The sequence below is a fragment of the Carassius carassius genome, chromosome 21 (assembly GCF_963082965.1).
Source record: "Carassius carassius chromosome 21, fCarCar2.1, whole genome shotgun sequence".
NCBI classification, from domain to species: Eukaryota; Metazoa; Chordata; class Actinopteri; order Cypriniformes; family Cyprinidae; genus Carassius; species Carassius carassius.
Genome location: NC_081775.1, coordinates 8,663,516 through 8,951,873, shown reverse-complemented (window position 1 = coordinate 8,951,873; position 288,358 = coordinate 8,663,516). Strand labels below are relative to the sequence as shown.

Sequence of the window (288,358 nt, the reverse complement as noted above, 5' to 3'; positions counted from 1 at the left end):
TTACTAAAACTTTAACTAAATTTAAAACTAAAACAGAAAATATACAATATCACAATGAATCACAGTACTGCTAAAATAACAGGAGAATGATCAATGAAACTGAAACACTGGAAATCACTTGATATTTGTGTGATGTATTTTATGCTATTCTAAGACTACAATGTTAGCTTAGCATGCTAACATAAAACCCAAGGTTTTGAAACCTCGCTATCATCTCATTCAATCAAAGTTGTCGTTATCTTTCATACACACATACAGCGCAGGAACCTTTCTGTGGAGCTGCTCAGTGTACGAGCTCACCCTCAGTCTGACCTCAAATAATAGGGCAAAAGAGAGGGATGATTATAAGCTTGTTTCTCAGGGGCTCTTAAAACTGATTTACAGAGTTTGAGACCTCCAGCCAGCACTGTATAGAAAGAGCCTAATGTAGTGGTCAAATGCACTTGTAGGTTGTGTGTACGAAGCTCCTCTCAGGCCTAAGCAGTGTCTAGTGTCTAGAACAGCTGACTGTGGGAAGTGCTCTGAAGGATGAGGCCATGACTCAGGCACTGTGTGCTGTGGGGGGGGGGGATTCACTGTACAACAGCCGCAGACACCAGCGCTTTCTACCAACAGTTCCTGAGAAATAAACAACAGTCAGAGCATCTGACGCAGCTGTTTATACTTCACTGCGGTTGTATGTTTTATGTACAGAGGTGAATTACTGATCATGACATATTGATCATGTGCACAGAGGAATCTAATATCATGTGGGATCTGGGAGAACATCTCCATCTACAGTCGATGCTCAGTGAGAAACAGCTGTTCGTATCCAACACTGAGATCTCATGACTAATGAAGTGCTATAGCTGAGCATTAAATCTGTTTACCCTATAAACACACACACACAGAGAGAGAGAGAGAGTCTGTAACAAATCACTAATCTACTTATGATTTAGGAAATTTTTGTAAGATTACTTTTGGAGAAAAGAAGTGTGCTTAACTGTATTGAATGTGTACTTGTATTGTGCTTCAGATCTTACACTTATAAAACACTGTGCTTGCAGACTATATAATAATAGTGAAATAAAAGGCCACTTAAAGGAGCATTGCGTAGGTTCTGAAATTTCTAACCGTTACTGACACCTGTGGCCGTTAGAGGAACTGCAGCCAATCTCATGCTCGTTCTCAGTGCGCACGCTCTTTTTACGAGGAGTGTCCGTGGGTGTCTGAATTGTGCTGGAGGCTGGTCGCTTCTTTCATCCGAAGAGTCCATTTGAAAACACTATTGCCGCTGCTTACTATAATAGCTGGCGTGCCGTACGGTTGTAAGCCCAAATAGACGAGAACGCGCATGACGTCACATTTTGTGAATTTTTGCGCCAATTCGGGCCCGACTCCTCCACACACAATTGAGCCTACAGGCTGATAAAGGCAACCGTGGTGGACAGTCGAGGTGTCTCTATCTTAAAGATTTTTTTTAAGTGAAAACCTCCACATAGCTCCTTTAAGTGTATAGAGGCACTTTCATGACTTAAGTAAACTTTTAAAAAGTTCTCTTTGTAATAATGTAAAAATCGAACGTTTTACTTCAAAGTATATTTTAGTTATTTTATAATCTTTGGTTGTGCTTTATAAGTTAACTTATTTTGATGTGTTAAAGCACATCTAAGTATTATTGATTCGAATTTGAATTGCATTGTGTTATTTGATATTTCATTTTAAGTTTGTTTTAAATGTACTTTGTACTAAACTTCATTACAAATGTGTAACTGTAAATATATTTCAATACATGACATACAAGTCTCAATAGAAATGACATTATAGTGTGTTTTAGTACATTCAGCTGTACACTAAACCATATTTCAAAGACAATAGAAGTAATTAATTATGGTTTTATAAAGCACTCTTAAGTTCAACTAACTAAATTTAATATCAATTTAAACTAGAATATATTTTTATTTAATTGTAAATTATATGCAATTAAGTGTCCAAAAACATTACATTCAGTGCATGCTCAAGTATATTATTATTTCTGTAACAAGTTTTCTTTTTTAAAAGTATGCTAGAGTATACTTATTTTTCACAAAGGTCTGATTTGCAATGCTAATACTAAAAAGTAATGACTGTTACTCTCTACCTGATATGGTTTTGTGTACAGTTATTATAACCCTTTAATTATTTGATGATAAGATAATAACTATATTTTTCGAACTTCAGAGGAAATGTGAGTGCTGCTTGTCCGTAGAGAACACACTGGCAAATGTTAGAGACAGACAAGACACTGCTAGGTTCCAAAAAGATTTCCCCAAAAGGTTGGCTCCTTAAAGAAACATTTAGCCAGCACTAGCATGGTTCCCTGGAAGGACATATACTGAGTCAGGGATGATAGACATTCAGTGTGTCACGTCGAGGGATCTCTGATAAGACAGACGGCCAACAGAAGGCCTGACATTTCAATAAAACCAAACCACTGTAACATGTCCTCACATGGCTCTGTACTGCTGATTTCCAGTAGTTAAAAAGTACTAACAGAACTAGAATCAGTGCAACGACTTAAATGTTCCAGGTTCGGCTGCCTCGCTGCATAATTCATTTTGCAACCAAAATGCTTTTGCGAAAGAGCTGAATTAAAGGAGAAGTGGTGTGAGAAGGAAAAGACACAAGTCCTTTTATTTACTTCCTCTTTTACAAAACAGCATTCATCCCCTTGCGTAAAGAAATGTACTTAGTTGTGCTGCGTGTGCACTGAAAATATTTTAATGTTTTTTTTAAACTGTACTTTCAGATCATATATTATTACTGAAATGAAAGGCCACTTGTAATGACACTCTCATGACTTTCATGTTTCATTTTAGAAAGCGCACTTTAATGACACATTAAAAGTTTCACTTAAATTTACAGTTGAAATCATTATGTTTTATTAATCTTTTAAAGCGCTTTAAAGATAAACACTTATCGTTATGTGCTGACTAACCTTCTAAAGCACAGTTAAGGGACTTGATTAACATTAACTGTAGTTTGTTATTTGATATTAAATACATTACTTGTGAACTGAAAGTAACGTTTTGACACGTAATTGCATGTTATTTGCAATTAAAATAAAATGTATTAGTTAAGATTTATATTATATATGCAACCTTTTCAACCTTTTTTATGCTTTTCATACTTTTCTGGACCTTGACACTGTTATTTACTTGGCAGTCTATGGAACAGTCACAGGCCTCCTGGATTTCATCCAAAATATCTTAAATTATGCTCCGAAGACAAAAGAAGCTTTTACGGGTTTGGAACGACAAATTTTGTGGTGGAGTATCCCTTAAAGTACTTATTTATATGCAATTTTATAATTCTATTGTACTGCGTTTGGTAAATTAAAATATACTTCAACATTTCCTTTGAAACTTTTATATCACGCGTTTGTAAATACTAATTCTAAATGATGAAGTTGCAATTAGATACACTTCAAATATATTAACCTAAAAGTATATATTTTTATATAATAAGCACTTATTTTAAAAGTATCATAAAGTCTACTTATTTTTTCAGAAGGGTCCCTAAGATTTCATTAATGAATGTTTGATTTTTCCATTTTAAAAGGATCCCAGGATGTGTTTGTCTAGACAGGAGTGAAGAGAGACAGATAGACAGAGTGCAGTTAATGTCTCAGCATAATGTATTTAATGCTATTTTCTGCAACACTAGATGGCCACTCCACTGGAAACCCATTTGACTTCTGAAATTTCAAATATTTCCAAGTGATATAAGATACTGTATAAAATGTAGTGCAGCATATGGTGAATTGATTGGATTATAACTATCTGACTGTTGGTTGACATTATCGAATAGCCTGTGTGGGGCAAAACAAAAGTCATTTCAGAGGAATAACCAGTTTTAAAATTTGATTAAAGTTGTGATGAATTGGACAGATCTCCATATTGTTATGCATATCTGAGTAAAAAGGATTATTGAAAGGCGGGGACTTTTTTTCTATGCATCACCAGTTAAATTGATTTTGAGATGTCCTCTCCTGCGTTAGAAAATGAACATAAGCTTGAAGTTGATTGTGTTTTAAGTAAAATAAATGATTGGAGAAGTCCAGAATACATCACCAAAAGATCAGTTATGAAATTGTTATTAAACAATATGAGGTGACAAATTATTTTATAAAATGACACTCTTACATGAATATTTTTTGTACAATAAAATCTACAACATGCACGACTGCGAGCATACATGGCATGTTAACTTCAAAGGGTATTCAGTATGAGAGAAGCTGACACAACAGAGCAGTAAAAACAGATGCCCGTCTGATATATTAGATCTAACAAATATGTCAGACATGATAAAAACGAAAATATCTATTTACAAATATGTATGCAGCCTTTGACTTCTCCTGCACCCTAAGCAGTCAGAATGATGTCTTTGTTCACCCAGTTCTCCACCCTCTTTAACTCACACGTTCCCTGGGAAATAGGTCCATCAGATTTCTTACTTTCAAAATCAAAGAAGAGTTAGGCCCTTTGAGGCTCATTCTTCATGGTTCTCTCATCAGGGCGCAATTTCTTATATATCTTTGTGTTGGAGATAAGAATATTATGGGTCAAATGGATTTGGAATGACAAGAGGGGGAATACATTATTGCCAATATAGATTTTTCCCCCCCTATTTAATCCTAACTGGAAAGTTGAACTCATTAATACTGAAAGAGCTTCACGAATCACTGCCATGACTCAGCTAAGTGCTCTTGTTCTGTAAGTTACTCACTCTAATTAACCTATTTTTATAGTCACGATTAAGTGTACTGAGTTAGTGAAACAACAGGAGAACAGTACGTAAGTAGCCTCTTTTCGGATTATACAAATCAGAAAGACATCAGTGTGCCATCTGCTTCTGTAACAGTATCTGCAATCTTATCTGGGCAGGCCTGTAAAATCCCCTGAGGACTTTGCCCATGATACAGCAGGAGGCCTGGGGCAAACTCTCATTCTCTCAGTCTAAGTCATAGCAACTGTGCCAATGTGGATTATATTACCGTGCATTCTCTCTCCTACAGTCAGATTGCTTTTTAATAATACTGCACCCAAACCAGAACTGTGTCTGTCTGTGAAACATGAACATCTCTTCTTCACTTTCACACATTCACACACTAAACTTTTGATCATTTATTTTTGAGAATAACTGAAAAAGGGCTTCTATTTGACAAAATATTAATAGACATCATAAGCCCATTGTATACTGCTTTATATCTGGCTCTGACAAGGGTGCTTGCAGGGTTCACCCATAAATGTAGAGATTCTGTCAAAATTCTGTCATTAATTACTCACCCTCATGTTGTTCAAAAACTGTAGGACCTTCCTTCATCTTCGGATCACAGATTAAGATATTTTTGATGAAATCCGAGAGCTCTCTGGCCCTTCATAGACAGCAACACGATTTAAAGTTGTTATTTTTGTTTTCTTTGCACACTTAAAGTATTCTCGTAGCTTTGTAAAGTTAAGGTTGTACCACTGATGACACATGGACTATTTTACCAATGTCCTTACTTTATGTTTCATGTCCTGAGAACAATCCCTTTAATTGTTTTGAATTATACACTTGTAGTGTACTTCAAATCGAATGCGATATTAATGAAATAATATAATAATAATATAATGGCATATTATATTAATGAATATAATATAATATAATATAAAATATAATGAAATAAAAACCGCTTAAGTATACTTGAGAATTCACGTTAAACAAGTTCACTTATTTTGAAATGCTGACTAATACAAAACACATTTTTAAAGACATTGAAGTATATAGTCAGTACACTCAGCAGTTTAATTCTTTAACCTCATTTCAAAGACAATAGAAATAATTATGAAATTACATATAAAGATGTATGTCCAGCTTAATTTGCACAACAAAACATCTAATTACATGTATTTAAATTTAAACTATAATACCCTTTTACAATTTAATTGCAATTAGCATGCAATTCTGTATTCTGCAATTCTGTACATACAATTCTGTATGTAAACGTATTCTAAACTGCGCGAGTTATGTGTTTGTTTGTTAAATATTCTATTCTACAGTCTCTTACACAGTTTTATTTTAGTGTTATAATATTTAGCCATTACGTGCATAGTAAATATAATGTTACATTTTACTTCCTGTTATTATTCCGAGCTGTTTAGATTGAGCCTTGGCACGCAGAACATTTGAGAGCCGTAAATAACCAAGCGTTTGTGTGCGATTTACAGCTTCATTATAGGATTTTGCTTCATGTCATCTATTTTATATATATATATATATATATATATATATATATATATATATATATATATATATATATATATATATATACATATATATAAAAAACAAAGTACTGTCGTAGAAAATCATACGTTGACATCAAAATTGACTGACACTCGAGGAGGGCTAATCAGCGTCCCTTGCCTCTACTGTGATTGGTCAGACAGACACATATGGGCGGGCTCTAGAAGGACAGCTAACGGCGTGCTGATACCATAGGCTGAAACACACTAACCTTGTGTCCAGGGCGGGGCGGGAGTGTATTTATATGGGGGAAGTTTTCATTCTCAGCCAGTTGAAGAAAGAAAAAGGCGTAACGTGACCACCTTCTCGGATCTTCTAATTCAGAGTAAAAATGAGGGAAATCGTGCATCTTCAAGCCGGACAATGCGGTAACCAGATCGGAGCCAAGGTCTGTTTTTATCTTTTAAATGTGCAGTTGTTAGTTTATATATTAGACTGTGTAAAAAACTAAATATTGCGTTTTCTTTAAGATATTTGTGAAAGAGTTAACTTTAGTCATATTTTATCTTATGTACCGTTATTGCACGCTGTTGTCCATTATCAACCACCTAAAACGGATGTTCTGATGTCGTTTGAATGAAATCTAGGTCAACCATGCGCTTCCTCATTAGAGTTTTCTTTTGTTACACTGTGAAACGCTTGGGAAAATTAAAAAGACAACGAAATTGAATAATAGTTTCAGAAATGTGTACGTTTACGCCAACTGTTAGTTCTGACCGGCGTCTGTCTGGAGCTTCCCTTTGTGAGATTCACTGCAGTGCGACAAAAGGAAGTACCGTTAAAAGCCTGTACCGAGTACAGCCATAGCTTTTTTATTTATTTATAGTAATTGCATTAAATATTACCTGACTAAGATAAAACCACTTAAATCTACTAAAGATAATTTTAAAAATGTATATAAAAAAATCAATAAAATGGGTGCTCAATAAAACGGTTAACTTGTAAAGGCGACGGAAACGAATCTCAGCCAACCGGCGTGTGTGGCGCGCGCGCGCAAGATTTGGGCGGGAGGAGTTTGATACGAAATCTGCGTGGGCGTTTGTGAACAGTTGGCGCCTTTTGTGAGACCCACGCGGTGAATATTTGAAAAGTGCCGTTTTAGTGAAATATTTCAGTGCACAATGTAAACGAATAAAATGTTGTTTTTAAATCTGACGTGTATGAATAACACTATGAATTGTTGCGTGTAGTTTTACATTAAATCCTTTGAATTCCAGTCTTCTAATATTATCTATTTATATTCTTTAGTTCTGGGAGGTTATCAGTGATGAACACGGTATTGATCCCACCGGCACATATCATGGCGACAGCGACCTCCAGCTCGATAGGATCAATGTCTATTACAATGAGGCATCAGGTACATCCACATCAATACTGCGCACTGAGAGTGCACATGTCATTAGGGAAAACCATTTTGTCTTTCTAACCCCGTTTTGTAATCTTTTAGGAGGCAAATATGTGCCCCGTGCAGTGTTGGTGGATCTGGAGCCTGGTACCATGGACTCCGTGAGATCTGGACCCTTCGGTCAGGTCTTCAGGCCAGACAACTTTGTTTTTGGTGAGTTTTTTTTTTTTTTTTTTAAAGAAATGCCATTTGTGACCCTGGAGCACAAAACCAGTCATAAGTAGCACATGTATATTTGTAGCAATGGCCACTAATACATTGTAAAGGGCAAAATTATACATTTTTATTTTATTCCAAAAATCATTAGGATATTAAGTAAAGATGAAGTTCCATGAATATATTGTACGTTTCTTACTGTCAGTATATCAAAACTTAAATTTTGATTTGTAATATGCATTGGTAAGAACTTCATTTAGACAACTTTAAAGGTGGTTTTCTCAATGTTTCAGAGATTCCAGGTTTTCAAATAGTCCACCAAATATTGTCCTATCCTGACAAAACCATACATTGATGGTTTAAATTCTAAAAAAAATAAAAAAAGACTCTTATGGCTGGTTTCAGGATCACATTTATGCTAAAATTGCGGATGTGAAAATTAAATGCGTTGCCTATTGCAACAGGTCAGAGTGGTGCTGGAAACAACTGGGCTAAAGGCCACTACACGGAGGGAGCGGAGCTGGTGGACTCCGTCCTGGATGTGGTTCGAAAAGAGGCCGAGAGCTGTGATTGCCTGCAGGGCTTCCAGCTCACGCACTCTCTCGGTGGAGGCACCGGCTCTGGCATGGGCACCCTCCTCATCAGCAAGATCCGTGAAGAGTATCCCGACCGCATCATGAACACCTTCAGTGTGGTGCCCTCACCCAAAGTGTCCGATACTGTAGTAGAACCATACAACGCCACGCTGTCTGTCCACCAGTTGGTGGAGAACACAGACGAGACCTACTGCATCGACAATGAAGCTCTGTACGACATTTGCTTCCGCACCCTCAAACTCACCACCCCGTCATACGGTGACCTCAACCATCTCGTCTCTGCCACCATGAGCGGAGTCACCACCTGCCTCAGGTTCCCCGGCCAGCTCAACGCAGATCTACGCAAGCTGGCTGTAAACATGGTGCCCTTCCCTCGTCTCCACTTCTTCATGCCTGGCTTCGCCCCTCTCACCAGCAGGGGGAGCCAGCAGTACCGTGCACTGTCCGTTCCCGAACTCACGCAGCAGATGTTTGACGCCAAGAACATGATGGCCGCCTGTGACCCGCGTCATGGACGCTACCTCACCGTCGCCGCCATCTTCCGCGGCCGCATGTCCATGAAGGAGGTGGACGAGCAGATGCTCAACGTTCAGAACAAGAACAGCAGCTACTTCGTCGAATGGATCCCCAACAACGTCAAGACCGCCGTCTGTGACATCCCGCCCCGTGGGCTCAAGATGGCCGCCACCTTCATCGGCAACAGCACGGCCATCCAGGAGCTGTTTAAGAGGATCTCAGAGCAGTTCACAGCTATGTTCAGGCGCAAGGCTTTCCTGCATTGGTACACCGGAGAAGGTATGGATGAGATGGAGTTCACAGAGGCCGAGAGCAACATGAATGACCTGGTGTCCGAGTACCAGCAGTACCAGGATGCCACCGCAGAGGAGGAGGGCGAGTTTGAGGAGGAGGGAGAGGAAGAGCTGGCTTAAGTCTCTTCATATACGTGTCGTCTTCCAGGCTGTAACATTTTGCTCATGTATAAGGAAACAAACAAAAAAAAAACGTTCCAAAGCTCAATTTTCTTTGTCTGTTCTTGTCTCTTGTTTGTACAGATGTCATTAAAGGCTTTTTCTTCTGTTAAAATGTCTCTCTCTTCATTTCTTTAATTTGCAGATATAAATGAACCAATTATTTGAGCCCATCCTCATTCTTCACTGGTCACGTACACTGGCATGTCCTTGTCAAACCTGTTGGGATTGCCTCTAGACATCACATGAATTAACTGATCTCATGAAGAAAGCTTATTTATGTTACCAGTCTGAAGTTTCAACCGTCACTAATTATGTAACATCCATATATGCAAATTATATAACAAATAATGACATTTGTAAATATTGGTTTATTCATTTTTAACATTACACTGTGTATATTTATCTGCTATGAATATGAAATGAACTGATTTTTTTTTTTTTTGTACAATTGATGTCCATTTAAGAAGTTATCGAACCTAATATCATAAAAGGGAGTTCTATAGTGCCCAGAAATGTTACATTAAATTTGATGTATTTATATATATATATTACAGTTGTGGACAATCTCAAACAACTTTAATAATGAAACTGAGTAAAAACAAGCAACATATATAAACACACAAAACTATAGCGTCCAAGAATCTTTTACTCATTCTCACGTCTTTCCAAACCTATAAAACACAAGAGATGATAATGTGAAAAGGTTCAAAGGAAATATGATCTTACAGGTTTGGAATGACACTAGAGTGAGGAAATGACGGAATATTACTTTTAGAACTATGTAAAAATAACATCAAAGGGTCTCTGACGTAATGAGAAACATTTCAGGCATGTGCGGTCAAAATGTTTTAATTGGTATTTTAACATGAATATTAGCTTCGGTAAAATTAAGTCATAACTATATTTGTCCAGCACAGAATAATTAGAGCTGTTTTAACTGGAAACAACTGTTGATAACATGGTATTTATTAACAAGGGATTGGTTATTTTTCATAGTTATTATATAACAATTTGTGTTAATAGCTTAAAAACCAGTAAATCGGTTGACTTAATCTTACCACAAACCAAGCGAATCATGAATGTCCTTATTACATTTTCTCAGCAGATGTCGCAGTTGTCTAAGTTGTTCTTCTCCATAGGAAGTAGGCTAAGATCCCCACACCAAGCAGGAGCAGAGACCAGCAGCACACCTTCATCACCTGGTCCTCGAGATTCTGCTTCTCGCCGAACCGACTGATAAAACCTGACTGGGAGCAATATTAGATATAAGACATAATTATTACTATAAATATCAACATAATCCAAATTATTTTATACGAATAAGTAAACTATTTCCTGTGAAAGTGCGATACTTCCCGATCATTTAACAGCCAGACGTCTGTAAATAACTAGATGACTTGTCCGCTGAACGGTAAAACTACCTGTACCAGTGTATTTGATTACAGTAATTGATTTAAATGATATGATGACAAATGCCAGTTTGCAATATTAAGCAGCACATAAAGCAGGCTACTGTTTTTGTAAAGCTCAAATAAATGGGGGGGAAAACTCAAATAACTGGAAGCCTCGCCCTTCCGCGCCGTTCTTACGCTAAAATAAATAGGTGTTAGTTTATTGCAGCACTAAGTATCTTCTAATTTAGACATTTTTAGGTAGGCTACTCAGTATAATATGAATAAAAAGATGTCCTATGAAGATTGCTCAAATCAAGGCAGTAAGCACAGACGTTTCTGTGGGCCGCGCCGTCCGCCATATTGTAACGGTCTACTTGACGTCATTCACCATAGTATTCACTGAATATTCGAAGGATGCCACTATCCTGCACAGAACGGCTCTGTGAGAACCTACAGTATGGCGAATGACGTCAAGTTGACCGTTCCAAGATGGCGGCCGCATCTTGGAACGAATGGGGCGTCTATACATATCTATGGCAGTTACCACTTGGATTATATCACCTAATGTGCATATTCTAAAGAATACAGGCTTCACCAATGGCTGTCATATTACACAATGACTTTTTTTTTCTTTGTGCATTTTCTGTGCTTATTTTGCAACAAAGTATACTTTTTGCAAAGCACATTACAATAATACAGTGGTGGACAGTAGTGAAGTATTTTTACTTTACTCAAGCAAATTTAAAAAGTATTTGTATTTTCTCAGAGTGTTTCTTTGGAAAACTTTACTTCACTACATTCCAAAGCATAATGTCATAGCCTACTTTTTACTGCACTACATTTCATAAATTAAAGTTGTTGTTGTTGTTGTTGTTGTTTACCTTTAATAGCCTACTTAAGAACATTAAAAATGTAGTACTTTCTTTTACTCAAGTAAATCTTTGAATCACTGTTATTTGAGTAAAAGTAAGAAAGTAATGAATTTCTAATGTATAAGTATTAAATAATATTTAATATGAAACAGTGGAGTAAAAAGTACAATATTATGCTTTGGAATGTTGTGAAGTTATGTTTTCTAAAGAAAAACACTGAAAAGTGCCAATTCTGCAGGAAACTTCTTAAAACAACTTACTAGTCCAGATTTCACTCCATTATATTCGAAGCTCCTGATTCAGCTAGCATCTGGTGACAATAATGAATCATCATAATAAATCAGAATGAAGCCAAATGGGTCCTGAGGCTTAACGAGAAGAGACCTGCTTCGACCCCTGACACTTACCCATCCTCCTCTGTCCCTGATCTCGGGGCAGATGACCCTCTCTACGTAGCTGCCCACGCACTCCTGAATCTGAGGCAGGATATCAGACATGCCCTTCTCCTGGCAGTGCAGTGCCAGCTGTCCAGAGAGAACAAACACAGACAGCACGGCGCTCCAGGCGAGCTCTCTACGTCGTGTGGGTGCAAAGTGCTCATCCAGAATGGAAACGAGGGTCGAGCAGGCTGTTCGGTCTGTCACGTCCTGGAAAACACGCGGCCAGCGGCGAAAGAAGATGGGGAAGCGAGTGAGCAGCTCATCTCCAGCGTGACGCAGGGCGGCCGTGGCACGGGATGGTGCTGGACCCACCAGGACGCCTGGTTTGGCTGTCACATAGTTGATATAGTCATATGCCATCAGGTAGGCCTCACGCACTAATTGGTCAGGACTATTGAGGCCTCGGCCAATCACGGCTTTATCTGACAGTCCCATGACCTTAAATAACAACAATCTGCCCTCAAGAGGGAGGCAGTGTCGATGTCCAAACTCTGCCTCTCTTTAGTACCCACTCATTTTAGATGTTTAGGTCACATTCCATGCCATGGTTCGTACATAAACTGTCATTAGTAATCTGCACTCAGTGATTGCTGTGAATAAAGAGAAAATTCAAGATCAGATACTTCTGTTAATAAATGATGTCAATGCCCCACTTTGTCCAAGACATTGGTAACAAGGCACATCTGAATTCAGTCATAGTATCACACCCTGTCTGCTGAGATCAATTCATCTGACTGATCTGATGATACCACTGTTTTATGACTCTGTGGTCACTGGTCTGTGAGTAAGTGTACCTTTCTGACCAACCTTTTCCACTTTTGATGTCATTTGTAGCACTAAATTTGTATGAAAGTAATTAAATATTTGCTTACATCTTTATTTAAGTGTTTTTTTAGGCATTTCAATTTAGATTATATTAAGATTATATTAATTTCACTTCATAGATGCATTAATTTGAACTCACTGGGGCCCCCTGGAAGTTTGTTGAGACCCCCTAGTGGGCTCTAGCTCCATGGGTCACTCTTAAAAAATGAATGCTCTTTACTGGCATTGATGGTTTCATGAAGCAACTTTAAAATCTATTGAATATTTCCATTGCACATAAGTTCTTTATAGTGGAAGATGGTTTTTCAGATAATTAATTAGAAAACATGGTTCTTTTATGAATTGCTCACTGAAAGGTTCAATGGGAAACCAAACATTATTCTTTAATGGCATTGCTGTGAAAACTGGCTCAATGATATCTTTAAATTTCTGTATTAAAATACATCTTGATTTTATTTATTATTATTCAATTCTTGAAAATGTCATCATAAAGTAGTCTGACCTTATTGGCATAATATAAATATATATATAAGTCTCTTAAAATGTCAGATCTTTATATGACAGTATTTGTTTAGGTTGTGATATGGTGGTGTAAAAATAAAGTGATATTCATGAATTAATAGTTTGTGATGTTTTTAAAAAACTTTTTATACTTTGAAAAGTACATTTAAAACCTTTATGAAAATAATGAGATGTGTATATGCACATGCATTGTCGAAAACCATATAACGCCAACATGAGTAGAAAGAACATGGCACATGCGTTTACATAAAAAAAAAAAAGATTTCACCCTTTTCTTTATCATCGTTACTCTTATTTGTCATTGACTTCAAGCAGTATTCAAGGAAATAAAAATGAGTTAACCTGGCAAATAAAGTAAACTAGTCGATTATTCAAAAGAAGAAGTGTCTCACTGAAGTGTCAGGATTAATGCATTACAATAATCTAGTGAAAGGAAATATCAAATTCACACACGCCGCAGCGAAGGCCTGGTGACTCACCCTTCTTGCGCAGAACTGAATCCTGCCACAGCCAAACAATCAGGATTAGTTAACAGCTGATAGAAGTACAGTGTCCTACTGGAGATTCTCTAGAGTGAGCTGATGTCTGTGAGATTTACATGTGCATGTCGTTGTCCGGCTCAGAATATATTTAGTTCCCTTGTCTGTAACAGATACTGTTTGCATGCTCAGTCATTTGGGAAATGACACCAGGACTCTGTCCTGCATGACTACAGCTATAAATACTCCACATGTAGCTGCTATAACCCGCTGTGCCTTTCACTAGTGTGTTTGTCTAGAAAATAATATCAGGCTATACTTTGCATTGTAATTGAGCTATATTTGAGAAAGACTAAAACTTTTACAGGTGAAAATCTACCAAAGTCCATGGTGTGTGACACACTTGCTAGCCAGTTTGATTTATAAATTATTTAAAAGATATTATCAATTAATAATAAGCTGTTCATAAAATTATGAAGGGCAATGAATAACAAGCAATGAATAATTTGTGTTCTGAAGTCACTGTTTTTATTTTTTGGTTTTATTGTATTTATTTATTTATCTAGGTTCTGCACACAGTGATTGAATGTCTTTTCATTACATTAAATATGAATGCAAGTGGCATTTTCCTTAAACAAATGTTGCATGAAAAACTCTTTAAGATTGATAGGCTTCATACATAATAAAGTTCACAGCATATGTTTGCGGTTGCCACTGGCTCTGATATTTTGTATCTAACGAAATTACCGTAAAAACTCAAATAAAAGCCTGGGCCTTTATTTACCTGAACTGCAGAAGGTAACAGGCTTTTATTTGAAGCAGGCTTTTATTAGAGGCAGGCCTTTATTTCTAATTCCATCTGTTTGATAAGTAATTGTTTTAAATAACCCGTTTTAAATTAAAAGCGATAGCGTTCCAGTGGACAGAGATCATAACATTAGCACTGAATCAGTTCAGAATCAATCACCAAAAGAATCAGTTCGGTTCAGACCCTACAGTCTATGGTTCAGACGCGCTCTGTGTTTGTTTGCTTCACGCTGAAACACGCATGCGCAGTATCATCAGCTCCTCGGTGTTGACCACGCCCCCGGCCACTAAGAGGCCCGGCGTTTATTTGACTACCGGTTTTTATTTGAGGAATTACGGTACCTACTGTATAGGCTATGTTAAACCTTAACCATGTTATATTGAAATTAATGCAATGAAAACTAGGCTCTGGGGGATAGATGATAGCATGCACTTTAGAAAGCCTAGATCATGAAATGACTTTCAAAACTATTTAATGAGGGTGTTGTCTACTGAATGTTCTTTTAGGAAAGACGTTTCGCCAGCAGAACAATCGCTGTTGTTAAACAGCAGTCCATTGAACGCGTAGTTTATCACTCACCAAGATATCTATGATCACTCACATGGGCTACTCGTTTTACATTCCTGTCAAAAAATAAATACTACGCTATCCTGACTAAGGTTTAACTAGACTACTCATATACCTGCCATCAAAACAATTGGTAGTACAGAAGTCAGAAATGTATTTTTTTTAACCATTATGATTAAATATATTCGTACTTGAGGTACTGCATGGTCTGATTGGATGTTTTAAAAGAAACATAACCCCAAAAATAAACTCCTCAAGCCAGACTTTTACCAACCACTAGGGGGCATTGTTATACTTATAAATAGGCTTCACAGTGCCCTCCAAAACCAGTCCAATATCTTTATCTAATTGTTTTACTGAATGCATTTAAACTGTGATAATTAATGAATAATTAACATCACCCACATAGCTTTTCAAGTATTTACTATGTTCATACAGTGTATGGTAAATTGGTTTAATAAGACTAGACTTAATGATTCTAGGTGTACTAGTTTGTAGCTATATAATTCAGTATGAAACACAATGTGATATTCTAAGGGATAAAAACAACTTAATTTGAGATTTACAAAATATCTCTTTATTTATTAAACGTTTCAAATGGATTGTTAATGTGTTGTGAAATTTTAAAATGGAATGCATTGCACTGTTCTGGAGGCTCCTTTCTGCACTATATTGGTCTCTCTCAATTGTGTTTATTAATTAAAATGATTACCCTCCGTATTTAAATGATTGAGCTCGATTTGCAAAGGGGCTTGCATGCTGTTTCGGAAAATACTGTGGAGAGCGTAAGAGTGTGCGCGTGCACGACGACTCCATTAAAAGAAGTTATCAAGCGCGAAAGATTGAGAGCCTTCGTCAAATTCTTGACCGGTCCACTTTAAAACCCCGCGAATAATCGGTGATTATTTTCTCATTTCGGGGCCTCTGTGGTTTATGGGTTATTTTAAAAGGCTTTTAATTTCCTGTCCAGTGCAGGGTGCTCAGATGTGTCTGTGTGTGCGCGCGAGGGATTTATGTTTTTTTTTTTTTTTACAGCGTTCTGTGCTCAGCTCTGGGCTCGTGTGTCATGGAGCATTTTAACACGGAGCTCATTTCCTGGAGCAGCTAAGATAGAGATCAAAGCCTTTGCTTGCTCCCACTGCTGAGTGTGGGACAGTCTGGGAGGTGTGTGGGTCTGCTGCACGTTTAAACCTTGCTCCCCACAGCTCCACTGTGTCATCAGCTTTCTCCCATATTGGGCTCATATCGTTCATTGTTTTACCTCGTGTTAGTACTCTCTCTGCTCTAAATCAGGATAATTCAATTTTGGGACTGAATGACACAACCGTACTGGCATGTCCATCTTTTATATACGATGGTCTCTGGCTCAGCGCACTGACTGCAGAAGATATTTTCCTCTCATTACAGATTGTATTCTGGTTTTATTTTACATAGCAACACTGGGATGCTTTATATTTTCAAAAACCTTATTATGCCAATATTCTGAATAGGGCAATGGCATAGGCTATATATAGTGTGCTCATTGGTCAGATTGTGTTCCTCTATAACTGTGAGTTAAACATACCACCTTTTATAAGTAATCAATGCAGAAATCCATCACTCATGTTATATTGAAAAGACATGAGTGAGAATTAATGAGATGATTAAATTAGTCAAAAAAGTAAAAAAACAAAAAAATATTTTTAATCCCACGAGTGGACACACACACACACACACACACACACACACAAATGGAATCGGCCTATTCCAGTGTAGTTGTGGAAACTATTGGAGCAAAATATGAACCATAATTGGGGAAATAAGTCACACAAAAAATGTCCAAAACTGTACCTTTTGGTTGCAACAACTGATCATTGGAGCAATACCAATAAAGGGACTTCATGGACCTTTGGACCTTATTGCACTAAAAGGTTCATATTAAAGATGATCTCCGCATCACTGTAGTGCCATTTTGGAGAATATGAGCTGAACGCAGGAAGGGTATGCTTTTCTGTATCAGTTGTTTTCATTCAAATCAAAGCATAAATACATGTAGAAACGTATCCTTGTGTTCTCCAGGTTTTCATCTAAAGTATGTTAAATTTTGTTCTAAAGACAAACAAAGCTTTTCCGGGTTTGGAACGACATGGGGGTAAGTGATAACTGACAAAATTTTCATTTTGAGGTGGAGTATCCCTTTAGGGGAACATAGTACCCTAATGCACCTTTAGTGGTAAGGTTATTTATTGAAGATTACTGAAGATGATGTTTTTCACATTTTACCTAGTTTTACCTGTGAGTTTAGTAAACATGACAACTTTGACACTACTGTTTCATATTGTCTGTAAAAATGAACACCAAAACAACACGTTCTTTGAGACAACTTTGACAAGCCTTTTTGTTTAGTTCCTTGCAGATCTATAATGTTTTTATTGTGTGCAACCTTTTTCCATTTACTGTGATTACTGAAATGGGTTAGAAGATATTAATAATCTTTTTTTGTGACACAGAGGGAGGGAAAGAGAAGAAGGTATAAAAGAATGAGCGAGTACACCTCACTGGATGAGCATGTCTGATTTGATAGAGAGAAGAGTAGGGAGTCTCTGCAAATTACAGGATGTTTTTATTAGAGATCGACCGATATGGGTTTTCTATAGCCGATGCCGATGTTTAGAGGTCAGGGTCAGCCGATGGTCGATATGTGCTGCCGATTTTTAGGGCCGATATCTTGAAGTTTTCCCCTTCATTTGCATGCTAAAATGTCACACTAATAATAAGTGGATGCACAACATTTCTAAACTTATCATCATTTATTGAGCACTGACTTGAACCATCTCTCGCATCTTAATTTTGTGCACTGCATGGTATTAAAATAAAAAATGTATCCAAAGTAATAAACTGACCAAGTATTAAATATATAAAACAGGTTATATATATAGTCAAAGTCAATCATTTACATAAAAGTTTTAGAGCATTTATTAAGTAGAATTTTTCAAGTTTGTTGGAAAATAAATGTAAACTTAAATATACATTTAAATAAATACAATTTTAGAAATAAAAAATCAATTAAACTGAAAAATATAAAAAAATAAATATATAAAAACAGTAGTGCTGCAAACACACTAGCAACCAGCAACATTTGTGTTTGGTATAAATGACACAGAACATTTATTATAATTACAACAAGCCTTAATAATTCAAACTTACAGCGCAGTCTGTTCATTATTAAAATAAAGTACAGTCAACCAAACATATAAAAAGTTACACTGGTCAGTTTAAATAGACCGTAGTATACCAGTCCACTCTGCTGTTATGCCAAGGACGTTTTTGCTCATGTGAAGAGGATGACCTTTTCCTTCTAGTTTACATTAAATAAATAAAAAATATTATAGTTTAACATTCAGATACATTGCGAATATGGAAACATTTGGATATGTGCAGAACGGGACGTGAGCCATAACCTCCAAATACATCAAACCCGCGCATTTTTCGGATCAGCAAAAAAAAAAGGCCAAGACAAATAAACATACTGTGACGAGTGGGGCGGGGCCGAGGGACATGGGAGCGAGGCCGGTGGAGTGATTGGAGATGAGCTCTCCCTGTTCGACCCGCCGGTCTCGAGGCCCATGGAGGAGATGGAAGGATATAAAACTGGAGCGACGACAGTGAAGGACGAGAGAGGACCAGGCCTGGGATTTTAGTTCATCTCCAATCACTCCCCCGGCCTCGCTCCCATGTCCCTCGGCCCCGCCCCACTCGTCACACATACGTTTTGTCTTTTTTTATTAAAATTAAATTAAAATATATGAAATCAACTTAAAGTGCACATGGCATAATATCTTCTTTTTAACATAATAGCCGGACTTCTCATCTCCCAGTGTGCTGTGATGAAGTGAGCAGTTATCATCACAGAGCTCTCCGTCCCCCTGGACGTCCACCCTTCTGTCGTGAGCGCAACAGAGGATGCGCGGGATAGTTCATCCACAACTTTTTCTTCTCCTGTTCATAAATATCTGGCACAATCTTTATGCTGAAGTGGGTGTGCGACGGGATGTCATAACGTGGCTCTACGCACCGTCACGGTTTTACCCTCTAACCTCTTTCCTTCATCATTATATCTGACAGGGAAGCCAAAATGCGAGGGGCGTTAAAGCTCCTCCGTTCCTCCGCTCGCCATTTTTTTTCATAAATCAATCAGCGGGTCACGTGTGTGCCGAACCGAAGATATTGATCAGAACGGATCACTGATCAATGATGATCTGTTGCACCACTACTATAGTGTCATTTGAAAACATTGCAGTTGCTTTTTAAAATACAACAACGAGCACCACGAAACCATTTAAAGAGGCGCATTCAGCGGTCTCCTTGACCGCGCTCTCTTCATTTTATCAAATGATCATAATCATATCTTTTCATTTTACAGTCTTGCTACTAGCATTTTATTCAGACTAAAACCCCTTTAATTCGAGTGAGAAAGCTTTTTTTCCAAGTGCCTTTTGCACATAATAATAATACCGCTGCAGACGCATTTTGCAGCATTAAGGTTATTTATTGATAGTGAATTTAAATGATGATCGATCATGGAAATTATCGAATATTGACATCCCTAAATACAAATGAGTTGGATGGAAAACTGGTTATTGTCTGCATCAAACCATGCTTCTGAACAAATGTCATTCACGGTTCTGTGCAGCTCCAGGACAGCTGTCTCTCCGAGCGCGGTGCTGTCTGTGAGCGGGGTGGAGCAACGGAGCCCTCAATCACGGTGCAGTGTTTGTAAGAGCTGCCAAATTCTCCACCCCATTTACAGAGTGAAATTCTCTGACTACCTTTATCTCCCAGGACTGTTGTCTTCCAAATGTTTTGGCTTGGGGTGCTTCACATGCGGCAGCAGCACTTTTCACCGCACCAATAACACGGGGCTGCCCGCCAACGTGCCTGACTTTAAATCGGCGCTACTAAACACGGATATTGGCCGATGCCGATATATTAAAAAATGACAAATATCGGCCCGATATATCGGACGACCTCTAGTTTTTATTTTATTGTGCCAAGGGCGCCTTCCAATTTCCCTCCTCCCCATACACCTATCACTTATTTTAAACCCCTGCCTCTCATAGTTCATCTTTCTCCCCTCTGAATTGCTCCCTTCCTAAAGTGGAGGATGGCATCGAACAGAAAAAAAGAGGGGACATTTTCCCTGTGTTATTACTTTTAAAATAGGGATGAGACGGGAAAAGAAAGAGGGTAATTTAGCTGTTTGAGACTTGCTGCTAGGCTAATGGCCTCGCTAGGTCTCCAGCACTAAGCTCAAACAATAGCTTAGTCTTCCCACTGACACATTAAGAGCAGGATAAAGAGAATGAAAGAGAGATTGAATGTTTAAAGGATGAGAAACGACACAGGGAGGTGGGCTAAATGCACTGTTTCAGCCCAAACATCTGTGAAACACACATAGCGCCTGACAGAAGAACAGCTCTAGCAATGGTAGGAGGGCATTAAAGCTGGTCTTAGAGAAGTTACTTTGAAACCTTTTGTAAAAAAGTGAGATTAATTTTTTCTGAATGTACAATTGACTACTTCAAACATACACCAGTGAGCCAAAATGACTGAAAAGTTGTTGGTTCTGGGGGCAGTCGTGGCCTAATGGATAGAGAGTTGGACTTGTGACCGAAGGTGTGTGCACTTGGATTTGGTTAAATGCATAGCACAAATACCAATTATGGGACACCATACCTTGCCACACGTCACATCTTTTTCTTTCCTTCCAAAACAACACTGACCTGTTGAGTCATGGACTGAAGGTTTCCTGTGGTATCTGACACTAAGACATTAGCATTAGATCCTTCATTTCCTAAATTGTGAAGTCAAGCCACCATGGATTGGACTGGTTGGTCCAGCACTGATGCACAATCAGAGTAACATCTAAAGATCAAGGCAACAAAATTAACTCTTTATTATGTTTCTTTAAACCATTCCTGAACAATGTGACAATGTGTGCAGTGTAGCAGGGTGAAATATTCTACCAATGCTATTAGGGAAATTCATTACGATGAAGGGTGTACCTCTTCTGCCATGAGGTTAATGTAGGTGGCATGGGTCAGATTGACATCCACATGAATGCCCAGAAACAGGGTTCACCAGCAGAACATTTTCCTGAGCTTTGCAGTCCCTCAACCAGCTTGTCATCTTCCCACAGTGTATCTCCATCCAAGAAAACGTTGAAAAAAGACTTTCTCCACCTACTCAGGCCCATCATTAAAATTTTCGCCACATAGACATTCTACAATTGTTGAGCCTTGGACACCCAACATGCTGTCACTAATTTGTGGTTTATCCCTCCTTGGACCACTGTTGCTAGTTTCTTACAAATGCTGACCAGAAGCAACCTTCAAGCCTCACTGTTTCAGAGATGCTCTGACAAAGTTGTCTGGCCACAACAATATGGCCCATGTCAAAGTCCTTTAGATCTTTATACCTGCCCATTTCTCCAGCATTGCTCAGTCGAAGTGCACCAGAGTCCAAGTTAATTCATAATTGCAGTCTAAATCCGGGATTAAGGCAACCTGAGTCAATCCAAGTCCAAGTTCATTCACAATTGCAGTCTGATTCTTAGTACAGGTCAACCTGAATCTGACCGAGTGGAAGTTCATTCATAATTACAGTCTGAGTCCGAACTCAAGTCCACCTGAATCTGTCCAAGCATAAATTTATTCATAATTGCAGTCCAAGTCCACCCGGATCTGTCTAAATCCAAGTATATTCATAACTGCAGTCAGAGGCTGAGTCCAAGTTCTGAGTCCAAGTACCCATATTTGCATGTGACCTTGTTAGGAAATAATTAACAATATTTACATTGCCTATGAGCACATCACGTATTATAGTATCTTGGAAAACTGTGTGTAATCAATCTGAAAGTGATAATGCTGTTTGTTGAAAGTGCATAATTTTAGCAAAAATAAAGTTAAGTTCCAATGCTTTCAGACACAGTCTGAATGTTTGTCGGAAGACCCTCACTATTCAGTGTAGTTTTGCAAATGTAAAACTTCTGTAAAACTGGGTCCTTCCTTTTTCACTTTGTTGACAGTGAGTTGTAGGTGACTGCAGGAGAGCTAACAGAGGATTGGTGTGTGTGATTACCCAGCGTCCCTCTCCTCTTCACCGGAGCAGCAGGACAGTAGAGGTCATCCAGACGCTCACTCAGGCCTCCATTACTCTCGCAGTGTGAAGCCAGGGCACTGAATGGAAGAAATTACACTGAATCATCCAATCATTTAAAATGCCGATTGCACCTTATGGTCCGATCCCCTCCAAGCATGAAAAGACTGGGCTCTTTCTTGGTCGCCAACTATCTCTCTGTGCCATTCACTCACGTACACCGGCCCAAACAAAGGACAAGCTTTTTTTTTTTGATTATTCTGAAGCACATTAAATGATTCCGTTTTGTCCCCTACTGCACGGAATTGATGCAAACTAGTGGCATCCCAATTATTGTCTGCTTGCAGGATAACACACTCATGCTCTGCTGCCACACACACACAAAGCTTGCCATGGTAGATTGCAGGTATTGATGCTGTACCTTTGTATCTGTGGGCCCAGCAGGACCAGCAGTTTGGGTAGTTAAGGGGAAATTGGGGATCTTTAGGTGGGAAAAGCTTTTATTGATCTCAAAACAATTTATTTTATTATGGCACCAGGTTTTACAGAACCAAGAGACATTTCTAGAAGAATCACTTTCTTGCCACTTGATTATATGGAATTGCTAAGGAATGTAAGACAAAAAAGTTGTACAATTCACACTGACTAATATAAGAAATTTGCAATTCTAAAAAACCCAATTAGATGGTAAAGTTGTTGAAAATTAAAAATGGTGTTTGTTTATGAAACACAATGCTAGGGTGTTCTGGGTGCTTTCTTGGTTCAAAGAGTCAAAAGAGCCCATCTTCAGGTCTCTATGGTGTTTTGGCCCCCAAGTAAAAGCACATCTCACCTCAGCAATTTGCACAACTTAAGGCGTCATTCATATCCGTTGGTTAAATGATAACTATAGGTCAGTGGTTCTGAAAAATAATAATGCTTATCGTTGAAAATGCACCAGAATTAGAACATGTTCCACTAATGATGAACCCCATTAGTGATTCTGGGTGCTTCTGTGAGAAGAGGTTATTTAATAATCAGCTCTTGAAGCTGTTAACTCCCACAAACACATGCCAGTGGGCTTCATGCTTGTTTATTTTTAATAGACAGCAGTACCCAAGTTTGTGCTGTCAGCCCACACATCATATGATCAACATATACACAAACTTCTAGGTGTGTTTGGCATCACACTGACACATATTTCACCCTCCCTTTATAAATTATTTCTATATATTGTTGTCAATGTCCGATAATGTAATACAGTTGTCACTCAGAAGCAAATCATGTACTTCCAGGGAGATTCCTTCCCCAGTGAACAAGTACCTTGCTGAATGAGATGAATGGGAATGCTAATGGATCTTCAGGTGTTGTGTGCTTAGGCCAAACCCATCTCGCAGCCTGTTTCACATGAGAAACAGAAGCGGCAATAGCTGTCTGTTAACATGATGGAATGATAAGAACTAGAGAGGCAAACAGGAAACTCACACTGGTTGTTAGATGCTGATAAGATGACAGCAAACTGAATATCATACTGAATACTGAATGTCTTAACAGCCAGCAATGAGGACTCCATTAAGATTTCCACTTGAAGATCTGTCATAAAATCCTAAAAGACAACAGTTTAATACATTTATTAACTAAGCTTTTAATGGTTTACAGAAACTTGGTGCAATGTTAAATATAACGGCTTCAAATGTGACTGGTTTTAAAGCCACCAAAATGATTTTGAGGTACATTTATTTTGTGTAATTTGTTTCTTTTTCATCACTCGATCAAAGCACAGTGGGGTTGGTATTTGTGTAGTTGAGTAGTAAAGGTTGAAATAATTTAAACATGGTTTGAAGAGCACACTGAATCATCAATCCACCTATAGTCCAATGTGGGTACAGCGTTATCATACATTTCTTTTTAATTAATTATTAAATATTTTAAAGGGAGTGTTACAAGTTGTTGGTGCATTGGGTATACAAGATCCATGAAGTTGCAAAGACTAAAGTTTCAAAACCAAAGAGATATTTTTTTATAAAAGACTCGTCCACGCTTTCCTAAAATGCCTCATTAAACCCCCCCCCCCCCCCCCACATGTCTACATTACCGTGTTGGAAGATTTGCATAACGCTGCCCAAATGTTTATGCAAAGAAAGAAGGCCTAACTTTTATTATAGCTGTAGTATTGTTGTCATCGCCACAAGGTAATGGAGACGATGTGTTTTCTCTAATATGACAAGAGACATAACATTTCCGTCAAACACTTGAGGTATTCAGCTAATTCTCTGGATAGTTGGCCAATCAGAGCACACCTTGCTTTTCAGAACGATGAGCTTTGAAAAAATCAACGCTTTTAAGAAAGGCGAGGCATAGAGGAGCAACAATAACATACAGTATGTGGAAAATAGTGTGTATTTTGAACCCTAAACCACATAAACACGTATTACACTGAATACGCAAAATAATGTTCTTTTTAGCATTGTCATATGACCTTTTTAACAAGATTTTCAGTACTATTAGAGCTGCCCATTTTCTAATGATTATTAAACAGCAAGCACTGTGTAAAAAGCAGTAGCACTTCTAGCAAACTCAAAAGTCTGAACTGAACTATATTAGTGGACTAATGTAGGGAATGAGGGTTTAGGGGCGATTCTGGACACAAGTCTACACAGGAAACAAGAACTAAACACAAAACCTATCACATAATGAACCATAGAATAAAATGAAAATCAAAATGAGTCCTTGAACAGAAACCATAAACTAGATGTGACAATATATTTTAACCCTTATGTCAACGTGAAGTGGTGTTTGCAGCTCATTTTACATCCGTAACGTGTACTTCAGAGTGAAACTTGAATTTCAATGAGAAAAAAAATGACCCGGGTGGTGAAAAAATTTTCAAGCCAAATGTGACTTTGCTAAAAAAAAAAATGACAAAATAACTATTTGGCTATTACCTCCTCCAGTAGATTGCACGGAAAGCGACATCTGCAGAATAGAAAAGTTGTTTCTCAATTCAATTAACGTTATAATTTTTTTCCTTCTAAATAACATTCTTTGTATTGTTTTGAATTTTGATGGTAAATATGTTAGATTCTGATTTTACATTGACTCTAATGCTCAAGCCAATTTGGCAGGAGGAGCGAAGTGTGGATGTAGAGACTGGAAAGAATGAAAGACCATGAGAACTGCAGACTCACTGCAACTCCATATCAAAGCAGATGGACTCATTTACAGCCAATTAGCTGCTGCACTTCAAGAACGGCCTCACCTACACAATTAAAGCTGTTACAAAAAACCTCCCTGCAGCTTCAAGAAAGCATCCCCACCCCCAGAGCCCAGATGGGAGGCTGGAAAAGTGGCGCTCAGCATAGGGCAACAATGGAGGAGAGGTTTAAAATCAGAGGGCTGGAGCACGAAAACACAGCAGACAAGAGAACAAGACACGCAACGTAACCTGATCTCAGGGTGTGATTCACACAACACCAAAGTGTTTCACATGATGGAGTTCAAGATATTTTATTGGCCTATCCTGGTTCTTATAGGTCGTGTAGGAATGTGTTTCATAATTCTCTTAATTCAGTTTGATCTCTTAACATAGGTTCTTACACTATGAGGAATGTAAACGTCTGCATTTTGGGATTGGGTGTACGGTATATTACTTGTGTGGACTAGTTTGTTTGTTACAGCTTAAATTAACCAAAAGAATGTTCCAGATATGGGAGAATAAGGCTGTGGTGCTAAGATGGGAAGCACAATTGTGTTGTGTAGTTAGTTAGGGCGGGTGGCCTCACAGATTGCCTCACAGAGAGAATGGATATCATGCTGGAATGTTGCAGGAAATTTGGGATTATGTGTGAATTCAGCTTTAGAAACACAAACTGGGTGGTATTGTGTGTGTATGTGTGCCAGTCTAACATCTGCCATAGATTCAGTTGGTCTCCCTAATTCTCAGAAACATGCAAATATGCACATAAACATGCAATTTACTTTATTTTTCAAGTATTAGAAACAATGAAACAGTACAGTTCACACATCTGAACAGTGGTTCTTGATACGAGACAAACATCAATCCCTTTTACCATTGCATGAATATCTAAGGTTTCTAACATTTTAAAGTTCTGAATTTTCGGATACAATTTGAGCTTTAAATGCTGTGAAATATAAAGATTACTGCAGCTAGACTGTTTGTGATTCCATTTTATTCCAATCAAAAGTGTGGGATCGAGGAGAGAACATTCCATATTTTTCCATTTTAATAAAAAAACACTACAGGTGCATCTCAATAAATTAGAATGTCATGGAAAAGTTCATTTATTTCAGCAATTCAACTCAAATTGTGAAACCTGTCTATTAAATAAATTCAATGCACACAGACTGAAGAAGTTTAAGTCAATGGTTCTTTTAATTGTGACTATTTTGGCTCACATTTAACAAAAACCCACCAAATTTTCATCTAATTAGAATATGGTGACATGCCAATCAGCTAATCAACTCAAAACACCTGCAAAGGTTTCCGAGTCTTCAAAATGGTCTCTCAGTTTGGTTCACTAGGATATACAATCATGGGGAAGACGGCTGATCTGACAGTTGTCCAGAAGACAATCACTGAGACCCTTCACAAGGAGGGTAAGCCACAAACATTCATTGCCATAGAAGCTGGCTCTTCACAGAGTGCTGTATCCAAGTATGTTAACAGAAAGTTGAGTGGAAGGAAAAAGTGTGAAAGAAAAAATGCACAACCAAGCAAGAGAGCCGCAGCCTTATGAGGATTGTCAAGCAAAATCAATTCAAGAATTTGAGTGAACTTCCCAAGGAATAGCATCAAGAGCCACTACACACAGAGATGTGTCAAGGAATTTCCTCAGCAGTGTCACACTGATCACCTCCATGCTACGCTGAATTGAGGCAGTAATTAAAGCAAAAGGAGCCCCTACCAATTACTGATTACATGTACAATAAATGAACATAGTGCCCAGAAGGCCAAAAATTCACTAAAAATGTTTTTTATAATTGGTTTTATGAAGTATTCTAATTTGTTGACAATTGGTGGGTTTTTGTTAAATGTGAGTAAAAATCATCACAATTAAAAGAACCAAAGACTTAAACTACTTCAGTTTGTGTGCATTGAATTTATTTAATACATGAGTTTCACAATTTGAGTTGAATTACTGAAATAAATGAACTTTTCCACGACATTATAATTTATTGAGATGCACCTGTATATGGAACCTCCTTTACAACAGACACTTTACCAACTCCAACCTCAAGCAAAGCCAGCACAATAAAGCTTATAGAAATGTAATTACTGATTGCCAAGAAGTGTATTGCAATGAAGTGGAAATCTGATACGGTTATTCCAATATGTTTGTAATTATCAGAGGTTAATAACTGTATACCTTTAGAAAAGCTAACATACTGGTTAAGAATGTTTTTGTTTTGTTTTTTGAAAAGAGACTTTTCTTTTCTTGTTTATATGGGGAATTTGCCCTGAGACATTAAAATATATAGAAACAGCAATTAATTTAAAATTTTTGGTATTATATTTCTTTATCTCCCAGTGTCAGGGATCTGGCAAGCCCCACCAATTACCAACGCTCTCAATTACCTGACTATTAACCAAAGCACTCCACTGGACCCCCGAAGCTGAGCAAGCCTTCCAGACATTGAAAGAGGCGTTTACCACAGCTCCCTTGTTGCAACACCCAGATCCTGAGAAAAGATTTATAGTTGAAGTGGACGCGTCCACAACCGGCGTCGGCGCCATTCTCTCCCAGCATTCAGAAAACGCAACTAAACCAATGCCTTGTGCATTCTTTTCTAAGAAGCTGTCCCCTGCAGAGAGGAACTATGACATCGGCAACCGAGAACTCCTAGCAGTAAAACTGGCACTAGAAGAATGGAGACACTGGCTGGAAGTGCAACTCACTCTAACCTCACTCCGTTTCAGTGTGTTTTAGGCTATCAACCTCCACTCTTTCCCTGGTCAGGTGAACCTTCGGAAGTCCTAGCAGTCAATACCTGGTTCCAAAATAGTGAGAGGGTTTGGGACCAGGCCTACCAGCATCTCCAGCAAGCAGTGAACCGGCAACAACGCTTTGCTGATCTCCACCGAAGATCAAACCCCATGTACCAACCTGGTCAACAGGTATGGCTCTCTACCCGAGATATCCGCTTAAGACAACCCTGTAAAAAACTCAGCCCGAAGTACATTGGACCTTTCCCCATTGAACGTCAAGTTAACCCTGTCACGTATCATTTACGATTACCTGCTCAATATAGGATACACCCCACCTTTCACGTTTCCCTGTTAAAACCCAATCGAGCTCCTGTCTCTGTTCCCTCCTCAGACCCAGTCCCTGACGCCGAACCCCCGTTGCCACCCATTGACGCCGACCCTATCTACACACTACGAGAGATACTGGACTCCCGACGTCGTGGTGGGCGACTGGAGTATCTGGTAGACTGGGAGGACTATGGACCAGAGGAGAGATGTTGAGTACCACGTCAAGATATAATCGACCCCAACCTGCTCACAGACTTTCATAACCAGAATCCCGAAAAGCCCGCTCCACAACCCAGAGGTAGACCCCCACTAGGGCTGTCACTTTTAGTTCGAAAATCGATTGCACAATCGATCAGACCAACCAAAAAAGGTTTCGAAAATGAAAATAGGGAATTGATTTTAAACAAAATATGTACACTATTAATTTTAAAATAATTAAACAATTAAAATATATAGATGTAACAAAACTCACAACCAAGCAGAAAAAGAAAATAAAGAATTACGAAAGTGCAGTATGCGTTGCGAAAGCTAGACAGAAAATACCAGCAATTTTACGCGCCTATAAGACCCAGTGACGTCGAAAGCGTCCTCTTATGCTGCGTTCACACCAAACGTGAATAGAGCATCTGGCACGAATAATTTCAATGAGAAGTCAATGTAAAGGTACGTTTACGCGCGTATTGAGGTCTCGCGGTGCGGTAGACGCGAATTTGCCTCATTCGCGCATCTAGTTACAGGAGATTCTGAGTTATGAAAAGGACAATTGCAAGCTGAGAGCGACCGGCTTTTGTGGTGGAAAATGGGCAGTAAAACCTTCACCTTGCGCAGCTGTACCTGAGTGTCCCTGGGACATCAGTGCAGTCGAAGCGCGTCTTCTCAACAGCTGGACATAAAGTGAATAAAAAACAAAAATGTTGATCGACTTGTTTTCCTGTCCAATAAATTTGTAATGGCCCTAGCCTTTTTGCGCGTTTCATGCCTGCCTAGTGACGCCTAGCCTAAGTGTCGGTTACGTTCAATAAAAAAATCACACATGGCCTGTTCTCAAGTGCATTTAAAGTTTAATTTTTTGAACAGTTGTTTAAAATGGATTGAATCATTATTTAAAATAATCTTGGAGATTTTTGAAATGCCTAAATCATAAATGCAGCCAGGTTGAAGCCTGCAGTGATGTTTTTCTTTTGTTATGGCAGCCGTCCCCCTGCATATATATTTTTTCGAGAATGTTGCACTCCTGTTGCTGTTTGTTATTCTGCCAGAAACTTAATGCCAATAAATAAGAAATATTGCTGACTGGTGCGTTTCCAGCGCACTCTTTACTTTCGTCCGTTATTTGACGTTGAAAAAGGAAACGTCTTTTTTTAGACATGGAAAATCGATTTTACAATTCAATGAACACTTATGTCTTAAAAATCGAAAATGATTTTTTCACAAAAGTGACAGCTCTAATCCCCACGACGTCGGAGAGTTACTGGAGGTGGGGGGTAGTGTCAGGGATCTGGCAACCCGGGCCCCACCAATCACCAATGCTCTCAATCACCTGACTATTAACCAGCCACACCTGCCACGTATCACGGATCCAATCAAGAACACTATAAATACACTCACCTGCACCTCAGTTCCCCGTCAAGCCTCCAACAAGAACGATCCTCGCAAAGTTGTCTCCCAGCGCCTCCAAGTCAGACGTAACGTATACTCACCTCAGTGTTACACTAACCTGTGTTCTTATTCTGCTGTTCCCAGGATTGTGGATCACCGTGCGATGCCATGTGATTCTATGGTCGCTGTATTCTCCCATGATCATTCCGAGTGGATACTGTCTTTGGCTTGTGAGAAGGAAGCGAAGATAAGTGAGCGATCTATAACTGTGGCTGTGACATTTGACATCCAAACTCTCGCACCTGTGCGATTCCACGAGCAATACTGCCTGCACTGGATGAACGGAACTTCACTGTGCAATGAGCACCGAAGATACAGTGAGCACTTGAACTCTTTATAATAAACCCCATTCTGAATTCACCTTTACCTCTGTGTCCCGAGTCCTACCTGACACCCAGTGCCATCTAATTGTGTGGGTGTATATTACTTTTTAATTTTTCTTGAATTATAATTTTTTTTTTCATTACTGTCTTGTTTTGTCCTGTATTGTGTGATTGTAAAAGTTAACAGCAAAAATTAAATATTCAACAACAACAAAAAGCCATTTTCTTTATTTAATGTTAAAGTTCTTTGCGACATGGTTTATAACTGAATTATGTGTGAAGGGAACCACAATTTACTAATGAAAAAAGAGCTTTGTATACTTTTAAAATCAGGTTTGATGGTAAATATAATCTATCACAGTGAAGTCCAGCCTCTCTCAGTCATGACTGGTGCTGCTTCTGTTTGGTGACTGTAGATTGCAGTCATGTTAGTATTGTCTGTTTTATGACCTTGCTGACTACTCATCTACTGCATCACTTATAGCATCACTCAGTGCAAAGTGTAGCACATGTTACTGAGATGGCGGCACCGATAGAGTTGTCTCAATACTGTTTTTTTTTTATCCCCAACAGATTGCCCTGGCCTCAAATGGACTGATATTGAAATTATGCTCAGACTCGTTGCTATGCATACAGTGAGATATGTTTGAGTACACAGATAACACAGACTTCTTCAGTATTTTTGTATTAGTCTAAGCTCAGTACAGGAATGTATCTGTGGCTCTTTGTGCTCATTCTCGCTGTTTCTCTCTCCTCTAATCAGTCTTTCTATCACTCCTCCAGCCTCTGCTTGACTCCTTTTGTGATGGTCCACTTCATCTCAGTTATAAACAAAGGCCCCAACTTGCCATCATCTACACCAATCTTTTACTATTTCACCCTTATTCCCTCTCTCACCTCCTTGTCCTTTGCACTTTCATCTGTTCGCTCCTGTTTTAGAGAGATTTCACTTTGTAGCTGAATGTTATTTGCTTGTTAACAAAGTTGAGTGACCAGATAGTTTTTGAAGAAATAGATTACCAAAAAAAGAAAGAAAATACTTTTATTAATTATAGAGTTTTTTTTTTTAATCATGTGAGTCGGTTCTCTTTGTGTTGGGAATAAACTAAAATGTAGGTCATTAATCACTGACAATCTTGAGTTATTAACTAAAAAATATTTTAAAAAGTCAAAACAAAAAATCTAAATCACTGAAAAAAAAAAAAAACATTTTTATTTATGAAGGAATCAGGCATAGTTCAATCAGGAAAGTTCATTTCTTCAGGGCGATGTCTATAATCAATCTTCTCTTTCCACACTGTCAGTTATGGTGTGTAGATCTGCGGGTTAAATTCCTGCTGGTTTGACAGCAATCAGGATAAGCAGGGAAGTGACGGAGCGCTTCCTCTAAACAGACACTTAAGAGGAACTGAGGCTGTGAATAATTACTGAGCTGAAATGAAATATGACTGATTATTATCATCATTAGGTCATTCTCAACATCATCTCTTATTGTAATTGTTGACACCATCGTCACTGACATCATTGTTTTCCTCACCATCTTCACTGAATGCACTATTACTTAAACTGCTTATCTGGTGAGCGTTTCGATCTAAGCAAGCAGCACTTTTTGATCGTGCCGTAGTTGTGATTTGAATTAGTAACTGTTAGACCAGTTTGACAACAAAACTAATAGTCAACCAAATAACTAGCTAGAAAACAACTGCCATGTTTCAGATCATAACTAGCATGAGCAGAAGCTGAAACAGTCTCAGTAGGGTGACTGGGACTAGTTGTCACAGCACTGTATCTAAGAAATTACAAGGTCATAAGTTGTATTACACAGATGTTTTCTGTGTGTGGGTTTTTAACCCAAATCCACAAACCTTTTAAAGGTATATGAAAGTGTATGTAATATAATCAGTGCCGTGTGACAACTTGCCCCAATCTCCTCTACATGATTTAGAAGACTTGAGTTCTAAAGGGATTTTAAAAGAACTAAAAGTGAGAAAGAAACCGAGCGAGATAGAGATTGTGTGCATGTGTGTGTGTGTGTGTGTGTGTGTGAGAGAGAGAGAGAGAGAGAGAGTGTGTGTGTGTGTGTGTGTGTGTGAGAGAGAGAGAGAGAGAGAGAGAGAAAGAGAGTGTGTGTGCATGTGTGTGTGTGTGTGTGTGAGAGAGAGAGAGAGAGAGAGAGAGAGAGAGAGAGATTACCAGTCCCCTTCAGTATCTGCCCAGTCATCGGTTTGTCTGCTGAACAGTGTCTACAGTCTGGCTCCAAAAGTCTTATCAGAATTCCTCTGAGACTTATACAATAACCTCACACACACACACACACACACACACACATTCACATTTGCACAAAAGGCAGAGATGCATGAACATTGCACTGATTTCGTCAGTTGCAATGCATTTGACAGGTCAGTTAAATTCTAATCAGGATATCTGATGAAATTAAAACTACAAAGCATTGTACATCAGATACACCTGTTCTTGTGTTTCTATGTGTTACTTTGGCAGTAAAAAGTAAGAAAGTTTTTTAACTGTTTTAATGTTTACTCCACCATGACAGTTGCTCACTGAAAATATAATTTTTTTTGTAGAATACAAGGCAGTCTATAATATATGGAGAGAAAGCTATACGTTTGCCTCCCAGTCACGGCAACTGCTCAGTGCAAGAACCAGTCTGAAATCTGCCGTTGGTCATGGACATTGGCCGTTGTTGAGCCAAACACCTGATTCAGAAATGCCATATAATTATTCACTCTGGACCCACAGGATAATGACAACATTAAACGGCTAACTGGCTAATCAAAAAGCTTTACACCTACTATAATGAAACTGAATAAGTTTTGTTGGCTGTCAATGGAAAGTGTAGTTTTCCTTGAGACTGCATAACGTACTCGGTTACTAACGTAACCTCGGTTCTCTCTAGAAGAGGGAACGAGTACTGCGTCTTAGCTAAGACGCTACGGGAAAAGTCTCTTTTCACGAAATACTGAAGCAAAAAATTATCCTTAATTTTGAATTGTTGTAAAGCGCATTTGCAGCAGCACACAGCCATAGGCGAGACGGCTCGCTCGCTCATTGGCTGCTCTGCGGCAACTGCACAAGCCTATCGAGCGCAGGCTGATGCAACATCAGACCAAGACCATCAGACTTCTTGCCACTTCCCGCCGAAACGGGTGTGGCCCAACCCTATAAAAGGAGCCCGAAAAGGCTGACTCACCTGATTTATTTCATCGCCGAAGCGAACCAGAGTGAATCGTATGCACGGCAGAGAACGCAGTACTCGTTCCCTCTTCTAGAGAGAACCGAGTATACGTTAGTAACCGAGTACGTTCTCTTACGAGAGTTCTCTCGTACTGCGTCTTAGCTAAGACACTACGGGAACCCCATGTAAAGCGCCGTGCGCACAGGGATCACACACACCAATAAACCTGGAAGCAACGCCCAGGATTTACAGTGCACAGTCACCCGAGGGACTCACAGAGAGCCCAGGACAGGAGGGAGGGGGGGGCCCTCCGTCCCATATCTAGCAGCGCCCGTAGACGCGGCAATATGACATCACACAGTCGAGGCAAGGCCTGACCAATGTGGCAATGTGGGTCTTACGCAATACTGCCCATATAACAGTCGGCAGCGCATAACGCTCGCGATCTCAGAGTTCCAATCAGGGCCCTGATTCGACTATACCGACAGAAACCTTGCTTGCAAGGCGGGAACCTCCAGGTTATAGAACCTGATAAATGTAGACGGCGAGGCCCAACCTGCCGCCATACATATATCCTGCAAGGAGATCCCAGTAGTGGAGTGTGCTCTGACGCCCAGTGGGCACTGAAGGCCCCTGGAAGCATAAGCTAACGCTATGGCGTCAACTATCCATCTGGATAGGCTCTGTCTCGAAACAGCCATTCCTTTGGAACGTCCACTGAACGAGACAAACAGCTGCTCAGTCCGTCTAAAGACAGCGGATCGAGACACATAAGCTCTTAAAGCCCTAACAGGGCAAAGAAGACTCGAGTCTCCATCCTCCCCTGACACCGACAGGGCAGACAGGGCAATAACCTGAGCCCGAAATGGCGTGTTGAGGGATTTCGGCACATAACCGTGCCTAGGTTTGAGTATGACCCTTGAGTCATTAGGCCCAAACTCCAAGCACGACGGGCTCACCCAGAGCGCGTGCAGGTCACCCACACGCTTCACTGAAGCGAGAGCCAACAAGAACACTGTCTTGAACGACAGATGCTTGAGGCTAATCGTTAGGATAGGCTCGAAAGGGGAACCTTTCATGGCCTCCAAAACCGTCGCGAGGTCCCATACATGGACTGACGGAGGTCTGGGAGGATTCAGCCTCCTAGCTCCTCTAAGGAAGCTGATGACCAAATCGTTCCTTCCTATTGACTGACCGAGCGCTGTTTCAGAAAACGCTGCGATAGCCGCCACGTATACTTTGAGCGTGGAGGGGGCTCTGCCCTTATCCAACAGCTCCTGTAGGAAGGAGAGAACCTCCGTCACCTCACAACTAAGGGGTGAACATCCCCGAGCTGTGCACCAGCTGGAGAACACCGACCACTTCGAAGCATACAGCCGTCGTGTCGACGGAGCTCTAGCCTGAGTGATGGTATTTAGCACTCCCACTGAGAGATCAGCGGGTAACCGTTGAGCGCCCACACATGGAGGGACCACAACTCCGGTTGAGGGTGCCAAATCGAGCCCCCGGCCTGCAAGAGGAGATCCCTCCTCAACGGCACTGGCCACGGGGCAGTATCTGCTAACTGCATCAAATCTGGAAACCATGGTTGGTTCTTCCAAAGTGGTGCTACAAGCAGTATTGAGCATCTCGTTTCCCTCACCCGTTCTATCACCTGCGGAAGGAGGGAGATGGGGGGAAAAGCATGAAGCGGGCAGCACGGCCATCTCCGTGACAGCGCGCTTACATTCTTGGAAAAGAACGCGGGGCAGTTTTCGTGGGACGCGAAGAGGTCCATTTCCGCCCTGCCAAATCTCTCCCACAACAGCTGGACTGTTTGCGGGTGTAGAGACCATTCGCCCGTGGGAATGTTGTTTCTGGAAAGCCTGTCTGGACCCAGATTCTGTAGCCCAGGCACATGAACTGCCCTCAGCGAGCGCAAGTTGCACTGAGCCCAAACCAGGAGGTGTTCCACCAACCTGTACAGGTTTCGGGACCCGAGACTGCCCTGGCCATTTATGTAGGACACCACAGACATGTTGTCCGAACGGACTAAGACGTGGTGGCCCTTGATTCGGGGACAAAAACGCGTCAGCGCGTTCTCCACTGCCAGCATTTCCAGACAGTTGATATGTTGGAGCTTTTCCCGTTCTGACCACAGGCCAAAGGACGGTCTGCCCTCGAGCAGCGCTCCCCATCCCGAAGTGGAGGCGTCCGTCGACACCATCTTCACTTTCGAGGAAGTCCCCAGGCTTACACCTGATTGGTACCAGTCGCTCGCTGTCCAGGGTTTCAGGGCTGTAACGCAGCTCTGATTGACCCTGAGACGCAGCGGACCAGGTACCCGCGCTCTCAGCCAGAACTGCAGGGGGCGCATGCGGAGCATGTAAACGTACGAGGAGCCAAGGACAAGCCGAACGGCAGGACTGAAAACTGGTATGTCTGGCCCTCGAAGGCGAATCTCAAGTATCGCCTGTGATGTGACACTATCTGTATTTGAAAATACGCGTCCTTTAGATCTATTGACATGAACCAGTCTCCTCTGCGAATATGCGCGAGGAGTTGCCGGGTCGTAAGCATTCTGAAACTGTGTTTCACCAATGCCTTGTTCAGCTGTCTTAGATCCAGTATGGGCCTGAGACCCCCGTCTTTCTTGGGCACTAGAAAGTATCTGCTGTACAGCCCCCCTTAGCTTTGAGCTTGAGATACAGGCTCCACAGCCCCTTTGCTCAACTGTTTTGATATTTCGGCCCGAAGTAGGTGTGCTACTTCTGTTTTGACCGTAGTAAAAACTGTAGCGAGTAGCCTCTCTGTATAATGCCTAGCACCCAATCCGAAACCCCTGGAAGTGCTGACCATGCATCTGCATGAATGGCTAAGGGCTGGATGCGAAGCGCGCTCTGTTGACTGGACAACGGCGGCGCTTCGATGTGCTGCACCATGGGCGTTATGCCCGTGGCATTTGAGGCACGGAGCGCGCTGTTCACAGCGGGCAGATCGCTCTTCCTCGACCCCGCCACGGTGCTTAACCGATTGAGGGAGGGCTGAGCGTGTCCCGTGGGACTCATGATGTCTGCGAGTAACTGTGGGCTGTAAGTGTGCACATTTACTGCTTTCGACTCGCTGTCTGCCTGGGCAGAGTGTACGTGCACGGGTTTCATTTTTACAGAAACCGCGCGCCGTGTGTGACAGTGTTTGTGGGCACTGAGGAGTGGGCACGTTTACTATGTAGCGCGCGCGACCGACTTGAGTCGATCTTATGGGCGCGAGCCCTGTGTGCAGGGCTGTGCTTATATGTGGAGATGGGCACTGAGGAGTAGGCATCGTCACTACATTTATAGCACCATCGGCCGTGGCCGGAACACCAGAAATAACACTCTTTTCGGGAAATATCTGGGTAGCAGTGATAACGGCTTTTGTGTGCAGGCAAGCAGGCAACTGTGCAGGCTTGCGCGTTGCAGAAAACGCTGAGACAGTCACAATTCCAGGAACTGCAACAGCGGCGCGCTTGGGTGAGAGCTCGGCCGCAGCAGAACTCGTACACCGGCGCTTTCCTAGAAGTGCTAGGATGACTTCGGGGCTTCCGGCTTCACCGTAATCCTCTGCCGTGACTCCCGCGGCGCGGGGCGACGGCTGGTAGAGCGAGAACGGGGTCCCGAGCTGCGTTGCTGATGCTGTCGCGATGAAGCAGCTGGAGGCGGGGGCGTGACTGAGAGCTGCGGGGCCGGTCTAGCGCGACTCGCTGCAGAACCGGAGCGCTTCGGTAAGAAGTGCTTAAAGGCTTGTGATGCTTTCTGGTCCTCGACGAATCTCTCGACAAACTCGTTAACAGACGATCCGAAGAGGCCAGCAGGAGTCAGCGGGGCGTCGAGGAACGCAGCGCGCTCAGACTCTGCCATGTCCGAAAGCGTTAGCCACAAATGTCTCTCAGCCACCGTAGCGGAAGCCATAACCCGTCCCATGGCCTGTGCAGCGGACTTAGTAGCGCGGAGGGAGAGATCCGAAGCACTCTTCAGATCCGCGAGGCAGATAGCTTCAGGCCCCATCTCATCCAGCTTGCGGAGGAGATCGCCCTGGAAAATCTGCAGCGTGGCCATGGTGTGTAGCGCAGACGCAGCCTGCCCAGCAGCAGAAAAGATCCGTGCGAGCAGAGATGACGTCATGCGGCAGGCTTTCGATGACAACGCCGCTTTCGTCCGCCGTCCAGCAGAGGACGGGCAAAGGTGCGTTGCTATAGCCTGTTCCACCGGCGGAAGTGACTGGTAGCCTCTGTTTTTAGCATCGTCCAGTGTGGAGAATGCTGGCGAAACAGACAAACGAGTTCGCGCCGAGAATGGAGCGTTCCAAGCTTTCGCCACTTCTTCATGAAGCTCAGGAAGAAACGGGGCGGGCTTCGAGCTGGGAGAAATACGCTCATCCGGCAGAAAGCTACCATCCAGCCGGGAACAAGGGGGGGCGCTGGTGCAGACCACTCGCCAGCGTGAGCACTCGCATCAGCTCCTTCTCGATATCAGCCCGTCTGCCAGGCCTCTGAGCAGAACCCTCACTGCCCGAGGCTAGCAGAGAGCACGTGTCCTCTTCCTCCGACGCGGCCCTGAGATCCACTTCCTCGGATGACGCGGCAGCAGACGAGTACGCACTGGAAAGAAGTGAGTCCAGTGGTGGGTTGACGGAGGGAGTTTTGTGCGTACTCGGCCCACCCCAGGAATTGGTTCCAGGAGTTCTGGTGGCTGTGAAAGAAGGTACGGAGGAAGCGTCCAATCTCCTGAACCTTCCTTTCCGTTTGACGGAGGACGGTACCCGGAAGAGAGGCTGATGGCCACACCTAGGAGGGAGTGGAAGGCCTTCCATACCCGGGAGATGAACTGGGGGCCTCGATCCGATACGATATCTTCTGGGATGCCGAAGTACCTGAAGACATGGTTAAATAGTAGTTCAGCCGTCTCCATGGCTGTGTGTAGGCCCTTTAAAGGAAGAAGACGACAGGATTTAGAAAATCTATCCACTATGACTAGAATACAGGTATTGTTATCTGAAGGCGGGAGATCCGTAATGAAATCCACCCCTAGGTGTGACCACGGGCGATTGGGAACGGGCAGAGGATGGAGCTTGCCTGATGGAAGATGGCGAGGGCTTTTAGATATGGCGCAGCTGGTACATCCATTCACGTACCTCCTGACATCCGAGGCCATGTTGCGCCACCAGAAGCGTTCCTTCAGCAACGAGAGGGTTTCATTGATCCCCGGGTGACCAGTGCCAAGTGATGTATGAGTGGAGTGAATGAGTGGAGTGCGCCGTGTCCTGGGGATATATTTGTGTCCCGGTGGGCAACCCGGCGGGGTGTTGGTAGTTGGCTCGGTAGGAGGAAGAGTCTCAGAGGACCAGGTAATAGGAGAGACAATAATACTTTCAGGAAGAATGGTTTCCGGAGTCTCAGGCTTTTCTTCGAGGGCGTAGCATCTGGATAGGGCATCGGCCTTTACGTTTTTCACCCCTGGGCGGTACGAGATGGCTAATTGGAAGCGGGTGAAGAATAACGCCCAGCGGGCTTGTCTAGGGTTGAGTCTTTTGGCTTTTCGAAGATACTCTAGGTTCTTATGATCAGGGAGGACCAGAAAGGGGTGTCTGGCTCCCTCTAGCCAGTGCCTCCATTCCTCCAAAGCTAGTTTGATGGCCAACAGCTCCCGATTGCCTATGTCGTAGTTAACCTCCGCCGGGTTGAGTTTCCGGGAGAAGAAGGCGCATCGATGGAGGCGGCTGGGATTCCCCTGCTGCTGAGACAGGACCACTCCCACTCCGGTGGTTGAAGCATCAACATCCACTACGAAGGGTCGATCGGGATGGACCAGGAGTGGGGCGGTCGTAAAAGGCCTTCTTCAGGGTTTGGAAGGCTTCAGTGGCGGCAGAAGTCCAGGAGAGAGACTTAGGTTTGTTGTGGAGGAGACTGGTGATGGTACTGAAGTTGCGTATAAACCGACTGTAGAAGTTGGCAAAGCCTAGGAATCACTGTAACTCCTTGATGGTGGTTGGAGTGTGCCAATCCTTGACGGCGTTAACCTTCCCTCTCGTCCATCTGGATGCCACTGCTACTGATGGTATAGCCAAGGAACTGCACTGAGGGCTGATGGAAGGAGCATTTTTCGGCCTTGAGGTAGAGCTGGTAGGCCCTCAGGCGTTGCAGGACCTCCGCCTGGATATCTGAACTTCACAGTAATGTTATTGAGAGCCTGGTAATCTATACATGGTCTCAAACCTCTGTCCTTCTCCACAAAGAAGAAGCTCGAAGCAGCAGGGGAGGTCGATGGATGAATATAACCCTGGGCCAGCGCCTCCTTGATGTAATCCTCCATGGCCTTCTCCTCAGGAATGGATAGGGGATATATCCTTCCATTTGGCACTGGTTCACTCGGCAGCAGATCTATTGCACAGTCCCACAGCCGGTGTGGAGGCAGCTTGGAGGCCCGTTTGGGGCAGAAGTCATCACTGAAGGGGGCGTAGCAGTGAGGGATTGCGATGGACTGGTTTTCCACTGGAATCCCTAGAATCACGTCAGCGGTGGATTCCTCCAGAACCAGCAGATGGATTTCCTCGTGGTGGAGTAGTCCGGTTTGGAGAGATATGGGACGCACACTATGGCGCACGCACCTCCTGCTTAGCGGCTTGCCGGTGATAGTGTGGACCTGGTAGGCTGCAGGCGTTGCCGTGGTAGGGAGCTTGAGCTGACGGCAGAGGGCGCCAGAGATGAAGTTGCCGGCTGACCCAGAATCGATGAGGGCGGAAACTGGAAGAGACATGTAAGTGGCAGTAAGTGTCACAACAGTGGTGAGTGGTTTCATTTGGTATCTTGAAGGGAGAATGGCACTCACCATGGGACGAGGAGGACGGACGGGGCATACAACAATGGCATGCCCCGGGGCTGCACAGTAGAGGCACAGATTATGGGCCAGCCGTCTTTGTCGCTCCGCCATAGTAAGGCGATAGGAGTCAAGAATCATGGGTTCGCTGGCTGGTTCTGGGGAGCTGACGGCCTCTGGTCGGCAGAGTGGTGTGGAAGAATACGCTTGGCCCTGGTGCTCTAAGCACGACTGCATACGAGTGGCGAAGCGGATGGACAGCTGGATGAATCGTTCAAGCCCGATGGTGTCCTCGTATGCAGCGAGATGCAACCGCACTCGAGGTTCCAATCCCTGACGGTAGGTAGTCAGCAAAGCCTGTTCGTTCCATCCACTGGAGGCCGCTAGAGTCCTAAACTGAAGGGCATATTAATTGACAGACATTTTTCCCTGTTTTAGATTATACAGCTTCTCACCAATGGAAGAGTCCCAAGCTGGTCTGCCGAAAACTTCACGGAAATGGTCAATGAAGCTAGATTAAGACTGGATAACTGGGTTATTCTGAGTCCATATAGAATCTGCCCACAGTAGTGCTTTACACCTTGCAGCTGGGAAATAACAAAGGCTACCTTCGATCGCTCAGTGGGCTATATCTCGGTTGCATTTCCAGGACCAGCGAACATTGTAGGAGGAAACCCCTGCATTCCAAACCAGAGTAGGGCGCCGGCCTGGCCATGGGACTGGCGTGAACGGAAGGAGAGGAAGTGTTGACATGGTCGGCGGAAGTGCTCGCTGGTGTTGGGGATCCAGGTGTAGCCATGAGTGTTCTTCGGAGTGAATCAACCAGATCTTGAAAGGGGTCCGTGAGGCTCATGCTTGTGCCTGGCGGTTCAGGTCCGGTCGTCTGTTACGGATCACTCGGGAAGCTGATGAGTAACAGATAAAGATGTTTATTAGAACAGACACAAGCAGAGGAGCAGGTAGTGAGGGATGAGTGAATGGATGGATCCGTGCAGGCTGGGTGAAGACGTCTTGGAGTGAAGGTGAACCACACACACGCACACTGGGAATCTGGGTCTTCGGAGAATTGCTGGAGAGAGGTAAGTAGAAGAGGAGTTAGTCCTAAGAGTAAGCATACAGGAATGACCTTGTCGTGAACGTGACCGGAAAATGACTGAGTGGGTGTGTGTGGCTTTTATGGTGCTGAGGTGATTGGATGGTGATGCGGATCAGGTGGATGTGATTTAGAATTCCGGTGAGGGTGTGCGTCGTGATTGCGTGGAGGTGGAACCTGGCGTGTTTGTAAAAGTAAAAGCGTACTTTCCTATTTTTTAGTTTTAAAAAAGTATACTAATAGCACACTTGAATAAACTATTTTTTCGTAAGGGATGCTAACTAGCCGAACCCAAACCCTAGTAAAAATAGTTTACATTAATGCCTATTATAACACCCATTCAATGAACACATGTGTGCTTACTGGGCTTTATTAACTGCACTTTGACAATTTCGCAACTCAACGACATATGAAATCTAGTTTGGGTATCTGAAAGCTGTGATGCTAAAATCTTCGGAGAGTTGTAATGATTGAAATAGTGCTTAACAGAATAGAACTAAAGCCCGAGACACACTGAACGATAAAAGATTTCGATTGGTGATTTCTGTGATCGTGGCTCCTAATTGGTGCTCCTATGTCATACAATGAGAGAGGTTCAATACGACAGTTGTCACAGTCCTGCGACCAAAGACAGCCTAGGATAATTTTCTAACAGTGTCAGAAATACACCACGATCATCGCACAGTGTGTTTGCAGCTGCGACCCACCTTTACTGACTATCCAATAAAAATGCAACATGAAATCAACGAACCATGGCGCTAAAACAGAACTGCTTACCTCAAGCTCTTATCCCTTTCTCTTTTGCCACTTCCACTTTTTTCAACATACATAAAAACTACTGTTGCTTGTATCCTGCACACCCTACTTGTATTTTGTACTTTACTTTTATGTTTTCAGCTGGCTAAAAAAAACCCGCTTTGGTGGACACACAGTCATATGATTAAAGGAATAGTTCATCCAAACATTTCCTCACACTTAGGCCATGCAAGATGTAAATGAGGTTGTTTCTTCATGGAAACAGATTTGGAGGAGTTTAACATGACATCAGTGCAGTGAATGGGTGCCGTCAGAATGAGAGTCCAAACAGTTGATAAAAACATCACAGTTTAACCTGGAGGTTAATTAATGAAGTGTTGTATGTATCGTTTTGACAACTGTAGGTTGTTGTCATAGTCAGTGAAGACAGATTACTTTTAGTAAAATAGTTTGTATTTATATTAAGAAATTTCCATGACAAATCATTTACATTCTACAGAGCCCCGAGAACTATGAGAAAATATATTTTGAGTTTAATGCTTTCTTAAAAGTTTTGTGTTCTCTCTCAAAACCTTTGCATTTCCAGAAAAACTTTGTATTCACTCGTTAAGAACTCCAAACTTTTGGGTTCCACCGAGAAACTTACCATTCAAAATGATAATTTTCCATTGAGAAATTTAGCATACGCACACAAATGCTTTGTTACCACAAGAAACTTTGCATTTACTTACAAATAACTCAGAGGTTTTGTTAGCCAGAAAACTTTGCATTCCCTCAAAAAGAACTCAAAAGTTTTGCGTTCCCCCGAGAAACTGCGTTTGCTCAAGTTTTTGGGGTTCGCAAATATTTTATGACCAAGGAAACACAAAACGTCTGAGAGAAAGCAAAGCACCGAAATATTACTTATATTCATATCATAGTTTTTTTTTAATCCCTTTATTTATATATCTATTTTTTGTGCTTAATGGGCCCTCACAGACCTGCAGTGAGTATGTTTCAGGTCTTCAAAAGCACTTTTCTGAAATGATTGACACAGGCTGCACAAACACGCACATTCACAAGCATAATCGCTGAGGTCAGATCCATACTGAAAGTTGAAAACCAAAAAGATCAAGAACAGAGATACTGAAGTGACTGTTTATCAACTGCACACACACACTGAATGAATAAACGAACCACAGTTTGACTGTTTAGAAAGATGAAAGAGCAGGTGAGCCCAACGCACTTAGGATGGAGATTCTCCTGACCTTGCTTGATCACTTCTTGTTTCTTCCATAAACACACACACACACACACACTCACGTACTGCCCCTATTGTCTGTGTGAGCAGGTGTGTGAAGGATGATAACGAGAGAGATGTGCTGTGGTTCAGTGAGGTGGGGCTCCCTCAGCGGAGCTGTACTGGCATTTACATACACACATTTCTCACACACACACAGTTCTCTGGACTCAGTCCAGCCCTGCCATTTTCAGGTTAGCTGTAGCGAGTGTAAGGCTGTAGCTCAGGCTTATCTCATCTGAGTCTGTCCGCTTTCTTGCAGTCTCTCAGTTCATGGGCCACAGGACCCCTTCCCTCTTGGCTTTTTACTCGTGTTTGTTTCAGATACACCCCGTTTGTGTCAGACGCACCTGTGAACACCTCAGAAAGAGCCGTGACTAAGAGTTCAGAGGCCACAGGAAGGCCTCGCTCCTTTTTTCACCTTTTTGTGAAAGATATCGCTCTCTCAAATGCCAAACCAACTGACATTTAACTTCCAGATATTGATTCACACTGACAGCGGAGCATCTAATAAAACTTACCAAAGTGGTCAATATAAAAGCACTGAAGCTCTTAAAGGGACAGTTCACCAGGAAATGGAGATGCTGTCATCATTTACTCTCACTGTCTTTCCAAACCTCTTTGTTTCTTCCTTATTTCTTCCATTCTTTTTTTATTGTTATTTTACTTTTCTTCTCTTATTTTTTTTATTTTTTTCTTTCTTTCCCTTCTTTTCACCTTTGTTTTCCCCTCTTTCTTTTTCTTCCTTCCTTCCTTCCTTCCTTCCTTCAAAAACAGAAGATATTTTGAAGAATTTTCACACTGCAATTCAGAGCTTGTATTGGACTTGTATAAAAAATGTCAACTGTACAAAAAAAGTATTATAGCACAAAATTCATATTAACTTTTTCGTTCATGTTCATTGTTTGGAAAAGAATAGCATGATCATCCACCATAATATCTCCTTATGTTTCACGTATGAAGGAATATCATGAGTTTTCTTCTGAACTACATCTGTTTTAATCACAGAACTATAAAAGAGCTCAGACAAAGAGTGAGAGAAACATAAAAAAAGACACTAAAAGAAATGTCTTTTAATTGTGATCTAAATCCTGGGGATATTCGCTGTCTTGAAACTTTAATTGTTTGCTCTGCTCCTGATGTGTTTGTGTTTCTATCTGCATCTGTTCCTCTTCACAGGGTGCTAATGAACAGTCAAACCCACCTGTGCTGTGGAGGGATATAGATAGATGGAGAGAGAGAATGAAAGCACAAAAGTGAAATGCATTGAATGAACTGACATTTAACTAGAAAAAATAAAATAAAAATGACAAATTTTTGCCACACACACTAATAATTCATTCTTATTAATATTATAATAATATTACAAATATTTAACAGTAATTTGCACATACACTAATAATTAATTCTTAATATGATATTAATATTATATTATAGATATTTAATAGTAATTTACACACATATACTGTACACATATTTATGTAAAATACTATTAAATATTATCTACAATAATAATAATAATATACATTTAAATTATAATTTAAAATAATTGAAAACTATAATATAATATAATATAATATAATATAATATAATATAATATAATATAATATAATATAATATAATATAATATAATATAATATAATATAATAGTATTAACTGAACAACAATTAATCTTTGTGGTCAGCTGGGATTTTATAAAAGCAACTCAACCACATTTAATACAGTGATTTTACCATGGTTCAAGTTTGTTCCCAAGAATAGCCCTTACATGTGGTAAAATCACTGAAAAAGTGACGAAAGTGAAAAGTGAAAGTGACGTGAAAATTCAGCCAAGTATGGTGATCCATACTCAGAATTTGTGCTCTGCATTTAACCCATCCGAAATGCACACACACAGAGCAGTGAACACACACACACACACTGTGAACACACACCCAGAGCAGTGGGCAGCCATTTATGCTGCAGCGCCCGGGGAGCAGTTGGGGGTTCAATGCCTTGCTCAAGGGCACCTAAGTCGTGGTATTGAAGGTGGAGAGAGAACTGTACATGCACTCCCCCCACCCACAATTCCTGCCGGCCCAGGACTCGAACTCACAACCTTTCAATTGGGAGTCCGACTCTCTAACCATTAGGCCACGACTTCCCAAACTGTAGAGCACCCTTAAATTACTTACTGCTCCAATATACCATATGTAATTGTTTATTAATGCCAGCATGTCTAATTATTTTTCTTCTTTACTTCCCTCACAGGGGAGAGGGTAGGGGATGTCGCTCTGTGTCAAGCTCTCCTGACAGTCTAGAGTCTGCATCAACAACAGCCTAATCAAGACATGATACTGGGGAGCGCTTTGAAGCAGCCAATCTTAGTTCGCCGTGTAGTCACTGTTACTGTTTTTTATTTAGTCAGGGTCCTCTGTTACATTGCAGTCTCTTGGGCAAATAGCAGCATCTGGCTTCCCTGAGGGGAACGAGACGAGAACAGGGCTCTTCTGGGCCCTCAAACCGACACAACACTGCCACTATCACTGTCAACTGTCCTATCTGGAATCAGGAAGGATTTGGGAAAAAAATGTTGGTGATATATAACAATACTGGGCTTGATAAGGTGTTGTAACTTGGGAAAATTTGTGAAGATAGATGAAGGGAGGGACATTTCCATTGCAGATTTCATTCAAATACAAATAGAGGTGTAACCAAATTAAATTTTACATTCAATTTAGAATGCCTATTTGCTAAATATGTATTTTTACCCTCTATACTGAGAAAATATCACACCAGGATTTAAATTTATATAATCAATAAAAGGTACATGAAAAGTTGTTATATAGCAGTCTGGGTACACAGTTTTTTCACACTCTCTTTGTAACTGGCTCCTCTGACATGGAATGTAAGTAGCTGTTAATTTAATATGCAAATCACTCTGTTGTCAGTCTGAATGCATTTTCTAATTAAAAATGTGCCATCAATGTGCGTAAAAAAGATTGGGGGTTGGGGGCACGCAGAAGAAGAGAGGACGTGATCAAGGTCTGGTGTAATGAGACATTACAGGCAAATCAGGCCTTAAAGGGACGGTTCAGTCCGACATGGCGAGTGGACCTGCGGGTGAACTCTTTTAACAGGGACAGAAACTGATGAGCAGAGCGGCATGGGTAGTATAAAGGGCAATGTATTGCATCTGATGTCGCGCCTGTGCAACAGGGCTGGACTGGGACAAAAAATCGGCCCGGGCATTTTAGCCCAGACCGGCCCACTATATGATCATAAACACCACCCATCTTTGCACGCCCTTAATTATATGCATAGCAACTCCTATTCATTGAAACCACTAATGCCATGTAATGAGTGAGTATAGGAACGAGTGAGAGTTAGATGAAATAAGTCAAAATTTTATATTTATTAATACAGTTGAACTATACTCCACAGCGGTGAATCCTAAAACAAGCTATAAGCGGCTCTGGCATAGCAATACCAGTGTTTCTTACAGGATTTTTGTTAAAACTATGGTGGTGTGTCCTTGGTCCTTCTAGGGGGGTTCGGGGGCATGCCCCCCGTGAGAAAATTTTGTGCATTTTAATGTTAAATTCATTAATCTGGTGCACTTTGAGAGTTCAAAATTAAAAGCTCCAACCCATATTCAGTGTGCAAATTAAACAAAGAAAAATTCAAACCTCTTTTAGTTACAGTGTCTATTTACACTACACCTATACATAATAATAGTTATAATATTAATCCAATGACAGTAATAGCCATATTTTGTAAAACAAATGCACAAAAAAATAAAGGAAACTTTCTTAATTAGTTGTACCAATGTCTATACTTGAAAGAGATAAGCACATGATCTTTTATTTTGACGCAAACTGCATCATGCTTTTATTTTGGCGGAAAACACGGTTTACAAACGCCTCTTATTAAATTTCTAGTGAATTGCGGTAATCGTCAACTATGCAGATGTGGAAATAATCTACACTCATGACATGGCCTAAGTGTTTTGAAAGTAGTTATGCTTATACCGCAGGCTCTACACTTTCTCATCTCTCTCCGTCCTTACTATCATCATCTGCCACAGGAGCTAATGAAGGTCAGAAAACATATATTTTGACACAGTTTACAGTGTCTGCTTTAAGGGCCTGGTTCTATTTTTTCACGCTATTTATCTGCACATTCCTTGCGTTTCTTCTCCATCTTTTTTTACAGATACACACTGACACTGCTGCCGCTCGCTCACTCGTTTAAAGTTGTGATTGGGCCAGCCCAGTGTCAATCAAGAAAAGAGCCAATGGGCCGCTGATCTACGTGTTTCATGGGCTGGTCTGTCAGAAAAAAAAACTAACACTGACTTTGACCAATGCATTACACCGGCACAAACCCAGCGCCGCCAATTAAGCAAAACAAAACAAAACGAATGGGCCGCCGATGTACAAATTTTATGGGCCGTTAAAAAAAAAGTATGAGTATGAGATATCGGCCCAAAAAGCACGTCGGCCCACCGGACAAATGCCCGGTATGCCCAATGGCCAGTCCAGCCATGACGTGCAAGCCAGCAACTCAAATGAGTTCAAATGAGCTCGCAGATGTATGACAATCATTGGATATTCGTGTGTCACAGGTTCAAGGCTTACGATATGGTCACATTGGATAATTTTTTCAGGGCACAAATGTACATTGCCAACAGCATAGTGATGTATGAAGTACAGCTCACAGAACATGCTTTTCATCCAGTCAGCGTTCTTTGGTCAATGTGACAACTCTTCATAATCAGTTGCAAAAAAATTGTAGGGAAATCTTTGATAATTAAGCAAAAATCCAGATCTTGTGGATTTCTATTGAAAGGCTTCGATCTTATGTGTAAAAATTAGCCAAACAACAATACAGGAGCAGTAAACAAAGTAAATCCCGACATTTCAATAGGAATCTCTAGGATATAAAATTTTGTGTAAAGGTGAAAGATTTCACTAATGTGACTTCACATTTACCAGATAGATTTTCAATTAATAAAGATTTATTTTTACGCATTTCCTTGTACAATACTATGTTACGACCTCAAAACACTTTTACAATAGTGTGATTTGTAAATACATGTTGACATTTGTTTCACATAACCAGCTCCATATAGTTTTTCTGATGTGGTAAACTTGCTCAGTAGCGCACCTGGTACAGCACTGCACTTACAATGTACGAATCCTGTGAAACAAAAGTTAGGATAAAAGTGTTTAAAGACTTACAGAAGCATGCTAAAACTGCACGGTTGCTTCAAGCACATGTTTTTATCTAAGATTTGCTTTTGTTAATACTATCAGTAATATTTTAGTTCTAGTAACCAGACATTTAAGTTACGAACTACTGCGATACGTACATTAACAAATGTAATAAAACTTTGTCACATTCACCCTCATCTGTCTCAGATAAAACTGAACATGCTTTTACAGCCACCCACTGGACAATTTGCTTTGAAAGTTTCGCAAAATATAATTTTGCCGAAATGTTGCCACAGGCATGTTTTCTCAATGAACCTGGATTGCAAACTATGGGCAGGAAATACAAATATGCTTGAGAAAAGAAAGCTGACATAGTTATGAGGAAAGGGAAAAAAGCATATTTTTGCATATATTTCCTTGTGTAGTCATATCCTAAGAAAATGTACCATATTAACCCTTCTTTACTCCAAAATACCACAGGTCATGCTGTAAAACCATAGTAAACGAGTAAGTCATCTCTTTCAAAAAGCCATTTCAATTGACAACAGTGGTCATTAACAGCAGTGTTATTGTAGTAAATTGTATTTTGATGGAAACTAAAGAGGTGAGAACAATGGTAGTGGAGCTCTTCATGTAAAATACACAATGCACAAAGCTTCCACAACTTTCACGTGCAATATTTAGTCAGAAACGAATCTGAGGTAGACCTCCGCCCCAGCCGCAAGTCATGCTATGGAGATAAAGATAGGAGAGACGTGTGGGTGAGTGTTTGTGTTGGGGGTGGGGTGTCAACTCAAGCAGGCTTCCATGTAGCTAATTTATTTACAGATTTAATTAGACCGATTGAGCCCTCACAGTTCAGAGAGAGTGAGTGAAAAAGTGATGGTAAGAAAGAGAGAGAAAGAGAGAGAGAAATGTTGCCAGCGCTACACTACTTTAATTACTCTCTCCTGCACCAGATCCCCTCTAACTGACGTCTGGGGAAAAGCTTAATTAAAATCCTCATTATTTTACTTTTAATTAGTTCCCCCCTCTTTTGTTTCCTTTCACCATATGGCCATGTTCCGTGGTCAAATTAACGTAATTGAGCTAATTAAGCAGATCGCCTTAATTATTCAAAGCGCTCTGATTGGGCGAGGATTCTGCTTTTTTCACCCTGCCTCTCTCCTTCTCTGACATTCTCTGCTCTGGGAAGTTCACAGTTGTCAAGTCTGTCTCTCTGTCACTGAGGCCCTACTGATTCACTGCACAAGTGGCTCATTACTAGATAACACTGAGGAGACATGTTCTAGAAAGCGATCTGAACCGACCCCACCCTCCTGTGATATGAAAGTCTAATGAGTTGATATATTACGCGTAGGATCACAAAGCAGAGAGCCTGATGTGAGCGTTTTGTCAAAACGTTGAGACTCGGTGAGATGGATCTGCCAGAGCTTCAGTGGGCATTTGAGTTCAGCTCACCTCCATTCCTGTTCCCTGGTTTTGACTAGCAATAGACATGACAAAAACAAAATACTAGTGGTGTACATGTAAAACTTATGGGCAGAAAGAAATATGACTTGTTTTAAGTAGGAGGGGGACTAAAAAATGATCAAAATCATGCAGACCTCTACTGAGAGGCTTAGCGGTTAGCATGCATGTTCCAACAATGCTATGAGGCTAATGACGAGAGTTTGAGTGCAGCTCATGTCAGTTTGCAATTCTGCATCATTTTCTGTCCTGTCTACACTATCAATATCAATAAAGTGGCAGAAAGTCCAAAAAAGAGAATGCGCTGAGGTTTGGGAAGGCTATGGCTGAACATTGTGCTATGAGGCGCATGCGGTGTGAGATTAGCTTGCATGCTAATACATGATAACTATAGATTTTTACTTCTGATTATGGTATAGGCTTCAGAACTCATGTAAGTTATGTTTTTGATTAACTTATTGAACAAAATGTGTAAGAATCCTAAATCGTTGTTGTTTGCGGAGCTTCTTTTCTTGCAATAAATCCAAAAGCCAGTGGAAATATCCTAATGGGTTTTAGTCAAGGGAACAGTGGGATGCTAAATCACAGGTTGGCCTACTGTTTATACAGTGGATGTGAATTTTTCCAATCAATTCCTATTTTTGCATCATTTCTCATCCTCTACATGCTATTAATAACAAATTAAGTTGAAAGAGTCACAAAATTAATGACATAAGATTTGTTGCCAATGTGTGTTGGTGGGTACAATCTGACATATTTAGGCTATGTAATGTCCTGTGTAGCCATTTGCAATTGCTATCAAAAGCATTTAGCATATATTTTCTGACATGTTAATGACGGAAATGCAAATATGAGCCCATATCATTTCATGTTTACACATAATTCCTGTCATCTTTACATTGTCATTAACGATTAAAGGAGAAAGGGTTAAAAAAAAGTGGATGCTATAAGATTTGTTGGAGCTGTGGTGATGTTCACATAAGTCAAAAATCACGTAGTCCTATTGCTAGAGTAAGTATTATATTTTAAAAAGAACTTGCCTCACATCTGTTCCAAAAGTGTGCTCTGTGTTGAGTTCAAAGGTCACTATGAAGGGCATAGGGAATAAGGGAACACTGATACATCACTTCGCAGGAATTGGATAGTGAAATTTAACCACTCATTGCACATCACTCCAGTATTTAATATAAGAATATGTCTGAATAAAAGAAAGGATGGGAAAATAAGTCGATGCTCCAGTATTATAAATGTAACAGGTGTGTTTTGCACACGGATGTTCATGGGTAAGAAGTATGTGAGAGAAGTGATTGTTACATTGAAACATCAGACATCATAAATAAGACAATTTATAGAAAATAATACCATTATATAAATACACACAGGTGTATTATACACACACACACACACACACACACACACACACACACACACACACACAAAAACACACACATATTGCTCAGAGACAGATCGTGTATTATTAATTTACAAAAGTTTTGTGTCATTATATCTACTTAAACTTCTCTAATAGGTTCGACTCAAGTTTCCTCATGTGTTTGATGATGTTACAGTGTTGAATAAATTCTGTCAAACTGAAGTGAACTTAAGCAGATATCCCTTACTCACTGAATGGGGAGCCGTGGACGTTGTATAGGGAGCCTGTGAATTGGAACGCAGCTTGAGCCTTTGTGCTCTTGAACTTAGCATGGTATCAAGATGTTAGTGTAGCACAATGGCTAAACAAGCTAACAAGATGAGTGTTGATACTCATGGTGTACTTTCCTGTCTTCTCTATACTATGGTTGTATGGTTGCCGAAATCCCATAATGTGATCCAATACATTACACATTTTAGGTAATGTAATCAGACTTTTAGATCACTTTTGACCTAACTCATTAATCGCGTTGATTTAAATGGTATAATCTTAAACACCATATTGATATTAAAATAGAAAGAGAAAGAAAATATATAAGTCGTGGGCTACTTTAGAAAGAAAAAAGAAGGAGAATCAATAAATTGAGTAATGCTGTTGTGTTAAATATATGTAATCAAAAAGCCTAACTGTAGTCTGATTGCATTTATAAAAAAATCTATAATAATATAAGTACTTAATTTTTGTGATCTGATTACATAACTAGATTACATGTAATCCTTTATTACCCAGCACTGATGATGATTATTTATAATTATGCCATTATTATACCATGAAATCTCTGTGGTCCCTAAAGCAATTTTTTAAACCTGCAGTGGTTCATAATACTTGTGCTCTATCCAAAACCCTTAACTTAAATGAACAGGAAATATATTGATGATATAAGTGTGATATATAAAAAGCATCTTACCTCATTCCCTAACCTCAAAATCTTAATGGTTGACAGAATGTTGCTCTAGGATAAAAAAAAAAAAAAACATGTTTGAGGGCATGCTGTATTTAGCGAAATTACAGGAAGCATCGGAAAGTGGTGAAAAGGCTGAATAATGAATGTTTTCAAATGGAAGACAGTGGCCGTGTGATAAATTGTGACAGGAAAACAAAGCGTTTGTAAATGTTCTTAGTTGTTAGCTGGTAAAAAATATCCACACTCTTCTCTTTTTCCACTTTTTCACAGCGTGAGGAATGGAAACTCAGGCAATTATACACATTTGCATGTGTTAATATGATTAATTAGGGAGTATAAACACTTTTTCCATGACAGAAGCAGCATAGCAATTCATACACCTGCAAACTTTTTCTGATAGAGGATAATGCCTATTAACTAAGAGGCTTTTTTTCTGCCCCTCTATCCTTCTAATTGGCATGTGAATATGCGTGGTTAATTAGGAATATGCAGATGAAGCTTGATTGGTTTGAATGCAGAGTGTAAGTTGAGGCACGGTGGGATTCAAATTGTGCCGAGGTTTTGATTTCCTTACTTATCAAGATATGAGGATAATTGCAATTGTGATCATTTGCATACGTTAATGAATTTGCCTGATGCTTTTCAATCGAATGTGAAATAAATAATTGATGCAGTATCAGCACCTACACCGACATCAGGGATGCTTTTTTTATAACTAAGCGTATTAAGGTGCCATTTTGGAGCTAATTTAAAGAGAAGATGTGAGGATACATCTTTCCTACAAGTCCTTATGAATTTCATGGTGCTTTTTGCAGCCATGTATAAGACATTAAATTAATGCATATAAAACAAGAAATTAATGCAGAGTAGGTTTTCTCTTAAAACAAATATACATACAAAATAAGAATATATATATTTGTCTCTAAAGTAAAAGAAGAGCAATTTTCCACTAGTTTAGAGGCGGCTTACTCAAGGGCAGGAGGTTGTGGGAAGGAAAAGGGGGTGAAAAGTTGTGTTGTGTACTTTAATTGCAACATGGTAAACATTTAACATGTGTGATTGTTTTGAGGCACCAAACGGAAAGGAGCGACTGCCTCTTAATTAACTATGAGGCAGATTAGTCCCTATTAAATTCAAACACGGGATCAGAGCAGAGTTCAGCCTCCCCAGTGCAACAGCAGCACAGATACGGCACTCACAATGAACTTACACGCTCCACGCTCACATTTAATTGCTTCTGTAATGGTCCGAGCTCAAGCCCTATTCATACTAACCCTTTGGGTAATCAGGTTTGCACCGCTGAGAGCAAAGCTAATAACTAGCAGAAAAACAGTAATAAACAACCAACAGTGAAATCTGGATGGTAAAAAGGGACAACAAATTCATTCTTGGCAGCTGGATTGTTGTATTTCCCATTTATTGGATAATTGCACCTTAAATAGACATCACATGTTGAGCAGATGATTCAACCGTTACAGAGATTACTGGTATACAAAATATTTACAATTCTACACCCTGAACGATGTCCAAAAGATGTACGAAGATATTCTGTTGTTGATGTTAATCAATGTGAAATCAAAACAGACCCCATTTACTTTCAAAATGCACTTTTTGGTGCAAATTTAAGGGCGAAATCCAGTTGTTTGGCATCTGACCCTTCACAAAAACCCACCCACCTTAGTTTCTGTTGCTATGTCCGGCCCACTCAAAAAACAAGGAGAAAACTGACATCGCACTGACAGACAAGACAGAGCAGGTTACTTCTGGTATGAGACAAGGTCTCAGCTTTCAAATTTTGTCATTTTTTAAAGAAATTAAAAATATAAATACCATTTTGTGTCTCTTTAATTTGTCGCGAGAGATCACTGTATTGCCTCAGTTCAAGCAGCTTTTCATATTTCTTAAAAGCATGAAATAAACATGAATGAACATCAGAACGTATTTTATTTCAACCGTGGAAAGACTTCAATACACATCATTATATAAGTTTGAGTCCACCAAAGTTAATCTACTCTCCTGGGCTGCGATTCCCAGAAGCATCATGTTTTCAATGGGTCTCCGATGTACTTAAGCTTACGATGCTTTTGGGAAATGCAGCCCTGTCTGATCTGTTTGTCAGACAAGATGACAGATTCTGCGTTATGATTGGTCAGATCGCCGGTGAATCAAGCTCTTTGCAAAGAGTCAATAGGACACATTTTCGCATGAGGTTGAAATTGTTTCTACACAAATGTTGCTCATATTCAAACTGGTCATGCAAATTCACCGCAATTGGAAATGGTTTGAAAGTGATTCAAGTGTGAGCTGTGCTTAATGCACTACTACAGTATTGACAACAGACAATATTCTTTTACAGCAAAACTGCTGAAATTCATTGTGACCGCACCTTTAGTGCGTGATTTATCAGTGCACATTAAACTAAAATAATCATAAAAATTTAATAACTTTCACCCTTTTTGCTTGACATCACCAGTCTCTCTTATATAATGGCCACTTTTCAAGTTTTGAACGCAGTTTCATCTTGACTTGAAAAAGCATACATTGCTTTCAGATGAAGCCTTCTCTCTGAGGTTAGATGTGAGAGAGGCAGGATATCCTGTGAGAAAATAGAAGTCACTTCTGTTTTCAGGGGGTGAGAAAGCCACAATGAGAGATACTGCAGAATCCACCACAGTTTGATATGAAGTCAGATATAAAGATGTTTCCATTACAGACTCGTTCTCACACTTTTTCCATTTAATTCTGTAAAAACATAAGTGCATCAAAGGAGGAGTGTCTGGAGGATGTCAGCGAAGAGCTGTGCTGAGCAGGACACTGGAGGGTAAACAGAGAGAGGAGAACAGGAAGAGGCGAAGAAGACGGGGAGTCCTTCAGCAAACCTACAAGACACAAGAGTGGTTAAACTACATGTGTATGCTCTTTGAAAACGTCTCGGTTACGTATGGTAACCCTCGTTCCCTGAAGGAGGGAACGGAGACGCCACGTCGGTGACCGACGAATATGGGATATCGCTTCGATAGACCAATCTACTTCGAGTGTAAACTAAACGAGCCAATGCACATTGGAATGCAATTATTGCATCCAGCTGCCGCTGATCACTGCGTGAGTATAAGAAGGCAGCAGGTGCAATGCATTCCAGTTTTTCGCTGAGGAGCCGAGCCGGGGACCCGGCAGCTCAGCGGCGGTACAGCAACCATGGTGAAGGGACGTGGCGTCTCCATTCCCTCCTTCAGGGAACGAGGGTTACCATACGTAACCGAGACGTTCCCTTTCAGTCGGTCACTCTCGACGCCACGTCGGTGACCGCCGAATATCGCAGAAGCCAGCGAGACGGGCTGGGTAGCGCTGACCAGGCGCCTGACCAGGAGATTCTCCGCCTGGCCCTCCTCCAAGTCTCGGCTGCCCAGAAGCAGACTGAGGCGATCCGACACATCCTGCCCCGGCGGGCAGCTGCTACCTCCACCCGGGGGTGGATGCAGGGGGCTGCCCTCGGCGACGAGCAGGCTGGGGCACTGCGGCCGGCGGGCGGGTGGAGGCGAGGTTCTCGACTGTATTGCCGAAGAGGCCGGTCTGGGACACAGGGGCATTGAGAAACTGGACCTTGTCGGTGTCACTCATGTCTGCCAGACCCAGCCAGAGATGGCGCTCCTGGACCACTAATGTGGACATCGCAGGACCCAGCGAACTCGCGGTGACCTTCGCCGCTCGAAGCGCAAGGTCAGTAGCGGTTCGGAGTTCTTCCAGAAGCGCTGGATCGTGACCACCCTCGTGCAGGTCCTTCAGTGCTTTAGCCTGGTGCACCTGCAGTAACGCCATAGCGTGTAAGGTGGAAGCAGCTTCCCCGCAAGCCACATAGGCACTCGACACAGGAACGACGACCGCTGAAGCGCCATCTCGCCAACACACGAAGCTTCCGAGAGCGTGCTGAACTCGTAGTTCACAGCAGACACAGTTGAGCAGAGCGATACTAACGCTCGGCTCCGAAGCAAAAAGCTGGAATGCATTGCACCTGCTGCCTTTTTATACTCACGCAGTGATCAGCGGCAGCTGGATGCAATAATTGCATGCCAATGTGCATTGGCTCATTTAGTTTACACTCGAAGTAGATTGGTCTATCGAAGCGATATCCCATATTCGTCGGTCACCGATGTGGGGTCGAGAGTGACCGACTGAAAGTATGAAAATATGACCTTAAAGAGTAAAATAAAGAGTAAAACTCACTTTCTGGTCGGGGAGCACTGGGTTGCTCTGGAGGTGACAATTAAGATGTGCAGCTCCTGGCCGGTCGTGTTCACAAAATATGGTGCCGTTCACATAGTGGAATCGGTCACCGGGGACCAACTGGTTTCTGCACGTTGCACAAGAGAAGCACTGGAACAGAAAAGAGAGAATCAAGAAAATCTGACCCTGCGGTGTGTTGTAAGTGCTGCATTATTAGCCATGTGTTTTATTAAAGTATGCAGAGCTGCTAGTCAGGGTTAGCCTGAACTAACTGCCTCATCTCAGTGTTTAAAATTATTTTTTTATGTGTTAATCCTCATGCAACCAAGGTAGGTAAGCTGTAAGATATCTAGACATGTCCCAGAGAAATAAATGTACCATACAGTAATACAAAAATTAAATAAATAATGATTCACATGTTTATTTCAGCTCTAATGAACCTCTGCTATTTAGAAACCCATTAAATAAAGCACTCAAGTTAAAGGGAAGCACAGCCAAAAAACTATGACTTTGTTTCTTCTGTGGACTATAAAGATGATGTTTTGAAAATTTCTCTCTTTGTCCGAACAAATGAAACTCAAAGGTGTCCAGTGCCATTTTGGATCGATTTTTATTGTATGGACAAAAACATTCTTCAAGACATCTTTTTGTGTTTCAAGAAGAAAGTCAGTCATACAGGTTTGGAAAGACACAAAGTTAAGCAAATTACTTTTTTAATACAGGTTTGGAAATACATCATGGTGAGTTTTATTTGGGTGAACTTTTACAATGCTGACTTATTTGTGCTTCACATAACCAACCTTGAGGTGGTAGACGTTGCCCTGTGCCCGCATGACCATTTCACTGGCAGGAATGGACTGACCACATGCACTGCAAGCCCCCGTGTGCCCAAACAACCTGGAAAGCACAGAGAACACAAATATAGTAGAAGAAATATGTTGTACAACCTAGTTTTGCTGTACTGCAGGAGAACAGCTATGAACAAGGTTGACACAAAAGGCTTAGCATTAAATGATGCCGTGTGATGCATCTAAGACAGCATGCAGCGTCTCTGATGTTCTATGTGGGAGCGTGTGAGAATGCATCTGCAGAGATCATCAGCACCCAATGCAAATCAACACAAGAGCTACAGCTTCAGACAACTTTGACTAGGCTATTTGAATTGCAAATGACTGTGGAGACTCTTGCCTCAAACAATCTCATTATCGACTTGCGTCTTTGTTATAATAATTAAGATTTCGGATGTGGTCACTACTAAACGTGGAGGTGAAAAAACATGGCTCTTAGAGTTAAAAGCCTTTTTCACACTCATTACTAGTTGTTAAAATCTAACTCACGTCATGCATGGTATTTTAAGAGCGTAAGATGAGTTTTTCCATTTGTAATTTGCTCCTGCATTTTAGAATAGAATAGAATGGAGCTTTATTGTCATTGTTTAGGAACAACGAAATACAGTTTAGTCTATACAATATATGGTTCGTTGAGCAATTAAATGATTTCTTAAAATATATAAATGACACCAAACAGCACTTGATTAGTGAAATTAAGTGTGTAGAAGTTATATTAGTGCGGTAAAAATTAAGATGTCAAACAAAATATACAAAAATGTTTGTATGTTCTGATTATTTTATATGTGGTTTTCTATATTTTCAACCCTGTTACTAAAATAAAATCTTGCTTTTTGTGTGTTTTCAGCTATAAACATTAAAATGCATAACATTTTAGCAGGAAATACAATCAAAAAGACTTGTCCAATTTAAAAAAATGCTAAAATGGAAACAGGGTAACAAGTAACAGGGTTGAAAATTTAGGTTGAGTCAAACCATACTAACAGCTAGTCTGAGACCAAATGCTGATTTGTAGTAACTTATAAACTTATAAATCACATTTAACTGATCCTAAATTAAAAAACAAAAACATGTCTGTTCACAAAAACTTGGGTAACAGGGTGGAAAGGTTATGCTCAATGCAATATTTTAGAAAAAGCCCAATGATGTTACTCTCTGGGTGACACAATTTTAGTAATTATTATTATTAGTAAAGGGGAAAAAATGAGAGTAAGAGGGTTTAGACTACTTTTTTCCCCTTTTTTATTTTTTTTTTCCCATTTTAGTGATTAAAATGAATTAAAGAGTTTTACTACAATGAGTTAAAGATCAGTTCAACAGATTATGTTAATTTGATTAATTACTAGATGTGGTTGAGAAGGTCATGACCTCTGAGCTAAGAGAGGTCAAACAGAAATACTGTTTCTCACAACACATCTAAATGTCTCTATGTCTTTGGTGTTGGAGCGTGCGTCTGACCTGATGTAGTCTGTTCTGCAGAGGATCATGCCTCCTTTGCTGTAGCAGGTGGTCCCGATCTCTCCCAGCTGAGCCTGACAGCACGAGCACTTGAGGCAGCGCATGTGCCAGTAGCGCTCCATGGAGAAGAGCAGGAAACGGTCAGCGATGTGACCCCCACAGCCTGCGCACGACCTGGACGTGCATGCGCCGCCTGCAACCTGACTGTTCACCATAGCTACGGCTGCAAGAGGTGAATGAGAAAACCAGCGGTGTGAACTTAATCTAACCCTGCATGATCATGTATGACACACTATATGTGATGTACAATTCTTTCTGTAACAGATGTAACAGTACAGCTGTCACAGTGCACATGGCTCAGTTTAAAACAGTGGTTCCTAAACTCAGTACCTCAGATAAATTAATATTTGTTGGCTGTGCAACCAAATAAACAAGTCATCAAATGCATCCTTAACTACACAGCGATGCAAAGATATCGGTAAACATTAAGATATACAATATATATAAAGACTTAACACTGATAAAGTTCATGATTCATCACGTTTTTCGATATTTAAGTAAGGCTTGGATATAAAAAATGTCTCATTTAACATTGTACGCAACTAAATCCCCAATATGAGGTCTTGTGATAAAACAGTTAATATGTTCCATAAGCAAGCAATAAAAAAAACCTCAACAAGCAGACAAGGTCCAGATTAAACTGTACTTAAAACTGCATATTTATTATTTTTATATGATTTCCACTACAATGCCACTTAGTTTAAGAATACCAAAAAATCTTGTCAGGCGAAGAACAATCACTAAAAAGACTCACAGTGCAGCCTCCAAAAATAATAATAAATAATAATAATTAATTGTAACTCTTAAATATTTAACCTTTAAACCACTAGGTTTAGTATGATCACTTTCTCTTATATATATATATATATATATATATATATATATATATATATATATATATATATATATGTTAAGAGTATAGGTAACACTAAGTATTCTGAGTAATTTTTACATATAACCACATCTGTTATGCTTAATGACAACGTAACATTTTTTTCACCTCTATTTAGAAATTTTTGTTTCACAAATGTTATTTGAAACATTAAAACATATACTTTAATTGCATTTAATATGCTTTCTGTGTTTAAAATTCACTTTTGAGCATATATATATTTTTTCTTAATTTATTAAATAACTAACCTGTAAGAATATCTACTGCATCTAGCACAGAAGCAGGATTACAATACAGAACATGTCTTGATGAATCCACGGTGCACTCTAAACTTTAAATTCTCAGCTCATACATTGAAACTTAGCCCATTTGAATTAATAATGCAAATACCTATCAAATCCACCAGAATGTTTCATATGTGACTGTACAGAATGCGCCTCACCTTGAAGAGCTTGGATACTCCAATGAGTTGTTACTGTATAAACTTGACGGTATCCACCTCGAGACTCGCGCGCTCGTGACGGTCCTTCTCTTCACGCCCACATTGTACAGAAACCGTCAACACGAGTGAATTAACGTGGCTTTGTTGGACAGGGAATCGTTACTGGGTCCGTCGCATTGTGCAGCTCTCCAAAAGAAGACCTCAAGAGTGTGGACTTTATTCCGTGAGATGTTTCATCAAGACGAGCAGCGAGTGAAGCTCACTGACCGACGGAGGCGTCGAGGGCAAGTAGGGGTAACTGAAGCCTGGAGCAATGGGCGTGGCAAAATGTGGGCGTGCCAAATGTTTCTCATTGGTGGAAAGAAAGGTAGGGGCGTGGCAAAAGGTTTAGCGAAAACTGGCTGTTCCGCCTAAAGGCGAGCCATACTCTTAAAATCGCTATTGGCCTATAGATGAATAGAAAGCGATAAATTAAACACATAATCCTTTAAAACCAATTGAAATTCATCCAATGTAAAAACAGCGTTAATGATGTAAATAATATTCTTTTAAATTACTTTCGAAAGTACCTTCAAAACGGCTTACTGACGTAATCACCACCGCACGTTTAGGTCTTAGTTTATCAATAATCAAAAACAGATTACAATTATTTTTGAGAATAGAAACGTCTCTTAACACGGTTAGTCGCACTTGCTGTTCTTAAGTTAAAGTCATTTAAAGTCAGCTGTATTTGTTAACATTAGTGAACTAACAAGAACAAACAACGTACAGCTGTATTTTTACTAACTAACAAAGTTTAATAAATACTGTATCAAATGTATTGCTCATAGTTAATGTTAGTTAATACATCAGTCAACAAAAGAAACTTTATTGTAAAGTGTTACACTAGAAAACTAGGTTTTGCCTGTGATAGAAAAAAAAGAAATATGACAAAACCATTAAATTATCAAATTTAAAAGTTAGTCAAAAGAGTTTAGTAACCTTGTTTTAAGTGACATTAACCAATTAAGCAAACAGACACAGCTTTATCCACTAAAACATTTATTTAGCTTTCAGTTTCAGTCACCAATTCAAGTAAAAAGATAGATAGATAGATGGATAGATAGATAGATAGATAGATAGATAGATAGATAGATAGATAGATAGATAGATAGATAGATAGATAGATAGATAGATAGATAGATATAATTATAAATAAACCACTCATTCATTAATTAATTCATTCATTCTGTAGTAGCAGTCCATAGAACAGAATCCAGCAAACTCTTTGTCTGAATAGAAAGCTGTGAAGATGCCCTTCTTTCCAAGACCACAGTATCTACAGCCATCACACATCTGCTGAGCTCCAACTCCACTCCTACCTACACAATACCTACACCATACCTACACAAGAGAAAAATGTTGAGAGATTCAAAAAAGAAGTAACCAATAAGTAGAATAAAATATCCAATAAAAAAAGAAGCGCAAGTGTCTGAGAGTGCAAGTCTGCAGCCAGACCCTTCTACATTATATTATAATACAACTGTACTACTGACTCTTCACTGAGTACCAAAAGTAAATATGCTTCCTGTGCATGGTTTCTAAAAGAATGGAATCAGAAAAAAGTTGACTGGCACTCATCTGTACCACAGGTTATACTAATATTTACATTTATTCATTTAGCGGACGCTTTTATTCAAATTGACTTACAAATGAGGACAAAGTGGAAGCAATCAAAAACAACAAAAAGAGCAATGATATATAAGAGCTATAACAAGTCTCAGTTAGCTTAACACAGTACACGTAGCAAGGGCTTTTAAATAATATAATAAATAAAAAGAAAACAGATAGAATAGAAAAAGAATAGAGCAAGCTATTTGGTTAATGTGCATATACCACTCCAACATGTTGGGTTAACTTCACAAGAGTGAATGTCCTTCGAGTGCACTTTGGGCAATGGTACAGTCAAGGCATGAGGATCTAATACAAGAGGCAAATCATTCAGAGTAAAGTTACTCACAGTACTTGTCTCCATCTTCTAATGTTGACAATGTGCCTCTGAAGGAAAGTCAGTGTCTTTCTCAGGTGTGGTGGATATGCAATGTTGAAAGCAAAATACATCCACAAGGCTGTTATTAAGGCTTCATCAAAGGCTGGTGCACTGACACACATCTATTCCATCTTCTGTCACCACACTGAGCCCTCGAACTATGATTGACATTTTACAGTCAGTATCCATCAGGTGTATGGTAGGAAAGGTGTAGCCGGGTCCCCCTTTCATAAAATAAATAAATAAAAAGAATAACAACAACAACAATAATAATAATAATAACGAGGGAAAAAAAAGAAAACACTTTTCAGATTCATCAGATTCCGTTGCATCCTCTTTGGCTCAGACGGTGTAGCTACACTGCAGAACTGCAGAAACAATCAGAAGCTAATGTATAAGGTTCACAATACGATAGGGCGGGACGATTATGGCCTAAAATCAAAACCTCAATTAATTGAACATTTTACCTCGATTATGATTAATGAATTTTTTTTTGCCCTTATAGTTGACTGACAAGGTTTGTACTGTAAATATGATTGACTATTAAAGGTGAGATATTTTTTCCTATTGAAAGAGCGATCTGACATCATAGCTCACTATCAGCAGTTATTTTATCTATGTTCGTAACATTTCTTACAGATTATTGCTCGGTGTAAGAGATAAATAAAGATCAGATAAAGATAAATAAATAAAAAGATAAATAAATAAAAAAATATTACTAATGCACGTTTATTCAAAGCATAAGAAAATCTGACTGTGAAAAAAGTGCATAATATTTAAAATAATGTTTATAAACCAATTATAATTAAGTAGCTTAAAGAACTAAACAAAACAGCACCATGTGTGCATGCATATTTTAATTCAAAGGGGTGAAAGCCAATAACACAGAGTACATTTTTCATTTAAACATGAGATGCAGTAGGATGGGGAAAACCCACCATAAAGTCTCAAGATATGTTTTTGAGAAAAACTGAACCCACCTTAATTTTACATGGCTTTCTAAACATGCGACTCTGTTGTGTGAGACGCGAGTGCAAGGGTAATAGAAGACGTCCCTCTCTAGAAAATGCGTGAAATATGCGTTCTGTGTGAATGGCTTGGTTTCAGTTTTGACGTAAACAATATCTTCTCCACATTCGTCATCAAGAGGTCTCGCGGACAGCCACGCATCCGTCCACGCGGTCTCAAAAAGTGCCTGCACGCGGACGGGGTGCGCGGCTGTCAACAGCGTATGCACGAGGTGAATGATGGACAGAAGTGCTACTGCTTGTCGAGCTCGTCCCCCTTCTGAAAGCTGTGCGGATGAAGCCGTGTGAATATAATAATACATATCCGATCATCTAATCGCTTGAATGTCCAAACCATAAAACAAATACAACTGACTAAGTTTAGTGAAGACGCAAGGCCATCACTATGTGTTGAACCGGCGTTCACCTCCGTGTTTTGCTTTTATGCCACTGACTGGACGGGGCAGAGTCATGTGGCTATGGGCTACACACGCGCTAGTATGCTTTTAAGGGTGAAGTATTAACAGGATTAAAAAACCGAAATAACCGACATGGGAAAATTACATCGGTTAGAGGTTCTGATTTTCGGTTTCGATTACTTTTCGATTAATCGTCCAGCCCTACAATACGATGCATTTCATGTTCTTGTATAGACTGATAAATCTTACATTGTTTTCTAAAACTATTGCTTTACATTTTTAACAAATGGGCTAAAAAGGTACAGAAGAATAAAATACCTGAAAATATTTGAAATAAGATATTTTACAGTTGATGTTTTTTTTTTAATATACTCTCTCCAGCAGGTGTCCATAAGTATGTGTATTTTTTGAGTACATCCTCCACAGAGATTCCTTCTGTGCTTTCTCAGAGTCTCCAGGAGAATGTTCCTGGTGTGGTCTTTGACAGTCAAAGTGTCTGGGTGTGTTTTCTATCTCACTTTGTAGCACATTCACATGTGCCTCAACAGACATTGAATCCTCCCCAACACAAGCTTCCTTCATCAGAACAACAGAAACAGATCATGCTTAGACCGTGACAGATATGAAAAACATCTAAATACTTACTGAACAAGGTGTTTTAGAAAAAAATGAAAATAAAAACATTGAACTGCATAAACATGAAGATGATGGTCAGGCAGTGAAGAAGTGGAGTACATACAAAAAGGATTTAAATATCTGTAGTACATTATCTTCCTTACATTAACCTGCACTAAGTGAAAATGTAAAATTGATTAACAGTGCAAAAAGAAATTATGCATATGGCAGTGTGCTTACATATTCTACAATAACCTGCAAGTGGAGCACGTTCTGTTTTACATTTCAGGTTTAGGGATGTGTCAGATGTGCTTAAAACACAAACTTGACTGATTGTCATTTTCCAGCAAATATAGATTACAACATCTTGTTACTACAATATTGTGTGTGATTATGTTGATAGAGATAAATCAATGGTTTAAAAACAATGTAAGCTACACAGTCATTTCTTTCTATATTTCTCTGGAAAGGGTTTTAACAACCAGTGTGTTGGCAGTTTGAATATACTCTGCATTAGTTGGACACCTGGCAGAAAGGTAGAAACAAAGGACGCAGATATAAACAATCATCTCTGAAGGATTCACTGTCGATGCGCTCATCGTTTTGTCTCACTGTACATATGTCTGTCAACAACAATAAACTAATTACTAAAGCTGCAAGATATAACGCAAAGGAAAAATTATGATCGTATTGTAACAAACTTATCTTAATATACATGTGGTATATAAAGTATAGATAAACGTATAAACGATGAATAACGTCTTATCGCCGCCACCTTGTCTAAGGAAATTACGTAAATGTATATTTACTGCTGATTGGCCAGCACAGTAAAACTCCTTTCACCAATGAGAAACCTTTTTCCACGCCCCTACCTTTCGGCGCGCCCATTGCTCCAGGCTGCAGCTACCCCTGTCTATGTGTCTCGTCGAGGGGGCTTTTTATTATCACAGGGCGTGGCTTATAACATAATCAATATAAGACTAATAAATAGCCTATTGGTCCGTCACGAATATTAAATCACGCAAATTAGACATATTGCATATTAAATTAATTTATAAAATATAAACCGGATAATTAATCTCAAATAAAACAGATAACATGGTTATTTATAAAGTGACCCTTATGAAAATCCACTGTAATTAGGCCTAAGTAAACGTCACACTAAAATTGTGCGCATATTATTCTCCTTAAAGTGTAACTAAACCCCTGCTCAGAGCCTGACTCCACCCACTGACAATATTTGAAAAATGCTGAAAAGTGGGCAGATCACAGCGGAGATAGAGGGGGACGAACCTAGGGCGGGGCTGAGCGAGAGCGGCGTGAACCTGAGACCCGCAGTGACGGATTGATTGACAGCTGCTGTCATAGATGCTAAAATGGAGAGTGACTGTAATGACGCAAGTAGCTTTGCAACAGAGCGATCATTTGAAGTAGAGGACTTTTCTCCCCCACCTTCACCTGAAGTGGAGGGTGTCGAGGTGTCTGTTCATATTAATTCCAGCCGCTGGCTCAAACTGCGGTCTTAACTCCCGCACCCCGTCGCTTTTCAGAGCGAGCTGTGTGGAGAAGCCCATTTCCTCCTCCATTGCGTTGGAGAAGCAATCCCGTGTAAAACGCAGTTTGCACACTCGAGCTCTAGGCGGGAACTTTCGGTCTTCCAGGCCAAATGCATGCAACCACTGGCGCTTAATTTTAAAGTCTGCTGGTAAACTATGCAGACCAGCAGTGCTGTCGCCAGTGTTGGGGAGTAACTAGTTACATGTAACGGCGTTACGTAATTTAATTACAAAATTATTATAACTGTAATTAGTTACAGTTACTAAGAAAAAATGAGTAATTAAATTACAGTTACTTATGAAATTTTTTACGATTACAAAGGGGATTACTTTTTTAATATTTACACACATCCACATACAGATTTAACTGATTTCTTTCCCAAATTGCACTGACTATTCTGAGACATACCGCCCTAATAATTTCCGGGATGCGGAAATACAGTCTGGTTCGTAGAATCCAGTCATCAAAACGAAATGCCTAACGCGGACGGAATATGCCACATTTTGGATGACTAAATCAAAAGTAGGTCAGTACACTTGAATCAAAACATGACATCGACTAGTGTCTGTGAATATAAAGCCCCAAAAATGCAATATATGACTTGCACATTCTGCGTGTCTGTGGAAATCAGGCGCGGACTGGACACCGGGAGAACCGGAACAATTCCCGGTGGCCTGGCAGCCGATTTTGCCCGCTATTTTAATATCATTATTGTATAATTGCCTGCCGAATGTACTAAAGCGATCATTTGCGAATCCGCCGTTTGATAATTAAATCTCTAATAAATCATGAATTGTTAGTCATGACTCGCGCGCTCTCCGCGCCTCCGCCAAACGGTTTGGATCAGACTCAGAGTAATCAATGCGAGGGAGAGAGAGAGAGAGAGAGAGAGAATAGAGTGGACTGTGGAAGCGCACAGCTGGAGCAGAGAAGCAGAACTACTGTTCAGGCTCATCAGTCATCACTCAAAATACTGTATAAAGGACATCATTATTATCTGTTGTAATGTTACAGTAGTAATTTAGCTGAAAAAAATTCCGATGTTTTTTTTTTATAGGTTTAGGGGGAGCTACGACAGACAACAACACAACCCTTATATTTAACTATAAATCCAGAGAAAATGGTTACTATTATTTAACTGTGATAACCAAAAATGTAAAATTATTTTACAAATGTATTTATTTAAAAATAAATACAAATCCATTTGCAAAAAAAAAAAAAAAAACAAGGTTATTTTACTTTTATATAGGCTGATAAAAGCATGGTAATTTTTTGTAAGGGAAAAACATGACTCGTGTACAGTATTAGGATTTTTCTATAAAGATATTGTAGTATTGTATTGTAAAGTATAGTTTTGTTCAATCTTGAGTATTAAAGTCATGAGAGAGATGGATAACAGGGCAAAATAAAGAGACTGAAGAGAAAAATGGAAGTGAAGGTGCAGTTCAGGAGAGAACTTTTAATTATTTTGCATGTCCCCAAATTAAAGATTTAAACCTTTTTTTTATGTCAGGTCCATACATAAAATAGTTTTGTCCATGAATTTGTTTGTATGAGTTTGAATTTTCCAGTCTGAATTTTTTTACCAGTCCGCCCCTCCTGTAAATTAATGGCAAAGACATGGTTTCATTTACTACACAAAGGCCTACTGAAGCTCGCAGTGTTTTAACCTCTGCCGCCTCAGTATAGGAGTACACGAGCACATAAACATAATTTCTAGAACTGCTCTGTGTCACTTCATGTGCATTTTACTTATTTTGAGAAAACTATCATCATATACAGAGACAGCAGTTTAAAAAAAACACCAATGTTTCAGGAGTTTATTACACAGAATACGTCACATGCTTATTAGATAACTGTATTTAAGTTGATGTATATGCTTTTATTTATTATTCTTTAATTTTCACAAATTTAGAAAAGTAATCAAAAAGTACTCAAAAGTAATTAGTTACATTACTTTAATAAAGTAATTGAAAAAGTTACACTACTATTACATTTTAAACAGGGTAACTTGTAATCTGTAACCTATTACATTTCCAAAGTAACCTTCCCAACACTGGCTGTCGCAACCAGCAACACACCTCTGTACCATCCTGACCACTGTACTAAATACAGATAAATCTATGCTAACTTGATCTAAATAACTATATAATTGCTATGCTAATATCCTAGTCATTACCAATACTCGCAATTCCAGCTCCTGAATCCCTACAGTGATTTTGATGGTTTTATACTGCCAAGGGCGTGGTAGCTCGTACCAAGGGGCGTGGTGAGCTGGAAACTGCTTACGTCACCTGCCACCGCTTACGTCACTTGCCACCGCAACATCCAATAGGAAAAATCAACTGCAGTAGCCACCGTTCAACCTGAAGAGGGCAGCACTCAGACGTTTTTACACCATATATTGTAGAATTAAAACACTTTATACTCAAATGTCAAAAAAGTTACTCGAATCAATGAACAGCACTAATAAAGCCCCATTCTTATAGATCATTAACTAAAAAAAGTTGGTTTAGGGTTTTGTTACTCTTTAATGACAAACTGACATGCAACTAAAGTTGAAAACTCATTTTGAAAGTGCAGACGCAAACGATTCTTTTGAACTGTTCGTTTGCAAGAATCGGTTTAAAAATCCAGTACAGATGGACCTCAATGCAGAACGCGAGATCCAGGGGGCGTGGTTGGATCCAGCTCCAACTCCTCCCACCTTACATACTGCATACACCTAAACCTAAACCCACCGATTGTTTTTATTAATATGTTTTAGTATATTTTAATATTAATACTGTTTTAAAATAATATTATATAGCTATAAAGATACTCATTTAACCAGGGGCCACCTTAGATGTTCGCTGAGATTAATCTTTACTAAGAGTATTTATTAATACATACAGTCGGCATCTAGTCATAGTTGGGGGCGTGGGACGTTCTGCTTTATAGCCAGTTCCATTTGTGACTGGATTCCGCGCTTCGCAAACACAGAGGGGGTGAATTTATGAATGAAAGTGTAAAAGTTCAGACACAAAACCTAGTTGTTACGTATCCTCACGCTTTTTTAAGTGGGTATACGGAAATCCTTGGCCTTTTCTAGTGGGTATACGGCGTATCACGTAGACTACACCTCTTTACTGTAATTTCATGCGTCCTGGTTGCAGGATCAGGTCATAAAAACATAAGGTCATCATTTAAACCCAAATATAATGATATTATATTATATTATATTATATTATATTATATTATATTATATTATATTATATTATATTATATTATATTATATTATATTATATTATATCTTTGTAATATTTCTGCTGTTAAAGTAGCTGACCTGACGCCCCATCAATCATCATCATCTCACTCAACAGTTTTCGATTCAATAATAAGATTCAAAAGAATGATTAAAAAATCGGACATCACAAAATCCACATAATCTGAATTTATAATCTCAACAAGCGAGTGTTTTACAGTGAAATCGGCACTTTAGCATGATATAATCTTAAAGCCCCACAGTTTTCAGTGTTTATTGACACCGTAAGTTGGTTGTTGTAACACTAGAGGTCAGTGTTGTAGAGTAATCTGAAGCAGACGAACCGAGGACCGTCATCTGCAAAAACATTAGGTCAGCATTTTGCACTTTTTTTACAAAAAAATTTTCTTTCTTCCTACTGTTTCACCAAGCAAATATCATGATATGATATTAATTCTGTTTTTCCTATTTAAGTATCAATATGCACATTGTAGCTAACTAACCTGAAGGTGAAGGTTTTATTTAATTGTTGTGAAAGTTAAATGCATGTGTGCTAGCCTTTAACCTCGTGGACATACAGTAGTTCCAGTTCCTCTGTCAGATCCGTGTTGAACCTCAAATCTCTTTCCCTCTCTGCAGCTGGAGCGTCCCACTGGACTGAACAGATATTCCTGTGTTATTTCAGTGACCAGAAATGTAATATTTAACTGTGTTTGCAGTGTTTTTAAAGCATTATTTATTATATTTAAAATATATAAATAATATGTAATAGATTATATTTATAATTTATAAAATATTACATTTTTTTATTAAGTTTTTATTTTTAATTTAAGTTTTTATTTTAATTTAAGTTTTAGGAAGTTTCTTACTTTTTTAAACCTTTCTATTTAGCTTTCATTTCCCCCCCCAGCTTTCATTTGAGTATTCGTAGTTCTTCGACATAATTTTATTTAGCCTAATTTATAAAGTTTTTTAAGTTTAAGTTTGAGTTTTTTTCACAATATAACATAATATTCAGATTTGAGTGCAGTTTTATCTCAATTAATAAAAACAATTAAATAAACAGTTTTAGTCATTAATAACAACACTGGCCCAAGTTTTGTGTGTCCTATATAACATTTTTATGTTTTAAATAGAACTCTCCTTAAAAAGGGTGACACCCTGTTGTAAATATTAAATAAATATAACATATAGATAAAATAAAACAGATCATAAACCATGTAACTGGACCACCTGGGGTGAAAAAACAACACTTTCTGAAGTTTAAGCTCTTTTCTCAGAATTTTTAAAAGATTCAACTGCTATTTTGTTACCTATTCATGAAAATCGTCTGCTAATGTATGAATCCATTACTGTGTCACATGACACTTTAGTTTAAACCCAAAGCTCCATACATTGCTGTTTTGTACTATTGTACTACTATGGAGTTTTTTCTCTTTGTTGGTGTTGTCAAGGGACATGTCTTACAAAGGCAGCCCGCACACAATTGAACTACAATTACTCCGACTTTGTGGATCTTTGAGGCCCTTAGAGCAAACAACTCAGAAACTGGCACATTTTACATCAGTGATGACGTTAACTTGTCCCTGGCAATGGCAAGCAGAGTTCTATGAACCTTCTTTAACTTTAATTTTATAACATTTACTTAACAAAAATCATCGTCCATATCCTTGAAGGCAACTTTAAATTTTCAAGCCCAGTGAAATAGGCCATTGATTTTTCTTGAAGAATTATACATGGCTGCCTCATTACAGTACATACTTACTTCTAATTAAGCAAGCATTTTCAGACTCACGGTGGTTGAGGTTTGGGTTTTAGTGATCTTCTAAACCACATAAAGAGCTGATCAAGTGTTATATGTATATGTGGAGGAAGACCAGACTGGCAGAGAAGAGTGTGGAAATTGAGAGCCGACTGTGATGCTTGTACTGCAAAGCCAAGAAACTGTGCTGAGACCTCAACTGACAGTCATTCGCTCTCTGTCTCTTTCTCTCAGATGCATACAGTCAAGTTTAAAGGGATAGGCCCCCAAAAAAATTAAAATAAATTGAAAATCCTGTTTTTATTTACTCCAGACGAGTTAGTATAATTTCACATTATTGAATTAAAAATAAAAAAAAATAAAAACACTTGAAAATGACTGTTTTACGTATCACTACACTATTAAAAGCTTTCTTTGCCAGTTTCATTGGACAGTAACACATTAACTCACGCTAATAACACAAAAGAACATGTTAAATTGCCTTACAACGCTGTTGTAAACATGCTAGAAATGTGCAATTTCTTAGTGGTTTTATGAAGTCTAATTGGATCTGAACTGGTCTGATATGGTTTCTGGAGGCTTTAACACAAGCAAATGTGGCAGTCAACATCAATGTTTGTCATCAGACTTTGCTCAGTATGTTCTTTAATTAAAACGACAGTTGTTTAGTAGTGCGTTTTTTTTTATATATATGCAATTTTATGTTTTGGTTTTACATTTTAATTAAGTTCATTCAGTTTAACAATGTAAGTCATCCTGGGGCCCCCTTAGAAGTTTTTTTTGAGAACAAAGAAAGAATATGTGAGTTATTTTTGTAACAAACTCATCAGTAAAGTAAATTATTTTAATATCTTAACTATACAATTAGTCGTTCACTCCTATACAAGAGAGCATCTAGAATTTAAAGCATGCCCCGAAAAATGAAGCAGTCTCAAAGAGTCACTCCACCAATAGTGAAGCCTGTACACAAGACACACTCATCCTGCTCTCCTCCACACATTAACTCATGAAAAAATGGCAGAAGGCATCTATACACCTTAATATATGAGTAGAAAATGGCCAGATATTTTAAAAAGTCTTAATTTTATCCCTCAATCATCTCATTGCCCTCATTACTAGTGCACTCCCTTCCCCATTGAGTGACAGGAAATCATTCATCTGATGCCAAATAAATCCTTCAAGATACAAAAACATTTCAGATTTAAAAATAGTAGAATAAATAAAAGCAGAAAGATGGGCTAACAACAGTTAACAATGCATTCTGACACATCCTCAAGAAAAGTCACCTGCGCATGTTTTCATGAGAATCAGGGCCTGTGGGACCAGGACCTTGTGTCAAAGCAAAGGAGGAACACATAAAGTGCAAAAACTATATACAATCTAGTACAGTCTACTATTCTATAGTTCAGGAAACTCCTTTGGAACGTCCTTTGGGAGTGAGAAGTGAGTTTGGCGTGTTGTGTGTGAGTGTGTGTTCAGTGAGAGAAGGTGTGTATGTCGTTGTGAAGGCTGACGGCGGGTGAGGATTGCTCTCTCTGAACCCTGCAGAAGCTCTTGCTGCAGCTGCAGCGCTGGATCCACATGACGCTCCGCGTGATGCTCTCTCCGTCCGCGCAGAGGAAGCGCAGGCGCACCGTGCGGGACGAGGACGTCTGACAGCACCTGCCGTCCACACATGAGCCACAGCTACGAGGCCGATAGCGGCGAGCCGTAGAGCAGCCGGCGAACGTGATCTGCTCCGGTTCCCGAGACCTCACTGTTTGCCTGCACATCTTTCCTTTCTACATGACATAAAACGCAACAAGAAATCATTAATATGTGGGATAAGCTTTGCTGAAGCACAAGCTACTCAATATTAACTTGGTGTAAGGTGAAGCGTTGCATAAAAGCAACCAGTGTTGGGGAAAGTTACTTTTAAAAGTAGCTATTGTGTTACAATATTGCGTTACTAAAAAAAAAGTAACTACTCGTTAAAGTAACTAAGGTAACACTTTATTTTAATTTGTCGTTGTTACATGTTACAGTAGCTACATATTGTAACAATAAATTATGAATCATTGCAAGTTATCTTGAAGCTAACCATATAGTAAGTTCATGTACGTAGATAATTAATATTAGGCTCCTCTGTAGCTACTTATATGTACAACCGCTGAGGACTGAAACTACAGTAATGCACTCACTGCCAACACACATTTATGTGTCCAAACACGATGTAAAAGTGGATTTTGCATAATAGGTGCCCTTTAAAAGTAATTTACTAGTCACTAGAAAAAAGTAATCTGATTACGTAACACATTACTTGTAATGCATTACCCCCAGCACTGTTTAGATGACACGTAATTAGTAAAATGTCTAAAGTTGATTATGTTGAAATAAAGTGTAACCCACTCATTTCACTGTAGCATCTCACCTTCATTACTGGAGTGATGTCACACTCTCTGATCTGGCAAAGACGAGTCTCTCGAACAGGCTTGCACTGGGCATTACTATTGGTCACACGAGTCGAGATGCCAAACCCACAGGAAGCAGAACATCCGGACCAGTCAGTGGTCTGCTGCAAACATTCGGATGATGGGAAGGGAACCCGAGACTCTGGCAGGGATGTCCACTCTGCAATAATAGATCCTAAAATAACACTGTCACAATATATATCAAATATATAAGAAGAATACCTTGAAAGGAGCCCCTCGGAGGCAGGACGCTGTTAGGGCTCTGTATGAGTTTGCTGATGTGGTTGGAGGGGATGTGATGGGGACGGGGGTCCGGTGGGTCTTTCCTGATGCGGTTATCATCGTCACACAGCCACTCCTCACAGCAGCGTCCCGGCGGCGTCTCCAGACGAGGGTTGGTGCAGTGTCTGCGGGGCAGAGGGATGGTGTGGGGACACAGCGGCATGCAGCCCACCACGCCGTCCATACAGATGCACTGGTGCTGACAGCTGGGCTGGAAATCCTCTCCGTGCTGATACACACGACCGGCAAACTCACACGGACGGCCCTGAGCCTCAGCTGAGACACACAACAAACATCAGGACTGCACCCCGTCACGAGCCAGAGATGTGGCCCTAAAGTGACTATTTAACAAATAGTCCAATCACTTTTGAGACACACTTGTACAAGTGTCCTTGTTACAATGTAATAACACGAATAAGCAGTACTATATTACTATAGTAAACACAAATACATGTAACAAGGACACATCAAATAAAGTGAGTGAAGTGACATTCAGCCAAGTATGGTGACCCATACTCAGAATTTGTGCTCTGCATTTAAGAAGAAGTGAAGAAGTGAAGAAAGAAGTGAAGTGACATTCGGCCAAGTATGGTGACCCATACTCAGAATTTGTGCTCTGCATTTAACCCATCCGAAGTGCACACACACAGAGCAGTGAACACACACACACACACACTGTGAGCACACACCCAGAGCAGTGGGCAGCCATTTATGCTGCGGCGCCCGGGGAGCAGTTGGGGGTTCGATGCCTTGCTCAAGGGCACCTAAGTCGTGGTATTGAGGGTGGAGAGAGAACTGTACATGCACTCCCCCCACCCACAATTCCTGCCGGCCCGAACTCGATCTCACAACCTTTCGATTGGGAGTCCGACTCTCTAACCATTAGGCCATGACTTCCCTAAATTGTTACCCATTTCTGGAGTAAAACCTGAAAACTCCTCGGACTGAAAATGACCTTTAGATTCATACAAATGAAAATAAATACATTCAATCTTATTTTAAACAAATAAATAAATAAATTACTGTTTAACAACCACATACAGACTATATATTTATATTTTTTGAAAAGTCTTTCGCTACAGTGTTTGGTATTTGGTAATTAACGTAATGACATAAATATTGGAGACAGTGATTCTTTACCTTTGTTCTTTTGTTTATTTATTTATTTACTTTTTCGTTCATTAAAAAAATGTTTACAATCAAACATATTTTGTAAATATATTATACATTAATAAAGTTTATTTGATTATGGTAATTAATAATGGTAATGAATATGGTAATAATATTAACTAAGTTTATATAAATAAAAATAAAGAAACTTTCAAATTTTAAATTCTTAAAAAAAAAAAAATCATATATTTTTTTTTTCAACTGCAGCTCTGGCAAATACAACTACAGATTATATATATTTATAAACATTTATATTTTTAGAAATATTTTCCACACAATTTTTGACATGAAGGTCAGCCTATGAATCTTTGCTATTTATTTATTTATGTATGTATGTATGCATGTGTGTGTGTGTCACATTTTTAAGACAAACAGCTACAGCAATTTTTTTAATCTTCTTAGGTCAGTTTGCAGTGGAAATGCCTGCATTTTAAAACATATTACACAATTTCTTATTCATCTATTATAGAGCAGAAGTTGCCTTATAGTTTACTTTCTATTTTATAAACGAGGAAGAAGTAAATTAAGAGTCTAAGTATATAAAAGTATAAATATAGACTAAATATACACAGTGGTGGCCAACATTTATTGGAAGTCTTGGCATATTTAAAAGGTTTACGTTGTCTTTGTTTTATGGGTATTGTAATGGCAAAATTCAACGAAGTATTAGCAGAACTACCTGTGATGGAAGGAATCTGCTGAAATATTGAAAATGATGGACTGGCCTCCTCAAAGTCCAGACCTCAACCCTATCAAACTAATTTTAAAGGAGAGATCTATTGCACATTTTTAATATTTTCAGATCTGTCAGGTGTTCTAATAATTTTGGCCACCACTGTGTGTATATATAATCCTAGAGAACAGAAAAGTTCCCCCATTATTACTCATTATTGTTCTGTACAGATCTGTCTCAGCGGTGTGTTTTTCATACCTCTGCAGAGACCACGCCGAGGGTCCCCTTCGGCCCCTAGGTGGCAGCGCAGGCCCTTGATGTGGTCACAGGGTCGGTCAGGGCCACAGTCCTGGTTGAACTGTTGGGCGCACACCTTACAGCAGCCGCACTCATCCAGCGCCCAGCTCACGCCGAGGGGACAGGAGGGAGGAGACGGGGGGCAGGAGCAGGGACCGGAACAGCCTCTGGACGCCTGCGGGACGAGCGCACAGCTTCATTACATAAGACCAGCAGTCAGAAATAAAAGGCTTTCACTGAGATGAGAGTTGTCAGGCCACTGTTCGCTGGGTTCGGCTGTGTTTATATAATCCTCTCACTTAGGTGTCTGTGTTTGAAATGAGACTGTAGAATTGAATCATAAATATACACTGTGAGATAAACTGTGCCGTTGTTACCATTAGGAGCTATTTCTACCTGATGTGATCTCGATGAACAAATACTTTCTTAATGCAACCAAAAGGTCATGTTAAAATATAAATATTTAAGTAAAATGTTCGAAAGAATAGTAAAAACTCCTTAATTATTACACACATATTTTTTTAGAAATGTTTTTGAAAAAAGTCTCTTATACTCACCAAGGCTGCATTTAAGTGCTCATAAATAGTGAAAACAGTTATAAATAAATAAAATGAATTAAAATAACTGGTGTCTATTTTAATATATTTTATAATGTAATTTATTTCTGTGATGTAAAGCTGTATTTTCAGCATCATTACTCCAGTCTTCAGATCCTACAGAAATCATTCTAAGGTGCGGATGTGCCGCTCTAGAAACATTTCTGAAAACAGTTACGCTGCTTAATATTTTTGTTTAAACTGTGATACATTTTTTCAATAATCTCTGATACATAGAACGCTCAAAAGAACAGCATTTATTCACAATAGAAATATTTTGTCACATCATAAAAAAACTGTCATCAATAGTATATATTTTGATATTTAACAATTTTTTAAATAAATTATAAATAAATTTAATCACAAAACATTTAGCTGTTACCACATTAAACACATTTATAAAACTTTTTTTTATCTTCATATGTCAAGAAAACAGTATCAGTTTGCTTCATTAACAGTTATGAGAATAGAATAACTGAGATGACTTGAGCTGAAATCATACAAACATCTGCTTCCATTATTTCTAAATGTTTAATGCTCAATAAAGAGAAATTAGCATCTGGAAGTATCAGAGTACAAGAACATAAGAATGCTTGGAAGGAAGGAGAAAAATGTATTCCTGCACTGCCTTCAAACATGAGGAGGTTTCTTCTGAATGTTTTCTTCTAAGTTAAATGTGTGCAACACACTGGCTCAGATCTACTCACCTCTCCTTCAGCAGAACATACAACACACATCAAGATGCTGCAAATAGCAGCCAGAGTCATCTGATTCCTTCCAGAACACATTTCCAAACTTTAAAAAAGAAAATGAATCCCAATGTAAAAAACAAGTAAAATCCCCAGAGCAAAAGCAGGTTTATCCACTATTCTAAATGACTCCAAATACCTCAGTGGGCAAATGTTCCAAAGCTAGTCCAGTTACAAAGTGCATCAGTCAGACTAGTTACTAAACTAAAGCTATAGCAAGACTCAAATGCAGAAGCCATGTCAGAGCATTTCCAAAAAGGCAGGTCACCTTATTGAGAGATAGAGAGAGAGAGAGAGAGAGAGAGCTCGTCTCTGACATCAGCATGGATCGGAGCAGTGGGAGTGTGTCTTCATAATGAGGGGATCCCTTATTATTTGTGTTGCTGGGGCTCTGGGGAGCAGGGTGTGAATGCAAAATTGCACAACGAGACCGTCAATCTCAGCAGTGTGGATTACTAATGACAGTTATATGAAGCAAAACCACCGAGACATTTAATACGCGCTCAAGCAGGGTGTTCACCTGACCTGACCAGGGTTTAATTGGCCGTTTGTAGTGTGTTACGAAAGCCGCCCTGGAGTGCATAAAAACATTGTCATAATAGTGGAACGAATGAGAAGGGAACTCCAGGCGTTTTCCGTTTGGATGGGAAGTCCTGATGCAGATGCAAAGGAAAATCCCCATAAACAACTCTCACTCATACGCGAACACGCGAAACACTTTCTAGTTTCCTCGCACACCGTGCGCTTCCTGTAGCGCTTTCTCACTTCCTCTAAACGTTTCCTACCAGCGGCCACATTCAGGAAACTCCACACAGGCTCCCGTGTTTTTGTAGGAAAATCAAAACATTCTCATTGTCATCTTGTAAGGACATGAAAAGTGTTTTCTGTTCAGTTGCAGGAAGAGCTCTCTACTGGGCCTCAGGTTTGGGTTATGAAAACCAGGAAGAGAAACGTGGGAAGGGAGTAAGATCTCCAGTGTCTGACCTCCAGAGACTGCTTTCATACAACTCATCTAACAGCTTTCACGCAGTCACTTCGGCACCATTTCTGCTGATTTGTCTTGGAATAACACCTGATTTGACACCTGATTCAAATTTGGTATATGCCTTTTTTAATCTAGTGTTAGGAATAGCCTCCAAAACAATAAAAATTAAACAGAAACCAAAGATTTGCAGTAAGTTTTGTGCTTTTCAGTCTTTTCTCCTGAGAAAAAACTCTGAAGAAGATGTGAGATGACTAGGATTTTTAAGAAGACACCTCAACAGTGTCTCAAACTGTGCTCAGATTTGTCAAGATATCTGTCAAGATTTCAAAGTAAACTCAAATATTATTTCAGAGTCTTCTAAGAATACAATATCTGATCAATATGAATTGTACACTTTTAAAACTTAAGGCACCTGCATGTATATCTTTATTATCGTCATCATACATAAATACGTAAGCACGGTTTTAACAGTTATGGCTGTTACCTATCAAATCAATTTCAAATATAAAAGTAGCTGTAAATATGTACAATATATCATAATGCAATAAACACAAATTCATATATAATTTAGTACTTTCCTTTGTACTGTCACAGCAGTTTTTTGACGAATTGCATTGAGGCTGTGATATTTAATTAAGAGTAACAGTAAAATCCTGCTGAATACCACTCCTGAGATTATGGCACTGATATAGCTTTAGACAGTGACACTGCTTTTATTCCTTTACATATTTCCAAACAAAGTCAAGGCAGAAGCAGACTTTAACATTGCCATGTAACACAGTATTGGTGTTCCTTACTAAACAAATTCTAATTTTAGAATTAATTGGTTGAGTGAATGATACAATGACTCATTCAGTATTTTCTTTTTCTCTAAACGAATCAGTTTTTTAAATGAATTTTTTCCCCATGCTATACATAGTAGGGAAGTATGAGATTTTGGGTACAGGGAGGTACTGTCTGAATAAGTGCTACATTTGAATTTGAACCATTAAAAATGTATGTCTGTATAATATTTGGACGTACTACTTCCACCATGTTGTTACTTATCACGTGACCTACTGTACCAGCAACAACTATGTTACTTCACGACCATTCATAAATCCTGTGCTGTGGCCTCATGAGATAGTACAGTGTCCACTGAATGCACACTTCAGAATCTAGGTACTTTTTTACTACTGTTTTGCAAATACTACGAATTCGTACATACTACTATTTTGACATACTGTTTGTTGCATACTATAGAGTAGGAATGTATTTGATTTCCCTGTTTGATTAATCACAGAACATCAAGACAAGATACACTTTCAGAAATGTAATGTTTAAATATGCAAGTGAGGAATTCTCTCCCAAAAATGCATTAATTTGAATATATTTCCATAACAGAAATCTGAACATGGGATAAAGCAAGGTTCAATATTTTTTGTTTGATTTACAGTTTAAAGGGCTTTACAGATGGATATCTCTTTTTTACATTCCATATAATAAATAGAAATATAAATTTTCCACATTATTAGGCAAATGTTATATGAACAACCCTTTCTCTGTATATATATATATATATATATATATCTGAATATAGAAATAAATAACAAGTTTTGTATATGTAATTGCTACTGGGGGAAAAATTCTATGGAATAAAAGTCATTTTGTAAAAATGGTTGATATAGATATGCTTTATAACTCAAATCTACAGATGGAAATAGATCAAATGTAATAAAAATAACTTCATGTCTATTCTGTATGTTTTCTATCCGTCTATTTTGTTATGGATGCAAAATTTCACCTTGCAGTAAAACACTAAGCAGGTGTTTTGCATCAGATGTTACTAAAACTGATTAGATTACACACACAAATCCTCCTCAATTCAGCGCATGTGCATGGGAGTTTGGAACATGATCTGTACTGTAGGTACAGGTAGGAGGGAAAAGGTGTGTGTGTGTGTGTGTGTGTGTGTGTGAGAGAGAGAGAGAGAGAGAGAGAGAGAGAGAGAGAGAGAGAGAGAGAATGCATAAAGACATTACAGAGCAGGAGGAATTTAGCACTGACAGTGTAAGTGTGCATCTGTGTGTATGTGTGTGTGGTATACACCTCACACGCAGCCCTTTACAAAAATACCCAGACATAGGAATCACAAGAAAGGAGGGTCAGCTCAGTAGTAATTCTTTCACTATTTGGGAGAGCCACATATCAACCTGGAAAGAAGAAGAAGAAGAAGGGAAAGCGAAGGAGGTGGCCAGAATTCCAGAGATTCCTGTCCCACAAAAGCATGATATGTGCACTAGCCCTCTCACTCTGAATGATGACGGAGAGCAGAGGTCATTAAAACCAGGCTGAGAGAGGGAGGGTGTAATGAACACTTGCTATTAGACAGTCTGGCCCAATCCCAGCCATTGTTACTGGACCAGACAAACATTTCCAAAGCAGAGGTCAAGTGGACAAGGTTATATACACCAAATAATGCATTGTCTTCATTGTCAAGTTCTTAAGAAAACATCTAAGTACCAGTGCATTAAAGGATTAGTTCACTTCCAGAATAAAAAATTCCTGATAATTTACTCACCCCCATGTCATCTAAAATGATAATGTCTTTCTTTCTTCAGTCGAAAAGAAATTAAGGTTTTTGAGGAAAAATTCCAGGACTTTGCTCCATATAGTGGACTTCAATGGTGACCAACGGGTTAAGGGTTTCAATGCAGCTTTCAAAGAGCTCTACATGACCCCAGCCGAGAAATAAGGGGTCTTATCTAGACCCTATCTTATCTTATCTTATCTTACCACAAATGCTCATCTTGCATTAGCTCTGCGATGCGTGAATACATGACTTCATGCACTGCATAGTCAGTTGGAAAAGTGACGTGTGGTTAATTCGGTGAACTTCGGTTCAAAATGTTAGTAATGCAAAAAAACTCACATTTTCTTCTCCAACTTCAAAATCATTTGAAATCATTGTTAAACTTTAACTTTTGTGAGGGACATTTTACTTTCTTTACATGTTTGCTTTGTAAACACTGAGTTGGTATTTCTGCCTACATCATGCGTGCGTGATTACATGATGCGTGAGGTCGAGCCAGTGCAAGACGAGCATTTGTGGTTAAGAAGTATATACATTTTTATTTTCTGTTTAGAATAGGACCAATCATTTTGATATATAATACGCTTATTCCTCAGCCTGGATTGTGTAGAGCCCTTTGAAGCTGCATTGAAACGGCAATTTGGACCTTCAACTTATTGGCTGCAATTGAAGTCCACAATATAGAGAAAACCCCTGGACTGTTTTCCTCAAAAACCTTCAAAGAAAGAAAGAAAGAAAGAAAGAAAGAAAGACATGAACATCTTGGATGTTCGGGGGTGAGTACATTTTCAAAAAAGTTTTATTCTGCAAGTGAACTAATCCTTTAAAAATCCCAGAAGCCAAACAAATAATCTTTCAGAAACATAGTCACCTCAAGAACCCTACGCAGTAAAAATTATTCTTTACTGAACCCAAGAACATTGAAGAACCTTTATTTTGAAGAGAACCTCTCAGAAGTGTATTTAATTGTACTGAATTTGCACTTGTAGTGTACTTCAAATCTTGTGGAACAACAACTGTAGATAATATAATATAAAATATATTAGATAATATAATTGTAAAGAATCCTTAGACAACCATTAATGGAAACTCACCCACATATGCTACTTTTGCATAGCATGCATCACTCACTTTCTTAAGAAATGTCAAAATCCAATAATGTATCAATTAAAAACCTGTTTTCCACAGTTTTTAATAAAGAAACCTCATTAAACTCTTTATATGTTTGTCTATGTCGGTCCAATGACCTGTGTTCAGACAAGGGCGCTTGTAAACATCATATAATGCCAAAGAAGGTTAAGAGGGTGCAGTGAGTCAGCAGGACGTTGGGTGTGTGAAGTGTGTATGATGGAAGGGTTGTTTTTTTTCCACAGCACTGTAATGGAATTTGTGCTTCAATAACTGACTCATCGGGACAAGCAAAACAGAGTGTGAGGATATGTAAGATATTATAGCCACACTGACACATTATAAACTTTTAAAAAGAACCATTTACACAATTAAGTAATGCTTTATAAAACTTCACCTCAAAAAAGTCTCACTTAGAAAAACTTTTCAAAGGTTCTTATTCGAAATTTCCAAAGACATGGAGAATCTATTAAGCTAAGGCAACGCAAGTCTTCATCTTGCACGTGCTGGTGTCAATAGTTAGGACGTGTGGAATCAGCTGTGCTTAACAGAGCCCTCGATCTGCAGCTGACACCTCCTATACAGGTCAAAGGTCACGCACATTCCTCATGAGGACGTCCTGAAGATCAGAATCAGAATCAGAATCAGAATCAGAATCAGAATCAGAAAGAGCTTTATTGCCAAGTATGCTTGCGCATACAAGGAATTTGTTTTAGTGACATAAGCTTCCAGTAAACAGACACACAACAACACACAGAAAAAAAAAAAAAAAAAAAAATTACGGGAGAATTACAAATTGGCAAATAAATAAGTGTATAAACAATTGTGCTATAAATGATAATGGAATAGGATCGAGTGAGATGCAGGAATGTTCTAGGATGGAGGGGTAACAAATAAATATAAGGATATTGCACATTTTTGCATAAGCATAAGTTTAAGTGGGAAACATTTAACTGTTCATGAGGTAGATTGCCTGGGGGAAGAAACTATTCTTGTGCCTTGCTGTTCTTGTATTTGCGGCTCTGAGGCGCCGGCCAGATGGCAAAAGTTCAAAGATGGGGTGACTTGGATGTGATGGATCCAGAGTGATTTTCTGAGTCCTTTTCCTCACTCTGGATGTGTACAGTTCTTGGAGGGTGGGCAGGGGAGCACCAATAATCCTTTCAGCAGTCCGAACAGTTCTCTGTAGTCTTCTGATATCTGATTTTGTAGCTGAACCAAACCAGACAGTAATTGAAGTACACAGGACTGACTCAATGACGGCTGAGTAGAACTGTTTCAGCAGCTCCTGTGGCAGGTTAAACTTCCTCAGCTGGCGAAGGAAGTACAACCTTTGTTGGGCTTTTTTCACAATGGAGCCAATGTGATTGTCCCACTTCAGGTCCTGAGAGATGGTGGTTCCCAGGAATCTGAATGACTCCACTGCAGCCACAGTGCTGTTCATGATGGTGAGTGGGGAAAGTGCAGGGGGGTTTCTCCTAAAGTCCACAGTCATCTCCACTGTTTTGAGCGTGTTCAGCTCCAGGTTGTTAAGACTGCACCAGACAGCCAGCTGCTCAACCTCCTGTCTGTAAGCAGACTCGTCACCGTCCTGGATGAGGCCGATGACTGTAGTGTCGTCTGCAAACTTCAGGAGCTTGACAGAGGGGTCCTTAGAGGTGCAGTCGTTGGTGTACAGGGAGAAGAGCAGAGGGGAGAGAACACATCCCTGAGGGGCACCAGTGTTGGTGGAGCAGCTGTTTGACATGAATTTCCCCAGTCTCACTAACTGTTGCCTATCTGTCAGAAAGCTGGTGATCCACTGACAGATAGAGCTAGGAACAGAGAGCTGGGTCAGTTTGGTCTGGAGGGTTGTTGGGATGATGGTGTTGAAAGCCGAACTAAAGTGCACAAACAGGATCCTCACATAAGTCCCTGTTTTGTCCAGATGTTGCAGGATGAAGTGCAATGCCATGTTGATTGCATCATCCACGGACCTGTTTGCTCGGTACGCAAACTGCAGGGGGTCCAGTAAGGGTCCAGTGATGTCCTTCAGATAAGCCAGAACCAGTTTTTCAAACGACTTCATGACGACAGACATTAGAGCCACAGGTCTGTAGTCGTTAAGTCCTGTTATCTTGGGTTTCTTTGGAATGGGGATTATGGTGGAGCGTTTGAAGCAGGAAGGCACTTCACACAACTCCAGAGATCTGTTGAAGATCTGTGAAAAGATGGGGGCCAGCTGGTCAGCACAGATTTTCAGACAGGCTGGTGTAACGCCATCTGGGCCTGGTGCTTTTCTTCTTTTGTTTTTCTTGAAGACCTGGCGCACATCATCTTCACAGATTTGAAGAGCAGGAGGTATGGAGAGGGGGATTGCAGGAGGTGTTAATGGTTGTGTAGGGAGATGGTCAGAGTGGGTGTTGGGGGTTTCAAATCTACAATAAAACTCATTCAGGTCGTTAGCAAGTCGTTGATTAGCCTCAGTGCAAGGGGATGGTGTCTTGTAGTTTGTGATGGCTCTCAGTCCTCTCCAAACTGAAGTAGAGTCGTTGGAAGTAAACTGGTCTTCCAACTTTTTAGCATAGGTCTTTTTAGCCGCTCTAATCTCTTTGTTCAGTGTGTTCCTGGCCTGATTGTACAAGACCCTGTCCCCATTTCTGTAGGCATCCTCTTTGGCCTGACGAAGGTGTCTGAGTTTTACTGTAAACCATGGCTTATCATTGTTGAATGTTAAATAAGTCCTGGTAGGAATGCATATATCCTCACAGAAACTAATATAGGATGTTACAGTCTCTGTGAGTTCGTCCAGATCGGTGGTAGCAGCTTCAAAAACGCTCCAGTCTGTGATGTCAAAACAAGATTGTAAATCCTGCTCTGTTTCGCTGGTCCATCTCTTCACAGTCTTTACTACAGGTTTAGCAGATTTAAGTTTCTGCTTGTAGGTCGGTATAAGATGAACCAGACAGTGATCAGAACGTCCCAAAGCTGCTCGTGGAACAGAGTGATATGCATCCTTCATCCTTTCTTCTGAGAGCATGGCTTCCTGCGTAATCACACACGTTAGAAAACACACTGCACTTGCATTTTAAATTGCAAGGACCACTGTTCATCTACATACTGCATCATAAGAGTTGTAGGCTTAGTCCCAAAACCTAGTGAGCTACAGAGACAGCTTTTTAAGACACTCTCCCAACAGAAATGACGTTTCCAACTGCCTACTTTGAGCCAAATTGTAGATTCATAAAGAAAAATGCAATGCCAGAATGCATTGAGATGAGCTTAGTGCCAAATGTATCCAAGATATTTTCAATAAGGAGAGACAAAAATAAATATATGATTAGAATTTATTCAGTACAGGAAAGTATACTGTCAACCTAAAAGTGACAGTTTTACCCTCTGATTTTATGTATCCAAACCAAGCGTGATGTGACACACAATTAAAGGTATTTTTTTTATGTTAATCAGATTTTGTCTGTGTCTGTGTTTTGTACAATATCAAAATGGTTTGAGATGGAATATTATTTTTGTGTGACTTTAAAACCACTAGCGGTTGAAATGGGTACTGCAGTCTAAATTCAAAACACTGGAGAGAGTTGTTTCTCTCCTCCTCAGACTGGAGGATCACAGGGGTTGCCAGATTGGGGAGACACAACAGGAACAACAGCAGCTGACAATGGAAGGTAGATTGTTGAGTTTATTTATTTGTGTTTTATTATGCTAGGTACAAATTTATAGCCTGAATGCACTGTAAGTCGCTTTGAATAAAAGCATCTGCTAAATGCATTAATTTAATTTAATTTAATTTAATTTTTATGCCTCTGGTCATGAATGCACAGGATTTTTAGATTGGGTACAATGTGCAATCTCTGACCCAGTTTGTTTGCTGGCTTCCATGGCTGCAGTATGCTGTGAATTTTGAATGATGTCAAAATCATTAATTTTATGTAGTACTCATGTGAGACATCAGTGCACTTGCAGAGAGAGCTCCACCCACAAGCTCTTCTGATTGGCTGTGAATTGTGATTGATTTCTTGCTTCTTTTGTGGACAGAAAATCAGCTGTCCCTATTCAGGGGCTGCATCCGCCACACTTTTGAGTTGGCAAAAGATGAACAGAGTGCTGTTAAATGGGACAGTCCAGCCTAAAGAGGACTGATCTTGTCACGCAGCAACTGTTGAAGAGCGGAAGTGATATATGTAACGGACTTTTCTGAAATTGATAATCAATTGTCTAAAGACAAGAAAGGGTTCACAACCGGTCCACTTTGGTCCATTTATGAATATTACAAAAAAATATAAATCTATGAAATCACATCTTTATAAGATGTAAGTCAACATTTGAACCACTTTAAAGTGTGTGTGTGTGTCTGTGTGTGTGTTTAAACGTCTTAAATTGAAACCTAATACTTTTAAGCACTCTTGGTTTTGGAACAGAGTTGTAGTCTCTGTGGCGAAAGATTAAAAACTCCAAACACAGGGCAAACATAGCATGATGGATGATTTCATACTGCTCCTTGGAATGATAACAAAACATTTGTCTCTAAACAGATTATGAAAATAAAATTCCAAAGGTGTGATACAGTGAAAGTATCAAATATCCTAATATTTCATTAATCTCAGTTCTATATAAATAGAGTTTTAATGTGGCTTTGTGTTGTCTTGACAGATGCATGAAGCACATGCATGGCTCTCTCGATCTAATAGCAGTGATGATGAAAGCTCCTCTGAGATCACCTCCTTCATCACTGCTGATGCCCAGCAATAACTCTCCATTCTTTCAGCCAGCAGAACAGGTGTGCTAGGAGCTGTGTGTAAGGGGACAAAAATGCAAAGAACTTCATGAGTATGAGTGCGCGTCTTTTTGGCAAGCTGAGGTCCATTCCCTCCTTCTCTATGAGTATTAATGCATTATGTTAGCTGGTAGCACAGAGCCAGACTGGTGATTGACACCTGAATTAACTTTAAAAATTGCAAAAGTGTTCTTGACTACACCTCATGTCGTGTCACCTCATGTGTCGTTGGAGAAACTAACCAACTAGGCACAACTGTTTCCCAAAACCATAGTAACAAATTCACACCTTCATTATTTGAACCGTATTGGTTAAACAATAGGACTGTCCTTGATGTTACATGTCAAATCACGGTTAAGTTTACTTCAGTTTTAATGCTTAAAGGGATAATTCACCACTGAAAATTCTGTCATTAATTATTCAACCTCACCCTAAGACATTTGCTCATCCACAAAAAACAAATTAAGATATTTTGATGAAATCTGAGAGCTTTCTGACCCTCCATAGCCAGCAAGGCAACTGACTCATTCAAGGCCCAGAAAAGTAGTAAGGACATCATTAAAACAGTCCACATGACTGAAGATGAAGGAAGGTCTTAGGGTGTGAAATGACATGAAAGGGAATGACAGAATTTTCATTTTTGAGTGAACTATCTTTTTAAAGTACAGTCGTGGCCAAACGTTTTGAGAATTAAATAAAAATTGGAAATTGGAAAAGTTGCTGCTTAAGTTTTTATAATAGTAATTTGCATATACTCCAGAATGTTATGAAGAGTGATCAGATGAATTGCATAGTGCTTCTTTGCCATGAAAATTAACTTAATCCCAAAAAAACCTTTCCACTGCATTTCATTGCTGTCATTAAAGGACCTGCTGAGATCATTTCAGTAATCGTCTTTTTAACTCAGGTGAGAATGTTGACGAGCACAAGGCTGGAGATCATTATGTCAGGCTGATTGGGTTAGAATGGCAGACTTGACATGTTAAAAGGAGGGTGATGCTTGAAATCAATGTTCTTCCATTGTTAACCATGGTGACCTGCAAAGAAACGCGTGCAGCCATCGTTGCGTTGCATAAAAATGGCTTCACAGGCAAGGATATTGTGGCTACTAAGATTGCACCTAAATCAACAATTTATAGGATCATCAAGAACTTCAAGGAAAGAGGTTCAATTCTTGTAAAGAAGGCTTCAGGGCAAGAAAGTCCAGCAAGCGCCAGGATCGTCTCCTAAAGAGGATTCAGCTGCGGGATCGGAGTGCCACCAGTGCAGAGCTTGCTCAGGAATGGCAGCAGGCAGGTGTGAGTGGTATCTGCACGCACAGTGAGGCGAAGACTTTTGGAAGATGCCCTGGTGTCAAGAAGGGCAGCAAAGAAGCCACTTCTCTCCAAAAAAAACATCAGGGACAGATTGATCTTCTGCAGAAAGTATAGTGAATGGACTGCTGAGGACTGGGGCAAAGTCATATTCTCCGATGAAGCCCCTTTCCGATTGTTTGGGGCATCAGGAAAAAGGTTTGTCCGGAGAAGAAAAGGTGAGCGCTACCATCAGTCCTGTGTCATGCCAACAGTAAAGCATCCTGACACCATTCATGTGTGGGGTTGCTTCTCATCCAAGGGAGTGGGCTCACTCACAATTCTGCCCAAAAGCACAGCCATGAATAAAGAATGGTACCAAAACACCCTCCAACAGCAACTTCTTCCAACAATCCAACAACAGTTTGGTGAAGAACAATGCATTTTCCAGCACGATGGAGCACCGTGCCATAAGGCAAAAGTAATAACTAAGTTGCTCCGGGACCAGAATGTTGAAATTTTGGGTCCATGGCCTGGAAACTCCCCAGATCTTAATCCCATTGAGATCTTGTGGTCAATCCTCAAGAGGCGGGTGGACAAACAAAAACCCACTAATTCTGACAAACTCCAAGAAGTGATTATGAAAGAATGGGTTGCTATCAGTCAGGATTTGGCCCAGAAGTTGATTGAGAGCATGCCCAGTCGAATTGCAGAGGTCCTGAAAAAGAAGGGCCAACACTGCAAATACTGACTCTTTGCATAAATGTCATGTAATTGTCGATAAAAGCCTTTGAAACGTATGAAGTGCTTGTAATTATATTTCAGTACATCACAGAAACAACTGAAACAAAGATCTAAAAGCAGTTTAGCAGCAAATATTTTGAAAACGAATATTTATGTAATTCTCAAAACTTTTGGCCATGACTGTACACTCCATTCGTCATTCTGCTGGTGAATCTGAGGTGACTTCTTATGCAGTGCTGAGCACACAGAAAATAAGGCGAACAGTGTTTTCAAAGCGGGTGAAGTGTCGGGGTTTGTGAGGCAACATGCTCTCACACAGGCTTGGCTGTTTGTGGAGGAGCGGAGCGGGTAAAACCACTCTGCTGGTTTCTCTTACAGAGCCCAGCCTGTTATCACAGAGCGTTCTAGAGCTACCTGCAAACAAACACTGCTTAGCACACATCCTCACACAGGATATACTGAAAACCTGCTTGTGAAGGTTGACCTTTATATCTTTATCAAACTATCCCAATTCACAGGGCCTGGGACAACATTTTTATGGGTGGGCTCCTTCCCCCTCTGGGCCCAATGAGTAGTCTGTACTTGTCCCACTATGGTCCTCTATGAGACAATGTCCCCAATTAGCCCTAGCAATGGTCATGCTTATAATTATGACTACAGGAGAAAACATGCAATGATCAAGAAATGCACTCTTACAATCCGCAATCCCACAAGAGGTTATTTGTTTCACTTTAATGACTCACGTTCCTGCTTGACCCATCAGATCATCCATTTGCTCAAACGGCTTGGTGCTTACGCTAATTTAACTGAATGAAATCTGTCTGCCTGCGGAGGCTCTCAGACTTTCCCTGAGTCACCGGCCATCAAAAGACGCCTTTATCCTCCTCAGAGTCAGAGCTAACCTGCTGCGATTAGGTCAACACATATAATCATAACCACACACACAAACACACACACACACACACACACACACACACACACACACACACACACACACGCTCACTCACATTTTAAAATGCTTAATGAAGGAGCTTCACCTCACTTGAATTTGTAATGGAACACCAGTGTGCTGCTGCAATGCAGTATATACTGAATATTACTTATAAAAATGAAACAGTATTGAAGTATGCAATGATAATTATTTCAAAAGAGTTAGATATAAAAATCATAATTTTTAATTTTGTTTAAGAATGTCTTTAACTTTGGGAGTCAGATCAATTGAATGTGTTAAACAAACAAAGACAAAAAGCCAAAAAGGTTGCTATTGCTTTTGGTCCACCCATTCAAACTGACATCGCTTAGGATTCAAAAATGATTGCACTAGCTGAAAGAACTTTTAACCCTCTCAGGCTCAAATTAAGTTTTAGTAACTTAGTAACCTTTAGTAAAGTTTTTAGTACTCCAGATACATAAAATATGTATCTGGAGTAATAAGGTTTTTAGTTTTTAACTGTTGCAAATCAGCAACGCCTGCCTTGAGAGGGTTAATTGGTACTACATTAGTGCCTGATTAGAATTCCTATGTATAACCACTTTATAATCTATTATGACAACTCATGTTTTTAATTTAATATATTACAAAATATAATTTATGACCAAAGCTTTAAATTGGGGCATGAATAATTATTTTAGTTAGTTTAGGTTTTGCAAGAGTGTACTAGCTTAACACACCTCTAGTAAACTAAACTTCGGTTTTGATGCAAATGCAAACACGTGGTGCTAGATTTACTAACAGCTCCCGCCAGTGCTAAACATTTTTCTTTTGCTGTAAAAAAAATTGTGGATTTACTAAAGGCACACAGTGAAGCATTAACAATGCAAAGGTATGAACACAGTTATTTTAGCATTTAATCTTATTGCGTATGCATTTGTAGTAGTTACTCTCCAAAATTGTGCAAGGTTGATGTGGAGAATAATTTTATTTTTCTTTGCACACAAAAAGTATTTGCGTAGCCTTGTCAACTTACGGTTGAACAACTGATGTCGCATTGACCATTTTTACGATGCCCTTACTATGTTTCTGTGTCTTGATCGTGATAGGACCCTTGATGTCTATGGAGGATCATAAAGCTCTCGGATTTTATCAAAAATATCTTAATTTGTGTTCTGAAGATGAACGAAGGTCTTGCGGGTTTGGAACGACATGAGGGTGAGAAATTAATGACAGAATGTTCATTTTTGGGTGAACTATCCCTTTAAATTATGCATTTCAATTTGCATACTTATGCACTATTCTATGCAGTTTATGTATGAATATTTTGATTAGAGTGTTCACACTGAAAATTTAAAAATAAAATAAAAGTGCACTTTTAATGTCAGGATGTGCAAAGTTACCCAATAAACAGTGTCACAGCTTTAAATAGGATACTAGACGACAAAATAACCTTACATAATTCACACACTAGGCAGCTGAGTACACAGTGCACAGAATAAGTCATATTGTATAGTGTGTAATTTGGGACACAACTTTAGCAAATGTATTTAGCCGAACACATAGCCTTTCAAAGTATACTTCATTTAATAATGTGCACAAACACATGCATATTAAAATGTTTCATCCTTGTCCACTGTCTGCACTATTTCTCTCCATAAATGATTTGCTGGGCGGACAGAATATGTCTGGTTAGAAAAAAATCTTCCTAACCAACCTCTGTCTCCTGGCTTGCTTTTCCCTGCTCTCTTTCTGTCACTTGTGCCTCTACATCTCCCTCTTTTTCTTCCTCTATCTCCATCTCCTCATCTGATCTATTAATTTCCACTCTCTGTCCATCTAGGAACAAGGCACAATTTACTTTTAATGAATTATAACTCCATAATCATCGGGAAGAAGGAGACGGGAACCGGCGGACAATCAAATGAAACTTTAATAATCAAAATAAACACAAAACAGCACAACAGCCCCTGGCGGACGACTGTTGCGCACAAATAAAAAGCAAAACACAAACTAAAACCCAGGCCTGGTCCTCTCTCGTCCGTCACTGTCGTCGCTCCGGTTTTATATCCCTCCATCTCCTCCGTGGGACTCGAGACCGGGGAGTGTCGCAGATGTTGCTCATCTCCAATCTCTCCACCGGCCTCGCTCCTGTTCCCACGTCCCTCGGCCCCGCCCCACTCGTCACATTACTATTTCAGCATTAATCTATTACTTTAACCATCACTACTACTCTTGCTGATTGATACAAAACATAAAAAACAGATACACTGGAATATAGTGAATAATATTATTCTTACTGTTGTAGTTGTTGTTGTCTAAAATTTAACACCTTTGCAGTGTAAAGAAATGACAGGCTACATTTGTTTATCCTCTCTTTGCGAGGCATCTTTGCACTGCAGAACAAACACAAAAGGACATTTCATACCTTTTCCTAAAATCTACTAGGGTCCCATGATCTCCTTCACACTGCATTTTGATGTCAGCTCAGGTATATTATTCATTTTATACTGACATTGATATTTTTACATAATAAAGAGAGATATTATTGAGTTTACAGGCTAAAGTGGTCTTGCTGTTGTAAACACTGTTGCTATTGTAGAAAAAAATATTTGTCACATTTAAAATATAATTATATTTTAATTCATTTCTGAATTGTAATGATAATTTGGAGAATGATAAAATCTGAATAAGCCTTACCAGTGTTGTGATGATCATTTTTAGGGCACTCTACGTTAAAAAAAAAAAAATACTGTAATATAAAAATAGTTTAGTCAAATAACATAAAAAAGACCAGACCCCTTAATGCCAGTGAAACTTTTCTCCCTCAAACAGCACGCTAACGTTACTTGTACACTACAGGCTACACACAGCAATATAAACAACATATCTGCTTGTAAATAAACCTCAAAATCACATCGCTGAGAATGAAACACCACTTACCAGCTGCCGCTGTGTTGTAAATATCCTCTGACAATTAAAAAATGCGTGTGCGGCGTGAGGAAACGTCCTGGTCAGATAAGGTCGTCGTCGTCAGGTGAAAGGTCATCATGTGGGTCATTTTATTTACGGCTAAATTATTATCCATAAATTTGACTAATATTTAGATTGGGCATGGGGCATTCACAAAAGGGCATGTTATTACAAAACAATTAAAGGAAACTGCTTTGACAAAAGGGCACTTTGGGCACCAAGGGGCAAAGGGGCAGGTGCTCAAAAAAATACGAAACCCTGCCCCCCTGGGTTTATCAGCAAATCCATGTCTTCTTCTCCGTTTTAAGTGTATCTCTGTGGCAGAATTACAGCGCCACATGCTGGTCTGGCATGTATACTACATCGGTTTCGTGTGGACGCGGATATTTCTTGAGACGAGGGAAAAAAAGATCGGGAGTAAGCTCCGTCTCCGTGTGGACGGGGCCGAAGAAGTAACGGTTACTTACGGTTATGGATAGAAATGTAGCGGAGTAAAGAGTACAATATTTGCCTCTCAAGTAAAGTCATGAGTACTCCCCAAACATGATACTCGAGTAAAGTACAGATCCCTCAAAATTGTACTTTTGTACTTTTTGTAAAATTGTACTTTTGAGCCGGCAGCCATATCACCCTGGAGCCCAAGACCGGTTTCCCACTGAAGCTAAGCAGGGCTGAGCCTGGTCAGTACCTGGATTGGAGACCTCCTGAGAAAAAAACTAGGTTCCTGCTGGAAGAGGTGCTACTGAGGCCAGCAGCGGGTGCTCACCCTGTGGTCTGTGTGGGTCCTAGCGCCCCAGTGTAGTGATGGGGACACTATACTGTCAACAAGCACCTTCCTTCGGATGAGACGTTAAACTGAGGTCCTGACTCTCTGTGGTCAGTAAAAATCCCAGGATGTCTTTCTAAAGAGTAGAGGTGTGACCTCGGCATCCTGGCCAGATTCACCCATTGGCCTCTGACCATCATGGCCTCCTAACAATCCCCATATCTGCTGATTGGCTTCATCACTCTGTCTCCTCTCCACCAGTAAGCTGGTGTGTGGTGGGCGTTCTGGCACACTATGGTTGCCGTCACATCATCCAGGTGGATGCTGTACACTGGTGGTGGATGAGGAGATACCCCCAGACTATGTAAAGCGCTTTGAGTGCCTAGAAAAGCGCTATATAAATGTAATGAATTATTATTATTATTATTTATTATTACTTAAGTACTGTACTCAAGTAAATGTACTCCGTTACTGTCCGGCTCTGTATATCATGTAAATATATTGCCATAGTTAAATTCCATAACATGCCAATTACATGGGATACCAATTTCACGTGTTCGCACATACATAAGTTCTTGCATAATTTTTTTTGTTAATTCTTAGTTTTTGCCTTGATAATAGAAAATATAAGCTAGGCATCATGTATGACAGTCAAAAATGATCCTGCCATTAGCTATATAGAAGACATATCTTGTATGTATAGGGCTTATATGTGGATATGAAGAAGCAATACAGGAGACCTATATTTCCTGTATATGCACATATATGCACCTAAATTTTGCCTATATGTGGCATATATACGCATATATGAAGCATATATATTATCATATATGTGCATATATGCAGCATATATGTGCATATACACTGCATATAGGTTTCATATATGCACATATATCCACATATAGGTTCTTTCCATGTGGGTGTAAAGTGATACCTATTGGTTTTTATAGTTCTTTTGCACTTTAATGTTTAAAACATTAAACTTTTATATATTTTCCTCTATTGCTTTGTTTTAAATGTTTAGTTATTTTTGTAATAAGAAAAAAAAGATATTTAACCTGTTATGCTGTATTATGAACACTTTTTAAACAAAATTTCAATACCATGATAATACTGTATACCGTGATAAAAGCATTATCAATTAACCGCAACAGGAACATTTGATACCGGCATATCCCTAGTATAAAGTATATAAATGTGATCATACTATCATACTACAGATTATGTTATTAGTGCATAATGTTCTGTTGAGTATCCAAACTAATATTTAATTCCAACCACAGCCATAATAAATATATGATTCAGATTAAAGGAAGCACCTGCACACTTGAGAGGAACCTCAGTAACAAACAAATTTCATGCTAACCTTGCAGTAAATGACCTATTCATTGGGTGGATATGGCATGTCACCCAGAGTTGTTTTCAGTGTATAGTTTTTGGGTCACACCTGGCGCATCACAAACGCTATGTTTATAGTGTCCCAGCATCTGTGAGTGATGAGGAACAAACCGTATCCTCTCCTGGACGTCAGCTGTGGAAATCCCAGTGCACAGGATCTAATCTCTCTGTGTTTTTGCCCATTCTCTCCTGCATAAACTTGTTCAAAGTCTCTGTGCTGGTGGAAAAACAAGTGCAATGGGTGTGTGGACATGAGAGTGCGGTGAGACGGGAGGTTACCTGGAACAGAGACAGATGCTGGGTGTGAGAACCGACCCAGGGTGGACACCGCAGCTGTGTGTGTGCGTATACCAAAGGGTCAAGGTTTGGTGTGTTAGCATGGCCCTGTGAACAGAAGGACTTTTTTTTTGCACCAACAAAAACTAAGGTTAAATCTAGATTAAATCATTCTGTTGCACCAAAAATAAGCAGACTTGCATTTAACCCTTTAACTGTCACCCCATAAATTCAGCTGGTAGACGTAGTAACTTCCCATAGGAAAATTGTATTGCTCAGTGGTTGCTTTTCCTATAAGCTCAGGAGACTTAGATGAGATGCTCATACATCTCTCAATTTAGTATCACAAGCATTTCAAATGTTTCTCTTAAAATTCCTGAGGAGAAATAGAAGAAGACACAAATGAGACATGAGCATTTGAGAAAACAAAGAGTTAAAACAGAGAATGCTGTGGAGGAAACATAGAATATCTCTTTATTGTCTCACTGCAATCTCTCTAAACAGTGTCTCAGATGTTTCGCCTAAAAATCCTTATAGGAGAAATAAAAGTAGATACAACTGAGACATGAGAAAATTCTGAAAGGAATTCAGAATGACAAATGGAGAGAAACGTGTGAGAAACAATGGAGATCTCTTTATTGTCTTGCTGTAATCTCTTTCAAGACTTCATTATAAAAATGTTTTACTGCTCAAGAGGTTGCTGTTGCTTTATTTATTGCAATGGGTTTTTTTCACCTTTTATGCTCAGGCCAGTAGGAGAAGAGACAGGGAACAATTGGACAGATGAGAAATGAACAGGAGCGGGAAAGTACCTTTAGCTGGGACTCAAACCCCTGTTGTCTGAGACACAGCTGTGCTTCACGTCCATGTGCTGTACTCAAGACTATGGCTCTGACAGGTTACTCTGTGCTCAGGATACTAAGACATGATTCTCTTACGTCTCATTGCTTAAACTTGAGAAACGTTAAACTTTTACTAATATTGTAAATACTAAACTATCATTTAAATATCAAGTGGTTACTAGTTTAAATGTTTACATTTATCTTCAGTGTCCAGTATTGTATCCACCACATTTTCCAAACACACTAGAAAGGACTTACAAGTTCAAGATGTTTACTATAAGAGCCTTTAAAAAAAAATGTAAAAATAGTGTCCCACTGTTTTTGCTTTGTTTAGTATTAAAATGTTGTCTTGTTCAGCCTATTTTTGCATGTATGTAAATATAGGTTATGATTTCCTGTTAAATTTGCATGCATGTATTGTCTTTGACTGAAATTGTGTAGATAAATGACATTGAAGCATTGAAATAGAGATCTCTTTAACATCTCAAATATTTCTCCTAGACAGAAATGAGGTTACTTTAAGATTGAATTAAAACTTTAGCTCGAGTCTCCTGCTTCTCAAACTTGTCTCATGAGACAAAAATTCTTAACAATCTCACAATGGTCTCCTTTAAAGCTTTAGAAGAGATCTCAACAACATCAAACACTGTGTTCACATATTTCTCTTTAGCTAGAGACTCTGGATCTCTCACATTCGTCTCTTTTAAAGCTTTAGAAGAGATCTCAACAACATCACACTCTGTGTTCACATATTTCTCTTTAGCTAGAGACTCTGGATCTCTCACATTCGTCTCCTTTAAAGCTTTAGAAGAGATCTCAACAACATCACACTCTGTGTTCACATATTTCTCTTTAGCTAGAGACTCTGGATCTCTCATATTCGTCTCTTTTAAAGCTTTAGAAGAGATCTCAACAACATCACACTCTGTGTTCAGATTTTTCACCTACACTAAAGACTCGAGAGCTCTTACATTTGTCTCCTCTAAACTTCAGAAGTCAAATGCCTCAATAGGAGTGCAAACATTTCTTCCTTATAATATGTATTAATAATCCAATTAGACAATTAATAATCAAGAATGAGTCATAATCCATTTATGTGCCTTTCTGTAGATCAGTTTTGATTAAGGCATCTTGTGCATTACTATTTTCATCAACAAATTATGTGCCGATACATAAACATTGTCCTATAAAAAGTAACATTATCCTTATTCCTGCACAATTTCTCTCTTAGGATAGCCTTTAACTCCTTATTTAGTGCCATGCATGTACTTGACTTGATGCACACTTTGTAAAGTTGTTGAGATCTCTTCTAAAGCTTTACAGGAGACAAATGTGAGACCCCCAGATTATATAGCTAAAGAGAAATATCTGAGCACAGTGTGTGATGTTGTTGAGATCTCTTCTAAAGCTTTAAAGGAGACCATTGTGAGATTGTTAGTGTTTGTCTCAGGAGACAAGTTCGAGAAGAAAGACACTCAAGCTAAAATCTCCATTCAATCTTAAAGCAACCTCATTTCTGTCTAGGAGAAATATTTGAGACGCTAAAGAGATTTCACTTTTGTTTTTTCTTTCCTATGGGTACGTACTGTACATCATATGAACCCAGAAAGCATATTTTTCCATTGGTTGCCAGTGAAAAGTAGTTATGTATTCAGATTATTATAAAACATTTTTTTATTGCAAACAACAAAGGCATTTTTTAAAACATTTTACTAATTATAAGTAACTTTGCAACTACATGTCAACTAGCAGCCATTAGAGTAGCAGAGTAGACACTTTATTTTGATGGTCCTAACAGTCTACTTAAACTCTAATGAGAATTAGTTGACATGTAGTTGCAAAGTTACTTATAGAATAGTGGATTATTGAAATAGATCATAACCCTTCATTATGCTGTAGCAGATGTTTCACCGATGTAGATTATTATTATTATTCATATACTACTATTCACAATTGTGAAAACACAAAGGGGGTTGCACCATTAAGGATTTAATGAAGCACAGTGGAGATAATAAAAGATTGGTTGATCTAGTTTTAGTTCTTTTTTGTGATTAAAATCTTCACCTGTGTTTAACGGGGTTAAAATTGATCTATATTAAAAAGATCAGAATGATGGCTTAACCTTAACTGTCCCTCACATTTTTGAACATAGACTTTATAGTGCACAATCCAAACTTACATTTTTATAATTCATGAATGAAAACATTTTGTAACATGATACTGATGTACAATTTACATGGTAATGCAATGTCTGATTTTAAAATGGGTTTTAAAGGATGAATTTTGAGATTTTAAGTTTTCAGTTGATATATAATTTCTGATTAATTTCTAAAATGTGATAGAGAAAAAGGCAAAAAAGTCTTTATTTTAAACGAAGGTCAAAACTCCTTGTATGTAGATTTTTGAGGGTGCACTCTTGTCATAAATTAATCGATTACTTTTCCTACATAATTTTGAACAAAAAACATTGGTAAAATATATATTTGGGAATCTTAGACCTTTCCAACAATATATAGTTTGTCAAGATTAGATTAGATTTAATTGTAATATAGTGAAGTAAATGTAGGCGTCCCATATGGGTGACAGTTAAAGGGTTAAATGCAAGTCTGCTTTTTTTTGGTGCAACAGAATGATTTAATCTAGATTTGACTTTAGTTTTTGTTGGTGCAAAAAAAAAGTCCTTCTGTTCACAAATGGTATTTAAAATGCAGTATTTTAGTGTTTTAAAACAGCTGTTTTCTATTTTTATAGAGGTATTTTAAATTTCTATTTTTATACATTATAAACTATCTGTGTTGGCAAAGCACTATTTTTTCTAAAAGTCTAAAAAGCAGTGATCAAAACTGATCACAGGTAAAAACATGATTTTAACTACATAGCCTACAACCCGAATTCCGGAAAAGTTGGGACGTTTTTTAAATTTTAATAAAATGAAAACTAAAGGAATTTCAAATCACATGAGCCAATATTTTTTTCACAATAGAACATAGATAATGAAGCAAATGTTTAAACTGAGAAATTTTACACTTTTATCCACTTAATTAGCTTATTTAAAATTTAATGCCTGCTACAGGTCTCAAAAAAGTTGGCATGGGGGCAACAAATGGCTAAAAAAGCAAGCAGTTTTGAAAAGATTCAGCTGGGAGAACATCTAGTGATTAATTAAGTTAATTGATATCAGGTCTGTAACATGATTAGCTATAAAAGCTTTGTCTTAGAGAAGCAGAGTCTCTCAGAAGTAAAGATGGGCAGAGGCTCTCCAATCTGTGAAAGACTGCGTAAAAAAAATGTGGAAAACTTTAAAAACAATGTTCCTCAACGTCAAATTGCAAAGGCTTTGCAAATCTCATCATCTACAGTGCATAACATCATCAAAAGATTCAGAGAAACTGGAGAAACCTCTGTGCGTAAGGGACAAGGCCGGAGACCTTTATTGGATGCCCGTGGTCTTCGGGCTCTCAGACGACACTGCATCACTCATCGGCATGATTGTGTCAATGACATTACTAAATGGGCCCAGGAATACTTTCAGAAACCACTGTCGGTAAACACAATCCGCCGTGCCATCAGCAGATGCCAACTAAAGCTCTATCATGCAAAAAGGAAGCCATATGTGAACATGGTCCAGAAGCGCCGTCGTGTCCTGTGGGCCAAGGCTCATTTAAAATGGACTATTTCAAAGTGGAATAGTGTTTTATGGTCAGACGAGTCCAAATTTGACATTCTTGTTGGAAATCACGGACGCCGTGTCCTCCGGGCTAAAGAGGAGGGAGACCTTCCAGCATGTTATCAGTGTTCAGTTCAAAAGCCAGCATCTCTGATGGTATGGGGGTGCATAAGTGCATACGGTATGGGCAGCTTGCATGTTTTGGAAGGCTCTGTGAATGCTGAAAGGTATATAAAGGTTTTAGAGCAACATATGCTTCCCTCCAAACAACGTCTATTTCAGGGAAGGCCTTGTTTATTTCAGCAGGACAATGCAAAACCACATACTGCAGCTATAACAACAGCATGGCTTCGTCGTAGAAGAGTCCGGGTGCTAACCTGGCCTGCCTGCAGTCCAGATCTTTCACCTATAGAGAACATTTGGCGCATCATTAAACGAAAAATATGTCAAAGACGACCACGAACTCTTCAGCAGCTGGAAATCTATATAAGGCAAGAATGGGACCAAATTCCAACAGCAAAACTCCAGCAACTCATAGCCTCAATGCCCAGACGTCTTCAAACTGTTTTGAAAAGAAAAGGAGATGCTACACCATGGTAAACATGCCCCGTGCCAACTATTTTGAGACCTGTAGCAGAAATCAAAATTGAAATGAGCTCATTTTGTGCATAAAATTGTAAACTTTCTCAGTTTAAACATTTGCTATGTTATCTAAATGAATAAAATATTGGCTCATGTGATTTGAAAGTCTTTTAGTTTTCATTTTATTAAAATTTAAAAAACGTCCCAACTTTTCCGGAATTCGGGTTGTACTAAATATTCTCTGGTTGTACATAAGTATTGAGTTCTTTTTAAAACATTTTCCATAACCAACATTTAAACAATAGTGCATATTTGTTGATAATTGTTGATTGCAGTTCTATTCATCTAGCATATATGAGTTCAGTTAGGATCTGAATACCTCTGCAGTTTATCAGCATAATACACATTCCTGAATAAATGAACTCTTCACGTAGCGAAAAACAAACTATGTAGGCTACATTTTAATTATTTGTTGTCTCTGTTAAAATAAGAATAGACTTTCCAGACAAAGTGCACTGAATCATTGGACACGAATAACTACTTATGGAACAGACTTTCCATTTACGATTAAAACCCTTTGTCAGTGGCCTCTCCAGCACTGTACTGATCCTAAACTCAGGCTCAAGGCTAGACTGACACTGCTGCTCTTTGGGTTTGGGTGTGGTGTGGTTAGACTCGGCAGTTTCTGATCCAGTGATCCCCACCCACTATCTGTGGACAGATGAGGGGGAGAGACAGAAAGAAACGGAAGAAAGAAATAGACACACCGAAATACAATATGCTATATCATATTATATATGAAATATTATACTCACGCTCATGTCATTCTAGTCTAAACCTGTATGAATTTCTGCTGAACACAAAAGAAGATATTTTGAAGAATGTTGGTAACCAAGTTGTTTCGTGTCCCATTGTCTTCCACTGTCTGATGTGGATAAAAATAGTCAGTGGGATCAAGACGGTTTTTAAAATATCTTCTTTAGGGATCCACAGAAGAAAGAAAGTCATAAAGGTTTGGAAAGACATGAGGGACAGTCCCATCATTTTGGGGTAAACTATCCCTTTAAGTTAGTAACTGAGAAATTATTTTATTTAACATGCGTCAGTTAGGCAAAGTGTAGCTTTTTCCCAAAACACATGTATGCTCACCTTTGAATGCCCGGCTGTGGGAGAGGTGATGTGGGGTGGTTTTAGGAATGGGATTAAAGCCAATGCCCACCCACCGTGGGCTGCCAGCGCCCTCTTGTGTAGAGTTCATTCCTCTCTTCCCTCTCCTTTTATGACCATTCAATTTCTTCCACTGGTTGGACTGAATATAAACAATCAAAAACAGCAGAATTATGCTAGACAAACACACTTCTGCGTGTTCCATGATTATCCCAAAAAATATTTAAAAATAAAAATGTAAATAAATCACTTACAGTCAAACCAAAATTTATTCAGACATCTTCAACATTTCTCATATTGTCAGTTTATTCGCTATAGTTTCAAAAATAGTAATAACATGTTTCAAGAACTTAGAGTTAAACTGTGTCTAAACAAATTCATCTTGATGATAGAAAGGTATGTAATGAATATGTAACACAATTAAATAATACCAATTTATATAGTGCTTCATTTGTTTAGTGTGTGGTGTAAAAAGGTTGCATTAGCAATTGAAAAAAAACACTTAAGCAAAACATGGTCAGGTGAAAGTGTCTGAATAATTTTGGTCCTAAATTTTACTGGTAGTCCACTGTATGAAGAATTTTTGGGTATAATATGTCACAATTTACTTTATTTTGCTATCCTCACTTACATAAATGCACTATAGTGTCCTGCACCCACTAGTTAAAAAAATAAATAAAACAAATATAACTGGTGTCTGAATAATTTTTGGTTTGACTGTATTTTTTGAATAGACATTTTAAACAAAAGTAATAATTATACAGAGAGACAAATATGTATTTATTGTTAAGGAGTTGAATTTATCCAAAATTAAGTATTAATAAGTATTAATACTAACAATACATATTTTAAATGAAATATAAAATATTTTTTTTCCTTAAAAATATATATACAAAGTTTTGGCATCTACCAAATTACTTTTATTTTCTTAACTCTAATGATGCTCTTAAATTATTATGGCTGCATAATTATACCAGAAACCTTGCCTGGTCACTCACCGCTATGGACGGCTTTGTCATTTGACAAGATGGAAGGCAGACTAACTCTTTTATAGTGATGTTTGGAGATCTCGACCTTCGTAGTGAAAAACAGATGCCACACATCAGTTAACCCTTTTCCCAGACTGTGATAACATGTTTTAATGGTCATCAACATCACAATTCCTGCAAACCTTTTTATAACTTCAATTAAAAAACATTAAAAACAAGTATGTACACATTTACAATCCTTTCATTTTTCATACATTTAATGCATGAGAATTGTAGAGAGAACGTCCATAGGAAAACAAAGCCAAAACACAGCCATTTAAGGCAATTTAGAAACCCCGGACATGCCAGGACATGTCCAGGAAAAAGAGGACATATGGTCATCACATGTTTAATATCGATAACTCATAAAGGTGGTTTAAAAACACTATAATATGCAGTGCTACTTTTATGATTTATAAAACCTTGTTGATACAATAGGAAGCACTTATTGTCAGGTCAGGTCTACTTGTTTTGAGGGAGCCACTGAGGCTCATGGTGCGGGTTGGGAATCCACATGACCACTGGACACTGTGGCAACTCAGAGCGGCCCATCAAAGCACTGATGTCAACTGGATTTAACTGCAATCACGAGTCACGATTTACATAATTCAGATATGATTACAGATATTTTGGAAGTCAAGTGTAGCCTCTACATACCTTGACCATGTTGTTTGGTTTATCGCTGGGCAACATGATGTCTGGAAAGGAAAGATGTGCCCTGCCAAACCATAACCAGAGACTGTGAGTATTAGGATAGAACAATACTAGTTCTGATCACTTTTGTATTAATGCAGTGATGTGTTAGACTTACCTCTTAATCTTCTGAGTGTCTTGTGTCTGTTTGCTGAGAGAAACACAAGAGACATCATTCAAAGACGCCTCAGACATGTCAGCACCGTACAGTGGCCTTTCTTTAATCGGTCTCCCCCGTCCAGCCCATTCAGAGACATTCACAATACTCAGAGATGGAAAGTCCTCTGCTCGTATTACAAGAGACCAGAACAGCAATATGGCATTATACAGACAAACATCGAATGAAAAAGGGACTGGATGTAGATGACTCAAAGAAATTATGCAGCATATCCAGAAATCTGGAATGGAAACGCACCATTTTTGGGAGAGTGTTTCCTCACGCGTGCTGGAGTGTGGCGTTTGATTCCTCTGGTGCAACGGTGCTCGGTGTCCCAGCAGCAGGGGTGCGAACACAGCACCCTGAAACAATGGGCCCCAGCCACACTGGCCTCAAAGTCCCTGAAAAATGAAGGGAAATAGATGAGATTTCAAAGAAATACATTGAACCTGATCAGATTTGTGAGTGGAAAGACTTAAAGCAATAGTTCACCCACAAATGAAAACATACAGTACTTTACTCATCCTCAGGCCATTTAATATGGGTTTGTTTCTTCATCGTAACAGATTTGGAGAAGTGTAGCAGTACATCACTTGCTCAACGAATGGGTGCCGTCAGAATGAGAGTCTAAACAGGTGATAAAAACATCACAATAATCCAGACTGTGCTGCATTGGATCCACTGGTGAGCAAATTATGAAATGCTAAATTTCCCCAAATCTATTGGAATGAAGAAACTCATCTACCTTTTGGATGGCCTGAGATTGAGTAAATCTTCAGCAAATTTACTTTTTGGGGTGAAATATTCCTTTAAAGTGTATTTTTTGGCCTGTTAATATTCTAGCATATAAAATATTATTAGTGAGAACCGTTCGAATAACCACACATGCTTTTATTAATTTACTGAATAAAATGACAATGTGAAAAAAAAAAAAAACAGAACAACCCTTTAACGTCCTATTATTGTGATAATCATTTATTTCCTTTAAGAAAAGCGCTTAGCTAACGCTTTATTTGAACTGGATTCGTTTTCTCCATTTGGTGTAATAGTAATATAATTATGTATATACATTTATATACACTTACCTCATTTGTAAAAACAAACATTAGAGCACATCCTTGCGAGCGTTAACAAACGCGTGCCTTCGCTTGTGTAGAGTTTGGTTGCTTAGCAACAGGAGAAGTTCACTGGCCTACTTTCACTGTAAAAGCGCTATTGCAAATCATATAATGATGCTGCTATGGTATTAGTTATGAAAATCAAACTGTCGGATCCGTAATAAAAATAAAACAGATTATCGAATTGAGATTATGAAACATTTCCGCTAAAACTCATATTAGTTTTACTATAGTTTTACAACAGTTGATGCATCATGGAATAAATATAAATAATAATATGAAATATAATAACATAAATAATAATTAATTATGTAAGTAAAACGTACGTAGTACACGAGGAATAAATAAAGGAGATCCATTTTGCTTAATAACTTATTTTAAATTAGTTTCGTATTATTAATAAATCTAAACCACTCAGTAAAATAACTATAAACGCATACATTTTTTTTTACACTTTTTAAATGTGATTTAATCACTTTTTATTTCTCGCGCGCGAGTTTGCGTAGAAGTGCCGAGTGACGTAAGTGTGTGCTGTCAGGTGACGCGTCAGCTGACACCAGCAGAACCAGGAAGCGTCTGTAGAGAATTATTACACGTTAATATTCACTCGCCGCATGCAGGGCAGGCGATCATTACTTCACATCTGGAACAGAAGTACATCTTGCACCTCAGTTCGCCTCGTGGTGTGAATAAGATCAGTCAGGGCCATGTTCGCAGCAGACGACGAGGACGGAGACTTTCTGTCTCCCGCTGGAGGGTGAGTTCCTGCCGGACAGACACTGTCTTCATCAGACAAACCTCTTTCACTGTGTAAATCAAGTTGGAGTAGATGTGTAAAACCGAAACTGAAATGAAGCGACGGTATGGGGAAGAAAAAACAGTTCTGATGCCAAAGAGAAGAGAAGTGTCACTGACTGGCTAATAACGTTAATGTAACATTAGCAGATATAGTGCAGCTTTTTATGACTGACAGATCAACTTGAAGACACTTTAGTTTCAGAGCACATAAACGGACAAGTGAGTCGTCTGAAATGACATTGAGCTCTTGAATATTACATGTTCTCCATGACGTCCTTGATCATGTGATCTTCAACAGTTCTTCTGTTTGAGGTGTTGATGTGATCAAGTCCAGTCCACTACAAACATCTCAGCCTGTGAAGTATTTCAATGGCAGATAGCTTTTTTGTTCTAAACTAAAAACTCCACACTGTCACAGCCCAATTAAACATCACCAGTGACCCCAAAAACTACTGAACATGAAATGGCATTAGTCTCAAAGAAATTGCAGAACTAATTTTAAATTATGTAATGTAAGACTTTCAGACATTTTGAATGTTATCTATTATTAGTTTCTATGTATGGTTTATGTGATACCCTGCTGCATATTTGATGCTTCTAATACTGTTAAAGTATTAAAGTTACTGTTATACTGTTAAAGATTTACATTACCGGCTATCAAGATTTAATTTAGCTTTTTGTCTATATAAATATCAGCAACTGCACCATAATTCATATTTTTGCTCAGTTTGGGATAATAACACTCCGATGTTTTTTCTTCCTTGAGTATGAGCTCTATATTCGCCTGTATCTTCATACTGTAGAAGCCATAAAAGCCTAATTGCCTTTTTTTCAAACAAATTTTGAATAAAATAATATAAAAAGTGGCTGTTATTTAAATGTCAGGCTTTACATTACATTATGACATTGTTTTTTTTTACTAATTATAGTACTGTACTGATTTATTTATTATTTAAATGTATTATTTATTTACTTATTCTTATATATTTTTTTAATCTGTTCATTTTTTATTTACATTTTATATTTTTATCACTCATTTCTATTATTATATTTAATTATAGCTTTTTTTAATCATTTACTTAAAGGACATACAAAAATGCCCATTGTTTTACATTTTTCTCTAAACATTTACAAAGACTCCCTAAACCATTTTTGTGGCCCCCAGAGCCCATTTTCAAACCTCTGTAAGTGTCACTCAATTTTGGAGCCACTACATTTCTTCTCCCTGGTGTTATATCCATAAATTAAATTCCGTGCTGGCATCCACGTGTGTTAGTAGGGAATATGAAGCTGTTTAGAAGGATTGTAGAGAGGTGGAGAGTCAGCGTGTTAATGCCGCTCACATGCTGCTAGTTACACGTCCCGGATCAGAGCAGGGGCGCCCACAGTCACGCGGAGTAGTCCCTGCCTGAGCTGCTAAAGAGATCTGATATTACATGGAATTGGAAATGTGGCATGAAGCTCATTGACTGGTTATCACTACATAGCTTCCGGCTCAGAAGCAGGTCAGCTGAGCATGGCAGGACAGCAGGACAATGACTACAGCTGGAGACAGATCCATGGGTCAGTGGCGTATGCGTTATAGCTTCCTGATGATATTGTGGAAGTCGTACTTGTTCTGGTTTCATATGTTGTTGCAGGTGTTCACTGATGTTCTCCGTTTAAAGTTTAATCAGAAAGTCATTCAAAGTCAAAACTAGGTTAGCTTTAATTTGAGAATTGAGCGTCGTTCAGAGACTCATGTGATCTCACACAAGTGGAGCAGTGTAATGGTGGGCTCACTTGCTACTCTTTTGTGACTTCAGAGCAAAGCTAGCCTCTCTGTTTGGACTGGATCAGGCAGCAAGCCAGGGGAACGAGTCTTTCCAGTACACAGCTCCCAAACAGCCCCGCAAGAACCCCGCCAACTCAGGTAAGACCGCAGGAGCCTCTGCGAGTGTGAACTGATGCTTAAAAAAAAATAATACATTGGTGAGGAGTTAGAAACTCCTTAGCATTTATAATTACAAACTATATCTAACACAATAGCCAATCTGCAAGCACAGCACAAAAACCCTTCCAAACGAAAGGGGGATTTCTAAAGATTCAACAGCAAAAAAACGGACAATTAATTACCAGGATCCAAGAGAAATAAAATGCTTTCTTCTTTTGCACACGCTGAATGTGTTAGTTTAGTGCTTGATTTGTTAAAGGAACATTGTAAATCAGCCAGTGGCACAAACACACCTGTGAATTTAGCACTGATGTCAGTTTGCATCGGGCAAAAAATATTGACACAAACCTACATATCAATAGTCTCTGAAACAATAATGACACCACAATATTCTAAGAATGAACTGCATCTGCTAAAACTGTGGAAGTGCACTCAAACTAGGCCGAAAATGTTTGGGTTGATAAGATTCTTTTGTATTGTTTTTTTGACTTATGAAGGCTACATTAATGTGATTTAAAAATACAGTAATATTGTGAAATATTATTACAATTGAAAAGATCTGTTTTGTATTTAAGTGTATTTCAAAATGTAATTTATTCCTGCGATCAAAGCTGCATTTTCAGTCTTCAGGGTCACATGATCATTCAGAAATCATTCTAATATGCTGATTTGCGGACAATGTAATGTAATTTGATATGAACAATGAAAACATATTGTGAAAATATGTTTACTATCACTTTTGATAATTTTAATGCATACTTTTGCATGCCTTTGAACTGTAGCATAAGAGGAGCTCATAGGGAAAAATAATAAATATAAAAGAACGATAATACTTTATATGTTTTGTTTCACAGGACCCCTAACCCAAAAGGGTGCACCTCCACCAAACTCTCCTGCTGTTCTCTTTGCTACTGCAGTACATGCATACAGATAGTAAGTTGGAAAAGACGCAGAAGCCTTTTTTTAATTTTGTGTATTATTTGTTGTTTAATTTGAAGTGTAATGAATACAGCATGAAACCTGACCTGATCTGTAGTGCTGCACATTTTACTTCCAAAGTCTTCCAAATCAAAGTGCCATGTACAGTGTTTATCTTGAGCACTGGTTGTCTGAAGTGATGTACAGTTTGCAGACTGATGGTATGAATCGAGATATGCAGTGATCACGGTGTTTTCTGTGCAGTGTTAACGGACAGTATGTGAAACAAGGCAAGCTTGGAGCTGCGGTCCTTGGAAATCATTCAACTAAAGAGGTTAGAATGATCACGTTTTTGTTCTTTTGATTGAGTCGTTCTTAAAGGTACAGGTTGTAGGACCTGCCACTAGAGGGCGCACTATCAAAACAATAACAATCGAGTGGTTTGATGACGCTAAGAAGGAGCGTGGAATGATGGGATTTGTTGTCTTCTACCCAACCGCTGACGGCCATCAATCAGATGGAAAGATAAAGCATGGATTTAACGCGAGTTCAACGATTTGCGATTTTGCCCCGCGTTTGGCGTGTATGCCCCATTATACTAATCTTGTTGATCGTTATAATAGCATATGTTTTCTGTAAAGATACAAATCAAAACAACTCACCTGTCGAGTAAAACACAAGCGAGATCGGCATCTCTTTCTAGTTGAAGTTTGTCGCGAAGCTACTTCTGCATTTGTCCACGACACTGTTGTCATCATGTGGTTTCTACGTCCGATACAGTAGGTGGCAGTATGCACCGGATAAGCCATGGTTTCAATCTGACATAAAACTAAGAACACTAGCCTAGTGGTTTTTGGATATTTTACTGCAAATATCTTGTACCTTTAACACATTTGCATGTCTGCGCTCTTTTTCAGTACAAGATCCTGCTGTATGTCAGTCAACAGAAGCAGGTGACGGCCGCCAGGATCCACAGCGGCTTCGTCCTCACCGTGAGCTCTTATTCACATAATTCAGGTTAGACAATGCTTGGTTGTTTTCTAATCATCTCTCTCACATTCAGGTCCAGCCCAGTAACTACTGCACGTTTTACGATGACCAGAGACAGAACTGGTCGCTGATGTTTGACTCCGAGAAAGCAGCGACAGACTTCTGTAAAGAGGTTTGTATTTTATGGGTTCTTCGTCGTGTGGTGTTGCATAAGGAGCTTCTTGTGGTTTGTAATTCTATGTTTTATGGTTTTCAGGTTTGTCTTGCCAAGGTGAACTGCAGCGGTGCGTTCGACTCGGTCCTGATCCAGGATCTTGTTCTCGGTGAGGGTCAGGCTGTGGAGAACGGAGACTCTTTAGAAGTGGCCTACTCGGGCTGGCTACTTCAAAACCACACCATTGGACAGGTAAAGATGTTTTATCAATAACCACATTTATGTTTGCACTGTGTCCAAAATGGCTTTTGTGAGTAAACAAGATGCCATTATGATCCAAAATGTAGTATGCGCTAGGCAAGTCAATGTATTTGCATGATGCATATTTTATGAGAATATGATTGAATTCTGATTAAAATTCTTCTGAGTGTAAACATGTTTTTTTTTTTTATGAGAATTGTAGAACAACATTAAGGTTCAGTAAGTTCCCTTTTTAAAAGAAGTATCTTGTGCTCACCAAGGGTGCATTTATTTAAAAAGATAAACTAAACACATTGGTATTGTGAAATATTAATACAATTAATAACTGTTCTGTTTTATTTTAAAATGTAATATATTCATGTGATGCAAAGCTGAATTTTCAGCATCATGCTGATTTGCGGCTCAAGAAACATATTTTTGTTTGTTTTTTATTTTCAATGTTTTTTCCAGGATTCTTTGGTGGGTAAAAGTTCACAAGAACAGAGTTCATTTCCAAAATATATATATTTAAATATATATATATATATATATATATTATAAACGTCTTTGCCGTCACCTTTGATCACTTTAATGTGTCTTTGCATAATAAAAGTATGAATCTTTATATTAAAAAAAAAAACTTTCGGACTGTAGTTTATGTGCATTATGAAATATCTATTGATAAATTATTTTATATGAAGTAATGTGTAGATAAATAGTTTTATTTGTAGCTACCTAGCTTTGTAATATATTCTTTCTTTTCTTCTCCAGATGTTTGATTCGAATCTGAATAAAGACAAGCTGCTGAGACTGAAGCTCGGGGCTGGGAAGGTCATTAAGGTGAGGGGGAAGTGGATTACATGTGTCATTATCACTCAGATGGAGTCTAAAACTCTCTCTCCGTCTGTCCGTCTCTCAGGGCTGGGAGGAGGGGATGTTAAATATGCGGAAAGGTGGAAAGCGACTCATGGTGATTCCACCCAGTCTCGCGTACGGGTCTCAGGGCGTTGCCAACCGTGTCCCACCGGACAGCATGCTAGTCTTTGAAGCCGAGATTCGTCGGGTACGTCATTCTCACATTCAGAGCTTCCCTTCATTCATGTTTGACTGTATAATGTACATTGGATAATGTCAATACATACTAAAGGTATGTGCTTGTGCATCCTAGACACAGTTTATAGTGTTGTAGAATATGTAAATTAAGATCCAGCCCTGCTCTCTTCATCTGTTTTCTCTCTTGATGCATGCTCAGGCTAAGTTTGCAAAGGATGGAAGCTCAAGAGATTCGGCGGCTCCGTCTCCTGCTCCCAGCGTGGAGAGTCTGACCCCCTCCGAGCTCAACCAGCCCCTCAGCACTGTCCCACAAGCCAGCAAACCCAGGTGTGTCCCACAGGCCTTCTGTTGCAGCTTGACCGGAGATTACTGTTTGCATTAATAATATTTGATGGAGGTTTGCTGTTTCCTCTTTGTTTACAGTGAATTGCCTCTTCGAGCGAAATCAGACTCCCTCAGTGAACAGCTCGGTGTAAGATTTGGCTCTTTTCAGTTTAACCACACTTTGATTTTTAACATTTTTTGTTTTATTAAGCCATATTTTTATTGTAAATAAATACTACAATAAAAACACTTAGTGGTTAGTGGAGAACATATGTATTCATAACAAATAGGTGTGCAAAGTATATCAGGAACGTAATTATTGGCCAACATTAAAAATTATATTAGCCTATCAAATCAGTATCTGTCAATATTGATAATATAATGTGTTTGTAATTTTTCAGGCCTATATTTTCTATTATAAGGATCATGTGACACTGAGGACTAGAGGAATGATGCTGAAAATACAGCTTTGATCACAGGAATAAATTACATTTTAGAAAACCATTTTAAATGAAATCACAAATATTTAGTAATTTACTGTATTTCCGATCAAATAAATGTAACATTGGTGAGAATAGGAGACTTTCGAAAACGTATTTTATAGGTACTTTATTAGTAATCAGTCATAGTAAGAAAATAATTATCGACTAGAATTTTAATATCAGTGCTTCACTAATAGTAATAAACCTTCTGCAGTGGAATAAATACGTCTGTGTGTTGTCTGACATATTCTGCAATGTCTTCAGAATCCTGACGCCACTAAAGCTAAACTGATTTCACGCATGGCCAGAATGGGCCAGCCACTGCTGCCCTTCATGACCGGCCCGGCCTCGTCGCCCTCACAGCCAGACTCCAGCGACTCCGAACTCGAGGCAAGGCTTTTGTGAGACATTCTTTGAGAACTTCATTACAGTGCTCTCCTAACCAGACACAGCACAAACATCTGCCACTGTAATTTATGTTTGTGTCCTATAATAAAGAGACCCAGTGTGATCCTCATGCGCTCTGATCCTGTTATTGCTGCAGGACCCGAGTGTGTCCAGAATCAAGGAACACAGCAGTGCACCATCACCGCAGCCTGTGCACATCTCCTCTTGCCCGCCACCTTCACTGCAGGGTAACTCCTATATCAAATCAGTGTAACATACTGTAAAATAATGCACTTTTTTTTTTTTTTTTTTAGATATACTCATAATGAAAATTAGTGTAAACCTACAGAGCCAGCAGACAAATGCTCAGCTGCTATACAGTTAATTTTAGTTTTATGACATTGTATTTACTCTCTTTATTCCAGCTTCGGCCCTTCTACCGGCTATTATGGCAACAGCCAATCCCCAGCCCATGAATCCCGGAGCACTACATGCCTTTCAGGTGGGTGGCTCACCAGTGATGTGAAAAATCATTCTGTCATCATTTACTCACCCTCAAGTTGAACTGAGTTTCTTTCTTCTGTTGACTTCTAAGTATATGTCTAAGTCTAACCGTTTGGTTACCGACATTCTTCAGAATAACAAAGACACTCGTGCATGTTTTGAACAGGTTGAGGGTGAGTAAGTGATGATCATTACAGGTGCTGGTCATCTAATTAGAATATCATCAAAAAGTTGATTTATTTCACTAATTCCATTCAAAAAGTTAAACTTGTATATTATATTCATTCATTACACACAGACTGATATATTTCAAATGTTTATTTCTTTTAATTTTGATGATTATAACTCAGAAAATTAGAATATTACTTAAGACCAATACAAAGAAGGGATTTTTAGCAATCTTGGCCAACTGAAAAGTATAAACATGAAAAGTATGGGCATGTACAGCACTCAATGCTTAGTTGGGGCTCCTTTTGCCTGAATTACTGCAGCAACGCGGCGTAGCATGGAGTCGATCAGTCTGTGGCACTGCTCAGGTGTTATGAAAGCCCAGGTTGCTCTGATAGTGGTCTTCAGCTCTTCTGCATTCTTGGGTCTGGCATATCGCATCTTCCTCTTCACAATACCCCATAGATTGTCTATGGGGTTAAGGTCAGGTGAGTTTGCTGGCCAATTAAGAACAGGGATACCATGGTTCTTAAACCAGGTACTTGTAGCTTTGGCACTGTGTTCTGGGGCCAAGTCCTGTTGGAAAATGAAATCTGCATCTCCATAAAGTTGGTCAGCAGCAGGAAGCATGAAGTGCTCTAAAACTTCCTGGTATACGGCTGCGTTGACCTTGGACCTTAGAAAACACAGTGGACCAACACCAGCAGATGACATGGCACCCCAAACCATCACAGACTGCGGAAACTTTACACTGGACCTCAAGCAATGTGAATTGTGTGCCTCTTCTCTCTTCCTCCAGACTCTGGGAGCCTGATTTTAAAAATTGAAAATTTCAGCTGCAGTCCACTCTTTGTGAATCTCCCCCACATTTCTGAATGGGTTTTGTTTCACAATCCTCTCTAGGGTGCGGTTATCCCTATTGCTTGTACACTTTTTTTCTACCACATCTTTTCCTTCCCTTCGCCTCTCTATTAATGTGCTTGGACACAGAGCTTTGTGAACAGCCAGCCTCTTTTGCAATGACCTTGTGTCTTGCCCTCCTTGTGCAAGGTGTCAATGCTCGTCTTTTGGACAACTGTCAAGTCAGCAGTCTTCCCCATGATTGTGTAGCCAACAGAACTAGACTGAGAGACCATTTAAAGGTCTTTGCAGGTGTTTTGAGTTAATTAACTGATTAGAGTGTGGCACCAGGTGTCTTCAATATTGAACCTTTTCACAATATTCAAATTTTCTGAGATACTGAATTTGGGATTTTCCTTAGTTGTCAGTTATAATCATCAAAATTAAAAGAAATAAACATTTGAAATATATCAGTCTGTGTGTAATGAATGAATATAATGTACAAGTTTCCTTTTTTGAATGGAATAAGTGAAATAAATCAACTTTTTGATGATATTCTAATTATATGACCAGCACCTGTATTCTTGCTCCTGCTGTTTGTTAGTGATCTGCTGCCAGTTGCACCAGCTGTGTGGAACATAGCTTAGTTGCAACCCGAAGAGGCACAGACTCGTGCAGTATGTCTATTTGCATTGTACAATAAAATTTGAAATGTAACTCCGCATCAGTAAGCTCATGTTTTACCAGACAAACTTCAATTCTTTAGACATTATTTTTACACTCGCCTGCTTTTTGAGAGTGAACATGTAAATAAATGATTGTTAGCATCTCTTTAACACACACTTGATTTATTAAACAGTGCATGTGTGTCAAATAAAATGTAATGTGTTTTGTTTCAGTATTTAGTTTTTATATAAATTTTAAATGCAGATTTAATGCATTACTTTAGTAAAGTGCTTACTAGCTACACATTCTGCCTCAAGAACAAATGGTGCAACCAAATGAATTACAGAGTTTGTTATTACAGACTAGATAGTAGTTCATTAACGTCTATTGTAAAAAACGGCTTGTGCAAGTATAAAACCCCTTGACTGTGATTTCCTCTTTTCAGCCTGTAAGTCAGATGTACCCCACACAGACTGTGCCTTACCAAGGTAAAGATCATAGCTGTGCACTACAAAATCTATACAACCTACGAAATCTTCCTGCTTTGACGTAAATATTGCACTTATTTGTTGCTTACCAGCTGCAGATGTGAATGTTTTAAGATTGGGATTGTGAATGATTGTTTGTGTCTTTAAGGAACTAGTGATGTCACATCCTTCTTGATGACAGAGGCTCGACAACACAACACTGAAATCCGATTGGCTGTTGGGAAAGTAGCAGACAAACTGGACCACTTGTCTTCGAAGGTTGGTATAATACAAGTCATTATTTCTAAGTAACTATTACATTATATAATCTCTGAGAAATCTCTCTCTTCTTTTTCAGATTGATGACCTACAAAAGCAAGGCAGCGTTTCGTTGGGCTTATCGAACGTATCCATGGAGACAGCAATGATCATGCACAACATTCAGAGAATCATACAGGTAAATTAATTGGCAGGTGAGCAGTGATTGGCCAATCAAATTTTTCAGTACTTGCAGTTTTTGAGGGAACTACAGACGGGTTATGAGTTGATAGAAAGCTAATGAAAATGTCAAATGAAAATAAATAACATTTCAGTCAATCAAAATGAAATGCTTTAAAAAGCGGAAATATTTTGTCGTGCGACTTCAGGAGAATGAATGTCTGAAGAAAGAGGTTTTTGAGAAAAGCTCCCGCATCGAGGAGCAGAACCGCAAGATCGGAGAGCTCATCAACCAGAACCAGAGGTCAGCACTCTCACTTCATATCTGACTTCTTACTTTTTTCTATCTTTCCATGTTTTGTATTTTTACATAGTTACCTGCACTTATCCCCGTCACTTCTTGTCCTGTTTTGACGATCATGTCAAATACGATTGTGACTCGAGTGTGTTTGTGTTCGTGTAGGTATTTGGAGCAGAGTAATCTGCGGATGGAGCAGAGAAATGACTCTCTGAAGAACAGCAGTGAACAGAATCAGGCCAGAATACTGCAGGCAGAGCAAGACAAGGTAACTCTATTAAACAGTCCAATCCCTCACACACACACACACACACACAAGCTTCAGTGAGCTGCCATGTTTTATGCTGCCTACATGAGCTGATGACTACATCAGGTGCCTGATCTGAAGTGCTCTTCTTAGGCAGCATCTTCACATGGCATACAGTCACATGGCGCTGCTCGGGTGAAGCGCACAGGACACTCAACTCCCAGTGTGTTTCAGTAGAGTTGCTCCAGGATGGTGCAAATTTAACTCGAAATCCAACAAACTCTACACTTTCGCAGCAGGTTTTTGTATAAGTTTGTCTGAATTTCCACCATTTTTAAGGAGTGGTGAAGCAATATAATGGACAGAGTATATATAGCGCTGGGACTTTGACACCATCAGGTTTATAAGTGTTGGAAAGGAAAGAAATGTTCTGATATGAGTAGCGCTGGGCGATTAATCGCATCCAAAATAAAAGTTTTTGTTTAAATAATATACAATTGTGCATAAAAATATTCCGATTATTTCTCTCTTACTGTCACTAACACTAATTATATAAGTACATTATGATTATTGGTGGGTTTACACTGTAATACAAAATAAATGAATGCTGCAAAATCACAGTCATTTTTGAGCAAAGCTGCAGCACATTCAATCACTTTAGGCGAGTTTTATTTATTGTTTTGCCTTTTTTTGTGAAGGATATGCATGATTCTGCCTTAGTTTTTGACCTGAACAAGGCCTAACCATTTGGAAAAGCCATCATAGTCTCTCTAAAAGAGATTCTGAGTTCCTGAATTCCTGTTTTTACCACTCTCTTTACACACTCATTTTAATCTGGTGTTCATGAAACAGCAAAAACTCCTAAATAGCTCTACCTTTAATCATGTATCTCTGCTCTGATTGGTTAATTAACACTGCTCTGATTGGCTGAGAGCCTTTAGTGGTGACTGCTCTCTTTTCCCAGCATGCTCTGCCACAGGAATTGAGTTGGGATCAGGTGAGCAAAAGCGCTGTCCCGCCTCATACGTTTCTTCATAGTCTTCACTCACTGTTTCCCATCACTTATTTCAGTGAAGCATTTCCCTTTTCTCTTTCTGTTCACTCTGTGTTTTAACAAGCACCACTCACTAACCAATCAGCATTCAGCTTTCAGCAGAGATAGATAGGTCTACCACCATATTTGACATATCATCTTGTCACCGGTTGTGTTTCCTTGTATCTTTTTTCTTTCCATTACAATCCCATCATCATTTCATCAGAGTAGTTGTGTTGTAGCATGAGTTAAGGATGAGCTGGTTTCATGTGGTCTCTCTGGAAGGCACGTTTGACGGAGGAGCTGGCGTCGTCCACGGCGCGTGTGTCGGAGCTGCAGCTGGAGTTGAGCTCTCAGCACCAGAAGGCCGCAGTTCTGCAGACCAAACTCAACTCGGCTCTGCAGGACAGTCAGCAGCACAGCACACACGCCACAACACTGGAGACGCAGATACTGGGTGAGAACCAGCTAACCATGTCCATCTGTGAACCAGGAGTCATTCACTGTCACATGATCTGTTCATCGCTTGGTTTCTAGTTTCTTTGCAGCAAAATCTCTTTTGTCCAAAATCGAAATCGGCAAAAATATGTACTTAACAATAAATATGTGAATTTCACAATATTTTCACTATTCTCAATGATTCTTATTATTGTATTACTGTATTCTTAAACAGAATTTAAATATTTAAACAATTTATAATTAAAGGCAGTATCATAAATATTGTCATGATGCATAAATGAATTTGTGGGTAAGATTTTATGAAAATTATTATTAAAATAACGATAAAAGGCAAAATTGTCTCAAGTTAAAATATGCTTTTATTCTTATCTCTTTTTCATTTTGGGGTGACATTTTTTGTTTTCTGGTTAATTGTTTTGTTTGTTTTTCTTTTTTGTTTTGTTTTCATTCTTCTTTTGTTTTATAGTTTGTTTACAATTTATTTTGTTTAGTTTTCTTGTTTATTTTGTTAATTCCTGTTTTTCTTTCATTATATATTTTGTTTACAGTGTTTTTTGTTCATGTCATTAATATTCTTGTTTTTTTTTTCATTTGCTTTGCTCTTTTGTTTTAATTTTTGTATTTTGTTTTGTTGTTTATTTGGCCTTTTTTAAATAATTTTTGTTTTATCTTTTGAGTTTATAGTTTATTTTTTAGTTTCTTGATGTAAGTATCTGTATCTGTGTGTTTCAGAGCTGAAGGAGACGGCAGACAGAGTGCAGAGTCAATACAAGATGGAGAAACAGAAACGAAAGGAACAGGAGCACAAACTCAACAACCTGGAGGAAGAGCTACAGGACTTGAAAACCGAGAAAGACAATCTGGAACGAGTGAGTAACTCACACTTCTGTCTGTGTGTACGTGTGTGAGGGGAAAACAACAAATAATTGAATCCTCATCTTGTGCATTAAACTCTGATTCAGACACTCTCTGAGAGGAAGAGGAAGTGGCAGTTGGAGAGACAGCGCTGCGATGAGGAACTGGAGGAAGTGAGGAGGGCGGGCCAGCAGGAGTTAGACAACCTCAGGAGCCAGTTACGTAAAGCCAGAACAAGCACAGACCAAGCTACAGCTGAACAGGTACATGATGACAAGAACAGATCCATGCTGAATACATGGCAACTTTCCTTCCCTGTTCCTAACAGTAACTGGGTGTTTAAAACTGTTGACACTTGATATATGTTTTCTAAGTAAGTAGTTTGACTTGTGTGCCTGTGTGTGTGTAGCTGTCTCAGCTGCAGGCCGATCTGGATAAGGAGTGGCAGGTGAAGTGTGATCAGGCTCTGGCAGCGGCTCGTGAACAGCAGAGGAGAGAGATGACTGAACTGTCAGAGCACAGAGACACACTGCAGCTCAAACTCACACAGCTGCAGGACAAGGTTCACACACACCTCACCATGTGCCCAATCAAATCCAATACTCCTTTCTCACTCACTTTGGGGAGCTGATTCCAAAAGATGTGGCTGTTTTGCTCGAGCATTTCAAGCCTTCTCATGAAATAGTCTGTGTTTTGTAGCATTTTTGCTTTCGACAACCATTAGTAAGGTTAAGTCTTGAATTATCCCTTAATCAGCCAAAAAAAAACCCATGATTCCTGTCTTCCTCTGAGCAGGTTGCAACTAGTTTTTCATTTCTCAGCCCATTTTCACATGGATGTATATTTTTTTCATGATGCAGGGCTATGCTTTCAATGAAGACAAACACACACACATACACAAGAAAGTCCACACTTGTTTATAATACTTTGGAAAGAAAAGCCTTCTTAAACTCATTCGTATTTAGCCTTTTGCTTAATCGGTTGAACAGACAATCACTTATCTAATCAAAAGGTTTTTATTTTTTGATCTCCTGTCCATAGTTTAATACACTCAAACAGTCCCGTGAATCAGAGGAACAGCTTTCCCTACAGCAGCAGGACCAGAGAGAAGAGCTACAGGCCTTGAGAGAAAAGGTGAAACGTTGAGAGAAACCAGATTCACCGCTTTCTAGTCAGCATAAAAATACTTTGTATCAAGTCAAGTTTGTTTAAAGGACTAAATTTTTCTTTTTTTACATGGAACTTCTTTCATTCTTTCAATGTTAGTCTGTTGTTTTTTTAATGTTATTTTTCTTGCACCAAAAATAGTCATTATTTAATTTTACCCAACTATCTTTTACCCTCTCTCTGACCCTTTTTCTACTCTATCTTCAAGACTTCTAAATCGAAATGACTTCTAAACAATAAAAATGTGTAAACAATAAGTCAATAGTTGGCGAAGCACTTCACAGTGTCTTCAGGACTTGTGTATGGGCTGTGTAACCTGTTGAGAGCGGTGTGTTTCAGTGCTCTGCGCTGGAGCAGAGAGCGGCGTTGCTGAAGCAGCAGGGAGAGACGAAGGTTTCTGAGCTGGAGAGGAAACTGACGGAGCAGCAGCAGCAGACAGACACGGCAGAAGAGGTGAGACTTCTACAACTCCAACTCTATCACATCAACAAACAAAGATATAATTATAATTGGGAATAATAAGAAGGTATATGCTGTATTGTCAGTCTCAATATGATGCTTCAGAGTCTCTCAGTTTGGAGCAAACATCATAAATCTGCACAAGATTTACCAAGTGTAGTGTAAATTCCTGAATCACTGTTTAAAACTGTAGACTTCTGGCTGTTTTTTCCTATATGTTTAATGCTGGTGTTATTATACTGTGCATTAATTTGATGCTTTATTTTAATAACCTTTACATAAATTTTGTGTATAATAAAGTTAATGAATTGTAAGGAAGTATGACAGTAAATTTATTAATTGAAATAAAATAAAAATATTTAAATAAATGTAACGTGAATTTTGATTACTGGTACTGTTGACCTAATGTCAAATTTTTTAAATGTATTTTTTATTAATTTATTTATACACTAATATTCAAAAGTTTGGGGTCTGAAACAATTTAGATTTGCATCCTATAAGTAAGCATAGTCTGCGTGGATCACGCTTTCTAAGCGCAGCTGTGTTTGTTTTCAGGTGAAGCGCGTGATGAATGGAGTGTTTCAGTCTCTCAGAGGGGAGTTTGATCTGAGCGAGACCTACACAGGAAGTGCTGTACTCCGAGTGCTGGTCAGCACTATCAAGGTCTGGCAAACCTCTGTCCAACACAATGTCAGCTTTGTGCTCTGAATCTCAAAACATTCATTCTGCCAATAAAAGATGCCACAACGTGTGTTTTTCTCCTCCAATCACAGAGTGTCACCCTGCAGCTGCTCACAAGAAAGGAGAGATCTTCATCTGAACACAGTGAAAAAGAAGAGGAAGACGAGGATGAGGATGAGGAGGAGAGGGAGACTGACGCTCAGCCTAGACGTGAGCTGCATGTAAACGACTCAGGGGAAAAGGAGGAGAAGCAGAGAGAGAGAGATTCTGCAGGCCTGTATGAAGATGCACCACAGCAAGTGGAGAAGAAAGATGTTTCACCAGCAGAGGAGAAGAAAGATGGTTCACCAGCAGAGGAGAAGAAAGACGAAACAGAGGAACTTGAAAGAGAAGAAGACAGGAGTGAAGAGGAAGTTGTAGAAGAAAAGAGTGAAGAGAAAGTTGTGGAAGAGAAGGAAGTGGAAGTTACAGAACACAATGTGCAAGATCAGGAGATCAGTGAGAGCGGCGCAGAAACTAGACACCAAGAAGAGACTGAAAGAGACGTCACAGCCAAACGGGAAGTGACCACAGAGCCACTTGAGGAGATTAGTCCCACACAGGAAGTGAAGGTAACTGATGAGAGTGTTTCAGGGCCTTCAGATGAAGCAGAAAGCACACACATGACATTAGGTGGACCTCCCAAGAACCCACCGCCACCTCCTCCAGCTCTCCAGGACGAGTCCAGCGATACGTCTGCACTGCTCTCCAGGTACACACTCAACCGCTAACACGATGTCATTGGGACAGTAGATTAATTTTCCAGGTTGTTTAAAGAAGATGCACCCAAAAATGAAAATCAGCATTTACTCATCTCCACATTGTTCAAAAAAAATTAAAAACCATATGAAACCAGCATAAATACACAATTATTTTTCTCTTGACCTAGATATTTCGCAGTGTTCCAGCTGTTCTTTTCCACAAAATGAAGCATAGGACCCTATTTTAATGATCTAAGCGCATGGTTTAAAGTGTTTCCGAATCCACTTTTGCTAGCAGTGCTCACTCCGTGGCGGATTGGCGATTTAAACGGCGCAATTTTAAGGCGCAGAGACTGAACGCATCTCCAGAGAGAGAATGGATCTGCTCATGCGCGAGCAAATAGGTAGGCTAAGTCTGATACACGCAATGACTATCCATTATGACAGTTTTATATTTATGTAGCCTACACAATAATATTCTTGTAAACTGTAATCCTTTCATTTTTAATATTTGGCCTGGTCGTGTGCTGCTGCGCTTCCCTCTGTGTAATAAGCAAAGTGACCGCATATTGTTGACCCTCCCAGAGGTGCATTTTCTATTCACATGCTCTTTAAATAACAAAAAATGCATGTATATATTGCGCCATTGACTTTAGACTAGGTTTGAGTTGGTCTATTTTCAGTTCCTCAAAATAGCAATGTGCCAACAATGCACCTGAAGGCCTGAACACACCTCTTTTTTTAGACCAGCACATCCATGGGCTCACAAATGTGCGCAAATGCATTTGCTATTTAAACAACGCGGTGCAGGACAGGAAAATGAGAACTGCGTCGGGCTGAAACTAGCAAAAACACTCATTAAGCCAGGTGTATGATAGGGCCCATAGAGTGACCAGGTGAGGCTTCAAGCAGGACAGAAAAGTGAATAATTTGCTTTTGCATGACTGAAAGGGTTAGTTCACCCAGATAGCAAAATTATGTAATTAATAACTTACCCTCATGTCGTTCCACACCCGTAAGACCTCCGTTCATCTTCAGAACACAGTTTAAGATATTTTAGATTTAGTCCAAGAGCTCTCAGTCCCTCCATTGAAGCTGTGTGTACGGTATACTGTCCATGTCCAGAAAGGTAAGAAAAACATCATCATAGTAGTCCATGTGACATCAGAGGGTCAGTTAGAATATTTTGAAGCATCGAAAATACATTTTGGTCCAAAAATAGCAAAAACGACGACTTTATTCAGCATTGTCTTCTCTTCCGTGTCTGTTGTGAGAGAGAGTTCAAAACAAAGCAGCTGGATATCTGGTTCGCGAACGAATCATTCAGTTCACCAAATCGAACTGAATCGTTTTAAACGGTTCGCATCTCTAATACGCATTAATCCACAAATGACTTAAGCTGTTAACTTTTTTTAATGTGGCTGACACTCCCTCTGAGTTCAAACAAACCAATATCCCGGAGTAATGCATTTACTCAAACAGTACACTGACTGAACTGCTGTGAAGAGAGAGCTGAAGATGAACACCGAGCCGAGCCAGATAACGAACAATAGACTGACTCGTTCACGAGTGAAGAACCGGTTGCATCGGTTTTCGAATCACCAGTAGTTCTTTCGGACAGTTCGATTCAATAAACCGGTTGAAGAAAACGGTTCACCGGTTCTTTTGCGCTCTACCTAATGACTTCATTTGCGATGATTGCCCTTGATTCAAGCCTTCGGTTTACCCACGCTCATAACATTAACACAGAATCAGTTCAGAATCAATCAACAAAAGAATCAGTTCGGTTCAGATGCTCTGTGTGTCAGGCTGCTTCACACTGAATCACACATGCGCAGTATCATCAGCTCCTCGGTTCTCGAATCAGACACGTCCGACAGAAACGGTTCTTGACTCGTGAACGAGTCAATGTTTTGTTCATTATCTGGCTCGGCTCGGTGTTCATCTTCAGTTCTCTCTTCACAGCAGTTCAGTCAGTGTACTGTTTGAGTAAATGAATTACTCCGGGATATTGGTTTGTTTGAACTCTTGAGAGGGAGTGTCAGCCACATTAAAAAAGTTAACAGCTTAAGTCATTTGTGGATTAATGCGTATTAGAGATGCGAACCGTTTAAAACGATTCAGTTCGATTTGGTGAACTGAATGATTCGTTCGCGAACCAGATATCCAGCTGCTTTGTTTTGAACTCTTTCACAACAGACACGGAAGAGAAGACAATGCTGAATAAAGTCGTCGTTTTTGCTATTTTTGGACCAAAATGTATTTTCGATGCTTCAAAATATTCTAACTGACCCTCTGATGTCACATGGACTACTTTGATGATGTTTTTCTTACCTTTCTGGACATGGACAGTATACCGTACACACAGCTTCAATGGAGGGACTGAGAGCTCTCGGACTAAATCTAAAATATCTTAAACTGTGTTCTGAAGATAAACGGAGGTCTTACGGGTGTGGAACAACATGAGGGTAAGTTATTAATTACATAAATTTGCTATCTGGGTGAACTAACCCTTTAAGAAGACTTGAAAAAAAGTGCACACATCCTATGAACCACTTTTATGGTATGTAATTTGTCACGTTTGTTTTTACTCATGATCATTGTGTGAAAGAGCAGCTGGAACATTCTTCAGAATATCTCCTTTTTGTGTTTCACGGAAGAAACAGTATTAGATTAAAATGAAGGTGAGTAAATGAGGCCTGCGTTTTCATTTCACAGTAAAATAGGCCTAACATTTATGTAATGGATCATCTTCTCATGTGAGAGAAGATGCACAGTCTCATTCCCACAAAAGCACATGACAGCACAAACAGGAAACAAAACAAAAAAAATTGTTTTGATTGTTGGTAAACCTCAGAAATCTTTGTTACTGTATAACACTGTAAATTAACTTAAGCGTATCAACTAACACAATCCCCGCTTAACCTTCACTGTGAGCAAGTGTGTCATCCAGACGCTCTGTCCTGTTTCTCTCTGTCTCTCGTCTCATCTGTGCTCACCCTGCTACTCTCTCAGTCCATCTGAGAGGGTAGAAGAGGAAAATGGAGAGGAACCATTTTTCCAGAGTCCCGCCCCTTCCCAGCCCCCATCCGCACCCGCACACACACCCGCAGCGGCCGATGAAGAGGAGGAGGAGGAGGAGGAGCTGGTGAGCATGGCTCTGTCTCTCTCTCTCTCTCTCTCTCTCACACACACACACACTCCACATCCATCTGCTCCTCTTCTGCTCTTCATTCTCACAAACTATTTGATTGTCATTTAAAACTGAAAATGTCCTTTCTAGACAAATCAGTCGTTTTGAAAATGTGTAATTAACCTCATTAACTATGTGTCATTAAAGGTCTAGATTGTCTCCTAATGTTGACAGTTCCCCGGTATGCTGCTTAGTATAGTGTGAATGAATGCGGTGTAGTGGTTTAGAGTTGGCTACCAGAAGATTGTTGGTTTGATCCCCACCATGAACGTGCTGTGACTCCAGACAGATCTGTGATACTAGGAAAAAACAGTTCTTCTGTAAATCATGGTTCCTTTCTGACTATAATCACATGGAAGTTGTCATAAATAAAATAATAATTACAATATATCGTAATAAATTAATATTCTAAAATGTAAAGCCCATTGTGATGCATTGATTCCATAATGAAAATTCAGTGTTTCTATTATAGTACTGTGTAATGCATAGTACAACTAAGGTTATGAAAACTTGCACAGAACTATAACCAGTAGTGTGAGTTTTGGGGCAGGACTCAAAGGCAGAGATTACTAGTCAGTAAATGCCATATACAGTGTTTTTGTTCAGGAACTAAACTCTTGTGTGAATCTCCTCAGAGTCTGAAAGGACGCCCGCCTCCCGCCCCTCTGTTCGGTGATGACAGTGATGATGCTGATGACCTGGACTGGCTGGGCTGATGTGAACCTCCTCAGTCCAGTGTTAAAAACCAGTGCCTGACGTCAGACGACTGCTGGCAACAACACCAGACAGGAGGAAATGATGTTTGTGTGCTGGGACCGCAGTGGGTTGAGATGATCCCGGACACATTGTTCTGGGAACAGAGAGTAACCTCCTTCCCAAAACCTTAAAAATCATTTGAATGAAATCTGTCTGGCAGTAAGGATCGACTGCTGCTCATAAACTGATTTACTGCACGTGCATAAAAAAAAGAAAAATCATCTTTAAATCTACAAATACTGACTCAAAACGGTTGATTTTTATTTTTTTCAATCTTATTTTATGATATAACATTGCCATCTTTAACAGAGTTTTGATGTGTAATTCAGCTTGCTGTCTCTGTTCTTAATATTTATACATTGTACTAACAGCAATTAGTTGCATATTAATAAAGAAATGAGACAGAGTGTCTGTCATAGTTTCTTTAGTGTTTGACTGATTTCTTTATCAGGTCATACTTTAAAAGAGGGAAAACTGTAATAGAAAAAAGTTACCAGTCAAATACATCAATAAAGGTAAGTAGTGATATGGGATACAGTAAGAGAACAGACCAATTAATTAATTTATATTAATATGTGTGCGTTAAGTATTATTAATTCAGTAGCCTGACATCAATCATTCGGCCTTTATCACCTTCATAACATAAAACACTAGCTGGGGGGGTTTGCTAATTTAACCGCTTCCGTCTTACCCTGATATGAAACTGTACAGCTGTTTGCATAAAAAACAAGCTTATCAAGCCGTTCACAAAGAACGCATTTTTGCATTCCATTGCACTGCATTTCCATATTTATTTATGTAAATATGTGGACGATGGGAATGTTTGACGGTCACGCTCGCATGTCAAGACACGTGGCAAATGACACGCTATTCTACATTCACAACAAGTTAAAACTAGTTCTGTACACTATAGAAACTCGTTTCCACCATGAGAGAGAAACACCCTAACTGCTGCGTTTATCATTTTTTCTTGTAGTTCTGATTGCATCATATTGTCAACCAATCAGACCTGATAATTCAACACGCGTGGACTGATTGTCACCAAAAATGAAGTTGCTTTTACAAAATATATAAGAAATGAATTAAGCTGATAATCGCTGGCATTCATGACAGGTGCAGCCCTGCAGGAGTGACCCGTTCAGCTCTTGCTCTAATGTCGTTTCTGCAGATGTGATCTGTTAGTGTGTGTGACGTCACTAAGAGCATAAATAAACTTGGTGGCCAACAAAACATTTGTGTAAGGCTCACCAGATCATCAGGACAAAGCAAACTGAAACTAGGATGAGCTGCAGTCCTGAGGAGCTGTTTGCATTCCTGAGCTCCCATAAAAGAACTAACGTTAGTTAAAAAAAAAAAAAAAGTGCAATAGTGCTAGTTTTAGATGAGTGTCTGTCCGTTAGAAACACACCACCAGTGAAAGCTGCTGTCATACGAGAGCGAGTCCATCAGAGGAGTTAGCGAGGACAGATTAAAAAAAAAAAAAAAAAAGCTTTATGGTACCACTGTGTGAACAGCAGAGTTGGATCATCGCAGGTCTGGCATTGAGACAGTGCTTTCTGTGATTTCTGAGGCATGTGACTGTCACATTGACTGTCAAGTAAATAACAGTGTCAAGGTCCAGAAAAGTTTGAAAGACGTCGTCAGAATAGTTAATCTGCCATCAGTGGTTCAACCGTAATGTTATGAAGCAATGAGAATACTTTTTGTACTCGAATAAAACAAAAAATAACAACTGTAATCAACAATTTGTCTCCTCTGTGTCTCTCCACATGGGTATGTGATTAATTACAAAATTTAACCCTTTAAGTCATTAAAAGATGAAATCATGGAATTTAGAAGAGAATTTCAAGGTTTTTCCAAGGATCCTAAACAAGAGATCAGGAAGCTGTGGAATGATGTAAAGGAGTTAACAGGATCTTTTGGAGATTTGCAATTTGTTGAGGTAGACGAAAAACAGCAGCACTCAGAGCAAACTGTAAGCTTTCTTATACAACAAAACAAAATGATACACGAAAGGACCAATTATCTGGAAAATAAATCTTGGTAAAATAATATACGGATCTACCGGATTAAAGAAGGAAGCGAAGGAACCGACATTGTGGGATTTGTGGAATGCTTTTGAAAGAGGCCTGCGGTATCACTGAACACCTGACAACTGCACCAGAAACCGCTCCGCTTCATTCTCTGTATCACAGTAATCTGGACCTCCACACTGCTTCGGCACGATCACGTGTGTCACTGTGAATGAGTTCCTGTTCTACAACAGGCACACAAACACTCTCCAGCAAATATCAAGTCTTTCTGTGACAGGTCTCACAAGTACTAAACTGCTATGCATCTTCTCTATGCTACACTTTAAATTATATATTGTTTAAAAAAAAAGGAGAAAAATAAGAATTTATTGGATGAACCAGTTCACCAAATCAGACTGAACCATCTGAAACCATTTGCAGCTCGAGCAGCACAGATCTAGTTTACTCACTTTGGGACGCCTGACAGTCACTCTCGAAATGAGCCGAAACACCGGCGTATGATCCTGTGATGCCGGGTTTTGGCAACTCATTCAGCGCTCCAGTTTCTCCTAAAAACACTGAATTGAAGAAACGGTTTAGACTGAAGACTGAAACTGATAAGCTGCCGTTACGAGCATGTATGAACCGAGCACCTGAATGAAGAGGCAAAATGACAGTTTTTATGGTTTCTCATCATGTAAAAAGGTGAGTTTATTAAGACTAGTTCATTCATTTTAACTGGTGAAACGATTGTGAACCAGAAGCAAACTGTCCGAGAGAACCTGTTCAAGCAAAAGAATGCAGGTAATAATGTTGTAAATAATGCTCAGTTTCTTGCACAGACTGATTGTTTCACTTCATAAGATCCCAATTTATCATCAGGGGCCACTGGTATTAATTTTGTGCTGCCTGTTATGCCTTTTTGACTCTCAAAGTACCTACATATTATGAATCACCAAAGACCATGGTTTCAGCCAAACATTTTCTTTGCTGATCTACTGAAGAAAAAAGTCACAAATTGTTTACAGCAAACATTCATCTCGGTCTGAAAAGTCTTTAGCGAATCACATTGAGTTTGATAACAGGCAAAATTAGGTGACTCGCAACATTTAATTATGGTACGAAACCATAATAAAGTAATGATGAATCATGTCACAAAGCCATACCAGTCTCCCACAGAGTATCCCACAGGTTTCCTCTGCTCCTACGGTGTTGTTATTGGCCAATCGCAGAAATTTGCCGCAAAGCTCAGCAGGAACAGGGATCTGCCGTAAACCATCAACCAATGTAGCTGAAACACAAAGAGAAACACTGTAAAATCCTGAAAACACAGAACTAGAGGCTGCTCTATGTTTGCTGAGGATTGAAGGCAAGCTGTACTATTGTTACTGAGGTGACAGTATGTGACAGTATGACAGTATTTGACAATGGTCAAAGGTCGGAGGTGCTGACAGAGCACTGTGATTGGCCGTGGGGTACTGTGGACTCTGAGGGGGAGTAGGGGACTCTAGGTAGGGCAAAGGGGGACCCTGGATCCCAGGGATGAGCAGGGTGTCGTCTTGGGTGGGGTGCACTGATGTTCCTTCTGCCGGATCATCTCCTCCAACATGCTGAACTGCTGCACTGAACTGAACTCCTCCTCTGTATGTCTACCACACACCGCCTCTCCAGCTCATGCTGCCGAGACAACTCCTGCTGCAGTGCCTGCTCTTCTGCACGCTAGCAGATGACAGAACCACACTCACAAGACTGACCAAGGTGAAAACAACCATGTGCATTTTTAACTTTGACATGAGTCACACCAAACACATGTCAATAATGCATATGGAAAATTAGCATTAGACTAGGGATGTAACGATGCCCCCCGAGCCAGTTTAAAATTATTACAAATATGTGCAATTCAAGTTGGATGATATGTTAAATGAATTGCGAATGTATCTCTGAGGGGAACTGGCTGCTTTCAGAAATTTAAGATGGTATTTTCTTGTCATCTTGTCTGTGTATAATCAAAGTCTCTTTAAAGCAATCCTCATCCATGGGGAAACATCAAATTCTCCAAAACTGTTTGCCACGCTTACGATTACATTTATATTTGAAATCACCAATGAAACCTGTCTTTATCATAAATGTTATTTATTTTGCTCAAACAGCATAAAAAAAACATATTTTTCAGGCTAGACCAGCCTTTTCTCATGCACAGTCCTATAGGCACACGTCTCAGAATGCTGACTGTTTCAATGGAAACCGGGACTTTTAACGGCAGCTGCAGTGACGAGCTGACTTTACCGATTAGGGATTGGCTCTTTTGCTCAGAAGGTGGGGCTTTGTTTGATAGAGTGGCCATATTAAGCATTGCAATTTTACCCATTCAAAACTATACCAATGACACATCTAGGGTATTCTAGTCTTTGGTAATTCATTTTAGAGTAGTGTTTATAAGTGCACCTGCTTTGTTTACAGCAGTACATTTACATTTAGTCATTTAGCAGACGCTTTTATCCAAAGTGACTTACAAATGAGGACAATGGACAATCAAAAACAACAAAAGAGCAATGATATGTAAGTGCTATAACAAGTCTCAGTTAGCTTAAACGCAGTCCACGTAGCAAGGGCTTTTAAATAATATAATAAAAAGAAAACAGATAGAATAGAAAAAGAATAGAGCAATCTAGTGTTAGAGGTCTTTTTTTTTCTTTTTTTATAATTGTATAATAAATTAAAAGAAAATAGAATACAAAAAGATTAGAAAGGTAGTTAGATGTTTTTTTTAAGAATAGAATTAAAATAATAATGAGTGCTAAAGTTAGAGAGTCAAATAAAGATGGAAGAAATGTGTTTTAAGCCGATTCTTGAAGATGGCTAGGGACTCAGCTGTCCGGATTGAGTTGGGCAGGTCATTCCACCAGGAGGGAACATTTAATTTAAAAGTCCGTAAAAGTGACTGTGCTTCTTTGGGATGGCACAATCAAGCGATGTTCACTTGCAGAAGGCAAGCATCTAGAGGGCACATAAGTCTGAAGTAATACATTTAGGTAAATAGGTGCAGAGCCAGAGGTGGTTTTGTAGGCAAACGTTAATGCCTTGATTTTTATGCAAGCAGCTATTGGTAGCCAGTGCAAATTGATAAACAGAGGTGTGACGTGTATTCTTTTCGGCTCATTAAAAAATATTCTTGCTGCCGCGTTCTGGATTAATTTGTTATGGTTTGATAGAACTGGCTGGAAGACCTGCCAAGAGAGCATTGCAATAGTCCAGCCTGGACAGAACAAGAGCTTGAACAAGGAGTTGTGCAACATGTTCCGAAAGAAAGGGCTTGATCTTCTTGATGTTAAATAAAGCAAATCTGCAGGACTGGACAGTTTTAGCAATATGGTCTGAGAAAGTCAGCTGATCATCAATCATAACTCCAAGGTTTCTGGCTATTTTTGAAGGAGTTATGGTTGATGTGCCTAACTTCATGGTGAAATTGTGATGAAACGATGGGTTTGATGGAACCACTAACAGTTCTGTCTTGGCAAGGTTGAGTTGAAGGTGATGGTCCTTCATCCAGCAAGAAATGTCTGTTAGACAAGCTGAGATGCAAATAGCTACCATCAGATCATTAGGATGGGATGACAGGTAGAGTTGAGTGTCATCAGCATAGCAGTGGTATGAAAATCCATGTTTCTGAATGACAGAACCTAATGATGCCATGTAGGCAGAGAAGAGAAGCGGTCCAAGAACTGAGCCCTGAGGCACCCCAGTAGTTAGATGTTGTGACTTGGACACCTCATCTCTCCAAGATACTTTGAAGGACCTATCTGATAGGTAAGACTCAAACCATTGAAGTGTGGTTCTGGTTCCTGAGATGCCCTTTGCCAGTAGGGTTGATAGGAGGATCTGGTGGTTAACCGTGTCAAAAGCAGCGGACAGATCAAGCAGGATAAGTACTGAAGATTTGGATTCCGTTCTTGCTAGTCTTAGAGCTTCAACAACTGAAAGCAAGGCAGTCTCAGTTGAATGTCCACTTCTGAAGCCAGATTGGTTGCTGTCAAGGAGGTTGTTCTGTGTGAGAAATGCAGAGACTTGGTTGAATACAGCTCGTTCAAGTGTTTTTGCAATGAAAGGAAGAAGGGAAACTTGTCTGTAGTTCTCTAAAAGAGATGGGTTGAGGGTGGGTTTCTTAAGTAGTGGAGTTATACGAGCCTGTCTAAATGATGAGGGGAAAAACACCAGTGTAGGGATGTGTTGATGATGTGAGTGAGTGCAGGTACAATTGCAGGAGAAATGGCTTGAAGGAGATGAGATGGAATAGGATCAAGCGAACAAGTAGTAGGGTGATTAGAAAGGATTAGTTTGGAGACTTCTGCCTCAGAGAGTGAAGAGAAGGATGTGAATAAGTGTATGTTTGCTGGTGATATGAGCTTGACTGATTGTGGTGTGAAAAATTGTGCACTGATGTTTTTAATTTTATTAATGAAAAACGTGGCAAAGTCGTCAGCTATCAGAGATGAAGCAGGAGTGGGAGGAGGAGGACAAAGGAGTGAGGGAAATGTTTTAAAAAGCATGCTTCATCAAAAGATGAAGATGAAACCATTGCAGATAGCTTGGTGGGTAAGAGTGAGCGTAGGTTACGCCGAAAGATGACATGTGGAGGGGTAAGTGATATGTCAGGGACCATGTTGAGGTTAAGAGTGAGGAGGAAGAATTTTCAGATTTTCACAAATCGTGAAAAACATTTACTACTACACACACACACAGACAGACAGACAGACAGATAGATAGATAGATATATAGATAGATATACAGTATATATAGAATGTAACTTTTTATGGTAACTGGGTATTTGGGGGCTCTGGGGATTTCCATGGTAATAAATAAATATATCGCATATCCTAGAATTATGAAATTACAATAAAATTACTGGAATTTGAGGAAAAACAAATATCTGAATGCATTAATTCAGAATTTGGGAAATGTGTTAAACTGTCATAAAAAAAATGTTTTCATCTGTTTTGATTTTATTCCATGAAAAGGTTTGCCAGTGTTTGGAAAACACTGTCTCACCTTTTTGCTGATGAACTCAGCATATTCTTTATCATCTCCTTAGTAAATGTTTCTTCAGCTGCTCTGTTGCTTAGCTTCTGTGTGAGGAACAACAGCAAAATTGAGACAACTAACATCGTATGAAGTAAATTTGAGATTATTAATCTAGAGATCACTAGACTACCCTTAAAGTCTCCTTCTTCTCAGGAATATGAGACAGCTTATATTCTGGATCCTTGGGGAGCTTTTCAATAAAAAGCCTGGTGGGTTTAAAATAACCAGAGTTAAGTCTGTTATAAGAAATCTTAATATTGCTAACACTACACACATAATGGAGACTCCCATTAAAGTTAAAGAGATACTCCCAAAAATGAACATTATGTTGTAAATTACTACTTGCTCCAAACCAATTTTAATTTTTTCTTTTGCAGAAAAACACTTTTTCAACTTTGTCTCAGAATCTGTAATAAAGTAAGTCACACAAGTTTGGAATGACATGAAGGTCAGTAAATCTTACCGTTCAAAACTTTTGACTGCTAGTTTACATTTTAGTTTTTAGATGCGGTGTACTTAATAAAAAAAATATTTTAAAAGGTTTATTTAGCTTTATTTTAGTACTTCTACTTACAATGTTGAATTAAAAAATTCTGAAGTTTATTTATTTTTAATTTCAGGTAATTTTTATTAAAGTTTTTAGTTTCATTTTTAAGTCTTAGTTCACAACAATAACCCAGGTGACAAGAAGACACCAGTCAGAGGAAAAGTCAAACCTTTATTCCATCTCTTTTCATTGTAGAAAGAATATCACTTGTGAAAAAGATTCAAAAGTGATAAAAGATTGACCACAGTAAATAGGCAAGTTAAATCCCCTTCATATATTTTTACCCACTCATTAATTAAAAAAAAAACGGTTGTGCAAAGCCACTGGTTCGATGTCAAATCATCAATCACAGGATTAACAGAGAATACAGTGGGAATTACAGTAGGCACAACAATATGTGACCATGTTTGAAATCACACCAAATAAAACATCCACATTATTTCCCACTTCTAGGATAAGAGAGGAGTATGGACATCTATTCGTTTGTTTCTCATTCCTGGGCATCATCTAGATTTGGCACAGAAATCTTGCTTCATAAATCAAGCGTGGGTAATTATAATCCTACTGTAAACCAAAAACAATCTTCTTTCAAATGCATCATTGACTGCTGCGAACAACAACGGCGGTTTCTTCATCAGCGAAACAGTGGACTGACTCCAGAACTGGATGGCTTCTTTCAACATTAAAGTCACTTCAGTCAAAACTTTCAGAAGAATGAAAAGTGCAACTTGTCAAAATCAGGGCTGTAGTTTTTTTTCCTCAAAGTCTACAAATGCAGAAAAACCATTTAGAAAACCCAAACCGAACCACTGACTGATAGATTCAAATACAATATAAACAGACTCAAACACCTCTCCAACACCTGTATTCAATTTGCAATTAATTTCCAGCTTTTATTGCTTTAACCCCTTATAAATTAAAGTATGTTTTGTTAAATTCGAACGACAATTCGATTTAAAAAAAAAAAAGCATTTTTCTCTGACTCATTAAATTAGTTTTGTTCTCGGCCTGTGAAAAGGGCAAGTATGAATCTGAACTACTAGTCTAACTGGGCTAGTAAATAAAATCCTTTCTGCTGAGCTCTTCAAATCTAATTTAGCATTCACAGAGCAATTAAGATGCTTTCATGGTGTTTTGAACATCTTCAACATAAGAACAAAAGCTTGCCACTCCTTTTCTAATCCCCACCTGTAGAAAGAATTCACCCGTCCCAAAAAAATGAGAAAGGAGTGTTACAACAGCCCTCAGAACATTTAAAAAACTCAATCATTCCCAATCTCCCATAAAACATCAAGAGCAGCCAACATTTACTTTCAAAAATATACATATCGGTTCCTTCTGTATTACACATTTCGCCCAGCAATAAATTGAGAACAAGAAAAAAAAAAAGCAAAAGCAACCACGCAACTAACAAAAAAGGCTCGGAAATTAAAACGAACGAGAGGCCACAGAACAAAATGTACCGCAGTGTTCGTAAACACGCTAAACCTGACTGAAGATCCTGACCCCAGACATTTTAGAACTACGAGAGACATTGTTTTCATATACCTGACATGCTACGGATGGGTGACAATTTGTCATTATTAATATAATTTTGGATGAGTTAGTGACAGTTTCGCTGAGTGGTGATATATGTCTCATTATGGATTATTCAAGTTTCAAAATCACAGTTGAAATATTTAGATTCATCCACCGCTGACTCATCTGACTGGGTTTCCTCACTGGAAAACAGAATACAGAACACACAGTTACATTTAAATTCAAATGCAAGAGAATTGATTGATTTAACAATTAAATTTATACTAAATTTATAAAAACTATAATAAAGTGGCAATAACTGCTTTTCCACCATCGGACTGAATGGGTTCGAAGAACGATAAGGAGTTCAATTTCGGCTGATGGTGGAAAAGATGCAAAATCAGAGTGTTGTTCTCATGATTTCAATTATATTATATTGTAGCACAACATAATCAGGTTACATTCAAGTAGCGAGCTTTTTGTTTAGTTGCATAATCGAGTTTAAATTGCATTTGGGTTAATGGCAAATAAGCATATAATTGATAAAGACAAAAGAGAAAACATTTAAAAACACATCTTAAAACATTTTTTTGAAAACCTTTCATAACATTAAGAAACGTACAATTTTCTAAAATTCAGCGCTCTCTCAAAATGTCACGTGGTGTAACAGAATAAAAAGTGAAAACTAATCATTTTTTCCCTTAAACATCTTGAATATATATGAGAGTACATAGTGCTGGGCGGTTTGACCAAAAATGTATATACCGTTTTTTTTCAAAATTATACCGGTTTTCCGGTTTATGACGTTTTTTTTTTTTTTTCATGCATAATCAGGTGTACAATGCATTTTCTGCTGGTTGATATTCCAAGATGTTCTTGCGGCTAAGGTGCTGGAGCAAATTGCTCGTGTTGCCGCCTTTGGTGACGATTTTAGCCCGACAGCACTTGCATAAAATGGATATTATATATGCATAATCTGCCTGCACTGCATATGCAGTATATATATATATTATAATATAAACTATATAAACTATATTAATTGTTAATCTAATATAACATCATACTAAGAGTGCAGTTGTTCTCCAGATATTAGCATAACAAATGTGATTTAGATTTTTACAAAAATTGAATAAACAAGAAGTTAATATTAAGTGCATTTTAGGCACCATATTGCCTGTTTTAGCTCTATTTCACCAACGGAAAAAGTTGAAAACTAAGCTACAGCAGTAACAGCACTAATTGCGTCTTTGAGAAACACACTGAGGAGGTGTTTCCTAACTGAATGAATCCACTTTTTGAACAAATCAGTCATTGATGTAATAAATTATTATTTTTTGTTTTTCCCCCTCTCTTTCACGTCTATACCGATCTCACTATACAGTTGTGTGAGGGTGTATGTCTAAGAGTGTGTATGCCTTCATTTTGCTAGGCATGGCAAATGTTTTTATATGTTTTAATTATAACTGTGAAGCAACAGCATTGCTATTAAATGTGCTATATAAATAAATAAAAGTTGAAGTTAAGTTCAAATTCCATTGTATTTTGGTGGCTTGATCGTGTAAACAACTTCAAAAACATTGCAACAAAAAAAAAAATTGTTTTGAAGAATGTTTTCGTCAATTTAGTCAGCTTTTTCATTGAACCAGAAAGAAACTTTGAGAAGAAGGATAATGGAACGGTCTCCATGCAATAGTAAGGCTTTTCCTCTTTTGTTTTATTGGTGTCCCCTTCAAAACTTGCTCGTGAGAAATGTTATGTTTATTGTCCCCCCCAACATTAAGATGAGATTTTCGCCCCTGTAAGTGGACATCAGAGAACAAAAAAAGACAGTTCATGACCCCTTTAAACTACTTAATTTTATATTTTTCCTTTAATATGATATCATGACAGATTTTTCACCCTGGAATTTTTTACTTTATGCTTAAAATTTTTTTCTTAAAATTCCTATTAATAATGTCTTTATTATGTATGATGTATTTTTCTAATATTTTTAAATAAGATGAATGGATAGGAGTTTTATTTACATTCTGGTCGAGTTTGTGGTAATCAGATGTCTTGGGTCTCCGTGTGCCTTTTGATCTCCGGCCCTCAACGACGAAGGCAATGATCTGCAGGCAAAATTAAAGAAATGACTGTCATTTAACTGCCATTTGACATCTTTAAAATACACAAACAAACAGAGCCACTGACCTTGCGCTTGTTGTGACTGGCGATATACAGCACAGCCACCAGTATAACGGCACACACCAGATAGGCAAAGAAGTGGCTGTTCTCTGTATTCTCCTCTTGTTGATAAACGTTCGCTTTATTGTCCTTCTTTTCTGTTTGGCCTTTAAATGTGTCCTGTTCATTTAAAGGTTCATCAACCGTATCTTCATCATCGTCTTCATCTTCAGTAGGCATCTCAGGTCGAGGTGACTTCTCTGTGTCATCTCCATCATCTTCAGAAGGATCAGGGCTGTTGTCGTCGTCTTCAGGCTCTTCGTTTTGGTCAGCTGTGGTCAGCTTCTTGTCACTTTTTTGCACCTCTTGACCAGTTTCATCATCTTTTGGTTGTTTTCCACTGTCTTCAGCAGGTTTAGTGCCTGCTTGTCCATCATCTACTTTATTTTGTCCTGCTGTGGTCGTCTTCTCTTCAGACTCTTCTTTTGATGCAGCTCCTTCAGATTCATTGTTGTTTTTTTGCTTGTTTGTTTCATCTTGGGCATCTGTCTTCACGTCTTCATTTCCTTCATTTTTTGATCCACCTTCATCTTTTTTAGCAATCTCTGGGGCGGGGGTTTCTTTAACATCTTCAGTTGTGGTTACACTCTTTTCATCGCTTGCTTTATTCGTTTTTTCAGGAATTTCAGGGCCATCTTCCTTATTGTCTTTATTGCTGGCAGGTGGGCTCTTCGGTTCTTCATTTATGTTTTTAACAATGCTGTTATCTTGATCCTTTATAATTGAAGCATCTCCTTCATTACTTTGAAGCTCATTTGCAGCTGTGCTCGGTGAAACAGTTGTACCCTCTTCTGCATCAGAATTCTTCTGCAGGGGATTGGAGTGAACTGGAAAATGTCACAAATCAGAAACATCACAATCAAATTTTGGTCATAACACTCAGTTTAAGTTTATCGTATTATCAAAACCTTAAAATAAAGAATGAAGGAATCGTGTCCCATGTTCTTAGCAGGGCTCGACAGTGTGAGCAGTACACTCTAAAAATGCATTTAAAATACTGAAAAACAATAAATAATTATATTTTGATTAGTCAACATTAATAAAGAACTACTGCAACAATTAGCTTATCGCATATTGTTAGTTAATGTTAACCCACTTTAACTAATATTAACTAATGGGATCTTGTTGTAAAGTGTTACCTAATGTTCTTTCATACTTTTAACATTAATCTTTTGCACGCTAATCTTGAAACATTTATTTACTTTATATTTTTGTGTGCGTTTCTTTTTAAATAAATTATTTCTTCAATAAAATATTTTTAATACAATTATTTAACCTGTTAGGAGGACAACACTTTTTTTTCTTACTAAATTATACATTGTGATACCGTGACAAAAGCTTCAATGATTATTGTGAAAACCGTCACATATCTATGTGCGCTACATAGAGACTAAACATCATTAAATAAATACTCTTGAAACAAAACTATTGAACCATGTGTACTTTCTGTATTCTGATCAATTTAATAATTGTGTTTGTAAATGTCTCCTTATATCCCAAAAATTAAGCTAAAACACATTGAAAAATGTGCATTGCGCTCCTAGATTTGTGCGCTCTTTGAGGAAAAGGTTTGCGTCAAGCCCTGCTTACACGTGCAGGATCATTGCCAAGGCGCATTAAAGCTTTTCTGGTGGCATAACACCTTACTCATAGCCTCCATGTTGGTTTTCTACTTATTTTGTTCATCTGTCTGTATATTTTCTCACCGATGTATTAAAAGATTACGGTAAACAGGGCACACGCACTCAGATATGGCAAATGTGAACAATGGCGAGCACAAACAGGAAGTCAATCCTATTTACATACATTTCGAAAGCAGGAATGTGCCTCCAAAACTGTTACGCGTTACACAAAGTGGAAAAAAATGTCGTACTTTAGGAGAATAGCCAACAACATGTAGAACAGTAGCGGAGATATTCTTTTTATTTCCAAATACTGTGCGCACCAGGACGAGGATTTAGAGGTAAACATGTCACGAGATTTATCAATCTATATTGTCTCCCAATCCCACAAACATCATGCGAATATTACTATAACTAGTGCAATGCACTAGCTTACCTTGATAGAAGCAGAGGACAACGATAAACAGCGTTGATAAGCGCATCATGGCTTCAGACAGTGACACAGTGGCACGAGTTTCACAACGCGTCGACGAGGACCAATAATCCCTTGTCTCGATGCTGACTGTAAAACCAAAGGCTGTGTCTCAAAGTGACGTGCGCACAATCCGGAGTGCGCATTTGAAGTGCGATCGCGTCACAGCGGCGCGACGAAGGCTGTCCCAAAGTGAAGTGCGCGCACTCTTCTTCTTCTTCTTCTTCTTCTTCTTCTTCTTGTGATGGAGTGTGAAAAGAATGAACTAATTTCTATATCCTATAATATAAACCACACTTCTTGATGAATTTTATGACTACATTTATCTGTTTCCTTGAATTTGAACTATCATTTAATATATTAGTTATATTGAATTCCCGGCAACCTACTGCTTGAAGATCTTCCTTAAGAATCCTCCTTTCTTCTTCATATGCTTTACATTCCTTAAAAACATGTTCTACCGTCTCATCTACCAAACAAACCTCACATAAACCTGTGTTGTGCTTCCCTATAATGTGTAAAGTGTAATTTAAATTAGAATGTCCTGTTCGTAAATGTGTAAAAATAATTTGTTCTCTTCTACTTAAATTGAGACTTATTTTGCTTTTCTTTACCGTTTTTTGAATCCTATAAAAATACCGCCCCTTATGACATGTATCCCAATCTGTCTGCCATTTTCTATTGCACGCTTCTAAAATTAACTGTTTACCTTCTGATCTACTGAGCATAGGCGACGATTTATGTTTTTCTCCGTGGTTGCTCAAGGGCGCACGCCATTTAAAAAATAAAAAAAAATAGACTAGGCTATTCAAAAAATATTGCATTTCAGAACCTTAGGCTAATGGACAGCGGCCGATACAAACAAACACAACAGCGTCACTTCTCAAAAATACAAACAGGATTGGAGATGAAAAGTTTAACTGACACGTAACCGCTAATGCGTTCAGCTTCTTGGGAAATTAATGTTTTGTAAATATTGATTAAAAAACTATTGCGAAAGGACAGCGTTTCCATTAACCGATTGTTGCGAGTAAAATAATGAGTTTCTGGGAATGTCTACCTCATTTATGTTTCGAGGTTTCTTTTGATAGTGGCATGGCTTTTCTTTGAGGTTTCTAATCCATTATTCATATAGGCTAAAAAAATATTTTTTTATTTTATGTATTTAACAAAGAACTCGTATTCTGTCCAAAAGTAGGCTACTTTTGTGTCCATTAGTTTTTCCTCTTTTAAACCGTATATAGGCCTATACTTGAGCAGAAAAATGTTCCCATTTAAACCCTGTTACGAACTTTAAGGAGTCTAGGGAATGTACCGTAACATTTACATATTAACGTATAGCTACTGTTGGGTATGAAATGAGGTGGAAGAACATGACAGACAAAACTTTGAAAGAGAAAAAATACTGGACGTTTATTCACAAAAAACCAAAGCCACTATATCCAGTAAAATAACAATAATAATTTGCGCTATGTACAAGGTGAAAATGTAAACAAACACACAATAAAATGGGAAAAGAACGAAAGCGGCGCCAAAGGAAAGAACAAAATATAAGAAAACAATCCTTAATCTAAACCTAATCTAACCAAAGCAAAATGTAGAAAATAAACCGAAATCTTCAGTGCATCCGGCACCTTAACTAAACTGTCTAACAAAAACAGAAATACAATGTGTGGCGCTCACTTCTTACCTAGTGTGTCTATACAATATGTACAGTGTATATCGCGATATACTGACCTGCGTTCTCTTCCCTCTGTACTACCAGCTGTTACTCAAGGTCTCATAGCGAACGAATAACTCTTAGTATGATTAATGATTAGTGATTACGGAAAGCAGTAAATGATTACATACTCGCACGGCACTGTATAGTGGGGGATGGGACGTTTTCAGAAACGCTGTGATTGGTGGATAGGATATGGAACATGCATGCGACTGGTTATGTCACTGTCACTGACAACAACATAACCAATCACAGTGTGGCAGACGCTTCATAGCGCCAACTGCAATGTTTAACTTTTAAATAAATGTAGCCTACTGGCAGTCTGGCACTGGCACACGTGGGTGCTCATTTTCCGTGGGTGCTCGAGCCCCACGGTATCGGCGCCTATGCTACTGAGTGATATGTTTATATTTGGTTCTTCCATTTTTAATGATTCTTTTGCTACTTTGTCTGCTTCCTCATTTCCTTGAATTTCCACGTGTGCTGGTACCCACATAAATCGAATTATAATTCTCATTTGTTTTAAACTGTACAACCTGATCATGATTTCTATTAAAATGTCAGTTCTATTTGTTTCGAAGGATTGTAGACTGTTAAGAACAGCCATTGAATCAGTACATATTATTACTTTATCAGGTCTAACTTCATAGACCCACTCAAGTGCCATTAAAATCGCTATCATCTCACCCGTATATATTGATGTACCATTTGTTATTCTTCCAGCCTTTTTCACCTCAAACTCTGTAACATAGAAGGCAGCCCCTGTCCTGCCATTATCTACATTCTTTGATCCGTCTGTGTATATTTGAAGAAATGAATAATGTGTGTTTTTGATATATTCACTTACATATGTAATTAAACTAACAGCTTCACTCATTTCCCTTCTATTCTCGTGTAATTGTGTATCTATTTCAGGTTGTACTATTAGCCAAGGTGGAATTGGGGACATTATCACTACTGGAGCAGATGATATCAATTCTAAACAACCTTCATTAACCCACCCCTTTATTTTCCAAGCAAATCCTTTACCGGTTACATTTAAAATTTCCCAGCAGTCATTCAGGACTTCCCTTACAGGATGATTATCCCTTTGTCCCTGAAGATTTATCCAGTATGCCATAGCTAATTTCTGTCTTCTTATATATAATGGCATTTGTGATGTTTCTACTTGCAATACTGCAATTGGCGTGGTTTTAACTGCTCCCATAATAAGTCTTAATGCCTTAGCTTGCATGACATCTAGTTTCTTTAGCTACGTTGATGATGCTGACTCATAAACAATGCATCCATAATCTAGTGTTGATCGCATAAGACCAACATAAATGCCCTTTAATGACTGTTTGTCAGCCCCTCTTCTTCTTCTTCTTCTTCTTCTTCTTCTTCGTTTGGTTTTTTATGGCGGTTGGCAAACCAACTTTAGGTGCATTACCGCCACCAACTGGACTGGATTGTGGAGCACTAAAAAACAATAAGCAACTAAATAAACAACTTTATCCCCTATATTTCAAATTCTCCAATCTACTCCTATTGCTTTAAGATACTTCATTATCGCACTATATATTTTAACTTGTTCTACTTGCTTTCCCAATAGACTTTCCATACTGAATACTAGCACACCCAATTTTCTTACTATCCTCTTAAGTACTAACCTTTCTTTTCCATATTTTAAACATTTTATTAAAACATGTTCTATTGTTTCTGCCTGATCACAATAATTACATTTTCCCGTATCATGTTTTCCTATCTTAAACAAGGAATGATTTAATCGAGTGTGCCCTATTCTAATACGAGAAACAATCATATCCTCTTTCCTATTCCCAAAAACACTTCTTCCGTTGCTTCTGAATACTATACAACTGTCTTCCCTTGACCCCATTATTCCATAGTTCTTGCCATTTATTGTTTATGAATTCTTTTATTTTACTTTTAACTTAATTTTTGCTCAACGTTACTTGCACATTTATCTCATTATATTTTACTGCTTGCTTTGCTAGTCTATCTACCACTTCATTGGCCTCCAATCCCACATGAGCAGGAACCCAACAGCAACACAAACACTATTAAGCTTACACTACTTATTCTTAGAAAACTTGCAAGTATCTCATATATAATGTCTTGCCTTGATATTTTATTTCCACTTACGAGGCTTGTGATTGCTGCAAACTAATCAGAACATATAGCTACTAATCTCGGTTTTACGTCCTCTACCCACTGGAGTGCAACCATCATGGCAACTAATTCTGCTGCAAATACAGAGATATGGTCAGTTATTCTTTTCTTGATACTAATTTGAAACTTAGGAATATATACAGCAGCTGCTGTTCTTCCAGAGATAGGATCCTTAGACCCATCAGTAAATATTTGCACCCATGATGAGTAAGTCTGATCTAAATACTGCTGTGCTATAATATTCTTTAGGATGTCTTTCTCATTCTTAATTTTCATTTGAATTTGGATGTCAATTATTGCCATTGGCAAAATCCATGGTGGTATACTGGATAATATCACAGTAGGGCTGACATCACAATCTTCAATACCCGCTTCTTGTGCTTCTCTTTGAACACTCCATCCAAATGTTTTAATGTTTTTGTTCCCATGTTCCCAGCTTTCTTCTAGTACTCCCTTCACTTCATGATTCTTTTTATGACCTTTTATATTAACCCAATAATTAAGTCTTATTTTATGTCTTCGAAGTTTTACCGGAGCAACACCAACTTCTACCTGTAGAGCTGCTATGGGAGATGTTCTGCACCATGATGACTGCACCACAACATATTCTTAGAGTTTGATTTTGTATTGCTTCAATCTTTTTGGGTGTAGTCTCGTTTGCAAAACCGTAAATTATACTTCCATAATCTAAACTTGATCTTATTAAAGTATTATTCTTTTCAACAATACTCTACAAGCTCCCCATTCCACCCCTGTTAAACATCTTAATATATTTACTCCTTTTTTACTTTTCTTAATCAGATTTTTAGCATGTATAGCAAAAGTCATCCTGGAATCCATCCATACACCGAGATATTTGACTACTGGCACTTGGTCCAATTCCTGCTTCTATAACTTTAACTAGGCTTAACACAGCGTCCATAAAATTCCGACCTGCCCTAAATCCACTTTGGTATGGTGACATAAGTCCTTTAACTTCCAATATATAATTTAGTCTACGTACAATCATTTTTTCCATCATCTTACATAAATTAGAAGTTAATGCAATTGGCCTATAATTAATTGGATTAGCTTTGTCCTTTCCAGGTTTGCCTATGGGTATTATTATTCCATGCTTCCATGAAGAAGGAAGCTTTCCTGCATTCCAGATCTTATTGAATAAATTTAGAACCACTTTCAATGATCTATCTGATAAATGTTGAATCATTACATAACAAATATCGTCTCTTCCAGGAGATGTACGTTTGACTCCTCCTAAAGCCATCTTTAATTCATAAATACTAAAATCTGCATCTAAGGTGTCTCCAGTAGGGTTCCTTTTCATCAACACGTCTGGATGCTGACTCTTATTCTTATTCTTACACATCTCTGCTTGTGTACATGAAATAAAAGATTGGCTTCATTCAAATTTTTTAAAACTTAACATGGACAAAACTGAGATTATTTTCACTGGACCTTCATCACTCACTAATAAAATTCCTACCAACTTCACCTGTGAGATTGCTGGCTCTCTTATCAAACCATCTAGTACTGTTAAAAATCTTGGTGTAATTTTTGATTCCTCTCTATCTTTCCACTCTCACATTAATTCCATCACTAAATTGGTATTCTTTCATCTACGTCGTATCGCTCAGCTCCGTCCCTTTATCAGTATCTCAGATGCTGAAACTGTCATCCATGCCTTTGTCACCTCACTTCTTGATTACTGCAATGCACTTTTCATTGGCCTATCAGCTAGCTCCATTTCCAAATTACAATACATTCAAAACTCTGCTGCCAGACTACTCATCCACACCAAGCGTTCTGCACATATTTCCCCATATTTCTGCATGATCTTCACTGGCTTCCTGTGGCTTACCGTATTAAATTCAAAATTCTCCTTCTCACTTTTAAGTCTCTGCACGGCCTGGCTCCCCCCTACCTCTGTAACTTGCTTCTCCCCTACACCCCTACTTGCTCTTTACGATCCGCTGATTCCAGCCTTCTCGTTGTCCCTCGGCATTGCCTTGCTTCAATGGGGGGCAGATCATTTAGTGTGGTTGCGCCCAAAATGTGGAACTCTCTCCCCCGATCACTCCGTTCTGTTAACACTATCTCAGAATTCAAATCCATGCTCAAAACACACCTATTTTCTGAATGTTATAGTTCTTCGTTTTTTTTTCTTTTTCTGCTGGTTGCTGCCCCATCTACCCAATTCTCACTTACTGTACTTGCACTCTCAATTGCCTACTGTTGTTCTGTCTGCTGTCTTTGTCAACTGCCTTTATTGTTTTTTGTTTATTGTAAAGTGTCCTTGAGCTCTGGAAAGGCGCTATATAAATAAAACTTATTATTATTATTATTATTATTTCTATTCTTTTTACTATACTCTGTTACATTATCGTCACTATGGACTTTAACAAATACTTTAGCCAGAATTTCAGCCTTTCTTTATCTGCCACAGCCATTTTTCCTACATCATTTTTTAAAACTGGTATATCATGATTTCTATATATTCCTCCCATTTTTCTAATTGATCCCCACATTTCACTTATGTCAACATCTCCTCCTATTGAATTACACCAATCTCTCTAGTATTTCTTTTTAGCTGTTCTTACTATTCTTCTCACCTCAGCTAGTGCTCTCTTATAATAGATAAAATCTTCAAATAAATTAGTTTGTTTAATTTTCCTAAATGCTTTATTCCTATTTTTAACTGCAGTACTACATTCTTCTGTCCACCACGGAACTGCTTTCCTTTTTTTACATGATCCCTTTTTACCTATAACATTTATCTGTTACCTCAAACAATACTTTACATATTTTCTCATTACACTCCTCTATATCCTCAATCACATTTAGATCTAATGATGTTATTTCTACCTCGCTTAAATACTCATACACTTCCCAATTTTCTTTTTTAAATCTCCATCTTGGTACTAAAAACACATTATGCTCCAATACACTCACCCCTACCTTACATAAAATTATATAGTGATCACTACCCATAATATTTTCTTCCCACACATCCCATTTACATTTATTTGCTATCTCTTCAGAAACCAATGTTAAATCAATTGCTGACCCACCTCCACCAACCAAATCTATTCTTGTGTTTCTGCCATCATTTAAACATACTAACCCATTACTGTCTAAAATTCCTTCTACTACCCCCCCATTATAATCATCACTACTACTTCCCCATAAAGTGCTATGTGCATTAAAATTTCCACACCAAATTACTTTAGTATTTCCTGACCCAATAACCTTCTCTAATTCTTTACTTAGTTTACTACAAGGATTATAATAATTTATTATTCTAATAATTTGATTCTCTGCAAATACTTCTATCACCACCACCTCATATGCTTCAATCTCATTAATGACTCTGTAATCTATATCATTCCTAATAAAAGTGGCCACCCCACCTCAATTTCCTGCCCCTCTATCTTTCCTTACTATATTATATCCTTGCAGTACAAAATTTAGGTGAGGTTTTAACCACGTTTCTTGTATGCAAATTATATTAGGTTTCTTATCTTGTTGATCTATATACCTCTTAAATTCTGGCCCATTTGCAATAATACTTCTGGCATTCCATTGCAAACCCGTTAAAACCATAAATATTATGTACTTCCATTTTGAACACTTGATTTAGTCATTAGCATGTCATTTATTTTTTCCAAAGTTACTCCGGCTACATTCAAGTATCTCTCTGCTGCCCTTATTATGATTTTAATTCTTTCTGTTCTACTTTCCGTTTGAGCCAAACAATTTATCACTTCAGCCATAAATGACACGAATTCCATTTTTCCAATCACCATTTTATCCTCATTTGTCTTTTCCTGAACCAAAGCAATTTCATTGCCTTCCTTACTAACCACCTCTCCCTGTCTCTGCTCATGTCGTTTTGCTTTCTTTGCGGCTTCAGCATAAGTCAGCCCCTACGCAATTCTCTGGATTTTCACCGCATGTTTGTGAGCACTGCATCCCCCAAATCCAGCACTATGCTCATCACCGCAATTGCAGCATTTTGCCTTCGCTCATACGTCACATTTACAATATTCATGTTCGCCCCCACACCTCGCACATCTTAAATTTCCTCTGCAAACCGCACTAACATGTCCATACTTCTGACACTTGAAGCATCTTAATGGGGGAGGAATGTATGGTCTTATTTGATAACTTACATATCCTATTTTAATCTTCTCTGGCATTCTTTCTTCATCAAACTGAAGCATCACCGACATACTATCCTTCCTTTCTTTGTTTTTACCATATTGGAGCCTTTTTGCTCCAACGACCTTGCTCCCTTCAATGGCGCTTTTAATTTTGTCAACAGGTACATCAGTTGGAATTCCATAAATGACACCTCTTAACCATGGTTTCCTAGTCATCACTGTGCTTGACACCGAATATCCAAGCAATGAATTAATACCCAGTGCCTTCTTTTGTTGTTTTTCGTCTTTACACATAATAATCACATTTCCATCTCTCAGGGTCTTTGCATTATTTATATCTCCTAACACTCTTTTCAGAGCTTTGGTCAATTTAATTGGGTTTAATGTCACTCCGGGTTCTCCGAATTTTATCATTATTTTAAAACTCTTCCACCTCAATCCTACTCACGTGATCCTCCTTTCCACTATCCATAAATGATCCTTGGCTATTGATTTTCTTTCTTTTCCGCTTTGCTATTCTACTCCATTCATTCCCTCCAACACTCCCGCTACATGATTCATCCTCCATTTCCTGATCGCTACCAGAGCTACCGTCATTTCCTGCCATCAGTGCTCCAGTCACAGTCCACTGTTGCCAACCGCCTTCCGCAAAAACCCTCCGATTCGACTGTGCGCACTCCGACGTGCGCATTTTATTTGAAGTGCTATTGCGTCACAGCGTCACGACTCAAGATGAGCTCTTCAGTATTTTTGTGTGCATGTCCTGCCGTGTCATATTTTCTAATGTTAAGATTGCACCCCTGTCTTAATATCTTCATAAGTGTTTCCATTTCCTCTTGTTTTAGGACTTTTCTTTAGAAAATGAGCCTGCTGGGGAAGGACTTACAAAATACAAAGTAAGCAAGTTAATACGCACATTTATTTTCCTGAAATTATTTGTGCTGTTGTTGTTAAAGGGATAGGTCACTTTCAAATAAAATTTTGGTATGTTTTAGCTTACCCCAAGGACATCCAAGATGTAGGTGTCTTTGTTTCCGCAGTATTTCCCATTTTGATATTTTTAGATATCTGAGGGCGCGAGTGCTTCCTGATGTGACGTGCGCGCGCACTCTGGCTTAGTCTGCGCAAGCGCGGAAAGCGTCGGAAGTGATCTCTCGCTTGTGTACGTCACTTATTGTTTACTGTTTACCACACGATACGCCACCAATCTGCACTGTCTGAAATATAATGCAGTAATTTTAATTAATTAATTTGTTTATAATGCACCCTATAATCGTTGCGATTACAATAAACACTACACATTACTCACTCTGTTGACAGCATGCCATTGGGTCCCTCTGGCATTGGACGTCGTCTCCAGTTTATACGTGGCAAACAAAACACAATGTGCAAAACTCTGCGTCTCAACAGCGGAGAAAACTCAGGATCTTCTGTCAGGCAGGTGTGTGATGCGATACTGTCAATGTCCTCGTAATCGTCTTGTAGTTGTGGCATTCGTGACAACATATGCTCTCCACATCTGTTGGCATCTCACAACACTTTCTACTAAAACACCAACAATTTGAAGAGATCTCTGTCTCTCTGAGGCTTGAAGACGTGCTGCTGCAGCGGATCGCTCCTGAGTACTTGATCTGTGTATTCTGGTTCAAATAAATATGGTTGTGGAAAAAATTCAACGTTGTCTGTTGATATATTGAAATTGTCTTCCATTGCAATTTCCTGTACGTCTAAATATGTTTAGATCTTCACAGTGAAAGATAACACTTCCGAAATCTCTGTGTAAACCATGGACAGTAAGTGTAAACAATGAGTGACGTACACGCGTGAGAGAACTTCCAGGGCTTTCCGTGCTTGCGCAGACTAAGCCAGAGCATGCACAAACGTCACACAAAAACAGGAAGCATGTGCGCCCTCAGATCAGTTGGACGTGGTTGTGTACAAGAGGTAAAAAACTATATAAATACTTTTCGTTTTCTTACACAAACCGCTCGTTTCGTGTCTTAGGTCATCAATGTGTACTTATGATGGGGAATTGTTTAATGTGGACTCCTCTGTGCCTGCTCTTTGAGGTGGTGACCTTAGACCTCCATTATATGAGTCACATACAAGAACGGTTTGACCTAAAAATATCAAAATGGGAAATACTGCGGAAACAAAGAAACCTACATCTTGGATACCCTTGAGGTAAGCTAAAACATATCAAAATTTAATTTGAAAGTGAACCATCCCTTTAACAGGCATGGTTTATTTGCTCTGATGTAAGATTGCAAGTGTTCTGGGACAGGACAGGTGAGGGAGTGAGGGAAGACGTCAATATTTCAGAGAGAGAACGAGGAGAGAATAGACAGACTGTTTTCTCTTTCATTATCTTGAGATAATGGTTACAAATTGGGAACATTAAATTTCGGTAACACTTTAGAATAATGGACCATTAGTTAATGTTACTTAATTTATTAATTAACATGAACAAATAATGAACAGTACATTTATTACTGTATTTATTAATCTGTGTTAATGTTAGTTATTGAAAATACAGTTATCCATTGTTAGTTTTCATGCTAATTCACTGTGCTTTAACTAATGTTAACAAGCACAACTTTTGATTTGAATAATGCATTAGTAAATGTTGAAATTAACAAACTTAATAAATGCTGTAGAAAGATTGTTCTTGCTTTACTGAAAGTACTTTTTATGAATATTTACAACATAGCTTATGTCACGATCATCAGCTGGAGTGCCTAGGAACTCCTATAGAGGGCACTCCACTCAGGACTCTGGCATTTTGTATTTCAATTCCCAACTCCATTTCCCATAATCCTGTGCTTAGGGCTAATAACCACAAGGTGTTCCCCATTAGCACTCCCCTATATAAACTGTGTTTGGACTCTCCTATAGAGCGAAGTCTTGTTTAGTTCTGTCTTTCCGAGCGGTTTCCTAGTTTTTGTTCCTTCCGTGTTTGACTTTGGATTGTTTATACCGACTGTGATTCTCTGCTGCCTGCCCCGACCTTTGCCTGTTATTGTTATTGATTATGGAAATCCCTTGACACACCTGACGCTGTTACCTGAATTCTGCCTGTCTGACCAACAAAAGACTTCGCCAAACCAGGATCCAGCAGCCTTAAGGAGTATATCCAGCACAACCATGGATCAGCTATTACGTCTTTGTCAAGGAGATCGATCTATTGAGGACTAGGTTCAGCAGTTCTGAGAGTTGGTGTATTGGGTTCATCTATATGACGAAATTTTGTTTAAGGACTTGTTTCGTTTCAGACTCAATGACCCAATTAAATCAATGTTACCTGGAGGAGAATTTAAATGGCAGATTGAGGGACATCATGGACTATGCTCTTTTATTGTGTGGCTCTCCGTTCAATGTGGGTGAGGCAGACGACAGTGTTGAAACCCCAAAGAATTTTCTGGGGAGGGGGCAACATTGTCAAGCGCAGATGGCAGCGGAGCTTGATCCACCAGCGCCACTGCACAAGATGGCCGCCAGCCCAGCACCACTGCACAAGATGGCCGCCAGCCCATTGCCCCAACATGAAATGGCAGCCATAGTTGACTGTCCAGAGTCAGGTCAGGTCCCCGTCGATCTCCGTGAACAAGGTCAAGTCACCGTCGATCTTTATGAGCCCAGTCAAATCCTTACTGATCTTCCAGAACTTCATCATGTCTCAACAGATCTTCCAGAGCTTCATCATACCACAACAGATCATCCAGAGCCTCATCACATCCTGTCTGTTGCACCCAGCAATGTTCTCTCAGCCTGTTGTGTTGCTCTCAAGGAGACCGCTACCACTGTGGAACCTCCAGAGGTGGCGGCAACTGCTGCAGAACCTTCGGAGGTGTCTATGAACTTTCTACCTGCCTTGTCATGCACACAGAGGCCACCATTAATCTGCGTATGTTATCTGTTCCAGTCCCACCTAACCAGACTTGCTCTCCTGTGCCATCGACTCCATTGTGGTGGTCTTCTGCTCCACCCTGGTGGGCTTCAGTCTCATCTGCTCGGCTGTGGTGGTCCTCTGCTCTGCCCTGGTGGACTCCAGCTCCACCTGCTCCACCTCGGCGGGCTCCTGTTCCCGAGTTAAGCCCACGGCGGGCTCCTGTTCCCCATTAGGCCCACGGCGGGCTGGAAGCCGCTTCATTGGGGTGGGGTGGGGGTTATGTCACGATCATCAACTGGAGTGCCCTCTATAGGAATTCATGGACATTCCAGTTGATGATCGTGACATAGCCCCCACCCCACCCCAAAGAAGCGGTGTGGGGTGCTATATAAACTGTTTGTTCCTTCAATATTTGACTTTGGATTGTTTATACCAACTGTAATTTCTCTGCTGCCTGCCCTGCCCTTTGCTTGTTATTGTTATTGATTCTGGATATCCCTTGACACACTTGACGATGTTACCTGAATTCTGCCTGTCTGACCATTCTCTTTAATAAACTACTGCATTTGGATCCGACCGTCTCTGAATCGATGTTACAGTTAACATCAGAAAAACAGCATCAGTTTTAAGCCCAGCCCTGCTTCCATGTGTCCCGGGGTCTTCAGGTGAATCTCTTGGTGGTGACAGTGGAATGAGGCACATGTCAAACACTCTGGAGACCACTTTGTATGATGTAGCACATTTTTGACAACCATTTTCAAAAATATGCGTTTTCAGTCCCCAAAACACAATTCTTTTTGTTTCCAATAAGATACTGAAAAAAAATCTGTTAGTGGAAAGTTTTTTTCTTAACTTTCTGCGATGCCTAATGTATCTCCAGTTATAGAATCATCCAGTTACACATTTAGTTGCCATTCAGAATTGCATTGAGATTGAGAATGCCTTTTAAGCCTGATTTAATCCATGACAACTAAATTCAAAATTTCCAAATACAAGATTGATAATGATACTTTTAGAAAATTGCATTCCAATTTAAATTTCTTTATATTTAATGCATTATCATTTTATGGGCCATGATGAGGAAAAAACTAGGAAGCTTTGTTGGTCTATAGCAGGGATCAGCAACCTTTTCGGCATGACATGCCATTTTTTATTTTTATGGTTAACCACTGTGCCAACACAGCCCCCCCCCCCACACACACACACCCGATATAATTCTGTATTTAAACGGTACATACACCATTTTTTATTATACGATTAAAAAAAAACGTTTTTTTAACGTTTAATCAACGTTAATGCACTGCTTTAATTGATGAACGTGCACACACAGACACACACACACACACACAACACACACCACTCGCACACAGAGATCTGAGATCGTGCTGTGCAAAAAGTAGCATTCAGAGTGTTGTCACGCTACTTTTATTAATCGATACTGAATCGCTACATTATATTTCTCAACAACAAAGGGGCAAAATCGCTTCATTGTCTGCAGAGAGAGAGAGACAATTTACCCCCCCCCCCCCACTTTCTTTCTCTCAAAATGGCCATATTTCAGAAAATTTTTCATCACTGGATATAGCTTTAGGTCATTTAACATTTCTATGGTAAAACGTATTATTAAAAGTTGACTAATGTTAATTGATTTGCAGCTTCATCTTACCTCACTCTCTTTAACGTTAAACTGACGCTTCGCGCTCTGCTTCTGTGAACAGTAAACCCCGCCTACTTTGATCTGATTGGCCATCTCAGTCATTTTGACATTGACGAGTGCTGTTAGACCGAGGCTTTGATCTGAAGCACCTAGTATGTGCAGTGTTTGCACGTGCATCCATGCAAGTTAATTCTCACACTTTAATAGTATTTGTAGCTCCTAACAGGCTGTGTGACTATGAGAAGTTATTACATCAAACTGTACGTCATTATACAGTTTTCCTTATTGCTTGCGTGCCAGCGATTATCCCTCTGCGTGCCACTGTTGGCACGCGTGCCGTAGGTTGCCAACCCCTGATCTATAGAGTCATCAAAACCATTTAAATTAACTATTTTTGACTGCCCTCCAAAACTAAAATCGCTATATATATATTATTTTTTTCGAGCGTGAGACTGACAGTGAAAAGCATTCAGACATTTATTTATAAAGTATTCAGAAAATAATAGTGATGGACATTTTTTATAGCCTTATTACTGAACATGCCACATTAACTAATTAATAGAAATAGAGAAAAGAAATATTCTATATAGTAGGGATTACATGTTTAAAGCACGGAGACTCCAACCTGCAACCTTCAGGTTACAAGTCCAACTCTCTAACCATTTATAAATGTATGCTAGATGAACATAATGTCAGTCAAAATTATCTAATACAATATAATCAATAAAATTGTAAAATAAATGTCAAATTTAAATAAATATTTAAAATAATGAAATTATTAATTCTATCAAAATAACTATTTAATAATTATGTATAAATAATAATATATATATATATATATATATATATATATATATATATATATATATATATATATATATATATATATATATATATATATATATATTTAATATTAATAAATATTGTTGTGAAACGAGGTGGAAGTAGACTCTGGACTGTAGAGGGCAGTGTTAGTCCATGAATTTGTCAAAAGACTTTCGTTCACTGGATCATTTGTGTAATTCTGTCTAAATTACACCACCAATTCAGCTTTTTTTCCCAATGCAGCTCTCCCCTTTTTCTCTTTCCCTGTCTCTTAAGAATAAACCCCTTTCATTAAGGCTGTACTAAACTTCAAATGCATCAAGAACTATGAATGTGATCTGTCAGTTAATTTTAATGAATCGTCATCGAATCGTGAGATGTTTTTAAGACTGATTGAAGTTCATCTCAGAACTCAGAGCATGCATCGACGGGACTCTCCAGAGACGGACTGGAGCTCGTGCTCCAGGAGAACAGAACAGACTCTGAATCTAGAATGAGCAGATCGAGGGCCGGACTCACGCCAGACTCACAAATATGGCTTGAACGTGTTCCTGAAGACGACCAAATCTGAGAAAGCAGAATGGTCCAGCAGATTTACAATGCTTTCTAGTGTCTCTTCCACAGCAGATGTCCTCTTTAATTTTAATAACAAAACTCAATGCTTTATGTTTCTCCAAGTCCTCTGACTGGGTTGCTCCCCCTCATGCTGTCTCAAACCCGCATGTCTCTCTGCCTTCTGTGGAACACAAAGATTGAGCAGATTTGTCATGTTTTGCTTTCGTTATGTGGGAAAGCGCAGCATGAACATTCTGCCTGACATTTTCTTTTGTGCTCCACACTGAAAGTCATACGGGTTTGTTACAACTTGAGGGTGAGAAAATGACTTCTTTTTTTTGGCAAAACTGGCTCCCATGAAATAAAAAGGCCTTTGTTTTATGTCAGATCACGTGTGAGAGATTATCTTTCCAATGTAAATATGTTCTACAGCGAAACGATTGGCCTAATCTTTATTATCATGTATGACCTTAACGACTGCCATGAATAATTTGTTACAGCGGCCAAAGATCTTGCACAACATGCAAATCATGTTAATGTTAATCATTGTTTTACTCCTCAGCTGGAGACAAAACCCCTGCAGCCTCAGATACTCCACCAGGCCTAATAATAGGCCTGACATTTAGTACTGAAAACCATCGCTCTAATTCCTCATCTGCGTTTCCTTCTTTAAGGTCAAATGGTCGTCAATAAAACATTAAGAGGTGGTTTTGGGCACGCGGCCAGGTGAAACCTGTCTTCACAAGGAGCCAGCAGAGACGCTGCCAGAAGTAATGAGAGTGTTGATCAAACAATCAATGAATATGTTAACAGGACCGCACATACTGTAAGTGTCCATCACTGAACATGGAACAAGACTTTGGCGTTTCCTACAGGTGGAACAACTTATGGAAAGGATTTTAAGGTCAAGGAGCCCCAAATATGATTTTCCACTTATGAGAAACCCCCTTTCAACATGATAAAGGCAGCTGAATATTTTCATTTCTAAAAATCCTTATATTTGATAATAAAGAGACTAAATTAATTATTATTATCATTACAAATTAAATTATATATTTTTAAAAATCTGTAAAAAATACGGTACAATGTTCTGCATTAATTTGAAAAACATTTTTTACAGGTATTTTGCCTGTATTTTGACTTTTACCGCATTGCGTTGTGTTTTAAAGTTAATGGAAATGTTTGTAAAATAAATGTATATAAATGTATATAAATAAATTTTCTGTTATTTTACAGATTTGTTTTTACATTATTTGTAAGGATATATCATAATGCATATTTATGTGGTCACTAGGTTGTATTAAAGCCAAATTATTAAAATATAATCTTTTGTGCAATAACCCAAAGAGAAACATTTTCAGTTCAGTCCAGAGCAGGGTTATTATTAACTAATAAGCTAATACCAAAACCATATTACAAAAAAAAATCTTGCAAATTTGTTTGTTTGACTAAATTCAGAAATTAGAATTAAAACCTTGAACTTATTCTATTTCAGCTATTTTTTATGTAGTTTAACTTGATGTACTAAAATAATTGAAGCAGAAAAAATAAATATATGTAAATAATAAGAAAAATAAACAGGCATATTTAAAAAAAAATGAAAAAGACAAAATTACTAAATTTCTTAAAAACTAAAACTAATTCTAAATATTAATAAACACTATAACATTATCCCACAATGACAGTGATTCAGATTTATTTGTAAATTCTTTTCACTGTAATGTATTGTTCTAAAGCAGTGTTATAAAATATTGTATTATATTGACTGATTGATTTTTGTGTGTGTTAACACATCAACATTAGACAGGCCTTGTGTGAAAATCTGAAACCCAGTTATATTGATATTTGCTGTGGATTCTTATTACACACAGAGTTCATACACACCAGTCAAATGTTTGAACACACACGACTGGATTTATGTTTCTCATGAGCTTAAAGCTTCAGCTTAAAGGTATATATGCAAAGTAATTTGTTATTATATTTATGTATTTTTAAATGAGTGGTAAAGTAAAATCAGCAACAAGTGTGCAGCATACACGTGATCACTGAATGAGCTCGAATCTGTCTAAAGACAGTCACAGATATAAACTCGGCATGAACTTGACATTGCTCTTCCTGTGCACCGTTTTAATGAATCATCAAAGCATTCAGTCAGTTCAGGTTTATTGATAAACTCCCTCGCAGAACATGAAGTCTTATTCATCTTCGGTATTCAGTTCCAACCGTTTTCATCAATTGCAAATCCCATCTCTGATTCATACATCAGCAAAAACCACATATGAATCGACCGTTCTGTTGATCAGCAGTCTGAAAATGATGACGTTGCTCCTCCTCGTTCAGAGGCTGACAATCAGGCCGCCGGTCTATTCATTTGGCCTTGCACTCGAGAGATTCTCAAGCTGATTTATGTATTCTTTCGTCTTAATATTGATTGTCGGAGTAGAGGAATGTAAACACAATGTCAAGTGATTCAGACACATCAAAAGCCGAACCTGGCACGAATTCAAGATCAAAGCTGGGCCCACCGGCAGACGCTTGGCCAGGGGCCAGTGCGCTCTAATGAGCTGAATTAACATGTATTAATTCTGACCTTGTGAGGAGCAGACAGATGTCTCTTATGAGAGAGGGTTCTTTGTTCAATACACACAGTTAAAGGGGAAGGTCTCCTGCTGTCTCGCGCCAGCCGCATCTGATTATTAAAGAGAGTTCAAAGTAAGAACAAGGGTGTGTGAGGGGTTAAATGTTAACAACAGCAACAACAACAACAATCATAGCATCAAACATTAGGCAATAGAAATTGTGCACTATCATCCAAAACTTTGGGGTAAGTACTTTTAACCTTTCTATTCATCAAATAATCTTGAAACAAAAAAAAGTATAATTGTTTACAAAGAAATAGTGTGTTTTCAACATTGATGATAATAATAAATCTTTCTTGAGCAGCAGATAAGCATATTAGAATGATTTCTGAGGGGTCATGTGACACTGAAGACTGGAGCAATGAAAATGAAGTTTTGCATCATAAGAATAAATTAAAATATATATACATATATTTATAAATTTATAAAATTATATTTATATTACCAACCCAATACATTTGAATGCTACTCCATATTAACTGAATATTATATTTTCTAATATTAAATATCAGTAAGGCTCTGATTACCTGCATATATATAAAATTGTATAAATCTATTTGAATTATATTTTATTTCAATATTTGGTTTTACATTTCTAAACTAGAATATTGTTTTTATTTCATAATCAAATCTATTTATTTAATTATAGTTATCTATTATTTAAATTAAATCGAATTTTAGATTTAAACGAATATATTATAATACATCTATTTAAATTAGAATCTTTTTAATACATTATTTTAGAGATTACATTTTTCAACACTTTAGAATCAATTATTTAACTTCAGAATTAAACAGATTTATTTAATTATAATTTCATAATATAAGTATAATTTATTTATTATATAAATATATACCAATTATTAGTGCAATAAAATATAAAATGTGCAGTTAAAGTATAAAAACCACAAGTACCATTGCTGCTTAAAATACTAGCAAGCTGTAGGCCCTATTCAAGATAGAGTAGAAGATATTTTAGAATAAAATGCTAATGCAACGCAGTGCAACACAATTAAAGAATGTCTGAACTCATCAGGTAAACACAAAATTGTGCTGTGCCTGCAACTGGAAGAGTTAACAAGCACTTTTCCAAGAATTGACTTGGAGAAAACAAGCTTGGGAGAATAATCACAGATATCTTTCTCCAGCCAATCTCTCTAACAGGCCAGTCATATTAAAGTCACTCAGCCCGGCTTGCTGTGGGTCGTGTAGCGCGCGCGCGCGTGTGTGTGTGTGTGTGTCGGGGGGCGTATGGAGAATAGGCCAGCGCATCAGAGTCCTATAGCCTTAAGGAGCCAGGCTTTCTCTGTTGTCTGACAACTCATTACCTTTAATTTGGTTGATGGGTCTAGAGCTAAGGGTACACACAGAGACACGGGGCCCCAGAGAGCATCGCAGGGCCTGGGATGATGCAAGCCATATTTCTCGCTTCTCTAATGACTGCCAAGCAAAATAAAATATAAGCTTTTGTGTGCATATGTGTGCGTGTGACTGACAGGTCTGTACCTCACCTGAGGGCAGAGAGGGAAATGAGCACTCAACGTGTGTCAACCTGTCTATCTGCATGCTCGAGCACACACACACACACGCGCGCACGCGCACACAGCGTGTCACACGATACATCTGACAGAGGGGGCAGTGCAACCGTATGCTGTTAAAACCGCTCATAGTTGAATCATATGGGAACCAGCACACACTGTAAGACATCATTAAGCAATTAGTGATAATGATGTGTGTGGTTTCCTCACACGTGACTTGATTGGCTGTTGCTGGCAGTGTGAGGCAGCTCTGGATTGAGTGAGTCTGATTCTTGTTGTGGCACATTATTGCAGCTCAATATTATTCATCCAGTGAACACACACAGATATGTTCATGGGAGCATGGGTGTACCTGCCATTGAGGTCTCCTTTTCCCCCCAAGGTTTATATGCTCAAAATGATAACTACATAATATTAAGGTGCTGCAAGTCTGGAAAACTCAACCTTTTATCGCACAATTATGAGAAACAAAACCACAATTGTTAGATTAAAAAAAAGTAGGAATTCGCAATTATCTTGTATTTTATTCTGTGGTGGAAAGATGCTATAAACTCTTTGAGAAAAAAAAAGTCAGAATTGTGAGATGCATTACATGTGTATGTATCTCAATTGCAAAAAATAGAATTGTGAGAAGTAAACTTCTCAAAACTTCTGTTTTTTTTTCTTTTTTCTCTCAGAATTCTAAGAATAAAAAGACCAAAATATGAGGTAAGGGGGTGGGGGGCGAGAAAAGAATTGGAAGATGTTAACTTAGAAAAAAAAAGAGTCTGATTTGTGAGATATGAAGTCAGAGTTCAGAGGGAAACGTTAAAATTGCGAGATGTGAACTTGTATTGCATCAACTCACAATATAATTCAACTTAATTTTGTGGCAAAAAAAAAAGGAATTGCAGGATGCAATCTCAAAATTGAAGATGAGATCATGTTTAAGATGATCAATCAAATCAAAGTAAACAGACTGTTTACCGGGTTGCCAAGTCCCCAGTTTTGTGCTGCTTTGGGTTGATTTCTCCCTGCTTGGAATATTTTATATTTTACTAGCAGTGTTGGGGAGTAACTAGTTACATGTAACGGCGTTACGTAATTTAATTACAAAATTATTGTAACTGTAATTAGTTACAGTTACTAAGAAAAAATGAGTAATTAAATTACAGTTACTTATGAAATCTTTAACGATTACAAAGGGGATTACATTTGAATATTTACACACATCCACATACAGATTTAACTGATTTCTTTCCCAAATTGCGCTGACTATTCTGAGACATACCGCCCTAATAATTTCCGGGATGCGGAAATACAGTCTGGTTCGTAGAATCCAGTCATAAAAACGGAATGCCTAACGCGGACGGAATATGACACATTTTGGATGACTAAATCGAAAGTAGGTCAGTACACTTGAATCAAAACATGACATGGACTAGTGTCTGTGAATATTAAGCCCCAAAAATGCAATATATGACTTGCACATTCTGTGTGTCTGTGGAAATCAGGCGCGAACTGGACACCGGGAGAAGCGGGACAATTCCCGGTGGCCTGGCAGCCGATTTGGCCCGCTATTTTAATATTGTTATTGTATAATTGCCTGCCGAATGTACTAAAGCGATTATTTGCAAATCCGCCATTTGATAATTAAATCTCTAATAAATCATGAAGTGTTAGTCATGACTCGCGCGCTCTCCGCGCCTCCGCCAAACGGTTTGGATCAGGCTCAGAGTAATCAATGCGAGAGAGAGAGAGAGAGAGAGAGAGAGAGAGAGAGAGAGAGAGAGAGAGAGAGAGAGAGAGAGAGAGAGAGAGAGAGAGAGAGAGAGTGGACAGCTGGAGCAGAGAAGCAGAACTCCTGTTCAGGGTTTCAGGTCAGTTTCATCTGTAAAGATGCTTTTTTGTCTTTGTTTTTTTATTTAATTAATCAAGCAGCAGCACGTTGCTCATCAGTCATCACTCAAAATACTATATAAAGGACATCATTATTATCAGTTGTAATGTTACAGTAGTAATTTAGCTGAAAAACAGATCAGATTTTTTTTATAGGTTTAGGGGGAGCTATGACAGACAACAACACAACCCTTACGAAAATTAACGTTTTAATATATTACTATAAAATTAAATATATAATAAATATATAATATAATAAAATTATTTTACAAATGTATTTTTTTTTTAATAAATACAAATCCATTTGCAAAAAACAAAAAACAAAAAAAAACAAGGTTATTTTACTTTTATATAGGCTAATAAAAGCATGTTTAACTTTTGTAAGGGAAAAACATGACTCGTGTACAGTATTAGGATTTTTCTATAAAGATATTGTAGTATTATAGAGTATTGTATTGTAAAGTATAGTTTTGTTCAATCTTGAGTATTAAAGTCATGAGAGAGATGCATAACAGGGCAAAATAAAGAAACTGAAGAGAAAAATGGAAGTGAAGGTGCAGTTCAGGAGAGAACTTTTAATTATTTTGCATGTCCCCAAATTAAAGATTTAAACCTTTTTTATGTCAGGTCCACACAAAAAATTGTTTTTTCCATGAATTTGTTTGTATGAGTTTGAATTTTCCAGTCTGATTTTTTTTCCCAGTCCGCCCCTCCTGTAAATTAATGCCAAAGACATGGTTTCATTTACTACACATAGGCCTACTGAAGCTCGCAGTGTTTTCAACCTCTGCTGCCTCAATATAGGAGTACACGAGCACATAAACATAATTTCTAGAACTGCTCTGTGTCACTTCATGTGCATTTTACTTATTTTGAGAAAACTATCATCATATACAAAGAGACAGCAGTTTAAAAAAAACACCAATGTTTCAGGAGTTTATTACACAGAATACGTCACATGCTTATTAGATAACTGTATTTAAGTTGATGTATATGCTTTTATTTATTATTCTTTAATTTTCACAAATTTAGAAAAGTAATCAAAAAGTACTCAAAAGTAATTAGTTACATTACTTTAATAAAGTAATTGAAAAAGTTACACTACTATTACATTTTAAACAGGGTAACTTGTAATCTGTAACCTATTACATTTCCAAAGTAACCTTCCCAACACTGTTTACTAGTGATAAAACTGAACAAAGATGGTACAGTTTGCATAGGAGGACTAATAGTAGGCTAGGAAGCCACTGAGCTGTGTTTATAACCACTACAATGTGACTAAAATATTACAGTATGGAAATATAGAATTCCGGAGTGACGTTACAGTTGACGTTATTTGGACAACCGTTTTACGAGAAAAGCGTTGAAAGATGACTGAAATGCAAATTAATGTTAATCTCATTTTTCTATTTTGAACTGAAAATATATAATGTACACGATTGGTGTAATGTGCGTCGTAAGCAAGCTCAATTTTGAGCTTAAATGTAGCGTAATTGAGCATCAGCGGGTCTAATTTCACCCCGACTTACTCTGAGGCCTCGCGTTTGTTGAGATGCAGATTTTCTGAGCATCTTCCTTGGATTTTAAGACTGAAGTGTGATGAGGATACCCCTCAGGAGCACCAGGTCTGTCAGGGGTGTCACCCCCGCCCTGTTTCAGATGAGGGGAAAGTGAAAGGGACTGTTCTTGGCATCTCTGCCCGTTTCTAGAGTCCCTAAAAAGCCGAGGACTCTACCTTGTGTATTTTTCACTAATTGAAAAGCCTAATGAGCTCCCTGGAGCTCCGTCCTGTTCCCGCGCACTTAATTACCGCGCAGCAGCGGAGGCGCGAGAGAAAGAGAGAAGCCAGAGTTTGACCTGCTTTTGTCGTTGTTTTGGTCCTTTGCATTCCAGGAAGGAACAGATGTCTATTTCTTTCGTTTTTTTTTAAACCCGTGTTTATTTTTGGCAGAAATTTTTGTTGCTCTGACTCATCTGTTTATTTTCCAGTGCGGTTTGCCTAAATTCCACCTATTAAAGATTTAACTCCAATTCCTCTTTTATCAGCAGAGGTTCTCAAGATGATTATGCGATCATTGTGTGCTGTAGATGTTGTTTTTAGAGGAGCATTACAAAATCCCTGCATTTTGAGGTAGCCTAACATTGTGGCGTTTCCCACGAATACGGCAGACTATCATTTGTGCAACACTATTAGAACTAATAACATTTTTTTTTAATTTTGTCTGATATATTAGATGCACTTTTATTAATCTTATAAACTAAAAAGTCGTAACATATCTAAATGGTCACTGGCCTGTTTATTTGGAAAGGCTTGATCTCCTTTGGACTGGATCCATATTTAAACATATGTTGTAGTCTAATAATTGACCATGAACTGATATTCAGCTAGTTGTGTTTTAAACGAACAGTTTAATTACCAAAACATAATATTCAGCAGTCTCTCACATTTTGCATGCAGTTGTTACTGTCTGATTTCCCCCCATTACAAAAAAAAATTAATAGGGTGAGAAGACATGAAAATAAAATTGTCAAGCTAATACAATTATATGTCAAGAGATTTATAACCTTACAAAAGATAAAAGCTGCAGTTTTTAATTTTCTATTAATCAAAGAATCCTGAAAAAGACGTAAAAAGATATATTGCAGTTTTCGCAAAAATATTAGGCAACACAACAGTTTCAAGACTGATGGATTATAAGAAATGTTTCCTGAGAATCAAATCCTGAAGGATCATGTGACACTGAAGACTGGATGGAGTAATGAATGATGCTGAAAATTCAGCTTTGATCACAGAAATAAATTACATTTTAAAATATATTTCAATAGAAAACAGTTATTTTAAATTGTAATAATATTTCACAATATTATGGTTTTTACCATAATATAATTAAAATATCATTTTTGATATTTTTTTTATTAAAAATGTCATGGCGAGCAGATGAAAAGGAAGACATCCAATGAATTAATAAACTTGACCCCAAGAATACAATTAAATCCATTTTTAGAAACAATTTGCAAGTTTTATTTATCAAGTTAACACACTTCAAAACTGGGGTAGAGGGGTCATTGCAAAGAGGTCTAATAAATTGTCAGTACTATGAATCAAACTCCAAAACTACCATTAATTACAGGCAAGCTGAAAGTTTTTTTGTTCCTTCTTGTCTTTCAAAAGTAGTTTTTAATACATGTATTCTTTATACAAGTTTACTGAATAAATGCATCAGATAAGAAACCAGTTCCAAAGTAGACATTACAAAAAATACATTGTTTTATCCAGACACAGAAAAGCAGATGATCAAATATTGACCAATTATATTTATTTCCTTTTCACTTATCAAAAAAGTTAACCTGACATCTATTTCTCCAAAAGGTAAAAAGCAATATACAGCATTATGTAAAAGACATTAAGAGAGAATTGCTTTTGAAGAGTCAGTCAGCTGATTTGGTTACCAAAGAGAGTGGCTGGGACTGGAACAAAGCATGATGGGAGTGAAGAGCGGCCTGGTGGAACGGGGAGGGTGGAGACAAAAGAGAGGCGTGCAAGGAAGCCAAGGGGAGTGGCCGAGACAGAAGAGGTGGAGTTGACTGTCTGCCTGAGGCGCTGGTTGGCTGGGAGGAGGAGGAGGATGATGAGGATGAGGAGGAGGAGGGTTTAGAGAGCAGAGGGAAGTGATGGTGGCGGTCGGGTTTGGTGGTGAGTGACAGCGGCTGGGCCTGCTCCGAGTGAGTGGGGGCGGGAGCAGCGGGCGAGGCCAGGGCCACTGAGGGCGTGGCTGGAGAGTCCAGCATGCTGCCGTGAGACGAGGCCGGGCTGTCAATCATCTTCTCCTGAGGGAGGTACTGCGCACACGGCTTCTTATTCCGTGCCGAGAAATCTGAAAGAGGATGGAAATCAGAGTTCAGAGTTAATATATCTGTTTAACAACATCAGAGATCAGACCAAATCTACTAAGAAACAGGGAGGTCATGATACACTTAGCTGCAGTTTTTTTTTTTATCTTTTTTTTTTTTGATCCAGAGATATTTTCAGGACACATTTTCCCACCAAATTCTCATTGGTGCAATGCATCTGAATATTTTAAGGGACGATCTCACTACACTTTTCACTCCATTGACTTCTATTCATACACCTTAATGCTAAAGACTGGAAATGCAAGTTCACGCAAAAACGTTGCGCAATTCGCTACATTCCAAAGTTCAAGTATGTTGAACTTGAATCTGAAGAGAAGATTGAAATGCCAAGGTGTGACCTCTTAGCTGAATTTAAAAAACAGCTTTTTTTTTGCATTTATAATTATTTATTAAATGTTGAATTAGTTTTTTTTTTTTAAAGATGCCACCGAATGTGATTTCATACATTTGTTGCAGTATCCTAAGAAATTTCACAAGTTGTGATAAGAAAATGGCAATTTCCATTATTCTGATTAATTCACATTAGATTCTCAATGTAATAGCCATTTTTAATTGATTATTTTTAAGCAAAACTATATACATTTTGGCGTTCTAATGGTTTATAAACAGAACTGCATGCATCCCGTGGAAGAACAATCTAACCGGAGCTACTTCTCTAAGTTTATGTCTATGGCAATTCACGCAGGTATATGTTACTCCGCAGCGGTGACGACCCGAACAGGCTACAATAGTACCGTTGTGATTTGGGATAAGACAAAAAGGCAGTTTGATTGATGAATTTATGATATACTCACTCATTATATACATTTTTAATAATAAAAACTTTCCACTTTTATAACTCTTAGACCAAATCTTATCTAATCAGATCATCTTCAGAACACGGCCGACAAATAAGTTGATTAGTAAAAGCGTTCTCGAATAACACGCAAACGAAATTGATGAAGAACACGCCACAATGGATGTAAGGCTATATCTCTGCAATGCTTAAGCATATTTAAACCAAACTTGGTGTGTGTTATAATAATTATGACCTGAGGGTATCTGCACAGTTTCAGCACAGCACCTCCTAGTGGTCAGGAAGTTTGTTGGCCAAAAAAACATTACATTGTATTGCATTACATTAATAAGGATCTGATGGAAAATGTACTTAATTGCCATGTTGTTTCCTTATGATGCAAAATATTTGATTTTGAGGTGAAATATGACCTAGACACGTTCTTCTCTGCAGCTTTAATGAGACTGACCCATACAATACTCAACACAAAATGGAAATGGCGTTGTGTTAATTTACTGAAGTCACTGTACTCAAATGGTGGACGTAGTCGTAGATGAGATCACAATGAAGAGTGGGCTGACTTCTACAGCTCTGACGCTGGCTGTCTAAGAGCACACTAACATAGACCAGTCAAAATAAACACTTAGCATGCTTATATCTCACTTCAACATTCATCAGATTGGTCCACTGGTTTAAACAGACACTGATTCACTGAACTGACATGGCCTCTCATTGCTGATGGCGCAAGATGATGAAAATACAGCAAGACGGTGTGCAACTGCCAAAGACGTCCATTTGTTGCATGTGTATGTAAACCAATGATTAAACAATAGAGGGAAAAAGACCTTATCCTGTGTGAACAGCCCCTAAGCCTGCAGACATACTGTACCTGCCTGTGCTAGCACTGGACCTCATAAGCTGCATGTTAGCAAGGAGGAGAGAGCGCGGTTAGAAATGGACAAGGCGAGAGAGAAAAGGCTGCGCGAGTGTGTGTGTGTGTGTGTCCTCACCCTCTGGTGTCGAGTCTGTCTTATTATCTCTCTTCCTCTTCTTCCGCTTGCCCTGAAGAGGAAAAAAATACAGTGAGAGAAAAAGAGGGCGAGAGAGATGGAAATAGAGTTAGTGCAATAAATACAGAAGGAAGTAAAATAATACAGAATGGACAAACAAAAGCATCATAATGAAGCAGTTTATAATATAAAGAACATTTGGTACTTTCCATGAATCAGTTTTAAAATTAGGACTAATATTCTTTAACAAATGATCAGTGAATCGAGGTAGTGAAGATCTGTCAACCTCAGGTGTTTAAAATGAATATTAGTTTGTTCAGTTTCTATTAGGTTTGTGACTCTGCTTAATGCCAGTCACTGTGTGTTTTTATTCTAGTAAAAAACATTAAATAACCATCCAAATTAACTAAAAAAAAAAATTTAAATTGACAACATGATTAGAAATCAAATCAATTACTAAAACAACAAAATTCCTTCAAAAAAATTAATCATAATAAAACTGTAATAGTATATTAAATGATAAAAAACAACACTGGTTATAAATAAACTAAGTGTGGTATTTTTTAGTAGAGGCTAGGTAGTTAGGGACAACATTTTTTGTAGTTATTAGTTATTATAAAAGATATTTCTTTTATTTAAAAATCCTTTTATTCCTACAACAGATTTTCTAAATATGACATTTACATGATGGTGGTGTATAGATTTTTTTATGCATAAGTTATAAAACAAATCATGGAATTTGTTTCTCTAACGCTTTATAAAAACAGCAAGTGTAACCCAACTGTACCGTATTGATAGAAACTGTGCTGTTTGACAGCATACAAATGTGAGCGTAAGGCTGTGTGCGCACGTGTGCTGAAATGTCTGACTCACATAGTTATCTCGCGCAGACCAGCCAGGGTAGAGTTGAGAGTGCAGCTGCCTCTCTTTCCTGGCCAACTCGTAGTATTTGGCCTGTTCCTCTCGAGATAGAGAATGCCACTGCAAACACACACACCACAGTTAGCCAAAGGCCAAACACACACAGACTGTACAGATACTGTACATACACACGATTTACACAACACACGTACTGTACCAGTGTGACCGCACACCCATGCACTGTATGTACACGCAACAAACGTGCAAAAATAGTTACACACTAATCTTCAAAGATATTTTAATGTTTTTGAAAGTCTCTTATCATTACTCCAGTCTTCAGAGTCACATGATCCTTCAGAAATCATTATAATATGCTAATTTGCTGATCAAGAAACATTTCTGATTATTATCAATGTTAAAAACAGTTCTGCTGCTTCATAATTTTGTGGAAACTTTTCTGTGTGTGTGTTGTATATATGTGTGTATATATATTAGGAAATAATGAATAATTTCAGAAACTAATAGCACAACGGTTGATTTACAGACGAGTAGGCGATATGTTGATGAAGACATTAACATTTACACAACAAATGTATGTTTTCAACTGCATCCTAATTTTGGATCACATTTTCCCCCAGCGTTTGTTTCTGATCACTTGTGACTGGTTCGCTCAAGATGGGTGTTCTTACGAGGACTACACAGTTTACTCACCCTGCGGCCAAGGATTTGGTTGATGGCGGCGCTTTCTTTCAGTGTGCACTCGGCCACCACTTTGGCCCTCATCTCTTTCATATAAAGCATGAAGGCGTTTAGGGGCTTCTTTATGTGAGGTTTCTTGTCCTCCTCCTTCTTAGTTGAGACTGGAGACTTTCTGCAAACACACATGACAGGTGGGTCGGCCTTTGTACCAGATGTGTGTGTGTGTGTGTGTGTGTGTGTGTGTCTGTGTGTGTGTGTGACATGATGGTGAGAAAAACTGATATGGATGAGTGGGTCTATAATGGTGGTGAACTTGTAGACAAAACAGTGATAATCGTATTTTCTCCAAAATATCACTAAGTGGAGGTGAAAGTGTGAAGCTAATGTTATTAGCCACTAGTAATAAAACAGGATACCTGTCAGTTTCCAAAAAGCTATAAGACAATATAAACAGGAGGGAAGTGTGTTGTATGCGTGTGCTTACGTATTAGCTGCTGGACTGAGTTCTCCATTGGGCTCTTGTTTAATAGCCGGAGAGACGATGGCTGGGTGAGGGATGCCTGTCTGATGAAGGCTGTGAGGATGATGAGGAACGATATGAGGAGAAAAGCGACTGGACACCAAACTGCAAAGAAAGAAAGTGGCAAATAAGGATTACTGCCTTCTGAAACCAAGAAAACAAATCTCCGCCCTTCCATCTTAAAGGATTTTGGACTTTGCTAGACTTGAATCTGCATTTCCAACGTGAGCACCTAGGCTCAATGTGTGCGAACCACTAAACCATCTCTCCGACTATATTTACACCTGTTCCGCTTGCACACCTTGACCTTTAACCCTTAAAGGGACAGTTCACCCAAAAAAGAAAAATTTGTCACACATCAAAGCTTGAAACCGAAGAGAAGACATAGTTGAATTAAGCTGTAATTTTTGTTTTCTTTGCGCAGTTGAAATACTGATGTCACATGGACTATTTTAACAATGTCCTTACTATCTTTCTGGGTCAGAAAGCTCTTGGATTTCATCAAAAATATCTTAGTTTGTTTTCTGAAGATGAATGAAGGTCTTACAGGTTTACAACAACATGAGGCTGAATAATTATATGACAAACATCCCATAAAAATACTCAAAACTCAATGATAGGTCTTAAAGAAGCTGATAGGTCACCCAAAAAGGAGTTATTATTAACTCACCCTCAACCTGCATACATTTCTTTCTTCTGTAGCACATAAAATAAGATATTTTGTTGAATGTTGGTAACCTTCACAGGTACCCATTGGCTTTTATAGCATGGAAACTAACACTATGGAAGTCTGTTTGGTTACCAACACGGTTCTGTTTTTAGCAGACGAAGGAAACAACCTGAGGGTGAGTAAATGACTGAATTGTCATTTTTGGGTGAACTATGCTGCGTATAGACTAAAGCACACTTCTATTTCTATTCATATGTCATATTCAGTCCAAATAAGTACCAGCTGAAAAGCTCCTTTATCTGCTCCTGTTACAGGTGAAGTACGGGGTTACTGTGGTAACGCTAAAAGCGCGACACTCCAGACCAAAATTCCAAGGAAACCACTTCCTACGACCGGCTGAATGGGACACGGTTCTGATCCCAGCGCCTAGAGCTTCTACTGAGGTGAACGCACAATGAAGGCCTGTCATCATCCAGAAACAGAAAAAATTACCAATTTTCCCCCTTCCTCTTTGACTTTTATTAAATGAGAATAAAACGCTCTTAATTTCAGTTGGCGCAAGCACAAGGATACCAGGAAGAGACTTCATTAACTGCATGTGTGGTTTCCACATGATGACCGCATGAGCTTCTGCAGACTAAAAGCAGTCTCACCTCAAAAGGAGAAGTTAGACTGAAACTATGAATTTCAGTAGAAATCCATGTGATTGGGAAGCTTCTGGGTTTGAAAGCCATTTTTGTGTGAGCTGTGCTTCATATATTTCTACACTATTGGCAATATACAATGGATCTTTTTTGCTTGTGACATTTCAGTGTTCATGTCATGTTAAATCATATGGCTGTCTTTACTATAAAGCAGATATTGTTTTCAATTCGGGCCCAAATGGGAGGAGGGGTCGAATCAAACATATTCAGAATAACTACAGAAAGTGTAGTCCTTCTACCAGTGGAGAAACCAGCAGGGCGGAGGTTGCTCTCGCTTGTACTGACAACGGTTGTAAAGGTCTGGAGGAGGACGGACTATTGATCACTATGAACTCTGTATGAATAATTCAAAAATCCCTAACACACACAACACAACACAACAAGAAGCTCAGTACAGATCATTCTTATTTAATCCAGTGCTAGCACTAAATCAAGAGACGTTCTTGGCAATTCAGATCCATTTCATCTCGAGTTTGTACAATTGTGGAATAAACTTCAAACAGACTCTTGCAAGCGTGTTTCTTGGTTTGGTTTGGTTTGGAGATAAATGGTGCAGCTGATGTAAAGAGGCATAATGGAAGACCACAGTAAATGTTCAAAGGAATCCCCAACTAAGGTTACACGACCATCCAAAAGAGGAAAAATTAAGAAAAACAGTTTACGACAGTTTTAATTATTAACATACTGCATTTCTCAAACAACTTAAAAATAAGATTACAGATTCCTTCAGTCAACTAGCAAACAAAAATTAAATGGTTACACTTTATTTTTAGGTGACATTGTTAAAGTGTATTTACACAAATAAGTACTTTTACTTTTACTTTCACTAGTAATATTAATGACATGTATGTACTTACTGTAGGGATAAGGTTAGTGTTTGTTTTAGGGTTACTTGCTTGTAATTACACAATTTACTGTTATTACAATAGTACATGTAACGTGTGTAACACCTTAAAAATACAGCGTTACCGAACTATAATGGAACATTTATCACTGAAAGCAATTGGTAGTTGTTTTCAGGTTTCACCATTTTAATTTTGTATGTTGCTAATGCTAATTCATTGTTGGGTTACACGTGTAACAAGGACATGGTCAAATAATTTGTTACACTTGGATGTATTTTACAACAGAGTATAAAAGATCTGTCGCTACTTCCATGTCATCGCAACCTTACTGCTAAATTCAAATGGAAATACATCAACAAACTCTGTGAAAAGAGTCCATGTGTTATGGGAGAATCAATCTGCAAAACCCACACAACTCACCTGGACATGGATGCGTTCATGGCAAGAGCTGGGTAAGGGTGACGGAAACCCGCGGCGGTGATGGGATACATGGGTTGACCCTGCCTGAGATGCACAGAGAGAGACAGTGAATCAGAGAGAATCAGTATGAATCAGGGTGTGAGGATAGTATCTATTAAGATTGTGGGATACTCACTGTGGGACGAGCCACCCTAATGGGTGAGGGATCTGCCCCATGGCCCCAGGGGACAGGGGGTAGTAGGGGGACAGCTCTGAGGGGTGAGGGGTCCGAGGAATACCTGAACCAGAGGAATACAGTCAGTCAGTCAGTAACACGACGGAGGACAAAAAAAGTGAATATGAAAAATTAACTTAAAAAGCGTTTCAGTTAAAAATGTGTAGGTAGAGTGATCAGTACCTGTCTTTGGGTCCAGGATGTCTGGCGAGAGGTGGGCTGGAGGAGTTCCTGGAGAAAAGTGTTCATTGCTGTAGGTGATGAGGGGGGTCAGGGGGTGCATGTGAGCATGCTGGACCACCGGGACCTTATTAGACTGAAAGAGAGAACGAGAGAGGGTCAGGCCCAGACTCAAAAGATCAGCATTATTTGTAAGAATTACTATTGCTTCTACGTAGGGTGTGAGTTGAACAGTTTGAAATGGGAATAATTATAAAAATAATTGATGATTCAAAACTAAGTAATTCTATGGAGTGCAAAAGTACCTGTCCACGTCCAGAAGTAATTTCCCCATTCATTTCTACCATTAAGGATAAAAAAAAAAAGTCCATTCATTATAAGCCATGAACCCAAACCATCCAGCTACAAGTTGCATGTTGCTTTCGTCAACGAAAAGTATGACTAAATATCATCGTCAACGAACCTTTATCATGTGATGAAAATGAGACAAAATGTAAATGCTGATCAGGTGACGATGACTATAATTAAATGTATAATGCAGTATGGTTGACGAAATGTGGTTTACAAAATAAAAAACTATGCTAAAATCTCTCTTCATTTTCGTTGACCAAAACGAGACGAAACAAAATGTTATAACATTATTTCGTCTTTAGTCGTGTTATATTTATTTTGCAGTATGTCGGTTTCCTGTGTCTCACTTCAGGGGCGGCATCAGGTCGCACTGCGCAGACATCATTTCCTCAAGCCCCACTCGCAACATTATTCAGAAGACGACAACAAACAAACTTAAGCAGTATGTCTGTATTTAATGATTTATAAATTGTTCAAAATCAGTTCTCCTATGGAGAAACGTAATGTTATTTTTATCTCCAGAATCCGACTCTTGCACTATTTCACATTTGATTATGTTTGCTCTTTTACATACAAATCTATGTATTATAAATGTGAGGCTATTTGCTGTATAGCTTGTAATGAGCTTCTTTGCTCTCTATATTACTACCGACTATTTACCTGTCTTGAACAACTGAGAATCTGAAGTAGATACTTGAACAAGACTTAATAGAAAAAAACTCGAAAGACACTTGCCATGGTTTTTATTGAATGAATTGTGCTGTGTGTTTAGCAGATTAAGTGTGTCAGCTGTAAAAACACACCGGTTCTTGTGTAAAAAATGGTTGTTTATGTATGAGAGGATATATAAATGATGAAATGTATCAGTATGTATGTGTGAAGCGCATGAAGCAATCTGTCCGTGCTCCAAGGAATGCTGGGAGAGCTCAGCCTCACACCCAATGCCACGCCTAAGCCCTGTGTACACAGCATGCGCTTCACTACACACACTCGACAGGTTACACATCAGCAGTGCATGATGCACACGTACAGCATGGCATCATGACACTCGGTTAGTGTAATGAAACCCGAATCTTCATGAATAACTGAAGCTGCACAAACTAGTTCACATTTGTCTGTTTGTTAGCAGAAGCGAGCGAGAGATGTTGTGGTTCAGGCAGCACATCTGTAGGACTGAGGAATGACTGCATCAATATTTCATCACCCTGAAAACATTGCTGAAACCACAGCGATGTGATTCTGGAGTTTGGGCAAGAGCAGAACTGCTTTATAAGGTGAGGAAAGAAACTATAGACCATCTCACTCGTCACTCCACAGCCGTCATTTCCATGACAATCTGGTGGCCAAAATAATGTAGAATTCTGTCAAAATGGTCTTAAAAACATTTTAAAAGTACAATGTTAATTATTTTCAGAGTTACAACACTGATATCCTAGTGTGATATGGAGAGACTTTTTTTTCCTTAAAAAAACAAACAAAAAAACCTAACACTAAATGAACACCAATATTGAAGTTAATCTTTATGTTGTATTATTATTTCATAAGTACAATATCAATATACATTTGTCTAGTTATGCCCTGCTTTAAAATGCTTTATTTGGACAAAAAATAAAGCAAAAAATATTGTAAAAATCCTTATCCTTATCATCCAGTAAATCCTAAACAACTGGAAAAACCGCAGGGCCTTTGATTATTGTTGTACACAGTAAAAGTATAAAATGTTGAAAACCACTGCTCTAATTGACAACAAATGCAATTTAAATATGAAAACTAAGTGTGCAAAAAAACACTAGACTTAGTAGGCACAATTATACTAAACTGAGCAATATTCTATATTTGACCAGATAATAAATTAAACGCGACACCTTTAAAGTCGCAAATGGATTTGACTTGACAACATCCTTTTGAATGCAACAATGTTTAATAAACATTGAACAAGCTGATCAATGTACTATTAGGCCACGAATGTCTTCATTTCATGTCTAATATCTTGTTTCTGATGTCGTGGTCAAAATCCTGTCAACGGGGGCAGACTACAGCGGTGACGGTCAATCTGTGGCGCTGAAAGACCCAACAGCTTTAAAATTCACTAACAAGCAGTCAATTATTTCCCAGCAGCCACTGCCAAGTTGAGCGCACTTTGGTATTCACTATATACAGGGCACTAGTGTGAGAGTATGTGAACAATCAGAGCTAGAGATAGGAAAGCTAAACGGTGTTAGTGTGGGTCTGGAGCTGGCGGAGGGCTGTGGCGGTCTGGCCAAGAGGGCACGGCTCTGCTGGGCCGGCCAGAGGAGAGGAGAGGAGGAGGCTGTGTTCACTCAGCCAAACATGATTCTCAATCCTTCACATCTGAGATAAATTACTAGGCAAACGGCCCCTGGGTACAAGAGTAACCAACAAACCAAACAACCTCCTGAGCCCTGTGTGTGCGCGTGTGTGTGTGTCGTGCTCTCTCCTATCCAGTGCGAGGTTCTGAGTCTGAGGAGTCTTTTCAAAAAAGGACAGAAAAAGAAAATAAGGAAAAAAGGAGAATGCATGGCATGCTGGGATAGCTGAGCCTTGTTTGTCACTGAGGAAGGAAGTGGATGTAAGAGTGGGCAGAACATGACATCAGCATTTAGACAGACACACACACACACACACACACACAATCAATCAAAGAAAGCTTAGGTAGACTCTTAGTATTTTTAGTATTACAGCAGCTACACACAGAAATACAAATACAAATCTAACAAACATACATACCATAACAGCATAATTACTGAAATTTAATGACCGTTAATTTTAAACTATATTCACTAGAAAGACAAAAATGAAAAACAAACAAAAAATATCAACAGATTAATAAATATCCAATAGATTCTAGAATTATTTTCAGTCATTTCTGATGGGAAAAATGAGGCAGATGCGAACCTGCACTGCCAGCATGAGAATCACAGCTCAATATTTTAATAATAAAAAATTATAGAAAAATTATATATATATATCATCATATATCATCACCTTCAGCAATTCTTCAAATCATTTGAAACAAGTTTAATTTGTTGCCGAATTATGTTTAAAGTCATGAAATGTGTAGAATTTAACATCAATTTATTACAATTAATATATATATATATATATATATATATATATATATATATATATATATATATATATATATATATATATATATATATATATATATATATAATATATATATAATTTTTAGTACTACATTACAATCGATATCCCGGTCTCATGTAAACCTTTTATCAGTAATTCAGACGCACAAAGACGTCAATATAACAGCTTCAAAACAATTCATGTAACATCACATTTATCTCAGAAAGCATATTCAGTGACCATAAAATCAAAATTTAAAAAGAAAAATACATTTTGCTAGATGTATGCAACATAAAATTCATTAGAATTTGTTACTGTTCTTTAATGTTTTATGTTTGAATAAATCCGTCCAAGTTTTTATGACAGCCACTATTTAAATGTGTATATTTGGAAAACACTAACTGCAGTAACTGTAACTTAAAAAACTTAATTAAGTGTAATTTAAAGCAGGTGTACAGCACAAATCAGTCAATTTTAACCTTCAATATTATAACATAGTACCAACGGACTCGTGTATTTTACAGCATTAGTTGAGAGATTTGTTAGACTTTTTTTACCAAAATTGAATCAAATCGCAAGCTTGTGAATGAGAATCGAATCAAATCATGAAATGTGTGTCAAAACCCAGTTCTATGAAATAGTTTTTTTTTATTATTCTTTACTTCCGCTTTATTTTTATCAATTTTAATGATAAGAAATAATCAACTGGATTCTTAAATGAAATGTTTTGCTCTTCACAGGAATTCTGTTCTGTATTTACATTTTTTCCAGTAATCAAAAGACTACAAATAAAAAAATTAACAATGAAATTAATAAAAAAAATCTATCTCATCCCTTTTGCCATACAAAAGTGTTACACAAAAAAATGTGGACTGTTAAAATAAAAAATAAAAAAAGTGTGATTATTCCTCTGAACAAAACTGTAATTATAATAACTATTCTAGTTGTTATTATTGAGGTACATTCTACTGTACAATAGTGCTATACTTTTAAGTAAAATTTAAGTTTTATTTTGGAAAGCTATATTGAAGAGCTTTACAGAAATCATAGGACCCTATTGAAGGGCTTCAGTATGCAAAAACAGGTCCATATGAACACAGACCACACACACTTCTATATCTATGTACACACATATACAGATATACAGATATATATATATATATATATATACACACATATACATACATATACATATACATATATATATATATATATATATATATATATATATATATATATATATATATATATATATATATATATATATACTGTATATATATATATTTATCTATTTTCTAGATTTTACTGACATCTCAGTGTCTTTTTTGTGCATGGGACTCTGGGTTGTTTAGTGCCTTATGCAACAAATCTCAAAAGTTTGAGAGAAAATGAGGGAGAAAAACAGAGGATCATGTACGGCTGTTCCTTACTTCAGGAGCCACAATTCTCCACTGTGTTGTATTAAAATACTCCCACGCAAACGGTGGTTGGCTGTGTATGGTATGGATCCCAATCCCCAAGCCACAAAGCTTTCCCATCTGAGGCCTCGTCGCTAGGCTAACTCAATCAACTAGCCTAGCTTATCACATGCTGACACACAGTAAAACAGTGAGTGCTTTTACACACACACACACACACACACACACACACAAACCCCCAAAGGTGGTGCAGCAGAATATCAAGAAAACCTGTCTCCTGAATTATTGAACATTCACACTTTAATTGACTGGGACTGTAAAGGGAGAACATATCGTGTTGGGTGAACAGAATCAGGAAATGATGCACGATGTTGCCTGTCTGAGCACCACAACACCTCAGATTTTAGGGCTGGGACAACGCGTCGAGGTCATCGATGACGTCGACGCAAAAAATACGTCGACGCAAAATATGCGCATCGATTCGTCGACCTGTTTTTACTTCTCTAAAAAACGTTTGCAAAACGTTTACCTTATGTGCGCTGAATATACGCGATGGCCGGATCAACATTCTGTCCAACGTTATATAACCAATCCAGGGGTTTTTCTGCATTGATCTTTTTTTGGCGGCTGTCAAAGCCTTATTTGATCGGTGAGTGACAGTGACAGGGCGCGTACGAGAGAGAGCCCCGGCTGCGCGCGCACTCACAGTCTTCAAACAACACAAGCGCTACTTGCTCTCTCTCTCCCTTGTGCAAAATCAAAATCATTAAACACGATAGAAAAAGGGCGAAACACCAAAGTTTCACGCGCGCTCGCGCACTCACAGTCTTCAAACCACACGAGCGCTTCTTGCTCTCTCCCTAACTTGTGCATTTTAACCAAAATCATTAGACACGACAGAAAAAGGGCGGAACGCCAAAGTTTCACGTGGAGCATTCGGAGATTTTTTTTTTTTCCATGACAGGCTGCTGGCTCCCACTGTTAATTTTTTTTTTTTTTTTTTTTTTGTAAAAGCACTCTCTGTATTAGCTTAAAGCCCTCAAGTTTACATTTACATACTGTATTCTTTCAATTGCTCTAAACAAGTATTTTGGGTGAACTTTTTTATTGAATGCTAGACATCAAGTTGTTGTTATTTTCATCTGAAAGAAGAACTTTTTTTCAGTAAGCTAGGCCCTATGTGTTCAGTAAGCTTGTTTCAGTAAGCTATGTGTTTTCAAGGCTTCAAGGTTTTATTGAATGCTATCTCTATACAATTGCAAAGTAATGCATTCTTAGTCAGTCTTTTATTTTGTAATTTTAAGAGCAATAAACATATATTGCAATGTTAAGGAATTGATGTTTTTTTCATTCAGATATGTAAATCAACATGTATAAATTGTTAGTAGTCAATTAATGGGGAGATAATCGAAATCAAATCGGTCTGAAAAATTAATCGTTAGATTAATCGATGCATCGAAAAAAATAATCGCTGGATTAATCGTTTAAAAAATAATCGTTTATCCCAGCCCTACCTCAGATCAAAAGAAAATCAAAAATCTGGTACTTGTGAGTTCAAAATCAGAATAAGTCTCATTACGAAATAACGTCACAATTACAAAAAATGAAAAACAAGTTGCTTTTACAAGAAAGTGTTTTTTCTCTTGCAACAGTTTCCTGTAATTGTAACTCGTGTCACTGAATCTCTCTCATAGAGATTTCAGTTTCTTGTAATTTTACTTGTAACAACAACAATTGTACTTGTACAATTCAGTGTAAAAGTTGCAAATGGGATAAGTAGCAATTATGAGAAATAAAGTTGCAATTCTGGTAATGAGGTAGAAACTGTTTGCATTTCTAAAAAGTTGTTGCAACTGTGCGATAAAATAAATAAATAAAAAAGTCACAATTTTGAGTTAAAAGGTAAAAGAAATTGTTGCAATGCTGATGTTGCAACTGTCATATATAAAGTAGCAATTATGAGAAATAAAGTCACAATTACAAATTACAAAAAAAGTTGCAACAGATACAAGGTAGCAATTATGAGTTTTAATTATAAACTTTAAATAGGATATGTTTCAACAGAGAGATGAGGTAGCAACTGTGAGAAATAGTCGCAGTTTGAATAAAAAAAGGTTGCAACTGTGCGATATAGTCACAATTATGAGAAAATAAAGTTGCAAATTAGAGGAAAAGTCACAATTGAAAGACATGAGGTAGTGATGGTGAGAAATTTTTGCAATTCCGATAAAAAGTCGCAACGGAGAAATTAGATAATTGTGAAAACTTACAACTTTATAATTTCTTTTGTTTTATTTATTTATCTTTTGTAACAAATGCAAACATGAGCTTCCATATATTGGGCTTCCAGTTTTGACAATGTTATATTCTAATGTGGGTTTTTATTGGCCGAAATATACACAATTTAATAAGCTATTAGCTGTTACTGGCTGAATAAGTTAATTTCAATAATAAAAAGACGTCTAATGATCAACCTACAGTCAACACATTGGAAGTCAACACTGATCTCCATTTGTAGTATGACACGTGATATTTTTCAGGTATGCTGTGGTGACTTCTTGTTTGGTGATAGTTTTCGCTCCCTGCACGTCATATTCACGGCGCCGTTCTCCTCCATAAATAAAAAACCTTAAAGACACACCTGAGCTCACCCTGCAGTCAACCTCTTCACGCCCTGACGCAAATTCCCCTCATCGAGTCTTGTTTTCTCAAACAATCCTCCTGCCAACGCCAAAGGTTAAGCAAATCCCTTCACTCCAGCTGTTGGCCATTAAATGGGCCAGAGAGGGGCGTCCGGGCAGAGGAACGCCACAGGAAGGAAGACTGCACTCTCATCAAATCCTCAATAGTTGCTTTTCAAGTACATATAATTTGATTGCCATTACACGACTACACGTCGCATTTTCTGCTGATCCTGTAATGCGAGTGCATGCATTTTATAACGCAAATACAATAAAGGCCTAATGGCCAGGCTGGGCAGTGAGACAAGGCACTCTGTGTTTTTTAAGGACAATCTCATGGTGTGCTTGGAGGTTAGAGAGAGTTCAGGGGTTACTGTGACAAAGCGAGTCTGAGCCTGAAACAAATACACACACACACACACGCAACTGAATGCACTCTGGCTGCCGAAGACTCAATGATGACATTGTCAGTTATCTGTCTGCAAGGGCATAGTTTTGGTTTCGACATTGGGGGGTTAATGTGTGATTGTTTTAGTAGAGAATGCTCATTCATAAGGTTTATTTATTTGTTTACTTATATTTTACTTTTGTGAAATGGTGTTTTGTGAAACCATCTATGCAAAGTTGTTGCAATAAAGTAACATCATCGTTAACAATTATTTGTTTACATAGGATATATGGCCTATATATATATATATATATATATATATATATATATTATTAAGTCACTTATAGGCTATAGTTTGACAGAATTGTTCTAATTCAACATACCATGGGAAGTCAATCTAACTTAACATTTTCTTCTATTGATATTAGTTCTTACTCCTTAACAGTTCATCTGGCTCTTAATGATTTAATATATGCCATCTTTTGGAATATCTGAAGGCCCTGTACCTTGGTTCTTAACTGTAGCATTTGCTGTAAGACGACTAATTCCTTTTTTTGTATTGATCAATGTAGCATTTGTTATGAAAAGACAACTGCATACACATTTAGAACCAATAGCTACAACATACCACAATGGTAATTTAAATCTATAGGTCTAATATAAATTCTACCACAACTTAAGACTAAATTTTACACAATAAATAAGCTAACATTATAACGTGATACATTTTAGTGAAGGTGGTCATTAGTACTTTAAAAAGATTTTAATATATGTGCTGTTTCAAGGCTGTTTTCATCTATTTTTCCTCAGTCTTTTTAGTTTATTTGCCTTTTTTAGATACTGTTTGACTTTCTCTATAGCATTTTAAAGTGTCTGTTTCTCTAAATAATTCAAGTAGATCACATATTTGACCATCAGCTTCATGATAGGAATGGCTTGTTCAAATCTTATCACACTTCTAGAGCGCATCGTTAAACGTGCGCAGAGTATTTGTTGATTTGTGCGACGCTCATAAACTGTACTTCAGTCATACTGTGCAGATAACTGCTCCATTTGGTTTGTATGTAACCAACAAACTACTCCCCTGTCTGTCTGTAATTATTGTGTCACTATTTATTATGTCTATTATGTGAGACTGAGTAAGAGCAAAAAAAAAAATCAATCATTAAAACCACTAATAGCCGCTAATTAGATGAACTGTTCTTTAAAGGCTGGCATACCTGCTTATGAGGTAATGCTTTAATAATGTATTGCTTTGATTAGTCATACAACTTAATCATATTTATTGTCAGAATAAGGAAAAAACTAATTGTTTACAATGTCATGAAACTCAGTATTTGGACATTAAAAGGCACTCTAATTATAATATCAATAAATACATAAAAAATGCACTATTAACCAAAGACTTTAAGTATATATAAAAAAAATAAAAAATAAAAACAGACTGCAAAATAATGATATTTAGACAATTTCAAGAGTAACCCAAGTAAAAACTTTTCCAAATGCTTTGGTTTTATAAAATCCATTACTTCTATTATAGTCAATAAATTAAATAATCCAAATAAATTAAAATAAAAATCATACTTTTTTTCTATTTAAACCATTTTTTTTTATTTATTTTATTAATTCCCATTTATATTCTTATATTTTACAATAATAATTTTATGTGGATTATCCACTTTATATATATATATATATATATATATATTTATATATATATATATATATATATATATATAAATAATGTTAAACATATGACATAACAGTTGTCTATTCTTAAGTTCAATGCGAATTTGATATTTTATAATGTTTGTATTTTTTTTTACAATAATAAATTTTGACATTAAACACTTTACTATTCTTAAATTCCATGTAAACTATACATTTTATAAATTTCTGTTATTTTTTTTTTACATTTTTTTACAATAAATTTTACATTAAAGGGACTGTAAGTAGGAATTACTCCCATCTAGTGGTGAAATTGTATTTTGCATTCAAACTAATTTTGCTCTCCAGCGCCTCGCTTTTTCAAATGCGCGTTGCATCTACTGTAGGCGATATGTACCAAAAAGCTTTGACAGGATGTCTTCTAATAGCACTTCGTTTTGGCGACGATGTTTTCTTCTCCTGTGGCGCGGCATATGTATGGTCCATAATAAGAATGCAATCCAGACTTTTAAACTTGCCGGTGCAGTTTCAAGCGCCTCTCACTGCTCTGCACCTGCGTTTCCGGCTCTGATCGAAAATGCGTTGTGGAAACGCGTTGGCTTAGTACTTTTTGGCCCCTCTCTGCTATTATAGTTTTGCAAGATGGCGGAACTACATGGAAGCCTCCGTCGACCTACCCGTCCCATGTATATAAAGATAATAAATTCTTCATTTACGAGGATTAGTTTAAACATTGGCATAGGTATTTGTACACCATTGAGGGCATATTTATGAATAAAAATATTGATTTTAGATAATAAAATACCTAAAAAGTTACTTATTGTCCCTTTAAACAACCCTTTTTTATTCTTAAATTCAGTGTGGATTATCTATTGTATAATGTTCAATGATTTTTTACAATAAATTGTACATTATTCCTACTACAGCCCAACCGATATATCATTTTGCCGATATTATTGGCCGATATGAGCCTGTCACCGATATATCGGTATTGGCGAATATGCCGCCGATATGGATATTTTTTTTAACAACATATAATGCAGATAATACGCTTGAAATTGTGTAATTACTCGGTTTGTCCAGCAGAGCGCACTCCATTGTTTGCTACTGACGACCTGGATGAAACGCTTTAAAGCTTAAGTCTATGGAAAACCACTGAAACGTTGAATGGCCATATTCAGGGGGTACATGAACACATATTGAGTGTACTTCGAGGCCCTCTTTCGAATGAGACCACCCCCACATCGATAGCCCACTGGGGTTCGGGAATTACGGGTGGTTAAACTTGCTGTCCGGCGCTGACCAATCTAGGAATCCAGGGGGCTACCGACGTGCAGAGGGTGGCGTTCAAGCATTGTCTTATTCGACCGTAAGTGCACTGCGAAGTGGACTTCACATTAAATTCTACCATGATTCCAGATCCAAAAGAACATATGAGTTACATTCGAAGGGCATTAAAGTGCACGAGACGTGACTTTATATTGTACTTATTTACAGCAGTATGGGAGAGCGTGGCACAAATGAACACTTTTTGACTTTCTCAGTTTGTGTAAATCCACATTGGATTCAGAATATATATTTTTTTTATCCACAGTAATTTTACACTTGTCTAGTACAAAAAAAAATAATCTGATTTTGGAGTTTGACAATAAACACATTGCAACCATGCTTGGGACGGCCCACATAAACAAGCAAAAAAGTAAATAGTGTAAACCACATCGCTAATGTCATATTATAGCACATTGTAACGCAGTGTTACAAATAATAAGTAACAGATTGGAGATTAAAATAATAGCATATTTGTTTGTGAAAAATTTACTTAAGCCAGAATTAACATTTTACTATGGTAAAATAAATGTGTCAAAACTAACCCCGCATTACTTTTTGCCCTACACTCCCCTTTATTGTGTCACACTTCTCAAGTAAGTTTCGTCTGTGTGTGAAGACAGTAGCGCAAATCCGTGAATACATGTTCCAAGGTGAAATAAACTTAAGTAAACAACACAATACAGTTGAATGGAATTGAATTAAAGTTGAATAAACTTCAACTTAACTGTTCAGTGCACTGATGTCAGACTCATTTTGGATAGTAAAGTTTGTTAAATGTCCTGCCTCCATTACACATCTCTGTCAAGTGTTTGATCACCACATTTGAGTTATCATTGAAAGAAATGTGTTTATGTATATATATATTGTTTATGCATATACAGTATTCTATATATAGTAGCAGTCAAATGTTTGGACACACAAATGGGAAAGTGTCCAAACCTTTGACTGGTACTGTACTATAATATACACAAAGAATATCGGCCGATATATTGGTATCAGCCTTTTTTTAACTCCCTAATATCAGCATCGGCCCCCCAAAAAACATATTGTCGGGCTCTAATTACTATTACTCATCAATCACTTATTTAATGTTTAAAGTTTGATGATCATATCTGCATGCAGAAAATTCACTCTTTACTCTGTTTTGTAACCGGTTTAGTACGGGTCAGTCTGCCTGACTCACCCTATGAGGTTCCTCATGTTGTGTGTTTGCATGTTTTATCCTGACACATTATCGCACACACACACACACACACACACACACACACACATATTTACATGCTTCACCACAGAATGTAACGCTCCGGTTAAATTTATCACCTCTCATCAGCTCACCAGAGGTGATTCAAACCACACAGGTCTGCTGAGGACACAAACTACCATCCTGCAAACCTCCTGACCTCCAACCTGCCTGACTGGAATTCACACAGGTCTGCCCAACAGGAAAGCTCGCTCTTATCTAGCAGCGACCATTGTACACTAATGAGTGGCATATATGTACCACTCATTTTGGTCTGAGCCAGAATCACTGAGAAAACAGCTTTCATTAGTTGGTATGTACCTACAGGCAACCAAAACAGCTTGATTTAACCGACCATGTCCAGTATAAAATAATTATTTTTATTCTCAAATACGTTGTAGGCTGGAAACACTGGAAACACTTTTTCTTTCCTCTTCAGAAAAGTTGTTCTCATTGCACATCAAACAAAAGCAAATGTTTTGCATGGTTATCCACATCAATTAAACAAATCAATACAAGCTCAGATAGACTTTATGTGCATCAATAAGCATTAACTGACACAACTATTAAAAACACATCAGGGGTTTGGTATGGGAAAAAACAAACATCTGAATGAGATTTGCTTAAATTCAGTGTGGCCTTGTATATGTCAACTAAAATAAACGTGAATCATTCACAATAAGATCATAAAATACATGGAATTACTTTTCATGCTTTTAGTAATGATTTCATGCTGACTTTTTACAGGTATAGTTCATTGAAAAATGAAGACTTTCATTCATCTGCAGAACAAAAAAGGCGATATTTAAAGGCTGATCAATGCACATATACATAAAGCTCATTGTGTGCAGTTTCCATTTACTTTATCTGTTGTGCTTGTATGTGCATTGTTAAATGTTTATATATATGAATAAAAGCAGAAGTTATTGTCTCTCTTCAGAATAAAATATTTGATTAATATGGATTGATTGTACCCAAAAAAATGTGATGTAAAACATACTCAAATAAATTTTGTTCTATTTACTTTTTTTTTTTTTTTTTTTACATTTTGAAGCTTTTACATTTTGGTAGCATTGACCTTCAATAGATGCACAAAAATAATAGAATATTAAAAATATGTTCACGTTCTGAATATGAATGAAAAGTATTTTAGGTTTGGAATGACATTAGGGAATTAAAGCTTCTTTCTGCCATGAGATTTAAATTCAGAATTGTGAGAAAAATCACAACTGTGAGATATGAATTCACTTATAAGATACAAAACAAAACTGCAATCTACAAATGATTCATTCTGACAAGAAAAGTCAGAATTACCTGATATAAACAGAATTATGAGTTATAAATGCAGAATTATGAATTGTAAATGCAAAACTGCAAGCTAGAAATGCAGTGTTGTGACATGTAAATGCAAAATCTGAAAAAGTCAATTATGAGACTTAAATGCAGAATTATGAGATATAAACAGAATTAGTGGTTGTTGTATTGTTTTTTTGACAGCCGATGCCGATATATCGGAAAGCAGGGGGCCCCGATATAAGCCGATATAATTTGTTATTTTTTAATTAATATTTAAGAATTTTACATTATTTGACAATGGATTAAAAAATTAATGTGTAAAATAAACATACTTCTACTTTAGATGACAAAGTATTTTTCACAAATAAATAAAATATTTAATAAAAATATAATTAAAAAGTAAACACTGTAACCAACAGGGCATTCAGTATTGTGGGAAGTCTGTGTGAATCATATTTTTCAAATAAAGCCAGGGTAACCCTCATTTTACATACAGCACACAGTGAAAATGGCATAAATATGACAGTGGGCAAATGCATAAATCGCAGCATAATTTGAAATCACAAGTTTAAAGCATTCAATTCACACGTACCGACTGTCACACAGAGAACATGCGATCACGCTGGATAAAAATGAACACTTCACAAGATCTCACAGCTGGATAAGTTAGCAAGGTTTGTGAAATTAAATGTTGATTAGCCATTCAAAGATTTGTGTAAATTATATAAATGTGTATTTGGTTAATACTGACGGCAAACGAGAAAGTATTATAATGTTTGCCTTTCTATTACTAATAATATAAAAGCAATCGTTATAATACTTTTGTATGCACTAATTCCTTTGTGTAACCATTCTATCTGATTTTGAGGCAGACTTCTGTCCGACAGAACTGTTAACGACCACAGCAAACAAGATTTGGAATTATATTTGCTTAAAAAAAAAATGAACGTAACTTTATAAAACTGAACGTAACTTTTTTTTAGAAACTATCATAAACATGCCATTACAAAAGAAGAAAAACACAATGTAAATGAAAAAATGAACTCAGTCGCACAAATGTAACAGGCTCTTCAAATATACTTCATTTTTGTTAATGTTTTTCAAAGATTCGTTTTCGCTAATCGTGGATTCTGAATACATTATCACAGATTTTGTTTACGCTTCGCAGTTTTTCGTTTGGTGTTTTGACACAAACCTCTCGTGGGGGCGGGCTTAACAGTAATCTACTCTGAGTGACGTCTGAACTTCCAGGTCATCAAAAGCTCACTATCCAATCAGTGGCGTGCATATTGGAAAGATGAGCTCTCAGGAGAGACACGGAGCGGCATAATCTTCCTCCTTGTGAATGAAAATAATAACCCGCAACGAACTGTTGCACACTGTAACATTAATAAAACTTTGATCGATGTTATTGGTTACTTGAGTAACACAAGCTTACTTCAAGCGGAGGAGGAAGATGATGCCGCTCTGTGTCTGAGAGCTCATCTTTACAAACTGAGACGATTTGACGAAGGTCAAATATTATTTACATATTTAGTAATTGTTTACATTTTCATTGTGTTTTTCTTAGTTTCTGAAAAAGTTACGTTCAGTTTTATAAAGTTACGTTCATTTTTTTTTGAAGCAAATATAATTCCATAACAAGAGAGAGAACGTGAGCACTGTGCCACTATCAGCGCCGTCAAAATAAAAGTCCCACCTCGAACACATCAGCCAAGCAGAAAAACTTAACGGCTGATGCTGATATTTAAAAAATGCCAAATATCAGCCAATAAATCAACCTTGGCAAAATATCGGTCGATCACTTAACAGAATCACAAGCTATAAAAGCATAATTGCGAGAAAACTAAATAGTCAAGAGTTGTGAGATGAATTACTTTATTTTTTTACTCTCTGGCAGAAACAAAACTGAGATACATTCTGGAAAAGTCATGGTGTTTGTGCCATCTGTCTGTACAATAAATGTCATTCCATCTGATGCAATGACATATAATGTTTCTGCATACTTATAGTGGCCACTGTGTGTGTGTGTGTGTGTGATACTCACTAATTGTCCTGGAGTAGGTGATCGTGAGTCTCTGAGTGCTGCCGTGCCAGGAATGTCCAGTAGAGGCCATTTCATCTGAAGATACTGTCAAACACATCAACAAAACACAGTTGAGACACCAACATCGCATTTAATTAACATCTCGCGATCAAAAGTCAATAGAAAAGTTCATGCACAAAACAGGTGCAGAAACTTCACCTCAGTGGGTGGCAAAGTCAACCAACACGTTTTTTCAGACCTGTTTACAATAGCACCTTTAAAAACGGAGGAGTGTGTGTGTCTAGACAGGCCTTGCTGATGACTAACCGTCGAAATGAAAAGAGACTTAACTGAATCTTCCAGCATGAGATCTGCTTCTCAGAGGCTCATAAATAAATCGAACGGTCACCAGAGAGCAATTCTACTTGCAAACACCTGTGTCTGTATGAAATCTGTGTTTGTCGGAGAATGTGTTCCTCCCAGAGCCCAGCTGTGGGTGACTATTGAGGGTGTGTGTGTGTGTGTGTGTGTCATGTAGGGGACAGCTGAGAGAAAATCCCATGGAGAGAGGTGGGAAAACTGGACCGTGGTGAAAACACAGCCACATCTATAAAACTTAAGTGAATAGCCCTGCACTTTTGACCTCTCCCTGTATCACTTCAACTAGTGAACAGCGCAAACTTTGTGTGGCTAACATGTGCCAAACAGGTGCATTGAGACAGGCTAACGCACAATGCACTTTTTTAATAAATGCAGAGGTTATGTTCAGATCTTCATGTTTTGCTCTATTTGGTCTTATGGTCATAGCTGAAGTCTCAGTGGAGTTCACTTCAGACATCTGGTTTGAATATCAGTGTTTAACTGCCGGATACAGCAGGTTTTCATGTGCATGGATTTCTTAAGGCTGCTCAAGAATTTTAAATTCATTTAGTTTGAGCTAATATTCTCAATACTAGTATTTGTAGGAGCGTTTGAGCAGAGCGCATTAAAGTCAGCCAGAAATCAAAACTGACCCGGTTCCTTTTCTTAATGCGTGTTCCTGCTCCTAAAGGTACACTGAAAAAAGAAAAGAAAAGGAACAACAATAAAAAACAAAACCTAGGATTTAGTTCGCAACCTTTAAAATTAATTATGTATATAAATGTGTTATATAATTACAAAAACGTTAACATTGAATTGAACGTGAAAATTGAAGTAAAAACACTTAGTGTTTTACTATAAAATTTACTCCAATAATCATAATAATAAAATCAGTTTATAAATAAATATATAAATAAATAAATATATAAATAAATAAAAAAATAAAAAAATATATATATATATAAAATAAAGCAATACACTACAGAAGGTTTTCTTTTGTCATTGTATATTAAAAATGTATCAAGCCAAAAAGAATAAAGCCAGAAAAGCGAGTGCCAACAATAAGGTCAAAACATTACAAATTGTAACATAGGCATTACATATTAAAGTTCTATACAATTTTGTTGCAAAAAGTAAATAAATACTTAAAATAAATACTTTTTAATGCTACAATTTTATTTAGGCATCACTTTAAATGTGTATTACATATCAACCTTAATATATCTTTTTATTTTAATTAAAGGGGACTTCCACTTTAATTTTGTTATTATGATTGTATTATCAAACAGCTTTGATTGCAACATGACGTGACATTTCTTCATAAAGCATTAAAAGCTTTCATCTAAACGCAGTTTTAGCGCATTTCATGTGGTTATGTGCAAAATATAAAAATAAATAAATAGATAAAAACAGAGTCTGTCTCATTGTTCACTGATTGGATGATGGCCTCTCTTAAAATGAATCCAATTGTGTTTCTTATTTTCTTATTGGCTAATTATCCACATTGTTAGTGCAATCAACATCTGAGTTGGTCAAAAACTCTCCAATCCACCTGCTCTGATTAGAAGCACAAATAATCAATAGTCATTGGCTTTGGCCAAATGTTGTTATTTCCCTTTAATAAACATGATCACTGGATTTAATTAATCTGTGTTTATATATTAAATTGGATGCCGCTCATGACTGGAAATCCAGCCGGAAAATGCAAGGTTTCAATTGAATTAATGTGGGGTCCGGTCCACTTTGGAACCTTTACATCTTCGACCTTGCTTTCAAGCACAGCGTTCATAGGAAGGAAGTTTACACGGCCGCGGTTAAAAATGGAAAAGACATTATAGCACAAAAGGAAGAGGGGAGGGAGCGGGAGGACAGAGAAAGAAAAAAAACACTTTCAGGAATGAGTTTTGTCTGAACAGGCCAAGGGTATTGTTTCCTGACAGCTGGGGGACTCAGGGGGAAGACCGGGCCCCTCATTCCCATCCAAAAGAGAGGAAATTCTTCGGGTTGACATCAGTCATCTCCCCCTACTATCCCTGCCACACACACACACACACACACGCGTATATCCCGAAAGCTGATGTTAGGTTAGGAATCCTGGGCCCACACAACTGCTAAAGAGAAACAGAAGGCATCCATTATTACTGTCTTTAGCTGCTCATGTTTTATCCCACTGCAGGAATCCAGGCCAAGATATAAACACACACAGATCTACATATTAAGTCATAAAAAGTATTGTTAACATGACAGTGGCTTCCAGTAAAGAAGCCTAGTTCCAGTAAGGGTCCCTAGATCTGTCTCCCATCATTACCAGTGCTTTAAAACAAGACTTTACATGTTTAAACATTAAATGCTGAATTCTCAACCCTAAAAACACACGGTACAGTGAACCTTTTTTTTTTTTGGCCTTTTTAGTGCCATTTTCAAATGTGTAATTTTACAAACTTTTAAATGTGGTCATTTTGGTCATTTAAAGATTTCTAAAGTAACTTTTTCCAAACATATATGAATGAATGAATTAAAGAATTAAAGTTTTACTTGTTTTTTTAATGTATTCAAATGTGTAATGTCACATAAATATTTAAGAAATGTTAAATTGGTTTCCATAAATGACTTTCAAATATTTAAAATTAAATATTAAATAAAATTATATATATATATACACACACACAGTACAGACCAAAAGTTTGGACACACCTTCTCATTCAAAGAGTTTTCTTTATTTTCATGACTATGAAAATAGTAGAGTCACACTGAAGGCATCAAGGGCTATTTGACCAAGAAGGAGAGTGATGGGGTGCTGCGCCAGATGACCTGGCCTCCACAGTCACCGGATCTGAACCCAATCCAGATGGTTTAGGGGTGAGCTGGACCGCAGACAGAAGGCAAAAGGGCCAACAAGTGCTAATCATCTCTCGGGGAACTCCTTCAAGACTTTTGGAAGACCATTTCAGGTGACTACCTCTTGAAGCTCATCAAGAGAATGCCAAGAGTGTGCAAAGCAGTAATCAAAGCAAAAGGTGGCTACTTTGAAGAACCTACAATATGACATATTTTCAGTTGTTTCACACTTTTTGTTATGTATATAATTCAATATATAATTCCACATGTGTTAATTCATAGTTTTGATGCCTTCAGTGTGAATAGTCATGAAAATAAAGAAAACTCTTTGAATGAGAAGGTGTGTCCAAACTTTTGGTCTGTACTGTATATATATATAAAAAGCTTAAGAAATCCATTTTAAAATGTAAATTTTATGAGTTTTTTTTTTGAGGTTTCCATAATAGTGAGTTTGAAATATGTAACATTACATAATTCTTTTTATGTAAAATTGAATGTCATATTTCTTTAATAGTGACATTTTCATATAATGTTCAGCAGGAAATAATGTGGTGCAGGACTTGATTTAGATTATTAAATAAAGTAGAATGATGAGATGTGGTGTTATTCGCAAAAAGTAGTTCCAGAAATGGAGAACGTTATCACAATTGGATTCAAGATTAAGATTGACAACACTACTCACAGGATGGTTTGCCTTGACCACCCAACCCTCCCGTCAACTAAAATTATTCCTAATTCTCATTTTCTGGCTTTTCAGCCATTTTCAACACCTCAGCCTAACACAGTTCTCTCAGCATCCTGTCCATTTAGCACTTGGGCTCTATCCAAACACTGGTGCCGCTGCGGTCAGGCCCTGGCCCACTAAACCTGTCCTCAAGTGGGCTCAGAGGGTCAGCAGTGAAAAAACAACTCCTCTCTTGCTGGTCAGCAGAGTTCAGCTCCTAACGACAAGGTGGTTACAATCAGAAAAGCGCTTTGGGCGGAATGAGAATGCAATCCTGTAGTACGTGTTTACAATGACATGGGACTGGAAACACACACATAAACTCAATTTGCCAGTTAGCTTTTACAGTAGAGTTCAGTCGCTGGGCTAATGTGTTGCAGGTGCCCTTGAGCTGTGCTTAAAACAAGACAGAACTGGCATGAAATAGAGCGCGAGGAGAAGACATTTATCAACCACTGCATTGAAAACGGCTTCCGATCAAGATTATATTGTGTCATACTCACACAACCTTGAGGAAAACGACGCCAGTACTATGTAGCACTATGTAGCAGTCACATGCAACAGGCAATGTGTTCATTATACTACTAAAACGCTAAAAAACGGACAGTTCTGGCTTTAAAATCTGCAACCAGGTACATTTATATAAACTTTGACAAACCAGAAGATCTGATTAGCTAATAGAAGTTTTTTAATAACATATAATTTCATATTCAATTTTTTGTTGTTGTTGTTGCTCTGTAAAACAAACTTCAATTTTAAAACCAGCGACAAAATCAAATGCATTGACCAATGTTACAATCCTTTTTATTATTATATTATCATACAATTATGTAATTATATAAATTATATCATTATATATCATTATAATATTAAAAATTTAATTTATTATACATCTTTGACACAAAATATATTACAAGGTTTGTAGTAATTATATTTTTATATTATACTACATATTCATATACTTACTAATGTTTATTATTATTATTATTATTATTATTATTATTATTATTATTAATTGTTATGTCAAATGTCAATTTAATAATATCCGTTACACAAGCTATATTACAAAGTGAAAGAATTGTTTAAAGTGATTATAATTATTAGATATATTTTGTATTTATTTCATTTTGATTAAACACAAATGTATATGCATAAAGACACACATTATATATATGTATATTTATAGGTCTATAAAGCAAGCTTTTAAAAATCTACAAACAGTAATCAAATATATTTACTAATTTTGCAATAATTTATTATTATAATTGTTTATACAATTATATGTAATATCTATAATGTTTACTAAAAGGTGGAAATTGTTTATAGTGATGTACATCTTTTATATCATAATATATTACATATACACATTTTATATATCATTTTGAAATATATTATTATATAGTTGATCTCTTACTGTTATTGTTATTACAAATATAAGTATTTATTGAACATCTGTTTTTTTTTTTAATCATACTGCTTTTGCTGACACTGCATTTATTTTAATTCTGAATCAAACATTCCGCTGCATTTGGATTCAGGGACTCTATATTGTGCCGGAAACTTTCTCTCCAAGTGGCACAGACTCATCCTACACAGAGTCTCTCAACTTCAGAACTAGGCCTCACACACGCCGTCATCCTCCAGCTATCTGATCCATTTCTCTCTCCTCTCTAATTGTCTTCCAGCTCTCTGCCTCGGCCTCCAGTGCTCAGAGCGAACATCAGTCGAACGCTCTCCTAATGAGAGGCAGAACACAGATGCAACAAAAGGTGGTGGAGAATATTCCAGAGAAAAGCCAAGCAGCGGGCCTTTGGTTTGGTGAACAGAGAGAATATGGCATATGCTCTTGGGCCCGCAAGGTGCCAGCGCCAGAGTCCAATTGTTCGCCTCCTTTCATGGAGAGAGACACGAACGGGGGGCCAGGAGGCTTTGTCAGCTCGGAGGAGACGAGGCAGCGCTGCCAGGGATGCTGTGAGGCAGATGTGAGGGACATTTGTTACTGAGGGAGAGCGCGGCGCCTGCCAACAGTTCCCAAATAGAAGCAGCCTGACAAACTTACAGCTCCGCTGTGGAGGTAATGAGGGGCTGACATGCTTTCAATTACCCGCTCGAGATCTATGTCGCTCTCTTTACCAAGTTTTTAGGCTAAAAAGTTTCATCTAAAAGCCTGGATGAAGATATTTTACCATCATTCTTTAATAATGCCTGTTCCTTAGTAAAGAATATAATTTAAGTAAATTATTACATTTACTTTTAATATAAAAAATAAAAAAAAACATCAGTTTAATAAATTAGAAAAAAACATATTAAGTGGATGGTTAATATTTATAAGTGAAAGGCAAGGCATTTCATACAGGCTTTTCATACAATAGTAATTTACATAAATATAATTGCAAAGTCAAAACGTACATAAGAAAAAGTAAATATCAGTTCATTCTGATGTTAAATCATAAAAACTGTTCAAAAATGTGTGGGACAAAAAATTTATTTAAACTGATATTTATGAAATCATAAATTGATTAAAAGTGAATGCAATGTCATTTAGATAAATTCATATAATTTATAAAAATATAAAAAATATTTATATTACAAATTAAAACTATTCTTTTGAAGTTGCAAAGAATCCGGAGGAAAAAAATAGCAGTTTTCAAATAAATAAATATATTTAGCAGTAAAATCTGTTTTCAACATTGATAATAAGAGATGTTTCATGATCAAATCATCATATTATAATAATTTCTGAAGGATCATGTGACTCTGAAGACTGGAGTAATGATGCTGAAAATTCTGCTTTGCATCACAGAAATAAATTACATCTTAAAATATATTAAAACAGAAAACAGTTATTTTAAATTGCAATAATATTTCACAATATTAGTTTTTACCGTATTTTTTGATCAAATAAATGCAGCCTTAGTGAGCATATGAGACTTTCAAAAATATTAAAATATCTTTGAACATTAGTGTGTTAATATTTTTGCATGCTTGTTGCATGTTTTTTTATCAAATAAAAATTCAACTTCGGTGGCTTTTTTACAACTTAAAATATCTTACTGAAACAATAAGTATCCACAGTTTCATGGTGCAATTATAATACAAATGTTAATACAAATGACACATTTTACAGCATAATTTCATAAACTGACCCTACTCTTAACCACAGCTGAACTCCACACATGTCCTCCACACCAGCAGATAATGCCAATCACCCAGCGTGTGGCCTGTATTTCTTTAGGACCCCCTGATGAACCCAAATGGGCCTCCCTGTGGCCAGTGTGATAAAGTGTTAATCACATCTCTCAATCTCAGCAGATAACACACACACACACCATCCAGCCCCAGATGACGGCCTATTGTCAGAAAAAGCTGTCATCTTAATACTAGTCATTTACACCTACTGTTAGTCCAAACTGACCACACAACCAGCGCTTACCACAGGCCACGCACAATAGAGGTGAGAACGGCCCGCATGCTTCAAACCGGGCGCCTTTGTGCGAGTGCGTTGTGGATAATTAAATAATTATACAAATCATTCTTATGCAAACAAGATACAATCATGCTAATTGGAGAGAGAGATTAGCTATCAGCGAATCTGGGTGGACCTGAAGCAGTTCTGGTGAGATCAGCACCCACAATGCTTTGTCAGATCGTCTGGAATGTAACCAAACTTCAGAGATTAAACTTGAGCAATGATAGCGATTTAGGTAAAAGTGTATAGCATCTAAAGATGAGGAAGCCCAAATGTTAAACAAGTGCTCACTGGCACACTAAATTAATTATCAAATCATGGATCTAACTTCACTAGTTTAACTTTGAATGTCACTAGATCCACATCCCTGAGCGATTTCCTTCGACGGGAACACATTCCCATAGGTAAACGCTGCCACATTAGCGAGTCCGCTCAGCATGCAGGTGTGTTTGTTTTGGCTGTAGGAGTTATTTACAGCAAGGCTAGACTAAACATTTCAACGAGGCTATTTATTTGCGCTTTTCAGACCATAACAACGTCTGAGGCTGTTTTCTTACTCAGTACGATTGATTTTCCAAACCCAAATTCGATTCCACCCTGTTCTCCCTTCCTCCGCAGGCCTGTTTTCACATTGTATCATCTGGGTCTGAATTGCAATATCTAGTGCAGTGAATTGGAATTTATAGTATAATGCGGAATGTCACGGAATTTCGCCAAATTTGAATGAATAAATCAAAAGCAGGGCTGCACATGGAATCGAATCAGCATATTGAATAGTGTCTTTACAAACATGATTAACTTTGCATTTAAATGGTGTAATATCATCCGTTTGTTATTATGTAAAGTGTTTTTTATTGGATATTTGAGCCCTTGTTACTTATGATGTTAAGAGTTTGTGATTGGTCAATGACCATGTAATGTCAATGACACTCATTGGTTGGGAGTTAGGGCTGGGATAAACGATTATTTTTTAAACGATTAATCTAGCGATTATTTTTTCGATGCATCGATTAATCTAACGATTAATTTTTTTCCAGACCGATTCGATTTCGATTATCTTCCCATTAATTGACTACTAACAATTTATACATGTTGATTTAAATATCTGAATTAAAAAAACATGAATTCCTTAACATTGCAATATATGTTTATTGCTCTTAAAATTACAAAATAAAAGACTGACTAAGAATGCATTACTTTGCACTTGTATAGAGATAGCATTCAATAAAACCTTGAAGCCTTGAAAACACATAGCTTACTGAAACAAGCTTACTGAACACATAGGGCCTAGCTTACTGAAAAAAAGTTCTTCTTTCAGATGAAAATAACAACTTGATGTCTAGCATTCAATAAAAAAGTTCACCCAAAATACTTGTTTAGAGCAATTGAAAGAATACAGTAACCAATGTAAACTTGAGGGCTTTAAGCTAATACAGAGAGTGCTTTTCCAAAAAAAATAAATAAATTTAACAGTGGGAGCCAGCAGCCTGTCATGGAGAAAAAAAATCTCAGAATGCTCCACGTGAAACTTTGGCGTTCCGCCCTTTTTCTATCGTGTCTAATGATTTTGGTTAATATTCACGAGGGGTGGGGGAAGAGAGAGAGAGAGAGAGAGAGCGCGCTCGTGTAGTTTGAAGACTGTGAGTGCGCGAGCGCGCGTGAAACTTTGGTGTTTCGCTCTTTTTCTATCGTGTTTAATGATTTTGATTAATATGCACAAGGGAGAGAGAGAGCAAGAAGCGCTCGTGTTGTTTGAAGACTGTGAGTGCGCGCGCAGCCGGGGCTCTCTCTCGTACGCGCCCTGTCACTGTCACTCACCGATAAAATAAAGCTTTGACAGCCGCCAAAAAAAAAGATCAATGCAGAAAAACCCCTGGATTGGTTATATAACGTTGGACAGAATGTTGATCCGGCCATCGCGTATATTCAGCGCACATAAGGTAAACGTTTTGCAAACGTTTTTTAGAGAAGTAAAAACAGGTCGACGAATCGATGCGCATATTTTGCGTCGACGTATTTTTTGCGTCGACGTCATCGATGACCTCGACACGTTGTCCCAGCCCTATTGGGAGTGTATGTAAAAATGTTTTGAATTTAATAGTATCTATCGGCCTGGTGAAGGCCAGTGTACCGAAACGTTACTTTTATAAATAAACGTCGATATTTAGTGCGGGATTGCATCTTTTTCTATTTTGGACTTTTTCTATTATTAAAGAACAAAGACTACTATTGAAATATGAAGTCTGTATTTTCTGTGTCTCATCTACTGCACACATTCAGCGAAATCTCTAGAGCTGATCCAAAAGTCACTTCATGAGTATTTCACCATTTCATTTGATAAAAGAATCGTCAAGTAATTTAACGGAAATATCAATTGTACAATAGAATGCACTTCTCAAAGTAATGCAAATAATTATACAATGTATTAAAACAATATTACTATTACAGTATTAAGGAGTATCACACATATTTTGTCCATTTTTAATTTGAACAGTAAACATTTTGTAAATCACTTTGTTTGCCAAAAAAAGAAAGTTGTTTGGTTTTATTTGATTACATTTTAAAAGATGAATTAGATTGAATTTAAAATTAAAGTTTATGTATTGAATTTGTTAACACCATATTTGGTAGTACATCTGTATTTACTGTGCTTTTGAAATCCAAGGCTTCTTACTTCACAAAAAAGTTGTTAATCTATTTAATTCTACATTTGTTAATCATTATTAAAACAGACCGCTTTCAATAGTTGTGAACTACCCTAGAAGCTGGCAGAGAGAAAAGTGCCATTAGCTGACACTTTCTTTTTTCAGTTTTATTTTGCCATTTTACCACTTTTAATGACAGTAAAAGTGGAACATAATAGTAGATTGTAACTGCATCCACATGAACGCAAACCTAGGCAAATAAGAACTACACACTCAAACTGACTAGAGGTCACCGTCATGAAGTATTCCTCAGTCTTTGGGCCAGGTGAAGTTAAGTGCCTTTGACAGGGCTCTCCTGCTCTCATCGGGCGTCTATTGTGACCCTCGCGGCCTCCTTGCACATCCATTCATTGCCTGAAAACACTAAAAACCAAGTCAAAGGTCAACCTGCCAGAGTGCACACATCTCCATGGCAACATGGCCCTATTAAGGCCGAGCTCACGGGCCTCTTAACACGCTCTTATGCACAAAATAACTATTAGTAAGGAAGGACGGATGGAGGTGCGTGTGAGCTTCTATGAGTGCAAGGGAAGCATAGAGATGGGGCAAAGGACAGCATGGAGAGCCCATTTCCCACTCTATTGAAGACCACTCTTGTTTATTAGCTACGAAGCAACACAGGGATCATTGAGAACGTTCCTTTTAAAAGCATTCATCACACCCTACCCGGAATCTGTACTCTTTAGCATGGAAATAAGAATCTGCTTACAGTACATTCTTATTAGAAAAATCAACAAAAACATTTTTTGGGGGGGAAACGATAGGAAAACTTACACACTTGTTTTATCCACTTAAAATGGACAATTTAAACTGATTCATGGAAATTAATCAAACGTACTACATCCAACTTTTTTTTTTTGTTACGAAAGTTTAAACCTGAGACTAGGGGTGACCCCAAATAGTCGACGATTCGATGCTTCAATTCGAGGAGCCTGATTCGACTGCCAATCTTGGAGGCAGAGATTTAAAACTTCACCAAGACTCAAACTGACACAGACAGAGACTGGACTTTTTTCGATCAGCTAGGGTACAAGTGATTTCAAAACATTCCAGCCGGGGTATATATATTGTGGATATATTATTTTCCTGATATAAGATGCATTTGGTTTTGAGTCAAGCGCTTCATTGTAGTACTACGGTGATATCTCTTCAGCGCACAGCGCGAGCAGGTCAAACTACAAAGCAGAATATTAATAACTATGACTGGACTGTCACATCCATACCATTATAATGAGAAGACCATTATAATAAAATGCTGTGTATTTTTTTGAGTTTAGCTGCTGTGTTTCTGCACATTGTTTTGTGAAGAATGCATCCAGAAAAGGAGTTCGCATTCAGAGCCCCACAGACACGTTCATTTGCATGCGGGCTCTTTTTACAGATAGCCTATAAGCCCTAATGTTAACGTTATGTTGTATAAATAACGAAGCGTATTCTACATGAAATTATGAGTTGAATCCCATTGATTAAAAACTTGCTATCAAATGCGTCACTCTACTGGTCATCTTCAGCGTGCGCAGCTCAAAACAGAAATGCAGAACATTAATAACTTCTGTCATAGGCTAACTTTATAATGAGAGCACTATTGTAAAAATTGTGAATTGTTAGGGTTTTGCTGACGTTTAGTGTTAACTATCTTTTAATCAAAACATGAAAACATTATTTACCCTGTTTGTATCTGTTTGTATCTCCGTTTGTATTTTCCCTGTGTGCTAACATCAGCAATTATGGCTATCGAATGTCTGACTTGACTCAATGTATTTTGCCCCCAAACATATGATTTGAATATCAGTCGAATATCAGCAAGATTCGAAAATTCCGATTCGACTATGACAATCCTTAGTCGGGGACAGCCCTACCAGAGACGCATCTTTGTCTTCACTGAATTTGATTGTCAAATTAAAGAATTAAAAGCATTGCAATATTAGGGCCCTATAGGCCTAATATTAATAGGGCCGTGTTTACTGTATAACACTGAATGTCACACAATTTGGAAAATTTTGGAAAGATACATCATAAGTAGGTCTGTACACTTCAATCAAAACATGATATGGACCAGTATTTGTAAATATTAAGCCATAAGAAGACCACTTAAATATAATTTGTGTTTGTCTCTGAACGAATGAATGTCGCAGATGCATGTTTTAGTTTAAAACACAAATACTGAAGCCTGTGTGATGCTAGCTGTGTTTATTTAGCCACGTCACCTCAGTATGAGTACATGAACAATCTCAAGAACTCAAGAGTCACTTCATGAGCATTTTAGGTTGTTTTTTTTTTTACACAGTATTTCTGAAAAAAAGAAAAACATTCCGGAATCCAGAAAAAAATACTATTAAAAATAAACAGAATTTGGACAAAAATAAAACAGAATTTAGGAAAAAATAACAGTGATTTCAATGGGCCCTACAATATTTACAACTGTCCCAATTATACTGTCAGCCAAATCAAGTGAGAGTTATAAATCTTGCATTATTTAATAATTGTTGGAAACTTGGACAACCAAAACCAATATTCTGATATTTTGCTCTGATATCCAACAAAAATAAGCTATATTTGAATTTGTGCAGTTAGGATGCTATCATATTAGGGAATTAGGGAAGTCGTGGCCTAATGGTTAGAGAGTCGGACTACCAATCGAAAAGTTGTGAGTTCGAGTCCCGGGCCGGCAGGAATTGTAGGTGGGGGGAGTGCATGTACAGTTCTCTCTCCACCTTCAATACCACGACTTAGGTGCCCTTGAGCAAGGCATCGAACCCCCAACTGCTCCCCGGGCGCCGCAGCATAAATGGCTGCTCACTGCTCCGGGTGTGTGCTCACAGTGTGTGTGTGTGTGTGCTCACAGTGTGTGTGTGTGTTCACTGCTCTGTGTGTGTGCACTTCGGATGGGTTAAATGCAGAGCACAAATTCTGAGTATGGGTCACCATACTTAGCTGAATGTCACGTCACTTTCACTTTTCACTTTCATATTAAATCTGTTCCTTTTTCGGTCATTTTTAAGTGTCCTTAAGATTCAGTCATCCTCTATGACTTCTTCTAGATGTGAATCAGAATAGATGGAGGAGATATATTTAAACAGTACAGTATAGCTGGAATAATACGATTGAATTGTCCATGGACAAGTTTTTCATTCACACCACACCTGTAGAATGAGAGACAGAGCTGATGGAGTCGAGTGCGATGGAATAATTGAGCTATTGTACTCAAGAACACAACGCAAGGTCAAATCTAAACCTTACGCATAATTAGAAGCACAAGAAAATAACCGGGGCATCTGCCGAGAGCTGGTGCGCTGTCAGCGCTGTTTGTTTCAGTCAATTACCAGTGTGTTCTGAGGTTTTTCAGTACCTGGCATATCTTGTTACAGATTCTTCTACAAATATTAAACTCACAACAGGGGCAATACTTTCAACCATTAATGCTGATGGAAAAAGACCTTAATATTAACTGCCTTTCCTCGAGCTCTTTAGGGGACTTAAGCTTAAGAAACTCTTCAGCCTGCCAGGTTAAGACCGAAACTGGACTCAAACGTTATTATAATAAACCCCAGAAAATGCAGAGTTGTTAAATGGATGACTGGATGTTTTCTGTAAACATCTTAACTGAGGTGTGTTTATGGGCTGAAACATGCTTGCGAATCCAAACACTTTTAGCTAAATATCATTTATCGTTACCTACCAATATGTGTCAGAATGTGATTCATAACACAAATATGAGAAGCATTCTCAGTATGGATCATCAGATTTAATAAGTCTGTAGTAAAAGTAAAATATGCTCATATATTTAAATGTGTTAATAAGCTAATAAATTCTAGACAGTTGATCATGAACCTGCATTATTTTATTAAATTAAATAAATATATTAAAATGAATTATTTGCTTAGAGCATGCAATTTATTATTTTTTTATCCATGGCACATATGCATTGTTTGTCTTCTGCTATTTATGAATGCATTCATGCATTTAGGAATTTGTGTTTTTTGTATTATAAGTTTCATGAAGAACCTAAATACATACATACATACATACATACATACATACAGAACTGGCCTTAGGCATATCAAAATATGTTACCAAATTTTGATAAGTATAAGGTCTACATAAGGCTCATTTGTTAATGTTAGTTAACACATTAGCTGAAATGAACTGTCATTGGTCAGGATTACAGGATTTCTAAATCTTTATTAACATTAGTTATTAAAAAATAATTTTGTTGTTCATCTCAGATCATAGTGTGTTAATGGTAACAAAACTTACGATTTTAAAAACTTTTTCGTAAATCTTAATGTACAGTGACAGAAAATATTGAACGCTGTATAAGTATTTTTTTTAATGTTAGCTCAAGTTAACTAATGTTGTGTGACAAATTAACTCTTGTTATAAAATGTTAACACTGGCTCACAGTTGGTGCAGGGCCGAGTACCTGCATATTTTGTACATGCATATGTTAACAAATGTCATATAATGGTCCTGACGGAAAATACTGATGAGCAAATTAGCTGCATTAACTTTGTTAGTGAAACTGAACATTTATAGTCCGTATGTAAATGAAAACAGATCCTGGTAAACAGATGCATCACAAAAATTAACTTTAAGTACATATACGACACAACAACATACTTGGTATTTATTTGCTCTGCATGCTTGCAAACTAGCATAAAGTATGTTTCTCCTATAAAACTTGTAAACCTCCATTTACAGTCTGACAAATTCTGTCCAGATGTGACGTATGAGGCACTGGAACTTTACAGGCTCCATTTTACAGGAATGTTTAGTTTATATAGCTGACACAAAGACTTAAGATTACTAAATGAGGCACGGCTATCAATTTAAACCCCGGCCTTTAAAACGTTTTCTGCGGCTGAAAACTAGAAAATTAATATTTGCTCGGGTGTAAATCTGATCGTGCAGCTCCTCAATAAGGGCTTGTGCTACGAGAGGCTGGACACAGACTGCTACCATTTCAACTGGCCTTTTCACTGCCACGACACATCACTTTAGAGAAAGAGAGACGGACAGAGAGATGGTGGAAGGAACAAACAGGGCTAAATTAAACCCATTTGTTTCTGCTCACACATACCACAAGCCTTATGAAAACAGAGCACTGATTGTGTTCGCTCTTAAGCCACTATGACAGAAACACACACGCACAGCTGTCTATAGACGGCTGGATGTATGTTTGGCTCCTCAGTAGAGGCATATAGAAACGGGCCCGGACCTCATGTGTGTGTGGGGACTGAGCTTTACAACCTAACACACCCTCTACACATCCTTCTTCACCAAGAAACACACATACACACATCAGGGAAGCTCCCTTACTGACTCAAAAACGTGTACTTTCAGGCACGCAGTCATAACAGAGACAAACTGTGTGCACAAATATCAGAATATCTCACCAAAAATGATCATTTACACTTTCTAATCCCATATGGTGGTCTCTCTTCCAAAGAACACAAAAGGAGACGTTTCGCTGAATGTCCAAGCTGCTCTTTTACTATATAATTAAAGCGAAGGGGGGACCATGAATGTCAAGCAATGTTTTCAGTAAATAACTTAACCCTATAAACCCTACTGTTTTGATACTCAAAGGCTCAAAGCTTTATCAACATGATGTCGTTTGATTGGGTTCATATTTTTAGCAAATAAAAGCCTTTTAGTAAAATTATAAAGGTCAGTAACGATATCACAGCTAAAAGACACACAAACCACACCCTGATGGACATTTTTACAAAGTAAATATAAAATTAATGATATTATTTACAGTATTTTAAAATGAATGATTATTTGTTCATTGCTCTGCATTTATTGTATTGCATTATGTTTGGCTCCAATAAAAAAAAACTTCACAGCTTTAATCATAAAAGCATTTAAAAATATTAAGCATTTAAAGATTATTGGGAGATATAGAGTGACAACTTATATTTATATGCAGTTTATGAAATTGAATCTGCTTTACCATTAAAAAAGATTTCAAATCATAATTTCATCTTAATTTTTGGCCACATAAATGCTAGCAATTGCACCAAAATTGCGTTTTTTTGCTCAGTTTGGACCTATGAAAAAACTGTGGTGTTTCAAACAACAAACTCTTCTGTCAAAAAAAATAAAACATTTCTACCTATTATTTTGCATGTTAGGCTTTACAAGGTTAAGTATTAATCTGTTCCTTTAAAAAGCTATAATATAGCTTCATAAGACTAACAATACAATTTTTTCTCCTTTTTGGACCTTGACAGTTTCTGGTCCCCATCCACTGCTATTATCAAAGAAGAGCAGCATGATTGTTCTTCAAAACGTGTTTTTCTTCTTCCACTGAAAATCAAGGTGAGGATGAATAAAGGATAACCAAATTTCCAATTACCAGATGAACTTCTTTTGTTACCCACTGATTGCTTCATTCATGAGTAAGATAATCTTAATTCGTAACGCCCAGGGCAAAATCTTTGGCTTTCAACACCAGTGAGCCTTCTTTAAAACCCGTTCCATCATCGGTGTTGTTTTAGCACAAAACAAACAGGAAAGCTCGCAACACAAAGAGAAAAGCAAACAGCTTCCAGCCCCACTGACTGTGTGAAGGTTTTGGTCCAAAGACGATCTCCGTAGCGTGGCCATGGACCGGATCGAGGCTCTGAGGGGTCAGGTCCCCCTCACCTCCTCAACACGGCTCAAAAACTTAAAAAAGGATAATGGACGCGAAGCCAAACAGAACAGGAATCAGCTTTTTCGCTAATGGAGTGACTGTGCGCATGAAACGTTTGAGAAATTAGCTGGACAAGTTAAACTAACAAGCTGACAGTCTATTGTCTTGATTCACGAATGAAGACTTTGAATGGGATTAAAAGCCTAGTGTTAGTGGAAATTCATTGTGACTCAAGGTGGATTTGAATGGTGAGAACGTTTGGAAAACAAGCGTTATGTTGGCCTTATTTTTTCGTCAGCGGGAGTCAAAATAGAGACTTTGCAAGTAGTCAAAGAACAAGACATAACCACGCCATAAACTGTAAATGGCTATTAAATATATTTACCTCAGCGCGCTGGCATCCTGAAGGCCTCGTAAAAGCTCCCAACGCTCTGCTCACAAGTTGATAACGTATGTTAGGACTTCCAACTCAAATAGCAGGGTGATGTCATGTAAAGGTGGAATTCGTTTTTGTGTAGAAAAGCAAGAATGTGTCACACTATTAAAATGAGGTGTGAACAATGGAGAAGGAATTAAGATTTCTAGGAGCTTTAATACTAAATCTCCTCAACACCCTATTACACCGACAAGGACAGCCACTTATGACCGCACCGGCTCGCAGTATTTACACCGAACCCATCCATAGAATCTGACTAAGAGAAAGAGAGCATGAAACACACAATCATGCAAAAAAGGAAAGAAAATACACTCACAGTAGAGGATAAAACAGAGGTCACAGAAGACCTGCACGATCTGGTCAATTTTGGACAAATACAGTCATTGTGATTTGAACTGCATTATGAGAAATATTTATCTTGTTTTGCTGTTGCTTAGGTATCAAGGGTAAAAGAAAAAGGCATAAAACCAAATTGAAAAACACAGGTCTCATGATAAAAACTACAAATGAGTACGACAAGCCTTTCATCGCCAAATAAAGTCCAGTTTTACCCTTTGTTCTGAAGCCTGGAGGAACTTGCTCTGTATGGGTATTCCCTTTAATAATAATAATAGTTATTTATCTTATTATTAGCAGTAGAATTAGCAGTAGCAGTAGCAGAACACGACTTCACTTCATAAGGAAGAATTGATGACATAAAACAAACGTGTAAGCCTTTGCAGAAACTATTAAGACTGATCTTCAGGGTCAAGAACATGTTATTGAAAAAGCAAGAGCGGTTTTCTTCTAGAAGACTTGCTGAACTGCAGTGAACAGTTACATAAAAGAAAAGTTAAAAAGCAAATATTAGTCAATTGCAAATCTCTACCAATCAAACTCAGCGCTGAGGAAAAGCCTTTGTGGGAAGCACGTCTCCAGAAACCCACTCAGCTTTTGACCCTGAACCTTGACCTTTCACCGTTAACCTGAAGGGCAAACATAGTATTGAGTGACAGCTGAAGCAGAGACATAGTGTGTTTGTACACAGGCCCAAAGCTCTACGAGGTGTTGCATTACCCCACGGCCCCAGTTCTCACTCACTGAGACTAATTCTGGGTCAAAGTCTCTGCGCCATTTAATCACATTTGTTTGGCAACTATTCTGCATTAAGCGAAACATGTCAGAGATTAACCGCTAAAGAACGAGGAGAGAAACAGACAGGAACAGAGGATGAGGAGAGAGAGGAATGAGTTGTTATTAAAACAGTGCTGGTTCCTGTTTAAGATTTTTACTGAGCTTAAGCTAATATACGTAATACCACAGCAGGGGACTGGAAGGAAAAAAACTATAAAACACAAGTGTGTACACACAGACTCAGCTGAACACACACACAAATGAAAAAAAGTTAATGTGTGTTGTAATCTAAAACTACAACATCTCAAGAACAGCACTATAAACTCATTTTATACACACACACACAATTACTGAACAACATTTGCTCAATATATTTTTAGATTTTGGCACCGACAGCCTTATGGGCAGCATGCTAACATACAGTAGATACATACATAAATTATATATATAATAGATGAAATATACTACTATATTATATTCAATTCAATTATAGTAGAGGAAAAAATGATGTGAGATCGGGAAACAATGCAGTCTGTACTCGAACATGCATCTCCTGCATGCACTCCGCAGCTCAAAGCATCATTACACTTCAACTTTATATCAAGTAAACTGGATATTATAGGAAATTTTACTTATTTTATATGATTTAAGTGAAAAAGGACATTTAAGGAGTTTAGGATGGGATTGGATTATATCCATCAGGACTTGATTCAATCCAAAAACAGAAAAGTACTATAATGTAGACAGATGGCTGGACTAAAGCAGTTGAAAAATCCAACAAGGATGGGGGAAGTCAACCAAAGTCATTTTATTTTTCCTTTTGAGTAACACGCACTGAATCAAAGTTAACAGACCCAAACTTGATTAAAATAACAATTCCGTCCAATGGCAAAACATATTCAGCTAGACCTCATGCTCCTATGACAGCACATTCAAGAATGAGGCATAGAATTGCTATATAATTGAGTGAGTAGGAGTGATGAAGAGATGCATGAGGAGAAAAAGATGCAGTACAAGCCGTAAAGTTTAAACGAGAGTAAGGTGTCTGTGTGTGTGTGTGTAGGCCTCAGCTGTAAGAGCTGCTGCTCTGGTTTCTTTGTCCTGTCACACATGCCAGTCTAAAACTTTCAAAGAGCCCATTCACTACCAGTGCTGCACTTGCCAACACACACACACACACTGTCCTTTCCTCTCGACACTCCAATGTAACGCACACATTCCTTCTTAAGAGCTGTGCGGACAACACACCATGGCTGCCTCACTCCTGCTCTGCTAAAATGATCTTAGAAACTCAAATGCAGGCTAAACCCATCTTAGAAATTAACAACGGAGAGTCACGTGTGCGGGGAATCCCAAGGCCTGAGCTCACAAGCTAAATCCAATTTGTTTTTGATATTTTAGCGCTAGGGAAGAGACAGTTTGAAAAGGAAGAAATGGATCAATTGTAGGAAAACTAATGAGAGAAATCATAATACCTAATATGTGACCCTGGACCAAAAAAAAAAAAAACTTAAGTCTTAAGTGTCAATGTTTCGAAATTGAGATTTATACATCATCTAAAAGCTGAATAAATAAGCTTTCCATTGATGTATGTTTGTTAGGATCAGACAATATTTGGCTTAGATACAACTATTTGAAAATCTGTAATCTGAGGGTGCAAAAAAATCAAAATATTAAGAAAATCACTTTTAAAGTTGTTCATTTGAAGTTTATAACAATGCTTATTACTAATCAAAAATTAAGTTTTGATATATTTACGGTAGGAAATTTACAAAATATCTTCATGGAACATGATCTTTACTCAATATCCTAATGATTTTTGGCATTAAAAAAATAAATAATTTTTCACCCGTACAATGTTGTTTTGGCTATTGCTAAAAATATACCCAAGTGACTTAAGACTGTGGTCCAGGGTCAATTATGACATTCACCGTTACACACTTTATTTAGCATGATTTGAAATGTATGATACCATTGTTCTCAGATTTGGAAATGACTTGAAATATATTCAAATAATCTTAGTGAATTATGGGTTTGTGGTGGTGCTTGAGACATAATTGGTTATTCAATGTTTCTTTAAAGACTAGCAATAAAACTAATAAAAGAATCACATAAAATGTGCAAAATTCTGACAGATAGCTTGGCTCATTAATATTAATCTTGTTGTCTGTATTCACTCAGACTGATTTGCTTAAATCAAAAGGTCGATGTGCATTGGTGAGCGTTAACGAATGGGACTGCCATTTACAGATTATTGCTTGCTCTTAAAACCTTTGTTTTACGTAATATGCTAGTATAAAACATTTCATACTGAATTCTACCAGTCAACTGTAAATCCATTGATAGACCGCAGAGTAAACTACCTTGCCTTAAAAAGACTTTGCTGGGATCAGCACAAGCTCTGTTATCATTACAGATTTGCGCAAAAGCTTTCCGATATTTTCCATATGTTGATAAAAAACGATTGCAAAACTACAGCATGTTTAATACAAATGCAATGCGAATATAAGGTTATTTTTTTCCTCACGTGACTCTTACATTGCACTTTTCCGAACTATTGCTTTTTTTAAATCCTGAAAAAATCACCTCATGCGAGCATAAAAGCTTATTTGTGATATATGGGAGTTTTTGAAAAATGTACGCGTTTCCAATGGGCGTATTTTCAATTTGCACAAATTGAAGGTTTATGGAAACTCACAGCTACTGACAAAATGTGTGCCAGTGTTGTCACGGTACCAAAATTTCAGTATTCGGTACCGATACCAGTGAAAATCCACGGTTCTCGGTACCAAAGCAAAACACAAAATTATGCCAATTAAAAAAAAAACACTTTTTATCACTAAAAATAAAACCAATGCCATTCTTTATACTTATTTTCAATTGTGTTTAAAGTTTTTCTACAAGTAATATAATTATGAAAAACAGTAAACAAGTTTCACCCAAATTTTATTTGTCTTTTAATTAATGAAATTTAAACATAACATTTTTTGGTAAATAAAGGAGATTTGCTATTTAAATTAAAACATGGAAGAAATATTGTGTGATTTATTTCTTTAAAAAATAAAGTTTTAGAAATTTTTCAACAGTAGTAGCAGTATCACATACAATCTACTAAATAATAGTAGTATTTTCAAACTTTTATTTTGCCGGGTTGCTGTGAATACCTTTAAATTGACACTGGTTTTACTCAAATGAATAATGCTAGTGAAGTGACTCAGAACAGTTCTGGTGATGTTGTTTATGTATTTACGTCCTCATTACTGCAAGTGTCACGTGCTTCAGTCGATGTAGTAAACAAACCTGCACGTCTCTGTCATTCATTCATTCACACAGAGATGAGCAGAACATGCAGGATTCATATTTCAACAGATATGTCACACTGTTACAATTTGGAAGTAGGAGCTGTATTTGTTTGCCTACCAATATGGCCGCCAAGTGAACCAACCATCTTGCTTTAAAGGGACTTTAGCTGGGATTAGCACAGACAAGATATGTGTAACAGTCAGAAACAACATTTTTGTTGACCTTAACAGTTTTAGATATATCACAAGGTACCAGTCAGGTCCAGCAATTAATCTACAAACTGGAATTAGATGTGAGACTGTTGCTGTGTCTTAACTGAATCTAGCAAGACGGTGAAAACATCTAATGAGTCTAATTGATTTAGACAAGTTTACACTAAGGTTTGTTCAAAGGTTAGGCAGATTTCATCTGGCCAGAGGTCATCGTAGTTATGGAGATGTTTAGTTGGATTACTCTGGATCGATTTCACCTCATTCAGACAATCCTGATCCAAATCAAGAAACCTGTTATTCCATTCTATATAATATAAAAAGGTGCTTTTTACAGATTCACTACTTCAACTACTTCAAGATCTCACAGATCCAATGGAAATGGTGACTAGCATGGTTTTATACTTCAGAAAGCTGCACAGAAAGCTAGTCGAGTGTTTGGGACTGTTGTTGTTGCAAAGCGTCTTGCCTGGAGCGGCCTTGTTAAACGAGCTAATCGTTTACATCTGGAGTTCCTCGGAGAGGAGGCGAAGCAGTAGGAATGGAGGGGAGAAGCAGGAAAAACAGAGCAGGATATTCAGGAGGTGCTACAAGAGCACAGGGGCATATCCTGTGATGACAGGACATACGTGACCTACCAAGAGCAAGACAAAACAAATAGAGCTAGAGGGTAAGAATAGCTTCATTTTCTCTTGGACGTGTAAGGCTGGAGGTGTTGTCTTATCATTATCATGCCGGCACTGCTGTGCTTCAGCTGTCTATATCAGTGCCGCGGCTCACGAGTGTTTTTGTGGCCTCTGTCTGACCTGTGGGCCGAAGCAGGGCCTTAAAACAAATATGATAGTGATCAGAGATCCTCATCTGTTTGTGATGGTGTGCAGCGGCCAGAGAGCCATGTGTATACATACAAGGACCTGCTCATGCTGGGCAATGAGACAACACTGATAATAATGAAGTTAGAGGTCTTGGGCTTATTAGGTCAGAAACATACTTAAAACAATATACAAACCAATGCATGGCATAACAAGTGGACCAACTTATACTTAATGCATGCTCTTGCATAACTCTGTTGGCAACAAACCTCAGGACTGATAGAGATACTTTTAAATGCCTGTACCGTTAAACCAGTATATATGCACCATATCTTTTTCAAACTGTTGCTCCATCATAGGGCTGTCACGGTAACAAATTTTGCTGGACGATAAATTGTCCAAGAAATTATCGCAATAATCGATAATATCGTCGTTCTGAGACCAGTTTCAACTAATATAATGATAACGGCATAATAACACATGTACACCTTTTCAAAGATCAATAAACTTTTCTTTTATTTTATGGCTGTTTCAGAGCAAGAAATACCAACATGTTGACTTTGTGTGGCTTAAAATTTATTAATTTTGTATGTTATATTATGTGTATATGCCAGTTAGGCCATTTAACTGTTAACCGAAAGTAAACATTTTGACTGATGAAGCAGCTCGATGAAGGGGCCTTTCACATATCACGTCTTTTTTTGTGCTCAAGTTTGTTATTTCAAATGCGGTATGCGCGCTCATAATGGAAGAGACGCACTTGTTTTTTCCAGGCGCGTCCGCACCACATCTAGTTAAAAACATCTCAGCTGTTCAGAATGACGCAAGCACACCAGGTCATGTGTCAAGAACCAACTCAATCAGCTTCTTTCGGGGTGAAATTCCCCGTTGTTTTTGAAAAATGGGGGGGGGGGGGGGGGGGGTTTACTTCGTTACAGCAAGGGTTTTTCGGTGGTGGAAATCCATTACTGAAATTTCCTTGTTGTTCCTTGTTGATGCTTAGCAACGACAGACGCCTCAGGATCGCAGCTCCCCGAGCACTTTGGAAAGAAGGAGAAAACGACTGTGCTCCGGACTAACCCCACTTGACATCATGACATGCTACATTATTTAAATTAAAAAAGAAAAATGATCGCGGCCGAAAATATTATCAAGGTCATTTTCTTTTTCCGCGCGATTAATTGATTTATCGACTATCGAAACAGGCCTACTCCACCATGACAGTATTTGACCTGAAGAAAGAACTTTTAATGTCTGACATAAGCATACAAAGAACTGGATTATGAACAGTGGCCACCCACATTTCTACAGCTTATTTTCCACTAAAGAGTTTTATGTCTTTACAAACATTATAAACCTGGTTTTTAAAAATCAGATAAAGACAAAAATGTGATGGCATTAAACTAGGGCTGGGATAAACGATTATTTTTTAAACGATTAATCTAGCGATTATTTTTTCGATGCATCGATTAATCTAATGATTAATTCTTTCGGGCCGATTCGATTTCGCTTATCTCCCCATTAATTGACTACTTACAATTTATACATGTTGATTTACATATCTGAATGAAAAAAAACATGAATTCCTTAACATTGCAATATATGTTTATTGCTCTTAAAATTACAAAATAAAAGACTGACTAAGAATGCATTACTTTGCAATTGTATAGATCATAGCATTCAATAAAACCTTGAAGCCTTGAAAACACATAGCTTACTGAAACAAGCTTACTGAACACATAGGGCCTAGCTTACTGAAAAAAAGTTGTTCTTTCAGATGAAAATAACAACAACTTGATGTCTAGCATTCAATAAAAAAGTTCACCCAAAATACTTGTTTAGAGCAATTGAAAGAATACAGTAACCAATGTAAACTTTAGGGCTTTAAGCTAATACAGAGAGTGCTTTTCCAAAATAAAAATAAAAAAATTAACAGTGGGAGCCAGCAGCCTGTCATGGAGAAAAAAAAATCTCCGATTGCTCCACGTGAAACTTTGGCGTTCCGCCCTTTTTCTATCGTGTCTAATGATTTTGGTTAATATTCACGAGGGGTGGGGGAAGAGAGAGAGAGAGCGCTCGTGTAGTTTGAAGACTGTGAGTGAAACTGCGCGTGAAACTTTGGTGTTTCGCCCTTTTTCTATCGTGTTTAATGATTTTGATTTTGCACAAGGGAGAGAGAGAGCAAGAAGCGCTTGTGTTGTTTGAAGACTGTGAGTGCGCGCGCAGCCGGGGCTCTCTCTCGTACGCGCCCTGTCACTGTCACTCACCGATCAAATAAGGCTTTGACAGCCGCCAAAAAAAAAGATCAATGCAGAAAAACCCCTGGATTGTTTATATAACGTTGGACAGAATGTTGATCCGGCCATCGCGTATATTCAGCGCACATAAGGTAAACGTTTTGCAAACGTTTTTTAGAGAAATAAAAACAGGTCGACGAATCGATGCGCATATTTTGCGTCGAGGTCATCGTTGTCCCAGCCCTACATTAAACCCTGCAAATGACGTAATCAAATTAAAAAGCTACAGTACAGTATAAAACTATTGATTCATATACATTTATCATAAGCATTAAATGCAGTATATTTGAGTTTTGTGGAAAATCGTCAAAAAAATATTATATATATACACAAATACACATTTCTGTTTAAAAGATTGGTGTCAGTAAGATTTTAAAAAAAAAGAAGAAAAAAAGAAGAAATAAATACTTTTTATCAGCAAGGATGCATTAAATTGATCAAAAGTGCAAGTGAAGTCATACATATCCATTTTAAATAATTATAATAAAATAATTTTGACCGTTTAAGCACTGAAATTTGAAAATTTGACCGTGAAAGCACGTGAAAAACACTGAAGTCGTGGCCTAATGGTTAGAGAGTCGGACTCCCAATCGAAAGGTTGTGAGTTCGAGTCCCGGGCCGGCAGGAATTGTGGGTGGGGGGAGTGCATGTACAGTTCTCTCTCCACCTTCAATACCACGACTTAGGTGCCCTTGAGCAAGGCATCGAACCCCCAACTGCTCCATTAACAGCCCCCAACAGCATAAATGGCTGCCCACTGCTCCGGGTGTGTGTTCACAGTGTGTGTGAGTGTTCACTGCTCTGTGTGTGTGCACTACGGATGGGTTAAATGCAGAGCACAAATTCTGAGTATGGGTCACCATACTTGGCTGAATGTCACTTCACTTCACTGAAGACTGGAGTAATGATGCTGTTTTGCATCACAGGAATAAATTATACTTTAAATACAGTAGTCAACATTCGAAGTGGAGCAAAAAAGTTAATCAAAGTTGTTCTAAGATAAGAACACATTTTGGTTTTAGGTTTTAGGACTTTGATGAAAGGTTTTGATCCACTCCAAATGTTGAAATGTGTATATTGAGATAGAGAACAGATATTTCAAATTGCAATTATATGTATCAATATTACCATTTTACTGTTAAAAACACAGTTTTCATGAGCATAAGAACAACTTTTGAACTGGTACGGTTTAAGTTGCTTAAAGAGAGTCTTATTCAATAATGTTTGCAATGCATCATGGGAGTTGGAGTTTCAGAGTAGTTGTTCAGTATTCAGCTTCTGTGATTGGTGGAGTTCAAGGTGTTGCCCACTTCAGGATTGTGGGCAGTTCAGATTGAATTCTAACATATTATCATCACTTAAGCAAATCGGTCTGATCCATCAACACAGGACAATATAAAAATGTCAAATATGCAGACACATTTATGTATACACCTCTACCATCACACCCATTTTCCATTTAGAAACAACTTTGCCATCCCATTTTTCATGCAACAGTGAAACAACTAGGTGTAATATCTCTTCCATCCACACTTCTACTTTTCCCTTTCGTTCACCCCCTGCTCTTTTACTTGTTTCCTTATCATCACTATCACTTTCCCCTCCTTCCACCCACCAACTGTGCAGCATGTCAGGCCCACTCTGCCTCCTCTTTCCAACTCTCTCCGCTAAGCTTTAACTGAAACCATCTGCTTGGAATACCAGACTGATGAAGGTCTGGTTGGGAGCTGCCTTGGCTCACATCCCCCTCCTCTTGCTCTCTTCTGCACAATCAGATTTTATTAGCGTACACTCCAGCACTTAGTGTTCTGGTTTTAGGAGCACTGATGTCTCTTAATGTGAAATAAAACCCTGGTCTTCAAGTGAGGGGCCATACATGATCCGGAGGGGACTCGCTGTAGTCGAGGGGGCGGAGGGTTGCAGAGCCCTGCTATCAATCATCCAAAGAGCCCTTATCTCCCTGAAGAGAGATGGATGACCCCTACACCCCACAGGGGGGTTAACCATGGCCTGCCGGTGTGGGGCTTTAACCTGGTCTAACACTGACACCACACAGCCTGGGGGGGCAAGTGGGTATTAGCAAGACATATGATAAGTGCATGCACACATATTTGTGTTCTTAAAGTGCATGTGACGAGACGATATTAGTCTGACATACAACAAGCATGAACTCTATAACATGCACAGACAAACAGCCCTATATTTCATCATGGTCGGCTTTATTTTTGACCTGTGAGCAGCTGTGATTTCTTGTTGGACCAATACGAAGTGCATTGCATTGTTTCTCAAGCATTTTCCACATTGTAGAGGGCTAGTGTTTAGGCCGAGTCCTTGTTTACCGAGGTATACATTTCCCTATGGGTGTGAATGGCAAACATTCATGCTGGTGTAGGCCAATATGACAAATTGAACACATTGTTCTTTCATCCCTCATAACCAGTGACGTTACGGTTAACTACATAGATTTTAAATGTTTTTATTAATTGTCAAAAAAAAAAAGAAGTGAGAAATAAACATTAAAACTAAAATTAGAAATGCTATATTGGCTACGGACATAAACATTTAATAAATAAAAATACTAAAACTAATACTGCAATTAAAAAAATATAAAAATATATGGTAAAGCTAAATATAAATATATAAAAAAATAATCAAAAGTGACAAATTAAATTTTTTAACTGAAAATAAAATAATTCTAAAAATGAATAACTACTAAAATAGTAAATAAATAATAATAAAAACACATATGGAGGGTCTCATTTTTAATAGAAGATGAGCAGAACCACTTAAAATGAAATCTTTTTTAATTCTGAATTTATTAGATATCTGACATTAGATAAAACTATTATATTCATGTTTAAAGATGTTGTTAAATAAGTTTAATGAAACTACTATTCATAGATCAATTTTCAATAGGCCTACATTCAACAATTATTTGATAAATAAAATGAAAAAAAGTTTTTTATAGAAAGTGACATCACTATAAAACAAATGTTTGCTGCAATTATCACAACTGAAAATTTTAGTAATAAAGTAAGTGTTCATGCTTGACTTAAAATTATAAGTTTGGTTAACTTTTTTATTTGGATAAGTTATCTTTACACATTTTACAGTGATGTAGCACTGAAATATCTTCAGTTACAATAAATGTACTTTTTAAAGATTTTCGATTGCATTGATTATTGATTGATTCATTTCTGTTTTAAGCGATACTTCTAGCTCTCCACACATTTATGCTCACATTATTTGAATATGACATCATTCCAGACTAAGGTCTGAGGAGTGTCACTCTTCAAATCACACTCAATAAATGCATCGCTCTCATACAAAAGTCTCTACAGACCGTTAACAGAGACACATCTGGAATATTCCATCAGTGAGACGGGGCCAGGTCTTTGAGAGCATACCATCACAAGAAGTAAACCGTTTGAAAATACCCACTACACCACTAGCTAACAAATATAGACACTGAACTAACAAATCAACTCCCACAGTAATGAAGGCCACTCTAAAGTCACTGTATCCTTATGCAGCCATCCTGTTTTTAGCCGTAATTTTTTATGTTAGATCATAGTGGCTAGTGGGTGTATTTGCTGAGCTAATGTTGATTTTAGCCAGCTCCCCTAAATTGAGCAAAACTAACACGGGGAAAAATGTGAACAGTTAAACTGTGGTCACATTAGTTAAAATTTGGCTAAATTTCGAGGGTAAGGTGGTCCATTGTGTATTGTCAATACTGTAGAATTCGGTTATAAAAACGTTATTTACAGTATAATGTGGAATGTCATGGAATTTTCCAAATTTTAAATCAAATAAGCCTCTGCCGCCTCAAAATATGAACACATGAACAATCTCTTGAACTGCTCTGAGAGTCACTTCATAAGCATTTTACCGTTTCTTTTGAGTAAAACTATCGTTAATCATTTACAAACAGAGACCTAAAGGTCTCCACAACATATGGAATATATCTATGAATATATATATATATATATATATATATATATATATATATATATATATATATATATATATATATATATATATATATATATATATATATATATATATATATAAAATAAACTTAATATTTTTTTTTTCAGAAATTGCTGTTAAATTGTGTACATTTAATGATTTCAATTAAGCAGACATGCTTTTTAATCAAATGTATTTTAACCTTTAGAGACTAGAACATTTTAATTGGAAAGAAAATGTAATCTAGATTAATTAAAATGGGAAAAATGGAGTTTGGAAAAAGTATTATGGATTTCAAGGGGCCCCAAGTATGAATCACAGAAGTGATTTTCAAAATCAAACAGTTTTCAACAACAACTCAAACCTGTTGTGACACAAATTCCCAATCATGTGGCCACCCAATAAAATAAATATCTACTCTGAATCTACTTGTTTATGAACAGCTGGTTTCAGGCGAAGAAGTTCTGTACCAGTCCCTTATATATATGTGTATTACGGGAAATAAGCACCACAGTCCGCTGAGAGTCTGATATAGACTTTAAAGATCGAATAAACAACTTGTGTCTTGTCAAAAACATCCCAGCGCGGAATTGAAGTGGGCGTCTCAAAGTGCCGCTTCTGCTTGAACCTGGCCGACTCCGAAGCGTCTGCTTCAGATTAATAAATTGATGAAAAAACACATTTATACACATGCTCATCCCAAAAGCTTCAAAGGCCTTCTCATTGATGTCCCTGAACATCACGAGTGTGTGTGTGTGTGTGTGTGTGTGTGTGTGAGGAGGGCTGGTTGGTTTGCCAGTCCTCACAGGGGGTTGAATCTCTCCTGAAGGGCCCGGCTCATGAAAAGCCAGTGAAGGCTATAAACAGAATATGTAATGGCAGGGACGGAACAGAGGGAGGGATGATGGGCAAGCTATGGGTGGCAGAAGGGGTCGACGCCAACTCCCGCTCTCCTAAGAGAAAGGAAGGAGGAGGGAAGGCCAAGGCTGGCAGTGTTTCACACAATTCAAAGAGTATGGAGCACACGAACACGCTTGCACGATGCACTGGTAGTTTTTCTAGGACACGAGTTGAATGGTTGATGGGTTTAAGGAGAGTTTACGTTTGACAAGAGCCTTCAACATGACTGAAAAAGAAGTATCTTCAACAGAAGTTTGCTGCTATGCATTGTGCAACATCTTTTCAAAAATCTCAACGCTTCAGCGCTAAAATAGAAATCTGTGAAGGACAGAAATGCAACCCGTTTATTGAGCTTCAATCATTATTTCAAGAAACTCAAAAGTCATCGTTTACTCAATGTCCTTCCAAACACACATTTGATTCATTCAGTGTATGCGAGTTGAGCAGGGTTTATATTTGTGAATAACAGTTAATTAAATCTGTTCATCAATTTAGAAGGCTTGCTCAATTCATTCAGATTTTTCGTACTTTTTGATGCGTTAAGGTGTATTTTCAATGGATGGACAAAAAAAAGATGCAAAAACATTAACAAAAGCTTTATCTGTGTTTCAAAGATGAGCTTAAGTCCTACGGGTTTGGAAGAACAAGAGGGCAAGTAAATGATGACAATCTTACATTTTGGGTTAATTATCCCTTTAACACTTTACTCAATGGATTTGTGAATGTAATACACAAATTTGATAAGCTTGTGTTTTATAGAGGAGGCACAAAACGTCATTAAATATCACTGAAATATGTCTTTCCACTGCTGGAATAACCAGCTTTGTAAGGCTGCAGTCTTGTATCTGCTCCAAAGTGGACCATCTAAGATCAATAATAAATCACTTTCCAGTCATTTATACTATCCTTAGCTGGTCAAACTTTCATCTAGTGTGTGATTAAACAGTAAATGACCAACTAATGACTAGCAAACCAAGTTCCACAAGGGCTTTTTCCAAAGGGTCCAAAAATTTACACTGGACAATACATCACGAGATTATGTGTGAAATTGAATTTAAAGAAACCACAACCTTCATTTTTTATCCCTCACAGCCATTTATTTGCATCCATTGAAATCCTACTCTGATTAAAATTCTACTAGTTGTCTCCTCAAACATCTAATGGAATGAGGAAAAGCATGAACAAAAACATGCAATTATATTCCAAGACATGTTCCTTTAGTCAAATCTCACTCATTGACCATAGGAAAGCAGATTGTTTTAAAAGGTTGGAGGAAACATGTAGAAATCAGTCAAGACTGTTTACACAGTTGTGATTACTACATTTCAGGTTGCCATCAACAGATTTCTCGGTCACTCACTGGTGAGCAAACACACACGTTTGTGGTGTAAGCATAACATTCAGTCTATTAAAAGTACAGTTACACTCAAAGTAGATGCAGAAGACAAAGAAACTGTTCATCATTTACTCACCCTCAAATCAGTCCAAACCTAAGCCCTCTATTATGGATTAATAAAAGCAGATGTTTAGAAGAATGTTCACGCTGCTCTTTTCCCATACAGTGAATGGTGACCAGGGGCTGCACAAATGTCCAAAAATTTCAAAAATCACCATAAAACATAACAAAGTCCATGTGTTGTATTTCAAGTCTACTAATTAAGTTTAACTGTGTTTTCTGTTATTTTTGGAGCTCCACAGCATCCATCCCCATTCACTTTCATTGTAAGGAACAGATCTGCAAAAATACTGCTTTTTGTGTTTGATGACACTTTTCTTTTATTATTATGAGCGACACAAGAGTATGTAAATGAAGACAACTGGAAGTTTTTTCTTTACAGGTACAGCCAGTGTCTTGAATACACACTTACAGTTCACTCCCACAAGGAATGGGCATAAAAAAATAAAACACACATGCACACTCTGACAGTAGCATGATTGACTCAAATGTGTGTCAAAGATTTTAAGTGCTAAGAGCTGCTGGCAGAGAGAGAACACCTGAATGTGGAAAAATGCCCAGCGGAGGCCTGGAACGCCGTGAAAGACATGTGGCCTGAGCTGTGATGACATGCTCAGTGTGTTTGTGTGCACGCGCGTGTGCCCTGTGCTATTCTTTCCCAGAAGACAAGACTAAACTGTTTAAAATGTGTTTCCACTGAGGTGTGTTTGTTTGCCGATGTGGGCGCCACAGCACAAAAGCTGCAGTTACAAGGTTTGGCGAGTCGCTGGGTCCAAAACCCGACTGCATTAAAACAACACGGGACTGTGCTGAAAGCTTTTGCACTGGAAGGTAGAGACCAAAATCAAATGAAAAGGGAGTCTGAAAACCGATTACCACCAAGTCTTTCAATGGCTTTTCCAGCAGAGCGAAGACTTGACCAGAAAATCGTTTCAGCATGTAAATGCACATTAAAATACAATGTTAGGAAACGTCACATGCCTGTGAAAAACATTGAGGACTGAATCTATTCAGTGTGTTTGCAACATGCATCATGTCAAAACTTGTCATCAAAATGAAGAAAGGCATTGATGCGGTTTTTACAGGTTTTATTACAGGGCAATAAGTGTTCATCTTTAATTATATTTGACTGTCTATACTGACAGAACTTTTGTTTTTGGCTTTTTGATGTGTTGAGAGCTGGATTTGAACTCATTTTGTCCAACTGAGCACCAAAGTTCAATATGAGCTATCTTATAAATTCAAAATCTCATATGTGACCCTGGTCCACAAAACTAGTCATAATTTATAATAAATAAACTTTCCATTGATGTATGGTTTGTTAGGATCGGACAATATTTGGCTGAGATTCAACTATTTGAAAATCTGGAATCTGAGGATGCAAAAAAAATCTAAATATGGAGAAAATTGCCTTTAACACTGTCCATATGAAGTTCTTAGCAATACATCCTACTAATCAAAAATTAAGTTTTGATATATGGTGGGAATTTACAAAATATATTCATGGAAAATGATCTTTACTTAATATCCTAATGATTTTTGGCATAAAAGAAAAATTCATCATTTTTTGACCCATAAAATGTATTGTTGGCTATTGCTACAAATATAGCCCAGCGACTTAAGACTGGGTTTGTTGTTCAGGGTCACATATTTGCAACAAAGGAAGGATTGATACTTTTCTAATGCCACACTAGTAACTGTAATGGACACATGAAATTATTTAAATAATCATAAAATCCACAATGTAGATCAATTTTATTTGAACACATTTTGCTCAAATAAGCACCAAAGTTCTCATATGTTCACAATCTGTCTCGAACACAAGGAAGGATTCTGACACTTTTCTAATGCCTCACATTTTTGGGAAGCCACATAAATGTGTACTTTATTTTAAGAATGTGGCTAAATTTTACTTCTCCAACAAAAGCATTGTGCATATACTCTCAGTCTGATTACTCAACATATCAAGTTCTCTCCATTTCCAACACCCCTAGCAGACGATTCCTCGAGCCAGGCTTGAGCATACATCTCAGTGACAAGCATCGAGAAGAGTAGAGCTGGTTGGCCGCCACACTCGATCCTTAAAAACAGTCCCACTGGATTATTGAGGAATGTCAGCTCAGAGCAGGCCCTAAATCAATTATGGGAATCTGCACATCTCTCCCTTCTGTCACTTCATACCTCGGTTTCTTTCCATCTTCCACTTATTTCGGTCCTCTTCTCGGCTGTTTTTCACTGGGTTTTTTTTTTTTTTCAGTTTTTACAAAGAGCGAGTCTCTTACACAATGCTTTTCAAAGTTATCTGGACTTTTGCCCTCACCTCAACATGAATAGAAATTTAAAATGTCAAACAAGAAGTGTGAGGTCTGAACTGCTCAATGGCTAATCTTGTGGATCTGACTATCAGGCCTCAAAACACTTAAAGAAAAGGTGTTTTTGGTGGGGGAGGAATTTTTCTTTCTCTTTTGACAGATTTATTTCATTAATATGTGATGAAGGCCTTAAGCATTCACAATTGCATTCAAGATTAGTTATCTGAATTAAAGTGTAGGTCTCAACACACACACACAAACACACACACACACACACACATACATACACTACCCACCAGATACAACAGCATTCAGACGATATTTAAATGCCCCAAAGGAGCGAGGTGCATAATTACACATCTCAAAATGTACTAGTCAGTAAGCGGGCTTACATAAGAAATGGTGGAAACAGGTTCTGAATCGTGTACTTGTTAAAGTTTATATATTATTAAATATTAATCTGAATATGTTTTAGGTTATTAAAATATTGTAATATTTCGTTTTTAAATAGAAAGTAAGGAAATGCATCTAAAAGACTAGTTGATCACTGCGACTGTTTCTATCCCAAAGCACATCATACTCTAAATATAATACAACAACACAGCACCCAACAACAATAACCTCATTAATCTCAATGTCTCATGTGTGCATGACCACATGTGTGTCACTGTCACTAAAGAATGTTAAGAGATTCTAGGGATTACGCAACGGCCTTTGTTCGCACTTCTTAACTAAAGCCACAGGTATTCAGAACTCCACATTCCCTTTGGCAAATCTTTCCTTCCTACAACTATAAATATTACATGAAATCTATGAATTCAGAGGAGCTTTTCAATTCCACCTCAGGGATACCAGAGCAACAGCACAAGAAACGTACATATTAGTTTAGAAGCGACATGATTAGAAGTTTACTCTATTTGCGACTGCTTCAGGCTTTACTTTGGCATTCAAGGCATGCCTTAGCGAGCATTGTGTATTCTCAGATTCCTGGAATATGATTTGTGCGCTTTATGGTAGTAACCAAACAGACGGTTTGGTTAGAAAAGCATCTGCTAAGAAAATAAATATGAAACTAATCTATGCAGGGAACCTGAGAATGATTTGATTGCATTCTCACTGCTACAAATATGTAGCGCACCATATAAAAAGCACGAGACCAAAATACTTCAGACCTTTTTTTTTTCTTCTGTAAAATAAAAATTGCCATGGGGGAAAAAAAAACATTTTCTTTTGAAACAGACTCAATTTTTCAATTTTTCATCCCATGGTAGAAGTTCAATGGCTTTCATTCTGACAAAGAACATTCTCCGAAGTCTTCTATTCAATCCTGTTCCTCAGATTTTCTACTTTACAAAACATATTGAACCTGTTGAATACCTTTTAGAACGACACTGTCAAATTAGTCACATTCTGAATAAAAATAAATAAATAAATAAAAGAGGATACAGCACAGACTCATTCTTTTCCCTGGCAAACATACTCTACATTTGTGCGTTTGTTTGAGCGACACACAGAAGATCATTCAGATTCTGACGGTTCCTCAGCTTTGTTTGGAAACTTCCTTATGTGATTTTGACAGCTGTGACTGAGGCTGTCTGCGCGAGGGCTTAAGATTAGTGTGTAAATATCTGAAGTATGCCAACCACTCATTGTCTGACGCTCTGCTCGCTCTAGAGGTGCCGATTGACAGGCTAAGCTCATCTGCCTCAATGACCTCCCATTTGACTCTTAGATGCCTCTTTTTCAAAACAGGATGAGTCTTGCGTGGATATTTGTCTCACATCTAGATGTATTCGGTTATGGGGTCAATTTCTCTGGGAACCAAATCTTTTGACGGTCCCCAATCAGCTAAACTAATTTAAATAACTTATAATCCTTATCCTGAATGACATCATCTGAATATTTGCTAGTGAGCCCATATCAGCCTTAGGCTGCTTAATGCACATTATGCTTGTGAGATGTGCCTGACATTGGCTTAATTCACTATATGAGTCTGTGATGGAATGATTTTTGTGAAAAAGATCGTAAAGGAACATTCGCTCATTGCAGGTACACCCTGAGGCATTTTTTAAAGGTGGGATGAACCATGTTCCCTCAGGATAATTTAAGCGAAAGGCTCTTCCCACAGCAACACTCTATAGGCCGAGGAACAAAGGAGGATCTGGGTACCACAACTACTATGCAACTAGTCTGTAAGGAGGAGCCATTAGGCTAATGAGGGCCTATGGAGATCCCAATGAAGCCATCAGCATTCACTCAGAATGACAATGTAAGACTAACGCCTCAGGAACTGAATGGAAGGGATTGGGAAGGAGGGAGAGCTCGTACAGACGAGTGAAAAGAAACGGAGAGGCCAAATAAAACTCGCGCGAGTGTCTAGAGGGAGGAGGCGGGGGAGAAAACACAACTTTTCACTCAAACGCTTGGCCGGGTCCAATCAAATCGCACTGCGAGAAAGGAGGAGGATTTGAGCTCTGGAATAAACAATGGCTGTAAACTGTGTTGATTTGGGGAGATGGCTCACGGTTTAGCCAAAAAAACACTCCCGGTTGAGGCTTTCAAAGACCCAACCGCTCATTCTCTTTTTCTGCAGAGCGCTGACGCATAACACCGCGGCAAAGCCATACATGAATGCCTGCTGAGTTCTTTGCAAATTGGGTGAAAAGACCCAATGCTGGGGCTAAAAGGGCAGTCAACCTTTCCCAGACATGGACACAAAACTCCAAAACATCTATAGGGAGAGAACAGGCAAACTCTGCAGCCCTCGGACACCCAGATAGAATTTCACTGTGACAGACCTCAGACTAATCTTATTTTAAAGAAGGCTAAACAAGCAGCCTGAAACTACTTAATTACAGCCCAGTGGCAGACAGCAGAGAATTAGATTCACTGGGTATTAGATCAATTAGCCAACCATTTCACAGACAAACATGAGGAATCTTCAGCGCATTTAGACACCGAAATGTGGGGCCAAAACACCATAAAGTACTTTAGATGCAAGGTTTTGGCAATTCTGATCCAGTAAATGGTGGCGATAACTAGACATGATCTCCTACACCACAAACACATGAATAGAAAACTGTCAAATACAAGTCAAACAGCTGAAGTACACAATTAAAACCAATTAAACCGTTTAATAGCCTCAAACATGAACTGATGCTAAAATGACATCAGTATTCCACTTCCACAGGCATATTCCATAAATAACTTATAACTTAGATAAATAACTTAGAATAACTTAAATAAATTACAAAAACTGACTGGGGAACTACTAAATCTTAAGTACTAAAACTCAATTAAAAGAGGCCGGTTTTTTATGCTCTCGTCTAGCTGACAGAGAATGGACATGACTGCAGATACTGAAGGCGACACGACCTTACGATATTCAAAATAGTGGTTGATCAGTGCAGATTTTCAAATGGAATCCTTTATAAGGAAACATGTTGGTTTCATTCTATTGGGGGCCATTATAAACTCTCACGTGATGCTTCTCGCTGCCTCTCTTAAAAAACTCTGAGGCACACGGTGTGTTCAATGGTACTCACCGTTCTTGCGCTTGGAGACAAGGCGCTGTTGGACAAGTAAGGATTGGCCAGATCGGGGATCATTAGAAACGGGTAGCCTGGATAATGGGGGCTCTTAAAAAATCCTCCATCTTGCTGTCTTCTCAAAGCTTGACAATGGAGAGACAAATGATTAGGGATCAATGTGTGGACACAAAAGTTAAGTAAAGAACAAGTATGGCAAGCTGTTTCAACATTTATTCGTATTACTGATATTTTTACTTGTACTGATATGTTTCTAATAGTTTATATATATATGTAATAGTAATGTTTCCAAACTTTTGGTCTGTACTATATATATATATATATATATATATATATATATATATATATATATATAGTACAGACCAAAAGTTTGGAAACATTACTATTTTCAGGCCCGGTTTCATAGACGGGGCTTAGCCTAAACCAGGATTAGGCCATAGTTCAATTAGGACATTTAAGTAATTTTTATAAACATTCCTTCGAAAAAAGTATTACTGGTGTGCATCTTAAGACAAAATAAAAGCACTGACATGTTTTAAGATCAGTCGGTGCAAGTTTCTTTTCGATAAAACAGCTCAGATTTACATTTTGGTCTAGGACTAGGCTTAAGCCTTGTCTGTGAAACCGGGGGTTAATGTTTTTGAAAGAAGTTTCTTCTGCTCATCAAGCCTGCATTTATTTGATCAAAAATACAGAAATAAATGTAATATTGTGATATATTATTACAATTGAAAATAATTGTTTTTAAATTTATTATACTTTAAATTATAATTTATTTATGTGATGCAAAGCTGAATTTTTAGGATCATTATCACATGATCCTTTAGAAATCATTCTAATATGATGATTCATTATCAAAGTTGGAAACAGTTCTGCTGCTTAATATTTTTTTCAGAACATGTGATACTTTTTTAGGATACTTTGATGAATAAAAAGTAAAAAAAAAAAAAGATGCTATGTTTTTAAAATATAAATATTTTGTAATAACAATATACACTACTGGTCAGTAATTTGGGGTCAGTAATTTTTTTTTCTTTCTTCTTTTTAAATAAAATCAATACTTTTATTCAGCAAGGATGTGTTAAATTGATAAAAAGTGATAGTAAAGAAAATATATTATTAGAATATATATTATTAGATTTTTTTTTTAAATAAATGCAGTTCTCTTTAACCTTTTATTCATCAAATATCTTAGACAGCAGAACTGTTTCCAACACTCATAATAAATAAGAATATTAGAATGATTTCTAAATGATCATGTGATAGATTGGATGTTACATGTGACACTGAAGGCTGGAGTAATGATGCTGAAAATTCAGCTTTGCATCACAGGAATAAATTATTTTTTTTAAGTATATTCAAATAGAAGACTATTATTTTAAGTTGTAATAATATTTCACAATATTACTGTTTTTTCTGTATTTTTGATCAAATAAATGCAGGCTTGATGAGCAGAAGAAACTTCTTTCAAAAACATTAAAAATAGTAATTTTTCCAAACTTTTGGTCTGTACTGTATATATTAGTGTTGTCACGGTACCAAAATTTCAGTATTCGGTACCGATACCAGTGAAAATCCACGGTTCTCGATACCAAAGCAAAACACAAAAATATGCTAATTAATGGATTTTGGATTTTGAGATTACGTCATCATAGCGCTGAACCCTTTCTTTTACTGTCTATGGCTGAACCGGGTTTGAACGGGACCTCGGTACTACCAGTACTTAAAGAAACCTGGTACAGTCACATTTAAATTTTTTTAGTACCAACTTAGTACCGAAGTACCGGGTCTTTTGACAACACTAGTATATATATATCTTTCGAATCCAATACTGGTTAGTACTTTTTCTTTCTTTCTTTAAAATATCACTAGTAACTTCTCATTAAACACTAGTACCCATTAGTAGCACGTAACTATTTTTAATTGCTACTGGTAACAAACTGCACAATTTTCCTATTGAATTCTATGTAAACTTGTGGGTCAGATATCTGTTCACTTCCTACTAGTTTCTGCTACCAAGTTTGGTTTTGCTAGTAATTGTAAATGACATAGTAGAATTGTTTTTTTTATCTAAACAATAACTTCTATTCCAGAACTTATACTATAAATTATTGGATATTAATACCTATTTTATTACATTAATATCTTTCAAATTTTAACTGTAATATCTGTTACCTCACACATTTCAGTGGCTTTATTACTTGTAAGCTAATATGTTATTACTGGTCAAAATACCTAACTTATGATTTAAATAAAACTAATATAAATTACAATAGAAATAGTAGGCTAACTAGAAGTAGGCTACTGAAATAAATACTTTATTTGAGTAGTTACACTATTTAAAAAAAATAATCACTGTTATATAATGAATAGCTATTGGTGACATTAAAAAAGATACTACTAGTAATAAAAAAGAAACTATTTTTTCATGAATAATTGTTAAATCAGCGTGCCATAGTATTAGTTTGCTCGTACCTTCGGTGAAATACTCTCGGGCTTTCTCATAACTTTCGAGATCAGCTCTTGGTTGAGGGCGCCTCTCGTTTTGCTAAAGGAAAGAACGACGAAAGGAGAAAAACAAAACAGAAAAATTATTTTTCCGACTGCAACAACCACATCCACGCGTCTGTCAACACGCGGTGGTGTCTGACTTACCTCAGAATCGGATGAACTGCTGTTATTTTCCGACTCGTTCACCAGAGAAGACTTCACGTCGTCCAGATCTCTTTCGGCAGACACGTTTTCGGAGATTTTCTCCTCTTGTTCGCCCTCATCTTTGAATGAGATCAGTTCATCGTTCGCCCCCAGCTCATCCCCTCCGCCTCCGTTAAGCTGTGGCATGTTTACGAGCGTCTTGCAACGGTAACAAAATCTAGAGTTTGTGTTGACTCTGAAGTGCACGAGAACGGCGCAGTCCACCCAATGCAGGAAAAAACACAGGAGCTTTCAGAAGTAATCCTTGACACATGAATTTAAATCCAATTTGTCCATGATTACTTTAAAAAGCGATCACATAAAGCTCGACAGTTTCCCTGCAACAAACTCTGCGAACTCAACTCCAGACGTGAAGCGCCGTGTCCTCCGCGGACAAACTCACCAAACACGAATAACGTACAAAAAGTCGAAGCGATTCTACATTCCACAATCGAGCGCAAAACTTGAGCGACTTTTTCTTTAAAACGCGCAACCGTCAGTAAACGCGCGTGCTGATTGCAACAAAAGTTGCAACAACGGTCGCGGCGCCTCCGTGGTCTCTATCCCAAAGACGTGTTTCAGTCACATAAACACAGATTCCTCCACAGATCAGCTGCTCGTTTCTTCCACATTAAGAATTACAACCGTCATGTTCAATGAGCTACAGCACGAACACTGAAAACGATGTGTTCGGACGCGAAGCGGCTGCGTTTCCCCGTGCGCTGAGCTGCTGATGAGGAGGAATGCGCAGGCAGCAGAGTGTGTGTTTGTGTGTGTGTGTGCGTGCGCGCGCTCGCTGGACGAGCAGAAAGCAGAGGAGGAGTTAAGCGCAGAAAAACGACACTCCATTCAACACACACACACACACACACACACACACACACACACACACACACACACACTCTCTCAGAGAAGTTTAAAGGAACAGTTTGTTCAGGCCTTGATTCTTGAAATAGTTCAGTGACACAGGGTTTGGGATGGCGTCATTTAAGCAATATCACAAGAGCAGTTCAGCACGGCTGTAATTCGGTCGCATTCAATACAACAGCAGGATTGCTTTTTTAAACAGTTCAGTTATTAATATCAAGTACCTTACATCTCTAAATAAAATTGTCAAGTTAGTTAGAATTTTTTTTCTCTATGAATAAAATGCTCCGAATGAAGCTAAAGCGTCCTTGCCTCACTAAGCAACAGAGTGAGCACTGGACTGGAGCAGCTGTGAGTGGACCGGAGTTTACTGCTGCATTCAAAGCGTTCTGTAATCGCTCGAGCTCCACTCCGGGTTTTCCATTTCCCGCTATAGTGAGGAAAAACCGAAAACCCGCTCTGAGGCTGATGTAGGCCTAACTCTTGCAGAAATATCGTAGGCGCTAATTATGAAAAATATAGCCTAATATTATTCTTATTAATATTAATATTTAATAAATTTAAATTTAATTTTTAAATTTTTATTAATAAATTAATATTCTTATTATTATATTTATAAGTGTGCATTTCATAAGTGTAGATTATACACCCAAGTTGTAGAGTTGTGGCTTTGTAAGGGGCGTGTCAGTGCGACCCATGGCTGAACAATAGACCTGAATGGTATGCTTTTGCAAAAAAAAAAAAGAAACAAAAGAAAGAAAATAAATAATTGGATGATTTAAGTAAATATAGGGTATTACATACTAAAGAGTTTTTATTAATAAGTGTAAAATTAATCAATCACATCTTACACTTTTCTTTATGCAAAATTAATATTTTGTTAATATGTTCTGTGCAAAATTTAAGTTTTGTTAGGGTGCATAGATGTTTACCTTTTCTGGCAAATGTTTGCGGCCAAAATCCCATTATTTCAGTTGCAATCTACACAATACTGGGAATTTTTTTCTGAAGGTAAACCAATTTTCAAAGTAGATTTTGCAACAGGTTCAAGTTGAAGAGTAATATGCGCTTTGAAAGTGACTTTAATGTGCATCACATTATTGGCAGTACATAATGAATGATAGTGTGACTACACCTTTTGAGAACATGCAGATAAAAAATTGATGATTTCAAAAATATATAAATTAAAATAATACAAAATGTAATAAAATATTTTTTTTCATCTTGTGATGCCAGAGAAAACTACAGAGCCCCACACATGACACACAGTGTAATAAATAATATATTGTGGCCACAAATGAAGAACTTGTTCTGATGACTTATAAATTCTTGGCCACAATTTACAAATATATTCCCATGTTGTTTTATCCTGGCCATAATGTATTCCCTCCTGTTGATTTAACTAAAACGAGTCAACAAATGAGCAAATCATGGCCACGAATAAACATATTGGGGCATTGCGTATATTTTTCCCCAGTCAAAACGCTGACATTCAAACACTGATAATAATATTTATATTGTTATTAAAATGTGTAATAGTTAATACTATTTATTAGACCATTCTGGCATTAATGTTATGGAGTGAAATCCAAAATATGCTGGCATACAGTTATAATAATTCCTTGTATCTTTATTGCCCAGAAATATTTAAACAAAAATTATTAAACGGCACATAACTTTTGTGTTACTGACATGTGTGATGCATCAAATCTTGTAGCGTATAGAGAATAGACAGAAATCAAATTGAAAAAGAGGAAAAAAAGGAAAAAAAAAATATATATATATATATATATTTCAAAGATATCTATAAACCAAGAATCATTGGAGTACACTTTACAATAAAATACTATTTTAGTCAGTCTGCTAAGTTTAATTCAGTGTGTTCCTTGCTGTTTCTTTCTAATTATTTGTGAAAATTACTAGCAATTTCTGACTGAAAATAACTTCAAATTCATTTTTTGACATGTTGGAGCATTGCCCAAAAAGCTTGTTGAGGAGAGGAGTGCTATTACTTTTCTAAACCATTTGATTTGAGTTTTGTGTGGGCAGGGGGGGTTCCCACAAACTTATATTGAAGGAGGCATGTTTTTTTTTTTTTGGATGATGGTCAATAGCCGTAGCTCCTAATAAAAGTGAGTTTTTTGTACACTTGTCATGGTCCATTGATATTTAGGCAAGAATCAATGATGTCATGCTTTCCCAGATTGTCAGTTCATGTGTCAGTGGTAGCCCCCCATCACCGCAGATCACAAAAGAACAACTAGGGCGTAACCGTCAATGAAGGAGCCACCCAGCAGTGTTCACCCCCATCCAAACTCTGAACCGAGCTTCAGCAGCCACAAGCAGCCAATGCAGAATCTGCACCCGCAGGATTCACTGGAGAGATCGACAGATTTCCATAGAACTGGAGCACTTTTCATTCATAACATCCTAAACATTTCTTGCACATTTGCATGCCATTTGCATGTTCACTTAATAAATATTTTGGCTAATTTGATTATGTTTTCCACCAACAATACCACCAAGTCTAATAGTCTCAGAGCCATTTCAGTTTTCTCCAAAATGAAAAAAAGAGAAATCCTTAATAATATAAAATAATTAAAAGCATTTTAGTCATTTTATTAAGACATATGAAGTCATGCTTTATTGTGATTTGATTGCTAAAATGCTAAAAGAGAATTCTTTTCCATGGCTGAACACAGACAGGCTCTTATGCAGCACTGTTTATGGTTTTATCTGTTTGTTTTTCTTCTTATTCATAGTCGACTTTAATGGTCCCTGTCTGTGAGGGTGTGATAATAGGAGTCTGTATAAGTCTCTAATGACATGGTGTTGTGGTAATTGCTGGTTACTGCTGTGTGGGGCAGTGTGTGTGTGTGAGAGAGGATGGAGTAGTAAGGTTGGGCTTGTTGTAGGGATAAATAGGTCTGTTAGTGAAGGCCTTACCCTCGTCGCTGATGAAATCCTCTCTCAGAGAACAGAGTGATCCCCAAACCTCCCACTGAGAGACGGACCGAGGGCCACGCGCACACACACACACAGGTGCACACATGGTTATGTCCTTATACGGTTTGATATGTGATTTCTAAGCTCAATTTGAATGCTACTGATACTATATAATGAAAAACAGACAGAAAACTGAAGAGTTAATAATTTGCTTGATGCACCTCAAGCTAATTGGACTTTAATATGTTGGGTTATAATTATTCATAATCACAACATGGCTGAAAGGTTAATTTGACATTACAAAATTGTTAGAAAGAGAATGAAATGTTAACTATACATTATGGTAACAGGGTTTACAGTTTACTTTTATATTTAAAGTCTTGTGATAAAGGTCATGTAAAATGCCTCTTTTAGAAAGTAGAAAAAACAAAAAGCTTTTTACTATAAAAATGTAACCAGTTAAATAGAAAACAAATATGATAGCATTTTAGGCTTTACTGGTTTGTTAAAATCAGTTAAAGTTACAGGAAACCATAACGTACTTCATAAAATGATATATTTAATTGTGGTAAAAAGGCTGATATTTTAAAATCATTCCTTACATATGTAACTGAAATAAGATAAAGTGCTGAAAAACACGATGGTTTAACTTGGAGTAAAGTGTTTTTGAAAGCACATGATGCAAGTATAATATAAAACTATTCACTGTTAGAAATGGTATTTCATGGAAGCATGTTTTTACATTACTTGAACTCATCAAATTAACTGAACCCATTTCAACTTTAGTTTTTTGAGTTAAACAAGATTCATCTTGATTTTTAAAGTCAGTTTAATAACATTTCAATTTAAAATCACTTCTACATCCAATTTGATTACACTGTATGTGTAAAAACAAACAAACAAATAAAGGAAGCAACTGAACTAAAGTTTTCAACTCAAAGGAAGTTGAAGGAAGGAAATTGTATATATTTTCTTCCTTATAAAGCATATTTGTTAATACAGAAAGGAGATTTCAACATATATATATATATATATGTATGATTTGTTTATTTAAAAAAAGAAAGTCTGCATCAACACAATTTGGTGTGAGTCCCATATGTATTTTTGAGGAGCATTCCCACATATGAAAACAGAAAAGCACAATAATAAAAGTCAATTCTTCTAATTAAAGGTCTTACTGTGTTATGCAAGCACACCTACTGTGACTCACTGTACATTCAGCTCCATAATACAAATACAAAGATGATATGTCACAATACGCGTGTGAAGTCAAGCACATTCTCAGTTACTGGCTCCTCCTCTGAGCTGCTTTTTATGAAAGTAAATCTGCTTAAGAGCGATGATGGGAACTCTCCCGTGCGGTTTTAAGAAGCTAAAAATGGAGAATAAGCTGGCATAAGAATCCGCCTTCCCAAAGAACGCAGTGACGCCGCTTAGTTTGGACTAACTGTTACAAATGAGCACTGGAGGGTGCGTCTGAGTGCAAGCACACAAACATGTGTCAGTGCTTGTGTATTTTATTGTGTTCTTGTTGTATTTACGTCTTGCAGGGTTTACATCCACACTGCCATGCTTGCACGGCTCAGCTCTGTTCTCTCTCTCTGCTGATGAGGTGTTTGTTGAGGTGATTACTCCGTATGGGGCATTAGTTCTTAAAGCGTGGTGCTTCTTTTTTTTAGCAAATCCAGAGTATTCTGTGTCCAGGCCCATCACTGGACTGCTTAACTCAGACTTCGACGCACCAGGTTCTCTCATTAGACCGAGAGAATGAGAGGAGGCCTCTGATGAATGATTCATGTTGTTTGATTCCACACGAGGTGGTTTGGTTTTTATTCTAGTTTTAACAATGCAATATTGAAGTACCCAGCTTCTTTTTGGTCAAGATCTATTAAATAATAATTATATATATATATATATGTATAGACAACATTTATTTCAAATTGAAATAATATTCCCAAGTATTAATGTTTAGTCAGCCATAATGAGCAAACAATATTTAAGAAATATTACTGAACCAAAACTGTTATAGGATTAATATTCTTTACTTTCTGATTTTTTTTGTCATCTGTCCTGTCATAAAGAGGGGAAAAAACTTGAAAAGAAACTTAGGGAAACTCCAAAACTATAGTTTGGCAAAAATAATTTAATAGATAAATAAATGTAAAATAAAAACATATTGTTTTATTATTTCTTAAGAAATGTTTTTTTTTTATTTTTTTTTTTTACCTGCACGGTCAATAATTATCAGATAAAAAATACAGATTTGAATAAAATCAGGTAAAAATTGTGGTCCAACTTCCTCGAAAAAAAAATTAAAATAATAATAATAATAATTACATGCGTGTACAATTGTATTCAAGCTGTAAAGAAAACATGAAATTTTAATTTTTTAAACTCTTTAGTGCATTTCTGGCACATGAATCTGGCACATGCTTTTTAACTAGTTTATTAAAAGATTTGTAAGGTCTTGCACACCTTTATTTTCTAGGTAAATATTATATTAGTAGCTATATTTTCAGCAATAAACGATATGGGGAACATTTTTCCTAATTATTTGCTATCCATCCATTTTGGTATTAGCATTTGTTTTTGTTTTTTGTTTTTTGCATGACCCAATCAGACCTGTCCCACCAGTTGAGATCCACTGCTGTAATATTCAGTAAAGCAGTGTTTGTGCCTCTCCAGCACGTTTCCACGTCTCTCGTATGTCACACATTCTTCCTCACATCACAGTTTATTATTGTCCTCCTTGGGAGGCAGAGAGTGACAGAGCGCATTATTAATTGAATTAATTTGAGTGTCTCTATAATCCTGTCAGTAGTTCAGCTGAATTAAACCGAGCGGAAGAGACAGAAGTAGCTCAATGCTGTTGTCAGCCATGTGTCAGCATGGTGCAGCCTGACTGATGGACCGGCAGGGCCTCATTAGGACACCATTACTACCCCGTGTGTGTGTGCTTTCTTATTATGTGTATGCATACATTTGTGCATGTGTGTGAGTGTCTCGATGCAATCTGGCAGGTGTGTAGACTCACACCTCTCTGCCCAAGGTGGATCGTTTGCCTGAACAATACAAGTCAGCTCCAGCTTAAGTTGCAGGCATGTGAAAACTAGCCTGTAGGGACAGTTTCCAATATCTGTTCACACTGCTACATTTACTTCTGAAAATCTAATACCTTTTATTGTATTCAAACCGTCAAACCAGCACGCTCTGCTATTCTGTACACGCAATCGATCAGCCTTGCATTTTTGGCACTCCCTCCAAACGTTGTTGATGACACAACTGGACAACATCATTTACATTACACCGTACTCAGCAAAACTATCAGGTTTGGAAATGTAGTTACGAGTATTCTGGGTTGTACCGACGACTTTATGTCGGTATGTTTAAATAACCATGTATATTTGCATGATCATTACATATTCGGTCCCTACTGACATCATTACCTGCAAACACACACACACACACACATACACACACACACACACACACACATGCACACAAGCCACACGAGGGATCCTGCAACTTATATTTTATTCAACAAATCCAATGTTTCATTTCCCCTCAGGTAGTCACTCATTCAACAGACATTGCTCTTAAATTATGAATGTCTGGTTTGTCTCTTTTACACACACACTGGCAAGAATACACACCTCCGTCATTGCCAGAGACGTGCTCATAGAGAATAAATAATGCGCTGGTGTGAAGTGACAGTAGTGTGTTAAAGTGGACACCACATACCCACTGCTGTGTGAACCACTGGGATTTACCTCTAACATGAATATAGTTTATTCAAACATCGCCATAATGTCAACACACGGATTTCATCAGCTTGTTCAGAGTGAAAGCAAGAATTGGATTGTTTTTTTTTCACCTGTCCAACTCAAATCTGTTGCATTTTTTCATAGTTTGGATAAAAAAATTAAAACATGATATTCGGCCATGCACGATCTAATTAAAATAATTTTTCAAGTTCGAGTCTGAATAGTCAAATGTGCTCAGATGAAAAATATGCATTCCTAAATTCTTGTGTATTGTTAACCAAATTTGCAACTGGATCTGAACATGACCTGAACATTTAGCAGCGCTATTGCATTTAGCTACATGCTAAAATTTTATATTCCTACAAGAATTTACTGAGTACCGTATTTTCCGGACTATAAGTTACACTTTTTTTTCATAGTTTGGCTGGTCCTGCGACTTATAGTCAGGTGCGACTAATGGGGCGGTCACACTGCACTTTTCGTTCCATTGACTTCCATTCATACGCATGCGAATGCATCAGACCGGAAACGCAAGCTCATGCGAAAAATTTCGCATTTCGCTGCATTCCAAAGTTCAAGTTTGGTGAACTCTGACCTGCGAATTCGAATCACGTGAAGCTGTGGGACAAGTAGAAGATCGATACATCACTGCTCAAACTCTCTGTAACGTTAAAGAAATTAAAAAATGAAGGAAGCGCTATATAACTTTAGCTGTAGCGCAGCGTCCTATTTTATATAATACATATTTAAAAGATTACAAAAATAAAATAAAAAAAGAAGCTGCATGGTTCGCAGTGTCAGCGGAAACAGGAACAGATGGTACATTTGAATGAAGACGTTTTATAATTTTTTATTGCTTAGGGTGTAAGTATATATTTATATAGAGAGGGAGATACAGAGTACAATATAATAAGACGCTTTCGACGCCGTCGCAAAAGACACAGTACAAGCACATATTAATCCATGTGATAATTGAGGAGAGACCTTTTTATCTTGCTCCCGCTCATATTCGCAGCGGCGTCAGAAATAATTTCACACGTTTAAAGTCTAGTGTGACCGCCCCCCAAATTAATTTGACATGAACCGAGAGAAAACATTGCCGTCTCCAGCCGCGGGAGGGCGCTGTATGCTGCTCAGTGCTCCTGTAGTCTACACTGAGAACACATAGAGCTCCCTCTCGTGGCTGGAGACGGTAATGTTTTCTCTTTGTTCTTGGTTCTAAATAAATGCGACTTATACTCAGGTGTGACTTATAGTCTGAAAAATACGGTAAATATAAGAAAATTCCAAAAGCAAATACTATCATAATGTTGTGAAAAAACAAAAACACACTCTCTCTCTCTCTCTCTCTCTCTCTCTCTCTTTCTGTCTCTCTCTCCCGCTTTATTTCCTGTCTTTTCTACACTATCCTATCTTAATAAAAGCAAAATGCCAAAAAAATAAATAAATCTTCAAAAATAACTTTTAATTAACTTTTAATCATTTTTCTGACTCTCCTACAGTTTGAATGAAAGCATGCTAGGAAAAGCAGATTTCCCTCTCTTTTGAATTTGATTGTTGATAGTTTTTTAAAGATGAAGCATATTTATATGGAGTAGTAATTGTAGTTCTTGAAACTAATCATTTGATTGATATTTTGATCAATTGTTGAAGAAATATCTTCTTCTTTTCTGTATTTCACTTCTGTTCTAGCTTGTATATATATATATACACACACAGTATATATATAGTGTACTTCTTGGCATCAATGTGCAAAAACAAAATTAAAAAAAATTAATTTACAGTATTTTCCTTTAACAAAGACACAAACAAAAATATTGATTACTAAGATTTTTATCCAATCAAATGCTGTCTTGAATGAGAACGTCCTGCCCTCTAATATCACCTGCAGCTAACAAATCCTGGGTCATGGCTGTGCCAAGATAAAGGCTATAGCCTATTTAAAACAAAAGGAAAATAAAAATGCACTCATCAAATTGAGGGTTTAAATGTGGGCTCTAAAGTCAGTTTGTTTAGAGTTAACTAGCATAATAATAATCTGATTGAATATTGTGCAAAATGTGTACAAAACAGCATACTTGAAATCAATTTCTCAAGCATTTGATGGCCATTGATTTACTCTTTTTCTTTTTTCTAAAATTCTTTGTTAATTTTATACTATACATAACGTCTCAGGTTACGAATGTAACCATGGTTCCCTGAGAGGGAACGAGACACTGCGTCCTCTGAGGGGACACTATGGGGAACACCTCGTCGTGACCCGTGTCTGAAGCATACTTTGAAAAACGCCAACGTGTTGGCCGGCGACAGCCTCTGACGTCACTACCAGCGCGACTATAAATACGCGCCCGTAGGACCCGTCACTATCTTCTTCGTGAAGCTTGCGTCCGAAGCATGGCAGGGAGCTAGAGGACGCAGTGTCTCGTTCCCTCTCAGGGAACCATGGTTACATTCGTAACCTGAGACGTTCCCTTTCAAGGGAACTTCGAACTGCGTCCTCTGAGGGGACACTATGGGGAACAGTATACCCACGCCGCCATGCTGAGGGGAGTGCAGACCAGAATCATGGCAAACACTAAGTACCAACTCTACCGCTTTTCTCTTCACCGGGAGTCGCCCCTGGGACGGTCTGACGGCTGCCTTATGACATTATCCCTTACGGCCAAAGGCCTAAGCTACATACCCAACTTATCCTGTAGGGCCTTGGCCCGGGGTAGAGCTAAAGGCTTGGAATCACGGAGATTCCTTTAAAGGGATACGGCTAAGAGCCTGGCACTTTCCTCTACCAAGTCTTTGCCTGTCACACAGGGGCTACTGCTAGCTTTCGCAAAAACCTGCCGAAAGGGCTGTCCCTACAGCACTCTAGTAGCGGCGCCCTGTTCTAGATAGGTATCCGAGGATACCTAGGTGGAGTGGTGCCCAAGATGAACGGGGCTTAAACCAACTCAAGAAAAGGGCACGAAGCAGCAGCGCGAAGCCCTTACCATCTAGGGATTTTAGAAAGAACGCAGAGACTAGCGTGCGAACTTACCACAATGTGGATTTTAGAAAGTGCGCAAAGACTCCCGTGCACACTTACCATAACATGGATTTAAAATACTGTTCTAAGGAGGGGTTCTCGTGGGACTCTGTCAGAGCAGCTCGTAGAAGAATGGCCCGGGAGCAGAGCAATTGGAGGCCTCAGCCCCTGCCTCAGCAGGATGCCTGCTCTCACAGAGCGTCTCAAACAGTATGTGGTACTGGAGCGCTCTGAAGAACCGGGAATCAGTCTCCCAAGAGAGGAAGACTCCGAGCTCCGAGCAGCATGCTCATAGGTGACCCTTTCAGAAAAGGGGGGTGCTGCTGAACTACCCGAGAATTGCCCACACAGCCCCCCCAAGTTGAGGGGGCTTGGGGTGTACAATAAGTACACACCGGTTGGATGAAGCCCAAGGAACACCGGGGCGAATCATCCCGAGAAAGGGAACGAAGTGGAGCGCGTAACCCTTACCATACAGGATTTTAGAAAGTGCGCAGAGTCTTGCGTGCACACTTACCACTTTACGTGGATTTCAGAAAGTGCGCAGAGTCTTGCGTGCACACTTACCACTTTACGTGGATTTGAGAAAGTACACAGGCAAGCGTGTGTACTGAAAGGTTACCTGACAACCACAGTATGTGGGAGCTCACATTCAGAGAGGCCTGTGAAGCCTGCTACCTGATAACCACAATATGTGGGAGTTCATCTACAGAGAGGCCTAGAGAGGCTTACTATCTGTTACCAGATAACCACCTCAGTGGAAACTGAAAGCAATATGGAACTCAACTCCAGGGAGGCTTGGTGAGGCCTACCACCTGACATCCACAAATCGGGGGAGCTCGTATTTTCTTTATGAAACGCACAGTATGTGGGAGCTAAATCTCCAGGGAGGCCTGGTGAGGCCTACCACCTGGCAACCACAGTATGTGGGAGCTCGTCTTCAGAGAGACCTGATGAAGCCTACTATCTGAAAACCACAATGTGCTATTTAGTGGAACGCACAATATGTGGGAGCTAAATCTCCAGGGAGGCCTGGTGAGGCCTACCACCTGGCAACCACAGTATGTGGGAGCTCGTCTTCAGAGAGACCTGATGAAGCCTACTATCTGAAAACCACAATGTGCTATTTAGTGGAACGCACAATATGTGGGAGCTAAATCTCCAGGGAGGCCTGGTGAGGCCTACTACCTGGCAACCACAGTATGTGGGAGCTCGTCTTCAGAGAGACCTGGTGAAGCCTACTATCTGAAAAAAGCCACAACATGCTATTCCGTGGAAACGCATAGTATGTGGGAGCTAAATCTCCAGGGAGGCCTGGTGAGGCCTACTACCTGGCGACCACCGAACGTGGGAGCTCACCTTCAGAGAGACCTGGTGAAGCCTACTATCTGAAAACCACAATATGCTATTTAGTGGAGACGCACAGTATGTGGGAGCCAAATCTCCAGGGAGACCACCCAGCCCCTCATGTTGAGGGAAGCGATGCTTGAGGTGCATAACAAATACACACTGGTTGGATGAAGCCCAAGGAACACCGGGGGCGAATCATCCCAAGAAAGGGAACGAAGCGGAGCGCGTAACCCTTACCATACAGGATTTTAGAAAGTGCGCAGAGTCTTGCGTGCACACCTACCACTTTATGTGGATTTCAGAAAGTGCGCAGAGTCTTGCGTGCACACTTACCACTTATGTGGCTTTGAGAAAGTACACAGGCAAGCGTGTGTACAGAGAGGTTCCCAAGCATCGCAGAGGCGCTGGATCGCACGGGAGCGGTGAGCTCCAACCCTCTTTTCTAGGCGAGGGGAGCATCACCTCGCCAGGCGGCCCCTCAGAGGACGCAGTTCGAAGTTCCCTTGAAAGGGAACGTCTCAGGTTACGAATGTAACCATGGTTCCCTGAGAGGGAACGAGACACTGCGTCCTCTAGCCGGACATCTATGGAATTCCCTGCAGTGCTGTGCCAATTCTTTGGCCACCTAGCTACTGTAAGGAAACTCACAGAGATTGTTAGTAGACATATAACCACCAGCAACATAACGTCCATAAACAGGTAGAGCAAGGGTTACCTACTCACCCACCCTCCTGTACTGGAGTCCCGCTGCGGGGCGCCCCCTTCTGGTCCAGACCGTCAGTAAGGCGGTTGCTATGAACATAGAACCAACCAAAACATCATAGGTCCAGAAGGAGACTGTTATGTGAGAGACCGTCCACCTAACCTCGATCAGGTGGAAGCTGGTGGCTACAGGGGAATTAGGCAGGGGAGGACAAAAAACAGAGGTTAAAAACAGAGGTTAAAAACATCCGGAGCTACTAGGTCATACTACCGCTCTGACCCGGGCGAGGACGCTGCCTCGTCCGAATCACGTCCCTCAGACCCTGCTTACCGCTCCGTGACCCGCGGTTCCTCTTGCCCCTGCCCTTAGGCGGGGGAGGAGCGCGAGCCGCAACACTAGCCTTCTGCGCCCCTCTACGACCCTCAGATCGAGATGAGCCAGGACCCCTGAGTTGCTCGGGCTCGGACCTGGACCTTCGTGGAATGAAGGATTTAAAGGCCGCTGAGCGCGCCCTTGCCTCCCTGAACTTCCCGACCACCATCTCGATGGAGGTACCAAAAAGCTCAGAAGGCGAGACCGGAGCATCGAGAAGAAACCCCCTTTCTTCCTTCCCGATGTCAGCCAGGTTCACCCATAGATGTCTCTCCGTCACCACCATGGCCGCCATAGACCTGCCCATGGCGGAGGCGGCCTGCTTGGTAGCTCGGTGAGAGAGGTCTGTGGTGCGGCGCAGCTCGGCTACCTGGTCAGGTGAAAGGCCCTCACCTGTATCCAGGTCCTTCAGCAGGTCAGCCTGGTAGGCCTGGAGCACCGCCATCGTGTGCAGTGAAGCCACAGCCTGACCGGCTGCCGCGTATGACCTGCCATTTAAGCGGGATGTATCTTGGAGGGGCTTAGATGGCAAAGCGGGAGATTTAAGAGAGGATGTTTGCCCCACAGAGAGATAGCAAGCCAGCGTCTCTTCTACAGGGGGCATCCTCTCATAGCCGTTCTCATGCAAGCCCTCGATATTAGCATAGCTCGTATGCTGAAACCGGTGGATGCGAGAGGAAAACGGCCTCTTCCATTCCTTTTCGACTTCTGCATGCAAGTCAGGCAAGAATGGAAGGCTCACCTGGGCTGGAGGGCTATGGTCAGACAAGTACCGCTCAGCAAGGCGACCTCGTGGCGCCACCTTGCTGGCACGCTTCCATGGCAAATCTAATTTTGCCGTGGCGCGATCCATAACCTCTAACAGCTCCTCATACGCGGGACAGGAGGATTGAGAAGGCTCAGCCTCAGCTTCTTCACCACTCTCAGACATCTCCTGCTCTTCCTGGGTAGAACCCAGCAGAGCACTAACTTCAGTGTCAGAATGGGTTAATGATACCACATCTGCCTCCCGAAGTTCGCTCTCGTTCGCCGCCAGAGAGTGTGAAAAGGAAGGTCCCTCTCTACACTCCTCAGCGAGATCCATTTGTGATCCCCACGAGCTCATTCTCCTCCGTGCCTCGGCAACGGCGGGACCTGAGCCGCGGGATCCAGATGGCTGTCCCTCTTTCCTCGAAAAGAGAGACAAACGAGAGTGGAGCTTTCTCAGAGAGAAACGCTCGCAGTGCACGCAGACCGCCCCCTCAAGGACATCGCGCGCGTGCTCTTCGCCCAAACAAGAGACGCAAAGAGTGTGCGTGTCATCGGGTGTCAGATAACGCTGACACGGATGCACACACTGTCTAAACGCCTTGCTAGTGGAAGCCATGATGAAAACAGTAATAGATCGCTCTTACCGTTTTGGTCGTTTCTCAGATGCACGCTTCAAACAAAACAGTCAACTGAAGACGAAGAAGATAGTGACGGGTCCTACGGGCGCGTATTTATAGTCGCGCTGGTAGTGACGTCAGAGGCTGTCGCCGGCCAACACGTTGGCGTTTTTCAAAGTATGCTTCAGACACGGGTCACGACGAGGTGTTCCCCATAGTGTCCCCTCAGAGGACGCAGTTCGAAGTTCCCTTGAAAGGGAACTCTAATTTCTCTGATGTGACATACTGGGTTTTGTTCAGAATGAAATACTACATTAATATTTACTGAATAGCTGCATACAACACACTTCACACTAATGTGACTTTTTTTGTGAATTGGTTGTGAATTTGTATGATCTCATTTGTATGTTTTCTTATACCCCACATAAGGTTTGGTTTATAGCTTCATGCTCACTTGAACACTTCGGTAAAAATCACATCGTACAAATTCATATGAATTCAGCTTCTTGTAAATTACTGTTGGTTTGTACATATAGTAGCTGTTTTCCACAATCTTCAGTCAATCTTTCGTTCGTTATCTGGCTCGGCTCGGTGTTCATCTTCAGTTCTCGCTTCAGCAGTTCAGTCAGTGTACTGTTTGAGTAAATGAATTACTCCGGGATATTGGTTTGTTTTAACTCAGAGGGAATGTCAGCCACATTAAAAAAGTTAACAGCTTAAGTCATTTGTGGATTAATGCGTATTGGAGACGCGAAACGTTTAAAATGATTCAGTTCGATTTGGTGAACTGGTTCAAAAAGATCCGGTTACATCGGATGATTCGTTCGCGAACTGGATATCACTAAACTGCAGTGAACGCGCTCACAACAGACACGGAAGAGAAGACAATGCTGAATAAAGTCGTAGTTTTTGCTATTTTTGGACCAAAATGTATTTTCAATGCTTCAAAATATTCTAACTGGCACTCTGATGTCACATGGACTACTTTGATGATGTTTTTCTTACCTTTCATGGACAGTATACCGTTCACACAGCTTCAATGGAGGGACTGAGAGCTCTTGGACTAAATCTAAAATATCTTAAACTGTGTTCTGAAGATGAACGGAGGTCTCACGGGTTTGGAACGACATGAGGGTGAGTCATTAATGACATAATTTGGATTTTTGGGTGAACTAACCATTCAAGCATGCAGAGTCCATTTTCTTTTTTTGGAAATAATATGGGTGAATTTGTAATTTAAACTTTTGGTGGTCAGATCAAATACATAGTCAAGTAAGAAATATTAATCATGACTGTTATGATTTCCTATTCATCCATCACACTAGAAATGGAAGGTCAAGTTGAGTACATTGCACTGTGGGATACCATATTCCACACAGAAATGTTTGGCATTGTATTAGGTCACTGGGTATTCTCTGCATATAAAAAAATTGCATAGTGTGCACAGCATACTAAATACAGCCGAAGTCTACTGATAGTGGAACATAGTCTTTGTTTGTATGAGGCAGTGATGTGGTTTTCAGTGCATGTGTGTGTGAGGGATGAAATGTGTGCAAGTGTGCGCTGGAGAGAGTGACAACGAGTGCAGATCCCTCTATCTCACGACTGCTCTTTCATGTGTTGCCAGACTGACCTGATGTAGGTCTCTCCATCAAAGCTCTGTTTAACTCAGTCTTAATGAGGGGTTCCTCTCCCTGCCCCTCTGCTTATGGTGTCACAGCTCCCACATTAAAATATCTGCTCTAGGTTAACCCTTGCTTATATTTATGTATGTGCGCATAGATTACAACAAAGCAAGAACGTAACTTGAAGCTTACTGAATGGCTTTTTTTTTTTAGCATGTTTAGACCTTTTTGAAACTTTTTAAAATAAGATAAGACATGTATTGCAATTGAATTCAAACTTACATTGCTGAGCACTCAAGATCCTGTTCAGTCTGAGGCATGACACCAACATAACCAGTAAACTTCACTCTCATCCGGGTCACGGCACCAATGCAACTGGTCCTAACTGCACTGCACCAAATGGGATACGAACCAGCATTAACCAGCATGGGAGGCAGGTGTGCTAATAAGGAAGCTATAGACTGCAACACAGATTACTGGCCCAGAGGGTGATTCGAACCAGCATCCACCAGGATGGAAGGCTTAAACAAGATATTAGATATTACACAATACTACCTTAAGGGTAAATATTAATACTCTAAGGTAGTATCATGTGCTCTTTAAGGGCAAAAAAGGTACAAAGGTGTTCCATTGAAGGTACTACCCTAGTGACAAGCTGTTGTACCCCTTTAGATATACAAATTTCACACTTTCTGAGAGTGTTAAAATGCCCTTTTACTGTACACTTTACACTGTAAATTGCACGTAAAATCATAGTTTTTACTTCTAAAACCCATACTGTGATTTTACAGTAATATCTCATGTAATTGTTAAAACATTTATACTTTTTCTATGTATGGTTGTTATCTTGGTTAAACAATTATCAGTTTTTAAAGTGGTTTTCTGTAATTTGCTCATTTGGGTTACGGGTAGGAAACTATGTACTATACAACCTAGAGTTACTTATGTTAATCAGTTATAGTTCTGATAGCTGATTAGTGTCAATGTCATTTATTCATGTCAATTAGTGTCAATGCCATCATGCTTTGTTTAAATATTGCATGAAACCCAAATAAGCCTATAAAACATTTCCTCGCTGTGCACCTGTACATCAGTATCTCTTTCATCTGAGCTTCAAGGCTTTTCCTTCCTGTCCTTTTTAAAGGCTGACAGCCATCCTGAGAGGCAAACTGAACTGCAATCATGTGTTTTATTAAACAACTCAACATCCGTTTCACTCTCGGCAAGCCAGACCTGTGGGGTTTTTAACATTACGAGTGTCATATTAGATGACAGCTCTTACAGTCTAAAGGGTATAAAAGAAAACTGATTAAAGAAGTAAAAAAAAGTCTCAGTTTCATCCTCAGATCTGACTCTGCATTGAGTGTGTTGAGGTATGATAAGCTGTATTTGGGTCCAACATGTTGACACGCAAAACTGCTAAACCACAATGTTGCAATGTTTTAACTTTAGAGCATTTTGATAGTGAAAACAGATGTTCCTGGGGTTAACTTGAAGCTTATTTTATTTGACTGAAGTAATGTGTTAAATCTTACAACCACAAAAGAAAAGACCAGCAATCTTTGGACAAATGTACTGAAGCCATAGAGAGAGAGAATGAAAGAAAGAGAAAAGAAGAAGAAAATAATGTAGGTTTGCCAGTAGTTTTTCAGGGTCTCTTTGATTGAAACACCAGACTGTGCTCCTCAGAGGCCATGGGCTGCTTTTAAGATACATTATATTCTGGGGCTTCAAAGCTTCGCAAAATGTAGCCTGTGTGCGAATGCAAGGACACTCGAAAACATTCTTGTGTTTCCAAATGGACGCAAAGAGGTTTGAGCTGCCATAGCTGCAGTCTTGCTAATGCGCTCCCGCAGCTTGTTTTCCCCCGAAAAACCTTGTGCATTGCACCTTGCCATGTGTTCTTTCACCCAGTTCCCCTATTAATAGCTACTTCCTAGTAAGCCAGAGTAGGTTGTGCTCTTTGAAATATGGTTAATTAAAATATAAATACATATTAAACAAACAGAACACATGTGGAATTCCTTGAAAACAAAATTAAAAGAAAATGACAACGTTATTTGAGAATGCTGTATATTTGTGTTTATATTTAAGTCTTTCATGATTAAAATAAACTGACTTAAAGGGAATAGTAAAAAAAAAAAAGAAATCTGTAGTTATATACTTTTGACAGAAGCAATTTTGCTGCTCTGCTCCATACAATAAAAGCACCAAAAAGGACAAAATATTAGTCCATATGATATATGTAGAAGTCTTCTGAAGCCATACAATAGCTTTGTGTTGTTCCCTCTTGCTTTCAAATTCATTTGCCATTTGTGTTTTTCCAAATTCAAACTGTTTTGCACAAAGACTGAAAATTCTGGTGCTTATAATGTTTATTCTTAGTCATTATATGCTATTATGCATTATATGCAGCGTGAACATTATTTAAAAAATGTTTAATTTTTTTTCAAAATGTAATGTAATTTATTTTATTTTATTTTGATTTAATTTAAAATGATTTATTATTTATTCTTAATTCAATTTTTTTAAATGTAGTCATTTAATGTTTTTCGAGTTTAATTTATTTTATTTAAAAAAATCATTTCATTTCAAATTGAATATAATTTAATTTATAATTGCAAATTATCATTTGCAGATGAGATGTTTAATAAAGTTTGTCTCATGTTCTGACTTGTCACATAGTTGCTGTCACCACAGACAGTACTGATGTAAATATTCTTGTCTATTCCAGCATCAGCTACATCTGTGTTTTCTCAGCTGAGCTCATTCTGATGGGATGATGGACCGGCCGTTTGTGCAAGAGGATGTCGACCTTATTGGAATCTTTTGCAGAACCTCACGGGTCTGACATACACAGGATGTTTGGCATTAACTAGTGGCCATACGTCCGAGCGAAAGCATGGTTGATGGAGGACAGCTGGAAGTAACCTTATACTTCTCTCTCTCTCTCATTCCTTGGCTCTGCCACTCTCTCTTTTTTCCCATCGCCACACTTATGAATTCACCCTTTGTCTCAGATTTTAATGGCTATGCAGATAGATCCAGAGTATGGGTGATTAGATCATCTGATCTTCCTCCCTGTGAGATAAGCTGATGAACCCTGAAATGGTAACAAGGTGTTTCTTAGTTGACTTGCAGCAGATTATTTCATCAGTGTTAAAGCCATAATAAACACAATCACAGTTTGCCTAATCCCTATATAAAGTCAGCATGAAATGAAAAAAAAAATCACTCTGTCTATTTTTTAAATGCATTTCTGGTCCTTATTGTGAATGATATATCTGTGCTTCATTTTGTTTAAAATGTTTTGGATTGGAAATGTCATAACAGTATTGTGCAGTGAAATTATTTCTCTCTGGTTACATGCTGGCATCATTTACAGCCACTTTAAATCCCATTTCTCCAAGCTCCTGCTCATCTGCCTCCAATTTTGTGAATTGTAAATTTTAATTCAAGTCTTTAGTAATCCATTTCACCAGTATGTGCATCACAATATAGAACCAAAGATCTGATGGTACTTCCCTTGGATTGTTCTTCCTTATAAGTTCTAATGGCCCCAATATACTTCAAAGAACAAACAATGTAAACGTTCTTGCCAAAGTGAACTTTCAGGAAAAGTTTCTTCCTGTTTATTAAAACCATCAAACTACTATTGATCCGTGCTGATCAAGTCATATTTAGCTGTGATCTGGGACAGTTTTTATGTGGAAACCTTCTGTGATGCATATCTCATGGTCAGTTCCTTATGGAACCCTTTTTCATTAATAAAAAAAATATTAATAAAATTAAAAAAAATTTTTTAATTATTGCAAGTTTTTACAAATTCAGAAAGAAATTCAGAATTGTGAGAAAAAAGTTATTATTTTCTTTATATAATTCTTACTACTTTTTTGCAATTTTGACTTTTACCCAGAATTGCGAGAGAATCTGTATAGTATATAAAGTGTAAGATATAAACTCAATTATTAATCAAAGGCAATTATTAAGATTTTTCAAAGACAGACACAAGTTGTAAATTTAAGAGAAACTTTAAACAGTGTTTTTTATGTTTAAAGGACAGGCACTCTGCTGAAAATGCCTAGCTGTGAGCGCCGCATTTTTTTCTTCAGTTGAGACTTTTTGACTGCTATGATACTGAATATCCACAAAAGTGTTACTAGTATCCGATTTTGCAAAATCTTGATACAATATAAAGTACTTGCTCTGGGCCTTGTTTAAATGATTTTGTTTCATTGTCATGCTTTTGTTGTCATCTAAATGTGACGTACTGAACATGGAGTGTAGAGATCTCTATGATCATGCTTTCTTAACTACTGTTTTCCCATGCTGTAATTTTTGTTGTGTAATTATATATGTTTATATATATTTACATATTAATCTGAACGACGGTGTTGGGTTGTGCACTAATGGACTAAAGCAAAGTGAATATTGGCATGGCATTACGCGCTCTAGATTACTCACGGGATTGGAGGTGTCAATAAGCTCTTTGCTGGTTGGCTTGTGTGACAATGCATCATGCTAACTTTTTGCTAGAGTTGCGAGGAAGTCCTGATTAAGGCGAATGTGTCGCCCAATTCACATTATTTGCATTGCTTTTGGTGTGCACACACCTTAACAGTATAGACCTCATGTAGCTCTGCCCCGTTTCAGTGCCACGCTTGTTGTCTTCTGTATTCCATTTGTATTTGCACACTGTGAATGTTAGGTCGTCCAAATATATGTAAATTAACCATTCATTTTAAAAGTTTTGTGATCTACTGACAGTTGTTATAATATCTGCTTCAACCATTACAATGCTCATGATAACTTTAACTCTACTATATGTAAATCCACTTCAACAGCTCATTACTCTTCAGCAGCGATGCTACAGAGCTACCGCAAAAACTGAAGATCAAGGACAAAATCTAAAGATAGCAGCACGCTTGTTTCTCTGACGCACAAAGTCTATATCATCACGCAGGTATTTCGAATTTCTTTTTATTTGACCATGAGTATATCAGAGCCTTTAAACCACTCAGTTTTCCATTAAAATGATAAAAACCCATGCAGCCTGATTCCTGGCAAGGACCATTGTATCTTTTGTGAATAGCTCTTGTGAAATAGTTCATGTAAGGACCAAATGAAGGTACTGTATAAGTGTAGCACATTAAGGTCTCGACACCTGCCCTTAAGGTCAGCTCAGGGACTCGGGTCAAGCATAGAACTGAAGTAGGCCTCTCCATACACACACACACACACACACACACAGCTCTGCTCCTCATCTGTGTGGTCCTCAGATTAGCTGTTTCAGACCCGGCTTAACTTCCCTTCAGCCCTCTATTCTTCTCCTCGCTCCTACGCTGGGTTAAGCCTTGCAGGATGCGTTTGGACGTTCTGTTTTAAACATTGAGACAGGAGCCCCCCAGGGAGCAGTTGAGGGGATGTCAGGGGGCAGTTGAGGAGGTCAGCGAGATCCAGTTATTCTGTTTCCTACTGCTGGCCTTGGGAAACGCTGAGCCACCACCCCATCCCGAAGCCTGTTCCCATGCCATCTCTCTCTCTCTCTCTCCAGGCTCTCTTTTACAGCATATCATTCCCAACATACACGCAGATCTGCCCTATAAAGGAGCGTGTCTGGAAACCATCATTTTTATGTGCTGCTGTGTTAAAAGTCAAGACCATAAAATTACTAGATTACAACACAACCATTTTCAGGCATCAGGCAGATTGAGGCCTAGTCCTCTGCTGAGAGCACTTTCTGTTCTTGAGGGTGAGAGCTGGACAAAATAGCAGTAACCTGTTGCTCTTTCTCTTCTCTGAGAGTCGTCGTTCCAGAAAAGGCTAATGGGGACAGAACAGGAAACAAACATTCTCTGTGGGCACTGCTCTGATTATATCACTCTGGCTATTTTTGACACGGGAGAATAAAATGCTTTGTGCAAAAAAAAAAAAAAAAAAAAAAACGCACACTAAATTGTTTTCCCTGTCAGTGAATCTTACAAAACCTTTCAAGAATATGTTGGGGTACTATTTCTCCTCCCAAAATCACAACAAAGAAATATGTTATATTTAGCTCAAAAAAGGAAACCTATTTGTGTACAATTGTATTGTAAATATTTATATCATTTAAAATATTTATTCTGCTTTTCAGGTTAATTTATCTTGGATGTTTAGATAGTTATGCAAAGCAACAAAATAATAAAAATTACAATCATAAATATTATAATAAATAATAATATAATTAATAATACATGTATTTACAAACTAAATTATAATAAATTATAAAATATGTTGTAAATATATCTACTTTTGTTTACATACAATTACTTAAATACTGAAAATATAATAATACATTAAATAATAATTTATTACAATAATAATTATAAAATATAATAAATGTAATTTTTTCAATGAATTACAAGAAATATAACAATACATTATGATATAAAAAATTGCTAATTTATCTTGTATAAAGGATGTTTAGTTTAATGAATTAAATATGGATTATATAATAATATAATAAATACAATAATACATTCAGAAATTCATGGGGAAAACAAGTAAATTGAATTAAAGGTAACTTAATACAACATTCATAACAAATATTATTAGAATCATAATCAATAAGCTTTATTGCCTGGTGTGTTTACACATTCAAGCAATTTGTTTTCATGACAGAAGCTTCCGCAGTGCCACAGAATGAAAGCGACAGAACAAAAACACAGAAAAAAAGAAAAAAATCAATTGGAACAAATAAATCAGGAATAACGATATACAAATTGACAATTGTATGTGCAGGAATTACAATAGACAGTTTTGTATGTACAGGTATATTATGTGCAAATCTGAACACTATGTATGACTGTATAAATAGTGTTGTGTGTTCCACAGTTATTATCAATTATTCATGAGATGGATTTCCTGAGGGAAGAAACTGTTCCTGTGTCTGGTCGTTCTGGTGTTCAGTGCTCTGTAGCGTCGACCAGATGGCAACAGTTCAAAGAGGGAGTGTGCTGGGCGTGAGGGGTCCAGAGTGATTTTAACAGCCTTTTTGCACACTCTGGATAAGTACAGTTCTTGAATAGAAGGGAGGGTTGTACCGATGATTCGCTCAGCAGTCCGAGCTACCCTCTGTAGTCTTCTGAGGTCAGATTTAGAAGCTGAGCTGAACCAGACAGTTACTGAAGTGCAGAGGATGGATTCGATAATGGTGGAGTAGAACTGTTTCAGAAGCTCCTGTGGCAGGTTAAACTTCCTCAGCTGGCGAAGGAAGTACAACCTCTGCTGGGCCTTTTTCACAATGGAGTCAATGTGAATGTCCCACTTCAGGTCCTGAGAGATAGTGGTTCCCAGGAACCTGAATGACTCCACTGCAGTCACAGTGCTGTTCATGATGGTGAGTGGGGGGAGTGCAGGGGGGTTTCTCCTAAAGTCCACAGTCATCTCCACTGTTTTGAGCGTGTTAAGCTCCAGGTTGTTGAGAGTGCACCAGACAGCCAGCTCTTTAACCTCCTGTCTGTAAGCAGACTCGTCACCATCCTGAATGAGGCCGATGATTGTGGTGTCATCTGCAAACTTCAGGAGCTTGACAGAGGGGTCCTTAGATGTGCAATCGTTAGTGTACAGGGAGAAGAGCAGTGGGGAGAGAACGCAGCCCTGGGGAGCTCCGGTGCTGATTGTACGGGTGCTGGATGTGTATTTTCCCAGCCTCACTAGCTGCTGCCTGTCTGTCAGGAAGCTGTTGATCCACTGACAGATGGAGATGGGCACGGAGAGCTGAGTTAGTTTGGGAAGGAGGAGGTTTGGGATGATCGTGTTAAAGGCTGAGCTGAAGTCCACAAACAGGATCCTCACATAAGTCCCTGGTCTTTTTAGTCCCATGCTGCATCATCCACAGACCTGTTTGCTCTGTAGGCAGAGTGTAGGTAGGTAATTTTGGATTTCTCTTGGAAGGAGGATGACGGTGGAGCGTTTGAAGCATGAAGGGACTTCACACAGCTCCAGTGATCTGCTGAAGATTTGTGTGAAGATGGGGGCCAGCTGGTCAGCACAGGATTTCAGACAGGCTGGTGTATTATAATGTAATTTATGTATTATAATAATATATAATAAAATATACAATTAATCAATGTTTTATTACAATGAATTATAAGAAGTTACAAATGCTGAGATTTTTTTCTATATACATTTTCTAAAAACAAGGACAGTTTTAGATATTTTAAAATAATAATGTGACATAATAAATAACAATTTTAATTCATTTTTAATTAAAAATTTGGTTGCACTTTATTTTACAGTATGTGTACTAACATGTACATATAGTGTACTTGCAGTGTATTTATCTAAGAAAGTTCTGGTAATACAAGGTAACTGCATGGGGTAGGGTTAGGTTTAGGGGTAGGCTCAGGGTTAGAACCTAGAAACCTATTGTAATTACTATAATAAGTACATAGTATGTACATGAGGAACAGGACTGTAAAATAAAGTGCTACCAAAATTTTTTGTAGGTAACAAGTGTGTTAGTACAAAATTTTTATTGCATAGCAATAAGCATGCAAATTGGGATGCTGCCATGCTTTTTAATCTTTGCATGACTGGATGTTATTGCAACACATGAGAAACTATCTGTGAAGTATCTGCCTGTTTAAACCCAACACCCATCCATTAATGAAAGCCATAGAAATGCGAGCAAAATCAGGCACCTGAAGACAAGCTGCTCTGTCTGCCAATCCCTCAGCCAAACCCAGCATAAGAGCAGGATTCAGACAGCCTTTGTGCATCTGTGAAAATCTGCATGCAAGAATGCAGATGAACAGGCCCAGCACGCTCATCTATCACAGCACCATCGGTCAGTTAGCCTTCATGAGGGTGCTCTCTCTCTGTGTGTGTGTGTGTGTGTGTGTGTGTGTGTGTGTCTGTGTGTGTACAAGTGAAGTAGGAGTGGTAGAAATAGGTGTGAATTAGGCTGAGTAACTGCCAAGTTAAAGTAGATTTCACCAAACCTCTCACTGCAAGAAATAACTGGATATTTTTTAGCTAAAATACAAATGTCATTTTACAAAGACATATCTGGGTAATTTTTCTGCAAAAAAAAAAAAAAAAAAAAACATTATAGCTATTATATATATATATATATATATATACACATTAAAAAAAAATCCTAACACACTTCTCCAGGCAGGTGCATTTCTTAAAAGCAAATCCAGGTCATATTTGATAAAATAAAAATAAAAATAAATGTATATGTATGTATATATATATATATATATATATACACACACACACACATACACATTTATAAATTATATAAAGATTTGTAATATAAAATATAAAAAGATTATGTTTATTATTATAACATAAAATAAATTTTAAGATCTAATTATAAGACTTTTGGACTAAAAGGTTATTTTTATGCTTCATGCAAGATGATCAAGTTTTTTTCTTTTTTCTTTTTTAATGTGGCATATAAATTACATCATTAATTGCATCTGGGCACCATAACTCTATTTGTTTACATGCGGACATTAGCTTTTAGCTAAACCTAAAAAATTATATTTCATAATTGACTCATCCTGTTGAAAGAAAACCATCCTCCTCTTCTGATGTGCCAAGGATTATGGGCAATATTATCCACACAAAAAAAATTAAATAAAGAAAATATGAAACAGCACCTTTGATGTACTATTTTGACTAATTATTACTTATGATGAATATATACAAACTGCTACACAGCGTATGTCACAGTGTCTGGGTTGTGTTCCCTGGGTTTCCACTAGTTGTCCTCAGTTCCCACGGTGTTTATCATATTATCACTGTCACATTGTCTGGGTTGTGTACCTGGGTTTCCACTAGATGTCCTCCTTTCCCACGGTGTCTGTCACCTTATTAACTGTCTGTTCCCTTATTTGGTCACCTTCCTCCTTGTTGAGTTAATTGATTATTCCCCACCTGTCTCCAGTTCCCTCATTCACCTTCTGTGTATTTATACCCGGTCTGTCTGTGTATGTGTCACGGAGTCCTTGTTGATTGTTTAATTCATGTCCGTCAGCTCTTGTCCTTGCCTTGTGTTCGTGTCTTGTTTATGTTTGAATGGATGTTTTGGTCTCGACCCCTGCCTGGACTGTTTACTCTATTTGGATTACCCTTTAATAAAAGACTTACCTGCAATTGGTTCCCTCTCCCGTGGTTCTTTGTAACACCGATCGTGACAGAAGGACTCCGTCATGCAAGGAACCAGCGGTATGTCTTTTTCCCGCTCCCCAGCCAGGATGGCGGAGCGGAGGGCGAAGTATCTGAAGTTGATCGCCCTCCGCCAAGAGGGCAATGAGGTGGGTGCCCTGGCACAGGTGTTCTGGTCCCTGGCCGAGGGCATGGGATACAATGACGCAGCCCTTAAAGACTATTTTAATGGCGGGCTGGATGATCCAGTGTCTCAGGAGGAGATGGCGCAGTTAGAGACACTGGAATTCTGGGAATTCGTGCGCTACCTGCAGCATCGGCTTCGGTGGGATGCCCCAGCCACTTCTGTCTCTTCCGGCGGGGTGGTCGTCAGCCCAGCACCACTGCCCAGGATGGCAACCAGCCAAGCGCCACAACCCAAGATGGCCGCCAGTCCAGCACCACTGCCCAGGATGGCTACCAGCCAAGCGCCACAACCCAAGATGGCCGCCAGTCCAGCACCACTGCCCAGGATGGCTACCAGCCAAGCGCCACAACCCAAGATGGCCGCCATTCCAGCATCACTGCCCAGGATGGCTACCAGCCAAGCGCCACAGCACAAGATGGCCGCTAACCCAGCGCCAATGCCCAAATTGGCCACCGTTCCAGCGCCACAGCCCAAGATGGCCGCCAACCCAGCGCCAATGCCCAAATTGGCCACCAGTCCAGCGTCACAGTACAAGATGGCCGCCAGCCCAGCGCCAATGCCCACTTTGGCCACCGGTTCAGCGCCACAGCCCAAGATGGCCGTCAGCCTAGTGCCACAGCACAAGATGGCCGCTAACCCAGCGCCAATGCCCAAATTGGCCACCGGTCCAGCGCCACAGTACAAGATGGCCGCCAGTCCAGCACCACAACCCCAGATGGCCGCCAGCCCAGCACCACAGTACAAGATGGCCGCCAGCCCAGCACCACAGTACAAGATGGCCGCCTGTCCAGAGTCATGGCCCAAGATGGCTGCTTGCCCAGCGCCGCTGCACAGGATGAGAGTCTCAGCTGACCCTCCAGAGTCGAGTCAGGTGCCAGTGGACCCTCCAGAGTCGAGTCAGGTGCCAGTGGACCCTCCAGAGTCGAGTCAGGTGCCAGTGGACCCTCCAGAGTCGAGTCAGGTGCCAGTGGACCCTCCAGAGTCGAGTCAGGTGCCAGTCACCGCTGATCCTCCAGAGTCGAGTCAGGTGCCAGTCACCGCTGATCCTCCAGAGTCGAGTCAGGTGCCAGTCACCGCTGATCCTCCAGAGTCGAGTCAGGTGCCAGTCACCGCTGATCCTCCAGAGTCGAGTCAGGTGCCAGTCACCGCTGATCCTCCAGAGTCGAGTCAGGTGCCAGTCACCGCTGATCCTCCAGAGTCAGGGCTAGTCACCGCTGATCCTCCAGAGTCAGGGCTAGTCACCGCTGATCCTCCAGAGTCAGGGCTAGTCACCGCTGATCCTCAGGGACTGAGTCAAGTCACCGCTGATCCTCAGGGACTGAGTCAAGTCACCGCTGATCTTCAGGGACTGAGTCAAGTCACCGCTGATCTTCAGGGACTGAGTCAAGTCACCGGTGATCTTCAGGGACTGAGTCAAGTCACCGGTGATCTTCAGGGACTGAGTCAAGTCACCGGTGATCTTCAGGGACTGAGTCAAGTCACCTCTGATCTTCAGGGACTGAGTCAAGTCACCTCTGATCTTCATGAACAAAGGCAAGTCACCTCTGATCTTCATGAACAAAGGCAAGTCACCTCTGATCTTCATGAACAAAGGCAAGTCACCTCTGATCTTCATGAACAAAGGCAAGTCACCATTGATCTTCATGAGCAAATGCAAGTCACCAATGATCTTCATGAGCAGTGTCAGGCAAGCACCAATCTTCTGGAGTCCAGTAAGGACACCAGGGAATTACCAGAGTTTTGTTGTCCCGTTGGTCCAGCCGCACGGAGGTCTGCTCCGCCTTGGGGGGCTCTGGTCCTGACCACATGGCTGTGGTGGTCTTCTGCTCCGCCCTGGGGGCCTTCCGCCCTGACCACACGGCTGTGGGGGTCTTCCGCTCCGCCCTGGAGGACTCTGGCTTCTTCCACAAGGACGTGGTGGTCTTCTGCTCCGCCCTGGGGGGCTTCCGTCCTGACCACATGGTTGTGGTGGTCTTCTGCTCCGCCCTGGGGGGCTTCCGCCCTGACCACACGGTTGTGGTGGTCCTCTGCTCCGCCCTGGGGGACTCCAGTCTCCACCACACGGACGTGGTGGTCTTCTGCCCCGCCCTGGAGGGGCTTCATGTTGTTTTTTGTTTTTGTGTTCACTCCTGTCCCTGTTCCTCTCTGTCAGTCTGGTCCTCCGTCCCTCCCCCTGAACCTCCTCCAGTCCTCCTCCCTCCTGGTCTCCCTGTTTGGTGTTCACACTTCTGGTGTCTGTTCCCCATGTTTTTCTTTTCTGGCCCTCCGTCCCTCCCCCTGAGCCTCCACCTGTCCGCCTCCCTCCTGGTCTCTGTTTTGTGTCTGTCGTGGAGCGTCTGGGAGCCGCTCCGTAGAGGGGGGGTACTGTCACATTGTCTGGGTTGTGTACCTGGGTTTCCACTAGATGTCCTCCTTTCCCACGGTGTCTGTCACCTTATTAACTGTCTGTTCCCTTATTTGGTCACCTTCCTCCTTGTTGAGTTAATTGATTATTCCCCACCTGTCTCCAGTTCCCTCATTCACCTTCTGTGTATTTATACCCGGTCTGTCTGTGTATGTGTCACGGAGTCCTTGTTGATTGTTTAATTCATGTCCGTCAGCTCTTGTCCTTGCCTTGTGTTCGTGTCTTGTTTATGTTTGAATGGATGTTTTGGTCTCGACCCCTGCCTGGACTGTTTACTCTATTTGGATTACCCTTTAATAAAAGACTTACCTGCAATTGGTTCCCTCTCCCGTGGTTCTTTGTAACACCGATCGTGACAATCACTTCCTGTCTCCTTATTTGGTCACCTTCCTCCTTGTTTAGTTAATTGATTGTTCCCCACCTGTCTCCTGTTTCCCCATTATCCTTTTGTGTATTTATACCCGGTCTGTCTGAGTCTGTGTTACGGAGTCCTTGTTTAATGTTAAATGTTTATTCATGTCCGTCAGTTCATGCCCAGAGGACGGAGTCGTTCTGTCACGTTGGGTGTTACAGATAACACAGGAGAGGGAACCAATTTGCAGGTAAGTCATTTATTAAAGGGTAATCCACAGGGGTAAACAGTCCAGGCAGGGTCAAAACCAGAATATCCAAACAAAACATAAACTAAACAAGAAGACAAGGCAAGGGCATGAACTGACGGACATGAATAAACATTTAACATTAAACAAGGACTCCGTGACACAGACTCAGACAGACCGGGTATAAATACACAAAAGGATAATGGGGAAACAGGAGAAAGGTGGGGAACAATCAATTAACTAAACAAGGAGGAAGGTGACTAAATAAGGAGACAGGAAGTGATAATATGATAAACACCGTGGGAACTGAGGACAACTAGTGGAAACCCAGGGAACACAACCCAGACACTGTGACAGCGTAAGTCTACGATGTGATGAAAAATGGAAATACCCCATTTAACAGAGAAAAAAAGACAAACATTTTAACATTAAAACACCTGCGCGTTCCCAAACGAGTCGATCCTAATGAGAGTATTCTCCATTCTCACAGCATCACTAACAGCATGAGATGGGATTTCTGTTCAGGTGCCTCCAGAAAGCCAAACAAAGGATTTTCCCATCAGCTCTTCTTCTTTATTTCGAGGTTCAGTCAGTCTGCAGCAGCGCAATCATAATTCTGAGAAAACCTAAGTACCTGCCAATGAAAACAAGCCATTTTGGTTGGTAAACGTGTGTGTCTTTATCTCTCTTTCTGTCTGTTCCTCCGTGCAGCTGTGTTAAACAAACAGCCTAGTGCAGCTGGACCCCTGAACACAGCCAAAGGGGAATTTTAATTCCCCGTTTTTCTGTTCTTTGGCACCAGTCTGATTTATGTGCTCATAAAACCAGGAGAAAATCAGCCGCTCCATCCGCATCGGAGGACCTGACCCCTCGCCTCCGCTTGTGTTTGTTTGAGGAGCTGGACAGACGTCGCAGGAAGCTTTTGGACGCGCTCGTGTCAGCTCCAGACTAAAGACACCCTGATTTCAGAGTCAGACGACTAAATGGAGTGATAATTGAGCGTAATCTGAGCTAAAGACTCACGCAAACAGAAAAGTTCTGTCTCGGCGACTTATGAAATATCCATCACTGTCAGCAAAGCATAGAAGTGACGCTTGCATAACAGCCAGATCTTTTTCCTCAGAGCTGATCTGAAAACAAACTCTGTGCCGCACACCAAACCACTTCCAGCTGTCCTCCAACCTACACAAACACGCAGCAATTACCATCCCTTGCCGGAAGTGCCAGATTAGTTGATACGTTAAGCCTCCGGCCAGATTTTACTGAAAGAGGTATTTTAATATTAATTCATTTTGGTGGCAAAATTGTTAGTCGAAAATAAAATGAAATAAAATACATTTGAATGTATAATTGAATGCAATTAACAACCGATAACCACAAAAGGTGTCTAAATTTGGTAGCATTTTCATGAGCCTAACATAAAAAAAAATAATAATAATAATAATTAGTTATTTTAATATTAATTCATTTTGTTGACAAATTGTTAGTCACAAAAATTTCAAATAAAATAAAAAATAAAATAAATAAAATGCATTTAATGTATACTCAGAAATTTAAAGCAAAAAAGGGGTCTCTAGGTTTTAATTAAAGTAAAAATATGATTTAATAACTAATTCTGCATAAATACAATGATTTATACCAGAAACTATTGATCAGAACTATTTTTTTATGTTAAATCAGGTAGCAATAGTTCTAAACTAACAATAACAAGTTTTTAAAAAGACCTCTAACACTAGCTTTCTCTATTCTTTTTATATTCTATTCTATCTGTTTTCTTTTGATCTATTGTATAATAATAAATAAAAACTTGCTACATGTGCATGCTCCGTTAAGCTAACTGAGACTTGTATAACGAGTTGATCCGCACTTGTTGATCCGGATTGCTTCCATTTTCCTCATTTGTAAGTCGCTTCGGATAAAAGCATCTGCTAAATGTGAATGTAATTCACCACTTTTTTTAATTGTATAATGCAACATAATAGCATTACCTTATTTTTCAACTTAATTTTAAATGAAAATGTTGCATTTGCCTTTGCAGCTAAAATTGTTTAGTTTATATATATATATATATATATATATATATATATATATATATATATATATTTGAGGTTATTATTATTTTATATTTTTTCATAAATGTATTTTCATCTCCCATTAATTTTGAAATCAGGGAGTCAACTTAAGTGTTCTCACATCTGACAACTTCTGAAATGAAGCAATGATTGAGGACTTATGAGTTTAAACCATTCATTTGGTCTGATTAATTATTAACAATTAAATGCATTCATGTAAAAATACCAATTCATGTCCCATCTCGCAAACTAATCACAATTAATTTAATTCATGAATTGGCATGTCATGTCATTAATTTAATGATATTATTTATTGAATTATTAGTCCTATACTCGCACTCAACCTGAGAAACTTAAATCAGGGCACGTGTTGCATCAGTCGCTGAACATCCAGTCCAAGGGTACGCCTTACAGGAAGCTCCCAATCTCCCGGTAAAAAACGGCCCATCTGGAAATCAAACAGCCCTCTGCCATAAAAAAGATAAATGAGGCTGTTAGAATGTCCATACTGAAGCGACCAGCGCTCACCATCCTCAGGGATCACGCCTGCAGGAGGACTGCTGCATTCTGGGATACGTGCTGCTTCTGAAGCATCAGGTGCTTACAAGTAGGACTGAATGATTTGTTCTATTGTAAGCTGTAAAAACAAGTTAATCTTCTAAAAAAAAAAATTATTGTCTTTGTAATCTTTAATCAAAATCTGCTCATTTGCTTGTGCTCTGAAATGCCACTCCTCCTCTGATGATGTCCAACCGTTAGTGTGCTGTGGGTGAAATGAGAGGAGGAGCAAAAAAACAAAACCCCGCCCTCTGATCAAGATTCCATGTCAGTTACGTCACCATACTGAAATAATAACAGCAGCGACTTCCCGTTAAACCGTAAACATCTTCGGAGAGCCCCCCCCCCCCCCCCCCCCCCCCCCACACACACACTCAATGGCTTTGGCTAGTGTCAGAACTAGAGCTAAAGGTCCCAGCAGTTTCCCGTTTACAATCCCGCCGAAGAATTATTTGCTTGTCAATCAGTGCCACTGTACATGTGTGTAAGTCATAATGTTCCTGTGACTCCGAGTGGTAGAGCACTGTGTTAGCAGTGCAAAAGGTTGTGGGTTCAATTCCCAGGGAACGAACATACTGGTAAAAAAATCTGTAGCTTAAATGCACCTTAAATTGCTTTGGATTAAAGTGTCTGGCAAATGCGTAAATGTCATTGTGTTCAATAATTCAAATATTTATTTACTTACTTGCAATGTGCGATGTTTCATAACATTTGTACTGGTGTGTGTGTGTGTGTGTGTGTGTGTGTGTGTGTGTGTGTGTGTTTGTCTGAAGACAGATTGATGAACACACTCCAGCTGTATATTTCAACATTGACAACAAAAACATGGCAGGGATAATAAATGATTATCTGGTCTGTTTTCGACTATGATGGGAGATGATTGAAAGGCTAATAGAGAAAGCACATTGCCAGGGCTTGCCTACACATGGAGTCATTCAGCATTTAGTTGAAGAAAACCAATCTGTTTGTTTGTTCTTTTCTTTACTGTCTGGTTAGTTGTGATGTCTTAGTAAATGGTAGGATTACATTGTGTAGTTACTAATAAAAGTTCCTTGTTGAAAATGTTGTAAAAAGAAAATCACATCTAGTTTAATTGACAAAATTCTGCTCAACATGAGAATACAAAATGAAAGCAAATATTCAAACATCGTTAGATTTATGTAAAAATATTTTGACATTCATCCTTGTGAAAACCTGGTCTTCTGAAATAACTAAAATATGAGTATACTTTCACAAAAGTGTTCTGAATATCTTAATTTTAGCATTTTTGGTAAGTTGGCATAGAAATAGAAATTCAATCTTTTTTCCCCCTAAATGCATTTTAACTACCTTATTGTGAACAATTAATCTTATAGCATATGGCATATATAGTCATCATTGAAACGACAGACTTCTCTTTGCTATCATTGTGATATTTTCTGTTTTCTTTTCAATTTTAATGTTTTAGTCATTTTCTTGTGTGGTTTTTAATAGAAATGAGAAATGTTGCCCTGCAAATAGCAGAAATAAAATAATGTTTTAATGTTAAAGCTACCATTTATTTTAGAAAGTAATGTAAACTTTTTTTTTTTTTCTTTTTTTTTTTTCAGTTTTCATCTTTTTTTAACCCGGGCTTAAACTTTCTTTTAATTGATTGCACGGTTGAATTTAGATTTGCCTCCATCTAATCAACAACCAGCAGACTGAACCAATTCCCGCCTGCATTTATTGATTTATTTTTTATAAAATAATAACTTCTGTTAATAGTATATTTCACTAAAAATCATATTGTTAGTCAGTTTGTGTTTCACATTCACAATATCCTTTTGAGAACCATAAGACAAAAAGTTTTGTGAATTCTGTAGTTTTTTATGTCATTGAATTGGTTGGAGCATAAGCAACAAATTGAGAAAATTGTTTTGAAAAATATATTTTGTGCTATAATTTTAATAACTCACTGGGACTGAGTTATTAAAAATATACAAAGATATACAAAATAAATAAATAAAATAGACACGTAAAAAGATATGTTTAGGCAAAATAAAGGGAGTAATAACTTTTGATAAAAACTCTCATATTTCATAGGAATATTGATCTATATTTTCTTTCCCAAGCATGCGGTGTGTCCTGCTGTCCTCTACATGTATGAAAATGATGCCCTGTTTCATATCAAAATGTCATATGACAAACAATTTGAAAATGAGTCCGAATGCTGAAGAATTGTGTAGATCCTCTGACAGAACGTCCCTGAGCGGTGGAGATCTTTCTTTGTTGAACTTCAACTGTGCAGGTCAAACTACTCTTCATGTTCCTCAGTGGGAAAGCTGATGTTCATCCCTGTGCTCTGTGTGTTATGATAAAGACATCCAGCCGGCATGCTCAATACAAACACAGGACTGACTGTGGCAGGTCAGGAAGTTGATGGTGAATTGGTGAGTTGTGCTATTGTGTCAGCCCCTCTTTTTGTGCTCCTCCAGAACCCCACCCTGCCGTCCTCTTGAGAGAGCAGAATCTGATCATCACTGAGAGAGGAAGACAAGAGGGAGAGAAAAAGAATAAAAAACATTTCATGGGGGGCTGGACAGGCCTCTTTATCACAACTTGCATCCCACCTCTCACCTCACTCATTGAACGCTTTAGAAAAACTCCCTGACCTTTGGCCTTTGGGACAATAGGGAGCGGGACGTTTCCCAGTGTGCACAAACCTGGCCAACAACAGGAACACGAGGGTGCTCATGGGAAAGCAACTGTTTACTGTGAGACAGGATGAGAAGACCTCTCTCTCTGTCTCTCTCTCACACACACACACACACACACACTTTTGCAAACTTGACAGCTGATATCTATGGCTAATACAACACAGCTACAGAACAAATAGCTAATATAAAACAGCAAATAGAAAGTGACTAATGCATAACGGCTAATAAAAACAGCTAAAAAGCTGATCATTTATAACGGATAATACAAAATATCTAACATAGCGGCTAAAACATAATGGATAACAATGGTTTAACAGCTAATACGAAAAAAAAAACAGTTACATGGCTTACAAACCAGCCAATATGTAATTGCTCAAAACCGCTAATAAAAAACAGCTGTTATGCAAAACACCTAATATGTAATGGCTATGGCTAATAAAACAGCTTTAGAACACATAATGGCTAATGAAAATCAAAAAGCATACAAAGCATGTAAATACATAATGGCTAATGCAAATGTATGTAAAGGCTAATAACAAACCAATACAAAATGACTAATGCTAACAGCTAATACAAAATGGCTAATAGATGATGGCTATTAAAAATCAACTACAACAAAACTACTTTTACAGATGGCTAATTTAAAACAGCATTTTATTTTCACCACACTGGAAAATTAGTGCTCTATAACTAAACCAACAAAAAAGAAGATATTGTGTAAGTCTATATCAGTTTGTGCAGGCTGAAGCAGTTAAACTGTTTTTCTGAATAACAACACATCTGGTTTAAAGGAAGTTTAAAGTTTAGCCAAAAAAAAATAAAAAATTATATATATATATATATATATATATATATATAAATTTTCACTATTATTAGGCCATCTGAGATGCAGACAAGATTTTGAGAAATCTGGCATTTCATCACTTGCTAACCAGTGGATCCTCTGCAGTGAATGGGTGCCGTCAGAATGAGAGTCCACACAGCTGATAAAAACATCACAATAATCCACAAGAAATCACTGCAGTCCATCATGTCTTGGGAAGCGAAAAACTGCATGTTTGTAAGAAACTAATAAAATATCTGCCCTATACACACAGACTCGCAGGTCAAAGAGCCAATTCTCATGCCACATGACCTTATAGCTAAAGCTATATATAAATGTATTTATACCAGCAATGCATTGTGACTATAAGGAAAGGAATTTGTCTTTCTTGTTGCCTCATAAATCTGCTATTTTGTCAGTGGATGATTTAATGAGTAAAATCTTTCTCGGTCTCTATCTTCCTCTTTTGTTGATTATATCTAATAAAGCACAAAAAGTCTGTCTCCATCCGTTCTGGATTTCAAGGGCACAGTCAAAAGGGGAGTCATGTCTTTTATCCACACATAATGCTTGTTTTTGTACAGATCCCCTCTTTCCTCTGATGAAAGGAACAGTGCAGAACCCTTTCAGAATACAGAGTGCCACATAAACGCCGTCTCTCACTGAAGTACAGTTTGAGGACTCGTTCAGAGCGCCGGGCCCAAATTTTACAAGCGACGTGATCCCCCATGTGGACTGCAAATGTTTGATCATGTGTAATTGCGTTACTGTAATGAATGAGTGATTTGTTTTATGCTGCAGCTTGTGTGTGTGTGTGTGTGTGTGCGCGCACAGAGGAGGATTTCCTGCTTTTGTTTCTTGAGGAAGCTAACAGACTGTATGAGCTCTCTGGATGACCTGTCACTCAAAGAGCTGAACGGCAGAAATACTATACAGTGTTCAGTTAGAAATAGCATCGAGAATTCTTAGGAAAGAGCAGCGCATATAATTGAGAGTGTACGTGTCACGTTCGAATTAAGGACAAGAAGCAGTTGCAAGTAAATGATGTTTATTAGAGAAGTATTGTCAGGCTGGGTTGATGGTGGGTGACGAAGGGACCTCGATGGCAGCAAAGACTGGTGAGGAGGTGATTGAGTGCGCAGGCTGGTGATGGTGAGGGATCCGTATGATGACTGGTAATTCCAATAGCGACCGAACAGGAACGAGACACAAACGTAGCTGAGCAGATGGAGTACAGACAAGAATAACGGAGGACCTCAAACAACGATCTGACAAACAAGAGACAAAAGACAGGGCATTAAGTAGGCTGGTGGAATGAGCTGCAGCTGCCGCTGATCAGATGATCAGCGGTAAAACACCCACATGAAACAATCAACATGACGTAACATGAATACAGCTGGAGACGGTGCATTCATGAACCGTGACAGTACCCCTCCTCCTAAAGATGCCTCCTGGCGTCCCCAGACTCCCTTACCTGTCGATTGTAATCATCGATAAGAGAGTGATCCAGGATGTATCTAGCAGACACCCAACTTCTATCCTCCGGACCGTAACCCTTCCAGTCCACCAAGTACCGAAATCTGCGTCCCCTCCGTCTTGAGTCCAGAATACGATTGACAGAATAAATCGGTTCCCCATCTACGAGTTGCGGCCGGGAGGGGGTGGGGGGGGGTGTGAACCGGGGCAGGCGGATTAATCGGAGAATGAAATACAGGCTTTATTTTAGATACATGAAAGGCAGGATGAATTCTCCTGTACGCTGGAGGAAGTTTAAGGCGGACTGCCACCGGACTAATGATCTTGGTGACAGTGAACGGGCCAATAAATTTGGGAGCCAGTTTATTAGAGACAGAACGGAGAGGAATGTTCTTGGTAGAAAGCCACACTTTTTGACCCACGACGTAAACTGGAGGCCTAGGCCGGTGGCGGTCGGCTTTAGCCTTGGTGCGCACCCCCACTTGGAGTAGAGTCTCGCAGGCTCTAGTCCAAGTACGGTGACACCTCTGGACAAAGGCGTGAACGGAGGGGACCGCAACTTCGGATTCCAGACTGGGAAAAATTGGTGGATGGTATCCTACACTACACTCAAACGGAGATAGGCCCGTAGCTGATATTGGTAATGTGTTGTGGGCGTACTCCACCATTGACAGTTGTTGGCTCCAGGAGGATGGATTCTTGGCGACCAAACATTGCAACACCCTTTCCAAATCTTAGTTGGCTTTCTCGGTTTGACCATTGCTCTGGGGATGAAACCCTGAGGACAGACTTACAGTCGCTCCCAGTAATCTACAAAATCACGCCAAAATTTGGACACAAATTGGGGTCCTCTGTCGGAGACCACGTCTGTCGGGAGGCCATGTAAATGAAAGACGTGATCTACGACGGTCAACGCTGTCTCCTTGGCTGAGGGTAATTTGGGCAAGGGAATAAAGTGGGCCGCCTTCGAGAACCGGTCCACCAGGGTCAAAACTACCATGTTGCACTGGGAGGGGGGGAGGGCGGTAATAAAATCTAGTGCAATATGGGACCAGGGTCTCGAAGGGACCGGCAGCGGTTGAAGTAACCCATCAAGGGGTCGATTGGAAGTCTTACCAGTGGCGCAAACCGAGCAAACCAAAACAAAACTGTGAATGTCGCGAGCCATAGGTGGCCAACAGAATCGTTGCTTGTCCAAAAATTTAGTACGGTTAACTCCTGGATGAAAAGCAACAGAGCAATGCCCCCACTGAATGACGTTGGACCGTAATCCCTCCAGCACAAATAATCGATTCGGTGGGCACCCGGACGGAGGCGTTACCCCTTCTAAGGCCATCTTGACCTTCGATTCGACCTCCCATGTGAGTGTGGAGACCACTAATGTCTCAGGTAAAATACACTTGGGAGTAGATGGGCATTCGGAACGGTCAAAAATGCGCGACAAAGAATTGGGTTTGATGTTCTTGAAACCCGGGCGGCACGAGAGAGTAAAATCAAAACGCCCTAAAAAAAAGTGCCCACCGAGCCTGCCTGGAGTTCAACCTTTTGGCAGTACTAATGTATTCTAAATTCTTGTGGTCGGTCCATACTATAAAAGGAACCCCCGAGCCTTCTAACCAGTGGCGCCATTCCTCCAATGCCATCTTGACTGCCAACAATTCTCGGTTACCAATATCATAATTGCGTTCGGCAGGGGATAATCGATATGAAAAAAATGCTCACGGTGCATCTTGTCGTCTGAGGGAGAACGTTGGGATAACACCGCACCTACCCCCACCTCCGACGCGTCGACCTCCACCACAAACTGACGTGATGGATCAGGGGTGATTAGGATAGGGGCTGAAACGAAGCAGCTCTTCAGTTTGCCAAACACAGCCTCGGCTGTGTCTGACCACCTGAACGTAGTTTTGGGGGAGGTCAAGGCGGTCAGAGGTGCGGCTAGTTGACTGAAGTTGCGGAAAAAAAAGCCGGTAGAAGTTGGCGAACCCCAGAAACCTCTGTAGGGCCTTACGGGAATCTGGACTTGGCCACTCTACCACAGCCTTAACCTTCTCGGGATCCATGCGTATTCCCTCAGTAGACACGATATACCCAAGAAACGGAACAGACTGTGCATGAAAAGGGCATTTCTCTGCCTTGACAAAAAGCCCATTCTCTAGCAACCTCTGAAGCACTCGGCGAACGTGCTGCATGTGTTCCTGGAGAGAAGAGGAAAAAATCAATATGTCATCCAGGTAGACATTTATGAATTGATCGATCATATCTCGCAGCACGTCGTTGACGAATGCCTGGAAGACCACTGGGGAGTTGGACAGCCCAAAGGGCATGACCAAGTATTCAAAGTGCCCCCTGGGGGTGTTAAAAGCGGTCTTCCATTCATCCCCCTCCCTGATACGGACCAAATGATAAGCATTACGTAAGTCCAATTTCGTGAAGATCGACGCTCCCTGCAACCTCTCGAAGGCTGAAGACATCAACGGCAAAGGGTAAGTATTCTTTACCGTGATGTTGTTCAGTCCCCGGTAATCAATACAAGGTTCCAGCGATCCGTCTTTCTTCCCCACAAAAAAGAACCCCACCCCCGCTGAAGAAGAGGAAGGGCGGATGAAGTTCGAAGCTAGAGAATCAGAAATATATTTCTCCATAGCTTCCCTTTCTGGGACAGAAAGTGAATATAATTTGCCTTTAGGCGGAGACTTGCCTGACAGTAAATCTATGGCAAAGTCATAGGGACGATGCGGAGGGAGAGAAGCAGCACGAGACTTACTGAACACTTCCTTCAGGTGGAGGTACTCCGCAGGCACGTCAGACAAATCCACTGCTTCCTCCTGAAACACAGACATAGAAACAGACGGACAAGCAGACACTAGACAAGACTCATGACACTTGTTGCTCCAGGCCAGGATGGAATGCAATTGCCAGTCTATTTTGGGGTTGTGACGGAGGAGCCAGGGATGACTAAGTACTTTGGGTGCAAGGGGAGAGTCAAGGATGCAGAATGAGATGATTTCTGAGTGGTTGCCTGATGTGATGAGGGTAATGTTTTCAGTGATGTGTGAGATGACCGGCAGTCTCTGTCCATTGAGGGCGTGAACCGTGATCTGGTGAGTAAGGGGTCTGAGGGGAATTTGAAGTCTACGTGCGAGTACATGGTCCATGAAATTACCTTCAGCCCCGGAGTCCAGAAGTGCTTGACAGTCGTGAAGTTGTGCTGACCACCTTAGTCTTACCGGGAGGAGCGTAGATGATGATGAGGTCTTCTCAGCAGAGATCCCACCCGATAGTAGCCTCATACTTACTACCGGGCTTGGCCCGGTAAAGCCAAGCTCTCCCTACCTGCATGGGCTCGTGATCGTAGGAGGGGCTGGCCGCATCCCCGCCGCTGACTCGAACATCCCTATGGGCTCTCTGTGTGGGATTGGGTAGGTTACGTGGTTCTACTCGTGTTAGTCGTGCATCTACCCTCAGTGCCAGCACAATGAGCCCATTGAGTGAGGTCGGAAGGTCCAGGGCGTAGATCTCCCTCTGGACGCGGTCAGCCAGCCCATGCCCGAACATGTCCCACTGCGCCTCCTCGTTCCATTGTCACTCCACCGCCAGGGTGCGGAACTCGATAGAAAAGTCTGAAACTGATCTCTCTCCTTGACGTAACTCGGCTAGCTTCCTAGCCGCCTCTTTCCCGGCGACGGCTCGATCAAAGACCCGCTTCATTTCAGCGGAGAGTGTCTGGAACAAGGCGCAGCATGGATCTTGATTCTCCCACACCGCCATTCCCCATAATGCCGCCCTCCCAGTGAGCAGTGTCAACACAAACGCCACCTTGGCTTGTTCGTTGGAGAAGGTCCTGGGTTGAAGAGAGAAGTGCATATCGCATCGTGTTAAGAAAGCTCTACAGAAATTCGGCTCACCCAAGTAGGTTTCCGGAATAGGAAGGCGTTGTTCCGGCTGGGAGGGGGTCTCCGATGGTGTGGGCGGAACGGTCGGTGTAAGCGGCGCAGTGGGGGCTCGCAGAAGCTGTAATTGCTGGGTGAGCTCGGACACCTGCGCCACCAAAACCTGAACAGCAGATGGAACACAGACAAGAATAATGGAGGACCTCAAACAACGATCTGACAAACAAAATGATCAGCGGTAACACCCACATGAAACAATCAACATGACTTAACATGAGACGAGCAGGAAACGGTGCATTCATGAACCGTGACAGTATGCTTGTACTTCAAATCTTAGAAATATGTGTGTCTGTATGTATTTAAAGCTCTACTTCTAGATAATGTAATATTGATGAAATAAAAGGCCACTTAAGTGTACAGGTGCATCTCAATAAATTAGAATGAACATACTTTCCAGAAGGCCAGCAGTTCACTAAAAATGTTTTTATTTTTTTATTATTGGTCTTATGAAGTATTTTAATTTGTTGAGATAGTGAGATAGAATGGTGGGTTTTTGTTAAATGTGAACCAAAATCACCACAATTACAAAAACCAAAGACTTAAACTACTTCAGTCTGTCTGCATTGAATCTATTTAATACATGAGTTTCACAATTTGAATTGAATTATTGAAATAAATGAACTTTTCCATGACATTCTAATTTTTTCGAGATGTACCTATATATAAAGAGAGTATACTTTCATGACTGTGTCTTAACACACTTAAGTGAACTTTTAAGTACACTTTTTGTTATAAAGCTAAATTATAAGCTTTGGTTTAAAGTACAATTTAAATCATGTTTTATAATCTATGGTTGTGCTTTTAAAGAAGTACACTTGTTTGAATGTGTTAAGTAATGTACTCGATTAACTGTATTGTTTTTCAATATTACATTTAAAGTTAATATATTTAAAATGTACTGAATCTCAAATTCATCATTAAAAGTGTGTACTTATGACTATATTTAAATGCATGACATACAAGTTTCGATATGACAATAAAGTATACTTTAGTTCACTTAAATAGTTTACAATGCTTGTTAGTAGATTCAGCAGCAGTACTCTTGAATCATATATTAAAAAACAATAAAAGTAATTATGAAAATACATAAAGATGTACTTAAGTCACACCTAGGTGTTTGCAACTAATTGCAGTTAATATCAATTTAAACTACAGTACCTGTTCATTTAATTGTAAATAACAAGCAAGGAATAAATTACATTTGAAAAGATATTAAAATAGAAAACAGGTATTTTCAATTGTAATAATATGTCACAATATTACTGTATTTCTGATCAAATGAATGCAGCCTTGTTAAGCATAAGAGGCTTCTTCCCAAAAAAAAAAAAAATATATATATATATATAATTCTATACAATTAGGCTTTCCATATACTCGTGTCTGCTAGTTTAATTTTAAAAACATGGCATTAGCTTCAGTACAAGTGTGTCAAAGAAACAAATAATATATTCTTCTAAAAGATTCCAGTGTTAACTAGAACTCAGGAAATCTGACAGAAACTCTGTGATACATTTGAAGGGTGTACAGCAGCGGGTCACTCAATCAAACACACTTATAGCCCAATAAACAATCACACCCTACCCTCATTATGTCTGCGATGATAATTTACTCTGCTTTGCAACATTTACCGCACATGTCATTATGGATTTGAAAAGAAGCTGTAATAAAGCTTATGTTAGAGGGTGTTGCATTTCCTTTTTCACATGTTCATACCTGCTACTCAGCCTGAACCAAAACCCAAATGATCGTCTTCTCTGAGTCACACAGTTCATGAGTTGCTGAGTAAAGCCGGGAGTGAACAAATGAATGAGCGACTGGATGAGTGAAAACGTGTGCGAGGAAAGGCTCAGACCGCTGTTAGTCTCTTTGTGATGATGTCAGTGATTATGTAAGCCAGAGCAAGACAATAGGGCTCTGTATGAGCCAGCAAGGTGTTAAAAGTTTTCCCTATAGCGCTGTTTAGGCTGGATGCTGCAATAAACTTCCATCTTTTTACAGCTTTACAGTCGCCTGTGACGCATCAGAGAAATGTACACTAAAATACATGTTTATTCAGTCCCAAAAATGCAAAATGGTCTCTGAAAGTTCTTATCAAACATATTGAAGCCGATGATCACATCCTAATAAATGTTGGTGGCTGTAGGGTATGAATAATTTCCCTGTCTTGAAGCGCTCTTCCTTCCTTCACTCATTGCTGGAGTTGTACAGTCATGGTCCTCAAGTGGTTTTGCTTAAAAGTGATTTTAAATTTGGCATAATTTGGTGCAAATGCAATGTGTTTTAAGATTAGAAATATAGTTTCATGCACCTTGAAGTAACTATTTTATATATATATTTTGAAATCTGATGGTTTAAATGCAATGTTTTTTCACTTTGGAAAAATGTCATGATTTTTCATTAATATATGTAGATAATACACAAACATGTTTATATTTATTTATTTAATTCATTGATATTTAGATTGACATTACCACAAAAAAGATGGATGAAAAATATTTTGAATACAACCTAAGAGTATGGCTTTATGAAAAAAATATTTAAAAAGTGAAAATATATTTTGTTTAAACCTTTAACTGTCTAAATTTCCAAATGTAAAGGCAGGAAAATATTTCCAATCTTGAGATATATTTAGACATCTAATGGTTAAAATGAAATGCATTTTCATATTTTGTCTTTTATTGTCATATTTATTGTTCTCTAATATATACAGATAATAAATAAACATGTTAATTTTTTATATTTATTTACATAATTTATGACAATACCACAAAAATGTTTTTTCTAACAAAGAGTATGGCTTTATGAAAATATTTTTCAAAGTAAAAATATATTTCGTTTAAACTCTCAACTGTCTAAAAATATTTAGATCAATAAGCCCAAAAACATATATGAGGAAAAATAAGGGACTAAAGTTTATCAAAAATAGCTAAATATTTTAGGTCAATATATGATGAAGAATTTAATACGGGCCATAAATTTACCTTTACCTGCTAAGTTTTGTTTTTTGAGGCTTTGTCAATATCAAACAACCTTACAGCTACGTGTCTAATTTGTCTGACTTCTACTAAATGACAGATGAATTTTCACCTTCGATGTTAAAAACCTTTTCCTTCTTTTGCTGCCTTTTGCTTACTATTTATGGTTAGCAGTTTTGTATTATTTGCATCAAGCATTTGTTTTTTCCATGCAATCTGCAGCTCTTGTACAACAGACCTGCGAGTCACCAGTTGAAAACCACTGTTTTGGGAAGATGGCTGCACAACGGTCTACTGGAGGGTTTACACAGCTCACTCATATCAACAGAGGTGCATGTTAAAACCATGCTTAATTATTCTGTGTTTATTTTGTCTGCGCTGTGATTCACAAATTCCAGCTGTAGCAGGTTTCCCATCAGAACACAATTACAATCGCTCTCGAACACTCTCAGACACATTGAGGGTTATTGATGGCCGGTCATCTGTGACAATACATCCTTTATTAGACACAAAGACGCTGCTTTACTGTATGTTAAATCGCAAGCACGTTGAAAACGCTGACACATAATAAAGTACTCCGCAATTATCATTAGCTCGCACACAGTCATATATTAAACACAGGGGTCAAATTCTCGGCCGAGGCTCTTCGGTATAGTGCTGATATTCATGAAAGGCTGGCCATCTACATCGCCTCCTTATAGAGCACATAACTCATGCTAATTGTGTAAAATGAAGGAAATGAGGACTTATTAAATGACGACCCCCCCGTCACTTAATCAGCTCTCTTTCTCAGCACTCAACCACTTAAGACAATTAAGCAGTGGGTGGAATTGGTGCTGGTTGTTAAAGCTGAGTGGTGTAGTTTCAGTGGCGGGACGCCCCGGGCTGCATGTGTTTAATTGGCTTAACTCATCAGCATGCTCAGAGCTCACTCACAGCGCTACAGGACTACAGTTCCCAGCATGCCTCAGGGCAACGCTGCCCTCTTTGGACCACATAAATCAGTGTGGCAGAAATTTTATCTGCTCTATATGTAAGAGACGCAGAAGTAATGTTAATTACTTGGGTTTATTCCGTGTTTTTCTATTTCTTTTTGGCCTTGACAAAGCAAATTAAGTTATAAAAGAAAAAAAAAAAGAAATCTATGTGGCTATGTGGACAGATTTATACAGCAAACACTCTGGCTTGCAAGACTACATTTTGAACATATATTTGCTTAAAATAAAATACTCTATTAAGCAAGGAGGCATTAAAGTAAGGGTAAAGTTTTGTTACCAAAAAAAATAAAATACATCTTAATGTAAAAAATTTTATGTTCTATTGAGCTTTCTACTCATCAGGGATTCATGAAAAATTATTTATTGTTTTTATAAAAATTGTAAATTACAAATAATTTTTTAAAAATATACATACATACATACACACACAGACACACACACATCATAGCCAAAGGGATTCAACAGTTTTAGCAACAAAAAAAGCATGTATTATATGAATTATTTATTTAAAATAATTATTTTAATTATTAATTTATATATACATTTATATATAAAAGTAATTATCAAAAATAATCAAAATAATGATTTAATTGTAAAAAATAAAATCTATCTAATCAGGTTTTCTTTTCAAGAACTCTTTTTTTCTTAATTATGATATCAGGATAGACATTTTGAGGTATGTATGGATGACTGCATCAACCGTTTATTTAATGTTTTAGTTTTTTTCAGGCAAAAAAAAAAACAAAACTCAATGTCCAACCTGATGTCTGATGAAGAAAGGAGCTTCAAAATAATAGAGATTATCAGGTTAGATTGGTTTCTGTTTGACTGTGTTTCCTGGTCATTTGATACCGGCTCTCTACAGGGATTGTTTTCATTCATACTGATGTTTCTAGTGATTATGACACACAGTATAAGCCTCACATTTTGCTGCAAACACAACACCTAGACAGTAACCAAAAAGAGTTCACACTGCTCTTTCCAACAGAACACATACAGAGACAAGGCACTATCATTAATCTCATCCGTGAGATGGCCATTCAAACTCAATACATCCGGCCAAACTGGATGTGAATGACACTGCATGCCATTTAATGATGCCTTTCTGAAAAGAGCAGCATGAAAATGCTTCAAAACGTTTACTTCTGTGTTTTACATATGAGAGAAAGTCCTATTCTAAACTATTATTGAGTACTGTGAGTGTGTTTAAATGTTTCCTGTGGCTCAGCTCGGTCGTGGGCAGGACAAAGGTCCAGATACACACACACACACACACACACAAGCTCCAGCAAACACAATTAAATCACAGATAAAGGAAATAGGTTGTGCAGGCATGACTGCAGTTCAGAGAATGAAGCCTCTTCATGAAGTGCCCCGCGGACAGGCTGACATTGTGCTGTGAGCCGCTGAGCGCACCATAAACATGAGAACTGCTCTCGCTCTTATGAGCTCATAATCAAATCAGTCTCATTGATAAGAGCTGTGGACAAACCGCTCAGTGTGGACGCAGAACAAAGGCGCTGTAGCTGCTCTTCTCCACTGGAACGACAATGGGCCCAATTTAATCAAACATCCATTAAACCCAATGCACAACATGCCAAGCAAAATATGATTTTCCCACAGGTTTGCTTGCTTATGTGAAGCTCGGAATATATTAGTTTAATCAAATGTAGTGGCATTTACAAAGCAGCCCAAGAGTTTGGAGATTGCTGGAGTCTAGACATTTCTACTGAAGCAGCGTTTGTCATTTGACTAGATCATTTAAGGCACAGTTCAAGCTTATATCAATGACTGTGAACTCGTGAGCTCTGTTTAAAGTAATGAAACTACAGTACGTTTAGCTCAAATTAAGAGTATATTCTTTTAACATTTAGTCACCAACGTTTTCCAAATCTACAGGAAGATTAAAGATGAATAAGACGGTCCACAACAAAGAACAAAAAGAAAAGTGAGCTTAATTGTATTACCATTGCAGATACTATAATAATAATACTGAAATAAAAGGCCACTTAAAGTGTACTTAGAGAGCATTTAAGTCATGCTTTAAATTAATACACCTATTTTAATGCATTGACTAACATACTAAAACACAAAGTACTTGATTATAATTTGTGTAGCAGTCTGTTATTCAATATTACATATAAATTTAATATTTTAAATGTGCTAAACTGCAACTTTGTCATTACAAATATATTTAAACACATGACAAGTTTCAATAATAATGACACTGAAATACATTTGTTTGCTATAAATGCTTGTCATATTCAGCAGTTACACTTAAAATATATATTTTTAAGACAATAGAAGCAATTATGAAATTACATATAAAGATGTACTTAAATTTTACTTAAGTATGCCAAAAACAACAAGTTAAACTAATTGCGTTTAATATATAATTAGCCTTTAAACTATAATACATTTTTATTTAATCGTAAATAACATGCAATCTAATGACTGAAAACATTACATTTAGTCCACACTTAAGTATATTCTTTAAAGAATGAGTTTTTAGAAAAATTTATTGCTGTATGTTGGTTTCATATAGTTAAAAAAAAGCCTTTTAATTAAAACTGACTCTAAAAATTTCATGTGGTGTAACAATTAAGGAAAAAGTGATCAAATATTTCCCCTACACCGTGAATTTGTTAATATTTTTAAAAAGGTTTTAAAATGTATTTTTCTAGAGTAAAAAAATATATAGTTGTTACCAATATCATAAATTATTCATTCATAAATATTATTTGATTTTTTGGGAAAGTTGCACCACATGACATTTGGACATCAGCCTGGACTAACGATCTGATTTCTAAGAGACATGTTGACATTGAAACACAGTCATGTTGGTCTGCAGGCTTGTTTGGGGTTTTTTCCCCCTAAAAATAACTATTTTAAAGTTATACTAAACTACTAGATTTTCAAATAAATTTTACTTCAGAAATTAAAAACAATGCTTATCATAGAAGAGGTCTATTCAAGCCATTATAATGTATGTATGTGTTTTATTTTAATGTATTTTTATAATTAACAAATACGGACAAAAAAATATAATAATAATTATCACGTGATTGACCCATGACTTGCTTTCCTCTGAGGAACACAAATTGAGATATTCTGAAGAGTGCTAATGCTGCTTTTTTTCCATATGAAAACTTACAAAAAATAATACTTGTATGCTGCCGTTTTCTAACCTTTTCATTAAATGCATTTGTTGTATTAAAAACATGTCTGATTTTGTGTTGCTTTTGTCAATTATTTCATTCTTAGTTTGATGAAACACATTCATTTATCTAGCTAGCATCTGGTCCCATAACAAGTCCCATAACAAGTTTGGATAAAAGCGTCTGCTAAATGCATAAATTTAATTTAATTTAATTTACTACAACAAACAAGTAAACATGAGGACAGCAATGGCATTTGAGTGTTGAACATTAAAGGGTTAGTTCACCCAAAAATGAAAATTATGTCATTAATAACTCAATTTCATGTCGTTCCAAACCCGGAAGACCTCCGTTTATCTTTGGAACACAGTTTAAGATATTTTAGATTTAGTCCTAGAGCTCTCAGTCCCTCCATTGAAGCTGTGTGTACGGTCTACTGTCCATGTCCAGAACAGTAAGAAAAACATCATCAAAGTAGTCCATGTGACATCAGAGTGTCAGTTAGAATATTTTGAAGCATCGAAAATACATTTTGGTCCAAAAATAGCAAAAACTACGACTTTATTCAGCATTGTCTTCTCTTCCGTGTCTGTTGTGAGAGAGTTCAAAACAAAGCAGTTTGTGATATCCGGTTCGCGAACGAATCATTAGATGTAACCGGATCTTTTTGAACCAGTTCACCAAATCAAACTGAATCGTTTTAAACGGTTTGCGTCTCCAATAAGCATTAATCCACAAATGACTTAAGCTGTTAACTTTTTTAATGTGGCTGACACTCCCTCTGAGTTAAAACAAACCAATATCCCGGAGTAATTCATTTACTCAAACAGTACACTGACTGAACTGCTGTGAAGAGAGAACTGAAGATGAACACCGAGCCGAGCCAGATAACGAACGAACACGCACACTGCTGGAGCACTGCTGTTTCTTTCAGATGCATCCGATTCGAGAACCGATGAACTGATGATACTGCGCATGCGTGTAATTTTTCAAGTATTTTGTTAAACATCGGAAAGAGTGATAAAATAATAAAAAAATAAATAAATAAATAAATTAAGATGAATGTTTCTAATCTGTATATTGTAGATTATGTATAGGCCAAAGGGGTTTTTAGGGGAGTTGGACAATAATTAATACTCTGACTCTATGTTTAATATGAATAAGGGATGATTTATGAAATATCTGTACTGTATTTATAGTTAACGATGACACATTCACAAATTGAGTTTGTAGTAAACAGAACATGAACACGAGTAGAGCAGCTGATGATACTGAACTGCAGTACGTGCCGGTTAGAGCAGTTCTCGTTCTCGTGTCAAGAACCGGTTGCATCGGTTTTCAGATCATCAGTACATTGAACCGAAAAACCGTTTCTGTCGGACGCGTCCGATTCGAGAACCGAGGAGCTGATGATACTGTGCATGCGTGATTCAGCGTGAAACAGACTGACACACAGCGCACAAGACTTAAATCCTCGTATGCACATTATTGCTTTTACTGTATTTGGGTGCGTTGTTGCAAAACTTAATTGTAATTGTAATTAATTGTAATTGTAATTGTAATTATAACCTTTCATGAAACTAAATGTCATAGGGTCCCTGTTAATGCTATTATTGTTGTATCCTTTAATTCACGGAGCAGATGAGATGGATGTTCGGAGGTATTTTAGCAGAGAGAAAGAGAAGCAGCCGCAGGAGATTGGCACGACAGTTGATTCTGAGGGAGCCGGTGTGATTGAGGTCAGTATTGGTCTATGTCTAAGGATTGTTTTGTTTTCTTCTAACAATAATCATTTGTTGGCAGGTCTAGGCACTATGTATAGCCTAAACTAAATTATTTCATTATATTTATTATATATGCTGGCTATATTCTAAATAGGGCTGAGATGATTATAATCATGATTAATTGGATCCAAAATAAAAGTTTGTATTTACATAATAAATGTGTGTGTACTCTCACTGTGTATAATTATATATATATATATATATATATATATATATAAATACACACACATGCCTGTATGTGAGTGCAAAGATTTTGCAAACGAAAGTTACAAATACCCTGGGGTCTTACTGGTTTGGAACGACATGAGGGTGAGTTATTAATTACATAATTCTCATTTTTGGGTGAACTAACCCTTTAAAGGAGCTATGTGGAGGTTTTTACTTAAAAAAAATCTTTATATAGAGTTTTAATTTGTACATGTATGAGCCAACCATGATGTAAAAAAAAGAGTGACACCTCGACTGTCCACCACGGTTGCCTCTATCAGCCTGTAGGCTCAATTGTGTGTGGAGGAGTCGGGCCCGAACTGGTGCGTTCTCGTCTACTTGGGCTTACAACCGTACGGCACGCCAGCTATTATAGTAAGCAGCGGCAATAGTGTTTTCAAATGGACTCTTCGGATGAAAAGAAGTGACAAGCCTCCAGCACAATTCAGACACCCACGGACACTCCTCGTAAGTAAAAAAAAAAAAAAAAAGAGCGTGCGCACTGAGAACGAGCATGAGACTGGCTGCAGTTCCTCTAACGGCCACTGGTGTCAGTAACGGTTAGAAATTTCAGAACCTACGCAATGCTCCTTCAAGGTCTCTGAAAGTTATAAAGGGGGCTTTCTCACTCAGATAAGGCCAATGGGCCAAGATCACCCACAGGCCCTTCTGCTCACATTACAGTGCAACTTTCAATTGTGTTGAGTGTGAGAGAGGTCAGGCCTCTCCTATAACCAACACACACACACAGCACCCCAGAACCTGGGGGCATCCATCATTACTAGGGTGGTGAAAGTAGACACTCTAAAATACTGCAACGTGTTTGGTCAAGGGTAACCCAACACTGGCAGAGAGCGAGTGTGAGACTCTCTAATTTTATGAGCGCTCACACACACACTCACACACTTCTCTTGCCCCCGTCCTAGGCCTTAAGCGCTACTGAAATCAGCTATGAGTGCAAATAATTCCCTGATAAACACAAGCCTGGCAAGTGCTTTAGTCCCTCTGGATTGATTACATACTTTTTGGCTGTCTAAATAAGGTTGCTGTTATTGATAAGATGTTATTACAGTTTTTTTCTGAATGCTTAAGCGCTAATCGTGATTCTTGTAGCACAATTTCTAAAACTATTAATACGTATAGCAAAACCACTCACTGAGTTTGCAAAGCTAAAAGCACAAACACTGCTTTGCACTCAGTTTGCAATTTTGTAACACATACTTTGCAAAACTGTAGGCACAATTCACTGCACAACACTCTTTTTGCAGAACTTTAAACACAACTCACTGCTTACACAACACACTCCTAGCAAAATTATACACATGTATGGGTATCATTAACACTATTTTGCCAACTGTCTGGCACACTTTCACATGTGAAAACTATTTTAGATAATTAGTTCACTTTGCAATCAGCCTAAGCACTATAAATAAGCCACAGGTAAGCTGTCTGTGTGGAGTACAATGGAAGGAGCAGTAAGAGTGAGAGATTGAGAATCAGAGGAGGCCGAGGAGGCCGAGGGAGAGGACGTGGAGGTGAAGAAGTTGGAGGAAGAGGGCGTGGAGGAGCAAGAAGAGGACGAGGAGGGGAAAGAGGAAGGGTAAGAAGAGTAAGAAATAGAATAACTGATGACATCAGAGCTACAATAGTGGGCCATGTCATCAACCATGGGATGACCCTGAGGGAAGCTGGCCAACGGGTTCAGCCTAATTTGAGCCGCTACACTGTGGCAAGCATCATTAGGACATTTCGAAATGAGAATCGGTAAGTACTTTGTAGCACTGCCATACTCTAATGAGAAACACAACAGTACCATACATGCAAAAATACTGAAATTGTTACTTTAGAGAATTGCTAGACGTCCAGATGTTGGGGGCAGAGGAAGAATGTTCACTCCAGAGCAAGAGACCCATATAGTGAGCATGGTGATTGCCAATAATGCATTAAGACTGCGCGAAATACAGCAGCGCATAATTGATAATGACACCATCTTTCAAAATATACACAGTGTAAGCATTTCTGCACTAAGTCGTGTACTTGCGTGCCACAGAATAAGAATGAAGCAAATTTACAGAGTTCCTTTCGAGAGAAACACAGAACGTGTGAAGCAGGTAAGCTATAGTGTCATTGGTTCTGAATTTGGAAGTGCATACTGTAGTGCTGTGCATGGGCCTGATGTGTTGCATTTGTTTTTTTCTTGTCCAGAGAGTGATGGAACTAGAAGCAGATGCCATGGGACATGAGCTACTTTTTGTAGATGAGGCCGGTTTTAACCTCAGTAAAACCAGGAGACGTGGCAGGAACATTACTGGACACCGTGCCATCATCAATGTCCCAGGACAACGTGGTGGTAACATAACCATGTGTGCAGCTATAAGCCAAAATGGTGTTGTTCACCATCATGCAACCATAGGCCATACAACACTGCACACATTATTGCATTCCTGGACACCTTACATGACATGCTCACTGTTCAGAGACCAGAGCATACCCGATATGTCATCATATGGGACAATGTTAGTTTCCATAGGGCTGCTTTGGTCCGCAACTGGTTTACAGACCACCCATCCTTCATGGCACTCAACCTCCCTCCATACTCTCCATTCTTAAATCCCATCGAGGAGTTCTTCTCTGCCTGGCGCTGGAAAGTGTACGACCGTCATCCTCATCAACAGGTAGCCCTTTTTTTTGTGAAATTACTATTTTGTGTTCTGACTTTGTCTTGGTTTTGATGAGTGTGAATAAACACCAATACTTAAAGTTCGGATCCTTGTATGTTAACATGACACTATGACAAAAGTATGACCTCAAATTGACATCTGTACAAAGAGAAAGCAAAAGCCAGATGTGTTTTGTATTCATACCATCAGTGTGTAGTTGGCACATTGTGTGCTTAGTAGATGATGGCTTGTGTTTACTGTTTGATACGAAAACACCATTTTTACAAAGGTGTGAAGAGTTAATCTAGCTGTGTTCGCTTTTGCAAGAGAACTACAATGTTTTGATAATTGGGTGATAGGTTTTCTTATTTGTGTGTAGAGTTTAGCAAAAATAGCCAATAGTTAAAAAAAAATGTGCTTAAGCAATCAGAAAAAAACTGTAATAGGAAGCAATAAATGAAAAAAATCTAAATCAATTTCACTGCCACATCATTTAACAACCATAATTGCTTCTATTTTGAGGTTTTAATATTTTTCATAAATTATTTTTCATTACATGTTATATTATCAACATCATTTATGAGATACTGAATTGAAAAATAATAATCCAGCACGATTTAAGATCAACCAAAGAGGTGGAGAATCTGACCGTGATGAGTCACGTGATCAATTATTTGATTAAACAGCAGAAATAGTGCAGAATATGAAATAGTTCATCTTCATTTTAAGTGATAACCAGAGTGCAGTTTATTTCTGATGCTGTGAGTGACCAATCAAACGAAAGATTTAAACCCCTGATAGACATCTAAACAATGGGTTGGTGGCCCTTTAAGAGTCTGAGGTTGATAAGATATATGTTTTTAAATGTTTTTGAAAAAAATGCCTTATAAAGCGTTTATCAAGGTTGTGGGTTGGATTCCCCCCGGGAACACATGATGTAAAAATTGATAGCCTGAATGCACTGTAAGTCGCTTTGGATAAAAGCGTCTGCTAAATGCATACATTTAATTTAATTTAAATTTAAATATAATTTTCATTCAAAATAGCTATTTCCTCCTTTGATATAAATCTGAATTTTCATATTCATTGTTCCTGTCACACGATCCTTCAGAAATCATTCTGCTCAAGAAACATTTCTGATTATTATTAATGTTGAAAACATTATTAGGAATAGCATTTATGTAAAATAGATTAAATACATTACAACATTATCTTTACTGCGTTGTCTTTATTGTCACTTCTGTTTGATGAATAATGCTATTAATTTATTGAAAAGATTAACTCTTACTGACCCCAAACTTTTGAACGGTAGCATATAAATTCTTAGCGGCCTTCATTTTTAATAGTGCATTCCCACAGCTTTTAATAAAGCATTAATTCCACTGTTTTTTATATATATGTTAAGCTTAAAAAAGAGACTTCTCAAACGATTTTCTTCAAGCTAATAACACCGTAGCTTAATAACCACAAGAATCTGATTAAAAATCAAACACACACAGACCTCTGCAAGTCCCAAAAGTCATAAAAGCATGGAAATATTTCGAATGGGGCTTTTAATTGCAGACATTTGAACCCATTAAGAAATCTCCTCTAAAAGTGTGCAGAAGACACACACGTGTTCTAAGAGAACCAACTGAGACTGTAGAGAGATTTCATCTGTGATTTTCTTTCCAGTGAAGTAACAGTGATGCTCAGAGACTCACGCGGACTTCCTGTTCCTTCTAACCGTGCCTTAAGAAGTGACGGCCGTTCTGCACTGCATCTGACTCCTTCAGGACACTGAAGTTATTCAAAGAGCAGGGATTAGCCCTGACAATGCCATATTATCAGCTGGAATCTCTAGGTCTGCAAAAGGAAAATACTTCTCAGTGTCACACTGAAGAGAGATCCCTAAACCTGACACCGAGGAGAGCCATTTAAGAGCACTGAACAGTGCCAGCGATTCATGCGGTCCTGTGAAGAGAATGGCCGCTCTTCTGTCCTCGCCTTGTTTAAAACAGAGAGGGAAACTCATGAGGGTTTGAGAGACAAGGCAGCGCAGAAACTGGAGCAGCCAGCTGACTCACACATGAATAGAGGCAGCACAATGATAAAGTAAATCACCCTCACAATCCCCCGGTTTATCAGCAGCTCTAGCCTAAACAGATAATGAAATGAAGTATCGCCGCCTCGCTAACTAATGGAAGACGGGCCATTATACACACTGGCTGACAGACGATACACACATCTGTGCTGTTGATCGCCAACACATCGTTCAGATATGCACTTATGTCATTCAAAAAATGTACAAATCGAATTGAGTCGTCTGGGGAATCTTTAAGAGAGTTACTGCTGATGGAATCTGAAACCGCATCTCATTGGTTAAAGGTAACAAGCTGGATGTCTGACATTAAATAAGCGGCAGGAATGTCCGCTAACACAATTCATGTGGCACTATGAGATCCATATTCATAGATAACTCATTTTGTTAAAAGGATAGTTCACCCAGAAACAACCTGTCATCATTTACTCACCATCATGTCATTCATAGTCTGAAACGAGATCAGATCCATTTGCATTAGATTGCACCCACAAAACAATATTTAAGTTTATACAATAAATATGCTGTAAAGGAGGTTATTAGGCACAACAAAGAGCTGAAGTTAAATTTATAACTTTATGTTCAATTAATTTTTCCAGATATTAAAAAACCCAATACCTGAAGTTAATTTACTACGTATCCAAAATCAAAAACGATTACATGCTTAGAAAATTTTCTAAGCTTAGACCTTTCACCATATATAGTTTGTCATGATTAGATTAGGATTTAATTGTAATACTGTATAGTGAAGTAAACGTAGGCGTCCCACCGAGGGGATGGGTAACAGGTTTAAACATTATTATTTATTATCATTTAAAAACAACAGGAATTGTCTGGGTTGAATAAAAGTTCAGCTGAATTGACCACACCACACACAAAAAAAATGAATTTCTACTTTTAATGTTCTTAAAACTATTTAAATAAAATAAAAATCTGTTTACACTGTTTCAATGGTATACCCAGAAGAAATAAGCAATATGCATGTTTACATGATTTTACGGTAAAGATACAATTTTGGTAATACTTCAGAATAGGTAACACTTGTTAACTATTAACTATGACATTTCTCTTAATAAATTCTTATTTTGCTGCTTAGGTTTAGGTATTGGGTGTGATTAAGGATGTAGAATAAGGTCAAGTAGAACAAAGCATTAATATGTTCTTAATTAGCACTTATACATGGCTAATATTCTAGTAATATGCATGCTAATAAGCAAATAATAAGTGTTACCTATTTTAAAGTGTTACCAAAGTTTTCTGTGTCAAGAAGCCTCCAATAATATCACATGCCATGAAACTCTAAAATGACCAGAATGCCGAGAACATCTAATAATGTACATATGTTTTATGAGAAGAGTAAATGTAATTGTTTTCATAAAAAAATATAAGCTTCACTTTTCTGTTTGTAAATTCCCCAAAAATGGCTCCATTTACTTTGCCTTGTCTTTTAAGAAATGAGAGTTGACACTATTTTTGTTTTATTATCTTTTAATTGTACAGTAAGAGCTTTATGTTTATGAAGGCCAAAAGTAGTATTTATGAACAGACGGTATGTGAGCCATGAAAATACATGATATCTATAATGAGTATATATACATGAACTTAAGTAATAAGGGAAAACGTTAACAATATGCATCATAGATTCAATCTCTCTGTCACTTACTCAGTGGAAAAGAGGAGAAATGTCCTCAAGCAAACAGTGCTGGACGCCCTTTTTAAAAGCTCTGTTCAAATTCACAAAAAAAGAAAAAAAGACATGAATGGTAAGAAACCAGTTACAATTTGAAAGTTAAACTCTGGAGATACTTTAAGAAAGCGAATGTTGAACTCCAGGAAATCAATGCTGAGGCAGCTTTGACTGAATTTAGAGATTTAAAAACAAAAAGATCGGGAAAAATAGAACCCTAAACTCTAACACAGAGAACCATTTCATATACGGCGATACGGTTCTATATAAATAACCAAAATATGATGCAAAAAACCATTAACCCACATATATTATTGCTCACTGTCAGTGTTTTTGTGAAGCGATGAGGGAAAGAAGACTTTTACTCCATTGAATATTTCTCAGGGTGTTTTGTTTTTCAGTATAGACATAGCTCAAAGTCTTGGCTACAAACAGCTATTGAACATTTCCACTGTTATTGCCCAGGAAACAAGATACAGTTCATTAAACACAACGTTGTCACAAGGAGAACCCACCTATTAAAGGCTATTTGGAAGTTTATAATGGTGTTTAAAATTATAGGTTTAACTTAGTGAAATTCAGACAGTTACAACAGAACAGTTCAAGAAACCATTGTCATGGCAATCATGTACTATAATTAACAAATTGTATAAAATGAATAAAATATCAAATACACGTGACAGTCTGATCCAACCCCATGAGAAATACTATTTGTGCTTGAATACAGTTCAATATTTCAGTAAAGGCCTACCTCCATTATTTCTTTGTTTTTTATCTGAATGGCGTGGATTCACTCGTTAGCCAGCAGCTACAGCAAAAAAAAAAAAAAAAAAAAAAAACACTTTTTTTTTAAATTGATGATTAATTTTATTTTGGGGGAAGGAAATTCACACACACACACACACACACACACACACAGACAGACAGACAATATTTTACCTTTTTTTCACAGAACATTGCTTCTCTTTCTTATGATTTCAGCTTCCCGATGCTGTTGACACGTGCTTCACATATCACAATGGAAATGTAATTCTGCGCTTTTCTTCAAGTGCTAAAGAAAAGACAGGAATATTTAGGATTTAATGTCAACTTTAATGGACAAACAGCGCCATCTTGTGGATAGAGACACCACAGCACTACCTTAGATGTCTATAAAAAACGAACACATTTTTTTCAGGTTTTTTTATTTTTTTTGGGGGGGGGGGGGGATAATAGATAAGTATGAATTATAAATACCATTTAGATATACTACATAGCCTGTTTTAGATTACTTATTGTCACTTTTTGGTCATTTCATGACTTCATGACGTCTCATTCTCTTAATTTCATTACCATCTAATTACCAACTCACTAAATTGAGAATAAATATATTTAATTTAGATTTTAAAAATACCCCCTTTGATGACTATTTTTTATAATTATTCCCTCATAAATTAAATAAATTTAAAGCACTACACACATTTGAATGGTAATTTTGAAATGGGAATACCTTATTTTTGAAGGTAGCTCTTCACCTGTAGAATTGTCCTAGTGCCATCTAGAAAACATAAAAAAAACTAAATACAATTTAATTCCTTTTATGAGAGAGAGAGCAAGAGAGCACTGTTTCCTTTGTGTTCAGAAATCATACTAGTCCTTTCTAAAAAGAGATCATTCTCTTCTTCAATCCAAACCAAAGCACAAAAAGAAAGTTTGTGCTTTCAGACACACATACTCCATTCCAAAGTTTGGGTCAGACTTTTTATGGGTTTTTTTTCTTTTCTTTTTTTCTTAAGTTCACCCAGGGTATTTTTTATACAGCAAAACAGACATAATGCAAAATATTATTCGAATTAAAATAACAGTTTGATATTAAAATTACATTTCTGACAGCAGAGTTGAATTTTCAGCATTTAAGCCTACTTCAAAAGCGAAACATCTCTAACAATGTAAAAGTCTTTACTCTTTTTTTATTTTTTATAAATGTTGTATTATTTTTATTATTAGAGTTGAAAAGTCTTATATATACACCAGTGTAGGTGTTTACATATTTATGAACATAAATGGATAAAAGGAGGGAGTTCACGGTTTAACTTTAGTCTTCTCAGTGGTCCATGTCAATGCTGCCGAGTCTCCAGCAATCTCATTAACTCACCATCACGTCTCGAGTGATCTCCTATACTCACCATCACGTCTCCAGTGATCTCCTATACTCACCATCACGTCTCCAGTGATCTCCTACACTCACCTCTGAGTCTCCAGTGATCTCCTACACTCACCTCTGAGTCTCCAGCGATCTCCTTAACTCACCATCACGTCTCCAGTGATCTCCTATACTCACCATCATGTCTCCAGTGATCTCCTACACTCACCTCTGAGTCTCCAGTGATCTCCTACACTCACCTCAGAGTCTCCAGTGATCTCCTACACTCACCTCTGAGTCTCCAGCGATCTCCTTAACTCACCATCACGTCTCCAGTGATCTCCTATACTCACCATCATGTCTCCAGTGATCTCCTACACTCACCTCTGAGTCTCCAGTGATCTCCTACACTCACCTCTGAGTCTTCAGTGATCTCCTACACTCACCATCATGTCTCCAGTGATCTCCTACACTCACCTCTGAGTCTCCAGCGATCTCCTTAACTCACCATCACGTCTCCAGTGATCTCCTATACTCACCATCATGTCTCCAGTGATCTCCTATACTCACCTCTGAGTCTCCAGTGATCTCCTACACTCACCTCTGAGTCTTCAGTGATCTCCTACACTCACCATCATGTCTCCAGTGATCTCCTACACTCACCTCTGAGTCTCCAGCGATCTCCTTAACTCACCATCACGTCTCCAGTGATCTCCTATACTCACCATCATGTCTCCAGTGATCTCCTACACTCACCTCTGAGTCTCCAGCGATCTCCTACACTCACCTCTGAGTCTCCAGTGATCTCCTACACTCACCTCTGAGTCTCCAGGGATCTCCTACACTCACCATCAAGTCTCCAGTCTCCAGTGATCTCCTATACTCACCATCACGTCTCCAGTGATCTCCTATACTCACCATCACGTCTCCAGTGATCTCCTATACTCACCTCTGAGTCTCCAGTGATCTCCTATACTCACCTCTGAGTCTCCAGGGATCTCCTACACTCACCATCAAGTCTCCAGTCTCCAGTGATCTCCTATACTCACCATCACGTCTCCAGTGATCTCCTATACTCACCATCACGTCTCCAGTGATCTCCTACACTCACCTCTGAGTCTCCAGTGATCTCCTATACTCACCTCTGAGTCTCCAGTGATCTCCTATACTCACCTCTTAGTCTCCAGTGATCTCCTATACTCACCTCTGAGTCTCCAGTGATCTCCTACACTCACCTCTGAGTCTCCAGTGATCTCCTATACTCACCTCTGAGTCTCCAGTGATCTCCTACACTCACCTCTGAGTCTCCAGTGATCTCCTACACTCACCATCACGTCTCCAGTGATCTCCTATACTCACCATCACGTCTCCAGTGATCTCCTATACTCATCTCTGAGTCTCCAGTGATCTCCTATACCCACCTCTGAGTCTCCAGTGATCTCCTATACTCATCTCTGAGTCTCCAGTGATCTCCTATACTCACCTCTGAGTCTCCAGTGATCTCCTACACTCACCTCTGAGTCTCCAGCGATCTCCTTAACTCACCATCACGTCTCCAGTGATCTCCTATACTCACCATCATGTCTCCAGTGATCTCCTACACTCACCTCTGAGTCTCCAGTGATCTCCTATACTCACCATCATGTCTCCAGTGATCTCCTATACTCACCTCTGAGTCTCCAGTGATCTCCTACACTCACCTCTGAGTCTCCAGCGATCTCCTTAACTCACCATCACGTCTCCAGTGATCTCCTATACTCACCATCATGTCTCCAGTGATCTCCTACACTCACCTCTGAGTCTTCAGTGATCTCCTACACTCACCATCATGTCTCCAGTGATCTCCTACACTCACCTCTGAGTCTCCAGCGATCTCCTTAACTCACCATCACGTCTCCAGTGATCTCCTATACTCACCATCATGTCTCCAGTGATCTCCTACACTCACCTCTGAGTCTCCAGCGATCTCCTACACTCACCTCTGAGTCTCCAGTGATCTCCTACACTCACCTCTGAGTCTCCAGGGATCTCCTACACTCACCATCAAATCTCCAGTCTCCAGTGATCTCCTATACTCACCATCACGTCTCCAGTGATCTCCTATACTCACCATCACGTCTCCAGTGATCTCCTATACTCACCTCTGAGTCTCCAGTGATCTCCTATACTCACCTCTGAGTCTCCAGGGATCTCCTACACTCACCATCAAGTCTCCAGTCTCCAGTGATCTCCTATACTAACCATCACGTCTCCAGTGATCTCCTATACTCACCATCACGTCTCCAGTGATCTCCTACACTCACCTCTGAGTCTCCAGTGATCTCCTATACTCACCTCTGAGTCTCCAGTGATCTCCTACACTCACCTCTTAGTCTCCAGTGATCTCCTATACTCACCTCTGAGTCTCCAGTGATCTCCTACACTCACCTCTTAGTCTCCAGTGATCTCCTATACTCACCTCTGAGTCTCCAGTGATCTCCTACACTCACCTCTGAGTCTCCAGTGATCTCCTACACTCAACCTCTGAGTCTCCAGTGATCTCCTACACTCACCATCACGTCTCCAGTGATCTCCTATACTCACCATCACGTCTCCAGTGATCTCCTATACTCATCTCTGAGTCTCCAGTGATCTCCTATACTCACCATCATGTCTCCAGTGATCTCCTATACCCACCTCTGAGTCTCCAGTGATCTCCTATACTCATCTCTGAGTCTCCAGTGATCTCCTATACTCACCTTTTGAGTCTCCAGTGATCTCCTATACTCACCTCTGAGTCTCCAGTGATCTCCTATACTCACCTCTGAGTCTCCAGTGATCTCCTATACTCACCTTTGAGTCTCCAGTGATCTCCTATACTCACCTCTGAGTCTCCAGTGATCTCCTATACTCAACATTACCTCTTCAGTGATCTCCTATACTCACCTTTGAGTCTCCAGTGATCTCCTATACTCATCTCTGAGTCTCCAGTGATCTCCTACACTCACCTCTGAGTCTCCAGTGATCTCCTACACTCACCATCACGTCTCCAGTGATCTCCTGTACTCACCATCACGTCTCCAGTGATCTCCTATACTCACTTCTGAGTCTCCAGTGATCTCCTATACTGACCATCACGTCTCCAGTCATCTCCTATACTCACCATCAAGCCTTCAGTGATCTCCTATACTTACCATCACGTCTCCACTGATCTCCTATACTCACTTCGGTGTCTCCAGTGATCTCCTATACTCATCTCGGAGTCTCCAGCGATCTCCTATACTCACCGTCACGTCTCCAGCGATCTCTTACAATCACCATCACATCTTTAGTGGTCTCCTATACTCACTGCTGAGTCTCCAGCAATCTCCTACAATCACCATCACATCTTTAGTGGTCTCCTATACTCACTGCTGAGTCTCCAGCGATCTCCTACAATCACCATCACATCTTTAGTGGTCTCCTATACTCACTGCTGAGTCTCCAGCGATCTCCTACAATCACCATCACATCTTTAGTGGTCTCCTATACTCACTGCTGAGTCTCCAGCGATCTCCAACAATCACCATCACATCTTTAGTGGTCTCCTATACTCACTGCTGAGTCTCCAGAGATCTCATACACTCACATCTGAGTCTCCAGCAGAGTATGTTGATGGAGTGGAGCGTCAACAATTTCCCCTCCATACTCCGAGCATTTAATAATCACTCCACTCCAGCTCCGCTCCGGTTTCACCGTTTCCCACTCCTCGCTCCACTCCTTGCTCCACTGATCAGAAACACTGCCCCGCCTTCACCCTTGGAGATCAAACTCCATTGATCTCCAATACTCACTGCTGAGTCTCCAGTGATCTCCTATACACACCCCTTTAAGTTCTATAGATTAGATGTTCCAACACCCCATGAATCAGTGTTTAAAAAAAAACATTATACATACAAAACCATTTAAAGACAAAGCATTATGAAATTGTTTAACATTTCTTATGGTTTGCTGCAGCTGCTGTCAGATTCAATACTGTTGGCTGCTTCATCTTTCAACAAATGTTTCTTTATGTGAACTCTCCATTACACTTTACTTCGTTTACAAATCAATATTCAGTCAAATGCCCTGAACAAAATAAACTGTTAAATAATCTGTTATTGCATTATACTGAAGCCTTCTGAAGTTTACACAGACACACAAATGTGCTAGTATGCTGG

General features: G+C 38.5%; 9 protein-coding genes and 1 long non-coding RNA gene across 12 annotated transcripts; 2 read left to right on the top strand and 8 right to left on the bottom strand.

Moving 5' to 3' along the window:
- The first annotated feature begins 6,536 nt into the window (after positions 1–6,536).
- Positions 6,537–9,546, top strand: tubb2b (tubulin, beta 2b). Its single transcript, XM_059503187.1, has 4 exons — positions 6,537–6,694; positions 7,555–7,663; positions 7,754–7,864; positions 8,332–9,546. Exons 1-4 carry the CDS (start codon positions 6,638–6,640, stop codon positions 9,390–9,392), a joined length of 1,338 nt encoding a protein of 445 aa, XP_059359170.1. The 5' UTR covers positions 6,537–6,637; the 3' UTR covers positions 9,393–9,546.
- A 721-nt stretch (positions 9,547–10,267) lies between these two features.
- Positions 10,268–14,165, bottom strand: bcl2l16 (BCL2 like 16). The gene is made up of 3 exons (XM_059503188.1): positions 13,967–14,165; positions 12,108–12,730; positions 10,268–10,681 (listed from the first exon to the last, which is right to left on the bottom strand). The coding sequence occupies exons 2-3, from the start codon at positions 12,573–12,575 to the stop codon at positions 10,553–10,555; spliced, it is 597 nt and encodes a 198-aa protein (XP_059359171.1). The 5' UTR covers positions 12,576–12,730; positions 13,967–14,165; the 3' UTR covers positions 10,268–10,552.
- Positions 14,166–55,682: 41,517 nt separating this feature from the next.
- On the bottom strand, positions 55,683–61,065 carry LOC132097465 (LIM domain transcription factor LMO4-like). The gene is made up of 5 exons (XM_059503186.1): positions 60,790–61,065; positions 59,396–59,618; positions 57,890–57,986; positions 57,090–57,239; positions 55,683–55,747 (listed from the first exon to the last, which is right to left on the bottom strand). Exons 2-5 carry the CDS (start codon positions 59,608–59,610, stop codon positions 55,739–55,741), a joined length of 471 nt encoding a protein of 156 aa, XP_059359169.1. The 5' UTR covers positions 59,611–59,618; positions 60,790–61,065; the 3' UTR covers positions 55,683–55,738.
- An 11,467-nt stretch (positions 61,066–72,532) lies between these two features.
- Positions 72,533–78,066, bottom strand: ccn1l2 (cellular communication network factor 1, like 2). Its single transcript, XM_059503200.1, has 5 exons — positions 77,598–78,066; positions 76,256–76,469; positions 74,095–74,430; positions 73,833–74,032; positions 72,533–73,203 (listed from the first exon to the last, which is right to left on the bottom strand). The coding sequence occupies exons 1-5, from the start codon at positions 77,676–77,678 to the stop codon at positions 72,898–72,900; spliced, it is 1,137 nt and encodes a 378-aa protein (XP_059359183.1). The 5' UTR covers positions 77,679–78,066; the 3' UTR covers positions 72,533–72,897.
- A 23,080-nt stretch (positions 78,067–101,146) lies between these two features.
- LOC132097473 (uncharacterized) lies at positions 101,147–104,875 on the bottom strand. Its single transcript, XM_059503201.1, has 8 exons — positions 104,697–104,875; positions 103,870–104,012; positions 103,573–103,738; positions 103,419–103,479; positions 103,228–103,340; positions 102,732–102,807; positions 101,716–101,875; positions 101,147–101,277 (listed from the first exon to the last, which is right to left on the bottom strand). The coding sequence occupies exons 1-8, from the start codon at positions 104,699–104,701 to the stop codon at positions 101,147–101,149; spliced, it is 855 nt and encodes a 284-aa protein (XP_059359184.1). The 5' UTR covers positions 104,702–104,875.
- Positions 104,876–105,272: 397 nt separating this feature from the next.
- fkbp15b (FKBP prolyl isomerase family member 15b) lies at positions 105,273–125,036 on the top strand. 3 transcript variants are annotated; one of them, XM_059503192.1, is made up of 30 exons: positions 105,273–105,486; positions 107,333–107,439; positions 108,315–108,393; positions 108,643–108,712; positions 109,296–109,370; positions 109,442–109,540; positions 109,625–109,774; positions 110,534–110,602; positions 110,682–110,825; positions 111,015–111,142; positions 111,239–111,287; positions 111,886–112,011; positions 112,166–112,256; positions 112,434–112,510; positions 114,632–114,674; positions 114,823–114,932; positions 115,012–115,110; positions 115,301–115,395; positions 115,555–115,657; positions 116,601–116,633; positions 116,955–117,126; positions 117,861–117,997; positions 118,091–118,246; positions 118,393–118,545; positions 119,025–119,117; positions 119,490–119,603; positions 120,165–120,272; positions 120,383–121,041; positions 124,046–124,178; positions 124,859–125,036. In XM_059503192.1, the coding sequence occupies exons 1-30, from the start codon at positions 105,437–105,439 to the stop codon at positions 124,937–124,939; spliced, it is 3,603 nt and encodes a 1,200-aa protein (XP_059359175.1). In that variant the 5' UTR covers positions 105,273–105,436; the 3' UTR covers positions 124,940–125,036. The 3 variants fall into 3 exon arrangements, with proteins under 3 accessions (XP_059359175.1, XP_059359176.1, XP_059359177.1); XM_059503193.1 differs by lacking the exon at positions 116,601–116,633; XM_059503194.1 differs by lacking the exon at positions 124,046–124,178 and having other exon boundaries at positions 124,859–125,013.
- Positions 125,037–126,905: 1,869 nt separating this feature from the next.
- On the bottom strand, positions 126,906–132,807 carry stambpb (STAM binding protein b). Its single transcript, XM_059504424.1, is given in 9 exon segments — positions 126,906–127,236; positions 128,158–128,282; positions 128,400–128,564; positions 128,567–128,612; positions 128,615–128,710; positions 132,038–132,071; positions 132,073–132,111; positions 132,193–132,377; positions 132,787–132,807. Coding segments are annotated over 9 exon segments (831 nt in total). The 3' UTR covers positions 126,906–127,116.
- A 1,071-nt stretch (positions 132,808–133,878) lies between these two features.
- tgoln2 (trans-golgi network protein 2) lies at positions 133,879–138,655 on the bottom strand. The gene is made up of 4 exons (XM_059504423.1): positions 138,417–138,655; positions 136,326–137,185; positions 136,160–136,243; positions 133,879–134,338 (listed from the first exon to the last, which is right to left on the bottom strand). Exons 1-4 carry the CDS (start codon positions 138,463–138,465, stop codon positions 134,336–134,338), a joined length of 996 nt encoding a protein of 331 aa, XP_059360406.1. The 5' UTR covers positions 138,466–138,655; the 3' UTR covers positions 133,879–134,335.
- A 14,615-nt stretch (positions 138,656–153,270) lies between these two features.
- LOC132097096 (uncharacterized) lies at positions 153,271–161,577 on the bottom strand. Its single transcript, XR_009422662.1, has 3 exons — positions 161,012–161,577; positions 156,018–156,116; positions 153,271–153,608 (listed from the first exon to the last, which is right to left on the bottom strand). It is a non-coding gene; the product is annotated as an uncharacterized LOC132097096 (long non-coding RNA).
- A 903-nt stretch (positions 161,578–162,480) lies between these two features.
- On the bottom strand, positions 162,481–226,379 carry tcf7l1b (transcription factor 7 like 1b). Its single transcript, XM_059503185.1, has 12 exons — positions 225,547–226,379; positions 225,367–225,439; positions 222,889–223,016; positions 185,819–185,902; positions 170,296–170,428; positions 170,074–170,176; positions 169,899–169,982; positions 167,224–167,364; positions 166,752–166,911; positions 166,053–166,160; positions 165,180–165,231; positions 162,481–163,357 (listed from the first exon to the last, which is right to left on the bottom strand). Exons 1-12 carry the CDS (start codon positions 225,730–225,732, stop codon positions 162,912–162,914), a joined length of 1,698 nt encoding a protein of 565 aa, XP_059359168.1. The 5' UTR covers positions 225,733–226,379; the 3' UTR covers positions 162,481–162,911.
- Between the last annotated feature and the right edge of the window lie 61,979 nt (positions 226,380–288,358).

Bases quoted from the DNA above. Each gene is read 5' to 3' on its own strand.
- tubb2b (XM_059503187.1), top strand. From the start codon at position 6,638: ATGAGGGAAATCGTGCATCTTCAAGCCGGACAATGCGGTAACCAGATC. The intron at 6,695-7,554 runs GTCTGTTTTTAT...TATATTCTTTAG, and splicing joins GTAACCAGATCGGAGCCAAG to TTCTGGGAGGTTATCAGTGA. The intron at 7,865-8,331 runs GTGAGTTTTTTT...CTATTGCAACAG, and splicing joins GCCAGACAACTTTGTTTTTG to GTCAGAGTGGTGCTGGAAAC.
- bcl2l16 (XM_059503188.1), bottom strand. From the start codon at position 12,575: ATGGGACTGTCAGATAAAGCCGTGATTGGCCGAGGCCTCAATAGTCCT. The intron at 10,682-12,107 runs GTAAGTGTCAGG...TATTGCTCCCAG, and splicing joins TCAGGGACAGAGGAGGATGG to TCAGGTTTTATCAGTCGGTT.
- LOC132097465 (XM_059503186.1), bottom strand. From the start codon at position 59,610: ATGGTGAACAGTCAGGTTGCAGGCGGCGCATGCACGTCCAGGTCGTGC. The intron at 57,987-59,395 runs GTCAGACGCACG...TGTGCTTTCCAG, and splicing joins TGCAGAACAGACTACATCAG to GTTGTTTGGGCACACGGGGG. The intron at 57,240-57,889 runs GTTGGTTATGTG...TTTCTGTTCCAG, and splicing joins GCAACGTCTACCACCTCAAG to TGCTTCTCTTGTGCAACGTG.
- ccn1l2 (XM_059503200.1), bottom strand. From the start codon at position 77,678: ATGTGTTCTGGAAGGAATCAGATGACTCTGGCTGCTATTTGCAGCATC. The intron at 76,470-77,597 runs GTGAGTAGATCT...CTCGTCCCGCAG, and splicing joins TATGTTCTGCTGAAGGAGAG to GCGTCCAGAGGCTGTTCCGG. The intron at 74,431-76,255 runs GTATGAAAAACA...TGTGTGTCTCAG, and splicing joins TCGGCGTGGTCTCTGCAGAG to CTGAGGCTCAGGGCCGTCCG.
- LOC132097473 (XM_059503201.1), bottom strand. The intron at 103,341-103,418 runs GTATGTAGAGGC...TCGTGATTGCAG, and splicing joins AACCAAACAACATGGTCAAG to TTAAATCCAGTTGACATCAG. The intron at 102,808-103,227 runs GTAGACCTGACC...TTCACTACGAAG, and splicing joins CAGTGGCTCCCTCAAAACAA to GTCGAGATCTCCAAACATCA.
- fkbp15b (XM_059503192.1), top strand. From the start codon at position 105,437: ATGTTCGCAGCAGACGACGAGGACGGAGACTTTCTGTCTCCCGCTGGA. The intron at 119,118-119,489 runs GTGAAACGTTGA...GGTGTGTTTCAG, and splicing joins TACAGGCCTTGAGAGAAAAG to TGCTCTGCGCTGGAGCAGAG. The intron at 120,273-120,382 runs GTCTGGCAAACC...CTCCAATCACAG, and splicing joins TGCTGGTCAGCACTATCAAG to AGTGTCACCCTGCAGCTGCT.
- tgoln2 (XM_059504423.1), bottom strand. From the start codon at position 138,465: ATGATGCGCTTATCAACGCTGTTTATCGTTGTCCTCTGCTTCTATCAA. The intron at 137,186-138,416 runs GTAAGCTAGTGC...GACATTTTCCAG, and splicing joins TGTCCTCTGCTTCTATCAAG to TTCACTCCAATCCCCTGCAG. The intron at 136,244-136,325 runs GTCAGTGGCTCT...TTTTGCCTGCAG, and splicing joins CCAGTCACAACAAGCGCAAG to ATCATTGCCTTCGTCGTTGA.
- tcf7l1b (XM_059503185.1), bottom strand. From the start codon at position 225,732: ATGCCACAGCTTAACGGAGGCGGAGGGGATGAGCTGGGGGCGAACGAT. The intron at 167,365-169,898 runs GTGAGTTGTGTG...CTTTCTTTGCAG, and splicing joins ATGAACGCATCCATGTCCAG to TTTGGTGTCCAGTCGCTTTT. The intron at 166,912-167,223 runs GTAAGCACACGC...GTGTGTTTGCAG, and splicing joins CTCAGTCCAGCAGCTAATAC to AAAGTCTCCAGTCTCAACTA.